This window comes from Dendrobates tinctorius, unplaced genomic scaffold, assembly GCF_039654945.1.
Source record: "Dendrobates tinctorius isolate UK_male_01 unplaced genomic scaffold, ASM3965494v1 ptg000016l, whole genome shotgun sequence".
Classification (NCBI taxonomy): Eukaryota; Metazoa; Chordata; class Amphibia; order Anura; family Dendrobatidae; genus Dendrobates; species Dendrobates tinctorius.
In genome coordinates this window covers 86,594,539-86,882,896 of record NW_027361684.1, presented here as the reverse complement: position 1 = coordinate 86,882,896, position 288,358 = coordinate 86,594,539, and the positions used below count along the sequence as shown (strand labels likewise).

The 288,358-nt window shown below is 44.1% G+C and overlaps 1 protein-coding gene and 1 long non-coding RNA gene across 2 annotated transcripts; one reads left to right on the top strand and one right to left on the bottom strand.

Annotated features, from left to right (window-relative positions):
• Positions 1-56,575: 56,575 nt before the first annotated feature.
• TSPAN7 (tetraspanin 7) lies at positions 56,576-205,702 on the top strand. The gene is made up of 8 exons (XM_073566019.1): positions 56,576-56,781; positions 148,483-148,671; positions 152,895-152,969; positions 165,998-166,093; positions 169,269-169,424; positions 171,323-171,406; positions 203,397-203,469; positions 204,694-205,702. Exons 1-7 carry the CDS (start codon positions 56,701-56,703, stop codon positions 203,463-203,465), a joined length of 750 nt encoding a protein of 249 aa, XP_073422120.1. The 5' UTR covers positions 56,576-56,700; the 3' UTR covers positions 203,466-203,469; positions 204,694-205,702.
• LOC141080646 (uncharacterized) lies at positions 195,563-226,112 on the bottom strand. Its single transcript, XR_012228980.1, has 3 exons — positions 225,685-226,112; positions 200,962-201,075; positions 195,563-195,769 (listed from the first exon to the last, which is right to left on the bottom strand). It is a non-coding gene; the product is annotated as an uncharacterized lncRNA (long non-coding RNA).
• Positions 226,113-288,358: the final 62,246 nt, after the last annotated feature.

The following is a 288,358-nucleotide window of genomic DNA, read 5'->3' as shown; positions in this document are numbered from 1 at the left end:
GGCAGAGCCGCAGGAGTGCGGAGCAGGCAGAGCGGCTAGAGAGCCGTGCAGACAGAGCGGCTAGGGTGCAGATGCACAGATAAAGCTGCGAGGTTGCAGATGCACAGATAAAGCTGTGAGGGTGCAGATGCACAGAAAAAGCTGTGAGGGTGCAGATGCACAGATAAAGCTGCGAAGGTGCAGATGCACAGATAAAGCTGAGAGGGTGCAGATGCACAGATAAAGCTGCGAGGGTGCAGATGCACAGATAAAGCTGCGAGGGTGCAGATACACAGATAAAGCTGAGAGGGTGCAGATGCACAGACAGGGAGGACACAAGGAAAGACACGGCAGAGAAGGAACCACAAACAAGGAGACTGACAGACAGAGGTAAGACTGAGTTCAGACAGAGACACCGGGACAAAGACACATGGACCAGGATATTCTGCCTCCTGGCAGGCGGACAGAGTACAGACAAGGTACTGGGAACAAGACTCAAGGGCCAGGATATTCTGCCTCCTGGCAGGCAGACAAGGTACAAAGCGAGACAAAGAGTATTCCTACAGAGAAGGAGATACACAGAACAGGGCCTGGCTTCCTCTGCAGCAAGATACTAACTGAGTATAGACATTGCACAGGCAATGTCTCAGTGGATGTGGCAGGGTTAAATAGTCCAGGGCTCTAGGTAATTGGTCAGGGACCCATTAGCCAGGTGCACCCTGACTGCATAAGAACCAGAGAGTTCAGGCGCCGCCCCCCTATACACACAGTCAGGAAACATGGTGAGCAAGCAGGAAAGCAAGAGGCATAGCACCTGGAGCTCAGGGCTGGCAACAGACAGAATTCACAGCATGGCTTGAAGCAGAAAGTAAGTTGGTGTGCGGGGGATGGGAAGCCATGCAGTGATGCCAGCAGGGTTGTTACACGACTCCTATAAAAGGGGGTATATAGAACAAAATACAGCCTCTAATGAGGTATGTCCTCCAGATAAAAATATAATGACAAGTGTCATAGGAGAAGTCCAGGATGAGTGTATAGGACAATCTTCCACATAATGTGAAGCCCATACACCAGTAATTGCACCAATGCCCGCTTAAGATACAGCACAGAAAGCAGTAAACATGATAATCTGTTAGCAAAGTGCTGTGTGCATACCTGGCGACAGAGAACAAAACCCCGACGCGTGTTTCACGTCAGCTTCCTCAATTCTGTATTTTGTTCTATATACCCCCTTTCATAGGAGTCATGTGGTTGCTATATGGCATATATGTTTCTTGTACTTCCGCTAGAGTATTTTTATTACATTATATTGGGCACATTGCACATATGTGACTTTATCTTTACAGCTCATATGGTGTGAACATGAGTGTGTTGCATTTGGCGATGTCACACCTGTTTGTTTCTTCTCTTTGTTAATATTTTATTATGGGCATTAATAAAAATTAATTGCATTTATGTCTATTGATGTGCGCCTCATTCTTCCGGTTTGGTTGGATTTATATGGTAATTAGGAAGGGCGATTTATTTAGACCTCTTTTAGGGTTTATCAACAATAAATAGTCTAAATTGGTGAAGTAAAGTAGGACAAATAGAGGCATATATTCAATTTATGGGATCAAATAAATAAAAATTGTCATGTGCATATGTATTCACCCATTTTACGATGAAGCCCCTAAAAAATGTTTTGTGTACCTTCATAAGTCACATGCTTAGTCATCATCACATCATCAGCTCTCAGTCGCCCCAGGAATGGCGCAATTCTGTTGCTTAGTCTCGCTCTTCCCACTTGCCCTGTGGCAGTGGCAAGTGGGGTAACATGGTTAAGGTTGATGTCAGCTTTGTAATGTCAGCTGACATCAAGCCCAGGTGTTAGTAATGGAGAGGCATCTATAATTTGCCCCCATTTCTAACCACATAGTAAGTTTTGAAATAAACACACAGCAAGAATAAAATCCTGTATTTGAAATTATTCCTCACCTGTCGGATGACAATCATTTTGTCCCACACCTTAATCCATGTCTGCTACATCTGGATGCCAGGCTGAGTGGTGGCATGATGGGCTTGATGTCAGCTGAAAATACAAAGCTGATTTCAGTCCCCACCCTATTATCACACTGCTGAAAATGCAGGCTGAAGCTAGCAACACTAGGGGGCGAAAGAGTGGAGAGAGGTTCAGCACACAGATGAACCAGACCTGCCGTGCAGCAGCAAAGCTACCACCAGGTGGCAGCAGAGAAGTCAAACAAGCCGGGTCAAATCCTAGACTGTAGCACAGTGCCAAAGGAATAAGCAAACTCAGGGTCAGAGACAAGCCAGAGGATCAGTAATGGTCAGGAGCGGATATGCCAGAGACAAGAGACAAAAGCAGGTCAGGGTCCAAGCCAAGTTCAAGTACCAAGAAGTCCAGACACAAAGGGGACACACGGAGTCAGTACAAGAAGCAGGGAATAACACAGACAAGGGTCGAGTCAGGAATAACAGCAGGACAAATCAGGGTGTAACAGAGTCAGCTACTCACGCTGTAGGCAGAACTATAACTGACATCGCCTGCAGGAAGCAGCGGCGATAAATAGCAAACCTGAACCCAGACAGAGGCTGAGAAAGATTAACCCCTGAAATGGATCCTGACAGTACCCTTCTCTCAAGGGGGCCACTGTACCCCCAGGTTTCCCAGGATAACACGTATGAAACGCCCGAACCAAACGATCAGCATGAACAGATAGCGTCGACACCCAAGGTGGACACCTTTCAATGGACCAAGAACTAAAGTGAACTGCGAACCATCCAAAAATTCACAATCCGTTCCACTTTGTACTCTGACTATCCACTGAGACAGGAGGCAGAGGATGATGCAAATGACTTAAGAAGGGACTTATGGAACACATTGGGGATCTGAAGCAATGGAGGTACATGTAAGCTAAAGGCAACTGGATTGACAAACTCAATTATCTCATAAGGACCAATAAACCTGGGACCTAGCTTAGCAGAAGGAAATTTTAGACGTGTGCTCTTGGTAGACAACCACACTTTAGCTCCTAACAAAAATATAGGCCCTACAGACCGTCGCTTATCAGCAAAATATTTATGTTTGCCCTGAGCCTCCCCAATGTTCTTCAGGACCTCCTTCCACACCTCCCCCAACCTTTGAACTGCCAAATTAGCCCATTGACATCCTGAATCCACCCTGGAAAATTCACCAAAATGGGGGTGGAAACCGTAGTTACAGAAGAATGGAGAGGTGCCAGCGGACTGATTGACCCAGTTATTAAATGCAAACTCAGCCACTGGCAATGAAGAACACCAATCATCCTGCTGAGACGTAGCAAGACACCACAAAATCTCCTCAAGTGACTGATTGGTCTTCACCGTCTGACCGTTGGTCTCGGTATGGTAGACCGAGGAAAAGGATAATCAAACACCCAATCTTTTATAAAATGCCCTCCAAAATTTGGACACAAATTGCACCCCTCTATCAGAAACCACACTCAAAAGCACGCCATGTCAACAAACAACTTAGATAGTGTTTCTGCATTAGGCAGTCCTGCCAAAGGTACAAAATGCGCCTGTCTACTGAATCAGTCAACTGCTACCCAGATCACAGTTTTGCCATTGGCAGGAGGGAGATCAGTGATAAAATCCGTGGACAAATGAGTCCAAGGTCTATCTGGAATTGGCAATGATACCAATTCCCCGGCTGGCCAGTTATGGGAGCTCTTAGCATGGGCACAGGTATCACAAGTAGACACAAACCTAGTGACATCAGAGGTCATGGAAGACCACCAAAACAGCCTAGCAATGACTTTCCGGGTGGCTGAGATCCCCGGGTGCCCACTGAGAGCAGAGTCGTGGAACTCCTGGAGAACCCTCCACCGTTACTGAACTGGGACAAAGAGCTTATTATCAGACAAAGATGGAGGAGCAAGAGACTGAGCCTCCCGAATTTCATGCTCCAATTCAGAGGATACCCCAGCAACAATCACCCCATGCTGAAGAATGGAGAAAAGCGGTTCGGGGGGTGATATTGGATCAAAACTGTGAGATAAGGCATCCACCTTGACATTCTTGGAACCAGGCCGAAAGGTGATAGAAAAATAAAAATGTGAAGAAAAAGCGGCCACCTCGCCTGTCTAGGAGTTAACTGCTTGGCAGACTCAATGTAGCACAGGTTCTTGCGGTCCATAATCACCGTGATCCGATGAACTGCCCCCTCCAAAAAGTGCCTCAAATGCTTCAAAAGCCAATTTTATAGCCAATAGCTCCCAGTTACCAACATCATAATTCCTCTCCACAGAGGAAAACTTCCTGGAGAAAAAGGCACATGGTCTTAAATTGTTCAAAGTAACAGGTCCCTGAGACAGCACTGCCCTCACCCCCACCTCCGATGCGTCCACTTCCAACAATTTTTTTTTAAATGATGAAAATGGTACCTGGGAGTCTGGGTGACTTCCTAGACAATCACCCAGACTCCTACTTGCCACAGTCAAATGTTCCTCATCCAATCGTCCAAAGTATTCCCCATCTTATGGAATTCTGTGGCCCAACACGTCTGAATTTCCCCTACATTCAGAACTTTCAAGCGGAACTTGAAAACCTCTCACCTCACCAATAATAGGGCTGCTGTAGCTCTCCAACCTATAGTGCCTCCTTACCATTATCCTGTAGAGTGTAAGGACGCAAGGGTAGGATCCTTTCCCCTCTGTACCTGCCTTTCATTGTTAGTTTGTTCATTGTAATTTCAATTTGTGCTTTGTATGTAACCCCTCCACATGTACAGCACCATGGAATCAATGGTGATCAAGAAAATAATAATAATTACAATAATCCTCTGCATGATCTGTAACCCAGTTCCTCACCACTGCTCTCCTTTCCGGACTACACACAGCGAAAGCTGCAGCAGTTGGCTCCTGTGTTTCATTATCATCATCATCATCAGAAATGTGCTGTGGTTGTCCGCTGACCGTTTGCACTACCCCTCCCACATACTCATCCTCAAGCAGAACAAGTAGCTGGGCATTAGTGCACACAATCTCTTCCATTTGTGGGGCAGGGTCAGGTGGATGGACCATGAAAAAACACAGCAGAGTCATCAAAAAGCAGAAGTGACTGCTGCATGACTTGGGGCTCAGACTGCTTGCCTGATATGCAAAGGGGTGACGTGGAATACAGCTGCACATAGGCCGCAGGTGCAAACTCTTTCAGCAGGGGGTCATGTGGAAGACAAAGAGAAGAAACTGAAGGCATTCTCAGCCAACTAATCTAAACCCATCTTTACCTGTTTTGGCGTCACCATTCGTCCAGCGATACTCGGGCCTACGATATTACAGAGACCATCCTGTCCCATGCATGCACCAGAGAAAGGTGTTTAATTTGGGTCAAGACTTGAACACCGGTATCCTGACTGTGACGTGTGATGCCAAAACCCTCAAATTGTCATAATGTGCGCTGTAATGTGATGTCATGACATTATAAGGGTCTTGGAGTTGCAAAATGCAACAAGAATGCCATAATTCGAATCCCAGTCAAGTATGATCACACTGCACTGGTTCAGTTGCCAAATATTAGTGAATGGATGCTGGTCCAAGGTAGAGCTTTTTCCTCATCTTTAAATGTAACAGTAATATTCCGTTTAACATGTGAAAATGGAACATTTATAATGAAAACCAGTTGTAATTCTGCATTGCTAATTGCATGCACAGAGTGAAATTTAGCCTCAAGCCTTCCCCTTAAGCCCCTCATACACTTTAGATAGCCAAAGGCCGAATGTTGACCCAGTTGATCATTTGGCTAGCAACTAGCCCATACTCAAGAGCGCTCATAGCCTCTCTGACTGAAGCTTATCTTTAGAGAACTAAAAGATCGGCTACCTGAAATTGTACATTGCAGATCCTTATCTCCCCCGACAGTCATCTGTTGGGGGCCCCACATACACATATCAATCCCTTTGATACCTCATCCAAACATATTCATGTGTCCCCTATAAGTACCTCCCTTAGATGTTTCCATGTAAAAAGATATTTATTGTCTAAATTTATATTTTTTACATAGCACATATGGGCATCCAGGGAAATCACAGGGTCACATACCAAAGCTTTGTATGGGTGTCATCCCCACTGAGAGCCCCGACAAATTTACTTACAATATTTGGTGTCATTTTATACTGGTAGCCGCTGTAAATTCTGATGCAAAGTGTGAATAGTGTGACTATTTCTGTCAGTTTTTTAAAAAAAATTTCCAGATTCAACAACAGGGTACATGACAAAAAATGTTAGGTCAGACCATTTCCAACACTTTTCTTATAGAAAAGTGAATGATATGTTAGCTTGAAGGAGGGCGCTTTTTATGTTATTCACTGATAACGCCAGTGGTGTTTACCCACGTCCAGGAGGACCAGGCTGCTTTCAAACATACTAGCACGTAACTGATGAAGGTCTATATTGACCGAAATGTTTTCTGATACTACAATAAACTGCCTCACCAAGCATTAAGTTGAGTGCCAGGTTTTCATTTTACCCACTTTACCTGACGTTACAAATATTTTGGAATATATTCACGCTAGACAACTGAAATAAATGCGTTGATAAGTCTCCTTACACTCATTATTTCACCTTTTCTCTACACTGTAGATGATAAAACTGTCTGCTTCAGAACTTAGGAATGTTTACAGCTACTATTAAACTTAATGGAAGTTATGTAAAATCTCAATCTCAAGCAGGGCCGTAACAATCATGATCACAGACTGGGCCCATGAGGGAGGGGGGCCAGCCGATGCCTACTTCAGCTGAATGTGTCATTTTACAAGGAAGTGCCCCAGGATAGGGGTCATTATATCAGAATGGATGTCATTATATCAAGGAGGTTGCCCAGAAGGGGGCATTATACCAGAATGTAGATCATTATACCAGGAAGGGGCCCAGGATGGGGGACATAATAACAAAATGGGGACATTGTTACAGGAAGGAACCAGGATGGGGGACATTGTTACAGGAAGGGGTCAGGATGGGGGTCATTATACGAGGAAGGGGATCAGGATGGGAGACATTAAAAAAGAAAAAGGCCCAAGTCAGGGGATATTATAATAGGAAATGGAGGCTATTATTACAGAAATGGGCCCAGGACTGGGGATATTATTACAGAAAGGGGACAGAACATAGACATTATTACAGAAGAGGCCAGAATGCAATACATTATTACAGGAAGGGAGCCATGATGGAGACAATATTATACATATAACTTTATAGGACTTAGATTGCTGCAAAGTCCTAACATCTAACCAACATGGAGAGACAGTCCAGATCCAAATTTAACATCGGGGGCCCATTGGACTCTAGTTACACCACTGATTTCAAGTATTCCCTTCTCTACTTTGGGCTCTACAGCAGTAATATCCTTTCCCTTTTTGGTGAATTTGCCACCGTATGATTGCCAACTCTCTTGGAATTCCTGAGTGACTCACAGGAAATCTACAGGAAAATTCCCTGGGCGACACTTTTTCTTAAAAATATACTTCTCTCCCCATTGATGATTTCATTTCCTCTCCCTGGCACCACTTCAGGCAATCAGGCAATCATACAGTCACCATTGTCAAGACATTGCGACAGCACATAGGTGTCAAGACGACTGCAGGAGCAAAGAGAGGTGAATATCTGCAGGTTTGGTTCTTGATCTCCACTGAAAAGGAATCTTATCTGGGATGATAATGGAGAGTTTGGTCTAAACTTTTTAAAGGCGTCTGGTTTGGGGTCTGTGTTTATTTAGAACATCTGGCCTGTATTACTTTAGAGGTTCTGGTCTGTGATCTGTATTTATAAGATTGGGGTTGGAATGTATAATTAAGGGGCTGTATTAGTTTATTCGGAATCTTTCACCTCCACATGCACTATTTAGTGAGTGGTGACTGACAGCTCCTTGCACCGCCTCAATGACTGGAAGCAAGCGGCTGCATTTTCTCCCTATAGCTGTACTTACATTAAACCAACAAGACATGATTTAAACGTTATTTACCTTCAGATTACCACTATATCTGCAGGTTAATAGAATTTTTTGAGGAGACAAGTTACCTTTAGGCTGGTTTTACACTTGCCGTGTTTTTTGCCGCCGTTTTTACGAGCCGTTTTTGCAGGCCGTATTGTCGTGATTTTTGCTGTCTCCAGCAAAAACGGGCTGCAAAAAACCTTCTCGGATCACCGTTTTTCCTGTTATAACAAATAGCAGGGAAAAAACGGCAAGCCGCAAATGCTAACGCTTTTGCGGTACCATTGGAATGCTTTGCGGCCGTGTCTGTAAGCCGTGAAAAATATCGAGCAAGCTTGATATTTTTTCACGGCCACAAATACGGCCCTCACGGCCATATGGAGCACGGCCCTCCTACTAATTTTTGCGGCCCCATAGCAAGTGTAAAACCAGCCTTAAAGGGTCTAATATGAGGTTGGTACTTATTTTGGGTTATGGTAGTGTTGAAGAGAGAACCAGGCTGCAAGTGCTGCTGAAGCGCCGGGTCCGAAACTGTAGGGGCCGAACCTCCTGTTGCAGGGTGGAAGGAAATTGAGGATGGAGGAGACACATGACCTGCAGAGAGGGGGTGTGGTGAGTCAGGGGAGTATAAGAACGTTTGCGTTGTAAAAGAGAGGAACTTCCGCCTGGGAGGGCGATGCCACAGCGGCTCAGCCATCTGGAGAATCCGAACTGGGGATGAACATGGAGGTGTATGGGATCGGCGGCAGTGAGGTGTGTCTGTTGCCCGTGTATCGTCGTCCTCTGCCCCCAGCGTCCCTGGCCCCCTGTAACACCAGCCCCGTTTCCTCCATGCTCTGCCCTTGCTCCCTGCTCTCCCGTGCCCCATGTCCACGTAGGTCGCCAGGTCATTTGCTCCTCCGGGCCCCCGTATGAGCCTTGTCCCTCCTCCCCTGGTCCCCCAATGCCCCCCATCTCCCATGCCCTGAGTCCTCCTGCACCCCCCATGCATTCCCTGCCCCTTGTCCCCGTGTGACCCGTCAGGCCTGCACTCAAGTCACCCCTTTATCACAGTGCCCTCAGAATTCCCTTGTGTCCTCTTGTGCCTGTCTCCCTTGTGCCCTAGTCCCCGTATGTCCCCTTGTGCCCTTCTCCCTTGCCCACTAGTCCCCGTGTGTCCCCTTGTACCTGTCTTCCTTGTCCCCTTGTGTCAGTCTCCCTTGCCCACTAGTCCCCGTGTGTCCCCTTGTCCCCTTCTCCCTGCTTCCTAGCCCCTATGTGTCCCCTTGTGTCAGTCTCTCTTGCCCACCAGTCCCTGTGTGTCCGCTTGTGCCTGTCTCCCTTGTCCCCTTGTGTCAGTCTCCCTTGCCCACTAGTCCCTGTGTGTCCCCTTATGCCCTTCTCCCTGCCTCCTAGCCCCCATGTGTCCCCTTGTGCCTGTCTCCCTTGCCCCCTAGGCCCCGTGTCACCCTTATGCCTGTCTCGCCTAGCCCCTTGTGTCATTCTCCTCAGCCCCCTAGTCACCGTTTGCCCGTGTCTTTCTCACTGCCTCTGTGTTGCCCTCCACCTTACAAGGGTCTTATGTTCGCACGATCTCCTGTGCTAATATAATGTCATTTGGTTGTGAATTTTTTTTTTTTCTTATCATTTGTTGAGGTTGTCCCACTAAAGGTATTCTTTAGGGAGATGGACTGTATTATATTCTTTGGGGGGCTACATTATATTCTATGGAGAGGAGGGCTGTATTATATTCTATGGGGGGCGCTACATTATATTCTATGGGGGCTGTATTACATTTATTATATTCTATGGGGGTGATTGCATCATACTCTATGAGGGGGCTACTTTATACTATATGATGGGGCTCCATTGTATTCTATGTAGTGCTGCATTATATTCTAAGGGGGGCTAGATTATACTGTATGGGGGGCTTCATTATACTCTATGAGGGGGCTACATTATATTCTATGGGGGGCTGCATCATACTATATGATTAGGGCTACATTGTATTCTATGGAGGGACTACATTATGCTATATGAGGGGGCTGAATTATATTCTATGGGGGGCTGCATTATACTCTGTGGGGGGCTACCATATATTCTATGGAGGGGCTGCATTGTATTCTATGGGGGTTACATTATATTGTATGAGGGGGCTACATTATACTCTGTGGGGTGGTTGGGTAAGGGAGGGCCAGGACCGTAGTGATGACCTGTACTCTGGTGGCAGCTGCTCCCAGCACTTCCCCTACATGAAATAATAATATGCTCCTCGGCATACCTGCATCTCCAGACACATCTTCACCCGGGCACTTCCCAGGCCATAACAGTCCCTCTTCTAGGCGACTCACATCAATGGAGACACAGTCCAAGACAACTTTAGCACTTTCTTTACTTAGGATTTCGCACGTTACATCCACAGTTGCTACATCATCACATTTACTTGCTTCCTGATCGTTCCCTTGCTTGCTGTCACTTCTGTGCAGTACACACCCGGACCGGACCGTACTAGATTGCTTCACTGTTTTTTCCAGGTCTGACCTCACTACAATGACATTTCCTTCTGCCTGTTTCGCTCCAGACATGAATTAATCAATCACTAAGTTTGGTGACCCCCTGTGAAGCCTCCGGCCCGTCTGTACCGATCTCGTCGAAGTGCCACCTCCTTTCATCTCTTTAGTCCAGCCAACTTCTGCCCTAAAAGCATTGGCCCAGGTGGTAAGACGTCACATCTTTCTTTTTCTGTTCTGACCCACTGCAAAGACCTGCAGTGGCCGTGGGTAACGTGGGCAATAACGACTTAACGTTATGTGACTGCCAAGCTGTCCAGGCCTATAGCTCATGTAGACTCTTGGGCACCCTGGCCCCATCTGACTAAACCACCCTTCCTCACTAACCTTACTCTCGGCAGCCCCTCCTAAAATTAACCCTCTAAGAATCTACTATCAGGCCCCACTAGTATACCCCCACCTAATGGCCCGCAACATAATTACAATTACCCAGCCTATGGGGAAACAATGTACTAAGAGTGCACTCCTCTAATGTCCCAATAAAGGATGCACTAGCTTTCCCTAACTATACATACACAAATGACATAATATACCGAACATGTAATATTATCATAGAAGAACATGAGGTAATATATACATTTATCTATACAATGGTAACACATTCAAGTGGCAATTCCATAAGTAATGAGTGGTAATACATAATTATACATGTAGCAGTACCACAGGCAATACTCATAGAAACATGTTTGTAAACGTTAAAGGGCTGGAAAACAATCAGAGGGAAGGGAGGCATAAAAGACGTCATATCCCACCCCCTTACATTCGTAAGGTGGCTGCATTATACTATATGTGGGCTGCATTATACTGTATCAAGGACTATGGGGAATACATTATACTATATGAAGAACTATGGGGTGCATTATACTATGGGAAGTGAATTATACTACATGGATGACCATGGCGGTACATTAAACTATATGGAGCACTATTAGGAGTGTATTATACTAAATGGAGGACTGAGCAATGTATTTTAATATATGGAGGATTATGAGGAGTGTATTATACTACATGAAGGACTGAGGAGTGTATTTTACTATATGGAGGACTGAGCAGTGTATTTTAATATATGGAGGACTATGAGGAGTGTATTATACTATATGGAGGACTGAGCAATGTATTTTAATATATGGAGGATTATGAGGAGTATATTATACTACATGGAGGACTGAGGAGTGTATTTTACTATATGGAGGACTGAGCAGTGTATTTTAATATATGGAGGACTATGAGGAGTGTATTATACTATATGGAGGACTGAGGAGTGTATTATACTGTATGAAGGACTGAGAAGTGTATTAGACTATATGGAGGACTATGAGGAGTGTATTATACTGCATGGTGGACTGAGCAGTGTATTTTAATATACGGAGGACTATAAGGAGTGTATTATACTATATGGAGGTCTATGGGAAGTGTATAATACTATATGGAGGACTGAGGAATAGAGTTGAGCGACTTTTGGTTTTTTAGGGTCGAGTTTCGTTTCATGAAACCCGACTTTTCCAAAAGTCGGGTCGAGCAAGATCGGCCGATTATAGGGAAAAGTCGGGGTCGTCCCGAAACACGAAACCCAATGTAAGTCAATGGGGAATAAAAGTCGGCAGTGAGAGGAGGACAGGAAACACACCTACAGTGCCCATTTGAATGCCAAAAGCATCAATTCTTCTTACTTAAGCTTGTCAACCTTAATTAACTTCATAATACAAGTTACGCACTGAAAAATGGGGGTTATTTGGCTAAAGTTGTAGGGGGGTAGGGCTGGCTCCAGGTTTTCATGTGCCCTGGGCGAAAGAGCGCCCCTTTAACACATACCACAACTCATCATGCTCCGATACGGCAGAGAAATAGCGGTATAGTACAATGAAAAATACTTCACTTTTTACATCTCATGACGAGGCCCATCTATTTCTCCATACAGAATCATTGGTCCCATATAATGTTTGAAACAGTATATGATGAGCTCCACATAATGCTACAGTATATGTTGGTCCCCATGGATGAAGCTCCACTGTCTTATGGGCCCAAATAATGCTCCAAACATAATGGGCCCCATTTCTAATGCTCTAGTGTATAATGGGCCCTGTAAATGCTGCTCCAGTGTCTGATGTCCACCTTTGGAATGTTCCAGTGTATGGTGGGCCCCATCTATCATTCTCCAGAGTATAGTGCTCCCCAAAAATTGCTGTCCCAACATTGAAAACAATCAAATAAGTCTCCTCGCTAGGGAATCCCTGTACTAGTCTGGACTCCTCGTCGTCCCCATCTTCCATCTCACTGCACAGTATTTCAACCTTGCAAGTGCTGTGATCCTGAGCAAGCGGGGGGGCCCACTCGTTGGCGACGGCACTGGCACAGGGCCCCTGATAGTACGGTGGTGTGTCTGATGGCGGGTGGGCCGAACCTGCACTTTCATCTGCAGCTTCCTCTTTGTCACCGTGTAAGATGGAACTGTATATGGGAAGGGTAACCTGAGTTTCATCAGGGTCAGATTCAGGCCGTGTAGCGTGAGAGGGGAATGTAGTGGTCTGGGTCAATGTACCAGCAGATTCATCGAGCAGTGGCTGGGCATCAGTGCACTTGTGTCGCCCCCAGGAGTACGGTTGCCACAGTGGCATTACCTTCCTCCTAGGGAGTGTGATGTCATGCTTGGGAGCAACGAAGGATCTCTCTAGCAGGTTAACTGATTGGGCGGCGTTATTCCCACGAGTCATGACCCTCCAAACAGCGTTCATGAAGGCAAAGTGTTTGTTTTACGTGGGCAGTATGGTTGCAAAGCTGAACCTTAACGGAATGTCCAGAAGGGCACCACCAGGAGTGGAGCCTACGGTTAAATTCGACTCCACCTGGGAAACCTCAACCATGCCAGCTACAGAACAGATGCACACATTGCAAGCTTAATTCCGTTAACGAACGAGACTCCGTCATGCCCCGCGGTCCGAGTCCGGCTTACTAGAGGGACACGTGAGGCTCTGGCACATGAGATTGGCCAATAACTGGTGTGTCATGCCCTTACATGTCCGTGGCTGCATGTGCGCTACACTGAAAAGGCCAGCGTTTGTCGCTTACAGGTGCAGATAACCCGCTGAACAACGTTAGTGATGGGGATCACTGATTACAATTATTACCCGTGAACGATGATTTCCCAGTAAGTGCAGGTCAACCGCAGTTCCGGAATTAGGCCTAACCGTCATTACTGAAAAAATGAAAAACTTACGTGTGCAAACCACAGGTGCTGTAGCTTGCTTAACAGCTCGCCAGCCGTTCTCACTCCCTGTATGGATTACACGTGATTGCATAAAGGTGAGAAAGGGTACTGTATCCCCGGATAACATGTATGGATAGCGTACACATTCAAAATATATCTCTATACATCAGGAGGCAGGCTCAGACGGTGTTAGGCCCAGTATGGATTGCACGTGATTGCACAAAGGTGAGAAAGGGTACCGTATCCCCGGATAACATGTATGGATAGCGTACACATTCAAAATATATGTCTATACATCAGGAGGCAGGCTCAGACGGTGTCAGGCACAGTATGGATTTGACGGCCCAGACTACACAGCGGAGGAGCAGGGAGAGGTAAAGATTGCAAATGCTGGGGCCCTGCCCAAGCAAGGGGGGCCCACTCGTGGGCGTCGGTACTGGCACTGGGCCCCTCATAGTACGGCAGTGTGTCTGACGGCGGGTGTGCACCACCACCGTCAGAGACACTTGATTGCACTATGAGGGACCCTGTGCCAGTGCCCGCGCCCAAGAGTCGGCCTACCCACCTGTCCAGGGCAACGGCACTCGCACGGTGTCGTGCACTAGGTGGTGACCCCGGCCATGGGGGGGGGAGGCAGCACAGTTAGGGAGTTTTAGAAAGTGGCATATGTTGATGTTGGACATTCAGCTGATGCAAAAGGCGAAATAGGTCAAGTCCCAGGAAGAGGTGGACCAAAGCAAGCCATTTTTCTGTCACCCTATGTGTCATCAGGGGAAGGTGGGACAAAATCCTTGGAAACCCATGCATGGTTCATTTTAATGAAGGTTAGATCATCCACATTTTGGGTTGACAGACGGGTCCTTTTTTCTGTCAGGATTGATCCAGCTGCACTGAAGACTCTTTCAGATAGCACACTTGCAGCTGGGCAAGCGAGCTCCTGTAAGGCATATTGTGCCAATTCAGGCCAGGTGTCCAGTTTAGCGGCCCAATAGTCAAAGGGGAATGACCTGTGTGGGAGAACATCGATATGGGAGGAAAAGTAGTTTGTAACCATAGTTGACAACTGCTGTCTCCTGTCACTTTCCATCGATGCAGAATTACCAGTTGTGTGAGCGGTACTTGAAAAATCAGTCCACAACATTGTCATGAAACCCCTGTCTCCAACGCCACTTCTGCTGTGTGCACCATGAACACCTCTGCCAAGCTGCCCCCGGCCCGTACGGCTCATGTGAGAACCATCACCGCTGCTGTGTGCTGGGAATGCCTCAAGCAACCGATTTACCAGAGTTGCTTGTTTATTAGCCTATATTAGGTCAAGGTTCTCCTGTGGCATGATGTTTTGTAATTTGCCTTTATAGCGTGGATCCAGGATGCTGGCCAATCAGTCGTCATCATCGTTCACCATTTTGGCAATGCGGGGGTCCCTTTTTAGGATCTGCAAGGCATAATCTGACATGTGGGCCAATGTTCCCGGTGTCAATGATGCACTGCGCGTGCTGGTTGGAGGAGCACTTTCTGGCAAATCCACATCCCTCCAGTCACGCACAAACCCTGTACCAGACCTTGCCACGCCAACATTTTCACTTGCCCCACGAGATGCATCCTCCTCCCCTAAGTAATCATCCCCATCATCATCCTCCTCCTCCTCTTCTTCCTCCACCTCGTCCAGGAGAGGTCCCTGAGCAGACAATGGCTGAATGTCATCAAGGATTCCCTCCTCGTCAACATTGGCTGCAGACGCCTGCTCCTTAAGGTGCGTCAAAGTTTGCATGAGCAGACGCATAAGTGGGATGCTCATGCTTAGGATGGCGTCGTCTGCGCTTACCAGCCGTGTGCATTCCTCAAAACACTGAAGGACTTTACAGAGGTCTTTCAGCTTCGACCACTGCACACCTGTCAACTCCATGTCTGCTCTCAAAGTGCCTGGCCGTGCATCCTCCCACAAATGCATTATGGCCTGCCTCTGCTTGCACAGCCGCTCCACCATGTGCAGGGTGGAGTTCCACCTTGTTGCAATGTCGATAATGAGGCGGTGGTTGGGAAGGTGGAGCAATCGCTGCAGCTTCTGCATACGAACGGAGTGTACAGGCGACCGGCGGATGTGCGCGCACAGTCTTCGCACCTTCTGGAGCAGGGCTGTTAACTCCGGATAATTTTTGAGGAAGCACTGCACCACCAGGTTCAAGGTGTGAGCCAAGCAAGGTATGTGGCTGAGTTTTGAAAGGGCTATGGCTGCCACAAAATTACGGCCGTTATCACTAACTACCTTGCCTGCCTCAAGATGTACACTGCCCAGCCATGACTCAGTTTGTCGCTTCAAGTACTCGGCCAGCACCTCGGCGGTGTGTCTGTCGCCCAAACACATCATCTGCAACACAGCCTGCTGACGCTTTCCACTAGCTGCTCGATAGGGGGACACCTCGTGTGCAACAGTGGCAGCTGCAGATGGAGTGCTCGTACGACTGCGCTCTGTGGACGAGCTTTCGCTTCTGGAGGAGGAGGAGTAGGAGGAGGGTCGAACGCCTACAGCCAACTGTTTCCTATACCGTGGGCTAGGCAGCACTGTCCCACCACCGCTGTCCCCTGTGGACCCTGCATCCACCACATTAACCCAGTGCGCAGTGATGGACACGTAACGGCCCTGGCCATGCCGACTGGACCATGCATCAGTTGTGAGGTGTACCTTTCCACTCACTGACTGCTTGAGTGCATGGACAATGCGGTCTTTTACATGATGGTGGAGGGCTGGGATGGCTTTGCGAGAGAAGAAGTGGCGACTGGGTAGGTCATAGCGTGGTACTGCATAGGCCATGAGTTCGCGGAAAGCTGCGCTTTCCACCAACCGATAGGGCATCATCTCAAACGAGATTAGTTTGGCAATGTGGGCGTTCAAACCCAGTGTACGCGGATGAGAGACTGAGTACTTTCTTGACCTACTCATAGTGTCTGGGAGGGTGAGCTGGACTTGAGAGCTGCATATGGTGGAAGTAGCGGTGGACAGGGCGGACTGAGAGAGGGTTGATGATGGTGATGGAGTTGGTGTTCTTTCTGATGGCCTAGAATCAGTCTTTCGTTGATATAACAGTGGGATTCCCTGACTGCTGTGGCCTTGCAACGACACCTCAACATTTGCTGCTGTGCTAACCGGTGGGCTTACAGTGGGGGAAACAATGACTACCTTCTTTGTGATCAGTTGCACATGTGGCACTTGAGGTTTGGTGTTGTGTCCACGCTTGCAAGTGCATGGTGGTTAAATGTCTAAGCATGCAACTGGTATTCAAATTTTTCAGATTTTTCCCTCGGCTAAAGGTCTTTGCGCACTTCTTACAGATAACCTTGGCCTGATCATGAGGATTTTGTTCAAAAAAGTGCCACACTGCACTCTTCCTACTTTGGCAGACATTTTGCGGCCTAGCACGCTGTGATCTTTTGACCCTCTGGACAAGCTGTCCAGCAACTCTTTTGATTTTTGGAACCTGTCTTTGGAGTGCTCCGGGCCTGCCAGATAACAGCTGTTGCGATGTCGATGTCTGCTGTGGATGCTCCTCATCTGAGCTATTGGAAGCAGCACCCTCTTCCCCCAATGGATGCCAATCTGGGTCAACAACTGGGTCATCCATCACCTCCTCTTCAATGTCATGTGCACCTTCCTCTGTGTCACCGTGTATGGTGGTATAGTGTGCGGGAAGGGGCACCTGAGTCTCATCAGGGTCAGAATCTGGCTCTGTACACTGCGAGGACAATGTAGTGCTCTGAGTGAATGTACCAGCAGAATCATCTATCAGCGGCTGTGCATCAGTGCACTCCATGTCAGATTCATCTTGGCCTGGGTAATTCACCATTTCACTTGATAATCCAGGCATGGTATGTGAAAACAGCTCCATGGAGTAATCAGTAGTATGGCCTGCGTCATCCTTCAATCTTGGTTGGGGTGAAGGACACAAGGAAAGGTGTGGTTCATGAACATGAGCCTCCAATGACGACTCAGTGCTTTTACTTTTTACAACTTCAGAAGAGGAGGCAATAGAGCTGGAGGCTGAGTCAGCAATGTAAGACAAAACTTTTTCCTGATGCTCTGGCTTTAAAAGCGGTTTGCCAACTCCTAGAAAACTAAGCCTTCGAAGCCATATGGAGCCAGACGATGACGCAGGCTCAACACCTCCTGCATTCGGTCCTATTTTGCTCTTGCCACTACCATCAGATCCACCACCAACACCATCATTACCAGCTGCCAACCCCCGCCCAATTCCACGGCCTCTTCCACCAGCCTTCCTCATTTTTTGTAGAAATGTAGACAAAATCCAACAAACTATATAGTAATGTAAAACAAGGTACAAGGTGTCTATAGGACAGGGGAGATTTTGAATTTCTGCACACACTTGTGGACACTGGACACTTATGGATTGTTTGAGGCCCACTGAATATCAGAGCGCTATGTCACAGGCTCGATGGCACAGGTGTGAAAAAAGTGACTACAGGATAAGGGAGATTTTGAATTTCTGCACACACTAGTGGACACTGGACACTTTTGGATTGTGTGAGGCCCACTGAATATCAGAGCGCTATGTCACAGGCTCGATGGCACAGGTGTGAAAAAAGTGACTACAGAATCACAGAGATTTTGAATTTCTGCACACACTTGTGGACACTGGACACTTATGGATTGTGTGAGGCCCACTGAATATCAGAGCGCTATGTCACAGGCTCGATGGCACAGGTGTGAAAAAAGTGACTACAAGATAAGGGAGATTTTGAATTTCTGCACACACTAGTGGACACTGGACACTTTTGGATTGTGTGAGGCCCACTGAATATCAGAGCGCTATGTCACAGGCTCGATGGCACAGGTGTGAAAAAAGTGACTACAGGATCACAGAGATTTTGAATTTCTGCACACACTTGTGGACACTGGACACTTATGGATTGTGTGAGGCCCACTGAATATCAGAGCGCTATGTCACAGGCTCGATGGCACAGGTGTGAAAAAAGTGACTACAGGATAAGGGAGATTTTGAATTTCTGCACACACTAGTGGACACTGGACACTTTTGGATTGTGTGAGGCCCACTGAATATCAGAGCGCTATGTCACAGGCTCGATGGCACAGGTGTGAAAAAAGTGACTACAGGATAAGGGAGATTTTGAATTTCTGCACACACTAGTGGACACTGGACACTTTTGGATTGTGTGAGGCCCACTGAATATCAGAGCGCTATGTCACAGGCTCGATGGCACAGGTGTGAAAAAAGTGACTACAGGATCACAGAGATTTTGAATTTCTGCACACACTTGTGGACACTGGACACTTATGGATTGTGTGAGGCCCACTGAATATCAGAGCGCTATGTCACAGGCTCGACGGCACAGGTGTGAAAAAAGTGACTACAGGATCACAGAGATTTTGAATTTATGCACACACTTGTGGACACTGGACACTTATGGATTGTGTGAGGCCCACTGAATATCAGAGCGCTATGTCACAGGCTCGATGGCACAGGTGTGAAAAAAATGACTACAGGATAAGGGAGATTTTGAATTTCTGCACACACTAGTGGACACTGGACACTTTTGGATTGTGTGAGGCCCACTGAATATCAGAGTGCTATGTCACAGGCTCGATGGCACAGGTGTGAAAAAAGTGACTACAGGATAAGGGAGATTTTGAATTTCTGCACACACTAGTGGACACTGGACACTTTTGGATTGTGTGAGGCCCACTGAATATCAGAGCACTATGTCACAGGCTCGATGGCACAGGTGTGAAAAAAGTGACTACAGGATCACAGAGATTTTGAATTTCTGCACACACTTGTGGACACTGGACACTTATGGATTGTGTGAGGCCCACTGAATATCAGAGCGCTATGTCACAGGCACGACGGCACAGGTGTGAAAAAAGTGACTACAGGATCACAGAGATTTTGAATTTCTGCACACACTTGTGGACACTGGACACTTTTGGATTGTGTGAGGCCCACTGAATATCAGAGCGCTATGTCACAGGCTCGATGGCACAGGTGTGAAAAAAGTGACTACAGGATAAGGGAGATTTTGAATTTCTGCACACACTAGTGGACACTGGACACTTTTGGATTGTGTGAGGCCCACTGAATATCAGAGCGCTATGTCACAGGCTCGATGGCACAGGTGTGAAAAAAGTGACTACAGGATAAGGGAGATTTTGAATTTCTGCACACACTAGTGGACACTGGACACTTTTGGATTGTGTGAGGCCCACTGAATATCAGAGCGCTATGTCACAGGCTCGATGGCACAGGTGTGAAAAAAGTGACAACAGGATAAGGGAGATTTTGAATTTCTGCACACACTAGTGGACACTGGACACTTTTGGATTGTGTGAGGCCCACTGAATATCAGAGCGCTATGTCACAGGCAGAAATTGGCTAGTGTATCACAAACTACAAGGTGTATGTAGAATTGGGCAGAATAGGAATCTCCCTAGAGTGTAGGTCTGTAAGAACGGAACAAGTCTTCCACTTATTCTTCCACAGTGTCACACAGATAGCTTCACTGTGGCCGTGATAGCAGCCGTTACACAGTACTGAGAGGAGCGTGCACGTACACGGCTGTCCGGTGTACGTAAAATTGTCAAGCTCCGTGTTTTTTAAGTATACGGACTGACACACGCTGTCTCTCTATAGTTTTGAATGTGATCAAACAGCAAATATATTTAACTGTTTGAAAGCTAGACAAAACTAGTAGGTGCAGGTCTGTAAGAACGGAACATGTCCTCGACTTATTCTCACAGAGTGACACACAGATAGCTTCACTGTGGCTTTGATAACAGCCGTTACACGGTACTGTGGAGGAGCGTACACCGCTGTATGGTGTGAAAAGATGCACGCTCAGTACCTCAGCAGGACAAAAAAAAATATTGGGATTGCTTTTAAAAAAGCAGTTTTCAGAGCAGTGGGTAAACAGCAATGCAGCTGTCAGGAAGCCTTAGAAGGCAGCCTAACAACCAACACCGCTAATCCACCACAATATAGCCTCCCCTTGCACTGCACACACAGTGACTGGTGTGTTGTACAGGCAAAATCGCTAGCAGCAGAAGCAGTTTTTTTTTCTTCTTCCCTGCCTAACGCTCTCCCTACAGAATCAGCAGCAGCAACCTCTCCCTATGCTAAGATCGGCAGACGTAAGATGGCGGTCGGCGTGCACGCCCTTTTATAACCCCTGTGACGCCCACCAAAGCAAGCCAATCACTTGCATGCCCTTCTGAAAGATGGTGGTGACCCCTGCCTATGTCATCACTAGAGTTGAGCGAAACGGGTCGAAAAAATTCAAAAGTCGCCGACTTTTGGCAAAGTCGGGTTTCATGAAACGAAACCCGACCCTAGGATGAGGTCAGCCACGAGGCCGGCGACTTACGCGCCAAAGTCGCGTTTCAAAAGTTTGTTTTGCGCTCTTTTTCAGCCAATCAGGATCCACGGACACTGTGGGCAACGTGATGACATAGGCACGGGTCACCACCATCTTTCAGAAGGGCATGCAAGTGATTGGCTTGCTTTGGTGGGCGTCACAGGGGGTATAAAAGGGCGTGCACGCCGACCGCCATCTTACTTCTGCCGATCTTAGTATAGGGAGAGGTTGCTGCTGATTCTGTAGGGAGAGCGTTAGGCAGGGAAGAAGACAAAAAAACTGCTTCTGCTGCTAGCGATTTGGCCTGCAAACACACAAGTCACTGTGTGTGCAGTGCAAGGGGAGGCTATATTGTGGTGTATCAGTGGTGTTGGTTGTTGGGCTGCCTTTTAAGGCTTCCTGACACGCTGGCATTGCTGTTTACCCACTGCTCCGCAAACTGCTTTTTTAAAAGCAATCCAATCTCCCTTATCCTCTCGTCACTTTGGTCACAGGCAGCTGTGCCATCGAGTGTGTCACATAGCGCTCAGATATCAGTGGGCCTCACACCATCCACAAGTGTCCAGTGTCCAAAAGTGTACGCAGAGATTCAAAATCTCCATTATCCTCTCGTCACTTTGGTCACAGGCAGCTGTGCCATCGAGCGTGTCACATAGCACTCAGATATCACTGGGCCTCACACCATCCACAAGTGTCCAGTGTCCAAAAGTGTACGCAGAGATTCAAAATCTCCATTATCCTCTCGTCACTTTGGTCACAGGCAGCTGTGCCATCGAGCGTGTCACATAGCGCTCAGATATCAGTGGGCCTCACACCATCCACAAGTGTCCAGTGTCCAAAAGTGTACGCAGAGATTCAAAATCTCCATTATCCTCTCGTCACTTTGGTCACAGGCAGCTGTGCCATCGAGCGTGTCACATAGCGCTCAGATATCAGTGGGCCTCACACAATCCACAAGTGTCCAGTGTCCAAAAGTGTACGCAGAGATTCAAAATCTCCATTATCCTCTCGTCACTTTGGTCACAGGCAGCTGTGCCATCGAGCGTGTCACATAGCGCTGAGATATCAGTGGGCCTCACACCATCCACAAGTGTCCAGTGTCCAAAAGTGTACGCAGAGATTCAAAATCTCCATTATCCTCTCGTCACTTTGGTCACAGGCAGCTGTGCCATCGAGCGTGTCACATAGCGCTCAGATATCAGTGGGCCTCACACCATCCACAAGTGTCCAGTGTCCAAAAGTGTACGCAGAGATTCAAAATCTCCATTATCCTCTCGTCACTTTGGTCACAGGCAGCTGTGCCATCGAGCGTGTCACATAGCGCTCAGATATCAGTGGGCCTCACACAATCCACAAGTGTCCAGTGTCCAAAAGTGTACGCAGAGATTCAAAATCTCCATTATCCTCTCGTCACTTTGGTCACAGGCAGCTGTGCCATCGAGCGTGTCACATAGCGCTCAGATATCAGTGGGCCTCACACAATCCACAAGTGTCCACTGTCCACAAGTGTGTGCAGAAATTCTAAAACTCCCCTGTCCTATAGACACCTTGTACCTTGTTTTACATTACTATATAGTTTGTTGGATTTTGTTTACATTTCTACCAAAAATGAGGAAGGCTGGTGGAAGAGGCCGTGGAATTGGGCGGGGGTTGGCAGCTGGTAATGATGGTGTTGGTGGTGGATCTGATGGTAGTGGCAAGAGCAAAATAGGACCGAATGCAGGAGGTGCTGACCCTGCGTCATCGTCTGGCTACATAAGGCCTCGAACGCTTAGTTTTCTAGGAGTTGGCAAACCGCTTTTAAAGGCAGAGCATCAGGAAAAAGTTTTGTCTTATATTGCTGACTCAGCCTCCAGCTCTATCGCCTCCTCTTCTTCAGTTGTAAAAAGTAAAAGCACTGAGTCGTCATTGGAGGCTCATGTTCATGAACCACACCTTTCCTTGTGTCCTTCACCCCAACCAAGATTGAAGTATGACGCAGGCCATACTACTGATTACTCCATGGAGCTGTTTTCACATACCATGCCTGGATTATCAAGTGAAATGGTGAATTACCCAGGCCAAGATGAATCTGACATGGAGTGCACTGATGCACAGCCGCTGATGGATGATTCTGCTGGTACATTCACTCAGAGCACTACATTGTCCTCGCAGTGTACAGAGCCAGATTCTGACCCTGATGAGACTCAGGTGCCCCTTCCCGCACACTATACCACCATACACGGTGACACAGAGGAAGGTGCACATGACATAGAAGAGGAGGTGATGGATGACCCAGTTGTTGACCCAGATTGGCATCCATTGGGGGAAGAGGGTGCTGCTTCCAATAGCTCAGATGAGGAGCATCCACAGCAGACATCGACATCGCAACAGCTGTTATCTGGCAGGCCCGGAGCACTCCAAAGACTGGTTCCAAACATCAAAAGAGTTGCTGGACAGCTTGTCCAGAGGGTCAAAAGATCACAGCGTGCTAGGCCGCAAAATGTCTGCCAAAGTAGGAAGAGTGCAGTGTGGCACTTTTTTGAACAAAATCCTCATGATCAGGCCAAGGTTATCTGTAAGAAGTGCGCAAAGACCTTTAGCCGAGGGAAAAATCTGAAAAATTTGAATACCAGTTGCATGCTTAGACATTTAACCAGCATGCACTTGCAAGCATGGACACAACACCAAACCTCAAGTGCCACATGTGCAACTGATCACAACGAAGGTAGTCAGCAACGCTACATTGTTTCCCCCACTGTAAGCCCACCGGTTAGCACAGCAGCAAATGTTGAGGTGTCGTTGCAAGGCCACAGCAGTCAGGGAATCCCACTGTTATATCAACGAAAGACTGATTCTAGGCCATCAGAAAGAACACCAACTCCATCACCATCATCAACCCTCTCTCAGTCCGCCCTGTCCACCGCTACTTCCACCATATGCAGCTCTCAAGTCCAGCTCACCCTCCCAGACACTATGAGTAGGTCAAGAAAGTACTCAGTCTCTCATCCGCGTACACTGGGTTTGAACGCCCACATTGCCAAACTAATCTCGTTTGAGATGATGCCCTTTCGGCTGGTGGAAAGCACAGCTTTCCGCGAACTCATGGCCTATGCAGTACCACGCTATGACCTACCCAGTCGCCACTTCTTCTCTCGCAAAGCCATCCCAGCCCTCCACCATCATGTGAAAGACCGCATTGTCCATGCACTCAAGCAGTCAGTGAGCGGAAAGGTGCACCTCACAACTGATGCATGGTCCAGTCGGCATGGCCAGGGCCGTTACGTGTCCATCACTGCGCACTGGGTTAATGTGGTGGATGCAGGGTCCACAGGGGACATCGGTGGTGGGACAGTGCTGCCTAGCCCATGGTATAGGAAACAGTTGGCTGTAGGCGTTCGACCCTCCTCCTCCTCCAGAAGCGAAAGCTCGTCCACAGAGCGCAGTCGTACGAGCACTCCATCTGCAGCTGCCACTGTTGCACACGAGGTGTCCCCCTATCGAGCAGCTAGTGGAAAGCGTCAGCAGGCTGTGTTGCAGATGATGTGTTTGGGCGACAGACACACCGCCGAGGTGCTGGCCGAGTACTTGAAGCGACAAACTGAGTCATGGCTGGGCAGTGTACATCTTGAGGCAGGCAAGGTAGTTAGTGATAACGGCCGTAATTTTGTGGCAGCCATAGCCCTTTCAAAACTCAGCCACATACCTTGCTTGGCTCACACCTTGAACCTGGTGGTGCAGTGCTTCCTCAAAAATTATCCGGAGTTAACAGCCCTGCTCCAGAAGGTGCGAAGACTGTGCGCGCACATCCGCCGGTCGCCTGTACACTCCGTTCGTATGCAGAAGCTGCAGCGATTGCTCCACCTTCCCAACCACCGCCTCATTATCGACATTGCAACAAGGTGGAACTCCACCCTGCACATGGTGGAGCGGCTGTGCGAGCAGAGGCAGGCCATAATGCATTTGTGGGAGGATACACGGCCAGGCACTTTGAGAGCAGACATGGAGTTGACAGACGTGCAGTGGTCGAAGCTGAAAGACCTTTGTAAAGTCCTTCAGTGTTTTGAGGAATGCACACGGCTGGTAAGCGCAGACGACGCCATCCTAAGCATGAGCATCCCACTTATGCGTCTGCTCATGCAAACTTTGACGCACCTTAAGGAGCAGGCGTCTGCAGCCAATGTTGATGAGGAGGAAGAGGAGGAGGGAATCCTTGATGACATTCAGCCATTGTCTGCTCAGGGACCTCTCCTGGACGAGGTGGAGGAAGAAGAGGAGGAGGAGGAGGAGGAGGATGGGGATGATTACTTAGGGGAGGAGGATGCATCTCGTGGGGCAAGTGAAAATGTTGGCGTGGCAAGGTCTGGTACAGGGTTTGTGCGTGACTGGAGGGATGTGGATTTGCCAGAAAGTGCTCCTCCACCCAGCACTCGCAGTGCATCATTGACACCGGGAACATTGGCCCACATGTCAGATTATGCCTTGCGGATCCTAAAAAGGGACCCCCGCATTGCCAAAATGATGAACGATGACGACTACTGGTTGGCCAGCATCCTGGATCCACGCTATAAAGGCAAATTACAAAACATCATGCCACAGGAGAACCTTGACCTAATATTGGCTAATAAACAAGCAACTCTGGTAAATCGGTTGCTTGAGGCATTCCCAGCACACAGCAGCAGTGATGGTTCTCACAAGAGCCGTACGGGCCGGGGGCAGCTTGGCAGAGGTGTTCGTGGTGCACACAGCAGAAGTGGCGTTGGAGACAGGGGTTTCATGACAATGTTGTGGACTGATTTTTCAAATACCGCTCACACAACTGGTAATACTGCATCGATGGAAAGTGACAGGAGACAGCAGTTGTCAACTATGGTTACAAACTACTTTTCCTCCCATATCGATGTTCTCCCACACAGGTCATTCCCCTTTGACTATTGGGCCGCTAAACTGGACACCTGGCCTGAATTGGCACAATATGCCTTACAGGAGCTCGCTTGCCCAGCTGCAAGTGTGCTATCGGAAAGAGTCTTCAGTGCAGCTGGATCAATCCTGACAGAAAAAAGGACCCGTCTGTCAACCCAAAATGTGGATGATCTAACCTTCATTAAAATGAACCACGCATGGGTTTCCAAGGATTTTGTCCCACCTTCCCCTGATGACACATAGGGTGACAGAAAAATGGCTTGCTTTGGTCCACCTCTTCCTGGTACTTCACCTATTTCGCCTTTTGCATCAGCTGAATGTCCAACATCAACATATGCCACTTTCTAAAACTCCATAACTGTGCTGCCTCCCCCCCCATGGCCGGGGTCACCACCTACCGCACGACACCGTGCGAGTGCCGTTGCCCTGGACAGGTGGGTAGGCCGACTCTTGGGCGCGGGCACTGGCACAGGGTCCCTCATAGTGCAATCAAGTGTCTCTGACGGTGGTGGTGCACACCCGCCGTCAGACACACCTCTGTACTATGAGGGGCCCAGTGCCAGTACCGACGCCCACGAGTGGGCCCCCCTTGCTTGGCCAGGGCCCCAGCATTTGCAATCTTTACCTCTCCCTGCTCCTCCGCTGTGTAATCTGGGCCGTCAAATCCATACTGTGCCTGACACCGTCTGAGCCTGCCTCCTGAGACATATATTTTGAATGTGTACGCTATCCATACATGTCATCCAGGGATACGGTACCCTTTCTAACCTTTGTGCAATGACGTGCAATCCATACTGGACCTAACACCGTCTGAGCCTGCCTCATGCTGTATAGACATATATTTTGAATGCGTACGCTATCCTTACATGTTATCCGGGGATACGGTACCCCTTCTAACCTTTGTGCAATGACGTGCAATCCATACTGGGCCTAACACCGTCTGAGCCTGCCTCATGCTGTATAGACATATATTTTGAATGTGTACGCTATCCATACATGTTATCCGGGGATACGGTACCTTTTCTAACCTTTGTGCAATGACGTGCAATCCATACTGGGCCTAACACCGTCTGAGCCTGCCTCATGATGTATAGACATATATTTTGAATGTGTACGCTATCCATACATGTTATCCGGGGATACGGTACCCTTTCTAACCTTTGTGCAATGACGTGCAATCCATACTGGGACTAACACCGTCTGAGCCTGCCTCATGCTGTATAGACATATATTTTGAATGTGTACGCTATCCATACATGTTATCCGGGGATACGGTACCCTTTCTAACCTTTGTGCAATGACGTGCAATCCATACTGGGCCTAACACCGTCTGAGCCTGCCTCATGCTGTATAGACATATATTTTGAATGTGTACGCTATCCATACATGTTATCCAGGGATACGGTACCCTTTCTAACCTTTGTGCAATCACGTGCAATCCATACTGGGCGTGAGAACGGCTGGCGAGCTATTAAGCAAGCTACAGCACCTGTCCAGACAAGTACAGGGATTCCCTAGCGAGGAGACTTATTTGATTGTTTTCAATGTTGGGACAGCAATTTTTGGGGAGCACTATACTCTGGAGAATGATAGATGGGGCCCACCATACACTGGAACATTCCAAAGGTGGACATCAGACACTGGAGCAGCATTTACAGGGCCCATTATACACTAGAGCATTAGAAATGGGGCCCATTATGTTTGGAGCATTATTTGGTCCCATAAGACAGTGGAGCTTCATCCATGGGGACCAAAGTATAGGAGTAACCCCGGCACACTAATAACATGAAAGTAAAGTCTTCTCAACGACAGTCTTTAATTGTTGTGATTTTATTGATTGTGAAAAAAAAGGGTGGTGTTACAATCCAAAAAAGGGTGGTGTTACAATCCAACGTTTCAGCTCTACATCTCGAGCTTTCATCAGGGATATGACTAGATCCTTGGTTTTGAGGTGTGTGTATAAGTGGTATAGGTTTGCCTTTGTAATCCAGCTGCTGGAACGGTACCTATAGTAACCACGATGTGTAGGGTCAGCACGTGACTCCCGTCCTTGTGTCCTAAATCTAGTCAGGTGTGGAGGAGGCCGGCCTCCTCCACACCTGACTAGATTTAGGACACAAGGACGGGAGTCACGTGCTGACCCTACACATCGTGGTTACTATAGGTACCGTTCCAGCAGCTGGATTACAAAGGCAAACCTATACCACTTATACACACACCTCAAAACCAAGGATCTAGTCATATCCCTGATGAAAGCTCGAGATGTAGAGCTGAAACGTTGGATTGTAACACCACCCTTTTTTGGATTGTAACACCACCCTTTTTTTTCACAATCAATAAAATCACAACAATTAAAGACTGTCGTTGAGAAGACTTTACTTTCATGTTATTAGTGTGCCGGGGTTACTCCTATACTTTAGTCTTGTTTTTTCCCAGAGCACCTAAGTTGGGGTTTGAGCCTGTCATATCTACTTTATATTTCATCCATGGGGACCAACATATACTGTAGCATTATGTGGAGCTCATCATATACTGTTTCAAACATTATATGGGACCAATGATTTTGTATGGAGAAATAGATGGGCCTCGTCATGAGATGTAAAAAGTGAGGTATTTTTCATTGTACTATACCGCTATTTCTCTGCCGTATCGGAGCATGATGAGTTGTGGTATGTGTTAAAGGGGCGCTCTTTCGCCCAGGGCACATGAAAACCTGCAGCCAGCCCTCCCCCCCCACAAATTTAGCCAAATAACCCCCATTTTTCAGTGCGTAACTTGTATTATGAAGTTAATTAAGGTTGACAAGCTTAAGTAAGAAGAATTGATGCTTTTGGCATTCAAATGGGCACTGTAGGTGTGTTTCCTGTCCTCCTCTCACTGCCGACTTTTATTCCCCATTGACTTACATTGGGTTTCGTGTTTCGGGACGACCCCGACTTTTCCCTATAATCGGACGATCTTGCTCGACCCGAAACGCGACCCTAAAAAACCAAAAGTCGCTCAACTCTAGTCATCACGTTGCCCACAGTGTCCGTGGATCCTGATTGGCTGAAAAAGAGCACAAAACAAACTTTTGAAACGCGACTTTGGCGCGTAAGTCGCCGACCTCGTGGCCGACGTCATCCTAGAGTCGGGCTTCGTTTCATGAAACCCGACTTTGCCAAAAGTCGGCGACTTTTGAAATTTTTCGACCCGTTTCGCTCAACTCTACTGAGGAGTATATTTCAATATATCGAGGACTATAGGGAGTGTATTATATTATATGGAGGACTATGGGGAGTGTATTATACAATATGGAGGACTATGGGACACATTATATTATATGGAGGACTATGGGGCGAGCATTTTACAATATGGAGGACTGCGTTGCACATTATACTATATGGAGGACTATGGGGTGTGTTATACTAAGCAAGCAAAATGCTGCATATTCATCGAGTGATTGAATTGTTTATGCCGAACAAAAATAATTGTTTTCAGCAGCACATCGCCCTGTGAAAACTGTAGATGTGCTGCTGATAACATGATACTGTATGGGGACAGATTGATCTAATAGTGATTGTTCGGTTCCCATCATTCTTTCTTAGTTGGTGTAAAGAGGCCGGGAAACAAGCGTCAAACGACTTCAGTATTGTCGATAACAATCGTTTAGCGGTCTGAATTCAGCGCATGTAAATACAACAGAAATGCTTCTGTGTGATGTCCAATATGTTAGCATTAGGGGCCCCATTTTAAACTTTTTCCCAGGGCCCCACTTTGCCTAAAACCTGCCCTGGTCAGTTGTCAGCAACTTTCTCCCCTCATGTGTAAAAGTACATGAACATTTAGCCAAGTTGAATGTTCATGTGTATTGAGGAGTCAGGACTGTTGCTTGAGCAATCGTTCAACCAAAGCTAACTAATGTGTATGAGGGCATAATATCTTTTACTGCATGTGGGTGTACTGACCTTCTGACACCTTAAAGCGTTCCAGATTTTATAAATAGATTCCAAAATCTGACATGAATTAGCGTACTATGAACAATGCTATTGTACTATTGATAAATTACAGATACTACTACATGGAGCTGTGCTGAAAAGCTTGGTATCAGAAGAAGTTTCTGGAGTGGTCGCCACAATTGACTGACTTCATCTGCTTAGAAAATCTTTGGTGGGCTTTGAAGAAGGCAGCATGCAAATCTAAGAATATTAGCGAACTGGAAACCACTGCCCAAGAGGAAAGGGCTAAAATTCTTCAAGAATGGTGCCAGAAGCTGGTGTCTGGATTACGTTAGCTGCAGGTCATACCAGCCAAAGGAGCTCTACAAAGTAATAAAAGACACTTGTTTAGCATTGAGTGGACTCGTGAATGTTTGGGTTCGTTGGGTTTGTCACATTTTTTCTTAACGTTCGGTTCCGGTACCAGAACTTGATCCCGAACCCCATTCAAATCAACAGAGGGCCCGAACATCCAGGAGTTCCCATGCTGTCCTCTGTGTGACAGTGTGGGAAACAGGGCATCTGACTGGCGGTAACTTTACTGGTCACCATCAGTGACAGCCACCGGGTATCGCGGTTCCCACTCTGTCATTCATATGACAGCCTGTAAGCCAGCAACTGTGACCGGTGGTAACCCCTGTTTACTTCTGTCATAAGCGTCATCTGCTCTTGACAAAGACAAAGATGATGATCGAGGGCTAGTGTGGGGGAGTCTTTATTCAAGTAAAGTTTTTTGTGTGTGTGTGTTTTTATTTGTTTTTACTACTTGATTAGTAATGGAAGAGCACAAAATAAAAAGGAAACTAATGTAGATAGGTTCTAAAATGGTAATTTTTAATTAATTCATCATTATAAACAATCAAAAGATTTTACAAAGGAAGAAAAATGACAAAGACACCATAGATACAGGTAACAGTAAAACATACATGGAAATGAACATGTGCCCTGGTAAAGCATGCAAAATTTAAAGAATATATACATAGATCATCATATCTGGATTGAGTATCAGTGTAGCCTGGTAGATAATCCAAATTCCCAAACACGGTATTCAAGAATCAAAACAACAAGATACACATGATAATAATTCACATAAACATATAAATAATATGCCAAGTAGCATTCAATATTCAGAAAAATAGGTAATACACTACCAGTGACACATGTAACACACTATAATATCCAATGAGGAGTACAACCATGTGAAGGCTACTAAAAACTAGCCAGAAGAAATCCTGATGGTTAATGAACAGGCTAGGTACAAATAGTAAATGAGTATACAAACTTCAAAAACACAACCACATCGGAAATATACTCATCTCTACAACCAGTGACACATGTAACACACTATAATATCCAATGAGGAGTACAACCATGTGAAGGCTACTAAAAACTAGCCAGAAGAAATCCTGATGGTTAATGAACAGGCTAGGTACAAATAGTAAATGAGTATACAAACTTCAAAAACACAACCACATCGGAAATATACTCATCTCTACAACCTGGATGTAGGATAGGTATCCCAACAAGTGTTACTCTGGTACCCTTAGTTCACAGCCTCCAGGTGTTCTAGCAGCTGGAAACTCCAGTAACCTTAAAGTCTCCCTTAAAGGCTACCTTAAGGTTTTCAGGCCAAACAGCTGCCTGGAGACCCAGTGGCTGTGAACTCTGGTAATCTAAAGGGCCTCAGTTCAGCTCACCACAGTTCACAATAGTCGGTTCTCAAGAAGGCAGCACGAGTGCCGGACTGATAAGTGCTGAATGTCGGACTTGCGGTCGCTCATTAGTATGGCACTCACGCTGCCCTTGTCAGAACCAGTCATTGTGAACTGAGGTGACGTCAGTAAGGTTTCCTCAGTTCACACTGGTGCTGGCCTAATGAGAACCGGCTACTGAGATAACCTTAACCCCTTCGTGACTTGCGTCGTACTAGTACTTCTCTGCGGGAGGTGCGTTTGTGCCTAGAGCAGTACTAGGACGGCGCTGTGTTCGCTCGGCCTCATGCTGAGCGCTGCAGTGATCGCGTGCGGGTGTTAGCTGTATGTGACAGCTGACACCCCACAGCAACCGATCATGGGCATTTAACCCCTCTGATGCCACTAGTGACAACTGCAGAGAGAAGCATCGCACAGGGAGGGGGCTCCTTGCGTGCTTCCATCAGCTCAACGAGATGAGAACACGTTGTTCTGATGGTCTTCATGGAGACCCCCGGCACCAAGAGGGCCACGTTGTCTTTCTGGGTCGTGCAGGGAAGGTGGCTTGTGAGCAGACGCCGGCACGCCTCCTTCCCTGCCTGTCAGATCCTGATCTGATACTCTGCAGTGCAGAGTGTCAGATGACTAATCTGATGTTATATAGTAATGTCCCATACTGGGATAATGTAATAAAGTTAGAAAAATATATATTATAAAAATTATAAATTTTAAAAATATTTTTTTTAAAAATCCCTAAAAAAATAAAAAAATAAATAAATATTTTTCCAATAAATACATTAATTTATGTACATAAAAAAATAAAAGTACACAGCTCTATAAAACTGTCCCACTAGTTAACCCCTTCAGTGAACACCGTAAAAAAATAATAAACGCAGCAAAAAACAAAGCTCTACTATCATACTGCCGAATAAAAGGTGCAATAAAACGGGATCAAAAAGACGGATGTAAATAAAAATGGTACCACTGAAAAATCTTGTCCCGCAAAAAAACAAGCCGCCATAGAGCTCCATCAGCAGAAAAATAAAAATTTATAGCTCTCAGACTAAAGCGATGCAAAGATAATTATTTTTTGTATAAAATAGTTTTCATTGTGTAAAAGCGCCAAAAAATAAGAAAACGATATAAATGAGGTATCGCTGTAATCATATTGACCCGAAGAATAAAGCTGCCTTATCAATTTTACCACACGCAAAACGGTATAAAAAAAGCAATTCCTGAATTTCTGTTTTTATTCTGTCTCCCAAAAATCAGAATAGAGAGCGATCAAAAAATGTCATCTGCCCAAAAATGGTACCAATAGAAACGTCAGCTCGTCCCGCAAAAACAAGCCCTCACATGACTTTGTCAGCCGAAATTTGAAAAACTTATGGCTCTCAAAATATAGTGATGCAAAAACTAGTTGTCGCAATAAAAAGCGTCATTTAGTGTGTGTCAGCAGCCAAACATAAAGACCTGATATAAATCTGGCATCGCTGTAATCGCAGAATAAAGTCACCTAATCATTTATACTGCATGAGGAATGGCATAAAAAATAAATAAAACCAATTCTTCACATGATGTTGATTTATTCATTCTGCCTCCCAAAGATCGCAGTAAGGTTCGACGCACATTTATCCTGCGCTCTACGCTGAGCGCTAACACCGGGGTTTCCGTGTAAATCTCTGAAATACGTGATTCAAAGGTAACCTCTGGTGGAAGATTCCCTATAATGAGGCAGATGAAGGCACTGTGGATGCCATGGGACCTGTGATCCGGCAGTGTCCGTCTTTTTAGGATTGCACAATTTTGTGCACTTCTGAAAAGGACAACGTTGAATGGAGGCAAGACAGTGTTCAGAGTAAATCTGCTGCCTCATTAAGGTGAATGGATCCCTTGGTGGTTTCATCTGAATCACGTCACTCGGAGATTTAGATGGAAACCCCAAAGTAAGTGCTCAGCGTAGAGCGCCGGATAACTGTGATCCCAAACATTATGTAAAATGTTCCCAATTAAATCTTCCACTCAATCCACAAAAAGCACGTCCCCACTCTGATCTGTCATCTGTTAATGGAAGTATAGGGGGCTTCCATGTTACTGATAGCACACAGGCTCTGGAAAAGCGAAATGGCTCCTCGCCCCCCCAAAAGAAATTCAGCAAATTCTCGGCTCTCAAATCCAAATGCCCCCCTCCCTTCTGAGCCCCAGTGTGCTTAAACCACATATAGCGCCCCACATGTGTGATATTTCTGTAGTGATGAGAGTCTGCCTAATTTACAGGTGCGTGTCTCCAGAAGCAAGGGCTGGGCCTAATGTACTGGTGACTGCAGCGTACTGGTCACTACAATGGCAGTTTGCAATTTTCACTCAGCAACATCCACTGCTGCCTGTTTCTGGAAAACATCCATGGAGTCAAAATTGACTACATCTGTAGATAAATTCCCAAAGGGTTATAATTTCCAAAATGGGGTCACTTGAGGAGGGATTCTGCTCTTCTAGCACCTCATGCTTCTTTATATGGAATCCACAAACTAGTCTAGGAAAACCTGCCCTCCAGGAGTCAAATAGCGATTTGTCCCTCCCGAGTCACTCCGTATGGCAAAGTAGTACTGTACAGCCACATATGGGGTATTTCTACATTCATCAGAAATTGTGGGAAAAATTCTGGTGCCATTTTTACCCATTTCCTAATGTGAAAATGTAAAACTTGGGGCTAACACACAATCTTGGTGGTAAAAAAAGTAAATTATTTTTTCTTCACTGCCCAATGGTATAAGAGTTTGTGATACACACGTGGTGTCAATATAATCACTGCACCACAAGATGAATTCATTGAGAAGTTTAACTGGTAAAATGGGGTTACTTATAGGGGGTTCTGAAGTTCTGGCACCTCAGGGGCTCTGTCAATGTAACATGGCAGCCACAAGTGCAAAATCTGTACTGTAATATGGCGCTACTTCCCTTCTGAGCTTTGCACTGTGCCTCAAAAGTAGTTTTTGACCACATATGGGGTATCAGTGAACTCAGAAGAAATTGCAAAGCAAACTTTGGGGTCCATTTTCTCCTTTTTCCCTTGTGAAAATACAAAATTTGTAGCTAAAAAAGATTTTTGTGGGAAAAATGTGATTTTTTTCTTTTTTTTTCATGGCATAACGTTATTAACGTCTGTAAAGCACCTGGAGGTTCAAGGTGCTCAATATGAAGCGCCCGGGAGTGTTTGGCGTGAGGGTGTGAGAGAGCGCGCGCGGTGCAGGGCCGTGGGGTACTCGGTACCGGGCCCGTCGACTTCAACGGGGGACGGTGTCACAGCGGTGGTGGCCCGTTTCGTGGCCCTGGGGCATCCTTTAAATAAAAATGATGAAAGGAAATGGAAAAGTTGCTGGTGATGTTGCTAGATGTGGTAGAAATGAAGATAAAGTTTATAGATGATTAAATACGTGACGCCACCTGTGGTATTCTGGTCAGAGGCGACCAGCGCTGCGGTGTTGTTCCCCTGAGACTGTTGATGTGGCGCAGCTGAGGTGAAAATAGCTCTCCACAGGTAGAGCAATAGTCCCAGAGCAAAGATGTTAGATTAATAGTCAAAATGGCTCTGAACGTTGGGGTACAGAGAAATGAGAGGAGGACACAGAGAGGTGCAGTTTCTTTACCTTTTATTGGCAATTGGTTGCAATCCAGAGTACCACATACAGGTGATGGAATGAGTCCAGCTCGCCTGGAGGCATTCAGGGGATCCACCTTACCAGGTGGGGGTTTAGGACCTTCCTTCTGCGCTTTGTGTGAGGGTCTCCGCTGTTTATAACTATGCTGCGACCCTCAATTGCGTGATGATTTCACTAACCTGTACGGCTGTCAGCATGAGCCTATTCCACGGGTACCGTCCTTTTCACCGTCAGCCCCGGGCTCCTTATCTGCTGCCATTCCCTCAGGTGTTCAATGTCGCACAGGAACGTACAATCCCCTGTACTTTCAGATTCGGACGTCCCTTTTCTCTCTATTAGCGCTTCGCTCTGGGGTCTGCTATATGCAGTTTTTTAGCTTCCCTATAGCCTCTCCATCTCTGCTCGTGTCCTTTCCCTCCTCACCGATCAGCTCCCTGCCTTGAACTGACTGGATCTTCCAGAAAGTTCTTTTTACCTCACGTTTAACTGTCCTGTCATTTTTCTCTCAGCTCACAGCTGCTCTCGTTTCCATGACAACTCCCTCAGCTCACTTCTAGCTGACTCACCAACCCCCTCTGCTGGCCAGAATTTATAAGGCAGCTCCCTTTTCTGACCTGCAGCAGGAATTGTGATTTAATCTATGTTACCTGGCATGGCGGTCCCCTTTCTGCCTCCAAGCATGACTTCACCTTTTAGAGGGAGGCAATGTCACTGTGACAACCGGACTCTGGGGTGTCATATTTCCACATCTAAATAAGGTCCCAAATGGGGTCTATTTCCAAAATGGTATCATTTGTGGGGTGTTTCCAATGTTTAGGCACATCAGGGGCTATGCAAATGCGACATGGCCTTCGCTAATTATTTCATCAAATTTTGCATTCAAAAAATCAAATGGCTCTCCTTCCTTTCCAAGCCCTGCCGTGCACCCAAACAGTAGTATTCCCCCACATATGGGGTATCGGTGTACTCAGGAGAAATAGCACAACAAATTGTGTCCCTTATGAAAAGGCAAAATATGGAGCTAAAAAAGATTTATTTAGGAAAAATGTGATTTTTTTTATTTCCACGGCTCTACGCTATAAACTTCTGTGAAGCACCTGTGGGATCAAGGTGCTCAATACACATCTTGGTGTGACGAGCGTCAGCTTACTGTCATATCACCAGGGTGTCCGGCAGACAGCGGTAATACCCTATTCCACTACAGTATGCTCAGGGACTTTGTTGGGTATTCTGTTCCAGTCGGGATAGGGTTAACCAGGTTGTCATGCTGGCTGAGGGCTTGGCCATGCCCTTGGTCTTTAAATAGTCCTTCCTGACTATGGGCGTCGCCGACTGTAGCTTTTGCCTAGTGCTAGCAATACCGGTCAGCAGTGGTGGTTTTGGAGCGTCTGATAACTGGTGCAGTATATTTCTCAGTTGTTCTTTCTCCTATCTGTTATATATATATATTTGGTTGCCCTTGCACATCATTGTATTCCCTGGTGTATTAACGGTGTGGTGTTTCTTTTACCCCTGTCCATACTTATTTGTGGGGCCTGGTGTCTGGTCCCCTCACTGGGTGGAGGGTGGTGGGTTCAGCTTAGGGCTGGACAGGAGACAGGGACAGGGTGGAGGCCCAGGCAGGCACACCTTCAGTGTAAACCCTGGGTTGAGGGACAGACAGGGTTTTCCCTAGTCTGAGGGACACCGCAGGGGCCCCGGGGTTTTAGCCTAAAGTAACCTAGGCATACCATGACACTTACGCTGAGTCTTTTTCTTCTTAGAGTGGACCCTCTGGGCCGTGGCACCCACCCACCTAGGGTGAGCTGACCTAGTGAGAACCCACCCCCTGTACAGGGAGTGTCAGGGACAAGACCAAGGGGGTGAGCCACCATGGCAGCTGGACCAGACGGCCGGCACAGGGAGACACTATTGAGTGCCTGGCAAGAGGACGAACAGGATATGAAACATATACGAGGTCACAGGGTTTCTTCAGCAAACGTGGTTACACATTTTAATCAGATACAAGGCAAAAACAGAGAATCAGGTGCAGGGCACAAACGGTGAAACTCGGCAAGGTGCGTGCAAGGGCACGCCAAATGTTCCAGACATAACACGTGCAGAAAACATACCAGGGTCCAGGGCAGGGTACGTGCTAGGGTTCACACCAGAGTTCCTAGGAAGGATGCGTGCTAGGGCACGCTAGAGTCCAAGACAAGGTGCGTGCTGGGAAACATGCCAGAGTCCAAGGCAGAGTGCGTGCAAGAAGACACGCCAGGGTCCAAGGCAGGGTGCGATGGCATCGGACTCCGGACTACTGGCAACGACCGACAGGATCCAGGCATCAGGCTGCGGAAATCAGCTCCGGACATCAGGCCGCAGTCATCTGGTTCTGGACCTCTGGCAGTGGTCGGCAGGTTTCGGGAATCTGGCAGGCAAGCCAGGGTTCAAGGCAGGGTGCGTGCTAGGAGTCACGCCAGGGTCAGGTTCAAGGACGGAAGCCTGCGCGTGCAGTAGGCATGCCAGGAATAGGTACAAGAACGGAGGCCTGCGCGTGTAGAGAGACACGCCAGGGATAGGTAGACGTACACGGATGGAGGCCTGCGCGTGCAGAGGGCACGCCAGGGACAGGTACAAGGACGGAGGCCTGCACGTGCAGAGGGCATGCCAGGGACAGGTACAACATACAAACAAGGTGCGTGTTTACAGACACGCCAAGGTCAGAGTTTAAGGCAGAGTCCTGCGCATGCTGAGGGGCATGCCAGGGTACATGGCGAAACCTGCGCGTACTTTTACAGAAGCACGGGGAGGTATGCCAAGGAGCAGGCGAGGACCTGTGCGTGCTTTAGAGAAGCACGGAAAGCACAGTGCAGAAACAGCGTGAGGTGCAAGGAAGCACAGAGAGCACGGCTGGGGCACTGGCTAGCCGGACGGGCTGCAGCACAAACAGCGGGTAAGACTCCAGCGAACCCGACTGGGGCATAGCAGGCGACACAGCTGTCACTGACCAACGAGCACGGCTGAGGCACAAGCAGGCGGGCATGGCTAGGGCGGGCATGGCTGAGGCACAGGAAGGCGGCTAGGAAGGCCAGGCGCATGCAAAGGGCACACGGAGAAACAAGGCAAGGCAAAGCAAGAAACAAGGCAAGGCTAGGCGAGAAACAAGGCAAGACAGGGTATGGAACACGGAGCGGAACATAGGCAGAAACACAGAGCCAGGTCAGAGAGAGAACAGAGCTAGCAGCGGAGCGTAGGCCGAAGCCCAGAGCCGGGTCAAGGGAGAACCTTGAGACTAGCGTAGAAATGTGCAAGAGAGCACAATAGGACAGAGTCTAGCAGCGGAGCGTAGGCCGAAGCCCAGAGCCGGGTCAAGGCAGAGCCTTGAGACTAGACATGGAAATGTGCAAGAGAGCACCATAGGGCAGAGTAAGGAAAACCAGGCAGAGATAAGAAACATGAGAAGCACTACAAGGCTCAGAATAGCAAAGACCAGACATGGCGAAACAGGCAAAGGCAGAGAACAGCGGAAGTACTACAAGGCAAAGCAAGGCAAGGACAAACATGGCACGAGAGACAACACAAGACATGGCACGAGACAAGAGGCAGAGTACAAGCACAGAGCGTGTGCAGAGACGAACGACAGGGCAGAGTGCAGGGGCACAGAATACAGGGAGCGACCAAGCAGCAATGCAGGGAAGCAACACAATACTCAGGCCCTGACCATAGGGAGGGGCGGTCTGATATAGCACCATAGCACCAGTACTTCCGGGTCAGGACCAGGGAGGAACTTTGGGTTCAAATCCTCCAGGATCATAGAGAGCAATGCTAGAACAGCCTGGGTAGAACCATAGAGAATGTCACGTGATCAGTGGTTCCAGGAATACAGCGGATTGCAGAACCAGAGCAGGGCTGGAACATAGGAAAGGTCACATGATCAGGGGTTTCCAGGAATACAGCGGATTACAGCGGATTGCAGAGTCAGACAGAGACGGATGGTTACCCAGCAACAGCGTGCAGCCATGGAGGTAAGGCACACGTGCACACTGCTCCAGGCAACTTGCGGCATAACAGACATGGCAGACATGACAGACATGGCGGACATGGCACTTGGTAAGTTCCCTAAGGGGTCTAGTTTCCAAAATGGTGTCACTTGTTGAGGGTTTCCACTGTTTAGGTATATCAGGGGTTCTCCAAACACGACATAGCAACCGCTAATTATTCCAGCATATTTTACATTCAAAAGTCAAATGGCGCTCATTCCCTTCCGAGCCCTGCCGTGTGCCCAAACAGTAGCTTTCTCTCACATATGGGGTATCAGCATGATCAGGAGAAATTGCACAACAAAATGTATTGTCCATTTTCTCTTGTTAGGGCTCATACTCACTTGCGAGAGACTCGCACAATTCTCGTGTGAGTCTCTCGCATGAAAACCAGGCACAGCCGCCGGCACTCGGACTGGAGCGTGTGGCTACATGTACAGTCATATGTAAAAGTTTGGGCACCCCTATTAATGTTAACCTTTTTTCTTTATAACAATTTTGGTTTTTGCAACAGCTATTTCAGTTTCACATATCTAATAACTGATGGATTCAGTTATATTTCTGGATTCAAATGAGGTTTATTGTACAAACAGAAAATGTGCAATCTGCATTTAAATAAAATTTGACCGGTGCAAAAGTATGGGCACCCTTATCATTTTCTTGATTTGAACACTCCTAACTACTTTTTACTGACTTCCTGAAGCACTAAATTGGTTTTGTAACCTCATTGAGCTTTGAACTTCATAGCCAGGTGTATCAAATCATGAGAAAAGGTATTTAAGGTGGCCACTTGCAAGTAGTTATCCTATTTGATTCTCCTATGAAGAGTGGCATCATGGGCTCCTCAAAACAACTCTCAAATGATCTGAAAACAAAGATTATTCAACATAGCTTTTCAGTGGAAGGATACAAAAAGTTGTCTCAGAGATTTAACCTGTCAGTTTCCACTGTGAGGAACATAGTAAGGAAATGGAAGAACACAGGTACAGTTCTTGTTAAGCCCAGAAGTGGCAGGCCAAGAAAAATATCAGAAAGGCAGAGAAGAATGGTGAGAACAGTCAAGGACAATCCACAGACCACCTCCAAAGACCTGCAGCATCATCCTGCTGCAGATGGTGTCACTGTGCATCGGTCAACAATGCAGCGCACTTTGCACAAGGAGAAGCTGTATGGGAGAGTGATGCGAAAGAAGCCGTTTCTGCAAGCACGCCACAAACAGAGTCGCCTGAGGTATGCAAAAGCACATTTGGACAAGCCAGTTACATTTTGGAAGAAGGTCCTGTGGACTGATGAAACAAAGATTGAGTTGTTTGGTCATACAAAAAGGCGTTATGCATGGAGGCTAAAAAACACAGCATTCCAAGATAAACACTTGCTATCCACAGTAAAATTTGGTGGAGGTTCCATCATGCTTTGCGGCTGTGTGGCCAATGCCGGCACCGGGAATCTTGTTAAAGTTGAGGGTCGCATGGATTCAACTCAGTATCAGCAGATTCTTGACAATAATGTGCAACAATCAGTGACGAAGTTGAAGTTATGCAGGGGATGGATAATTCAGCAAGACAATGATCCAAAACACCGCTCCAAATCTACTCAGGCATTCATGCAGAGGAACAATTACAATGTTCTGGAATGGCCATCCCAGTCCCCAGACCTGAATATCATTGAACATCTGTGGTATGATTTGAAGCGGGCTGTGCATGCTCGGCGACCATCAAACTTAACTGAACTGGAATTGTTTTGTAAACAGGAATGGTCACAAATACCTTCATCCAGGATCCAGGAACTCATTAATAGCTACAGGAAGCGACTAGAGGCTGTTATTTTTGCAAAAGGAGGATCTACGAAATATTAATGTCACTTTTATGTTGAGGTGCCCATACTTTTGCACCGGTCAAATTTTATTAAAATGCAGATTGCCCATTTTCTATTAGTACAATAAACCTCATTTGAATCCAGAAATATAACTGAGTCCATCAGTTATTAGATATATGAAACTGAAATAGCTGTTGCAAAAAACAAAATTGTTATAAAGAAAAAAGGTTAACATTAATAGGGGTGCCCAAACTTTTACATATGACTGTATTTCTATGCAGCCGCACGCTCTGGTCCCAGTGCCGGGTTTTCATGCGAGAGACTCACACGAGAATCGTGCGAGTCTCTCGCAAGTGAGTATGAGCCCTTACCCTTGCGAAAGTAAAAAAAAAAATTAGGTCTAAAGGAAAATTTTTGTGAAAGAAAAGTAAATTCTTTATTTTTTCCTTCCAAATTCCAAAAATTCATGGAAGCACTTGAAGGGTTAATAAACTTCTTGAATGTGGTTTTGAGCACCTTGAGGGGTGCAGTTTTTAGAATGGTTTCATTTTTGGGTACTTTCTGTCATTTAGGCCCCTCAAAGTCACTTCAAGTGTGAGGTGGTCCATAAAAAAATAGTTTTGCAAATTTTGTTGTAAAAATGAGAAGTCGCTGGTCAACTTTTAACCCTTATAACTTTCTAACATAAAGAATTATGTTTCCAAAATTGTGCTGATGTAAAGTAGACATGTGGAAAAAGTTATTGATTAACTATTTTGTGTGACACCACTCTCTGATTTAAGGGCATAAAAAATAAAAGTTTGAAAATTGCGAAATTTTCAAAATTTTTGCCAAATTTCTTTTTCACAAATAAGCGCAAGTCATATCAAAGAAATTTTACCACTGTCATAAAGTACAATACAGTATGTCATGAGAAAACAATCACAGAACCACCAGGATCCTTGAGGCGTTCCAGAGTTATTACCTCATAAATTGACAGTGGTCAGAATTGTAAAAATTGGCCTGGTCATTAAGGTGAAACCAGGCTTCATCTGAAAGGGGTTAATGACATCACCTCAGGTCACTGCAGCCAGGTATCGCGAAGCCCAGTGCAAGACTCGACAGTGGCTGCTGCTCCAGTGTACAGAGCTGCGTTCTCTGAACGGTGCTCCATAGATTGGATGAAGAAGACTGTCACTTTTTGCGGAATATAATGGATTACGGTGGACCCTGTGCATTATTATTATTGTTTTAATAAATGGGGGAAAGAGGGAAATTGTTGGGGAGGTTTTTTTTTTCAAATAAAGATTTTTTCTCATTGCTTTTTCTTCTACTTTTCCTTACTGGCTTAGTAATGGGGGTGTCTGATAGACAAGCTTTATTAGAAGTCCGTGTTTGGGGTTCGGTACCCGACACTAGGTGTCCAGTACGAACCCCAAACTTTACAGTTGGGGTTCGCTCATCCCTAGGCTTGTTATGTTTTGAGACTGCAGTAGTCCACAAAAGTGGCATATTGCATGCTATTATTTGGAGACAATACTTGTTATATTATTCGTGTTCAGTTATTTAAATTGTCCTTGTTTGATTGGTGTATTGTAAACACCAGAAAGATTGTAAGTTTTGCTACTAAATATAATTTACAATGTTGGAAAAATTATTTTGATTGCAGATGTACATCAGCCGTATATTTCTTGGCCGTATTTTACTGGCATGCTGCGATTGTCAGCGTATTCCGGCCAAAATACGCCAATGCAAGTCTATGGGGGTGCAAAAAATACGGATTACACATGGACCAGACGTGTGACTTGCGAGAAATACGCACCCGGTGTCCTTTAACAAAAGCCGGCAATTCAATGCGCGATAGAGTAAAATCACACTGACAGGTTTAATAAAGGAATGAAAGAATAGATATATACACATAGAATACATATATATATATATATAGTGTGTATATGTATATATATATATATATATATATATATATACGCAGGGCTTTTTTTGTAAAAAAAAAATTTGCCGGTACGCATTTCTGATTAATTAATTAGTGACTAGGGGCAGGGTCAGTAGCCATCCTATAATCATCAGAGGCAGGATTACTATGAAACATTTGTATTGTAAAGATGGAGGCAGATATAGAATGATAGCATTGATAACAAGTGATTAGGCCAGCTTACCGCTCCCTTTACAGAACATGATCACTCCAAGAAAATTTAGCAAACCCTCCAAGGAGCAAATGTTTTTAATTACCCTACTTTTTACACCATTTTGCACTTTTCTACGGTCCTGGATGAGGGCGTATGCAACACCCTGATGCTGACGCATATGTCAGGTCATTGTGTGCCACAGCAGCAATGCCTAGAGTGAAGAGGTGTTCAGGAACTATCTGAACATCTGGTCTGGTGCGATAGGGTGGCACGGTGGCTTAGTAAAGCTGGAGTCACACATAGCGACTTACCAGCGATCCCGACAACCATATTAATGTGTCAGGATCGCTGGTAAGTCGCTATGTGATCGCTGGTGATGTGTCACACAGACAGCTTCACCAGCGATAAGGACGCCGAGGTGAGGAGCGAGCCCGGGAGCAGCGGACAAGTGTGCCTGCTGTTCCAGTCCTCCACCAGCAGAGGTCGCGCTTGCATCCCCAGCCTCTCCTGGCAGCGTCCTGCTGCCTCCTGGTCCCCAGCGTGCGGCGGCGACAGGTACACACTCCGCGGGCTCCTGGTCCCCAGCGTGAGGCGGCGGCACCTGTAACTCGCTGGTAACTAACGTACACATCGGGTATCCAAGGGAGGCGCGTCCCTTGAATACCCGATGTGTACGTTAGTTACCAGCTGATCGCAGGTCTCCCGCCTGTCACACGCAGCGATGCGTGCTGGCCAGCGGGAGATCAGCGACGAAAAAAATGTCCAGAGGTTTCTTGCAGCGATCAGCGATATCGGCAGGGGGGCCGGTCGCTGATCGCTGTCACACACAGCGATCTCGCTGGTGAGATCGCTGTTGTGTCACAAAACTTGTGACTCAGCAGCGATCTTGCTAGCGAGATCGCTATGTGTGACGGGGCCCTTAGCCTGGGTTCAAATCCCACCAATGACAACATCTGCAAGGAGATTGTATGTTCTCTCCGTGTTTGCGTGGGTTTCCTCCCGGTTCTTCAGTTTCTTCCCACATTACAAAGGTATACTGATAGGGAATTTACATTGTGAACCCCATCGGGGACCGTGCCGATAATTATGTCTGTAAAGCTCTGTGGAATTAATGGAGCTATATAAATGAGTAAAATAAATAAATAGATGGAGTTGGCCTCAGTATACAGGGTCAACTGGTTTGGGGTTCTTATACAGGGGAGGCGGTGAAGTCTGGCCTGGGTCTACTTAAAAATGTCTCAAATATAAACCTAGCACTCAACTTAAAGGTATTTGTAAGGCGGTTTATTGTAGTACACGAAAAAAGACGTTTCGGTCAATGTGACCTTCTTCAGTTACGTGTGGTTTATAGATTGTGTAGAGCTTATAGGCATCTATCTGAAATAACGATGGTACTTTAAGCGTTGAGGGGAATAATCTCTCTAAGGTAATAAGCTTGTCATTATATAGGAGAGGGGCAAACGTTACATTTAGTGATGCACCAGCAATCCCGACAACGATACGACCTGGTCAGGATCGCTGGTGCATTGCTAAATGGTCGCTAGTGAGGTGCCAAACAGGCACGGGCTCTTCAGCTAGTCTTATATAAATTTTCAGGCTGAAGGGCACTCCTATGCCGCGATGGAAACAAATCAAACTTTAGTTTTTTTAAACAAAGCTTTGTGTCGGCGATCGTCTGATTCCCTGCCCTAACTTCTGCATTACCGACCCTCCACCATACAGTAAGTTTTGCATTCCCCAAATATTTTTCCCAGTTATTATAAATGACCCTGTAGAATATGATGTGAGCCATTATCCACATGGTGGATATATAACATGCTATATTTTCCTCACGTCTCGTATTTTCCTATATTATTAGGCGTGTGTAAAAATTCCAAAAATATAACAGTGCACACTGGTAACGCGTCTACACATGTTAAGTTTAAGGCTATGTTCACATGCAGCTTTTCTGTAGCTTTTTTTTTCACCGCAAATTAAAAGCTGCATTTTACAGTCCCAGGAAAAGCTATGAGAGTTCAGAAATCTCGCACACACACCTGATTTAATTTTCCTGACTGAATTTGAGAAGTGCGATGTTTGTAAAATCTGCAGCATGTCAACTTTTGCAGCGGTTTTAGAGAGTTTTTTTCATTTATAGAAAGCAATAAGAAAGTGAAAAAAATGCCACAGTGTTTTTTCACAGTGTTTTGGGTGACGAAAACTAAATTTATTAATCATGTACTGTAGAGAAAGCAAACGTGTAATCCACTCACAAAAAAACGCTGCAAAAAACATGAAATGGAAACCCTGCAAACAGGCATCTTGAAAGCAGCGTTACTGCAAAGATGGCAGGTTTTGGCTGCAGACAAAGAGCAGCAAATTTGCTGCATGTGAACTTAGCCTCATACTTCCCGTTACTTTTCAGCTTGTGGTCTATACACTAGACCCCCATGCTGCCGCACACCTTAAAATAATGAACCATTCATTCTTACCCTCCACCACCACTGCCAGTCCCTGCTTCTTCCTGCTTTCACCGGCGTCATGTGACAGGCGCAGCAGCGATAACGTCATTGCTGCAGCGCCGGTCATGGCCGGGTACAAGCAGGAAGAAGCAGGGACTGGAGGACGGCAGCGGTGACAGAGCGACGGAGGGTAAGAATGAATGCTTTATTATTTTAAGGTGTGCGGCAGCACCTTCAGCAAAAAAAAGCGCTGCATATACATGTCATTGAGACACACATATATATATATATTGACATTTCATAGAGTTCTACATAGCAGAATAGCCACAAAATCCATTGCCGGCTTCTGTAAAATCATCCTAAAACCCGACATAAAATGACACATGGCTTACGTACAGTAAACCATTTCATTTCATGTATTTTTTTATATGTCCTGACTAATAATTAAATTAGGGTTTGTGTATAAAATTTGGGGTGTCTAGGTGTTAAATTAAGGGGTTAATTCATTGGGAAAAAAATGTGTGGGTTCCCCCGGCAAAATCGCAACCAGAGAGGTAAAGCAGGTGAGTGAGGGCAGATTTTAATAGCCTTGAGAGAGACCATTGTTTTTGCCCCCCCACCTTCAAAAATCTGACCCCAGAAAAGGTGCATCTATAAGATGCGCCTTTTCTGGCACTTATCCTCTCTATTTCCATTGCCCTGTAGCGGCGGCTAATGGGTTAATATTAATGGGCTAATGTCATCAATGTGTTCATTGAACCATGCGGAATCACTGCATCCTATATATAGACTGCGTTATTTATCTTGCAGAGACTCCCCAAGACAAATAGACATGCTGCGCTCTATAAAGATGCACTGCATGTGCGTATACGCAGGTCTGCCATCTGCGTGGGATTTCATTAAATCCCCTCCACTATGCTGTAACATCTGGCCGCTGCGGATTGGATGCTGTGGCTGTACGCAGCGTCCAATCCGCAGCAAATACGGAACATGGAAACATACAGTACCCTTAGGGCACGTGCACACGATCAGGAATGGCTCAGTATTTGCTCATGATTTGACGCAGGTGGAATCTGCACCAAATCTGCAAACAAAGTCACTGGCAGGTCACCTGCATTTTTTCATTGCATGTGGTTTTTTGTCACTTGAAATAAAGCAAATTGAAAGATGGCTTCTGGGTAGCAAGAAAAAAGTGATTTCTTATTTGCAGATATATTGGGGTATGTTCCCACGTTCAGTAAACGCTGCAGGTTGGACACTACGCACGTCTGCAGCGTCCAGCTGTTACAGCACAGTGGATACCCACAGAGACGGACATGTGGCATGTCTTTCCAGACCGTAGCATGTCTATTTCTGTAGCGGAGACGCTCAGTGTCCGCTGCGTAAATTAGCCATAGACTTTCATTAGATGCGGTAAAACCGCATTATCTTCCTAGTCACATGTGTATTAAGCGCAGGAACGCAGCTTACTACACATGTGTACTAATTTACATAATGGTGAATCTTGTGGCACAGACGGAAGTACATGACACAGAAAGTGGAGGAAAGCACAGAAAGAAGTCCCCTCCTTTTTAATAAATGAATAATAATTTTAAAAAAATAGTGTGGAGTCCCCCTATTTTGGTTAACCAGCCAGTTAAAAGTAAAGCAGACTACTGGGACTGGTGTTTCAGGCTGGTAAGGATCCAATATCCATGTGTAAGGCAGTGGCAGGTCCCCTCAGTTGCGCCCTCTCCTTTTCTGTGTGGATCCCCCATGCACCTTATATAAATGTATTCTGCATGTGTTGTATATGTCATGCCATGCACCTCGACGGGAATCCAGGGAAGTGCGGAAGACCTTGGAGGCGGCCTTGCAGGGGAACATGACGGCCGCAATCACTGATACACTGGCAGCCCTGCAAGAGGACTACCGACGGCTGCGGCGGTAAGGAACCCTTGCCTGGCCACCCCGCTGCTTTGCCCTAGGCCTACTCACCACTCGTGGCTCTGCCATCATCCCCAGAGGCGTCCCGGCTGCTGACCTCGTCGTCATCTCTGGAGATGCCTCGGCGGCCGACTTTGTCATCTTCCCTGGCAGCGCTGACACCCGCTCTTCCCCAGGCTTCATTCGTGCCGGTTAACATCTTCGGCCTGTGGGTCGCCCTCCCAGGGCTGTGAGGTACTCGGTACTGGGCCGGTGTCAGGGGAATGTGTCACAGCAGCGGTGACCCGGTCCATGGCCCTTGGCACCCAAGTAATGGGGGAATGTAGTTAATGAAATGTAATACTTTAGTTTGTGATGCCACCTGTGGTGCTCGGCAAGGGAGGTGTTAAGCCGATGCTGCAGACAGATCCTCTGGGACAGATGGTATGATGCAGCAGTGATGGTATAGCCCTACACAGGCAGGGCTGATGTCCCAGGGCAGTGTAGTTGTAATGGTTGTGGAAAGGCGTAGGCAGTGTAAAGGATGGTACCCAGATGTAGCGGTGCTGAGCGGGTTGGCGCAAGAATGAATGGAGGACACCGAGGCTTGCAGTTCCAAAGCTTTACTCACAGTCTGCGGTACACAAGGGTGCCGGCCTCCGGGCTGTGTCCTCCGGGTCAGAGACTCAGCCAACCTCCAGGCCAGATGGAAAGCTCCTCTCCAACACTCCGCCAACATGTACCTTTCCTGAACGACTCCTCTATTGCGCCTTAAAGTGAGAAGATCTCCAGTACCGTGGTACCCTGGAGTTCCTCCTGTCAGATGTTCCCAAGAACTCTACTCGTATGGCAGACAGCTGCTTCGGGGACTTCCTTCTCCTGAGCCCCGGCTCTCTAATCAGTTGCTGTTGTGCCCCAAGTCTTAGATGGGAGTAGTGCATTTACAGCCTACTACTCCACCGGCGTCTGCTGCAGAACCATAAGTGTCCATACAAAATCGGGGACCGGGCACCGGCCTTGCGCTGAGAACCTATAGGCAGGGTTCCTCTTCCAACCCACGTCCTCTCTGTTCTCCTTACTCCTTCTTTCCGTTCTGATCTTTCTCTCTCTTATGGAAGCTTAGGTTGCAGTTCTACGTCTTTCTCCTTCTTTCCCTTTCCGGTGCCAGCTGGCTCAGATCACTGAGGCAGCTGCAGCACTCCTTCCTCCATCCCTTCTTCCAGGGATCCTCACTCCTGTCTGAGTGACTTCTTACCCGCCTGACCTTCTGCCAGACTGAACACTTTCCCACTCTTTTATATCTCTCAACTCCACCCACCTCCCAGCACATCCAGTGTTCCAAGCAGGGAACCACCAGAGGTGCTCTGCTACTCTCTAAGCACTGAGCCACAATGTGATTGTGCAGAACTACCCTGTTGTGTGGGGTGCGAGTGTTGGAGTGTGGAAAGGAGTTCCCACCTTACCTGGATGGTTGGGCACTACACCTTAGGAGAAGGTGCAGTACCTCTGTGGCGACTAAGCCTCAGGGGAGCCACACCTGCGCATAGGGGAGTCAGAAGCGCCCATGGTTAGGGAAGCCCAGTAGATGCACAAGGTGATCCGGGAGAAATGGCGGCAGGAGCGCCGCATACGGGAGGAACTACGGCGCCCAGGCGGAGGAACTGCAGCAGGCCGGATGACACGCGGATTGGTCCGGTATCTCGATAGGCGCCGGGGCTACAGATTTCTGCAGGAGCTGGAGACCAGAGCCAAGGTATACATCATTGCTGGGTCCCTGATGTGCCACGGTCCTCTCTGAGAGGAGGACTACATGGAATTTATAAAGGAGCAAGGGACTTGCTAATTTGCCTGGACTACCATGGCTGGAGAGAGAACAAGGTAAACTGTGGGAAAAGCTGTGTCGGTCTCGTCTATTTATGTACAAGGGAATGGGGTGCTCGCTGACCATTTGCTCAGTGGACTCTATCTATGTACTGTGCCTTTAAATAACCCGGCCACAACTACCCTCCAGTCGCCCTTGTTACACATGAACCTTACCAGCCTGATAACACCATGCCACAGCAGTCTGCTTACCTTGGATGGTTAACAAAAAGAATGGGATCCCCTCAATAAAAACAGCGTGGGGTCTCCCTATTTGTGTCATCCAGTCAAGGAAAAAGCAGACAGTTGCGGCCTGGCATTCTCAGGCTGGTGAGGCCCATGGATTTTGGCCCTCACCAGTCTAAAAATAGTGGCCCGTAGCTGCCCCACAATTCGCACATCCAAAGATGCGCCAATTGTGGCACTTTACCTGGCTATTCTTACTTGTCCTGTAGCGGTGGCAAGTGGGGTAACATTTGTGGGGTTGATGTCACCTTTGTATTGTCAGGTGACATCAAGCACACGGATTAGTAATGGAGAAGCATCTATAAGACACCTATCCCTTACTAATCCTTTAGTTGTATGGTAAATACACAGCCGAAATAAAGTATTTTATTTAAAATAATGACAGATTCCTTTAATAGATCTTAATTAAACCATACTTACTGCATCGCCTAATTCCACCGACACCCTCGTTCTCCTGTAAAAGAAATAAAACAAAAAGCAACAATATCCTTACCTATCCGCCGAGAATACATACTGTCCCACGAAGTGTCCAGCTCTGCTACATCTGGATGCCTTTGGCTGAACGGTGCCATTATGCCACCACTCAGCCTGAGATCCATACACAGCGGAGCTTGAATCTGATGACTGTCACGTGCACTGCAGTTCTCGCGTTCAGCTCAGCTCATCACGAGAACTGCAGTGTACGCGAACTTCCGGCTGAAACAAGGTACACCTTTATGTAAGTTAGTTCACATGCATAGTAAGGGTGGTTTTACATTAGCGTTTAAAGCCACAGCGTCGGCCTGCGCACGGCTGCCGCTAAGCCCCGCCTCCGCCGGTAGCTCCGCCTACAGGCACATGACGCTGCATGCGTCCTGCGTCCCCTATCTTTAGCACTGGGGACGCTGGCCATGCGCAGGTATGCTTTTGGCGGCGCATGCATCCTTTTGACGGGTGCGCCGACCAGCGCCAAACGCAACCTGTTGCAGTTTGGTGCACTCGGCGCAGTCAAAAGAACGCATGCGCCACCAAACGCATACCTGCGTGCGGCCTGCGTCCCCAGTGCTAAAGATAGGGGACGCAGGACGCATGCAGCGTCATGCGCCCGTAGGCGGAGCTACAGCAGGGGCGGGGCTTAGCGGCGGTCGTGCGCAGGCCGATGCTGCAGCCTTAAACGCTAATGCGAAACCACCCTTAGCTGCGTTCCCGTGCTTAATACACAAGTGACTAAGAAGATAATGCGGTTTTACTGCATCTAATGATAGTGAGAGCATGATCCCACGGTCAGTAAATGCTGAGGGTTGGACACACCGTACCTTTACAGTGTCAAACCAGCAGCAGCTAGATGTTACAGCAAAGTGGATGGGATTTAAAAATTACACTGCACCCTCTCATTACACTGCACCCCTTCATTAGGGCGAGTGCACACGCTGCGGATTCACCTGCGGATTTTTCCTCGAGGATTTGCTGGTAAAACTGCAGGTAAAGTGACCTGGGGATTTGCCAGTGGTTTTCCCCTGCGGATTGACACCTGGACAATGGAACAGAATCCGCAGAAAGAATTGACATGCTGCGGATTTAAAACCGCAGGAAATCCGCGCGGAGAAATCCACAGCATGTGCACTGCGGATTTGAAATACCATTGGCTTACATGGTACTGTACAACGCCTGTGGAACTGCTGCGGAGTCGCTGGGCCAAATCCGCTGCGGATCCGCAGAAGAATCCGCAGCATGTGCACATACCCTTACACTGCACCCCCTCATTACACCGCACCCCCTCATTACACCGCACCCTCTCATTACACCGTACCCCTTCATTACACTGCACCCTCATTACACTGCACCCCCTCATTACACTGCACCCCTTCATTATGTGGCGCCCCCAGGAGTATGGTCGCCACAGTGGCATTGCCTTCCTCCAGGGTGGGTGATGTCAGGCTTGGAAGCGATGAAGGGTCTCTCTAACAGTTAATCATTTTCATGCAACACAGTTCCCACTCCGGGCCAGCAGAGGGAGCTCTGAACCAGAATTGGGGGAGGAGTGCTCTCTGAGGGCCAGGAGGGGAAATAGTCAGTTAGTGTGAGGAGGGCAACATGTGTAGACGTGGAGAGAAGCTGGAGGTTGAGCTGAGGATAGAGAGCTCCCTCCCAGTGATAGCGCATGATCTGGAGCCTGGTCTCCATGGTTGTATGGATACTGAAGGTCCTGCAACAGAAACCAGAGGAATAGGAAGCTGTAAATGCTCTATTCCCACCTAAGACTCAGAGGCACAACAGCGACGGGTGAGCAAAGAGAGATAGAGGGCTACAGCTGTCTGCCATACAAGGTAGTTCTAAGAGAAGATAAGAAGGAGGAACTTCAGTGTAACACGTACTGCATGTACAGTACCTCAAGCCAGCGCTAGGAAGGAGACTACACAACCCATCTGATAGAGAGATCCCTGAGTTGCTTCCAGGCTAGCCTGCTCCTGTGCCATCTGTAATCAGGAGGACCCTGGGCTGTGTTTGCCAAGTAAAGGTAAAGAAACTGCACCCTGTTGTGTCCTTGCCTCCTTCCTGCAACATCCTCAGCACTGCTACATCTCTGTGCCAAACACTGCACCCTCTTCCTAAACATTCAGCTACACTGCCTGCCTGTGGAGGGCTACACCACCATTGCCGCTCCACACCATCTGTCCCAGAGGACCTGTCTGCAGAGTCGGCTTAACATCTTCATTGCCGAACACCACAGGTGGCGTCACGAATCACTTATAAACTTTGTTCCCAACTCAAACACCCCTTTTACATGGGCACCCAGGGCCACGGACTGGGTCACCGCTGCTGTGACATTCCCATCTGAGAGATCGGCCCGGTACCGAGTGCCCCACAGCCCTGGGAGGGCGACCCAATTACACCGCACCCCCTCATTACACCGCACCCTCTCATTACACCGCACCCCCTCATTACACCGCACCCCTTCATTACACCGCACCCCTTCATTACACCGCACCCCCTCATTACACCGCACCCTCTCATTACACCGCACCCCCTCATTACACCGCACCCTCTCATTACACCGCACCCTCTCATTACACCGCACTCCCTCATTACACCGCACCCCCTCATTACACCGCACCCCCTCATTACACCGCACCCCCTCATTACGTGGCGCCCCCTCATTACACCGCACCCCCTCATTACGTGGCGCCCCCTCATTACACTGCACCCCCTCATTACACCGCACCCCCTCATTACACCGCACCCCCTCATTACACTGCACTCCCTCATTACACCGCACCCTCTCATTACACCGCACCCTCTCATTACACCGCACTCCCTCATTACACCGCACCCCCTCATTACACCGCACCCCCTCATTACACCGCACCCCCTTACGTGGCGCCCCCTCATTACACCGCACCCCCTCATTACGTGGCGCCCCCTCATTACACCGCACCCCCTCATTACACCTCACCCCCTCATTACACCGCACCCCCTTATTACACCGCACCCCCTCATTACACTGCACCCCCTCATTACACCGCACCCCCTCATTATGTGGTGCCCCCTCATTACACCGCACCCCCTCATTACACCGCACTCCCTCATTACACCGCACCCCCTCATTACACCGCACCCCCTCATTACACCCCACCCCCTCATTACACCCCACCCCCTCATTACACCGCACCCCCTTATTACACCGCACCCCCTCATTACACTGCACCCCCTCATTACACCGCACCCCCTCATTATGTGGTGCCCCCTCATTACACCGCACCCCCTCATTACACAGCACCCCCTCATTACACCGCACCCCGTCATTACACTGCACCCCCTCATTACACCGCACCCCCTCATTATGTGGTGCCCCCTCATTACACCGCACCCCCTCATTACACCGCACCCCCTCATTACTCCCCACCCCCTCATTACACCGCACCCCCTCATTACACCGCACCCCCTCATTATGTGGCGCCCCCTCATTATGTGGCGCCCCCTCATTACACCGCACCCCCTCATTACACAGCACCCTCTCATTACACCGCACCCCCTCATTACACCGCACCCCTTCATTACACTGCACCCCCTCATTACACCGCACCCCCTCATTACACCGCACCCCCTTATTACACCGCACCCCCTCATTACACCGCACCCTCTCATTACACCGCACCCTCTCATTACACCGCACTCCCTCATTACACCGCACCCCCTCATTACACCGCACCCCCTCATTACACCGCACCCCCTTACGTGGCGCCCCCTCATTACACCGCACCCCCTCATTACGTGGCGCCCCCTCATTACACCGCACCCCCTCATTACACCTCACCCCCTCATTACACCGCACCCCCTTATTACACCGCACCCCCTCATTACACTGCACCCCCTCATTACACCGCACCCCCTCATTATGTGGTGCCCCCTCATTACACCGCACCCCCTCATTACACCTCACCCCCTCATTACACCGCACCCCCTTATTACACCGCACCCCCTCATTACACTGCACCCCCTCATTACACCGCACCCCCTCATTATGTGGTGCCCCCTCATTACACCGCACCCCCTCATTACACCGCACTCCCTCATTACACCGCACCCCCTCATTACACCGCACCCCCTCATTACACCCCACCCCCTCATTACACCCCACCCCCTCATTACACCGCACCCCCTTATTACACCGCACCCCGTCATTACACTGCACCCCCTCATTACACCGCACCCCCTCATTATGTGGTGCCCCCTCATTATGTGGTGCCCCCTCATTACACCGCACCCCCTCATTACACCGCACCCCCTCATTACACCGCACCCCCTCATTACACTGCACCCCCTCATTACACCGCACCCCCTCATTATGTGGTGCCCCCTCATTACACCGCACCCCCTCATTACACCGCACCCCCTCATTACACCCCACCCCCTCATTACACCGCACCCCCTCATTACACCGCACCCCCTCATTATGTGGCGCCCCCTCATTATGTGGCGCCCCCTCATTACACCGCACCCCCTCATTACACAGCACCCTCTCATTACACCGCACCCCCTCATTACACCGCACCCCTTCATTACACCGCACCCCCTCATTACACCGCACCCCCTTATTACACCGCACCCCCTCATTACACCGCACCCCCTCATTACACCGCACTCCCTCATTACACCCCACCCCCTCATTACACCGCACCCCCTCATTACACCGCACTCCCTCATTACACCGCACCCCCTCATTACACCGCACCCCCTCATTACACCGCACCCCCTCATTACACCGCACTCCCTCATTACACCCCACCCCCTCATTACACCGCACCCCCTCATTACACCGCACCCTCTCATTACACCGCACCCCCTCATTACACCGCACCCCCTCATTACACCGCACCCCCTCATTACACCGCACCCCCTCATTACACCGCACTCCCTCATTACACCCCACCCCCTCATTACACCGCACCCCCTCATTACACCGCACCCCCTCATTACACCCCACCCCCTCATTACACCGCACCCCCTCATTACACCGCACCCCCTCATTACACCGCACCCCCTTATTACACCGCACCCCCTCATTACACCGCACCCCCTCATTACACCGCACCCTCTCATTACACCGCACCCCCTCATTACACCGCACCCCCTCATTACACCGCACCCCCTTATTACACCGCACCCCCTCATTACACCGCACCCCCTCATTACACCGCACTCCCTCATTACACCCCACCCCCTCATTACACCGCACCCCCTCATTACACCGCACCCCCTCATTACACCGCACCCCCTCATTACACCGCGCCCCCTCATTACACCGCGCCCCCTCATTACACCGCACCCCCTCATTACACCGCACCCCCTCATTACACCCCACCCCCTCATTACACCGCACCCCCTCATTACGTGGCGCCTCCTCATTATGTGGCGCCCCCTCATTACACCGCGCCCCCTCATTACACCGCGCCCCCTCATTACGTGGCGCCTCCTCATTATGTGGCGCCCCCTCATTACACCGCGCCCCCTCATTACACCGCACCCCCTCATTACGTGGCGCCTCCTCATTATGTGGCGCCCCCTCATTACACCGCGCCCCCTCATTACACCGCACCCCCTCATTACACCGCACTCCCTCATTACACCCCACCCCCTCATTACACCGCACCCCCTCATTACACCGCACCCCCTCATTACACCGCACCCCCTCATTACACCGCGCCCCCTCATTACACCGCGCCCCCTCATTACACCGCACCCCCTCATTACACCGCACCCCCTCATTACACCCCACCCCCTCATTACACCGCACCCCCTCATTACGTGGCGCCTCCTCATTATGTGGCGCCCCCTCATTACACCGCGCCCCCTCATTACACCGCGCCCCCTCATTACGTGGCGCCTCCTCATTATGTGGCGCCCCCTCATTACACCGCGCCCCCTCATTACACCGCACCCCCTCATTACGTGGCGCCTCCTCATTATGTGGCGCCCCCTCATTACACCGCGCCCCCTCATTACACCGCGCCCCCTCATTACACCGCGCCCCCTCATTACACCGCACCCCCTCATTACGTGGCGCCCCCTCATTATGTGGCGCCCCCTCATTACACCGCGCCCCCTCATTACACCGCACCCCCTCATTACGTGGCGCCCCCTCATTATGTGGCGCCCCCTCATTACACCGCGCCCCCTCATTACACCGCGCCCCCTCATTACACCGCGCCCCCTCATTACACTGCACGCTCGGAATGAATCAGGTGGTCACCAGGATGACAGCGCAGTTTATGAATCGCAGGGTTTTCCTTCGGCTGATAGCAGCAGCTCGAGCGCCCGGAGAGGCAGTGCCAGACGCCCCAAATCTGCATATGAGGCCGGGCCGTGGCTGACTGGCGGCTCCGGTTCGGGGGGCGGCTCCGGCTCTTCTTTCCTCCTCTTGCGGATTGGGGATAAGCTGCGGCAGGAGGGGCCGAGAGCAGCAACAGTAACACCCGGCGGCCGGATCTCAGTAGCATGGCATCAAGGAGAATGGAGACCAAGCCAGTCATAACGTGTCTGAAGACCCTGCTCATCATCTACTCCTTCGTCTTCTGGGTGAGTCCCGCCGCCGCACCCCTGAGGCGGCACTGCCAGCGAGGTGCCCACCGTACCCAGCCCGGCTGTGGGAAATGTGCCATTACTAAGCTAGAGATATATTTTGTGGCTGTCCCTCCTCCTCTGTCTTCCCTCCGCTCCTTCTGCATTGCTCTGCTAGTGTTTACTGCACCAAATAGGAGCCAGGTCCTGGCAGCCGTGGGAATGGGGTGCCCTGTCTGTGGGAATGGGGTGCCCTGTCTGTGGGAATGGGGTGTCCTGTCTGTGGGAATGGGGTGTCCTGTCTGTGGGAATGGGGTGTCCTGTCTGTGGGAATGGGGTGTCCTGTCTGTGGGAATGGGGTGTCCTGTCTGTGGGAATGGGGTGCCCTGTCTGTGGGAATGGGGTGCCCTGTGGGAATGGGGTGCCCTGTCTGTGGGAATGGGGTGCCCTGTCTGTGGGAATGGGGTGCCCTGTGGGGGTGCTGGAGGCATGGGGTGCCCTGTGGGGAAATAGGGCTGCCCTGTGGGAATGGGGTGTCCTGTCTGTGGGAATGGGGTGTCCTGTCTGTGGGAATGGGGTGCCCTGTGGGGGTGCTGGGTCAGGGGCCATCCATAATGAGATTATTCCTAATTAGAGCGGGGTACATTGACCTGCTGCCATCCATGGCTGTGCTTGTTAACCCTTCTGCTGCCTGCAGCTGGCACACATTCCATAGGGTCTATGGTATTGATCCTCGCCCTTAGTGTCGGGTCCATACTGTTGTAGGTGTCACGAGATCCATTCTGTCAGTATCTGTGATCCTGTCGTCTATAGGGTCCTCGTACAGATGGGTAAGGGGACATTATACAGCCAGGCTTCGGGGGACGTGTGATCCATCCTTACATTGCTATCAGTTAAAGTGTAACATGTCTTGTCTGTCGCCTTGCTGTAATTATGGGGATCGGGCCCCTATCGGTGGCGTTGCTAGGGACACTGGATGTAATAAGGAGCCTATAATAACCGGCGGAGAACATCTACTACTGCAAAGGTTGGGCATTAAATGCAGTATTCCTACAAAATGCCATTATGTTATGGCTCTATATCACATCTGACAGGGAATGAATGAGCATGGCTATAGGTGTGTACAGCGTGCTAGAAGATCGCGGGTTGCAGCGTACGCAGTCGCTTCATTTTGCATCGTGAAAGCGTGTCATAAATTAAAAATAGAATTTGGCTTCAGGTGTTAATGGTTAATTACTGGGTATTGGTATCAGGGCTCCGGCTCGTTTCCGGCTGTCTGAGATTTCACTGTGGATTCGTAATGATATTCAGTAATCTAAAAATATGAAATATCTGAATGTATCACTATCACCATGTTATTTGTGTCATCTGATTAGCTGCGGCGCTCACTGGTAAGGACGTCTGCTGACACTATTGGGTCCGCCATGTGAAGCCCAGACGGTTCTTATTCTATAGACACATTGTCAGTTGTAAAGCTTGAAAATGGAAATGTCGCCCCTGGAAGCCGGACGAGAAGTGATGACGGCATGTTTTATTGTATTGGAAGCTCAGCCATTTGTAACCACTACAAATTGATAATCCCTACAGATTATAATGCATCTGCATCCGAATATCTGCTGGCAGTCTGTACCGGGGAGGATCATGGGGACAAAATGCCCAATTGTCAGCAGAAACTGCTGGAAAAGTCAGCTAGTGTCTCCAGATTGCTGCACAGCGTTTTGTTGCTTTTAATTTTTTTTTTTTTTTTTTTAATTTTTAAAAGGATGCCACTGCCATACATTAGTTGCATTGTGCAGTCAGTGCCATTTTTTTCATATGCAGTAGGTTCTAGGCATGGCAATTTTTCTGGCATTTTTTTCCCAAGGACTCTACAAGACTCCAAAAAGAAATTGCATGTTTGAAATATTGTAAAATAGGGGAAAAAAGCATGAAAATGATGAAGTAGCTCAAAGTAGATTAAAATGCTGAAAAAAACAATCTGCATAAAATTTTGCATCGATTCTGACATGTTTTAAGGGCCGAGTCAGACATTTATTGGTGGGGATCTCCCTGCGCTGCTGTTTATTTTGGGCTCCCCTTGGCCTGTCCCTGGTGGGCCATTAGATTGCACAATGATATCTACATTGTAGCCCTCCAGCCGTTTCAATACATTAGGGTTAATGTTCCCTTTAGGGCATGTAGGGAGTTGCCGTTTTCTCTACATTACCTTTTGTTTTTCATTAGAGATACCTAAAATGGCAATAGACCTACACTGATGTCTCCACTAATCAGAATGTCAGTTAAGGACACGTTTAAAGGAAATGTCACCATCTTAAAAAGTGGGCAGTTTTTTTAAACTTTTTTTTCCATCTACTCCCCTGAGGAATCTATTTTATTTATATTTTTCTAATCCAACATCAGGTTCCAGAAATACTATTTAATTTCTCTTGAGAGTATAAGGAGTTTCCTATGCAGAATTTCCCCATAGACTTGTACTAGATGCGGAAAATCTGCAGGTAAAAAGATGAGTTGTTTTTTTTTTATTGTGTTGTCATGGCTGAAAATAACAAAAAAAAAATGCATGTAATTCGCAATTAAGTACATCAATAAAAATATTGGCAAAAACAAAGCTGCTTTATTTAAAGCGTGACACACCAAAAAGAGTAAAAAATAATCAGCGTAAATATTGCAGTGAAAAACCGCATGTAACCTAATATAAATAGGTGCAGAAGTTCTGCCGGGTCACAAATTCACTTAACGAACATTGTGGCAGCATAGCCTAAAATTCAGCACTAAATAATAATAGGCCCATTTCTCTGGAACCATAATGCAGATGATAAAAAAAAAAAAGGGAAACTCGAGGGATCAGCGGATATGACAGCAAAAACTGTTGACCTGAGGACATAAAACCAGATTCTGCTCTGAATCCCCCAAAAGTCCACCATTAGGGTTTGTGCGTTTTCTGCCCAGAAGACTTTCTGTAATTTACAATACGAGACGCTGAGAAAGCTCAAAACACAACCAGAAGTATTTTGCCTTTTTTTTTTTTTTTTTTTTGCTTAAAGGGATCTACAGCATTCTGTAATGCTGTAGATAAGCCCCCGATGTAACCTGAAAGAGAAGAAAAACGAGTTAGATTATACTCACCGGGGGTCTGGTCTGATGGGTGTCGCAGTCTTGTCCGACACCTCCCATCTTCATATGATGCTGTCCTCCTCCTTACTTCTGCCGCGGCTCCGGCGCAGGAGTAGTATATCTGCCCCTGTTGAGGGCAGAGTAAAGTACTGCAGTGCGCAGGCGCCGGACCTCTCTGACCTTTCCCAGTGCCTGCGCACTGTAGTACTTTACTCTGCTCTCAACAGGGCAGATATACAGTCATGGCCAAAAGTTTTGAGAATGACACAAATATTAATTTTTACAAAGTCTACTGCTTCATTTTTTTTAATGGCAATTTGCATATACTCCAGAATGTTATAAAGAGTGATCAGCTTAACAGCAATTACTTGCAAAGTCAATATTTGCCTAGAAAATGAACTTTATCCCCCAAAACACATTTCAACATCATTGCAGCCCTGCCTTAAAAGCAGGGCTGTGGAGTCGGTAAGCCACAGTTGCGACTCCGACTCCTGGATTTTATCAGGCTCGGACTCCGGCTCCGGCTCCGGCTCCTTCATAAATGGCCAATTCATAACAACAAATTTACTGTTGTAAAATATTAAACATCGTGCTTATTCAGTTTCTCACCATCATATAAGTAATCAGACCACTTAGAGCAAAAACTACATTTATTAGAATACAATTAGAATATAGCAAATAACTTTTATAAACTTTTCTAAACTGTAAGTAAATATGCAATAAACACTTTTATGCAGTTAATAAGAAGAAATCTATAAATTTGTCCTTAGAAAAAGTATTGCCTCTGTCAGATCCTCCTTCATGGATGCCCTCAAATCTGATCTAATTATTTTGAGAGCAGAGCACAACCTCTCTACACTAACTTGTGTTGGTGGCAAAGCAGTAACCACTCGGGCAACATCTCTGACAATGTCAGGATACAGAGGAATCGCTTGTTGCACCGTTATTTTTGATGAACGGTCAAATTTCTCAATTTCTTTTAATGCACATGAAAAATTCTGCTGAAATGTACTGGCTGTGTTCCTTGATGGGGATGACTCTTCTTCTATGCGGGAACGCTTTGCACGGTCCTTGTGATCCAAATATTTTTCGAAATTAAATTCTTCATCAGTTGATGATGAGGGTGAAGATGTGGCAGGACGACCAAATTCTTCTTGTTCCTCCTGACTGTTCTGCAACCCTTTCATCCTTACTGCTATTTCAAACAGAGCTTCTTTTCCTTTACTTAGCTGTTGATCATCTAGAAGAATCCGATGCATTGGGTCTACATAAACAGCTGCCAAAAGAATGTTATTTTGTAATAGTAGCTCCTCTCTCCGTTTCATTGATGTAGCAATGCCACTTGCAATTAACCCTCCTCTTTGGGACAGGCGAAACATCAGGTTCTTCCACTCCTTTAAGAAAATACCTGGAGTTAAGTCCTCTGCTTGTAATTTTTTTAGTCACTGTAAATGGGTGCTCTAGCAATTTTTCCAGCTCAGTCACCTGATTCCACTGACTTTCATTTAGCATCAGTTGAGGGTTAGCCATGTCTACAAGAAAGGTTTTCAGTTCAACCAAGCGCTGAATCATTAAGTAAGTACTGCCCCATCGTGTGGCTTGATCAATAATTGCCCCTTTTCCAGCACGTCTCTTCAAAATTGAGTCAACTTTAGGGGTTCTGGCAACAGTAGCCAATTTTCTCACCTTGCCAATCAGTGCAGCAGCATGTCCTTCTTGCAGACTGTCTCTTATAGCCAGCTGTAGCGTATGCACAACACAGCGCATGTGATGAATGAAAGAACATATTGACACAGTTTCAACAAGATCATCTAAACTATCATGTTGCTGTTCATCTGAAGCAACTTCAGTTTGCTCCTCAGTTACAATACTGTGTTCCTCTATTTCAAACATTTCTGTGTCTGTGGACCCAGAATGTTGTTCTAGCTGCTGGTCACCATTACTCTCATTCATTAGCTTAATAGTACTTATCATATTTGAAGCATTGTCAGTTACGACAGAAAGAACTTGCTCTTTAAGTTCATAGTCTTGCAGAACCTTTTCCACCAAGACCTGGAGAAACTCACTGGTGTGATGAGCTTTGGTGTCTTTTACTGCCAATGTCTTGGTAACGATTTCATTTTTGTCACAAACAAATCGGACATTGATGGCAAAATAGTTCACTCTGTGACGTGTGCAGGCATCCATTTTAAGAAACAGAAAGCGTCCCTTGAGAGTTTTTTTAAGTTCTTCCTTTTGTTTAAAAGCTTCTTCGATTACTAATTTTCTAATACTCTCTCTCTCCAGAGAAACACCAAGCTTGCGGGCCATTTCCCCATTCAGACACATAAAAGCTGGTCGTGAAAATAATGAAATAGGCACACTATCCTTTACAACAAGCTCTATGATCTGTTTTTTAAATGTATCTACTGTCATTGTCACAGTAACTTTGTCACTGACAAAATATCTTGCAACTGATGGCTGCAAAGTTCTCTGCTCCTTTGTTTGGCGGGAAGAGCTGGGCACTGGTTCATTGGTTTGGATGCAGTCTTTCTCATCCACTGCTTTCAGTACTTCTGGATGAAAGTGCTGTAAATGTCTCTTTAGATTAGAAGCTCTGGTAGGAGCATTTTTATCTTTGCCTGAATATGCACTCATCTTGGCTTCACAGCATTTGTTTTCGTCTGGATCATTTGTCATACACTGACAGACATAATGTTTTCTATCTTGAGTGATGGTGAAATGTTCAAATACAGCTGATTTAATGTGATGCTTCTTTGACATTCTCAGGTTTTTAATTCTGCATTCACAATCCAAATGACAATTGTTTTTCCTAAAAACAATTGTACAAAATTATTGCCAGGTCGTACAACTGATATAGTGGTCAGTAATACTGTTATTATTCCTCATGTACTCACAGTTAACTGATGCAAAGTTTGTTGAAAGGATAATACTTCTTACAGTCTTCCTCTTCTGAGTAGCAGGCAGCTGTGAGATGCTTGGAAGACGCACACCTAGTATGATCTAGTCTAGAGGAGGAGCTTTACTACTAAGAATTTGCAACACATTTTCACTTTCAGTTTCATACATTGTAAGTAGGGGGGTTGGGGCAGCATGAGGTTAACCAAGTATAAGATTAGATAAGGGCAGTGGAGAACAGTGACACACAAGAAGTAAGAAATGTCTCTATCTCCAGCAGAACTGCTTATCACTGTTGTTCATAGTTTGATAGAACATATATATTTGATTAACATTTATAAAATTCATATGAAAGTTCAATTATGAAATATTAATACATTTTTTTTTAAAGCTGGAGTCGGTACATTTCTACCGACTCCGACTCCAACCAAAACTAACTCCAACTCCGACTCCGACTCCACAGCCCTGCTTAAAAGGACCAGCTAACATCGTTTCATTGATTGCTCCATTAACACAGGTGTGGGTGTTGATGAGGACAGGGCTGGAGATCAATCTGTCATGATTAAGTAAGAATGACACCACTGGACACTTTAAAAGGAGGCTGGTGCTTGGCATCATTGTTTCTCTTCTGTTAACCATGGTTATCTCTAAAGAAACACGTGCAGTCATCATTGCACTGCACAAAAATGGCCTAACAAGGAAGAGTATCGCAGCTAGAAAGATTGCACCTCAGTCAACAATCTATCGCATCATCAAGAACTTCAAGGAGAGAGGTTCCCTTGTTGCCAAAAAGGCTCCAGGGCGCCCAAGAAAGACCAGCAAGCGCCAGGACCGTCTCTTAAAAGTGTTTCAGCTGCAGGATCGGGCTACCAGCAGCGCAGAGCTTGCTCAGGAATGGCAGCAGGCAGGTGTGAGTGCATCTGCACGCACTGTGAGGCGGAGACTCTTGGAGCAAGGCCTGGTCTCAAGGAGGGCAGCAAAGAAGCCACTTCTCTCCAGGAAAAACATCATGGACAGACTGATATTCTGCAGGAGGTACAGGGAGTGGACTGCTGAGGACTGGGGTAAAGTTATTTTCTCTGATGAATCCCCTTTTCGATTGTTTGGGACATCTGGAAAACGGCTTATTCGGAGAAGACCAGGCGAGCGCTACCACCAGTCTTGTCTCATGCCAACTGTCAAGCATCCTGAAACCATTCATGTGTGGGGTTGCTTCTCAGCCAAGGGAATGGGCTCTCTCTCAGTCTTGCCTAAAAACACAGCCATGAATAAAGAATGGTACCAGAATGTCCTCCAAGAGCAACTTCTCCCAACCGTCCAAGAGCAGTTTGGCGATCAACAATGCCTTTTTCAACATGATGGAGCACCTTGCCATAAAGCAAAGGTGATAACGAAATGGCTCAGGGAACAAAACATAGAGATTTTGGGACCATGGCCTGGAAACTCCCCAGATCTTAATCCCATTGAGAACTTGTGGTCAATCATCAAGAGACGGGTGGACAAACAAAAACCTTCAAATTCAGACAAAATAAAAGCATTGATTTTGCAAGAATGGACTGCTATCAGTCAGGATTTGATCCAGAAGTTGATTGAGAGCATGCCAGGGAGAATTGCTGAGGTCCTGAAGAAGGGTCAACACTGCAAATATTGGCTTGCTGCATTAACTCATTCTAACTGTCAATATAACCTTTTGTTACTCATAATATGATTGCAATTATATTTCTGTATGTGATAAAAACATCTGACAAACACACACAAAAACCAGAGGCCAGCAGATCATGTGAAAATATAATATTTGTGTCATTCTCAAAACTTTTGGCCATGACTGTACTACTCCTGCGCAGATGCCGCGGCAGAAGTAAGAAGGAGGACGTCATCTCTAGAAGATGGGAGGCACCGGACCAGACCGCGACCCTCATCGGACCGGACGCCTGGGTGAGTTTAATCTCTTTTTTTTTTTTTTTTTTCTTATCTTTCAGGTTATATCGGGGGCTTATCTACAGAATGCTGTAGGCAAGCCCCTGATGACGGTGGCCGCATCTCATAGGGCAAAAATAAGGTGACAGATTCCCTTTAAAAAAACAAAAAACAAAAAAAAAACTTGCACAGTTTAATGGAGTGAAGGGGAAAAAAACAAAACAGAAATTGCTAGTAAAAAGATGTCAGCATGGGGAAAAAACTCCAACTGCCCAAATACCATAGTTGGAAAAACACTCCGGAAATGATGGAACAAAAACGCAAAAGGACACTTCAGAAATAAAAGCGCCAGAGTTTCCTGTAGCTTCTTCTGCTTGAAAAAACTTGGTGCGTTCACCACAAAGGGTTAAAATCCATGGTGAAAATCCACACCCAGGTGCATCTGAGGTTATGGGCCACAGCTTTGCCTATCCGAGTCATGCTCGGAACTCCGCTTTTGATTTTCTCTTATGACCTTTTTTTTTTTTTTTTTTTTTTAAATCCCCAATTCAGATACATTGTACTGAAAATGGCCTGAGGTTTTGGGGCTGAATCTGCTAAAAATCCATGAGAAATCATCTTGTGTTCAGGAATTTTGTTCCATTCTTAGGAACAGATAATTGAACTTCATGGGCAAAATCCATCCATTGTATAACTGATGCAAACGGGTTACTATGGGGTATAAATAAATAAAAATAATACCGTAATTTCTTTTGACTTCTCGTGATCTTGGCTCCATGTGGTTCTTTATATCTCCTTTTTAATCTGTTTTCCATAATCTGCTAGTCTGGTTGAGGAGACTATCATTTTATTCCAGGTTATGTATCTAACCTTTATGGGTCCAGGTTACGGCCTCATTTACAATACCCTGGTGTATGGTAGATGTACTGTGGCTTATTTATTGCATTGCGCAGCGTTCTGCACTCGCGCTTCATTGTATGCCATCAGCGGTTGCTGGGCACAGGTATAAGCCTTGAGGTCAGTCTGCTGTGAGGAGTGTTAATTGCAGGTTGGCGCAGTGCTGATACCGTCATTACATGGTCTCCGTGGAATAGACATGAACATCACATTTATGATCTGTGTCAAATGCCAGGAGCTGGGAAGTAAGGAAGCCCTGCAGCAAACAGGAACTGGAAAGTGTGTCACGTAATAATCCTTTCATTTGTCTTTGACCCATTGTTTGCAGTCATTTGTGTGCCAAATGTTCATTTATGGATTTATTGTTGACTATGAACCAAGATTAAGTTGATCGCAGGTTGCACTAGTTTCTTACATAAATTGGATGAGACGCTGATCCAAGTCTGGTTGCAAAAAAAAAATCTGTCGTATGGAGTCGCAGTATAGCGTTTTATTTTTACTTATACATTGCAGTTCTATAACAGGGGACTGTAAATGATTAATAGCTGCTGCTGTAAAAGAAATGGATTGCACACAGATGACAAGTGAGAAAAAAAAACCCTCCAGCTTCTCTGGATTATTAATAAATATATATATTTATTTACAGTTGTGTGAAAAAGTGTTTGCCCCCTTCCTGATTTCCTATTCCTTTGGATGTTTGTCACACTTATGTTTCATATCATCAAACAAATTTAAATATTAGACATAGATAACTCAAGCACAAATGCAATTTATAAATGAAGTGAAAAAGAGATCCAAACGTACAGGGCCCGGTGTGAAAAAGTGATTGCCCTTTCAAGCTAATAGCAGGTTGGGCCACCGTTATATGCAACTACTGCAATCAAATGTTTGCGATAACTGACAAAGAGTCTTTAACAACACTCTAGAAGAATTTTGGCCCACTGTTCCTTGAAGAATTGTTGTAATTCAGCCACATTGTAGGGTGTCTGAGCATCAACTGCCTTTTTAAGGTCATGCCACAGCATCTAAATCTGATTAAGGTCAGGACTTTGACTAGGCTACTCCAAAGTCTTAACTTTTGGATGACCTTTTGGATGAGTTTTGCTGCGCACTTGCGGTAATTTGGTCGTCCGGACGCTCCTGGGAAAGTTCACTTCTGTTCCATGTTTTTGCCATTTGTGGATAATAGCTCTCAATGTGGTTCACTGGAGTTCTGTATCCTTTAGAAATGGCTTCATGAACTTTTCCAGACTGATAGATTGCAATTACCGTATATACTCGTGTATAAGCCAACCCCCCCCCCCCCCCCTAATTTTGCCACCAAAAACTGGGACAACTTATTGACTCGCGTGTATAATACACCCCATATAATGCTGCACAAAGGTTAATAATGCCCCATAAGATGCTCCATAAAGGTTATGGCTCCATAGATTATGCCCCCATAAGATGATCCATAGAGTCCCCCATTAGATGCTCCATAGATTATGCCCCCAATAAGATGCTCCATAGATTATGCCCCCAATAAGATGCTCCATAGATTATGCCCCCAATAAGATGCTCCATAGATTATGCCCCCAATAAGATGCTCCATAGATTATGCCCCCAATAAGATGCTCCATAGATTATGCCCCCAATAAGATGCTCCATAGATTACGCCCCCATAAGATGCTCCATAGACTATGCCCCAATAAGATGCTCCATAGACTATGCCCCAATAAGATGCTCCATAGACTATGCCCCAATAAGATGCTCCATAGACTATGCCCCAATAAGATGCTCCATAGACTATGCCCTCATAAGATGCTCCATAGACTATGCCCTCATAAGATGTTCCATAGATTATGCCCTCATATGCTGCCCTATAGAATATGCCCCCCATATGCTGCCCTATAGAATATGCCCCCCATATACTGCTCCATAGAATATGCCTCCATATGCTGCTCCCTTGTTATGCTGCCCCATAGAATATGCCCCCATATGCTGCCCCTTATGCTGCTCCATATATTATGCCCCCTTATTCTGCCCCATAGAATATGCCCCCATATGCTGCTGCTGCTGCAAAAAAAATGCCATACTCCCCTCTCCTGCTCTGAACCCAGTACTTGAGATATTCACCTGTCCCCCGGTCCATCGCTGCTCACCACTGTCTGCCACGTCGTCTGTCAGTGACGTTCAGGCAGCAGAGGACGCAGCGCACACTAAGCACGTCACTGCACCCCCTGCTGCCTAAGCTCCACAGACAGAGGATGCAGCAGAGAGCAGTGAGCAGCGATGGACCCGAGGACAGGTGAATATCGCCCTACTTACCCCCTTCTGGCATGCTCTCTGCAGCCCTGTTTCTCCACGGTCTCCCTTCCTGCCTTCAGCGGTCACGTGATACCGTGCATTACACTCATGAATATGCGCATATTCATGAGTTTAATGAGCGGTACCACGTGACCGCTGAAAGCAGGAAGGGAGACCGTGGAGAAGCGGGGGGCTGAAGAAACCACGCCGGGGGGTTAAGTGTGATCTGTGACACCCCGCTCCCCCTCCCCCGCCGACCCCCAGGTATATGACTCGTGTATAAGCCGAGAGGGGGACTTTCAGCCCAAAAAATGGGCTGAAAATCTCAGCTTATGCACGAGTATATACGGTACTTTGTTTCTTATTTCTTCCAGAAATTCTTTGCATCGCGGCACAATGTCTAGCTTTTGAGGATCTTTTGGTCTACTTCAGTTTATCAGGCAGGTCCTAGTTAAGTGATTTCTTGATTGAGAACAGGTATGGCAGTAACCAGGCCTTTGTGTTTGGACTCCGCTTACCAAAGATGTGATGAACCACAGTTAATTTATGTTTTAAGGGGGGGCCCACACAGGCCCTTGTAGGTTTGGGTTTCTTTTCACTTAATAGTAAAGACCTTTCTTTTATAAACTGTATTATGTAATAACACAAGTAATCTTTGTCTAATAATAAAATTTGTTTGATCTGAAGCATTTAAGTGTGACAAACATGCAAAACAATAGGAAATCAGGAAAGGGGCAGTTTTTCACACAACTGTATATACCATTGCTTTGATGAAAGCTTTACACCCCCTTAACATTCTCTCCAACAGCTTCATCGGGTCGTCATTTTTTATTTTTTTTTGCTTTGTTCTGCGGTCCAACTAGTCTCAAATCTTCTAAATAGGGTTGAGATTGGGTGATTGTGGAGTCCATGTCATCTGACACAGCACTCAATTCTTCTCCTATACCTGATTTATCAATCAGATGAGCTGCTTCTTCTGACATGAATTCAGAGATTTACATAATGGCCCATTTGGCCCTTCTTAGAGATTTCTGGTTTTGGAAACAGGGCTGTGGAGTCGGTAAGCCAAACCTGCGACTCCCGACTCCTCAATTTCCCTTACACCGACTCCAACTCCACGACTCCGACTCCCACATATATTGCTTATGTTTAAGTGAAAAATGTATTGTAGTAAAATGTGAATATCAGACATTAAATCATTTTTATGATGCAATAATCAAGATATTTAGATAGAACATAATATTTATTGGAATACAACTTTAGAACACAAAAAACTGTAATAAATTGTAAATATGTAATACACTATGTAATATCGATTTTTTTTATATACATACACAACACTATGTAATGAACTATGTAAGTGGCAAAAAACGGTTTTCAACAAAAACATACTAAATAACATTTGTGCAGTCTATGAATTTGTTCTAAGAAATAAAATTGCCTCCATCAGATCCTCCCTCATAGATGACCTCAAATCTGACCTAATAATTTTAAGGCTAGAGAACAACCTCTCTACAGTAACTTGGGTTGGAGGCAAAGCCGTAACCACATGGGAACATCTCTAACAATTTCTGGGTATAAAGGAATTGCCTCATGCACTGTCAGTTTTGATGAATGGTTGAATTTTTCTATTTCTTTGAGAGCAAGTGAAACATTTTGCTGAAATATGGTCAATCTGCTGCTATAGGATACTGAGTGAAATCTTTTTCCTTGCAGCAACGCTTTGCCTGCTCCATGTCATCCAAATACTTGTTAAAGTCAAGCTCCTCATCTGATGAGGATGAAGATATGGCAGCAGTAGCATTGTCAGGACCTGAGTCCTCTTGCACCTGGCAGTCCTCCTGTAGGCCACTCATCCTAACTGCTACCTCAGTCAGAGCTTCTTTTCCTTTAGTAAGCTGTTGATCATCAAGCAATATACGATGACTTGGGTCCACATAAACAGCTGCCAGAAAAATTTTATTTTCCGATAGCTGTGTCTCTCTCCATTTCATTGAAGCAGAAATGCCATCTGCGATTAAACAGCAAAATAGCAAGTTCTTCCGCTCCCTCATGAAAATGCCAGGAGTTAAATCCTCAGCTTGTAATTTTGTAGTCACAGTAAATGGGTGATTAAGCAATTCCTTCAATTCAGCCACCTATGTCCATTGACCTTCATTTAGGGTTCGCCATATCTATAAGAAACGGTATTAGTTGATCAACAATTGCCCCTTTCCCAGCACATCTCTTCAAGATGGAATCAATTTTAGGGGTTCTGGCGGCACTAACCAATTTCCTCACTTTTCCAATCAGATTTCCAGCATGTCCCTCTTGCAGACTATCTCTTATTGCCAGCTGCAGCGTGTGCACAACACAGCACATGTGATGAATAGGAAAGTGTTTTGAAGCAGCTTCAACAAGATCATCTATTTCTACAGTATAATTTTGCTGTTCTGTAGTAATATCTGTTTGTTCCTCAGTTACATGAACAGCACTGTGGCCTTCCATCTCAAACATACTGAATCCTAAATGTTCCTCTAGCTGTTGTTCATTACTCTCATTCATCAGTGTAATTGTACTTATGTTTGAAGCATTGTCTGTTACAATAGCAAGAACTTGTTCTTTTTTGAGTTTGTAATCTTGCAGAACTTTTTCCACTAAGGCCTGGAGAAACTGGCTGCTGTGATGAGCTTTAGTATCTTTTACTGCCAGCGTGTTGGTAACAACTTTTGTTGTCACAAACATATGGAACATTGATGGCAAAATAGTTCACTCTGTGACGTGTGCAGGCATCCATTTTAAGAAACATGAAGCATCTTTTGAGAGTCTTTTTAAGATCTTCCTTTTGTTTAAGGGCTTCTTCAATCACTAATTTTCTAATACTTTCTCTTTCCAGAGAAACACCAAGTTTGGGGGCCATTTCTCCATTAAGAGCTGTAAAAGCTGGTTGTGCAAATAATGTTAATGGTACACCGTCCTTCACAACAAGCTGTATGAGCTGTCTTTTAGACATATCTGCTGTAATTGTTACAGTAACTTTGTCACTTACAAAATATCTTGTTAATGATGTTTGAGATGCTCTTTCCTCCTCCTTTGCCTGGCAGGAAGTGTCAGTCTGTGTGCTACCCAGCTTTCATTCTTTTTGGTACAGATAAGATATGGAGAGAGATATGGATAAATGGCTAGATAGAGCAGATTTCTAATCTGCTTTTGATATTGAAAACATTATCTATGAGCTCAAAAACCTTTCAGGTGATGCGGTTTTTTAAAAATCTGAGCAGCTTTTGCAGCTGAAAAATGTATCCTCAAAAAACGCAGCAAAAATGCTGTGTGTGAATGTAGCCTTAGATCAGGAATAGAACAGCCATTTATAGGGCATTTAATAACTTTCCCAAATTCCTATGAAAAAATATTCAGCACATTCTGCATTGAACTACTGTACCCAATTTATTATATATTTTAGGAGTCGGAGTCGGTCCATTTTATACCAACTCCGACTCCACTAAAATGAGCACCGACTCCGACTCCAGGACTCCAACTCCACAGCCCTGTTTGGAAATGTGGCACAGCATTCTAAAAAAAAAAAAAGGATTAAAATGCTGGGTCGAAATGGTTGTGGTCTCCTGTGTGTGTCTGGCTACCTTACTTCAAAGGGAGAATATATTTGCATGTATAAATTATGATTATGTCATATCATTTTCATTTAGATTTTTACCATTAAAAAATCTTCCTTTTATATTGAGAGGCGCATTGAGGGAAGTCTTGTGCTTCTCTATGGTACCTCTATCATACCTTGTGCATGAGCCCCTTATTATATGTACTGGCGCTTGAACATTGAAATATAAGAGCGGGTGATGGGTGGGAGTAGTGGGGTCAGGTCGCTGGCCTAGTGTGTCGATTTATTCAGTCTGGGTGGATAAGACAAGGAAGGAAAATAATCACCTCCTACTTGTGATGGATAAAGCAACACTGGGACTAAACTTGTTTCATCATCAGAAATTCTTCTAATACAATAAATGTGAGCATCATAAGTCATAAAAGGTTTGTTTTCATACAACCATTACAGGCTTTTAATATCTCATTGGACGGTAGCATCAGCTTGAGATGCTCCTCTATTGATTGAGGATCTATAGAGAAGCTGACATTTTCACTCATTTACAAGACAAGCCTATTGATTTCAGTGTGAATGATGTAGAAGATTATTATCCTATAGTGACACTGCGGGAACTTAAAGGGAACCTGTTCCCATGAAAACGCAGTCCAATCTGCAGGCACCATGTTATCGATCGGGGGAGTTGAGCAGATTGGTGTATAGTTTTGAGAAAATAGATTCAAAATAATCCATGTTTAATGATTAATCCTCTGCTTTTCTTTCTGGGGCCTTTGGTCCACTGGGTGGTCCTACCAGTGACTGATAGCAAGCTCTGTAATCACACTTGTACAAAGAAAGCTGTCAGTCAGTGATGGGTCCACCCACTGGACCAAAAATTCCGGAAAGCACAGAGGATTAAAACACTGTCTATAGGGAATCTTCTGTGACGAAGTTTATGTATACGGTAAATCTGCTCAGCTCCTCCTGCTCCAAGACTGGAATGTGATTTCATGGTGACAGGTTCCCTACTTCCTCCATAGATTTCAACTGGTCCCTGGGAATACCCACCGATCAGTTTGTCATCAGGAGATACTTCTACCCCGTTTAAAGAGGATCTGTTGACTTTACTTTCCTAACATGTCTGATATCGGAGATGATAGTATTCCCAATCAAATAACCATTTTCTCAGAAATTTGCTTTGTCTGTTACCATCCCCTAGAAGTTGACAAAGTTGTTGCCATTTCTTACACCATATCATTCGTTTTTTAAAGCTTTTGCTAATGGCAGCCTTAGAGTATAGCAGGCACTTGGTGCAAATCCCATACTAGGACTTTGATGTCCAAGGACCCAGAGCTGAGCTGTGCTCATGGAGGATACTTGCCTCATCTCTCGTAAGGCTCATGTCTTTCTCCCTGACAGTGAGACTCTACAAGGTTCTTAGAAGCTTTGAGTTCTCAGCCTTTTAAACCAATGCTATTGACTATCTGTCCAAAGGTTGATTCGTTGACCTATATAAATGTCATTTATATATGTGCCAATAAATCCTTCTTATTTTGAACAGCATAAGAAGCTTTAGCAGCCATTTACCGCTAGTAATGAGGGAAAGTGACGGGTTTTCCTACAGCAGCCAGTAATCTTGTGTGCAGACTACCGTACGGCCATGGCTACAGGGTGGATTAGGTCCCACGCTCAAGGATGACACTGTCACATCTCAATATAAAGCAAGTAATTGGGGTTGTAATGCGACCCTCAAAGTACTGCAACCTTCTCTACCTGCGTTATGCTGCCTTTTAGCCACGTCAGATCAATATGTGACCGTTTAATGTGTCGCCCAAGCCAACTTGTTGCACCAGCCTTATTTAAAAGCAAAAAAATAAAACCATGGATTTTGGTGACAGTGATCTTCTTCTACCAATCCGATCTCTAATCTCTACTAGTCTGTATAGATCTCCACTCATGACTTCTTAGCAACTTTTCCTAACTTTTTGACATCCTTCACTGCAAAATAAATTTCCTGGTAATCTGTGTTACATTTTTCAGTGTTCTCCACACTCGAGAGGATTGTTTTATCCATTAGCACTTTTTCAGATAGTGGCACAGCGACGACCATGAACATCCTAATAATAACATTTTGTAGATAATTAGTGAGCCTGGGAAAATGTTTTTGCCTTTAGCTAGAGCTTGAATAATGTAATTTTTTTCTTTGGCAAAAAAAAGTGTTTTAACAAAAGGTACAGGTTGACTTGTTTTTCATTTCCTGAAAAGGATACCTAACAGGATTTTAATTAACAAAACCTCATTAAGCACTAAAATTCAATATATACAAAGCCAGCTTAGAAAAGAAAGCGTCTAATATATAGCAGAAGAAAACATGGTAGGTTGTTGATGCAATAGGGTTTGTTCACATTTGCTTTGAAGGCCCAATTCAGTGGATTAACCATGGAGAAGACCTAAAATCTGGGGACAAATAGGACAATGTAGAAGATGGAAACCAAAGAGACCAAAATAATTAATGGAGTCTGTCTTCCATTATTTAAAGGGGTTGTCCAAACTGATGCTACATGTAGTAGTGTGCGCTCGCTATGAGGATTCACAAGACTGCAGTAATAGTGACTGTGGACTTGTTCCCCAAGCTCAAACAATGCTTGTAAGTACGATATATTGAGAAATTGATGAATATGAGGCTTCTCAATCAACATGGTAAGCATAAATTCAACTCTAGCTCAATATATGGGACCTGGCCCGTTAAGACTATTAACGTATACATTTGCACTTTTCGGAACTCCTCTGTATCGAGAATGGTAATACATCCAAAAAGAGGTTTCAAGAGAGAACTTTTGAAAAGGATAGCATTTGGGGTTTATTACTGTTTCGGTATGTGAACATGGCTGTTGTTTTCTTGAGGTGTCATCGGTGATGGTTTTGCCGTCGTTCTTGCGGTGATTTTTCTGCCGGTAGCGTTCATTCTATACCAGTAAATGTAAAGAGCAGAAGCCATCCAAAATGTGACCATATCACCTCTGAACCTTGAAGTGGTTAAAAGAAGTGACACATAAGACTAATCGTGTGCACAGTAATGTCGTTTTGACATCACTGTGCATTATGTTCGTTTGATGGGGCGCTCCATAAAACCTTGGGTGTTTTAAAACAAAATCTATTTCAGGCAGACGAACTCGACGAGTTTTTCATGGGGAAGAAACTGGTAGTGGTTTTTCAAGTAAAGAGATGCCTGAGCGTCTTTTTAGCCATTCCATTGCCTTTTGTTATAAAGTATTGAGCGTCTTTCGAGCGGGAAAGACCTGAAGAATTTTCCACTCGCTTCTTTTAATCACTTGGTGCGTGTTGAATCCTGAAGCCGTTCAATGAAGCTCCAAAAATATATGCACAGTAAGTCATTTTTACATACATGTGCTTATGCTTATTCTTCTGAGCGTTTAGGTAGGGCTTTTTTTTTTTAGGCGATTCCTGAGTGGAATACCCCTGAAAAAGACTTTGTGGGCACATATCCTTACTGTTCTTGATGAAAAAGGCCTAGCAGAGGAGTTGGTTGGCTATGGAGTTGGTGCTGGTAGTGGTGGGTAATCCTGACCAGACATTGAACTCTTGTAGTAATTTGGAAATTGGCAGATCTGGCCCATTTCAAGCATCCAAGGATTAGATTTGCAAAGCACTGAGGATAACCACTTTCAGTAAAACACTTAATCTAATGGTCGGCTTAAATCCTCTACATTTCAAACATCACTGAGAAGTGTCTGTCGTTTCTGGTCTATAAAATATTTTGTATTGTCATATCAAAGGGATTGTTCTGTTTAAAGAACTACAACTAACAAAGCTGCAGATATTGGTGTCCGTCCCGGCAGCCAGAGCTGTGGAGTTGGTAAGCCAAACCTCCGACTCCAACTTCTTAGGCTATGTGCACACGCTGCGGTTCCGCTGCGGTTTTGGCCCTGCGGAACCGCAGCAGTTCCGCAGACATGGTACTTTACCATGTTAGCCTATGGGTTTTCAAAACCACAGTAATCACGCTGCGGTTTTTTCCGCGTGGTTTTGCTGCGTTTTTTTTTTCCGCAGCATGTCAATTATTTCTGCAGATTCTGCTGCGGTTTCACACCTTTAACATAGTAGAGGTGTAAAACCGCAGCAAAACCGCAGTGTGTGCACATAGCCTTAATTTCCATGACACCGACTCCACAACTCAGACTCCTTCATACCAGGGCTGTGGAGTCGGTAAGCCAAACCTCCAACTTCTTAATTTCCATGACACCAACTCCACCAAAATGGGCTCCGACTCCACAGCCCTGCCGGCAGCATCACTTCCAGCTTGTGCTCGACACAAGTGTCCAGTGTCGGCTTTTGCCCAGTGCTGTGTGTATGAGGGGCTTGTTTAATAGCTAAGCCATTCCTCTTCATGCACAGTACAGATGACCAGCCAGACAAAGCAAACTCTTAGTACTGAAGCCAGACGTGGAGTTGCTAAAAAGTCCTATACATGTACATACATTATACACAATACAAACACATACCGTATGTAAAAATTACATATCATACTTACATCATGCACAATACACACATACAATGCACACACATTAGCCAAACATACGGTTATACACATATATTTACATTTGCAGATCTCGTCACAAATGGTTCAGTTTATAATAAGGCAGTGCCTAAACGCTGAAAATTTATACATGTATAATATTGTACTTTTGCTTGCATCTTTGTTAACCCTGTATTTACAGCTAAAGGCTTTAATCCTGGATTTCCTCTTTTCTTTTTCTAATTGAGAAATTAATTTGCAAAGAACAGGTTTGAGAACAGGACTTGGTTGCATTAGTAAGACAGATTAGTTATGATATAGTGTTGCGATGATTTTGCAATCCGTTTTCCTTAAAGCAGTATTTCTTCCAATGCACACCTATCCCAACAGTTATTAGTAGTTAACAGGGGAACATAAATCCAGTGACCCACAAATATTTTTTTTTCCTTTAGTCTGTGATATGAGTTGGATCCTATAGTTATCTATATTGTTCTATTGGTTGTTCTTCCATATGTATGGCTATTAGGTGGCATCATTTGTGTAATTCGTGAGCTAATCCTGGAGAACTGGCGGATGAGATTATCAAAAGGATTTGAGTAGCTCGGGCTAGGAACAACTAGACAATGTACCGTAATTATCGTTATACAATAATATTATATACCATGACCATGTGATATACTGCCACTCTAATGTCAAAGCCTTAATGGGTCTGGGCAAGAGACACGTCTTATAAAATGACTAGTGTATAAAGAAGTAAGCATTAAAAAAACTTTTGGCTTTTAAGAGATTGTGCTTTTCTGAATATAGAAACAAGTCAGCTGCATATTGCCATTGGCAGACACAACAGAAGGCTTTGTACTTTGTGACTATCACTATATTGTTCATTCATGATCTAACTGCTGGCCCGTGTCTGCGGGATGTGACTAAGAAAGTGTATGGAGTAAAGTTTCTCCTGAAGGAGACCGCCAAGAAGGCGTAGGGAGGCTTTTATTGGCCATGAGACACTCCATTGGATATAAAATATCTAAATAACCTCTTGCTTCTCCATATGATAGGGGCTATCTTCCTGATTGCTGGGGGTCTAGTGCTGGAACCCACACCGATCCTGAGAACCAGAGTTCAGTTAATGGAGCGTTAGTCTCTCATGAGCACTGCTGCTGTATTCAGTCTGTAAGGGGTTGTCCGATGTAAAACGACAAGTCTGCAGTCACTCTATACAACTGCAGACTTGTGAATCCTTACATTGCGTGCAGTGCGCGCTGTGTAGTTTCTTTGGCATCAGCAGTGACAAAGGCGGTGATGTAACCACACGTATGTGATATGTATACTCCCGGCCAAAATCCGACTACACTTTCGGTGCACTCAACCCAAGTGTATTGCAAGAGGTCGGTAACAGTCTAGAAGTGTATTGGGGTGTAAGTGTAATGCAAGGGTATTGTGCAAGGCTGGAAGCTATCTGGCCTGGAGTAGACACACATAGACTGACTGCAGATTTGTAGCTTAAGATCGGACAACCCCTTTAATCTGGCTGATGGCAATAGCCAAGCAATGTACTCAGCTGACCTTCTACACACCCATAAGTATGGATGGAGCAGCAGTTGTATGATCAACCTCAGCTCTATTCACATGTGGTTCTTTCAGAATGGCGGTTCTTGATACCGGTGGGGTCCTAGCATTTAGACCCCCAGCGATCAGGAGGTTATAACTTCCAATCTTGAGAATCCCCTTTAAAGGTTGGCAATGCATAAATATCCACTTTCTTCTCTTGCTTTATATAGGCAAGACTAAATGTCCACAGAATTTTCGAGACCGGGCAGTGGACTTAAGCTCTTGTTGTTCATCATTCAATAAGAATGTACCGATCTCAGTGTCTTGCCTTAGGGGCCTTCTCTCTGCATGGTGGCTATTCTGCGTTTGGCGTAGCCCTAGAAGTGCAAGAATACGTTACTGACTGCGGAGATTTCCAGTAGACTTCTTTTTTTGTGTGTCTGTGAATCTTTAGCCTTCTTTCTTTACAAGGGAATGGCACTTTGGAAGATCTGATTTCTTGCACAGAGCTAAATCTAGCACATGGATACATAACAGGATGCCATTAGGTTGGATACCTAGTGACCAGTAACCTAGGGAATTGCAATGCATCACATCTTCCATCTTACGGTGCCCTATGGCTTAGGTTAGGACAATCTTCAGCAGTCTCTGTTATTTTCCTTCAGAAGGTAATGAGATCTTTTCGGTGCAGAGATCAGTCAGGGGGCAATCACAAATGATCAGTTTGTTACAATGTGACATATTTGTGATGACATTATATAGGGGATCAATGGGATGTATGGTTTTATCGATTGCTCCTGGTATACAGATGACATTAATGTTGGGAAGCAATATACAGATATAATTTACAGCTTTATTATGTTGTTGAGTGCACATCATGGACAGGGAAGTCTGCTGTGATCTGGAGCTAATAATGGCCTGCTTGCCTTGATTGACACACATGGCTCTTTTTACATTCAATCAAAGCAAGCCAGGTAGGATTCCCGGACACTTTTCAATATTCTCAATAATGTGAAAATGGTTTCAGGACAGGTTAACACTTTATTATTATTATTATTTTTTTTAAGATACGGTAACTTTTCCATTTATTGGCATATAAACTTCATTTAGCAATCTCACCATTGTCTATATCATGGTTGGAGAACTTTAGGGGGTATGTAAGCGATGAAAGGTTACCCTTAGAACAAAATTCTGTAAAATCTGTGCCGATTCGTGCCTCTTCTGTTTCCGCTTTGGCTTGGGGGTGGCAGTGGCCCTTTGTTGCTTGTGATATGTGACAACACCCGTCCTGGTTTTTTCCCCTGGGACTCCTTTTGCTGCTTTTTAGGGAGCTATGAGGTTAATTTTGTTCTAGGTTTTTGAACACTCCTTCGAGAGCGCTCTTGGTTAGGCAGTCAGCTGTTTAAACCCCTGAAGCTCTGACTCCACTGCCACTCAATAGCTTTGCTGGTTCAAGTGATGACCTATAATAAGGTGTCTCATTAGCAAGGTGCCACACAAGAAACATCTCATGAGTAGTGATGAGCGAACGTGCTCCGCTAATGTGTTATCAGAGTATGCGTGGGTGTTATTGCCTAACAAACAGGCAATTCCCACATGTGTTGCGGCTGTCTAACAGCCGTGAATCATGCAGCTTCAGAGACTTGAAGATATTTTTTTGAGCACGCCTAAGATACTCAGATAACAACCGAGCATGCTCAGCTAACACTTTATCCTAGCACGTTCGCTCATCCCTACTAATAATGAATAAAGACAGTGAGCTGTCACAAAGTTGTTTATTGTTGTAAAAAATACTGATGGCATTGGTTACAGAGCTAATTTTAAGTGACTGAAGGTTCCAGTGAACTCTGTTGGGGCGATAATTCTGAAGTGGAAATAACAACATCAGTTCACCATAAACTGACCATGACCTGGTGCTCCTGGCAAGATTTCAGACAGAGAAGTGAAAAGAGTTATCAGTAGAGTTGTTCAAGAGACAAGGACCATGTGGAGAGCTGCAGAAAGACCTGGAAACGGATACCATTGTTCCAAAGAAAACAAGTGCACTCAGCTTCCATGGCCTGTATGCACGCTCAACCATGGAAGACTCCATTGCTGAAAAAAAATAGGTTTTTCAACTGCATTTTACAGTTCGCTCAACAACTGTGAGACCAAAATTAAACTCTTTGGATACTATAAGACATACCATGTTTGGGGGTCAAAAAGCACTGCATATCACACCCAAAATGACATACCAACCGTGAAGTTTGGAGCTGGAAACATCATGGTGGGTGGCTGTTTTTCAGCGTATGGCACTGGCAAAAATCGGATAATTGAAGGAAGGATAAATGTGCTGAGACATTCTTTAAAAAAAAATATAAAATATGACCTCTGCCAGGATGATGGTGATGACAAAACGGGGGGGGGGGGTAAGACATTTCAACAAGTCATTGATCCCAAACACACAGCCAAGGGAACCCTCAGTTGGTTTCAGAGAATTTAAAGCTACTAGAAAGACTTGACCTGAATCCAGAAGAAAATGTTTGGAAGATACTAAAGCTCAGAGTTCATAGAAGGAGCCCACGGGACCTTCAGGCTTTGAATATTGTTTGTGTTGAAGATGGACCAAAATTGCACCTGAGCAATGCATGGGACTAGTTTCTCCATACAGGAGGCGTCTTGAAGTTGTCATCACCAATAAAGGCTTTTGTACAAAGTATTAATTGTATTTTCGTAAGGTGTTCAATACTTTTCCCTGTGTAAATTCTCATTATTTACACATAACTTTAATTTATGGACATCTGTGGATTGAATTCTTTGCCTGTGTGGATTGGATGGGATGTTGCTGACATCTGGTGACATTTTCATGGAAATGGCAGCTTAAGAAATATATTTACTTAAATTGGTGACGTCATCAATACTTTTTCACCCGTTGTATATGATCTATGAATGTGCAGAGAATTTCAGTGTAACGGATTTATAAATGCATGATGGACAAAGAATTTTGTTTCTACCTTATGCTTTTAAAGGGAACCTGTCATTAGGGTGTCATACACCCTAAAGTGTTTGAACCGTAATATAGGCAATGGTGAGATTGTTAAACATGGAAATATTAATTAATCTGCCCTGAAATAGTTTGTAGTTTGAGAAATTGTCCTGTAATCCTACCAGGATTACTTTGATTGACGTAGCTTCCGGACAATGTAAAAAGTGCGTAGTGTGTCAATCAAGGCAACCTGGGCATTATTAGCTCCGGATCACCGGAGACTTCCCTGTTCATGATGTGCACCCAGCAACATAAAGCTGTAACTACTATCGGTACATTGCCTCCCAATATTAAAAGGACCTGTTATCCGTTCAAAAGCGCTTAGTTTTTGCCTTGGTTTTAATCTGTCTGTTCCCCTGAGTATTATGTATTTATTTATCATGTCTGTCAAATGAAAAAAAATGTGTGTGTATATGTATATAATATACACACGCTATAGTCGTTTCGAAAGGGTAATTATCTATTTACACCCTCCCAGAGGGTCAGGTGTGCAATATCACCTTGATATAGACGGTACGAATTGCAATAAATAAAGAGGCCCATATCCCTGAGACCATATAGTGGCTACAAACGAAACAAAAATCTAACACTCAAGGGAGCTGAAGGAATAAAATGATACCACAAAATGGCCACTTTTGACTTGATCCACTTTAAATGTCATATGTATACCAAGCACAAGTGGGGCTTCTCTACCATTTTTAAATATATTAATCTGATCCACCCTGGCTGCTTCTCTCAAACCCCTGCCTGGGTCAAGCTGCTGCTTCCGGCTAGGAAGGACGTGTGACCATCGCGTCATGTCCATGTGATGACCACAGGAGGTTGTACAGGGCCGCTTCCATTTGTAAATGTGTAAGTTGGTTTAGATTTGTCTCTTCAATGTAACATTCCCATAAAAATATCCCATGATGAAAGACATGTCCTACACTTGATGATATCACTGCTGCTGACATTAGTTACCAGAATAAAAAACAAAACACATTAAAGCCCTTTTTCTGCAGGATCTGTGCGCCATCGTGGACTGTAATGGCGATCGTCCCTACCTGTATGGCCGGTAAAGATGCACCTGTAGTACCTGCCCCCTCCCTGTGTTACCAAGCGCCTGAGGGAAGTGTTAATGTGTGTCCTGTACTAAAGACCAGATTAGCCTTGGCTGGTGAGGCACAGAGCTCAGATTTCCTCCTTTGTCTGCTTTCCTGGTGTTTATAGGCGTGGGTGCCGCCTCATCTAATCATAGTCACACTTGAAATGCTCCTTGTTTGCATGAAAGTTTATGGCGTAACCCCACCCAGGGCCTGGATATCGAAATTACCGTGCAGCAATGTCTTCCCCAGGAGGTTCCTGTATACACCTCTACATTTCTGTGTCACCTTCCTATGTACATATCTACATTGAGGAATCTTGTATGATCTTTTTGAGGGATAATTCCGTAAGAATTCAAGTTTAGATGTTTGTTGTTAATGAATCCTGTTCACTTCAGGGGTACAAGGCCAAATTAAGGGGCTTGTGTCCTCCCCCATATATATAATTATATAATTGTCACCTCACATGGGTGGGCAGGATTGGTAGTATATAACAGACAGTGACGTCTGGCACCACTTGTTCGGGATATTTCCAGGCAGCAGTATTGTAGATGAAGAATGTGCCATTCTGTGGCGAGTGAATGGCACATATTATTATGCATTGCTTATATAGCGTTATTATATTCCACAGCGCTTTACAGACACTATTGGCACTGTCCCTGATACAGAATTTAGATTGTGAGCCCCATCAGTATGTCTTTGGAGTGTGGCAGGAAACCGGAGTGCACGGAGGAAACCACGAAAACATGGGTAGAACATACAAATTCCTTGCAGATGTTTTCCTTGGTGGGATTTGTTATCAAGACCCCAGCACTGCAAGGCTGCAGTGCTAACCACTGAGCCACTGTGCTGCCACATATGTATTAAAGGGAATCTGTCACCCCTTTTTTGAGATATCATATAATGATATCATTCAATTGTGTGTCACAGAAGGATTCTCTTAGTACTTTTGCTTCCCCCTGACCCCGCACCTTTCATGCATAAATACCTTTTTTATATCGGTTCAGATGTATGTAAACTGCCACGGTCCGGTCCAATGGGCGGGGCTTATTCACCTGCTCCCCCCCTCCCTGTCTTGCTCTACACAAGAAGAAATGCGTAGAGAAAGATAGGGAGGGGGGAGCAGGTGAATAAGCCCCGCCCAGCAGACCGGACAGCGGCAGTTTACATACATCTGAACCGATATAAAAAAGGTATTTATGCATGAAAGGTGCAGGGTCAGGGGGAAGCAAAAGTACTAAGAGAATCCTTATATGACACACAATTGAATGATATCATTTTATGATATCTCAGAAAAGGGGTGACAGATTCCCTTTAAAGGGTTAGTCCAGGCATACTCTTCTGCCCGGTCTCACATCTAGTGTGGGGCAAAGGAGTCGGACATCTTGCAAAATAACTGCCAAGGCAACCATCCAATGGCCAGCAAGCAATGTGTACTGGTCCGAATAATTAGAATTGGATCCTTACATTGCGCAGTATCCTCTTCAAGTTTCCTATCTAAAATTCAGTTGGGTCTTTCCATGTTCAATGTCAGAGTTTATCCCTGGACAACCACTTTAAAGAATTGCTCCTCCCATCAAATCTTAATACATAGCAGTCATAGCACTGTGTACTTACAATTGCTTTTCCATTAGGTCTATCACATCACGTGATTAAAATTGCCTAGCTGAATCCTTCTAAGTTCTATGTAGAAAAAGGAGGTACATTTTCCCTGTATGAGCCATCAGTCGCTGTAAATGTCCCTGGCAGAGGGAGGAGGAGAGAGCAGCTGGGTCAGGAGATTTGAGAGGGGAAGCTAAATGCTGGGGCAACAATAAACTTTCAGTTTCTACATAGCAGAGAAAAGAGCAGGAACTAGCTGGGTAGAAAGGCAAAATGAGCAATTGTAAGTACACAGTGCAATATAATATGGTGATGGCCATATATTAAAAACTTGATGGGAGTTGTTCTTTAATTTGTAATTGTTCATTTAATTCCATTACAAGGAGCATGATGTGGAATAAACTCGTTTGTGTAATTTACTTTTGTGTTGCAAAATATGTCTTCACACAAGTACAAAATCTGTTAATCACATGGAGCAGATAGAGGGGAGAATCCCACACAGGGGGGCTCCTATGTTTTTAAGCCCTAATCGTGAAAACAAAAGACATTTAGCTTTATATGTAAATTATATAAGGAATATGGAGCTATGTATAAGTGATAGGAATCTGATCGCTAGGGATCCCAACTAAAGAATCCCCACGGATCATGAGAATGGGGGTACTGCGTCCCCCTTTTGAACGGCGTGGCCATTGCATATGGGTGCAGCAGTTCCATTCATTGTCTACGGGAGTGGCTATTTTCAGCAGTTGCCATACATAGACTTTTGAGCAGCCACGGCCGGACCACTGTTTTTGTGATTGGACCCACACTGGTGGGTCACCTAAACAACATACCTCTGAATCCTATAAAGATATTTTTTTTTCTGTGTTTATTAATATAATGTATGAGACTCTTCTGTTTTCACAGTCATTGCGTATTGGGGGCTTTAAACCGACAAACATATTGAATGGATTTTATTTGTCAAAGTCTTTTGTGGGAAAAACCTTGTACAGTAAATAAAAAGTGTAGGATGTGTTCAAGGTTCACCTTTATACCGCGTGTTCTGAAACTAACAATGCTGATGTTTGTGTCTATAAAATGCACAGAAATATAGCTTCTTGCTCTCATATTACCTCTCCCTCCTTTATCGCTGCGACTCTTTCCCACGGGTGTTTTTTGTACATCTGACATATGAGAATTTTTTTCTGGATATATTATTAATTACATGATATGCATTATAACGTTTTGCATGCCGAGACTGATTTTATTAAATTCCATATAGTTTGTCCCAAATACATAGTAACATAGTTATTAAGGTTGAAGGAAGACTTTAAGTCCATCTAGTTCAACCCATATCCTATCCTAACTTGCCCTAACATGTTGATCCAGAGGAAGGCAGAAAAAACCCATGTGGCAAACATTAAGCTTCACATTGGGGAAAAAATTCCTTCCTGACTCCACATACGGCAATCAGACTAGCTCCCTGGATCAACGCAATATCAAGGAGACTAGTGTATATACCCTGTAATATTATATTTTTCAAGAAAGGCATCCAGTCCCTTCTTAAATTTTATTAGGGAATCGCTCATTACAACATCATATGGCAGAGAGTTCCATAGTCTCACTGCTCTTACAGTAAAGAATCCGCGTCTGTGAGTATGCTTAAACCTTCTTTCCTCCAGACGTAGAGGATGCCCCCTTGTCCATGTCTCAGATCTATGAGTAAAAAGGTCATTAGAAATGAGGCTCACTGTCTAATTTTTCCTTATTTTGGACACACATACGCAGAAAAGGTGCAGTATCATGTGACAATTTAACCTATCTGCATAATTTTGGGAAGAAACTGGGAAAACTGGAGGAATCCCAGGAAAACAAAAATTGAAAAATTCTGTTCATCACCAAGTAGAAATTACAGATCTGAAGATCTCATGGCCATCTTGGGACCTTTGTGTGAACATACCCTGATTTATCAAAACCGCCAATTTTTCTCACCAGTCATAATGAGGGGGAGTGTGGTGGCATGAGACACTACTGATTCATGAAGAGGTGCACTCCTTTACATGAATCGCCAGCATCTGATGAGTGGTGTGCGCCACCATGTCTAGCATTTTGCTGAAATCCCTCTTTTAGAAAACAAACTTTAATGCATGTCACATGAATCCCTTACTGCTATCGGATAGGACATGTCGCTACAAGGGGGCCGACATAAGCCGCCTGCTCATTACTGTTTGTCACATCTGTACTGGACGAGGCTGTTCACACAAGTTTACAGTTATAATGGGATATTTGCGCTCACACATTTGAAGATGACTGTAATTCACCAAATTAATCACTGTGCAGACATTGGGCAGAAATGAATACTGGAAGATTTGGCTCTGAAGCCTGCAGAGTTGTGGAGGTAGCTCTGGATTATATTACCGGATGTAACTCTGGATTAGTGCAGTACAGTATAGGTGTTGCTCCATATTTACAAAGGTGCTTAATTTTCTGTGTAAGATAATTTGATATACAAACTGTAACATTACGTTAATTTGTGGACATGCTTATTCTTCTGGCTAGTTACTCAGGATATAGGGTTAAATTCATCTTTCCTTAGAAGTGTTGATTCTTAAAAGGCTCACAATGTCCCCTTATGTGTGCTGCTAAGTATCTAGGTCAGCCCTTGCTTGCCAGCTGTCTGACTCCCAGAATCATGCTTGCAAAGCTGAGGATTGTCTGTCTTCAATAATGAATCACGTAGAATTTCTCAAGCAAAATGCGATTGCATTGATTCTTTGCGTATTGATCCAGTGCTCTTAGATGGTGAGTGTGTAATGAGTATTACTTTTATTAACAACGAGCCGACACAGAAAAGCTAAGTAAAATGTTGGCGTTAATTTGTTTTAGTTTTGATGCTGGTGGCCTCCAGCCATAGCGGAGTCTGAGTATCGCTTCCGTGCTTTGACTATTTGATCTGCAATTATTAAAATTTATTTAGGAAAAGCTTTCTATTCATGCAAATAAAAAGGAAATTTCCTACAATAATGCTCATTACATATCTGTAGTACGGTATGCCATAATTGTCTTATTATTGGGGGATCAACCAACCTATCCTGAGACTATAACGAGAAATATATACACACGGCACCAACATTCAACCAGCCGCTAGACTGCTGTAGCCAATCACAGGCCAGAGTAATGTGGCGGCTGGTTGAACGGTGACGTCTCTTCCTGTGCCTTCGTAGCTCGTGCTGGATCCAGGTGGGCGCCAGTATGTTAGGAATGGCGGAATGCACTAAATAAAAATAATAAAGTGCGTTTGCCGCTCGGGGTCCACCGTGCAGTAGATGATATGGCTGCTGCTAAGTGTTGGCAGGCAAGCAATATGGCGGAAATGCGTCCGTCTAGACCTACCGTGCATGCGACGTCGCAACTGCGGACACCAAGGAGGGTGCAACTGCAACGCGGCGTAGGACACTGCCGCTAGACGACAAAGCTGGTACGCAAGCGCAATGTCGGACGCTAGCAACTGTGGATGATGTAGTAGTGGCGCGCTGACTCTAAGCTTAGTCCCTGTCCCCATACGTAATATCAGAGGGAAGGGGTTTCAAATGAGTCATTCACCAGAATCATACATCCATCATCATTCACACAGTAGCAACTAGAGACTATACTAGCGCATGGCGGAACGGCCATGCACACTTTTTATAGCAGCCGGGACCTTCCGGAAGCTTCCAGATCTCCGAGATGGACCAATGAGATCTGGAGCAGGATCTGAGCACATGACTCCCGATCTCCAATGGGAAATCGTCTCATGAGCATGCTTAGTAGGAGGGCAGAGGGTCTTAGCCCCTGGAGCGGTCTGCTGCAAAGTAATCTTCTCTGCAGTAGATAGACAGCAGGAGACCGCAGAATGTGAGGCTCTGGATTCCTGCAGAGCAGACGCAAAACCCAGACGCCTAACACAGTAGTTGAGTATCGGCTAACTTATTTTTTTTTTACACATCCAGTCCCCTGGTCAATGTTTTCTTTTGCCCAGATGATACCTTTTCATATGTTTCCTATACAAAAACATATCCATGTGTTTTTGGATTGTGGGAAGAAATGAGTAAACGGCCTATTGAGCTCTCCTAGACTTTCAGGCCTGGCACCAGGGCTGTGGAGTCGGTAAGCCAAACCTCCAACTCCTCAATTTCCATGACTTCATCTCCACCAAAATGGGCTCTGGCACCCCCATAGTTATGCCCCTGCTGCTAGGATTGCTAATTCCAATAAGTGGCACTATATACACTGTCCTCGTCCTATTTAGAAGAGGCTGTTTGCAGACTTGTTTCCCAGGTAGCATTGTCTGAACCTTAACTATCCCCATGTGAGCGTGACATGCTCATCAAGGAGAAAAATTACCCATATGACAGGTTTTTTTCAAGAATTAGTGCATATGGAGGAGAGATCTTGTTGTATGGGATCGGGCATTTAAGATTACAACATGCCAACTCCTTTGCGCCATAACTTTAAAGCTACTGTCAAGGATGGTGTCTCCTAAAACCAGCATCTCTATGGTAGAGGCAAAGAAGCATTTAGCAGACAGGATTCCTATGTGTATGGCCCGCTTTATTACCCATTTGCATACATAGTATGTTGATATACCGTAACTCTGTCTTTAAGGAAAAGGGGTTCAGTGAAAGCTAAACGTAGCCATCTTGTTGTCAAGCTGTGTGGACCTGTCAAATTCTAATTTCCACGGTCCTAAAACCAACATGTAAAGGAGAAATAGTCAAAGGCTCCTGCCATATTCTTCTCTCGCAAAAGCAAAAATTGGATTTAAAGGTCCACAAACCTCTTTAAATGATCGCATGTGATGCCATGAACCAGCACCAGCAGATGTCTTGTTTTGTCCGTATTCACCACTACTGATGGACGGAGATGTCCCACAGCCCCACATCCTATGATTTTTTTTTTCCTTACTTTACATTTTGGCTTTTGCCGATTTCTTACTAAACCTGTGACATGACTTAGGCTGTAAATTGCTTTAAAGTCCACTAGTGCACGCAGCCCTTTTAATAAGAGCCATTTATGACATGGCTTTAGCCTTCCTTTAAGCAGATACTTGCTGTTTAAGACCATCTTTTGAAGTTCACAGCATGTGGTAGAGCCATAAAGCGTGCTCCATGCTGGGTATAAACATTATGTACTGTATACTTACAGCATAAAAAAAGTTTAAAGTGGATTTTTATATTTAGTATTCTTTAAGTGATGCTATACTTTGCTGCCTTACACCGTGTTTGGTCACTACAGTTTCTGCCTTGGTCTAGGTCCTAGGACATTTGCCTGGTAATATCTTGCCTTTCCATATACCTTAAGGTTCTTACTGCAAGTAAATGCATTGTACAACAAGAAGATTCATGTCTGGAAATAAACAAAATTCCAGAGATTGCATGTTTTTTTTTATGGTTGAGCTACAGTGCAAATCATTTAAATTAGTCTTTCAGCTACTATGAAATTGACAATCTATCCCTGAAGTAGGCCACCGATATCAGCTCAGTTGGGATCTAACGCCTGGTACCCTTACCGATCAGGCGTTACTAGCTCCAGCAGCGGCTGGATGAAACTGTTTACCTGTAGAACAGCATAACTTCATCGTACTAATTAGTGGCGGCTGCTAGGTAGTTTTTAACCCTTCCAAACCAAGAGAAATCACAATTCGAACTTGCCTGGAAGTGCATTGGGGCGTGACTGTGCACTTTGTTTGTCTGCCTCACTCTGTTTCCGACCTTTCAACGCCCTCCCCTAGCTGATTGACAGGTCACTGGCCATGTACCAGAGAAAACAACCTGTCAATCAACTAGAGGAGAGTGTCTCTAAGTAGGAAATACAGCATGAGGTTGAGCAGTTAGCAGCGCATCGCCACACCCCAATTTACTTCCAGAGACTACTTCAAACGTAAATTTATTGATGCAGTGCTTTTGAGGGTCATAAAGGAATTGGCTGGCTTATCCTTTGAAATGATCCTTAATGTTAATAGTTTGGTATGGGGGGTGGGGGAAGTTCAACAGGTTCCCTGTAAATGAAGTGGAAGAGGCCTAAAAAGGCTTGAAACCACCGTTCGTTGGTGCTGTGCATAGGTTCTTCTGAATGGGTGGTGCATTGGCATGGGGAACTGTACCCCAGTGGTGCTGAATACTTGGTTTGGATGCATTGTCCATATAAGTAAATGGAGACCTAAGAAATTTTCATCTGTGTGCCGATCTAGATAAATCACTCCTGAGCGTCCAAGTTCTTCTTTGGTTGGTAACGCAAAATGCTTCAAAGGAGAATTGTAGATTCCCACATGGTGCAGTTAGTGCAGCTCTGCTGGTGCTGTGCTTTGTTTCCATGGGTCGTAAAGCAACTAGTTCTCCTATCTGCAGTTTGTGTGAATCATTAGTAATAATTGGGGCAAATCTGCCGAGGGACACGTATGTCAAGTCCAAGGGGAAAACCAGGTCTGCAGTCCAATCTGGCTTTTTATCATCAGTATGGCTACTACGGGCTGCCTCTCCCTTTTTTCCTTTCAAAGATTTTTGTACGTCTTCTCTAACAGGTTCTCCAGATTCTTGCCTGAAATAAAATATAAATGTAAATGTAATGTTTTCTTTTTGATGTACAACTGCGCTCTCCTCCAGGGAATTACTGTAAAAAAGCAATTGATTCTCCTCTGGCTTGCGGTGTGTTAATGTGCCTCTCGCTGTAATGTTTTATTAATGTTCTCTCTTCTTCTCATCTCCGTCTTGGTCACTGATGTCGTCAGGCGTTCCGCAACGTCTTCTGCATATAAATTACTGGCTATATGGGCGCTTGGAATATTTTCTGGGTTCATTTTGATGCCGGCGATGCTGGTTACCGCATTATGTGTAGTGTCATGTCTCCACAAAGCATCTCGAATGCTGATTCGGCTTTTTCTTTAGCAAATTTTTACAACTGTTCCAGTAAATTATCTTCCCCCTAAAATCACAGTTCTGAAGCTTGTTACAAACGGTGTTGTGTTATTCCTCCTCAAAATGTATGACTGCATTCACTGGGGTGTTACCATTGTCCTTTGCACATTTTATCAGTTTACATATAGAACTCAATACATTTCTGTACTGATGTTTCATTAGTCTTAAATTACTGATATGGTCCACGGCTACGTACATAGTTCGACTGGTTACTACTGGAAATTGTTATCTCCAGACACCGCTCTAAAAGTCCCCATATACATTTAGATTGAAGTCACCCGATTCTGGCAGCATTTACTGTACAACTGAAGTCTATTGGACCCTCCTGACTCTTCCCTGACGCGCGATGTCACAGGAGGGAAGAAGCGTGTGATTTCAATTCAAACGCTTTATCTAATGGCCCTTAATGTGTATGGGATCTTTTCAGTTCTCCCCGATACATGATGGAGAATAGGATTCTTCTTTTTTTCTCTGGGCAGGAGATGAGTTGCTGCAAGAGGAGTCTCTGTGATATAACGAGCCCAAGGGGGCTAAACCGAATGTCCCTGTTTATGAGGGAGATGGGAAATGCCATTTTGTGTATGTGTTAACAGCTTTTATAGGGCAGCAGGACTGTGAAGACCGCCATACATATTAGATGACTGTCGTTCGGCCGATCATTTGACTATTGTTCAGCCTGTAGACCTCTCTCCCTTACACAGGAGTACTCGTGCGGCCGAGTGCTCCTGTTCTCTCAACGAGAGAAGCGTCGCCATACACATCCAAACCGGACATGCTGCATCGATATTTCCACCAACAAATTGTCAGGGGCTCCCTTAGACTTTAGACCAGTGTTCCCCAACTTCAGTCCTCAAGAGTCACCAACAGATCATGTTTTCCTTAGTATTACCCAGGTGATAATTGTATCACCGGTACAGGCAAGAATTTCATCACCTATGCAATACTAAAGAAATCCTGGAAACATGACTTGTTGGTGGCTGTCGAGGACCGGAGTTGGGGAACACTGCTTTAGACTATCGACCGAACCCATTGATATCGGTGCATTCGTCCGACGGAAGAAATGGGCTGGCATATCTGTTAGTATAAGTGCCATGTGTAGGTGCACATTCACACTGTGGCCATGAACAGACAAAACCTAGGATAAAAAAAATGAGCAAATACCCTGCAGTAAGGAAGTAAATAATATGTGTAATTTACATGGGGTACTTGGTTGACACTATGCTGTTTAAAAAAAAAAAATCCATCCCACCGCAACATGGTATCTCCAATTAGGATGGTCCTATCTCTAGTAGAGCATCTGTTTGTGCCATCGGGCCTCAATATATGGGACAGAGCAGGACCCAGGCCTGCCTGTTTTGCACCTGCTCGTGGTAAGCTATATAGACCAGGTGCACAGCCCCAAAATGGCAGGCCACGCATCTATATATACAAAGTACAAGGAACTAAAGCAAAACCAAAGAAATGGACTGGTGGGATGGCATTTATCCTTTTTTGGTCAAACTAGTGTCAACCAAGAACCCTATGTTATCTACTATTACTATTTACTTTCTGCAGGGTATTTGCTCATTGTTTTTAGCCTAGGTTTTGTCAATGTAAGTTTTTGCAGGCAATTTTTCAACAAGGAATGCTTTCAGATTTCAGCTGTGACGCCTACAGGCTTGTCAACAAGATTGGCAACCTAATGTGTTTTCAAAGTTACACAACTTGTTTTGTAGATTGTAGGTAAGTGTTGGAATCCAAAGCCAAGGACAGCATCTATATGAAGTCTGTGTTTTACCAGTAGGATCTGAGCTCTTGTACTAGCAATACATTACCTGCATTTTAATCTTCAACCCTCTTGTGCGTTATAGGACACCATCATATACTTGACTGATAGATACCGTAGTGACGTGCTGACGGAACCTTGTCATATATCATATTCCTGCATGGCCGATTCAGATCCCATTGCGTGGCAAGTAAATGAAAGCTATGACATTAGGACGGATCTGTTTTCAGACAGTTCCAAACTTACACTGACAAACAACATTGAATTTATTGGCATCTGTCAGGGTAATGTCTGGGTCCTAGTGATTTTGCTGGCATCTATAGTATTGCAGACTGTGCTATTTTTTGTAAAAATATACTATAAAAGCTTATAACCTGACGTTAAATTCATCAATTGGTTGTATAAATTATTCTTTTGAAAGCTGAAACCCTCTGAAATGTGGTTTAGGTTAAGAAAATAAATTGGCATCAATACAGAAATATTGATCATTTAATGGACACAGAATGGTCAGATTTTGGCAAGACAAAAGTTTTGTTGGCCACAGAAAGTAATGTGATATTCAAACAAATAATTAACTTAAAATACAAATATATGTTGCATAACATTTGGGGAATGAAGTTGTGGTGTTGTCATATTTAATATTTTGTGACTTCCATGAGCTTGAAGGACTGCATCCATGCGGTTCAACAATGATTCATACTATTTATTAATGAAGTCATCAGGAATAGCAAAGAATGCAGTCTTACATGCCTCCCAGAGTTCATCTAGATTCTTAGGTTTTGTCTTCCAAGCTTCCTCTTTCATCCTACCCCAAACATGCTCAATAATGTTCATGTCTGGTGACTGGGCTGACCAGTCCTTGAGCACCTTGATCTTTTTTGCCTGGAGGAACCTTGTTGTAGAGATGGATGTATGAGATGGAGCTCCATCCTGCTGCAGAATTTGACCCCTTTTATGATTTGGAATATAAGAGGTAGCTAATACTTCTTGATATTTTAGGCTATTGATATTGTCTTCCAACTTGCAAATGTTTTGCACACCCCCATACTGAATGGAACCCCAGACCATGATCTTTCCACCACCAAATTTAACTGTTTTCTGAGTGTATTTTGGATCCATACGGGCTCCAGTAGGTCTCCTGCAGTATTTGCGGCGGCTGTGGTGTAATTCTGCTGAAAATTCATCAGAGAAATCCACCTTCTGTCACTTTTCCAGCGTCCATCTGTTTAGCAGGCTGTGGGACTTTGCAAATGCCACACGGTTTTTTATTTGCCTTTTGTTTAGTGGTGGCTTCTGGGCACTGATTCGACCATGGAGGCCATTTCGAGACAGAATCCTACAAACTGTTCTAGTTGACACAAGGACTTGAGGTGACCAGGCCTGTTTGAGCTCTGCTGCAGTGGAAGAGGGGCTTGCTGTGGATTTTCTAACCAACAAACGTTCCTACTGAGCAGTTGTCCTGCGGGGTCTGCCGGACCTGGGCTTGTCAAACACATCTCCAGTCTCTTCGAATCTTTTTTTTAATTCTTTGTACTTGACGCTGAGACACATTAAAGGTGCCAGCCACCTCTGCAGTGGATCTGGTCTTCAGCCTCTTGATAATCCAGGCTTTGGTCACAGGGTGGATTTTTGGCATGTTGTGAGAGATTAAGTTGCAGCTCAAGTGAAGGTCTGGGGTGCTTGGTTTCTTTTTATACACTCCCACTAATTAACCGATCATTTACTGAGCCACAGGTGAGGATGTAAACTAGGATTGGATGCATTATATGACCAGGCAACAAAATTTTTGTCTTGCCAAAATCTGACCATTCTGTGTCCATTAAATGATCAATATTTCTGCATTGATGCCAATTTATTTTCTTAACCTAAACCACATTTTTGAGGGTTTCAGCTTTGAAAAGAATAACTTATACAACCAATGGATGAATTTAACGTCAGGTTATAAGCTTTTATTTACATAACATGGATAAGCAACATAACTTCTGTCAGGGAGTGTAATTATGAGGACTAGTGGAGCGAACCTGTCCCTTTAACCCTTTCCTGACATCAGACGTACTATCCCGTCCATGGGGCCCGGGCCCCTATGCCCATGGACGGGATAGTACGTCTAGCGCGATCAGCGGCGCCCACGTGGTGAGCGCCGCTGATCGCGGCCGGGTGTCAGCTGATTATCACAGCTGACACCCGGCACTATGTGTCAGGGGCGGTCACGGACCGCCCCCGACACGTTAACCCCTTGCACACCGCGATCAAACATGATCGCGGTGTACCGGGAGTTAAAGGGAAGCATCGGCAGGGAGGGGGCTCCCTCCGTGCTTCCCTGAGCCCCCCACGGCAGCGCAATGTGCAGCGCTGCTGCAGGGGACTCCTTTCCTCCAGGTCCCCGGATCTAAGATGGCGACGGGGGGCCTTCTGGGGCCTGGAGGAAGCTGGTTTCCTCAGTGCCTGCAAAGCGCAGGCATGAGGAAGCCTTCTGCAGTGCCTGTGACAGATTGCTGATCTGTCACAGTGATCTGTGATGTGACAAATCAGCGATCAGTCACAGGACAGTGATGTCCCACCTGGGACTATGTAATAAAGTAAAAAAAAAAATTAAAAAAAAGTGTAAAAATAATTTAAAAAAAATCGCCAAATAAATTAGTAAAAAAAAAAAAAAATATTCCCCAATAAATTCATTTTTTGAAAATAAAAAAAAACCAAAACAACAAAAGTACACATATTAGGTATCGCCGCGTCCGTAACGACCCGCCCTATAAAACTGTCCCATTAGTTAACCCCTTTAGCGAACCCCTTAAAAAATAAAAATAAAAAACGAAGCAAAAAATAATGATTTATTATCATACCGCCAAACAAAAAGTGTAATAACGCGCGATCAAAAAGACGCATATAAATATCCATGGTACCGCTGAAAACGTCATCTTGTCCCGCAAAAAACGAGCCGCCACACAGCATCATCAGCGAAAAAATAAAAAAGTTAGCTCGCAGAATAAAGCGATGCAAAAATAATTATTTTTTATATAAAATAGTTTTCATTGCATAAAACCGACAAAACATAAAAAAACGACCTAAATGAGGTATCGCTGTAACCGTACCGACCCGAAGAATAAAACCGCTTTATCAATTTTACCGCACGCGGAACGGTGTAAACGCACTCCCCCAAAAGAAATTCATGAAACGCTGGTTTTTGTTCATTCTGCGTCCCAAAAATCGGAATAAAAAGCGATCAAAAAATGTCACATGCCCGAAAATGGTACCAATAAAAACGTCAATTCGTCCCGCAAAAAATAAGACCTCACATGACTCGGTGGGTCAAAATACGGAAAAATTATAGCTCTCAATATGTGGTGATGCAAAAACTATTTTTACAATAAAAAGCGTCTTTTAGCGTGCGACAGCTGCCAAAAATAAAAACCGCCATAAATAGTAAATCAAACCCCCCGTTATCACCCCCTTAGTTAGGGAAAAATAATAAAATTAAAAAAATGTATTTATTTCCATTTTTCCATTAGGGCTAGGGTTAGGGCTGAGATTAGGGTTAGGGGTGTGTTGGGGTTCGGGTTGGAGTTAGAATTGGGGGTTTCCACTGTTTGGGCACATCAGGGGCTCTCCAAATGCAACATTGCGTCTGATCTCAATTCCAGCCAATTCTGAGTTGAAAAAGTCATATGGTGCTCCTTCCCTTCCAAGCTCTGCCATGCGCCCAAACAGTGTTTTACCCCCACATGTAGGGTATCAGCCTACTCAGGACAAATTGCAAAACAATTTTTGGGGTCCAATTTCTCCTGTTACCCTTAGGAAATAAAAAATTGGGGGCAAAAATATCATTTTTGTGGAAAAAAATGATTTTTTTATTTTCACGTCCGAGCGTTATAAACTTCTGTGAAGCACTTGGGGGTTCAAAGTGCTCACCACACATCTAGATAAGTTCCGTGGGGGGGTCTAGTGTCCAAAATGGGGTCACTTGTTGGGAGTTTCAATAGTTTAGGTACATCAGGGGCTCTCCAAACGCACATGACACCCGCAGACCATTCCATCAAAGTCTGCATTCCAAAATGGCACTGCTTCCCTTCCGAGCCCCGACGTGTGTCCATACAGTAGTTTTCTCCCACATATGGGGTGTCAGCGTACTCAGGACAAATTGGACAACAACTTTTGCGGTCCAATTTCTCCTGTTACCCTTGGGAAAATGAAAAAATTGGGGACTAATTGATCATGTTTGTGGAAAAAATACGATTTTTTTTATTTTCATGCCCGGGCATTATAAACTTCTGTGAAGCCCTTGGGGGTTCAAAGTGCTCACCACACATCTAGATAAGTTCCTTAGGGGGTCTAGTTTTCAAAATGGGGTCATTTGTGGGGGGTTTCCACTGTTTAGGTACATTAGGGGCTCTCCAAAGGCAACATGACACCCGCAGACCATTCCATCAATGTCTGCATTCCAAAACGTCACTACTTCCCTTCCGATCCCCGACGTGTTCCCATACAGTAGTTTTCTCCCACATATGGGGTATCAGCATACTCAGGACAAATTGGACAACAACTTTTGGGGTCCAATTTCTCCTGTTACCCTTGGGAAAATAAAAAAAATGGTGACTAAAAGATCATGTTTGTGGAAAAAATACAAATTTTTTATTTTCACGCCCGGGCGTTATAAACTTCTGTGAAGCACTGGGGGGTTCAAAGTGCTCACCACACATCTAGATAAGTTCCTTGGGGGGTCTAGTTTCCAAAATGGTGTCATTTGTGGGGGGTTTCCACTGTTTAGGTACATCAGGGGTTTTCCAATCGCGACATGGTGTCCGATCTCAATTCCAGCCAAAAACGTCAAATGGCGCTGCTTCCCTTCCGAGCTCTGCCATGCGCCCAAATAGTGGTTTACCCCCACATGTGGGGTATCAGCGTACTCAGGACAAATTGCACAATAACTTTTAGGGTGCTGTTACCCTTGGAAAAATAAGAATTGAGGGTGAAAAGATCATTTTTGTGGAAAAAATATGATTTTTTAATTGTACGGCTTTATGTTATAAACTTCTGTGAAGCCCTTGGGGGTTCAAAGTTCTCACCACACATCTAGATAAGTTCCTTAGGGGGTCTACTTTCCAAAATGGTGTCATTTGTGGGGGTTTCCACTGTTTTGGTACATCAGGGGTTTTCCAATCGCGACATGGTGTCCGATCTCAATTCCAGCCAAAAACGTCAAATGGCGCTGCTTCCCTTCCGAGCTCTGCCATGCGCCCAAATAGTGGTTTACCCCCACATGTGGGGTATCAGCGTACTCAGGACAAATTGCACAATAACTTTTAGGGTGCTGTTACCCTTGGAAAAATAAGAATTGAGGGTGAAAAGATCATTTTTGTGGAAAAAATATGATTTTTTAATTGTACGGCTTTATGTTATAAACTTCTGTGAAGCCCTTGGGGGTTCAAAGTTCTCACCACACATCTAGATAAGTTCCTTAGGGGGTCTACTTTCCAAAATGGTGTCATTTGTGGGGGTTTCCACTGTTTTGGTACATCAGGGGTTTTCCAATCGCGACATGATGTCCGATCTCAATTCCAGCCAAAAACGTCAAATGGCGCTGCTTCCCTTCCGAGCTCTGCCATGCGCCCAAATAGTGGTTTACCCCCACATGTGGGGTATCAGCATACTCAGGACAAATTGCACAATAACTTTTAGGGTCCTGTTACCCTTGGGAAAATAAAAATTGGGGTGAAAAGATCATTTTTGTGGAAAAAAATATGATTTTTTAATTGTACCGCTGTACGTTATAAACTTCTGTAAAGCCCTTGTGGGTTCAAAGTTCTCACCACATATCTAGATAAGTTCCTTGGGGGGTCTAGTTTCCAAAATGGGGTCACTTGTAGGGGGTTTCCACTGTTTAGGTACATCAGGGACTCTCCAAACGTGACATGGCGTCCGATCTGAATTCCAGCCAATTTTGCGTTGAAAAAGTCAAACGGCGCTCCTTCCATTCTGAGCTCTGCCATGCGCCGAAACAGTCGTTCCCCCCCCACAAATCAGGTATCAGCGTACTCAGGACAAATTGCACAATAACTTTTGCAGTCCAATTTCTCCTGTTACCCTTGGTAAAATAAAAAAAATTGAACCTGAAGTATTTTTTTTGTGAAAAAAAGTTAGATGTTCATTTTTTTTTAAATATTCAAAAAAATTCCTGTGACGCACCTAAAGGGTTAATAAACTTCTTGAATGTGGTTTTGAGAACCTTAAGGGGTGCAGTTTTTAGAATGGTGTCACTTTTGGGTATTTTCTATCATATAGACCCCTCAAAGTGGCTTCAAATGTGATGTGGTCCTAAAAATAAAATGGTGTTGTAAAAATGAGAAATCGCTGGTCAACTTTTAACCCTTATAACTTCCTAACAAAAAAAATTTTGGTTCCAAAATTGTGCTGATGTAAAGTAAACATGTGGGAAATGTTAGTTATCAAGTTTTTTGTGTGCCGTATCTCTGTGATTTAAGGGCATAAAAATTCAAAGTTGGAAAATTGCGAAATTTTCAAAATTTTTGCCAAATTTCTGTTTTTTTCACAAATAAACGCAAGTTATTTGAATGAAATTTTACCACTAACATGAAGTACAATATGTCACGAGAAAACAGTGTCAGAATCACCGGGATCCATAGAAGCGTTCCAGAGTTATGACCTCATAAAGGTACAGTGGTCAGAATTGTAAAAATTGTCCCGGTCATGAACGTGCAAACCACCCTTGGGGGTGAAGGGGTTAATATAGTATAAGGAAGCATGTTCAGCATTAATGGGATATTCCCAGACACATTTCTCATTGTAGTTTGGAGTATGGAAACAGTAGGCTGCACTTGGCTGAATTCATAACCCTTCTAAGGGCCTCATTCACATGTCCATGTTTCCAGTACCTGTCATCCGTATTTTATTTGTTCGCAGATCACACATGTACCCATTATAACTTATGGGGCTGCTCACGTGTCTGTGTTTTTAAACGGATTATGTGTCTGTGCAAACCACACGGAGACATGTCCGTTTTCTTTTGCAGCAGCATGGATAAGTGCCAGTACAAGTCTATTGGTCCGTGACAAACATGTACAGATCACGGATGGTACTGTATCTGCATCCCATCTGTGTTTAATATTGCTGAGTTAAGCCCCCGTCACACACAGTGATCTCGCTAGCGAGATTGCTGCTGAGTAACAAGTTTTGTGATGCAACAGCGATCTCACCAGCGAGATTCCTGTGTGTGACACTTACCAGCGACCGGCCCCCCTGCCTGTTATCACTGATCGGCCAGGACATTTTTTTTGATCGCTGGTCTCCCACTGGCCAGCACGCATTGCTGCGTGTGACAGGCGGGAGATCAGCGAGCTGGCGCTGGTAACTAAGCTAAACACAGGGTTTCTAAGCGGCACGCAGCGCATAGAAACCCGATGTGTACCTTAGTTACCAGCGCGCTGGTGCAGGGAGCTGGTAACCAAGGTACACATCGGGTTTCTATGTGCCGCGCGCCGCTTAGAAACCCAATGTGTAACCTTGGTTACCAGCTCCCTGCACCAGCGCGCTGGTAACTAAGGTACACAGTGGGTAACTAAGCGATGTGCGTTGCTTGTTACCCCGTGTCGCTGGTGCTGATCGCTGATGAAGCTGCCTGTTTGGCAGCTCACCAGCGATCATGTAGCGACACATCAGCGATCCTGATTAGGTCATATTGTTGTCGGGATCGCTGGTGCGTCGCTATGTGTGACGGGGCCCTTACTTAAACAGCGGTGATTATACCCGAAATACAATTCACATTAATCTAGTGGTCTATATCTGCTGGAAAAGATGAATGGCAGACCATTCGGTAAAGACAAAAAAGTAGTTCTGGATCAGTAATCAAAAAAAAAAAAATACAAAAGGTAATCTCAATATATATAATGATAAAATACCTTTATTTATACAAGGGTAAAATACAAGTGATAAAATGACACTGCTAACAAGAAGTGGCCATGCCAAACTACATAGAAAAAATACACATATAATAAAATATACCCAAAAATGGTAACAAGAGTTTGAAATAAATTATCAAGAGTTTCCCTGTCAATACAAATCCACAATAGCCAGCAGAAAAATAAAGTCCGAATAACCAGGTGTTAGGGACACGAAAAAATAAACAGTGTAAATCAATAAGATAAAAATAGTGTATAAAAATACATACAACAGGTATATAAAATGAGTATGTTCTGCCCATTTATGTGCAGCAAGTATTTTCATAAGTGCTATGCCAGTTATGACCATTAGATGTCATTAGTTGTCCCCTTTTTCTGTTCTTGGATTTAGGGGCCTCTCTCACTTTAAGAGCTTCTGTATAGAACCGCCCCTTCAGTTTTTTCAGGGGCTAGAGAAGTTGTAGCCGGTTTCCCCGGATCTGAGTTACACACACGTGTTCCTGGCACCATACAAATCACTGCTTCTGTCAAGCAGATTCCAGTGAGGGTTTAATACAGTTATGTGTTTGTGCAATGTATCTGCGTTAGCTAGCCATTATGCAGCCACCGTGCAGTGTCTTATGAGAGAGGTATATGTGCAATGTATTTTCCAGCTAGTTGTAATGCTCTTTGCACTGCATGTAGATAGATGCATTCTTGTTTAGGGTAGTGCAATACTGGCAGCCTAAGTTTGCTGTAGATATCCCTCTTAACTGCATTATGTGTTGTATTTCTCAACCTATGTAATAGCACCCTGTATTATTGCTGTGTTATCTGCCAGTACTGATATACTGTACTGTCTATTTCTTTGTAGTTTTTACCTGATATCACCCACCATTGTGTTCACCGCTATCATATACCATTGTTGTTCACATCATCCCAAAAAATATAGACTTAAGCACCCATACAGTCTTTTACTGGGAGTAGATGGAGGGTTTAGCCGTATGCTGGAATCCATACAGCGTCATACGTGGAGGAAGGCAGAACAGAGTATGTATACAAAAAATGACTGATAAAGTGAATAGTGCAATTCAGTATAAAGTGCTAAGTGCAAGGAACCTCACTATTGATCCGGTATCAGATACCATGTATCCAAACAATATTGAAATAAATGGTGAGAAACCAGTGACAAATAAGGTGCTGCAAAAACTAATAAAAACTAGGGTATTCTATGTCCCATACCACAATAACAATGCTAACAAAAGGGATGTTAAAAGACAAGGGCACCGCTTACAGAATGTATATCAACGCTACCAGATTAAGGCAATGGCATGGCACGTCCCCAACTCGCGTTTTGGAACTGTTCCTACGTCAGGGGGTGTCACTCAAGAGTAAACCGGAATTATTTATATCAGTGGGGCAGACCGCGATTGGTGAGGCCGAAGCGCAAGTGGCGCGTGCGCAGCAGAGATCCCCGGAAATCCTCGGCCCCGATGTCATGTGACCAATGATGTCAGGTCACGTGACCGCGAACCGGCTCCCTAGAAACATTAAAGATGCCGGGAGCAAAAACAAAACCAGGGCAATGAAATGTTCATGCGCACTACCTCGGTCACCACAAATCATGGATGGTATGTACATAGGGACATGTAATAAATACATAAGTCACAAAATGAAAAATTATTTTAAAGAATACATGTATGTCGTTTCTTTAAACCATAAGTCACGAATATCACATACAGTAATATACATACAAATCAATTAGGAATGTTATAAGTATCAATTGAAAAATTTACAATACAAGGGACAAGAAAAAAGAATTTTTTTATAAATGAATCACATCAATTAAAAATAATCATAGAATCACCCAAAAAATATGAGTATGAATAAATAGACTGGGAAAAGGAGATCTGAAAACTCGATAAGTTGATGTGTCTGGATGAATAGGAATATGCTGTAATTTTAGCCTATAAATGTGGTATTTAATTGTACACTAGAGAATTAAAGGAATATGTTTATGACTATTTATCTCGAAAGTCCTTAGGTAAGTTTGGCTTTATTGATCCCTGGTTCAGAAACCTACACTCGGCAGGAAACAAGTGTGACAGCACAATGTATAGTCTACAGGTGCATCTCACAAAATTAGAATATCACCAAAAAGTTACGGTAATTTATTTCAATTCTTCAATACAAAAAGTGAAACTCCTAAATTATATAGAGTCATTACAGACAGAGTGATCTATTTCAAGTGTTTATTTCTGTTAATGTTGATGATTATGGCTTACAACCAATGAAAACCCACAAGCCATTATCTCAGTAAATTAGAATATTTTATAACACCAGCTTTAAAAAATGATTTTAAAAAATTTATTTTAAAATCCAAAATGGTAGCCTACTGAAATGTATGTTCAGTAAATGCACTCAATACTTGGTCGGGGCTCCTTTCGCATCAGTTACTGCATCAATGTGGCGTGGCATGGAGGAGATCAGCCTGTAGCACTGCTGAGGTGTTATGGAAGCCCAGGTTGCTTTGATAGCAGCTTTCAGCTAGTCTGAATTGTTGGATCTGGTGTCTCTCATCTTCCTCTTGACAATACCTTATAGATTCTCTATGGGGTTAAGGTCAGGCAAATTTGCTGGCCAATCAAGCACAGTGATATTGTTGTCTGTAAACCAGGTATTGGTACTTTTGGCAGTGTGGAGAGGAGCCAAGTGCTGCTGGAGAATGACATTTTCATCTCCTAAAAGCTTGTTGGCAGAGAGAAGCATGAAGTGCTCTACAATTTCCTGATAGACGGCTGTGCTGACTCTGGTCTTGATAAAACACTGTGGACCTACACCAGCAGATGACATGGCTCCCCAAACCATCGCTGATTGTGGAAACTTCACGCTGTTTTTTTTCTACCTGGGCAAAATTGTTGCCTACAAGATAATGACATATTACGGTGTCATGATTTGTGTCTATCCTCCATAATGTGCAATTTCATGTTCCCAATGCAGTTTTGCTATGTGATTTCTTTGTATTAAAGCGCATCTGGAAAATCCAAAGATCAAGGTGATCAATGTCAAATTATCTCTATTCCAAGTGATCCTGCACCCTGCACTTTGCTGTACCTCCTCCAAGCACTGCTATACAGGCTTTGTGTGTACAAATACAGTGGCATGCAAAGTGTTCATCCCTCTTGGCTTTTTACCTATTTTGTTACATTACAACCTATATTTAAATATTTTTGTAATTTTGATTTTTGTGTGATGCATCTGCAATAAGTAGTCTAAATTGGTGAATTGAGAAAAATATAGACAGATCACATACCGTATTTTTCAGACTATAAGTCGCACCAGACCACAAGACACACCCCAAATTTTCAGGAGGATAATAGTAAAAAAAATGTAATGCGTCAAATTGGGTCTGTCTTAAGCCCCCGTCACACACAGCGATCTCGCTAGCGAGATCGCTGCTGAGTCACAAGTTACCAGTGACCGGTCCCCCTGCCGGGTATCGCTGATCATCCTGGAATGGCCAGGACATTTTTTTGATCGCTGGTCTCCCGCTGGCCAGCATGCATCGCTGCGTGTGGCAGGCGGGGAAACCAGCGATCAGCGAGCTGGCGCTGATAACTAAGGTACACATCGGGTTTCTAAGCGGCGCGCAGCGTTTAGAAACCCGATGTGTACCTTAGTTACCAGCGCGCTGGTGCACGGAGCTGGTAACCAAGGTACACATCGGGTTTCTATGTGCCGCGCACCACTTAGAAACCCTATGTGTACCTTGGTTACCAGCTCCCTGCACCAGCGTGCTGGTAACTAAGGTACACAGTGGGTAACTAAGCGACGTGCGTCGCTTGTTACCCCGTGTCGCTGGTGCTGATCGCTGGTGAAGCTGCCTGTTTGGCAGCTCACCAGTGATCATGTAGCGGCACACCAGCGATCCTGACAAGGTCATATCGTTGTCGGGATCGCTGGTGCGTCGCTGTCTGTGAGAGGGCCCCTTACAGTCTGAATTCATCTTATTGGTGGGGGGGTTGGCGGTGGTGGTGGTGTGCCGTCACAGGAAATGTTCGGAGGTGCGACCCTGCAGGGTGATTCTACAAGTCCCAGGCTGGAAGTAGGGATGTTCGGCAGTGCAGGGGCTCAGCTGACATTTTGTGAAAATGTGGAGCCCCCACACTTTCATGGTTTCAATGGACTCCGGGAAAATGGCTCCCTTCAGCGGCACAGGTGCAGATTGAGATTTCAATCTGCGCATTGGCCGCCTCCGGCAGCTACATTCCTGGAGTCCACCACATTGAAACCATATAAGTGTGGGGGCTCTGCGTTTTCACAAAATATCAGCGGAGCCCACATTCCGTCGAACACTCTCTCCTACCAGCCTGGGACTCACAGCTTCGCATCGCCAAATACCCTCTCCTCCCAGCCCAAGGACCACAGTATCGCCCGTCGTATCTCCCAACTTCTGCCACCACTGCCCCCAGTAAGCTACTCGGTTTATACAACTCATACCCATTCCCCCCAAAAAGGGCATGTGCATATGTACTCACCCTTTTTTTTTTTTTTTTTTTTTTTTTTTTTGATGAAGCCCCTAAAAATTTCTGGTGCAAGCAATTACCTTCATAAGTCACATGTTTAGTGAAAGTAAGTGTGCAATCTAAATGTCACATGGTCTGTCCGTATATATACACACCTTTTCTGAAAGGTCAGAGGCTGCAACACCATTAAGCAGAAGGCACCACTAACTAAACAACACAAAGAAGACCAAGGAGCTCTCCAAACAAGTCAGGGACAAAGTACATGTCAAGGTTGGGTTATTAAAAAATATATATGTATCCCAGTCTCTGGTGATTCCCCTGGAGCACCATCAATCCATTCTCATCAGATGAGAAGAACATGGTACCCAGGGCTGTGGAGTCTGCAATAGGCTGATCACTTATAATGTTCACGGCAATACCAATGTATTGCAGTAAATAAAATCGCTATTTTTTTTATGAATGAGTACAGCACCAGAGCCACCATCTATACAGGAATACATTGCCTGAGCTGCCATCCGTGCAGGAATGCACTGCCTGAGCTGCCATCCGTGCAGGAATGCACTGCCTGAGCCGCCATCCGTGCAGGAATGCACTGCCTGAGCCGCCATCCGTGCAGGAATGCACTGCCTGAGCCGCCATCCGTGCAGGAATGCACTGCCTGAGCCGCCATCCGTGCAGGAATGCACTGCCTGAGCCGCCATCCGTGCAGGAATGCACTGCCTGAGCCGCCATCCGTGCAGGAATGCACTGCCTGAGCCGCCATCCGTGCAGGAATGCACTGCCTGAGCCGCCATCCGTGCAGGAATGCACTGCCTGAGCCGCCATCCGTGCAGGAATGCACTGCCTGAGCCGCCATCCGTGCAGGAATGCACTGCCTGAGCCGCCATCCGTGCAGGAATGCACTGCCTGAGCCGCCATCCGTGCAGGAATGCACTGCCTGAGCCGCCATCCGTGCAGGAATGCATGGCCTCTTATGTTACATTGCATTTACACCATCTGCCCTTAGGAACTCTATAACACACCATAACCCTTTCTGATCTATACCTGCCACATTGCCATCCCTTATGAACGGTAACTGCCACACTTTCCTTATGACCTACACTCTCAACATCACCCCATTATGAACTATAACCTCCACACCATCCCCGTTATGAATGATAATTTCCACCCTTATGACCTCTTAACACTGCCCCAAACTCTTACTCCTCCCGTCCTATCTACACAGTGTCCCCGCCATGCTGCCCCTTGTTTATACAGTGCCCTCACACAGACTACACTGCCGCTCTTTACACTGTCGCTCTTTACACTGTGTCCTCCCCACACTGCTTGTCTACAGTAAATGGCCTTTGAAGCTTCAGCTAGACTGCAGAGTTGCTCCCGTCGAAGGAGCCTGTCTCCGAAACGCGCGTCAGGGTGACGCACTGACCTGGACTGCCACGCATACTGCCGTCGTCTCTGAGGTGACATGGATTTTTGAGGATGTCCATTATATTGGGACCTAGCGGTCAGTTGACAAGTCATTTTATATATGGTTCAGGGGTATACCTTTATCTAGTGGACATGTGGTGATATGAGACCAAGTTAAATGCAAATTTGATCTATGCTTAGATGCTGGGTTTTGTTTGACCTAATTATAGGCAACAATTTTGGCTGCACACTGTTCATTGGTATTGCTGCCTACATAGTTCTTTCTACCTCATATACTGAATAGAATCATTATGGTGGATACTAGACTATACATCTAAGTAAGATTTATACATACATTGTGGTTGTCTATTGGTCAGCGTGTCCTCTTTGCACTGTTGCACTTTTTTGCTTGCTTTTGCACATGTTCTTCACGAACCCTGTCTCTTGTCCTAATTATTTAATAAAGAATTTTTGCTTTATATTATGGATCTTTAGTCGTATATGTGGTTTCCTCACCCCCGTTGTAATAGTTTATGGTTTGCATACGGACAGCACAGACATAAAATATGACTGTTGTTTGAGGGACTAGTCATTTTTGGTTGTCCAGAGAGGTTTCATTTTGCACAATTTTGCCAGAAAATTAAAATCTCTTTAGTTGATTTTTTTTTTTTTTTGTGATCTGTAACCTAGTGTGGGTTTCCAATGACTGTAGATCTGTTTGGCATTTATGACTTTTGGTAAATTCTAGTACCATATTACTTCTGTATAGGTTAGTTTTCATCATGTGTAGCTGTATTAGCTACACATTAGACTATATGGACTGAATTATTTTCCATCCATATAATGGTAATTGATTCTCTAACTAGCGAATTTCACATATTTTCCGCTCTCTGTGCCGGTCGTTACCTTCTGATTACTGAGCCGGTAGAGAACTGGTACATGGCCCTTTTTTAAAGGTGAAGCTACTGATGTCGAAACAACTCGCGTATTGCTCTGTACTCAACAAAATTCATCCTTGTTTTACTAAAAAGGTGGAAAAAAACATATTGCAATAAAATATTCTAAGCAAATCTTCATTTATCTTCAAGGGCTTTGTGTTATCTTCCTAGAGCATATTTGAATTGTGCCACATGAAAGGAACTTTCTAACTCTCATCTGCCTCAGCTTTAGTAATGGGATGATTAACAGCCGAGCTCGGTGTGATTGAATGCTCGTCTTTGCCTTCATAAACAGAAGTCTTTGTCTCCACGTCAGATGACATTATTCATATTCACATCCCTCTGCAGACTCAGCCATTCTTAGAGAACCATACATTTATCTTTAATGTGGCACAGACTCTGATTCACTCTCCCTGGTAGTCTTAGATTTACAAGTAACTGAGATGAGTATCAAATGATTTAGGACCGGCCAGAATCAATTTTAAGAGTTTTCTCATTAATCATATTTAATTTACACTGTTAGATCACTCAAGCAAATGCTAATCTGACTCCTGTACTTGAAAATGCTTCTAGAACAGAGTTTGTGCAAAAAAAAAAAAATCAAAGGACCCAAATTCTGATGCTGCGTTGCACCAGAATTGTGCGAACATTACTGTATACTACTTGTTTGCATCCCTCGCATCTCTTCTAAAGAATTGGCTTGGCGCAATGTGATTGTTGCTGTATGATACATTCATCACACCGGACTTACTAATCCAAAGAGGCGGCATGGATGCTGGCTGGTAGGATGAGGTTCGCAGGGCTCTAGACCGGCAGCCACAGAGTACGAAGTTGGATGCTAAGCCTGGGGACTGTGAATCTTTTTGGTCAACTCTATTGCATACTTATTATGGCGCCTCGTTATGTTCCTTTTAGGCTATGTTCACACTTAGCGGAACTCTCGCAGAAGTTAACGCGAGAATTCCGGAATTCCATTCCGCGGGAAAATCGTATTTTAAATTCCCGTGGAAAAACTAGCGATTTGCAAGCGTAATTAGCTCCTCCGGACCGTGGGTACCATCTGCAAATGTTCTGCTTACTTTTCGCATGGTAGGCAGAGCCACATGCGGAAAATAATCAGAACAATGCATTCCTATGTGGGCGGAATCGCCACGATTCCACTAAATTAATGGTCATGCTGCATATTTTACCACGAAGCGATTCCGCCACGGAAAAACCCACAGCATTGCGGAATCCTATAGGATTGCATGGGATGCTTATTTTTCAATGCAAAATTGCGCGTTTAAAACCGCCGCGAAAAAACCGCGACATGTGAACGCAGCCTAGTTCTTTCTCAAAACTTTCAGCATGTATCCAGCTTGGATAAGTAAACGTTTGAATCTTTTTTTCCTGCACTTTAGCAGGAATAGATCCACCTGCAGTGGACAAGAGGATCCAGGCCATCTTGATGAAATACTGAGCAAGTGACCACCAGGAATAGACACAGTGTGCAATCTAAATGTCACATGGTCTGTCCGTATATATACACACCTTTTCTGAAAGGTCAGAGGCTGCAACACCATTAAGCAGAAGGCACCACTAACTAAACAACACAAAGAAGACCAAGGAGCTCTCCAAACAAGTCAGGGACAAAGTACATGTCAAGGTTGGGTTATTAAAAAATATATATGTATCCCAGTCTCTGGTGATTCCCCTGGAGCACCATCAATCCATTCTCATCAGATGAGAAGAACATGGTACACTTTTTATATAATTGACCTACTCTAGTCTCTGGGGAGGATGTTGCCTGGAAGATAACTCTGCCTGTAGAGCTTATTTTACATGAAGGGGGAGTTACCAGTGACAACGATACGACCCGGTCAGGATCGCTGGTGCATCGCTAAATGGTCGCTAGTGAGCTGTTACACAGGCAGGTCTCACAGCGATGCAGCAGCGATCTAGCGGTCGATACTTACCTTTCAGACGCGGCGATCCTGACGTCCTCCCGCCCGCGTCCACGCGTCGCTCGTAGCAGCAGGAAGCCCAGCTCGCAGCAGGAAGCCCAGCAGGAAGCGCCCGACGAGAAATGGAGCTGCGCGATCTCGCACGATCAGCGATGGACAGCGGGAGAGCCGGTCGGAGGTAAGTATCACACATAGCGATATCGCTGCTGCGTCACCAAATCGGTGATGCTTTAGCGATATTGTTAGCGATATCGCTATGTGTAAAACCCCCTTTAGTCAAGGCACCTCATCCCCATCCTGGTATGCATGGCCTCCTCATCCCCATCCTTGTAAGCACGGCCTCCTCATTCCCATTCTGATATGCATGGCCTCTTCATTCCCATCCTGGCATGCATGGCCTCTTCATTCCCATCCTGGCATGCATGGCCTCTTCATTCCCATCCTGGCATGCATGGCCTCTTCATTCCCATCCTGGCATGCATGGCCTCTTCATTCCCATCCTGGCATGCATGGCCTCTTCATTCCCATCCTGGCATGCATGGCCTCTTCATTCCCATCCTGGCATGCATGGCCTCCTCATTCCCATGCATGGCCTCCTCATCCCCAGCCTGGTATGCATAACCCCCATCAGAAAAAAAGATTAAAAAAAAAATAAAATAAACTATCCTACTTTCCGTCCCTGTGTTCCCTTTCATCGTCTTGTTCCAGTGCCAACAGATGCAGCGGCCGGGTGATCACGTGTGCCCGCTACTTAAGGGAATGAATATATTCACTGCCCTCCGTGCCCATGGAAGTGGAGAAAAGTGAATATTCATTTTTCTCAAGTAGCGGTCACACGTGATCGCCCGTTTCTTCACAGAATGATTGACCTCACTAATTGAACTCCACACTGCTATTTTGAACACCCCCCCACCCCCCCCTTTCAATTAATTGTTCTAATACACAGACTCAAAAACGTGCAGGTCATGAACGTGGAGTCTGGTGGCTTTCTTAGAATGTTCTGCACCAACTGGTAAATTGTTTGACATATAAGGTATTTTATACCAAAAACAGTGATTAATCTGCTTAGTCATATTGGACTGCTTTTATTTTGAACCCTACTGTATATTCCAGGCACCAACCTCCCCATAGCCTGCAAGAGGTCACTTGTAATGAAAGATGATTCCTCACCAACAACACATCTGATATGAGACACACAAGTAGGACTGTTATCAGCTGTCTATACCCTGTATGTCCATGTTAGTTTAGACAGGTCAAATGTAAGGTAAGTAAAAAGGCATAAGCTGTATATGTATATAAAACTGCTGTACTGCACTTGTCCGTGTTTTGACGATTAATTCATTGCTGCTTTTGTGCTGATATTCACCTGATTTAGGAAAGCAATCCTGTTAGCAGGTAACGCTGCTTAGGATAAGACAATGTTGATTTATTAGTATTGTGTTTGGCAATCTGAATAATGGCCTTATTCCTAAAAAAACAGAATAGGGAGAGGTGAATGCAATTTATTCTTTTGAATTGGCTTTTCTTCGGGGAGCATTAATGTGCAATTCGGATGCCTGTGCCGGTAGAAGACAACAGGTTGTGTAATGCAGGTCTATTTCTTTCTAGAACAGATTGTATTCTCTGGAAATAGCTTTTTCCGTCTGTAAAAAGGACTTTGATCAAAGATGTATTTTAGATTAAATCTTTGAGTGTGTGTGTGTGTGTGTGTGTGTGTGTGTGTATACCTTTTATATGGGAAGATATATATTTGTAGTGTGTGTGTATATAAATATAATGCTCAGCATAAATGAGTACACCCCAACAGATTTGTCAGGAAACCTTTTAGTTTCCTTTGAGAATTAACATTTTCTAGAGAATACATATGTGGGCCGTTGACTGAAAACAAAATGTATTGTTTTGCACACATGGTCTGAAAAGAATGTTAACAAAACTATCAAAGCGACTACAGCATTCTAATTAACAAGAACCATAGATAAGTCTAACTAATTAAACAGGTGTGTAGTGGACAGTTGACTGCAAGGGTGTTACTTAACAAAGGAGAGAAGTACTACCCATTTCATGCTGTCAGCAATGGCACCACATGGAAGAGAAATGTCATCTGACAAAGCAAATCTTTACACAAGAAAGATGAAAGCTATAAGATCAAAAGCGCTTTGCCTGTCAGTCAGAATGCTGTAGCAAAAGTTATAAAAAATTTAACAAAGATGGAACTTGTATCATCTCGGTCATCCAGGCCGACTATGAAAGTTATCACTTTACCGGGAGTGTCTTCTGGCAAGAAAGGTTGGAGAAAATTGACATGCACGTTCACTACAGTTAGCTAAAGAAATAGAAAGTCAAATCTGGGTGAGTGTACACTACAGAGGAATGAAATACATGGGTGTCATCCACGAAGGAAGCTTTTTTTGAAGTCCATGCACAAAAAAGCTAGACTACATTTTGCCAGGGCCTATCCTGAAAAATATGACGATTACTGGGACTCTAATCATCTGGAGTGGTGAGACAAACTTTTTTTGGAACTAATAGTTTTGAAACTACATTATCGCGAAGGTGGTGTTTGAAGAAAAATGTATGGTGCCTACAGTGAAATATAGTGGTGGCGGTTTCCTTATGTGGGGCTACATGAATGCTGCTGGTGTCAGGGAACGACATTTCATTGATGGCATCATGAATTCACAGATGTACTGCTCTGTATTGAAATCGAAGATGCTACCATCCTACCCTTGGTAGACGTGCACATTTCCAACATGACAGTAATCCAAAATACACATCTAAGGCTTCTTTTTCACTTAACGGGTTTTTTGCATCCCTTTATTGCTGGCCTTTTTTGCAGGCTGTATCGCCGCAATTTTTCCGGTCTACCGCAATAACGGACCGCAAAAAAACTTGTGGATCGACGTTTTTCGGGTGTCCAATACTATGGAAAAAGTATTGGAAAAAAACGGCGTTCCGCAAAATCGGAAGTCACTGTGCACCGCAAAAACAAACTTCCGTTGTTTTTGCGGCCCAATTGATTTTCAATGGGGGCTGTGTCCGTAAGGCTGGTTTCACACTAGCGTTTGGAGGCGTGGCGGACGCTCGGCGTAAAGCTCCACTCCCTGCCGCACCTTCTCTGGTCAGCTCTGCCTATGAGTGCATGCCGCTGCATGCGGCCTGTGTACCCTATCTTTAGCATTGGGTATACAGGCCGTGCGCAGGTATGCTTTTGCCGCCACATGCGTCCTTTTGAAAAGCATACCTGCGCACGGCCTGCGTACCCAATGAAATCTATTGGGGATGCAAAAACGGGGTGCAAATACTTGGTAAGTGTAAAAGAAGGTCTCTTCCAGGCGTCCAAAAACCAGTAGTTTGGGTGGTCGGACACTCGTACTTCCTGTGGGCTAAGAAAAGGGCCAAACATCGGCCGGGCGGCGTGAATTTAGGCTTCCGGACCGTAGAGATCAACTTGGAGAGGGATAAGAGGGCTGCAATGGCAAAAGATCTTCCCAGAAGTAGTCGGCATCGCTAAGAGGGCTAAAGCGCCAGTGATACTAGTCCTGCACGCCGGCGGAAACAACCTGGGTAAACGGAGATGTCGAGCTCAGTTCAACGATGACGGCTGACATTGAGCGTTTTTTTTCTATCTGCTACCAGATATGATATTGGTATGGTCGGAGTGCCACGAGCTGTCTGGCACGGAGCCAAGGGCCCAAAAGCCATAGAACGTTCAAGAAGAGAGGTCATCCTGAGAGTGGCAAGATTCGTAAAGGGAAAATATGGCATCGTAGTTCGCCACCACCAACTGGAAGGCGACAACTCAGGGTTACTAAGGTCCGATGGCATTCACCTCACGGACATCGGGCTCGACATATTTTTGTCAGGTCTGCAGGACGGAATCGAACAGGCCCTGATGCTGATGGGTGGGGGTCGGAGTCACGTGTAGGTAGTACACCTAATCCTCCATGGCGGAATTTGAGGGAGGGGCAAAGGTTCGTGATACAGATACAGTGCTGTGCAAATTAATTGGGACAAAGCATTTTTTTAAGTACAATCGTAAGTTGGTTACCAGTCAGTGATTCAAACCAGTTTCAACTGCTTTGAACAGGCACTCACACTGGTTTGAATCACTGACTGGTAACCAACTTATGATTTTACTTAAAAAATGCTTTGTCCCAATTAGGGTGTGTGCACACACTGCAGATTCTGCTGCGGATCTGCAGCGGATTTGGTCCTGCTGTGTACAGTACCATTATATTCAATGGAAAATGAAATCCGCAGTGCACACGGTGCAGAACTTTCCGCGGTTTCAAATCCGCAGCATGTCAATTCTTTGTGCGGATTCCGCTGCAGTTTGGCACTTGTTTCATGGCAGGTGTCAAACCGCAGGGGAAACCCGCAGGCTAAACCGCAGAAAATCTGCAGATAAACCCGCAGAATCCGCAGCGTGTGCACACACCCTTAATTTGCACAGCAGTGTAATGTTCTATGAAACCCAGGCTTGTCTTGTGTTCAGTGAGATGATTAAAATGTTACTTTTCAAAGAAAGTGTACTCATTTATGCTGAGCACTGTGACTAATATTGTATACACACAATGTGTGTGTCTATATGAACACATATACACTTATCTCTATACACATGACTACATATTTTGGTATATGACTAAGGCTGTGTGCCCACGTTGCGCTTTTTAAGCGTTTCCGCAGCGCTTTTAGACGCGCGTTTCTGTTGCGGAAACGCTTAAGAAAAGCATTCAATGTAATCATTATGGAATCCGCACATGTCCTAATGGTGCGTTTTTTTCCGCTGCGAAAACGCAGCATGTTCATTAATTTTGCGGAAAAGCATACATTCAGGCTATGTGCCCACGTTGCTTTTTTGAAGCAGAATATTCCTGAGCGGAAACGCACACCCTCTTCCCGGGAAAACGCATGCGTTTTACGAAGCGCTTTTGTAAGTGTTTTTGACGCTTTTGTTAAGCGTTTTAGCATGCATCTTCCTAAGCGTTTTTGCAATACAATTGTATGTATGCGGAAACGCACGCGTTTCCGCAAAATTAATGAACATGCTGCGTTTTTTTCTGTTAAGCGTTTCCGCAGCGGAACAAAACACACCATTAGCACAACATGTGCGGATTCCATTATGATTACATGGGATGCTTTTCTTAAGCGTTTCCGCAGCAGAAACGTGCATCTAAAAGCGCTGCGGAAACGCTTTAAAAAAGCTACATGGGCCCACAGCCTTAATTGTATTGCAAAAACGCATAGGAAAACGCTTAACAAAAGCGTCAAAATCGCTTACAAAAGCGCTTCATAAAACGCACGTGTTTTCCCGGGAAGAGGGTGTGCATTTCCGCTCAGGAATATTCTGCATGAAAAACGCTACGTGGGCACATAGCCTAAATGTTCTTTACTTGTAACCACACTATGGAGCGCTTAAACGTTATGCATGTGACAGAAAATCTTTATCTAAAGACAATAAATGGTAACATTTTTCCCAACGTGACATTTGTGATCCTCTGCAGCAAGATAAGCTATAGATAACTTGGATGTGCTTCAACAGGAAAAATGGCCTGTCCTATCTATTTATATAATTGCTTTGTAATGTTTTCATTTCCTGTTCTGTCCAGATGTCACCGTATCCCAGAATTCCAAGCAGAGGAAGTTCACCGACCGCCATATTGGGACACCCAAGTGATGGGTGTCTCACTATGGAAACTGCTGCTGGTACCAACCTATTACGCGGTACCACCAGTGGAACACCGTCGCACCACACACACACACACACACAGACTCGCACTCTCTCCCTCGCGCACTCTCTCCCTCGCGCACTCTCTCCCTCGCGCGCACCCAGGCAGCCTCTTGCACGGTACCACCAGCGCAACACCGTTGCACTGCGCCTGCGCAAATTCCGCGCAGACGCAGTGAATCATTTGGCTGATCCGGCGGCTGATGCGCGATATGTCTACAGGCAGAGGAAGCCGGTCACATTAAAGGGGTTGTCCCACGAACTAAAGTTAATTTTAAAAATTGGCTGTGTCTGTCCGTGTACGGAGCATACCACATCTCCTGGGCAGGGGAAGAAGCAAAAGACAATACTGACATTACAGCAGGGGATCACAGAGAATTCATTTTGTGAGGTAAAATATTTCACTGACTCTTTTTTTAAACAATATTTTACCTCACAAAATGTATCCTCTGCGATCTCCTGCTGTAATGACAGTATTGTCGTTTGCTTCCTCCCCTGCCCAGGAGCTGTGGTATGTTCTGTACACGGTCAGACATAGGGGTGAGAGAGACAGCTCAAATAGGACAGCACATGAGGGGAGAACACCACACAGGTTAGAAAGGTCAAAGAAGAGAGCACAGATGGGAGAAGTCAGCATATGGGGAAAGAGAGAGTGGATAGGTGGGTGAGCACATGGGGGGAGAGATTCTCAACGCTGCAAAGCCTGCCCCTATCGTGACATTACCGCCCTCCCGATGCGATAACATTGGGCCTCCATCTAGTTCTTTATAAAGTGTCTGAATACTTGTACCACAATGACGGATCATATAGTTCTAAGCAGAATGAAGCGTTTGTGTGCATTTTTCTACTTTACATAATAAAAAAAAACTACTTGTGCAAACTGACAATAGAGGCTAATATAATGTTATCACAACCAATAAGTGTCCTCATGTAATATTGTTTGTTGGCGATAGGATCCAAAGGTTATAATCCTCCATACTAGTCCACAAGATGTATGTGCCCTGGCCGGAAGCACATGCCACAACTTGTGTACTTATGAAAAAAATGGAGCAGTAGGTTCCTGTATGACATTACTATGGTGTGCAGTATGCACCAAAATGGAGCTTGGCTATGCACCAAAAATCGAATTCTTTTCTACGGGGAAAATCATCTCGTAAAATTCGGTGTAGTCGCAGGAGAAATTTTGGCATGTTGTAGATCTCAAAAACACAGCACAGGTCAGTTTACGCAGTGTAAAGGGGGAAAAAAAGTCATTGGACATAAGTTACCTATCAATTCCATTCACTTATGTGACACTGCATTTTTCGTTCAGCAAAAATACGCAGCGTCAGAAACTCTTCATAAGAGCCTAACCGTAGTCGGGCTCTCAGTATTACGTAGGGTGGCTGCGGACATGACACAGAAATTGGTTGAAAATTAAACAGCTATTCGACGAATGTTCTTTGGGTGAGCGATTGTTACACCTTTTCAGTCCTACACATTTTAGATGATATTGGCCATTGTTCTCCAAAGTGTCTATTAATGTTCAGTTACAGCTCATGAATGACTAACAATGTGTTTCTGGAAGTGGAAATTTGGCTTCTTTTTTTTTTTATTACAGCTCGTGCAAGAGGTAACCCAAAACGGGCATATTGTGCTGAGGAGTTCAGTGGGCGGCCCTAATCATTGTCACTGACCACTGGACTGGACTGGACTGGAAGCAGGGGTCCACAGCCTGCAGCTTGAGAGCCACATGTGGCTTGTGGGCCCTTGATGTGTGGCTGTCTGCCATCTTGGTGCTGTAGCACCAGGTGTAGCAAACAGCTACTAAGAGTAGATCTCTGGAGGGTGACTTTTGTAAGTAGCCCTACACAGAAGAGCAGATCTGAATGGTGTAAGATGGGAAACCCTAGTGCTTGGCATACTGCCTCAGTGCGATTTCTGTGAAAAAGCTTTGGCTGTTGTTATGCCGGTAATAGGGGGCTCTGGGTGTCTCCACTGTGATTGGGGCATGGGCTGGATGTGGCTCTCGAGGGCAGAAAGGTTGAGGGGGGGGGGGTACCTCTGCTCCAGAACATGATGCCTGTACGCTGAATAGTTTTTTTCTTGGCGACAGGTTTCATATAAGATTTTCTACTATAGCGAGCCTGTCACCAGGTTTGATCGATATGAGATATGGCCACCAGCTTTCAGGCCTAATATGCAGCCTTCTATAATTCTGTATATTTGCCCCAAATCTGACTTGAATGACAAGAAAAGGACCTTTTATTATACTTACCTGCGGAGTGGTCCAGTCTGAGGTATGTTGCTGGTCTTGGTTTGTCGCCTCCCTTCTTCTTGTGATGCCGTCCTCCTGTTTGCTTCATGTAGATGACACGTCCCTACATCATCCACACAGTCTCCCCATCATCGTGCTTCTACGCAGGCGCACTTCTCTTCTCAGAGCTGAGAAGTACATATGTGCAGGAACGCAATGCCGGACCAAGACCAGTGACACCCCTCGGAGCGGTCCGCCCCGCAGATAAGTATAATAAAAGTTATTTTTCTTCTCTTACAAGTCGGGTTGGGGGCAGATATACAGCATTATGGAATGCTGTATATCAGGCCTGAATGTTGGTGGCCGTATCTCATATCATGCAAACCTGTTGGCAGGTTCCCTTTAAACGCTGGTATTGGCTGGCACTTTCATGTAATTGAATATGCTTGAGTGGGCAGCTAGCTGTACTTGTGTATAGAATCACATCGTAGATAAAGTATCTACACAAGTGCTGCAGATGTAGTTTGTAGAAATGATGTCCTATGTAAATATATCCCCCTTCTGCTTTACTTTTACTTTGTTTTTGTAGCTACACGAGTCTAAGATTATCATGGCGAGTTTCGTTAAGGCTCAGTGCAGATTCCCAAACCACACAGTTACAGTCGCACCTTTTTAAAATGGTTGTGGTCGTGGAGTCTGCAGAATCTGTTTCCGATCAGGCGCCTGCATTATGTGCAATGAATCCTGTATGGCAAGGAAAGCAATGTCATTTATTGCTTATGGAAAACATCACACTTTAATTATTAGCCAGTGTTTCCTGGCTCTTCATTATTAGGTCTGGAAACTTTTTTAGCAGTGAGTAGTCGTTGTTCTGCATGTACAAAGAGGTCTGTTTGTCAACTACCGTACGTATATAATCTCCTAACACATCTCCAGGGGAATTGTCTTTGTGTAGCCCTCAACACGTCTTCTCATCGTATGGCAACTTCTGGAATTTTAGTGTATCCTAAAAATCTTCCAGCTACCGGGAAAGCAGAAAATTGGCTCCATGTTGATGAACTCTAAAAATAATCAGATCACGTTTCAGGACAGATATAATGGGACCTGGAAGTCTGCTGGGAACGGACCTGCAGAAAGAATCATTGTTCCACATTAGTTTTAAAACTTTGTTCTTCTTAATTTATGAGGCTCCTTAGTCCGCACTCCCGGTAATGCTGGAGACCAAGTTGTGTATTTATCTAAAGCCACAATTGTTTTCAATGCCAAGACTGTAAATGCTTTTTTGAAAAGTTGAGTAATTGGCAGTAAATGAATTTTGGGTAGGAACTTTGATTTTAAGATACTTGATGACATCAGAAATTGATTGGGAATACCCGTATGTCCACTCAGATTTGGGTGGCTCAACTAAACATGATTGTTTTAAGCACCCAACGCACATTGAAATAGATGCTGTAGACTTTGGAAGACACTTGGATCTTTTTAGGATAGAAGATTTTGGGGACCTTATTATTGTAGTCAATAAACGTTTCATTAGGCTGGCCCCAAAAACATATATTTATCTTTTTGGGGCTAGCCTAGTGAATCTTTTATTGAACACAGTAGTAGGGTCCCCAAAATGTAGAAACCAACCTCAAATTTTCTGGCGATTTGGTTTCTCAACTGTAAGGATTTGTCCAGTTTTGTCGCAACTACTTTTCTTTTATTTTTGACCATTAATTGAATGTTTGGGGAATAAATTTTTTTCTTTCGGAACATATTTTGTAGCTTTATTACATTTCTATTGTCCTTATGGTAACCCTACAAGTATCTTATCTTATTAAACAGGAAAAAACAGGGAGTACAAGTCCAATTACATAAAAATAATGAGAAAAGTTTATTAAACATATAATACTGACAGTTACATAAATGACAAAATATACATAAAGGATCAGATAAGTATCTGCTGCTTGTTAGTCCTAAGAAATTAACAAAATAAAGTGCTTAGTGCCTGTAACAAATATGGGCCATATTTGAGGGATATAAAGGTAAAAGAGATCCTAACAGGTGCGCATCCTGAAAAAATCACTATCCCAAGCCATAGTGCTTACCCATACTAAACTTAGCCAAGGACCACAAGCACCGACGCGCGTTTCGCCTCTTTTTCAAGGTGCCGTACTGTGTTGTGTGAGGGGCCGAGTTGTATATCCTGTTACCAGGTGCTCCAATCAAGCGACGCGTGTGTCCGGTGTCCTGCCCCGGAAGCTGCATCACCACCGGCGACAGCGCGGCGCCGCGTCTCAGACGACGTCGCTATGACGTCACTGACCCGCAGACGCCACTGATGCGCCTCAGCAATGCTCCATGGGCACACACCGCAGACATGCGCACTGGAGCCAACTCTCTAGGTGATACATCCAAGAAAGGGAAATGGGTTCTAGATATAACAGATTACACAAAGTGGATATATATATAAATGAATCCAAAAGATTAATGAGCACTAGCTCATAACAACTATATCGTTAATAATAGTGAAAAATAAAAATATATCTAAAATATATAATCCCATTACAATGGACATTAATGTGATTATACCATCAACTATGTATTCCTTTTATATATAAAGGAGAGATGGTACATGTGAAATACTTCAAAAAAGGTGCACATATAAATGTGATTATACTATCAGCTATGTATTCCTTTTATATACACAGGAAAAATGGTGCATATGAAATGCTTCAAAAAGAGTGCACACATAATACATGTGACATATATAAAATGATACACCAACGTGAATAAAAATATTTATCTTTTTTTCTTTCTTTTTATTATTCATCATTTTTCTTCTTTTTCTTGTTAAATAAAATAGTCCCATAAGCCAAACTTGATATGATGTTCTTGAGCCAGGATATAACACCAAGGGTCCCTCCAGATCTTCCCCACTAAACGTCCTAGAAATTACGGTGTTCCATTAGAGATGACTAAAGGGAAACAAACCAATACAGTGAACATACAAACATATATAATAAAAACAAAACCATGTCACAACACAAAAATTACAGATATGAGCTAAAACTCAACTGCTCATTGAGTCCAGCCGGTGTGATGGTATCAAGAACTGTGATCCACCGGCATTCCCTTTGAGCTAACACACGTTTGGTGTCACCCCCCCTTATTCCCGCACGGATCCTGTCAATACCCCAAGCTTGGAGACCTGTTAGGATCTCTTTTACCTTTATATCCCTCAAATATGGCCCATATTTGTTACAGGCACTAAGCACTTTATTTTGTTAATTTCTTAGGACTAACAAGCAGCAGATACTTTTCTGATCCTTTATGTATATTTTGTCATTTATGTAACTGTCAGTATTATATGTTTAATAAACTTTGCTCATTATTTTTATGTGATTGGACTTGTACTCCCTGTTTTTTCCTGTTTAATATGTTATGCGGGAGTGTCTATTTCCCATTGAGACGACACTATATAGTGGGCGACTCTACTGGGATTTACATTTGGTTCCGTATGGTTTTGTTTTATAAGTATCTTATCTTATTGCATATGCTTTAACGTCACTAATATTGAAGCTTTCAATTTATCATTCTCATTTTAGGCAGGGTGAATTAAATCCAGTTTAGCCAGGATTCACACACCCTTGTGACACATCCTAGTGCTGTTTGCTTTTTTTCGGGCCGCATATGAAACCATGGAGTTTCATTGATCCATGCATGCACCATTTTTAAAAATGTGTACAAGTCTCTGGTCCGTGTGATTAAGAACATGTCCCATTCTTATCAGTTTTATGGGTCAGACTCTGCCATTAAAGTCTAGGGGATCCCTATAAAAAGGATGACTTATTGAAGACCTATTGGTACTCCAGAGTTTGATCCATTGTTAAATCAAAGGCTAAAAAAACATACAGCTTCAATGGAAAATATTAGGATAAGAAAACATCAGATACAACTCAGATGGTAGCGCTCAGATGTGTGAATACAGCCATACCGTGCATGATGTGGTTAAAGCAAAGTAGTGGACTTACTAGCTTAGTAATGGGAAAGTCCGTTTTCACCCAATACAGATTTTACCCCAGAAATGAGAATTTGGATAGTGACTGATCAATTCTGGCAGAGAAAGAAGCAATTTCTCTGATGCATACTATTGATTTAGGAAATAAAAATTAAAAGAAGATGCCCAAAGAAAAGTGTTGAGGACCATGATCACTTGGTAAAAAAAAAAAAATGACATTTGTAATAAGGGTAATAGTAGGGAGCTATATCTGCAAAACACAGAAGCACAGTAGCAAAAAAAAACAAAAAAAAACGCCAGATTCAGAAAAATGGTGGCATTTACATCAGGTAAATAAAAAATGTTATTTTTGGCAAGTAACTGTTCCTCCTTAAGTACTCCTATGAAATTCAACTTTTTGTAAGCATAAAAATCAGATGTATAAGTAAATATTTTCCCAAGAAACACAATTCTGGAGCAAGTTTTCATAACTCTACATTGTGCGCCTGCTTGAATTTTAGGAATAAACTAGGTTTTACCATCCACGTGAATTGGTTTGTGTCCCTGCAGCGTCACCACTGGTTGGCCAGTGTGAGAGTATGGAGGTACACACCCGAAGTGTTGACACCCAGTTGTCAATGTAGTAGTACATTTTTAATAGGACTAACCGGAAGAGCACAGTCTAGTTATGAGAAAAGCTGCTCCAGAAATTTTGTGAGCAATACATTTTTACAAAACAGATCTGACAAGAGAAATGACATCCACTTTAAGGAAATTGTTGACTCGTATTACCCAATTGGATGTCTATTTTCTCTGCAGGAATTTCCTGGTGGGATTGAGGAACGGCTAAGATTATGAAGGAGAGACTCACTTGGAGAGTTGCTAACCTGCAATTACTTTGCAGTTTCTGGAGAGGATTGATTTTCCTGGAAGCTTCTAGTGTACAGCTGGTTGATCGCATTGGGCTTTCTTCATATTTCAGATGTGAAAAATATGACAATTTTCAGTGACCATGCGTAAACCTTCCTTTTGAGAAGTATTGTTTTGAGATTTCTGATAAAATTCTAGTAGACAACTACAAAAGTAGAATAGATAAAGTCCACCAAAGCTCTGGTAGTCACTATGGGGCAGCATGCTACAGCTGTACTGGTATTTTTTTCTTGTTTTTGCGATTTCGGTAAGGTTGATCAGGGTGCACTCTCTCAGAAACAAAATACTTTTAACGCTCCCATGCACAGTAGTTCAATGGATGTGAGCTTGCGGTGCTGAATAAAATCCTTCACGAAGACGCTTGTACAAGGTCAATTTGTGGGATTTTTAAATCCAGAAATACAGTCTTTGGTCATTTAAGGGAACAATTAAGAAAGGACAAGGTGAACCAGGAGGATTTGACAAAGTGAATGTAATGGAACTTTTATCTCCTAGCCATATCTCATTTCACTATGGTTCTATTAAGGTTTAATTTCTCTTTTTAATTGGGGCATAGATCGATAATTAAGTTTAATCGCTGCATAAAATAACTTTTACTGATTTCAATCTTTGTTCAAGGGGATTGTCTTATCTTGACAAGTCATTTTCACATGCCGTTAAGACGTCCCGAACGCTGGGAAGTTTCAGTGTGATTGGGACGTCCATGTAGTGATCGCGGCAGGGAATATTCATTATTTTGTCTCGGGAGCCATATGTGCAGAACCCTCAATTAAAAGCAAAAACTATAGACACCATTAACAATTTTTAAGCTGGCTCACTACCGATATTGGTTTAGCAATTCTTTATATACATTATATTCACCATTTTATAACATGCAGCATATTAGTTCCAGAAATTGTACATGTATACATTGCAACATCTCCAAAATCCGCTTCACGTCTTTGGACATATTGGCTTTCATTGAGAAGGCTGCTTCCTAGAAGACCAGTTTTCGCTGCCATATGGGTGATGGTCTCAGAGATCTTTCTCTACATCAGTATTTATAATATGAGCCTTTAATGAGTACCTATCGGCAATCCATGGCTGCCCTTTTTATTAAAGAAAATATTGCGGAGCCGCAAATTGGTGATAGGCACTCTTTAAGAATTGAGTATTTCCACTCGTGAAGAGTTAGTTCTAACCATAACTGAACATGAGTGGGGTCAAGTATTTAACCGCCATTTTGTATCACTGCTTGCTTTAATTGTTGAGTCTGGCCTTTTAAATTAAACTCCAACTTTTGTGTGTCATAAGCCAGGGTTTCTGGAACAAAGTTACAAAGCACTCCAATCTTTGCATGCATCCTTATATCTCCTGTTTCCATACACCAAAGGTATCAAAAGGCAAACCACAGTGTGGAGCCCTTGCCTTAAAGAGAACCTTTCACTGGATATTTATAATCTAGTCAGAGTACCTTCTCCAAATGCCGTTGCTCCATGGATTTTCATATCAGTTTTTCTTTTGTGCCCCTCTGTTATAAAGTTAGACCCCTTGGAAGTAATGATGAAAATTGTATATTTAGCCAATTGGGCGTATACCAGAGAACGTCTCCGTGGGCATTTTGCTTTTTTTTCTGTGACATTAGCCAATCAAAACATGGCTGCGCCAACAGTGTGGTTGCACCTTTATTACTGGGAGCATAATTTTGGAATGGAGGGGAACAGAACAAAAAGAATAATGGCTCCAAAACCACTAGTGCATCACTAATTGGAGGATGTACTCAAGGTTGAAATTAATTTATGCAGTGAAAGGTCCTCTTTAAAGATTTGAAATAACCAAAACATTTATTTTTTTACAGAAAGTCAAATTACTGTTAATAGCTGTTGTAGGTACGGTAATTAGCAGATTTTCTACCATATAAAAATACTGTTTTCAGCAGACGGTCAGACTTTGTATAGTATCTGTCTTCTTCCCCTTCTGGCAGCCTACAACATAGTCCTTGCTTACTTTCTCTGCAGATAGGCAATATAGGATCCAGGGTGGTCAGGATTTATAATGTGTGACATTCAATATAAATACATTACATGTGCTGTAACAAATCCTCACTGGAGACCAATGTGACTGGATTACTACAGCAATGTGTCTGATCGGAGTGTGACTGTTTACAGATAATAAAAGCCCAAGGTTAGTGGGAAGGGTCTATGGGAAATGTGCCACATTCTTCTGCACTGCAGTCACAAAGCTGACATACATACGGTGTCTGTGCCCAGATCTGGCAGGGGGCTGAGGTTTGTAGCACGCAAGTACTTTTCCTACAGCAAAGCCACTCCAGCCAAAGTGTTCGCTGTTGTGCTGGACTTGTAGTGTACAGTGAACCCATTAAAATGCCCTCTCTGCATTCCTCACACGCTGCTTCTAGTCGCTGGTAATTGTTTCGGATTGTGAAGTTTTCCTGTGCACTTACCACTGCATCCGCTAATAAAAATTAAGAAATGGCACCTCTACGAGCCAAACATACAAACCCTAACTTTAAATCCAACGACATTTATATGGTATTTTTTAATTAATTTTCAGAAAATTTTATGGAGTGAAAGTAACTGAAAATGAAGTTGTCACATTGATCATTATGCAAAAAAACAAAAACAAATACTTGACCGACCTTATTCATAATGTAACCTGTTCCATGAAGATCCTGAAGCTTCAGCTGTGCAGAACATGTTTAAAGAGGTTATCCACTACTAGGACAACCCTTTCTTAAACTAAATATTCAGCCCCGATGAAATAATAAAGTCTATACTCCCGTGCAGGCGCCATTCCCGCAGGGTCGGCACTCGCTCTCCCCGTGGCTGTGACGCGGTGTTGTGACACATGGCGCCCAATCAGCGCTGTCGTCACAGTCTCCGCCTTCGTACCATCTGAAAATGAAGAGGAAGTCCAGGCTGCAGCTCATTCCAAACTTCCTCTTCAACTTGTTTGTCCGAAGATGGAGACAGTGACACCAGCACTGAACAGGCGACGGCCATAACATGTCATTCCAGTGCATCACAGACCCGGGACCGTGAGTGCTGACACTGCGGGAACCGAGCCGGGACACGAGGAGAGTATAGGCTTTATTATTTTATCAGGGCCGAACATTTAGTTTAAGAAGGGGTTGTCCTAGCAGTGGACAACCCCTTTAAATGACTGAAAGGGTAGATGCAGACGAGCATTTCCTCTATTTCTGATTAAACTGATCACATTCGGAGTAAATCAGATTATCTCGGATGTGGAGAATTTAAAAATAAAAAAAATTGGACCCATAGACATAAATGGGCAAGTGCCATCCGCTCGGAGGCAAATCGTGCATGCTGCACAGCTTCATATAGAATAACATGGAGTCAAGTGCTACCTGTCAAAACGAAAGCGTTTTAGTGTATTTTTATGGATTGAAAAGGCAATTTAACAAAAAAAGTGCAGCCCCATCTTTTTGAGGTTTTTTTCTTCATTTTCAGCTGTGACTGTAGTAACGTCACATATTGAAGGTTATTGATGTTTCTCTGGATGTTCTCAATTGTTTTCATCCCATTCTGCTTCTGGCATGAAAGGCTGTACGTGCTACATCAGGCCTTACTTTCCACTTAACCATGATATTGACATTTTTACACTTCATTAACGCCATGACCTCATTTAACCCCTTGTCCTTGTCTGTGCCTTTAGAAAATCGTGAAGTCTAACACTTTTTAATCTTTTGCCATTGATTGTGAGCCATAATATTGTTAAAGCCTCGCGTCTCACATTCAGGGAGCGGACAGTCATGCATGTGCATATCTTCTTTTCTGCAGAGATCTCTCTGTGTTCAGGGCGAGTGGTTTGTTCTAATCTTCGCATTCATGTTGTAGATTAGGCGTCAGACATAAATTATGCAGAACAGGAATGTCATGAATACAAAGTAATCATTTATTTCACTTATTAATTTTTTTTTTTTTTGTAGGTTTGAGAATAATACATTTGCTATGTGATGATTACTAATGTGTTGTTGGCTTTTACATGAGTTAATAAGAGTTTCCGGCATACTTGGAGGTTTCCATATTTCCCAAAGAGTGACAAGAAACTGGCGTGTCTTTGCTGGAGACAGACTGTCTAATTTTGGGGAATCTCATGATTGAAACCCTTCTAGTAGATTTGCTTTATAAGTTGAAGCCACAGTAGGAGGAAATCTCCTTACATTAGAACCCCGATTCATCCACCCTAGTGTTTTGCTCCCAATTTAGGGTGGAGGATCCTCTGGAGTCAGGCGCTACAAAATCATTAAGGGGCATTAGCCTTTTTTGTAGCATCTTTTAGCTGCGATGTACCAGTGTAAGAAAAGTTTTCTAGTCTCAGTGTTTTTTGAGTTACAAAGAAATTTTTCAACATTTTCAAAAACTTTCAGGCCAAATTCCTGGCAAAAACTGTTGGCGAATCGGAGGTAATTTGAAGTAGGATTGTCCATTTCCAATGTCCTGGGGAACAAACATTATTTCTCTTTTATCTAAATTGACTAGTCATTACAGTAGAATTAGCAATGACGAAGGGATCTGAAGAGCTTTTGTTCTTGCTCCAAGGAGTTCAAGATGTACCTGCGTACGAGTGTTCATCGAACAGCTTTTGTAAGGATATCGGCAAGGTTTTCTGCGGTGAGAGCAACTTTGATATAGGATCTCGATTGGGGTCTTCAAATGTCGTGGTAATGAAGTGTTTGTTGAACACTGGAATAATTGGTATGCCTTTGCTAAATAATGGATTACTGAAGAATCTACTAGTTTTTTTCTTCTACTTTGATTATCTATGGTTATGTACACATTGCATTTGGGTGAATGTTTGGTGTACAGAAAATAAAGCCATAGACCCTCCCCACCCCCTCATTCCTTTAGAGTATTCCAAATAGTATCTGTTTTTCTCTATTAGGATGGCGGGTGACATTGTAGTGCCTATACAATGGGCCACCACAAAAAAAAATATATAAAAATAGGTGCCATGTGGATTGTGGAATGCTGTATGGCTACATATGTTTTTTTTTTTTTCTTTGTAAATGAGGTGTAAAATATTTTGGTGCCCTATAGGTATTGGTTAATTTACTGTAATTCATTAGCAGTGGTGGCATGTCATAATATTCACGTAAAATTAATGCTAGAAGAAGCAGAGTTTCGCATATATTCTAGAATCGGTCTTGTTACAAGTTATTTTCAATATTATTTGAGAACTCTATAATATCCCGTCTTTAGATGTCTCGTAAATGGTGACCTCTTCCTTGCCGATGTGCAAGTATGATTGAAATGCATTGGTTAGTGCGTGGAGAACACGTGGCAAATGAGATGGATGAGTTGAAGAGACGCAACATTGAAAAGAGGTGCTTATTTTAATGAATAGCTATTTTTAGGACTTTTCACTTTCGATGTGCTCATACTCTTCGCTTCTAATGGCTTCCAAATTGGAATTTCTGCTGATCTCGCTTGGTATAATGTTCCCCATCAAGTATTTGCAAGGACGACGTTTCCAGTACATTTGTATAATTCTAGTGTCCTCTACCCATGCCCCCTCACTTCTCTCATTGTGCACAAAAAATATAATTAGGCTATGGAGAGGACACTGCCTGGAAGATAATCTAAGTTTGAGGAGGGCAACAACCAGTGATCAACCTAATGCACATAATATTGTATACCACAAAAGATATGCAAAAACAGGGAGCCCACTAAAATGACAAACGATTTTATTTATACAAAACAAGCCATGAAATGCATAAAAACACTACAAAAAGCTTTAAGCCTTACAATAATGACCAAGAAATCATAATAGAATTATGGGCAACCATAGGACCCATACATTTAATCTTTAAAAGATAACGCCATAATGACAAGGTACAGTCTAATAAGAAAAGCCCTTCACATTGGCCGTACGCATATTGCCAGCATGCATCTGTAACGGCAGAAAAAAACAGAAATGTATGTATAAGCCTATTATCAAAATCCGGTTGTATATCCATAAATATAAACAGGGCTTTGGAGTTGGAACCCATTTTGGTGGAGTCAGTGTCATGAAAATTGAAGCGTCGGAGGTTTGGCTTACCGACTCCGCAGGGCTGTGGAGTCGGAGTGAAGCCCATTTTGGTGGAGTCGGTGTCATGGAAATTGAGGAGTGGGAGGTTTGGCTTACTGACTTCACAGCCCTAAATATAAAGAAAACCCAACAGATATATCAATTAGGAATTTGCCTAAAGATCAATGCAGCAAAAAAATGAACTGCCAGCATAAAGAAAATGGACATCAGGATAAGAAACCCTACACAATTAAGAAAAGGCTTAATAGTCCATTAGTACACAAAGATTGTAAAAATATTGTGTCTCTCATAAGTTTGGGATAGGGACCAGATCCATTAGATAACTCTACCTCCTTGCTTCATTATCCTATCTTTCTCCTCGTCGCTGTGTCCCTATGATGTCCGGTGCGTGTCTGGAAATCCCGCGCCTGTACACTTCGCCTGCCGTTGCTCCTTTTTTCTGTTCCGCCATTCTATAGGCTTTGCCCTCCCTTTTGTTCTGCTCAGGCACCGGAGAGTCACTGTAACTTCCGCTCCCAGCGTTTTCAGATTCACAGAAAAGGTGTACTCCCGACTTCCTTCCTCCCACTCTACATAGTAAGTATGTCATTTGCAACTTTTCTGCAAGCCAGAGGACGCTGGGAGTGGAAGTTACAGTGACTCTCCAGTGCCAGCGCAGAAAAAAAGTGAACGCAATTCCCATTGAAGGACGAAACCGTAAAGAGGAGAGACGACAGTCCGAGAGCGCAGGCACGGGATTTCCAGATGCACACCTGAAGTGATAGGGACACCCTGACAATCTGGGAAAAGAGAGATAGGATAATGAAGCGAGGAGGCAGCGTTACCTTCCCGGCAGCGTACTCTCCATAGCATGGCAGAGGTCATTTATATAAAGTCATAAAAGATGATTCATCAACAACTAGTCATTTGATATGAGTCATACAGGTAGGACTCCACAGCAGGCTTTAACTGTAATGTAATTCCATGGGCGTGGAATGCAGTGAATATTCATTTCTCTTTAGCAGTGGGCACAGGAAGCGACCACCGGCTCCATCCTCCTGTGACCCGCTGCTCCGCCACTGCTGCTCCCCCAACCTCCCCGCCAGAGCCGGTACATCCAGGCTATAAGAATCACCCCCTATTTTCCTCCACATTTTTGGAGGAAAAAAGTGTCTTATAGTCTGAAAAATACTGTGATTACATTTGCATTTTATTGTATGAAATAAGTATTTGATACAGCAGAAGAACAGAACTTAATATTTGGCAGAGAAACCTTTGTTTGCAACTGCAGTGTGATTTTCTGTTTTTTTTTTTTGTTTTTTGTTTTTTTTAAGATTGTCTCTCACAGTTGAAGTGTATCTACGATATTAATTACAGACTTATCCATTATTTGTAGGTGGGAAAAGCTGCAAAATCGGCAGTGTATCAAATACTTATTTTTCCCACTGTAGGCTCCCTGTGAGGAGTAAGGCACCCCATCACTTTTGACAGCATATATAATGCTTGATATGTTCAGAAGCCTCGATGGAACACAAGACAGACCCCATTGTAACTCAATATGACCTATCAATTACTATTTGGGGTCATTGTATGACAGATCCCCAGCACTGAATGTGAACATTCTCTATGTAAGTCGTGACACTAGTGTGAATTTAGTCTAAAGCTCAGTTCACATTTGTGGTGTTTACTTTGCAGAGTTTGGGGTATTTTTATGCAGCCTTTGAGAGAACCAGCAGCAACTTCTGACAAGTCTGTTAGTGTTCCACTTGAAATAACAATTCTGGAGAGACTTTCTTAAAGGGACTCTGCCAACAGAATGACTGTCCAAAGCAAGTATAAACACCCGATGCATCATGGTGTGACCCAATATAATGCACCGGGTAACACCTGTTTGTTTTCCATCTATTCCTACCTCCTGTCATCTTTGACAGCTCTGACAGTCAGAGAAGGGCGGAGATGGATGGAAATCAGGCAGGTGAGTAGGTGCACTGAACTGTTTGGCCTCATCAAGGTGCGTCAAGTGCCTGTGCTTGGTTTGAACAGTCATTAACAGAGTCCCTTTACATGCCACATTGTGCTGTTTCTATGTTATTTACTTCTAAAATATAATGAATAAATTAAGTGTTACTAGTTCCTTTGCCAAAGAGGTTTGTCCTCCAATTGGACCATGTCAATCATTGTAGGGGCATGCCCCAAATTATTGCAATATATTCATACATTTCTGGGAGGAATAACTGAGGAAAGGCACAGGTTTACTCAAATGGACGTGTCAAGTAAACTGATCATGAACTTTAAAAATACATGAACCCCAATGAAAATCAGTCAGACTTCACTGTAGGTTCGAAAAATTGATCTGGAATTGCAACCAGAGCTACATGATGCTAATGTGAACAGATCCCAGACCTTTTTAGTGTTTCCCCCCATGGTAAACATAAGATTATTAGTATTGTAAAGTATTGGTTGGAAAGGGCTGTCGCTGATTCACATTGGTGTAACGAGAGATGAATCCTATTAAACGGTGATCTATCTTTGACTCTCTCGTTACATGGACCAATTTGTTAATACTGTACAATTCACTGAGATGAGAAAGGAAAACTGGAGACCCACGCAGCACAAAATACACTTCTTTTTAATTGTTCTGGTGAAAACAAGAACAATAGGAAATGTTTTAGAACCCGGAGTTCCTGTGATGGCAGTATACTTTGTATTCTGAGCATTTTTCTCTGAGGAAACTTCCCGATAGCGTGCAACAGTTTATCTGGACAAAGCTCGCTGTACGAGTGACTTGTGATAAGCCGCTAAGAATACTTCCTGAATAAACATATACATCAGCTGTGGATGTGGACACCGGCCAGCGTGACATATCTGATGGTGTGCAGCTCCTTTGGGTACTGAGTGGCCTAAAAGTATAGGCTCTCCATGAACCTTCCAGCCATAGCATTTTGTACATACAAGCTACATGGTGATGTCTCTGCGGCTCTGAAACAAACATTGATTTTCATATCTGTGAAGCTCTGAGAGCACAATCTTTGAGAAGTTGCTCTCGATAAAGCAATCCTTCGTACCCAACCTTCAATTCATTAAGGCACAAAATAAAGTGTTATACAATTAAGCTGTTTAGCATTACCCTGGGGTATGTGCTCTTTTATTATTAATCTTTCTTAGCTCAGACATTAAGAATGTGGAAAGTATATTTATCTATGAAGTTTTCAGGCCTTTGTGTTGCCTAAGGAGGACCTATCAGTTCTTCTTACTTTTTAGTGTAGAACTTGACTTTGTGACATTCCTTTTTTTCTTCCAGAGTCGATAGTGCTATAGGTGACACTAGAGTTCTAGTCCTCTTCCTCTCTGAAGAAACAATTTGTATATTTTCCAGAGGAGCATTGCAAGGCTTGAAAGTCTCCTCAATCTGGCATGTCAGGCTTAGCATGTCACTCTCCACAAGGAGAAACGTTACCCCTTGGATCCCGGTCAGACGTCTCTCACCCAGCCAAGCCAGATCTCACACTTTGCACTGACAAGGGGCAGTACCTCGAAACAGGGTCTGCAGATTTAGATTTTGGTTTTGGCTTTGGCTTTTATCCTAAGTCATGTAGCAAGGCTTTTTAGAGACTCGATATTGACTTTTAGGATTGCTATTTCCAACAAGTGGCACTAGAGTTCTAGTCCTCTTCCTTGCTGGAGAGACAGTGTATAAGGAATTGGTATAACCATTCCTCTTGTGAACCTATACAGACTAAGGTTGTGTTCACCTGTTGCCGTGGTCTTTTTTTTCTCTTTTTTAAATATCCAGTTTTAAAGTGATTGTGATAATAAAACTCCTCACAACCACAATGTTCTGCTTTCATACACGTTGACCCGGTGTGCAATCTAGCATACAGCATAAACCAGTTTCTGTCTTCCAAAATAAGCAGACCATTCTCTGTAGTCTAACTTGTTTATTGGTGAAGAGTATAGAACATACGGTAAAACTATAAAGAATTCAAATGACATGGGTAAGTATTGGGCAGATGATCACACAGCTAACACAATTACAGGAAGTATACAGTGTGATGCAAACTTTACATGGAATACACAGGTTTCTAATTACATCTACTGTGCACTAGCTGCTATGCAGTTAATAACATCTCTGTACAACACTGCATTGCAAGAAATGATATTAATCTTACCAGATATGCTTTACCAGGATAATGAACTCAAGTAGGGGAGTTACAGGAGTACAAATAAACACGTGTGTCCTATGAAATATACAGAAGAAAATGGCATTTTTCCTCATCCCAGAATACATTGCTTCAATCCCACAATGCAACACTCAGTCTGCTATTAAAGGCACAGGCTATAAATGCTGTTAAAGACACAGCTATAAATTCAGCCACCATTAGATGGTGCTATACCTAAACCAGCACATAATGCAAACATATTTGCCCTATATTCAGAGGGCAGAACACACAATATTGGCCATACCTGCTAATATTGACAGATTAGGCTGACAGTCGAATGTGAATGGGCCCCACCACCCACAGATTATGTCGTAGGAGATGCGCATCTCCAATTTCAGACTGATTCTCCATTTATTCTCTAAGGACACGGTTCAGTATTTGTTCAGTATTTTGCATCAGTATGTGTATACCTAAACCAGCAGTGCAATAATTGGAGGAAAAGTATAATAGAAACACGTCACCACTTCTGGATTTATCAACCGCTCCTGGCTTTGGCTTACAAATACTGAGGTAAAAAACTGACCAAGTACTGAACATGTGATTGTGACCTAAGAGATGAGCCTCTGCCAGGGGAATCTTGGCAGATGGAGTGCTCCTGTTGGAATAGTGGGGCAAGAAGGTGGAAAGCCAAACCATTTGTGCGACTGGTAGCTATCTAAAGTGTCTGCTAGGCTTAAACTAAAAGCACTGATTGGGCAGTGTCAGGTGTAAATTGGTAACATTGAGCTGTCCATGTATAAATACATGTCTAAGAGGAATAACACCGCAATGTCACAGCTCGGAAGTCCTAAGAAAAGACACCCCAGAATTGGTAAAGTATGAGGTATACAATGACTTACGAAAATGGGCAAGTCTGTAAGTCTGTTGGGTTCCTTTTGGGGTTGCTTGTTTTTGCATAAAAATAGAATGACAGGGGCAAGGGAAATGGTGTTAGTGCTGTAGGAAATACAATATGTTGTTCTTCAGGAACACTACCTGCCCAGCGACCAGACTACCAGGAAAAGAAAGGAAACGCTCCAGGGAAACTGATGGCCTGTATATAAAGGGAGGCAATGCATGACACGGCTATAAGGAACCGTAGAGTAGCCGTATGGAGTGCACGGTCCACACTGCGCCCTCGGCGTGTCTTGCTAAGCGATTTTCAGTGCCATCTAGTTGACTCATTCTGTTCTAATATTGCCTATGTAGGTAGGCAAACCGCTCACTGTCAGCCATTGTTATTAGGCTGTGTGCACACGCAGCAGTTTCTGCTGCGGTGTACAGTACCATGATTCCCTATGGGAATCAAAAACCGCAATGCAGATGGTGCGGAATTTTCCGCGCGGATTATCTGCGGTTTTCAATCCGCAGAAAGAATTGACATGTCAATTCTTTCTGCGGATTCTCCTGCGGTTTGCCATCTCCTCCATTGAGGAGGAGATAAACCGCAGGACAAAACCGCAGAGCAATCCGCAGGTATTTTGACCTGCGGTTTCATCTGCGGATTTTACAAAATCCGCGCGGATGAATCCGCAGCGTGTGCATACAGCCTTAAGTGTCCCACTCTCTCACCTACCTTGAAAAAGTATTCATCACATAATGTTGGCAAGAGTTGTTACCAAAATGGTATTTCTATTCTCTGAAAACATAGGGTAAGTTCATGCATTTTATAGCATTTTGCTGCCTATTTAATGTGTAAAATATGCTGCGTTTTACAATACCAGAATAATCATTGAGCTCTCCTAGGTCTCTTGCACATGGTGTTATTTTTCCCTGTGTGTTTTGTCATGCTGCATTTTTGTCACTGCATGTCAATTCTTTTGGTGTTTTGCAGCACTTTTACACCAATGACTGGAATTTGCACTTAAAAAATGCAGCAAAAGGGCATGTATTGTGCCAGGTGTGAACATACCCTTATTCTTTTCTAATCTAAAGATGTCTGTTGTATAATATTTTCCATAGAAAGTCCCGATCTATCCAGCCTACTCGGACGCTCAGATTTGGCTGCATTGCAAAGAAATGGGTTCATCTACGAATTGGATTGTGTTGTGGTTCTTCGAAGATTATCATTATGATTATCGCTCTTAAGAAACAACTGTGCATTTTGTGCATATAGTTTGTATCTTGGCCCCTACGATGGATTTCCAACACAAAAAGCCAAACCACATTACCACTGTGGCTCTAACGAGCCACACGTCTACATATCTGTCTGTGTTATGCGATCTTGTGCTTATTTTTCCTCCTGTGTGTTTGGAAGTGTCCCCATGACCACAAGACCATTCTTGATCTGTGTCCTAGGCCATCCTGGTATAGGTGTTCATGCATGGCGACATTTCTTACTAGGTTAGATTGTAATGAAAAATAGTTAAAAACATTCATATTAGTCAGAAGTGGCCAGGAACCAGTTAGAATAACAGTAATAGTTCCCCCACCAAATAGTGAGGACTGACCATAAATCGTGGAGTACTCACAATCACATGCAAATAGAAGAAGAAAATTGAGTAACCATAAACCACAGTAAAAAAGTATGAAAAAAAGTAAGAACAATCTTTATTTATTCACATTAAAAGAGAATATCAAACATTCATAAATACATTTGAGGTGAAAATAAGAAAAGGACAATCCTGATGACAGAGAAGGTAATCACCCCTACCTATGATCAGAGTGACAATGGGCCATAAGACCACATACATGAATGAAGTCATTACGCATAAAAAAGGGGAGGTGTCTGTCTGGCGTCATCTATTATATACGCGGCGTCCCCGGTGTGGATAATTAAGGCGGCGCATGCCCAGCTGAACCGAGCGGTTATCATGCGATGCCTCACCGCCAGACAGACACCTCCCCTTGAGAAAGCCGTGGTGAAACGCGCGTCGGGGTTGAGTGAGCTGTCTCCCCTCCTTCACAGCGATATTATGGGTGAGTGACTATGGCAGCTGGGTACTGGGCATGATTTTGGTACTAACAGATTAACTTTTTATGGATGTACATGTTGCTGTCATCTATGGTAATTGTTACCGTATGTAACATTTTTTGGGGCCAGTTACTGATTGTTGAGTTTAATATCTAAGCATTTTTTTATGCGTAATGACTTCATTCATGTATGTGGTCTTATGGCCCATTGTCACTCTGATCATAGGTAGGGGTTATTACCTTCTCTGTCATCAGGATTGTCCTTTTTCTTATTTTCACCTCAAATGTATTTATGAATGTTTGATATTCTCTTTTAATGTGAATAAATAAAGATTGTTCTTACTTTTTTCATACTTTTTTACTGTGGTTTATGGTTACTCAATTTTCTTCTATTTGCATAGGTTAGATTGTAAGTAGTAATTTGTAGATTGGTGATTACCTCTTACATTTTTTTTTTCAGGAATAGATTTTTTTTTTTTTTTTTTAAAGTTGTTATAAATCTTAAATACGGTAATACTAATTAGCTGAGAGCACTTGTTCTTCTTACTGAGGCAACTACAGAACTTTATAACGGCCACTGTCTTGTTACACTGCCAGAATCCTTTATTATAATGGTAAAAAGATAGGTGCCATTGAGACGTAATGCCCCTTCAGGTGTAGGAAGATGTTCTAGTGAATGCTCTGATGTAATACTGGAGATACCATAAGATAAAAAGAAGCTGCTACCACTGCTGTCCACACTTTGACTGCTGAGCAGCTGCTGTGACCTGGAGATGGCTGAGTAGGTTGTATTAGGTTATGTTATCTTCAGGTTACAGCAGTGGAGATTTTTACTGCACATACAGTACACACAAACCTGTCCAGTTAACACTGCTGGACAATTTTTTGTCCGTGTAAAAGATTGCAGTGTAAAAGATTTTTTTTCCGATCACCATCCTGGTTGCTCTTTTCTGAACTTTCTCCAGTTTTTCAATGTCTTTTTTAAAATGTGGTGCCCAGAACTGGGACAGTATTCCAGATGCGGCCTGACCAAGGAGGAGTAGTTTGGGATAATTGCTTAACATGATCTAGACTCTATGCTTCTCTTATTACTTCCTAGAGCTGCTGCATCACACTGTTTGACTCATGTGCATCTCTGATCTATTAGTATACCCAAGTCTTTTTCTCACATGCTGTTTAGTTCTATTCCTCTCATTCTGTAGATGTAATTTTCGTTTTTTCTTGCCTAGATTAAGAATCTTGCATTTCTCCCTGTCAAATAATAATCGTTTAGTTGCTGCCCATTGTTCAAGCTTATCTAGATCCTTCAAATCCTTTCTCTGTCTTGTCTAGTGTTAAGGGGGTTTTACACATAGCGATATCGCTAGCAATATCGCTATAACGTCACCGATTTTGTGACGTTATAGCGATATTGCTATGTGTGATACCTCCGACCGGCCTCCCCCCGCTGTCTGTCGCTCATCGCGCGAGATCGGGCGGCTCCATTTCTCGTCGTCTGCTTCATGCTGGGCTTCCTGCTGTGTGAGACGAGCGACGCTGGACGCGGGCGGGAGGACGTCAGGATCGCTCTGTGTGAAAGGTAAGTATCGTCCGCTGCGTCGCTGCTGCATCGCTGTGAGATCTTCCTTGTGTGGAAGCTTGTGAAGATCTAGAGTTGTGGGTGTTAGTAATCACCTAGGCAGGTTAACAATGCAACAAGTTTTATTTATATCCATACAAGCATTTCAGTAAGTCCAGGTAGATGACCCCAATGTAATGCCCCCAGTCCACGGGATCAGCAACAAGTCAGTAAAAATAGTCCATGGGATAATTCCTAGGGGAATATAGATCTCACGACCGAAGCCCGAGAAAACTTAGTTCCAAGTTCGATAGTCCATTCATGGGTTCCAGGAGCGGCCTTAACTCTGCTCCTTTCGCTTCAGATCCCCAGATACAACTGCACTCCCCCATCAAGTCTCTCAACTCTACTCCCAACCCCCTAACCAATGTAAATTGAATTCACAGCCAGTGAAGTCTCCGGCCAGTCTGGAGTGGTGTGAACCCAAGTGGCCCCCCTGCCGAGAGAAAGAGGCACATATTCCCCCACCAGATAAGGTCATTGCATGTAAATACAACATAAATTGAGCTAACTAGTCATCTGTGCTGGGAAAGTATTTCAGTTCCTCACAAAGCTCACTAGCGATCATTTAGCGGTGCACCAGCAATCCTGACCGCGTCATCGCTGGTCGGATCGCTGGTGCATCGCTAAATGTAAAAGGGCCTTTAGCTATCCCTCCTAGTTTGCATCGTCTGCAAAGTTTATTAGTTTACTTTCAGTGCCCTTGTCTAGATCATTTATAATAAAGGTTAAACAACAGTGGGGCCAGGACAGAGCCTTGGGGTACCCATCTTGAAACACCCTTCAAGCTTGAGCATGTTATGAATCCCACGTAACCATGGACTTGTCAATCCCATACTTGGTAATTTTTTCTAAAAGGATAGTATGAGATATTTTATCAAATGCTTTGCTAAAGTTGAGATACACTATAACTAACGCATTTTCCTGATCCACCCAGTCAGTGATTCCATCATAGAAGGAAATTGGATTAGGCTGGCATGACTTGTTTGCTAAAAACCCATGCTGGCTCTGGTTAATTACTGTATTCTTATCCAAGCACTTCCGTACATTCTGTTTAATAATTTGATCAAAGTTATTTCCTGGTATAGAAGTAAGGCTCATTGGCCTGTAATTTCTTGGCTCCATCTTTCCTTTTTTGAAAATGTACCCTTCTCCAATCTTCTGGAACTTCTCCTGTTCTCCAGGATTTTTCAAAGATCATGGTTAGTGGTTCTGCATTTCCTCTAACTCGTTCAGTGCCATAAAATGTAATTTATCTGGACCTGGAGATTTACCGTAATTTTTGGATTATAAGACGCACTTCTCTCCCCCCCCAAATTTTGGGGAAAATGGGGGTGTATCTTATCGGCACGCCGCTGCGCTGAGTCTCAGTGGCGGTGCTGCTCTAAGATCTCATCTCCTGAGTTCTTGGTGCCGAGACCTCCATCTGCTCATGCGCCGCCTTCCGGCGGCCATTTTCCCGGAGTCCACCACATAAGAAACCATGGAACTGCCGGGGGCTCTGGCCTTTCACTAAATGTCGGCAGAGCCCCCCGCAGTACCGCCACTGGGACACTGCACAGCAGCGGCACCGGACACCCACAGCGGAGTGCCACACATCGGAACACCCCCCTCATCCCAGCCTGCGGCCTGCAGCAACGCTCCTCTCTTGCCTCTTCCAGCAGCAACCCTGGGACCCCACTTCACCGCAGCCATCCACCCCCTGTAAGCAATAAGACGCATGGATTATAAGAAGCACCACCATTTTATTAAAAATGTTTTTTACTATTTTCTCCTCAAAATTTGGGGTGTGTCTTGTAATCCGGAGCGTTTTATAATCCGAAAAATACGGTAAATTTTAAATTAGCTAAGTGTTCCCTCACCATCTCTCTGTTTCTAGATAGAGTGGATTCTTTTATTCATACAATGGCAACCTGAAGATCAGTTGATGATACAATTACTTTCTTAGAGAACACAGATGCAAAATAGGATTTTAAAAGTTCCCCATCCTTCTTGGACATTTCTGTCCTTTAGATTAGAACATCCAGCCATTGACACTTTTTCTGAGTCCATTAAATCTGCCTTTCTGAAGACCCACCTTTTGGGGTCCATCATACTCTGTGTGGAGGGCTGTGGGGGCCTCATAGTTCTTGCTGGCCATTAGCTAGCTATACAGTCTAGTCAATGTCTGGTTGTGTATGAGCAAAGCTGTATTTGCAGTCCCAAAGTGACCTCACTCTGACCAATGTTTTTCCGCTAGGGCTGTTTAGATGACTGTTTTTATTTATTTATTTATTTTTTTTTGTATGCAAACCAAATGTCCATGTGTTAATTTCAGTATGCATTAGTCTGTTTTGTATTTTGGATGATACTCCCCTAGTTGTCTATGGGTGCTCAAAAAAAATCAGATCCAATATGGATCACTCTTGTAGCTTCCGGAGTTTTACAGATATATTGCCATTATTAAAATAGGAAACTGTTTTTCATGTTTGGAAATGTGTTCACTGCTGATTTCTCGTCTGTATTGTGATCCTTATGCCATGTACAGCCAAAAAAAGTTCATATGCTCATGTGAACTTGAAGCTGGACAACCCACAATTGTATTAACAATACTAACGTGCAATTTAGGGAAAAAATGCGCTGTCCAGACTGATGTACCTAGTCTTATTTTGAATTACAATGGGCTCCATGTTTTAGGTGTAAGTGTAAATTCTTTACAACCTGTTGTAGGTGTGAAGCAGAGAGGGGCAGTGGACCACCAGAGAGTGGCAGATGGGAAGTTGGTATGGGGAGGGGGGATAAATAACCTGGAGGTGTACAGGAAAGTAGGACTGCAGTGTGATCCAATTAGCAGGTGTGGAGTGGGTAACATGTTGTGAAGGATTTATGTTTCATTGCTTCCTTCCTAAAGTTGGGACTATTTGTGCTTTAAGCAGATGTCAGCTGCAGTGGAGAGACGTATTTCGATACTTGTGAAATTGCCTTTCACAGGATGCTTTATTGAAGATCAGTCGTCGTAAAGTGTGAATATAAAGATTGTGCTGAAATTTATAGTGAAAAGGGAGTACAAATCTGGTCCTTAGACTTATCTCCTCGTACTCACCTTGTGATATACTGAGCCTATAAAAAGATATTTTTTTGAACAAAAATTCTTTACTTGGATTTTGATTATGCCACTTGAAAATATTTCAAATTTGTATTGTGAGAAATTGTATTCCTTTTTAAAGGGTGTTGCTCTTTTCAGGAAAATGACATGTAAAATGTCAAACGGAGCAGGTACTCGTCCTCACCATGTCCAGCGACATCTCTCAGCTGCTGCTTTGGGTCTAGGTGATTTTTTTTTTTTTTTTTTTTTTTGCAGTGGTGATGAAACTTTGACAGTTCACATCCACCGCTGCAACCAATCACTGACCTCGGAGGCTTATGTCTACATTGGCAGAGATGTTGCATTGCGCTCAACGATTGACTGCAGCTGTGACGTGAACTGATGACGTGATGTCGCCGCTGCGGACAAATCACTGAAACTGTAAGCGAGTCATAGAGCGCTGAATCTAATGAGGATGTGGACCTGCCCCATTTGTCATCTTACATATATCAAATCATCCACTCTGGAAACCCCCTTTTAACAAAATTCATGTAAAGTTTAAAAATAAACTCATTTGTAACACTCTATAGGGGTCCCCATAACTCTCTGGCTATATTTTAGCTAAGAGTACTGTTGGCCTCCATGCCTTTCATGCGGGAATTGCTTGTAACATAATCCTATTATTATAATTAGCATTCTTTTGATTAAGTGTAGTCCGCATAGGAAGGTTAGTTGGTAAAAACCACTGCTTTTATATTTGCCATTCCTCTAGTCTGCATTATATTATCCCTGGCGGGTTTATTGGCTTTATTCTGGTGCAGTTTTCCAAAGTCAGCACTCTGTCTCACACTGCGATCCATTTATCAGACTACTTAACCACAGTGAACAATGTACGGTCTGGATAGAAGTGTTGTGGAGAAATACTATGCCAGTAGTCTGAAAAAGCCTGCTAGACTATGTAGACTAGTATGGGGACGGGTTTTCTACGGCCATGTGACAAATTGTGCTGTTTTGTCAATAGCAACAATCATGAAGTAGTCTGCCGTGTGCATGAGCGCTGACTCCCACCTCCCGCTGCTTGGAACCATCACCAGTGAGTCATAGTTACTTATTTATATTGTGAATTCTCTGTTCATCTTCCTCCCAACCTTACCATATGGCGTAGTGAGGCGTTCCTCCTTGCTGGGCATTAGGTACAGTTCCCTCCAGAAGAATATTGTGCACAATCCAGATGATTGGTATTGTACCTGTGTGGGATACTCTGAGCACGGCACACTGGCAATGATCTGTCCCAGCGTGACGGGGTGTCAAGATGGTCAGGTGGGAGTTGAGGTGAAAAATGCAGGTGTATGCTTTAAAGGGCTTTTCCATGATGTGCTGAGTTGCTCCGGTCTTTATCATTTACTCAGCACAGTGCTGTACATTTTGTAGTGGCTGTGCCTGTTAATACAGTTCAGTCCTATTCACTTAAAGGGTAATACCAAGAACAAAAAATAAAATTCATTTTTTGGAGCAATACACATCATTACTTTAACAATATCAATGCAAAATATGTCATTTTCCTGTGAGATTTTCACCACTTTCAGCCATTTTACTCAATTCTCTGCAACTTTGGTCTCTCTTCTACTCATGAGGTGGCAACAGTATGTCCCTTGTGATCAGGAAGCAGCATAATTTCCCAGAAGTGCATCACTCTCCCCTCCGCCGCCCCACTTTCCCCTCCACCGCCCCTGTCTCTGCTTTTTGTCTCTTCCCCACCTAGTATTGACCTTTTCGCTGTCAGATCAATTCACAGCAAAAGTAGGGAAGCTGCTGTTCATGAGTGTCCATCATTGAGTTGACCTCCACTCAAGCCACAGGAAAATCCATATAGGATGCTATTAAAAATGATAAAAATGTAATTTATTACAAGACCCGTCAAGATTTATAATTTATGTATGTTGAAACTACTCCTCTTCTCACGTTATGTTGTTTTGAAAAACGCTATTTGTTAGACAACCCCTTTTAAATGGGACTGACCTGGAGAGAGGTGACCTACCAGGCATATTCACTACAAAATGTACAGAGCTATACCTGGTAATCGATGAAGAGGCTGGAGCGCCACAACCCCTTCAGTCTGCTGATCGATGCGGGTACCACCGATGGGATATCGGTGACCTTATCCTAGACCTAGTCAGCAATATCACTAGTGGGAAAACTTGGTAATAGACTTTTTTTTCCTTTTAAAACATCACTTCTGGCTTTTTTATTTTTATTTCAGCGCCGGAATGGTGTCACTGATATCTGACTATCAGACATGACACCCCATTAACCCACTCGGTGGGATTGGAGAGGCAACATCTATTCTGCCCAACACATTGGACAGAAGTCGTGTGCGGCAGACACTGTGCGGAGTTGGTAATTTTTTGAATTCCCAATGTTAAATTCTGCTTGTACTATACGAGGCACAGTTCTCAGGGGTCAGCTTGTTCTCCGCTACAGGCAGTATCTAATATACAAGTATACATCTTCTAGAAGAAGCTACGTACAGGTCACATAGGTGGAAATTCTATTTAAACCCTGCGGGCTTTGACAAGCTATAGCATAAATCAGGTAAAATAAGGATAAAGCCACCAACAGGCTGTGTAGCGGCTTGCGCAGAACTGCTTACCTTGCACATACCATTGTGTAAATGTGATGTAATCACTTCCAATTGTGGGCTCTGCATCGCAGCCTGCCCTGATTAAAGGGATGTCCTGACTGTAGCCTGCCCTCTGTACATAGTACGGTGTAAGCAATAGCTCGGTGTGACCTGTTTACACCTACACACGATGGTATGTTCACGTGCATGTGTTCCTCAGGAAATGTTTGTAGTGGAAACACAGCAGAAGGGAAAGGTACTGCGGTATAATGCCTCTCCCTCCATCCTGCCGGAAGCCTGCACGTGATGCCTTGTGACTGCTAACATAAACCTAAACCACAGCAAACACCGCTTCTACATTAGTCCGGGCTGGTAATTATTGTGTAATGGCCATGCTGTTTGTGTGTGCTCCATTAGGTCCGAGGCAGCGAAATGAGACTTTTCCCGGTAATAGTTCATGAAAAATGATCAGGTTGTGGGGCTATCCTAGAATACACGAAGGGGGAGCAATGCAAAGAAATGCTTAAAAAGCGAAAACTTGGCATTAGTGTATGCCTACGAATTACTGTAGAGCCTATGAACTGCCAGAAAAGCCCCAACGTGTGCCTTCAATGAAGACTGTGCCGAACGCCCAGATTAGTTGGTCATTAGTTTTCCATGACGTTACAGTGGTTGTCCAGGCTAGTCAGGTCAATGATATCTCCTTCCAAGCATTGAGCTGCAGTACCATTTATTGAGTTTACCGATCGGGTTATTTGTCTTACGATTTTGATAAGACTTTTCTGAATACAGCAATACCAAATATGTGTGTTTTTTTTTTTTTTTTTTTAATATTTTTGCTTTCAGTGTGGGAAAAGGGGGTGATTTGTACTTTTTTTATTTTACTTTTTACTGTTCTTGTTAGCTTGAAGATGCTCGGCATCGTTGCATATACCAGAAATCACAGTCTCCTTTGAAGCCCGGCAACAGGCAGAATTTCAAAGGAGTTCCGTAATGACGGACAAGGGTATCACCAGCTGACCCATCGCCTGTCATGACAACCCATCGGTGAAGTCACAGCGCGCCGATGGGAGGAGGTAATGATGCGTGGGCACTTCCACGAGTGTTGCATGTAACAGGTTAATAGTCGTGGGCGGAGCTCTGCTTCATCCATGATTGTTAGCGGCAGGTCCTGGCTGTAATATTCAGCCATCGCCTGCCTGGTATGGAGCGGGCTTGGTGCGTGAGCCCGCTCCATACACCTGCTTCCGACTCGTGCCATATTTATAGGCGCATGTCATGAAGGGGTTAAATAGACGCCTTTTAAAGGGACTCTTTCAGCACATAATGACCAAACCAAGTACAGGTGCATCGTGGTGGCGCCAGTCATTTATATACACCTTTCCACCTGCTTGCACGGTGGCTCGTGGGTTAGCACTGCAGTCCCAGGTTCAAATCCTACCAAGGACAACATCTTCAAGGAGTTTGTATGTTCTCCCCGTGTTTGCGTGGGTTTCCTCCCACATTCCAAAGACATAGTTCTAGGGAATCTAGTTTGCGAGTCTCATCAGGGACAGTGATGATACAGTATATAAAGTGCTGTGGAATTAATAGCAATATATAAGCAAAGCATACTGATAAACAATATCTCCCACTTCTCTAACTCTATGAAGCCAGAGCTGTCCATCAATGAAGTGGGGTGGAGACAGATGGAAAAGAAGTAGGTACTGACTGATCAGACAGAGGCCAAACAGATGCTCTTTGGCCCCTCGCTGACCAGTGAAGGGACATCCAGACGTTTGTAGCATGTACATCAGAGGGTTTTTTGCTGTTTGGCTTAAAATTATATAAAAAGCCATAACTGAAAAGAGACTACTAGGATCACTAATTTTGCATCTCTTTCATGGTAGTGAGCACACACTTGGGCTATTTTGGTGAGGATAGAGTCACACTTGGCTATTAAATTAAGGGCACCTTTTTCTCTTGCAACAGAGATTAAAAGTGTAATTTTTTTTTTTTTTTAATCCGTGGTTTAGTCCCATTGTTAAATGAAAAAAATGTTCCACTGGGAAATGTTTTGGAATAATGCTGCATTTATTATTATGGTAGAAAATATTCTTACAGGAAGATTTTAAACTGCTGGCGCCATGAGCATTCTGACATGTTTCATGCCCTTTGAAAAAAAATAGGATTTGAGCGCTCAGTGTCGTAACTAGAGGTTCAGTGGGTACCGATGCAAAATTTGGACCTTTTTGCATAGCGGAGAGAGGGGCAGCGAAGGGGAGAAAGAGAAAATGCATGTTGGTCAGATTTATGGGCTCTTGTAGTGTTCTAGATCCTATAAAGTCATATGTGTTTTCTTCCCACAAAATAATGTCCCCCATTCTGACCCCTTCCAGTAATAATGTTTCCCCCCATCCTGGTCCCTTCTCTAAGGTATTACACTTTCCCCCATTTTGGCCCCTTCCTGGTATAATGTCCCCATTTTGGTATAATGCCCGTATGCTGACCACCTTCCTGGTATAATGCCCCCATCCTTGGCCCATTCCAGGAAGCACATTCAGGTGAAATTGGTGTTGGCGGGCCCTCCTCCTGCAGCGGCCTAGTTGCGGTCGCACCTCTGCAATCGTTACGCCCCTGTCTGTCCTGTATACATTTCATTTGTTTTTTTTCACACACCCTATGTGTACATAGATTCCCAACCCGGGTTATATATAATTTCTCGCATTTTATGCTTCCGAAGTCCCGTAACACCTCTAGGGCTTCCTGTGATAAGGGAGTTAAAGTACATCCACAAGGGACAGATATACACAGAGGAAACCCACAGTGGATTATAGTACAAGCCATGTGATGCATATTAAGTAAAGCTCATCCACCTGCTGTGGAATTTTTTAGACCACTGAAATTGATCGGAAGATTTTGAAGTCAGCGATACGTCAATTTCTGTTGCGGTTTTGACTCCCTTTCCACATAGTGGTGAATTCTAAGGCATATCCACAGCAGTAACCATATTACACATGTGGATTTTGCTGTGGATTTGCAGCAAAATGCACAAATGGCTTTTCCCTCTGTATGAGCATCTAGCCGTAGGCCAGTTTCACACGTCCGTTTATTTTATTTTTTTAGTGCAAACAAACACTGTTGAAATCTGATTAAAAAAAAACATGAAAAAATTAACCAAAGTTTCAGTTTTTATCATCCGTATTTCATCACTTTTTTGCTTATATAAAATTAAAACAATGGTGGGTTCTCAACTTTTCATCAGTCAGTGGAGAAATGGCAGCACTAGGATCCATCAGGGCGCGGTCTTCGGTTTTCATTTTGTACTCTGCGTCTCTGAACATTCAGCTTTTCTCAAGGACATGACAATAATCCTGCAGGGATGAGAGGTGAGCGCCTATAAATACATTGTAAGCACTAGGCGAGGTGAGAGAACGCCAACACCCAGGAGCACAAAGTTCTGTCCAATCAAAGATGGTTTTACTGACAAACAAATACATAAATGACCTGAAACTCTGGGCTGTAATTGGCTGAAGCTAAACATCTTTTTAGATCTGTCAAAGCCATGGATTTCTATGGCTGGAAATATCTCCCATGCCTTAATCATAGATTCTATTTCAAATGTAATATTCTCCTTTGTATTTGGCCCAAAGGTAATTGTGCGAATATGTCCACCGCTCTTGGAAGTCAGCCTGTGAGAACTAGGTCAAGGCTGTTGGCAGCATAAATGAGGTTGAAATGTTGTCTGTTTCAGAAATTGATCGTTTAAAAGAGCTTCTGTCGGCAACATAGTCCTCCTTGTTAGGGTGAAGTCCTTGGGCGCGTCTTGCACCCACCAAGTAGCCCTCCAGCTGGGAGGATGATTCGATCTCTCAAATCGTATTCAGATTAACGTCTGACACCTCTTGACCGGTCATTTTTTCCTGATTGCTCAGAAGGTAAGAGTTTTGACCTCCTTTTTTTTTTTAAAATTTTAAATTGAAACAAGTGGTACAATCACAAGGCTCTAACCGAGCCAAAATAAGACCATCACCAAGAGAGTAATAATCAAAGAACAGTGTTATCCGTTCCAAGAATCCTGCACGCGGTCTAGGACCTTAACATAGAAGGTATATTGAAGGCCGCTGGTGGGGGAGACCGTCGGCCGCTGCGGGCTTTTCTGCAAAGTCTGTAGTGAGCCAGAGTCCTTCATGGATGAGATGTGGGGAAGTGCCCAAAGATGAGGATGATGAAGTGGCGCTGTGAGAATATCATGCGAGCAGCATCATGAGATCGTTTTGCATCTCCCCATGTGCTGATTGGCAGATTGGGCATTGGTGCCATTTTAGCCAAAGTAGGACTATTTTCTTCCAAAGAAACCAGGATAAGGCACCGATCTCGCCGTGTAGGTCTGCAAAGCAACATAAGTGAGGAGTTACTGAATGTTTTATATCGTAGTCCATCCCCGAACATGTGTATAGATGGGAGGGCTCTGTGTCTGGGCCGGCTTCTTAGCGGGCTGTCGTAAAGGCTATCAGAATTATTGAGCCTTATTTGTAGTCGTAGAGACTGGATAGAACTACACCTTTTAAATAGTTGCTAAAGACAAAAACTACGGACCTTTGTGTTAGTGGTCTGCTGTTGGATGTGGCACTTGTTACAGCTCAAAACAACAAGTAGGGGGAAAAACTGTGACTTACACAATTATTTCAATTACGGTACCCGTATTTATGAAAAACCTTATGCACTTCTGTAAACCGCCACCAGATGTCAGTAAAGAATTCTGGATTCAGTGGCTGTTTATATGAATTGTGGAGTAATAAAGTGGAAGAATTTTCTCTTTTTCCACCCTTATGATGTTTTTTGGGGGTTACTGGGGTTGCGGTCTACATGAGTTGTGCTTTAAAAATAGAATAGAGAAGTAGGTGTCTTCTCGTGGGGCTGCCACAACGGCCTCTGGACTTGCCCCACTAAGTTTTCAGCAAGATAGCTTCCTTTAATGCGTTGTCTAAGAGTGCGCATATCTTGGCGCTCTAGGCTGTACTAGATCCTAACCTTCCAGCGTGCGCCTTTGGGGTATTCACCCAGTAAGGGTGTCAATGAGCCTCCTACCTCCTGAAAGCCCCACCGTCGCTCCGACTCTTGTTAATGAGGGCTGCAGGCCACTTCTGGGTCGGCGAGAGATGATGGCCCACACAATAGGCCTCGGCTTCGGGCCTACGAGTAGACCTCAGGTGATCGCATTGCTGCAGCGACACAATAGCGGGCTCAGCGGGTTTCTCCCATTGCAGTAAAGAGTGAAGTAAGATGTTTTCAGCTGAGGATGGCAGGGTAAACCGGCTGGATTAGAAAGATTTATTCTGTTGGGTTCAGAGCGCTCTCATGCATGTCTAGCTCTCCCGACTTTCAGGCCCGCTCCTTCCCCATTTACCTCCTTTTAATATGAATCTCATTCTGTGAAAACTTGAGGGACTTTGAAATACTGCGCCGCTCCCAGTCAGCGGACGCGGTGTTCTTTTATTTTGTGGGTAAAATGTCAACCCATTTCTGGATTGTACCAACCAATTAACTAGGAATTTTTAGCAGGATCCTAAAACTGGATCGTACTGACCCCTACGTTAGGACTATTTGTTAGGGCTGATAAGTAGTTTTGAAGAAGGAATTGATACGATCCAGAAACGCATTGACGTTTTATCATCAAAATAAAAAATACTTCTGAAAAGAACACCACACTTGACATTTAATGGCTATGAAAAAAGCAGAATTTCAAAACCCTTCAAGTTTTTACCAATTGATCCCTCCCCCCTCCCATTACAAGTCCAGATAGAATCCGGGAAAAGTGTTGGCTGTCGCAGTTTCCATTACTACCCAAAGGCCTCTGTAGGTGTTGTGTCCTAAACACGACAGAAAAAGGTGAGAGACGTCACATAGGAGCACAAGGAGATCAATAACCCGTGTACCCGGATTCTTGCTCTATGAAGTGCTTTCCCATTTCCTCAAATATAGTTTGTAATCTCCTCCTTTACTAGTCCTTTAAATGGTGGTGAATCTTTAGAACCAGAATTCTTGTACAGTGAAGAGAAAACAGCTGCACTCTGGGAAATTTTGATTTTCAATGTAAAAATTTTTTTATTGAAGACACCACAGGGGAATAGTGCGTTGAGGTAACGTTTCGACCCTATGTCGGGTCTTTTTCAAACCTCACTTAAAGCACAGGAGAAAAAGAAGCAATCACTGCAGTATGAATGTGCAGGAGGGGCTAAAGTGCCATATGTAGAAGTCGGGTCTGGCAGGGACCAGGCAGAGGTCCTGTGATGAGCTGGAAGCGTGGGGCACCAAGCGCCGTCTGTGGTGTAGTCTCAGAATTCTTGTACGGCAGCCATGGATCACGTGACAAATCTTACAAAATAATTATGGTTATGTAAATGGTTGTAATCTCTTGTAATGGATGTAATAATTAAATGGTTGTAATGTCCTAACACAAAGTGATTCTGCCTCTAATGCAGGAGATGCACTTATATTTAGTTAATTGTTTTATGCTTCCATGTTTTTGCATTGCAGATTACCGGTGTCATCCTACTAGCAGTGGGAGTGTGGGGAAAACTTACATTAGGAACATATATCTCTCTCATCGCTGAAAACTCCACCAATGCTCCCTATGTCCTCATTGGAACTGGAACTACAATCATTGTCTTCGGACTCTTTGGATGCTTTGCCACTTGCCGTGGTAGCCCATGGATGCTGAAACTGGTGAGGAGCTTTTGTAATAGTTTATATGCCTTTTTGCATTATATAATTGAGGCCTTTTTACAGTGTTTTGATGTTTCTAGTTTTGTGTTATGCCCTGTGGAATCTCCATTCTGCCTTGAATCTTCCTCTGTTTTTGTTTAGTGCCTCTGTAGTGGAGATGTGCTCTATTTTATGTTTTGGCAACTAGCATACTTGTGGTCTAAGAGAGCATTTCAGAAGCGCTCTGCGTTTTTGGGGGGGGAGTTTAGTCCTCCGCCTCTGACACTGGTTGAACAGCTCAGTCTAGGGAATCAAATCACCCTATTCTTGGAATACCACGCTGTAAGAAGACTTGCTTGAGTGCGCGTCACTGGCAAGCCACTTTGAGAGCAGAGTGGTCTCGCGATAGACTCCTCTCCGTTACTAACCCCAGGGCTTGATGTCACCTGACAATACAAAGGTGACATTAGCTCCAACCCTATTACCCCACTTACCACCACAGGACAAGTGGGAAGAGCAAGGCTAAGTGCCAGATTTGGCATATCTTATTGATGTGTCATTTCTGGGGCAGCTGAGAGCTGATGTTTTTAGGGGGCAAATATCCATAGCCCCTTCCTAGCATATTAATTTCAGCCCGCATCTGTCTACCTAGCCTTTGCTGGCTAGTAATTATAGGGGGGATCTCACATAATTTTACATTTTGGGGGTCCCTCATTTTAATAACCAGCAAAGGATTAGTATGTAGCTGTGAGCTGAGATTTATTACCTAGGTATTACCCCCTAGCCAGGCTATAAACATCTGTTTTCCCTCTGCTGGTTAATAATATTTTGGGGGATTTTTTTTTCCTTTATTCTAAAACGTTTTTCCAATCGTGAACATTTATGGTATATGCCATGAGATAGCTGATAGATGCGACTCCCATCTTGGTAGCCCTTATCTATCAAATAGTCTCCAGATCATACATTGCTTGGCAAGTGATATTCCAAATGATGACTGGTGGTCCCACATCCATTTGTGTCTGCTTTAGTTACAGTACTAACCAAGAGACCTTTATGCTATAAATGTGTGAGGAGGGAGCCCCTTAAAGTAGATCTGTTACCAGATTTCACATTACAAATTGCATTCAGTGCTAAATAGATGTCTCAGATCTAATGAGGCTGGTGTGTTTATTTTGAAAATTTTGTATCAAAATTTTCTCTATAATCCTTTGTGAAAGTTTAACAAAATCTCTTCCCACATATACATGTACTGTACATATTGTCTTGTGGTGTCTGAAGCAGAACGTTGTGCATCTTTCAAGTCTACGTAAACAGCTTTTTGGTTTTCCCGTCAGGACATCCGTCCAATTGGGGCATGATTTCCTGTACGGAGATGCAGCTGCCAGTTTATCTTGATTTTTCCCTTGCGTTATTTCTCATTGTATTCTGTTACAGCAAGAGGATTTCTTCTTCTGCTTACGGATATTGCTTCTTCTTGCCTTCCATAGAAAAGATTTTCTCCTTGCTAAGGGAATTGTAAAGCCATCATATTCTGAGGGGGTTTTATTATGTCGCGGAGCTCCCAGGAGAAATATCTTTTTATAGTATGGAAGAACAGCAGGAGCACTGGGTTTTTTGTGTTTTTTTTTTTTTTTCAAGCAGTGATGGACCAATTAATTTGTGCAGTTTTTGTCAGTACATTGTGTGGGAGCTGCAGCAGAGAGCCAGCTGTGATATTTTCTTGCATCATTGAGTATGAAGTAGACTTACAAGTTCTGCAATAACAAATTGTTTTTGAGGCCGCCCATAGACGCAAATTAGCCAATTTCCGATGAAAGCAATCTCTACTGACTCTACATAAACATGCATGCTTAGAACAGCTGAGCATGCATGTCTATTTCAATAACGATATTTATTAAAGTGTTGGCACCCCTGGAATTATTCCAGAAAATGAAGTATTTCTCCCAGAAAATGATTTCAGTTACATAAGTTTTGTTATACACCTGATTTATTTCCTTTGTGTGTATGGGAACAACATACAGAAAAAGACAACTTGGACTTGATGTCACACAAAACCACAAAAATGGGCCAAACAAAATGTGTTGGCACCCTCAACTTAATATTTGTTTGCACACCCTTTGGAATAAATAATTGCAATCAATCATTTCATATAACTATCAACAATCTTCTTACACCTCTCAACTGGAATTTTGGATCACTCTTCTTTTGCAAACTGCTCCAGTTCTCTCATATTTGAAGGGTGCCTTCTCCCAACAGCAATTTTAAGATCTCTCCACAGGTGTTCAATGGAATTTAGATAATTGACTGATTGCTGGCCACTTCAGAACTATCCAGCACTTTGTTTCTATCCATTTCTGGTTGCTTCTTGAAGTATGCTTGGGGTCATTGTCCTACTGGAAGACCTATGACCTAAGATTCAAACCCAGCTTTTTTGACACTGGCCACTATGTTGCAACCCAAAATCCTTTGGTAATCCATGATGCCTTGTACACAGTCAAGGCACCCAGTGCCAGAGGCAGCAAAACAGCCACAACACATCTTTTCTTTGTAGGCCTCATTCCATTTTCCTTAAATAGTAGAATGATGTGCTATACCAAAAAGCTCTATCTTGGTCTCATCTGTCTACAAGAGGCTTTCCCAGAAGGATTTTGGCTTACTGCAGTCTAGCTTTTCTATGTCTCTGTGTTAGCAGTGGGGTCCTCATGGGTGTTTCATTTAATTTAAAGGGAATCTGCCCCCCATTTTTTGTGATCTGGTGTAAAGATATCATTCAATTTAGTGTCACATAAGCATTAAAGCAGTACTTTTGATACCCCCCCCCCCGACTCCCCACCTTTGCTGCATAAATACCGTTTTTAGCACTCCTGCGGTGTATGTAAATCTCCGCAGTCCGGTCAGATGGGCAGGGCTTATTCTCCTTCTCTCCCCCCTCCTCGGCTTGCTGTACATATTGTGATCTGTGAATCTCAGATTCTGTAGGGTTGCCGCACGTGCGCAGCGCATTCATATGTCCTCCCGCGAGAAGGAGAATAAGCCTCGCCCATCGGACCGCCCATCTAGAGATGGACTTGTAACCTGGAGATTGTTCATATTTTTCACCAATTTTTGATCTCAAGTCCTCAGACAGTTCTCTTCTCCTCTATCTGTTCTCCATGCTTAGTGTGGCACACACAATATAAAAATTAAGTAAATGTTTCCCTTTTTATGGTTTCAGGTGTGATTTTTATGTTGCCCATACTTGTCAGAGGTGAGTTTGAACGAGCATCACATGCTTGAAACAGATTCGTTTACCCGCAAATTTTGGAAAGGTGTCAACAATTTTGTCCTGCCATTAGTGTGAAATTTTGTCCAATTTGCATTTTTTCTGTTTGTTGTTGTTGTGGTGTTCCAATACACACAAAGGAAATAAAAAATGTGTATAACAAAAACGTGTTATGGCAGTAATTTTCTGGAAGAAATCCGGAACAATTTCAAGGGTGCCAACACTTTCGGCCATGACTGTATATAACGGATCCTGCAGAATATTGAGAATTCCATTGAGGCTGTGATCACTTGTAGCATAAATGCTGCCTGCTTTCTGCTGCTTATTATCACATTTTCTGCAGGTGTCAACACTAAAATATGCAAACACAATCTTCTCTATTTATTGACGAGTTTTTTCTATGCATTTTCCCCTTTTATTTTATGCATTTCTGATGCGGATTTGACGCAGTATTTTTCGTTTGTTTCATTTAGTACACAAAATCTTGATTCTACATCTAAAACCGCAACTGCACTTTTCTACTATTTTTTCGAACCTCCGCATAGAAACCTATAAAAAAGCAATGCATCCTGAATGAGGGTCTTTAAAAGCAAAGAGGGCATGAGTGTCATGAAATCTTGACCAGTTTCAATGCAGCATCTTTTCTGTGCAAAAAGTCAGAGAAAAAAAACTCAACTGCATTCAAGCTACATGAGCAGAAGAGCTATTACTCAATTTTACGGCATTAGGCTGTTGATGACCTGCCAAAATGTGATATTATGACATTGATCTTCTGTTTATGGCCATTTTTGGGCTTTTTTTCCTGACTTTCTCTGACGTAGAGCCTTTTTTCTTAGCCACTTCTAGAAGAATCTGAGACAGGTACATATGACACTTCCAGGATTCTCTGGTGGCTTTCATCATTGGACACATCTGTACATTTCTAATGGATGTTTCATCCGTAATGTATGATAATCATTGTAACTTTGTCTTTCTCTTGCAGTATGCGATGTTTTTATCCTTGGTATTCCTGGCTGAACTGATTGCCGGAATCTCAGGCTTTGTGTTTCGACATGAGGTAAGTGAAAATTATTTTAATCGGCAAGTATGTTTACGCCCAATCTACACCCCTTTAAAGCAAGTACTCCACCTACAATTAAAAATGTAACGTCTCCTTATCGGCCCATGGGATAGAAACCGTATTAAATGCCCTTTTTATGGGGGTAGGACACCAAAGTCTTCTCACTAAAAACTAAGGAATAATTAGAAAAGGATAGGTGATATGTGTTAGATCATTGTGAGTCCAATTGCTGGAACCCCCAACTATTGTCCGATTGCCAGATTTGTGCCTCCCGTTCTCTCCGACACATGCCCCACTGCTCCATACAAATTTGACGGCACATGTACAGCTTTCTTCATATGTCTAATGCAAAAAAATCTCCCTGGGTCAGCAGTAGGGTGGCGATGGTTGTAAATGAATTTCTTCACTGCTACGCTGATGTAAATCCATGTTCATTGCCTGTATAACCCCCCTTATTTTGCTTTGAAGTCATGTTGGTAAGTGCGGATGCAGCCGATTATCTCACTGTGGAAATGAATTGTGGATAATTTTTGTTTGAGACCGTGTGAAAATCTGTAATCTAGTAAAAATCAATGTACAGACTGTTGGAAATACTTTAAAATATGATATGGCAGCGTATGTTATTTATGGTAGCTCAGCAGTGTCATCTATGGGAATATATAATGGTGATATATATTTTGCCGCACTTTACAGAAAATATATTAGGCCCCTTTTACATATCAGTTTTTTGCCATCAGTTACAATCCGTCGTTTTTTGAAAAAAAAAAAAAAAAAACGGATCCGGCGACTGATGCCGCTGGATCTGTTTTTTTCTCATAGACTTGTATTAACGACGGATGGCCGCACATTTCATCCGTCGTTCGCCGCATCCGTCGGAAATTCTTTGTCCGGCGGCCGGACATGACGCACAGAGCAATGTTTTTTGTGTTTGTCGAAAAATCGGACAGCGTCGGATCTGTCGCTGTCCGATTTTTGCTAGAATGGAAGCCTATGGGCGCTGGATCCGTCGCTGTCCGACAAATAAAAGATTCCGTTTTTTAACCCCTTTCTGCCATGTGATGTACTATCCCGTCCTTGTGCCCTGGGACTTAATTCCCAGGGATGGGATAGTACGTCACAGCGATCAGCGGCTCCCACATGGTGAGCGCCGCTGATCACGGCCGGGTGTCAGCTGATTATCACAGCTGACACCCGGCGGCACAATGCCCCCGACATGTTAACCCCTTGCACACCGCGATCAAACACGATCGCGGTGTACCGGGGGTTAAAGGGAAGCATCGGCAGGGAAGGGGCTCCCTCCATGCTTCCCTGAGCCCCCCACAGCAGCGCAATGTGCAGCGCTGCTGCAGGGGGCTCCATCCCTGCAGGTCCCCGAATCCAAGATGGCGACGAGGACCTTCGGGGGCCTGCAGGGAACAGGCTTCCTCAGTGCCTGCAAAGCGCAAGCACGAGGAAGCCAAGTGCAGTGCCTGTGACAGATCACTGATCTGTCACAGTGATCTGTGATGTGACAGATCAGCGATCTGTCACATGACAGGTATGTCCCCCCTGGGACAATGTAATAAAGTAAAAAAAAAAGTGTAAAAATAATTTTAAAAAAATCGCTAAATAAATTTAAAAAAAAAAAATATTCCCTAATAAATTCATTTTTTGGAAATAAAAACAAAATTACACGTTTTTGGTATTGCCGCGTCCGTAACGACCCGCCCTATAAAACTGCCCCATTCGTTAACGCCTTTAGCGAACCCCTTAAAAAATAAAAATAAAAAAAACGAAGCAAAAAATTTATTATCATACCACCGAACAAAAAGTGCAATAACGCGCGATCAAAAAGACGCATATAAATATCCATGGTACCGCTGAAAACGTCATCTTGTCCCGCAAAAAACTAGCCGCCTTACAGCGTCATCAGCGAAAAAATAAAAAAGTTATAGTTATTCGGTCGTCCATGACAGCACCACCTGAGAGAGGGGATCCGCCCTTCTTAGGAACAGGAAAACCTACAGATACAAAAGGGCGGCACCTCTCCCACGCATCAGTTGGTTTCCTGTTCCTAACAAGGACAGAACTCCCTACAGATCGTCCGTCATGGATAACCGAATCCCAGGCCAGCGGACCGACTCAGGTAGCGGGGGGTTCTCCTACCTCGGTCTCGCTGGGGGCCCTGGATGCGCCACGGTGGGTCCGGGTAGGATTTCCACGGCAGTGGTAAGAGCAGGTGGAGACAGGGTCCGGCGGTCGCCTTCTCCACGGGACCGGTGAGGTAAGCGGGTCCCCCTGTGTCTCCTTTCCCCGGGGGTGCGGTCCGTTCGGGCGGACGCAGTTCTAGCCCTTTGCCGCGCGTCCCTGCGGCCTCTGTCGCGCGGGGAAGTGACGCGGCGAAGGGGGCGGGGCCTAGCACCGAAACCGGAAGTCGGATGCCGGTGACTTCCGGTTGTGGTGAACGCGCGCCGATGCGCGCCCGCCGCCTGAGGGGGCCGGGCACCTGAAGGGGAGGGGGAGGATCGCGGGGAGCGGTCCAATGGGGGGCCCGAACACCGGACAGAGTCCTGCTAATCCGGAGGGGGAGCCTTCTTAAGACAGAAGGCATCGCTGCTGAGGTGCTTCTGGAGGCCCAGCGATGGACACAACAGAAGCCCCCATGGACCCACAAGAGGTGCAGCCCGTGGCAAAGCGCCCCAGTGACCAACCTAAGAGGAAGGAGGGACGTTCAAGTGGACGGAGCCACAGCAGTTCCTCTAGGTCAAAGGATCCTCCCGCAGCCCCCCATGATCCGGTACCTGTCCACATCTGCAAGGGTAAGAGATCTGCGAGAATGTACCCTGATGCAGTGTCCCCTTATGTGTTTGATTCTCAGGGGAAGAAGGCCACAGGGAAGCAGAAGCACAAGGAATGTGCCCTCTGTAGTTGCCCCTTACCAGATGGCCACCCCAAGAGATTGTGTCAGTCTTGCGTGAGACAGACGGTAGGGACGGAGATGAGGGGTAGAACGTGAGTGGAGTATCAGACTCTTACACTCTTTCCTATTTATACAGGTAGCGGAAGAAGCTCCAAGCTTCGCTACAGACCTGAGGCAATTAATCAGGACTGAAATAAAAGCCCTATCAAAAGAAGGTTCTTCTAAAAGAAGACGAGCTAGTGTTTCAGGCTCAGAGTCTTCAGTCGGCCCTAGGAAGGAAGATATCTCCTCAGAGTCCTCGGCCTCCTCTTCTTCTTCCGAAGAGGATTCCAGCCGGTTCTGCTTTCCCTTGGACCAAATGGATAAATTAATTAAAACCATAAGGTCAACCATGGGGGTAGAAGAAAAAAAGACAGAACTGTCTGCTCAGGACATTATGTTCGGGGGTCTAGACCCCAGAAAACAAAAGACTTTTCCACTAAACGAAAAAGTCCAGAGCCTGATTGACAGGGAGTGGAAAAAAACGGAAAAAAGGGGTTCTATGCCGCCCGCTTTCAAACGTAGATACCCCTTTGAGGACCCAATAGTAAGTCGATGGGATAAGGCCCCCAAGCTGTCTGCAGCGGTAGCTAAAGCCTCAAAAAAGTCATCTATACCCTTCGACGATATGGCCTCCCTTAAAGACCCCCTAGATAAAAAGGCAGATTCCTTTTTAAAGGGCACATGGGAGATGTCAGCAGGCGCCCTAAGGCCAGCAATAGCAGCCACGTGCGCAGCCAGATCCATGATGGTCTGGCTGGATCAATTGGACTCTCAGCTAAAGGATGGAACCTCGCGAGCCTCCATCCGTAAGTCTCTACCAATTATCCAGAATGCTGCTGCCTTTCTGGCAGATGCCTCGGCGGACTCAGTAAGAATGGCGGCTAGGTCTGCAAGTTTGTCTAATTCGGCCCGAAGAGCCCTCTGGTTAAAATGCTGGCCGGGAGATATCCAAGCCAGGTCCCGTCTCTGTTCTATCCCCTGTGAGGGGGAATACTTGTTCGGCCCCGTCCTAGACGAACTGTTAGAGAAGGCCGGGGATGAGAAAAAGAAATTTCCGAGTCTGCCGAATACATCCTGGAGACGTCCCTTTTCTAGGAAAGGGTATTCCCGAAGGAGACAGGCCAGAGATCAGAACAGATGGGACAACAAAAAAAACAGAGGTACGGGCTTCATGTATGGAGGAGGGGGGCACCAAGAATGTCCATCACGGGATAATAAGAAGCCGCCCCAATGACTAGTGGCTCCGGTAGGAGGAAGATTATCTGCCTTCTACCCGGCCTGGGCCAGAATCTCGAATAGCAGCTGGATACTGGGGGTGATAGCTACAGGACTGCACCTAGAGTTCGCCTGCGTTCCCCAAGATCGGTTCAAGGTAACTCCACTCAAATCTTCCCCGCTAGAACAAGCTGCCCTGGAGACCGAGGTCCTCGAGCTACTGGACAAAAAAGTCCTGACGAGAGTTCCAGAGGAAGAGAGGGGGAAAGGCTTCTATTCCCCCCTGTTCTTGGTCCGTAAACCGGACGACTCATTTAGGGCTATATTTAACCTCAAAGCCCTCAATAAATTCCTGGTTGTACGTCCATTTAAAATGGAAACAATCAACACCGCAATAAAGATACTGTTTCAAAACTGCTTCATGGTGGTCCTAGATCTGAAAGACGCTTACTATCATATACCCATAGGTCTAGCACACCAATCTTTCCTTAGACTGGCGGTTCAGTTGGATGGGTCAATCCAGCACTTCCAGTACGCGGCCCTACCCTTCGGGGTGGCGGTTGCGCCTCGAGTATTCAACAAAGTGATGGCAGAAGTGATGGCCCATCTACGTGAGCTAAACATTCTAGTCGTCCCCTATTTAGATGACCTCCTTATAATAGGCAGTTCAGCCGAGCAGTGTTTAGAACAATTACAGAAAACAACGGCGGCTCTAGAGCGGTTGGGATGGATACTTAATATCAAAAAATCCCGTTTGCAGCCATTAAAAATTCAACAATTTCTAGGCCTAACCCTAGATTCAAAAAAGCAGGAATGCCGTCTGCCCCCAGAGAAGCTGCTGCACCTGCATGGCCGGGTCCTGAACGCCTCCAACAACCCCTCCATGTCCCTCAGGAAAGCCATGTCCCTGTTGGGTTTCCTCTCATCCTGCATTCCCGCAGTCCGGTGGGCCCAAGTTCATGCGAGAACTCTACAGGGCGAAGTTTTATGGTATCAGAGAATCCTGGGGGGTAACTTAGAAGGTCGACTGACCTTATCTAGAAACACAATAAAGTCCCTGGAATGGTGGCTAGAAAGAAATAACTTGTCTAGAGGGGTCCCTTGGGAGTATAACATTACCCGCGTGGTCACCACGGATGCAAGTCCTTCTGGTTGGGGGGCACATATGGAAGAAATTCTGGTCCAGGGCCTATGGGAACGAGATCAGATACAAATGTCTTCTAATTTGAAAGAATTAACAGCGGTAGTACTCGCAGCTAAAGAGCTCCTTATGTATCTACAGGGCCATCACGTACGAGTTCTATCGGACAATCGAGTGGCCGTGGCCTATATCAACCACCAAGGCGGAACTTGATCCAGAACTCTGATGAATGTGGCAGGACAATTGTTCCAGCTAGCAGAGCGTCATTTTTTATCTCTCACGGCTATTCACATAAGAGGGCAAGAGAACATCGCGGCAGATTTCCTAAGCCGCAATCTGTTAAAACAAGGAGAGTGGGCCTTAAACACCTCCATTTTCGTTCAGATTGTGCAGAGATGGGGTCAGCCAGAGGTGGATCTATTCGCCACCAAGGAGAACTCGAAAACGACACAGTTTTGCTCCCTAAATCCCAGGGAGACTCCTCTGGTAGTAGATGCGCTTCTGATAAAATGGGACTTCAGGCTAGCCTATGCCTTTCCTCCCCTATCTCTGCTTCCTCTAGTGTTGAGGAAGATCAGGAAAGACAGGGCAAGGGTCATAGTCATCGCCCCGTTCTGGCCCAGAAGAGCATGGTTTTCGAACCTCAGGATCATGTCGGTAGACGATCCTTGGGTTCTCCCGGACATCCCGGACCTTCTGTCCCAGGGCCCGGTCTTCCACCCTCAGGTGGCTGGCCTACATCTCACGGCGTGGAATTTGAGCGGTCACTGCTAGAAAGTAAAGGCTTCTCTCCAGACCTAATTGACACTCTACTAAAAAGTAGGAAAGTAGTGACAACTAAGATTTACGTCAGAATTTGGAAAAGGTTCCTCGAAAGCTCAAATGTAAATACTGGTGATTCCGTCCCCATAGGCCAGATCTTGGAATTTTTACAAAAAGGGCTGGACTTGGGTCTCTCCACCAGTACCCTTAAAGTACAGGTATCCGCCTTAGGGGCCCTCTTTAGCTGCAACATCGCGGCTAATTATTGGGTCAAAAGATTTATCAAAGCAACGAGTAGATCCAGACCAATAGTAAAGAATAGACTCACGCCATGGGATTTGAACCTAGTCCTCACAGCTATGACAGAAGCGCCATTTGAACCCATCTCGTTGGCCTCTATTAGGAGCCTGTCCCTCAAAATAGCTTTCCTAATAGCCATAACGTCAGCCCGTAGGGTAAGCGACATTCAGGCATTGTCTAGGCGCCCACCTTTTCTTCAGGTAAAGGAGGATAGGGTAATACTTAGACCCGACCCAGCATATTTACCAAAAGTAGCCTCCAGCTTTCATAGGTCGCAGGAAATAGTCCTTCCATCCTTCCTCCCTAAACCAACTAATGAGAAAGAGGAGAAGCTACACACTTTAGATGTTAGGAGATGCCTCTTGGAGTATCTAGCAGCTACCGATCCCTGGAAGAAAGACAATGCTCTCTTTGTCTCCTACCAAGGCCCTAGGAAAGGTCTTAGGGTGTCCAAAAGTACACTAGCCAGGTGGATTAGAGAAGCAATCTCGTTAGCTTATGCCTCAAAAGGTAGAGTAGCTCCGGAGAAATTGAAGGCGCATTCCACCAGAGCCGTGGCAACCTCGTGGGCCGAGAGGTTGGAAGTCTCCATCGACCAGATTTGTAAGGCGGCCACTTGGTCCTCTCCGAGCACTTTTTATAGTCATTATAGACTAGACTTGGGTGCCTCTGCAGACCTCTCCTTCGGTATCAGGGTTCTGCAGGCTGTAGTCCCCCCCTAAAGTAGTGATTACTCTCTGTAATTCTCTCAGGTGGTGCTGTCATGGACGACCGAATAAAGTCTTAGTTACTCACCGGTTAACGGTATTTTTCGGAGTCCATGACAGCACCCATAGATTCCCTTCCCTTAGTTAATTTGGGTGTGCACGTCTTCCCTTTGTACATATCCACGGGTGATAAAGATTTAAGTGTTGATATTGTTGTACATATAATTATGCATTAACCTTGGAGGTCCTCTTTTTTTATACTCTGTAATCCAACTGATGCGTGGGAGAGGTGCCGCCCTTTTGTATCTGTAGGTTTTCCTGTTCCTAAGAAGGGCGGATCCCCTCTCTCAGGTGGTGCTGTCATGGACTCCGAAAAATACCGTTAACCGGTGAGTAACTAAGACTCTCGCAGAATGAAGCGATGCAAAAATAATTATTTTTTTTATATAAAATTGTTTTCATTGCTTACAAGCGCCAAAACATAAAAAAAAGACCTATCGCAGTAACCGTACTAACCCGAAGAATAAAACCGTCTTATCAATTTCACCGCACGCGGAACGGTGTAAACGCATCCCCCAAAAGAAATTCATGAAACGCTGGTTTTTGTTCATTCTGCGTCCCAAAAATCGGAATAAAAAGCGATCAAAAGATGTCATGTGCCTGAAAATGATACCAATAAAAACGTCAACTTGTCCTGCAGAAAATAAGACCTCACATGACTCGGTGGGTCAAAATATGGAAAAATTATAGCTCTCATTATGTGGTGATGCAAAAACTATTTTTACAATAAAAAGCGTCTTTTAGCGTGCGACAGCCGCCAAACATAAAAACCGCCATAAATAGTAAATCAAACCCCCCGTTATCACCCCCTTAGTTAGGGAAAAATAATAAAATTAAAAGAAAATGTATTTATTTCCTTTTTCCCCATTAGGGCTAGGGCTAGAGTTAGGGTTGAGATTAGGGTTAGGGGTGTGTTGGGGTTAGGGTTGGAGTTATAATTGGGGGGTTTCCACTGTTTGGGCACATCAGGGGCTCTCCAAATGCAACATGGCGTCTGATCTCAATTCCAGCCAATTCTGCGTTGAAAAAGTCAAATGGTGCTCCTTCCCTTCCAAGCTCTGCCATGCGCCCAAACAGTGTTTTACCACCACTTATGGGGTATCAGCCTACTCAGGATAAATTGCAAAACAACTTTTGGGGTCCAATTTCTCCTGTTACCCGTAGGAAAATAAAAAATTGGGGGCAAAAATATCATTTTTGTGGAAAAAAATGATTTTTTTATTTTCATGCCCGGGCGTTATAAACTTCTGTGAAGCACATCTAGATAAGTTCCTTAGGGGGTCTAGTATCCAAAGTGGGGTCACTTGTGGGGGGGTTTCCACTATTTAGGTACATCAGGGGCTCTCCAAAAGCAACATGACACCCTCAGACCATTCCATCAAAGTCTGGATTCCAAAACATCACTACTTCCCTTCCGAGCCCTGATGTGTGCCCATACAGTAGTTTTCTCCCACATATCAGCGTACTCAGGACAAATTGGACAACAACTTTTGGGGTCCAATTTCTCCTGGTACCCTTGGGAAAATAAAGAAAATTGGTGACTAAAAGATCATGTTTGTTGAAAAAATACGATTTTTTTTATTTTCACGCCCGGGCGTTATAAACTCCTGTGAAGCACTGGGGGGGTTCAAAGTGCTCACCACACATCCAGATAAGTTCCTTAGGGGGTCTAGTTTCCAAAATGGTGTCAATTGTGGGGAGTTTTCACTGTTTTGGTACATCAGGGGCTTTCCAAACGCAACATGGTGTCCGATCTCAATTCCAGCCAAAAAAGTCAAATGGCGCTGCTAACCTTCTAAGCTCTGCCATGCGCCCAAATAGTCGTTTACACCCACATATGGGGTATCAGCGCACTCAGGACAAATTACACAATAACTTTTCGGGTCCTGTTACCCTTGGGAAAGTAAACATTGGGGGTGAAAAGATAATTTTTGTGGAAAAAATGATTTTAATTGTACCGCTGTACGTTATAAACTTATGTGAAGCCCTTGTGGGTTCAAAGTTCTCACCACATATCTAGATAAGTTCCTTAGGGGGTCTAGTTTCCAAAATGGGGTCAATTGTGGGGGGTTTCCACTGTTTAGGTACATCAGGGGCTCTCCAAACGTGACATGGCGTCCGGTCTGAATTCCAGCCAATTTTGCACTGAAAGTCAAATGACGCTCCTTCCCTTCTGAGCATTGCCATGCGCCGAAACAGTGGTTCCCCCCCACATATCAGGTATCGGCGTACTCAGGACAAACTGCACAATAACTTTTGCAGTCCAATTTCTCCTGTTACCCTTGGTAAAATAAAAAAAAAATTGAACCTGAAGTATTTTTTTGTGAAAAAAATTTAATGTTCATTTTTTTTTTTTTAAATATTCAAAAATTCCTGTGACGCACCTAAAGGGTTAATAAACTTCTTGAATGTGGGTTTTGAGCACCTTAAGGGGTGCAGTTTTTAGAATGGTGTCACTTTTGGGTATTTTCTATCATATAGACCCCTCAAAGTGGCTTCAAATGTGATGTGGTCCGTAAAAATAAAATGGTGTTGCAAAAATGAGAAATCGCTGGTCAACTTTTAACCTTTATAACTTCCTAACAAAAAAAAAAATTTTGGTTCCAAAATTGTGTTGATGTAAAGTAAACATGTGGGAAATGTTACTTATTAAGTTTTTTGTGTGCCGTATCTCTGTGATTGAAGGGCATAAAAATTCAAAGTTGGAAAATTGCGACATTTTCAAAATTTTTGCCAAATTTCCGTTTTTTTTACAAATAAACGCAAGTTATTTGAATGAAATTTTACCACTAACATGAAGTACAATATGTCACGAGAAACCAAAGTCAGAATCACTAGGATCCATGGAAGCGTTTCAGAGTTATTACCTCATAAAGGGACAGTGGTCAGAATTGTAAAAATTGGCCCGGTCATAAACATGCAAACCACCCTTGTGGGTTAAGGGGTTAAACTGCGCATGCTCCGACGCTGTGTGTGAACTGTGTGTGTGCGTGTGTGTGGGGGGGTCTGCGAGGGTATGCGGGGCTGTGCAGGAGTCTGTGCGGAGTCCCCGGCTGACCTGAGGTGATCTGACAGCGTGGCAAAAAGTTCAGAAACTTTCCCACGCTATCAAGTTCACTTCAGGTCAGCCAGGGACTCCGCACAGCCTCATTGACGTCAGCGGTAGTCAGTGAGGCTGCGCGGAGTCCTCGGTTAACCTGAGGTGTACTGACAGCGTGGGAAGAAGTTCAGAACCTTTCCCACGCTAATTCATCTCCGGTCAGCTGGGGCGCCTGCGCAGAGATGAATTCGTTCATTCTGCAGTGGTTTAAAGCGGGGCCGGTAGCATTAGCACCAGTCCCCATTGTAAACTAGTTAACCCCTTGTGATGGATTGCAGCTGGGGACCTGATTGAACGGCGGAGAGGTATGTATATTGTTGGCTTTTTCTTTTCTTTTCTTTTACAGAACAAGGGCTTTTTTTGGATTAGCAGAATAATAAGTTTGGTCAAAAGCTTTGTGTATTTATTTCATTAAAATAATTTTTAATGTCGTTTTTTTTAACCCTTTTCTATTCTAGGGTTAATAATGGAGAGGTGTCTTATTGACGCCTCTCCATTATTAACCGGGCTTAATGTCACCTTCCAATAGCAAGATGATATTAACCCCTTCATTACCCCATATGCCACCGCTACACGGCCGTGGGAAGAGAGGAGCTAAGTGCCAGAATTGGCGCATCTTATCGATGCACCATTTCTGGGGCGGCTGCAGGCTGGTATTTGTAGCCGGGGGGGGGGCCAATGTCCATGGCCCCTTCCTAGGCAATGAATATTAGCCCGCAGCTGTCTGCCCAGCCTTTCTGGCTATAAAATATAGGAGGACCCCCACGTCATTTTTTTGAGGGGGTCCCCCTATTTTAATAGCCAGTAAAGGCTGCCCCCCCCCCGGCTACAAATATTGGCCCCTAACATCCAAAATGACAAATGGGAAAAAAAAATAGGCAGCACTCAAATTAAATGTGAAAAAAGTGGATACTTTACTGATCCTCCATCTGAGGATCAGTAAAGTATGCACTTTTTTCACATTTAATTTGAGTGCTGCCTATTTTTTTCCTTTTGTCTATGGCTATATAGCTATGGATAAATCTATAAACATAGCCATACATATATCTATGGATATATTCATAGATATATAGCCATAGATATGGATATATCTATGGCTATATATCTATGGCTATATCTATAGATCTGTCTATCTGTCTGTGGTTGTTTTTAAAAAAGGATCCGTCAAAAAACGGACTAAACGGATGAAAAAATGGATGCGACTGATCCGTCAATCGTATCCGGTGAAAAAATGGATCCGTTGCGTCAGTTTTTCACAATCTGCGACCGATCCATCGAGCCGACGGATTGTGACTGACGACAAAAAACTGATGTGAAAGCAGCCTTAGCAACAATCGTGAAGGGAATCTTCATAAAATGTTAGTAACAGTAGGAAACATGCTCCTCATTATTTCCCCAGAACTAGATATTATCTGCAAATTCCTTGTGATTGAGATGACCTGTAATTAGTGGCACAAATTGGTGGCGCAGTCTTAAGGTACTGTCACACTTAGCGATACACCAGCAATCCCGACCAGCGATATGACGCGGTCAGGATCGCTGGTACATCGCTAAGTGGTCGCTAGTGAGCTGCCACACAGGCAGATCTCACCAGTGACATCGCTGGGGACAGGGGTCGCTACTTACATGTCACACTAGGCGATCTTGCCCGGCTCCACGCTCGTCTCCCCACAGGAAGCTGACGACGAGAAACGGTCCAGCCTGATCTCGCGCTATCAGCGATAACCAGCGGGGGAGCGGGTCGTAGGTAAGTATCACACACTGCGATATCGCTAGCAATATCGCTATAACGTTACAAGTTATAGCGATATTGCTAGAGATATCGCTTAGTGTGACAGGCCCTTTAGGGGGACGTGGATACCTGTCAGCCTCACAAGTGGACCTCTGTTCCTGTTCCTCTATCGGCTATGCACATGCGCACTTGGCTGAGCGTGCATGTGTTCTAATTAAAATGATGGGCGTAAGCCGCTCTGCCTGACAGCTCATCGCTTCTCGTTATGGGACCAAAAATCTAAAATGCATAAATCTTCTTTCCCCTGACATCTGCTATCCGGGAGAGTCTGAACATTAGAGTCACATTATGAGGTTGGCCAGTCACATTGAATTTAGGGCCGGCTCGGCCGACATTGATTTAACATGTTTGGTCACCATTAGGCTATGTTCACTAGTTAGAACGGATCCAGCAGCAATCTGTTGACCAAAAAAATGATGCAGACACAACTTTTTTGTCCGCCTGAAAAAACTGATTTCAACTAGATCCGTTTTTTTAACCTTGAAATTCTGATCCGTTAAATAGCCATCAGTTTTTTATCTGTTTCTTGATTACTGGATCATTTCCAAATAGATGATTACGTGACCGTTCACATGTACAGTAGTATATAGTAAATATCTATTTTTCCACCTCCAGTTAGCAAATGGCTTAGCCTTACTCTTGAATTAGGCAATACTGCTCTGTGTTAGATATAGTGAGATAGCCAAGAGTGAAAAATCATTAGACCGAATCATCTCATTGTGGCTACGTGCCGGTGTACAGCACTGTCGGAAAACACTGTAGTAGAACCCAAATGACCCCATTATGAGTCAGTGCTGGACAATGGTAGCAACTGATAGATCTCAATCAATCGTGGTTCTGCCAGAAACCACAATGCGGATGTGCGCAGAGCCCATAGTGAATTGATTAGTAGATTTTCCTTTCTATGCTGTAGATGGCCTTTAGTGAAAGAGTATGAACACTATTAATGTTTATAACACGGTTCTCTAGATTAATGTTTACTCTTATATCTCTTCTCTTTTATAAAGATCAAGGACACTTTCCTTAGAACTTACACCGAAGCGATCCAGAACTACAACGGCAACGATGAAAGAAGTCGCGCAGTTGATGATGTTCAAAAAAGCGTAAGTTACATGTATAAATGTTGGATCCAGAGAGACTGGATACGCAAATATCAATGACAAATAAGTATATAACATGTATTACATATTTTGAATTGGGATGGTGTGGATTAGTTATGAAGGTCATAAAAAAAGCATTTGTGGAATGAGCTGCCATAGCTTTCTAATTCAGCGTGTACTCTGCCCCACTTTCTCTACAGGGAGTTGTTTGTGGCTGTCCTGTGTGATCTGCTTATCATTCTATTATCAACTCTTTTTTTGTTCATTGTATGATCATTAGTATCTTACTTTGTCACTAGTCATTTTTTCATTGGCGCTTCCATGTTTGTTCACCCACCAACATGTGCTTTTTTTGTATAATAATATTATTATTTATTAACCATTATTATTACCACCATTTTGTTCTTATACTGTATATAGTCTTGTTTGTGTTAGTACTCTGCCATGGGTTATGGTTTTTGTTTTGTTTTTGTTTTTTTTAGTTAATTATATCATTATAAAATGATACATTAGAAAAGTACAGTAAACACAATTGCCACTTGCTTTTTTTTTACTACAAAAATATTTACTACTATAAATAAAATTCTTTTGGGTCAATGGAACATTGCATCCCTCTACTGTATTAAATGTATGCACTTTAGTAATGTTGCTTTGAAAATTAATCTTTTATGACCAATGTACCATTCTGCAGACATGTCTTAGGCCGGGATCACACTACCATGTATGATGCAAGAAACTCGCACGAGTCTCTCGCATCAACACCCGGCACTGCCATCGGCACTCAGGCCCGGAGCTGCGGCTGCATAGAAATATTTTTGCATAGAGTTTCTTGCATCACACAAGATAGTGTGATCCCGACCTTACAAGCAGACTCAACATTCTCTATTTGGGGTTGTCAGAGATAGTTACCAAGTAAAGTGTGTGTGTCCCTTGCTTTCTAATAGTCTCTTTAGCTCCTCTCTAAAGCACAGCAGTAAGCTGTATTTGCGGTAGTAGTGAGCCCTATTCATCACCAGTGGCGTAACTAGAATACGATGGGCCCCGATGCAAATTTTGGACCTGGCCCTCTACCACCCAGCATGTTGGTCAGATGTATGCACCCTTGCAGCATTCTAAATCCTACAAGGACATACAGGTTGCTCCCCTCCCACCATTATGTAGTAATGTCTCCCATGTTGATTTTCTTCCTGGTATATACAGTGCCTACAAGTAGTATTCAACCCCCTGCAGATTTAGCAGGTTTGATAAGATGCAAATAAGTTAGAGCCTTCAAACTTCACACAAGAGCAGGATTTATTAACAGATGCATAAATCTTACAAACCAAAAAGTTATGTTGCTCAGTTAAATTTTAATAAATTTTAAACATACAAGTGTGGGTCAATTATTATTCAACCCCTAGGTTTAATATTTTGTGGAATAACCCATGTTTGCAATTACAGCTAATAATCGTCTTTTATAAGACCTGATCAGGCCGGCACAGGTCTCTGGAGTTATCTTGGCCCACTCCTCCATGCAGATCTTCTCCAAGTTATCTAGGTTCTTTGGGTGTCTCATGTGGACTTTAATCTTGAGCTCCTTCCACAAGTTTTCAATTGGGTTAAGGTCAGGAGACTGACTAGGCCACTCCAACACCTTGATTTTTTGCCTCTTGAACCAGGCCTTGGTTTTCTTGGCTGTGTGCTTTGGGTCGTTGTCTTGTTGGAAGATGAAACGACGACCTATCTTAAGATCCTTGATGGAGGAGCGGAGGTTCTTGGCCAAAATCTCCAGGTAGGCCGTGCTATCCATCTTCCCATGGATGCGGACCAGATGGCCAGGCCCCTTGGCTGAGAAACAGCCCCACAGCATGATGCTGCCACCACCATGCTTGACTGTAGGAATGGTATTCTTGGGGTCGTATGCAGTGCCATCCAGTCTCCAAACGTCACGTGTGTGGTTGGCACCAAAGATCTCGATCTTGGTCTCATCCTACCAGAGAACCTTGAACCAGTCTGTCTCAGAGTCCTCCAAGTGATCATGAGCAAACTGTAGACGAGCCTTGACATGACGCTTTGAAAGTAAAGGTACCTTACGGGCTCGTCTGGAACGGAGACCATTGCGGTGGAGTACGTTACTTATGGTATTGACTGAAACCAATGTCCCCACTGCCATGAGATCTTCCCGGAGCTCCTTCCTTGTTGTCCTTGGGTTAGCCTTGACTCTTCGGACAAGCCTGGCCTCGGCACGGGAGGAAACTTTCAAAGGCTGTCCAGGCCGTGGAAGGCCAACAGTAGTTCCATAAGCCTTCCACTTCCGGATGATGCTCCCAACAGTGGAGACAGGTAGGCCCAACTCCTTGGAAAGGGTTTTGTACCCCTTGCCAGCCTTGTGACCCTCCACAATCTTGTCTCTGATGGCCTTGGAATGCTCCTTTGTCTTTCCCATGTTGACCATGTATGAGTGCTGTTCACAAGTTTGGGGAGGGTCTTAAATAGTCAGAAAAGGCTGGAAAAATAGATAATTAATCCAAACATGTGAAGCTCATTGTTCTTTGTGCCTGAAATACTTCTTAATACTTTAGGGGAACCAAACAGAATTCTGGTGGTTTGAGGGGTTGAATAATAAATGACCCTCTGAATAAACTTTTCACAATTTAAAAAAAAATTAAACAAAGAAATAACATTCTTTTTTGCTGCAGTGCATTTCACACTTCCAGGTTGATCTACAGTCCAAATGTCACAATGCCAAGTTAATTCCGAATGTGTAAACCTGCTAAATCTGCAGGGGGTTGAATACTACTTGTAGGCACTGTATGTCCCCTATCCTGATTTATTTGTCCCTCCTTTTGGCCCCATCCTGGTATATGTGTACCCCATTTTGCCGCTAGTTTTTAATGCATAGAAAAAAAACATTCTACTCACCTCTCCACTCCAACGCCTCGCGGAGTCCTCTTCTGACGACAGCAGCTGACTTCAGTGTTAGGATTGCATGAGGTCACTGCCATGTGCCCCCTGTCACGTGCACGGCAATGTCAGCTGCTGGCCAAGGACGCACATCTAGTCAAAGTTTGCGCTGACATCGGCAGTCCCCCCACCTGCATGGGCCTAGTCGGGACTTCTGCGACCGTGATCGTTACACCCCAGTTAATGACTACGGTGACCTAGTGTCTATGTTCTTCACATGTCTCTTTCTTTGCAGTTGAGTTGCTGTGGAATTCAGAGCTACACCAACTGGACTATCAGTATTTATTTTCATGAAAATGGTATCCCACCTAGCTGCTGCTCCAACATGAGCGATTGCAATCCTTCAGATATGCGCAACATGACGATTGCTCCTACAAAAGTCTACCAGAGGGTGAGTGCTCCACTTATAATATGTGGTTCCCTACATGATCAGTAGGTTGGGAAAAGAAAGATCCGAGAACATGGCTCAGTGCCGCATGTGCTCTTTCTCTTACACGTTGTGGATTCTGCTGCGTTGTACAGTACCCTTTTTGGCTATGTAAATTGAAAACCGCAGTGCGGAGTTTTCCACGGATTTAAATCCGCAGTATGTCAATTCTTTGTGCAGATTCCGCAGCGGTTTGGCACCTGCTCCATGACAGGTGTCAAACCGCAGGCTAATCCGCAGTAATTTAGACAAATCCGCGGATTTAGACACATCCGCGCGGACAATTCCGCAGCAGAATCCGCAACGTGTGCACACATCCTTAATTTATTAGTACTTCAAGGGAACTTGAACAGTTTCGGCATCTTGATGTACTAATAGGTGAAGGTGATTGCCCAATCGAAAAAGGGATGATGGCTGTAATATACAGATGCCCAATTCCAGAAAACGTAACCTGCTTTGGAGGTACAAATGCATTAAAGTTGTGTATGTAAGCTGCAGTTTGTTCTCATATTGCTGCATTAAAGGTAAAATATAAACTTATTAAGTTACAGAATGCAGATATTAAAAACAGCTTAGTCCTAAAGATCTTATAGGGTGCCAAGTTCATCTATAATATTATAAGGTTTGGGACCCTACTTGTGCACCTTACTTAGGAGTGCCGCTATCTTTCTCACTACATGTAGTCCTAAGATGTTAATGCCGTAGGGGCACTGTAAATTGTGACACTGAAAGTAATTGTCTAGAATATGACATTTTTGATTGGTTTTATTTTATAGTGTTAATCTGTCTCCGCTGTCTTCTGCATCTGGAGGTAAGCAGGACCGGTGTCATCACGTCAACAGATTTCTTCTGGCTTCTATGTGCAAGGATTAGATATTGCATTAGTCTTACTATTTTTTTGTTTAGAATCGGACCAGTGCGTGATACCTGCTTCTGATGCAAGCGAGCTGGGCGATGTCTGTAGACATGATGTCACAAGTCCTGCTCACCTCCCAATGCTGAAGTGAGCGGTGTTGTATTACCTCTTTAATAACAAAGACTTATCAGAATGTAAGGTGGTGTAACCTGATTCGTAGCATTATTGGGAGTTTTCTAGAGGACTGACAGTGAGAAAATGGTGGATCACATGTGAGTCCGCATTATTTCATGGCTCCTTTTAACCAAAAAGTAGTATAAGCCCACATTTATAATATGCCACCCTTACATGGGGCGGCATGTTCAGCTGATTGTTCCATCTTAAAGGGAACCCATCATGTTAAAAACATGTTAAAAACACTATTAACCTGCATATATGGAGTTAATCTGCAGGTTATAGCGTTCTGAACCTGCCCAGTGTCGGCACTTAGACCCACGCTGCCTGGAGAATTTAAACTTTATTCCTCCTGGTAGAGTTCCGGTTTCAGTCATAGGAGTGGCACCGGCACGGGTTCAGTCACTGATCTGTGTATTGAGAGTGGCGGCTGTAGCCGCTCCCCCCACACTGACTGACAGCTGGCTCTAATGCTGAGTTGCTGTCAGTCAGTGCAGGCGGGAGCGGTGAGTCACTGTTCTCTATGCACAGTACAGTGACTGAATATGTGCCGGCGCCTCCTGCGTGACTGAAACCGGATCTCTGCCTGGAGGAATAAAGTTCATTTCCTCCTGGTAGCAGGGGTGTAAGTGCCAGTGTGTGGGGCAGGTTCAGAACGCTATAACCTGCAGATTAATCCCATATCTTCAGGTTATTAGCATTTTTTTTTTCACGTGGCAGGTTCCCGTTAACTTTTAAAGCCCTCTTTGCTTCTCTCATTTTACAAGGTGTTTTTGTACATAAATATATAAAGATTTCTGATTATTTCTCAATAAATCTCTTGTGCTTTTAGGGCTGCTATGAACTGGTCACTGACTTCATGGAGACTAATATGGGGATTATAGCTGGAGTGGCTTTTGGAATTGCATTTTCACAGGTAGGAATGATTGATCTCACAACAAGCTAGCATGAGCAATTTCAATTTCACCTCTTCCTCCCACCCCAAACTCTTAAAAAAAAACTTCACATACTCCTTGTGACATTCATATAACCACACATAGTAATGGTAGCAGGGTTGCCAATGTTAGTTGTTTTGTTTTTTCTTTCTAAGCAACATTATAAAAATCAGCCTGCCACATTTTTTTTTTTTTTAAAACCAAAATAAATGATCTGTTAAGAATATGGATATGAACACAATGTCAGCACAGTGACAGCATATTGCAGTAAGTTTGGTGGGGCTGAGGTGTATTCAACTCAACTCACTGCACGTGGCAAAGGTGTTCTGAGCCCAGACCCTAAAAGAGCATGCGAGAGATTTCAGACTTGTCGACTCTTACCTTACCTCGTAACACTCAAAAAAGCGAGAGAAAATGGACGTGTTTCTAAGGATGGCTTAGTGACTCTACCAGAATGCTGCGCCGCCGCAATGATTTCGAGTAACTGTTCTTCAGATAAGTAGGCACGTTTTTATTTAAAGGGAATCTGTCCCCCCCCCAGGGACCTATTAATATGGGCATACAGGTGATAGAAATGTTAAACTAGTCCTACCTGTATGCCCATATTAGTGGTTTTGTTGTTGACAAATCATATATTCTTTTCTTAATGTAATGATTTTTTTCAGGCTCCAGGGTGTGCAGTGCCTGGAAGAAATTCCTGCCTCCTGTCTTCATTATAACACCACCCCACTCCCATGCACGTCCATTCTATGGGCACTACATTCAGGGATCTTCTGTGCAGGCACCAGCGACATCCGCTCTAGTGACCTCCGGCATGTGCAATGATAAGGTACCCTACCCACTTCCTCCCTACATAGTCATTTCTATGTACACATGGTTCCTAGCGATGACTGTACAGTGAGGAAGTGGGGAGAGATCTTATCACACACGCCAGAGATTACAGTGACTCGCCGGCGCAGAAGATCCCTGAATGCAGTGCCCAAAGAAAGGAGGGAGTTCAGGGCGCAAGCGCGGAATTCCGGTACCACAACTGATGTGCATGGGAGGGGTTAGTATTATAATGAAAACAAGAGGCAGGGATTTCTTCCAGGCACCACACGCCCCATAGCCTGGAAGAAGTCATTAGCATAAGCAAAACATATAAGATTTCTCAACAACAAGACTACTAATATGAGGCATACAGGTAGGACTATTGCAACATTTCTATTACCTGTATGCCCATATTAATAAGCCATGTGCGTCCCAGCGGGTGACAGATTCTGTTTAAACTATGCCACAACTAATTGTACAGCTTAGCTAGAAATATTATTATTAATTATTATTATTCAGTTGTCTGCATGAGCATGGGGGTCAAATAAATGTGCAATTTGCAAATGTCCGGTTCCCTTTAAACACATTTTTTTTTTAGATTTTCTTTATCATTATCTATATACAAATATTTAAAACTCCTGAATTTAGCACTTTTATATGGTGATCAATTCTGTTCTGTAAAGATCATTTCTCTGCAGTCATCTCATTATAGTCACAGGCAAGTTTAAAATGACAGGTAGCGCACACAATTGCACTGCGTTTAGAAAATATTTTACAACTTCGTTCCTATCATTTAGCAACAGGTGGGTATAGGGCTGCTGGCAACTCACAGGAGACTTGGGCCCCTAATTTGGGACACCCACAGCAGTATTGCCTGTACAGCCCTGTCGTTATGTGTAATCATTCACTTAGATAAAAATTGTCTCTAGTAAAAAGTATGATATATTTCTCTATAATAGAAATGTTGTGGCTTTTAATGAAGGGGCAATGACATGTCATTAGCAGGCAGGTTTGTCTTTAATTTGATTCCACTTGTTAGCATTAATTGGAGTGCTTGTTAATTAAATATAAAGCCTTTGAATTTATTGGCTAAATGCAATTAAATACTTTTTATGTACAGCGAGATCCGTAGACATCTGTACAGGATGTTCCTAAAGATGACACGTCGTGTCTGGTTTAGCGAATATTTTTGGAATATACACTGCTCTAAAAATAAAGGGAACACTTAAACAACAGAATATAACTCCAAGTAAATCAAACTTCTGTGAAATCAAACTGTCCACTTAGGAAGCATCACTGATTGACAATCAATTTCACATGCTGTTGTGCAAATGGAATAGACAACAGATGGAAATTATTGGCAATTATCAAGACACCCTCATTAAAGGAGTGGTTCTACAGGTGGGGACCACATCTCAGTACCAATGCTTTCTGGCTGATGTTTTGATCACTTTTGAAAGTTGGTTGTGCTTTCACACTCATGGTAGCATGAGGCGGACTCTACAACCCACACAAGTGGCTCAGGTAGTGCAGCTCATCCAGGATGGCACATCAATGCGAGCTGTGGCAAGAAGGTTTGCGGTGTCTGTCGGCGTAGTGTCCAGAGGCTGGAGGCACTACCACGAGACAGGCCAGTACACCAGGAGACGTGGAGGGGGCCGTAGGAGGGCAACAACCCAGCAGCAGGACCGCTACCTCAGCCTTTGTGCAAGGAGGAACATGAGGAGCATTGCCAGAGCCCTGCAAAATGACCTCCAGCAGGCCACAAATGTGCATGTGTCTGCACAAACGGTTAGAAACCGACTCCATGAGGATGGTCTGAGTGCCCGACATCCACAGATGGGGATTGTGCTCACAGCCCCACACCGTGCAGGACGCTTGGCATTTGCCACAGAACACCAGGATTGGCAAATTCGCCACTGGCGCCCTGTGCTCTCCACAGATGAAAGCAGGTTCACACTGAGCACATGTGACAGACGTGACAGAGTCTGGAGACACTGTGGTGAGCAATCTGCTGCCTGCAACATCCTTCAGCATGACCGGTTTGGCAGTGGGTCAGTAATGGTGTGGGGTGGCATTTCTTTGGAGGGCCGCACAGCCCTCCATGTGCTCGCCAGAGGTAGCCTGACTGCCATTAGGTACCGAGATGAGATCCTCAGACTCCTTGTGAGACCATTTGCTGGTGCGGTTGGCCCTGGGTTCCTCCTAATGCAGGACAATGCCAGACCTCATGTGGCTGGAGTGTGTCAGCAGTTCCTGCAAGATGAAGGCATTGAAGCTATGGACTGGCCCGCCCGTTCCCCAGACCTGAATCCGATTGAGCACATCTGGGACATCATGTCTCGCACCATCCACCAATGTCACGTTGCACCACAGACTGACCAGGAGTTGGCGGATGCTTTAGTACAGGTCTAGAATGAGATCCCTCAGGAGACCATCCACCACCTCATCAGGAGCATGCCCAAGCGTTGTAGGGAGGTCATACAGGCACGTGTAGGCCACACACAATACTGAGCATCATTTTGACTTGTTTTAAAAACATTATATTCCACTTTAATTTTGTGTGTGACACCAAATCCAGGCCTCCATTGGTTAATAAATTTGATTTCCATTGATGATTTTTGTATGATTTTGTTGTCAGCACATTCAACTTTGTACAGAACAATGAGAACATTTCATTCATTCTGATCTAGGATGTGTTATTTGAGTGTTCCCTTTATTTTTTGAGCAGTGTATATACACACAGTGTGCAGAATTATTAGGCAAGTTGTATTTGAGAGGATACTTTTTATTATTGAATAACAACTATGTTCTCAATCACCCAAAAGACTCATAGATATCAAAGCTTAATATTTTTGGAAGTTGGAGTGTTTTTTTTTTAGATTTGGCTATCTTAGGGGGCTATCCGTTTGTGCAGGTAACTATTACAGTGCAGAATTATTAGGCAGCTTAATAAAAACTAAATATATACCCATCTCACTTGTTTATTTTCACCAGGTAAACCAATAGAGCAACACAAAATTTAGAAATAAACATTTCTGACATTCAAAAACAAAAAAAAATCAGTGACAAATATAGCCACCTTTCTTTACGATGACACTCAAAAGCCTTCCATCCATAGATTCTGTCAGTTGCTTGATCTGTTTATGATCAACATTGCGTGTAGCAGCCACCACAGCCTCCCAGACACTGTTCCGAGAGGTGTACTGTTTTCACTCCCTGTAGATCTCATTTTATGAGGGACCACAGGTTCTCTATGGGGTTCAGATCAGGTGAACAAGGGGGCCATGTCATTATTTTTTTCTTCTTTTAGACCTTTACTGGCCAGCCACGCTGTGGAGTATTTGGATGCATGTGATGGAGCATTGTCCTGCATGAAAATCATGTTTTTCTTGAACGATACCAATTTCTTCCTGTACCACTGCTTGAAGAAGGTGTCTTCCAGAAACTGGCAGTAGGTCTGGGAGTTGAGCTTCACTCCATCCTCAACCCAAAAAGGTCCCACAAGTTCATCTTTGATGATACCAGCCCATACCAGTACCCCACCTCCACCTTGCTGGCGACTGAGTCGGAGTGGAGCTCTCTGGCCTTTACTGATCCAGCCTCGGGCCCATCCATCTGGCCAAACAAGAGTCACTCTCATTTCATCAGTCCATAAAACCTTAGAAAAATCAGTCTTAAGATATTTCTTGGCCCAGTCTTGACGATTTATCTTATGTTTCTTGTTGAAAGGTGGTCGTTTTCCAGCCTTCATTACTTTGGCCATGTCCCTGAGTATGGCACACCTTGTGCTTTTTGATACTCCACTAACGTTGCAGCTCTGAAATATGGCAAAACTGGTGGCAAATGGCATCTTGGCAGCTTCACGCTTGATTTTCCTCAATTCATGGGCAGTTATTTTGCGCCTTTTTTCATCAACACGCTTCTTGCGACCCTGTTGGCTATTTTCCATGAAATGCTTGATTGTTCGGTGATCACGCTTCAAAAGTTTGGCAATTTCAAGACTACTGCATCCCTCTGCAAGACCTCTCACAATTTTTGACTTTTCAGAGTCTGTCTAATCTTTCTTCGGAGCCATTTTGCCAAAGGAAAGGAAGTTGCCTAATAATTAAGCACAACTTATATAAGGTGTTGATGTCATTAGACCACACCCCTCCTCAGTACAGAGATGCAAATCACCTGATTTACATAATTGGCAGTTGGCCTTCAAGCCTATACAGCTTGGAGTAGGACAACATGTATAAAAAGGATGATGTGATCAAAATACTCATTTGCCTAATAATAATGCACCCAGTGTAGATAGATATATTATAATATATTAACTCTTTATTCTGCCCCTGTTACCTTGAAATGTATTTATAAAATTGACATTTTGGTGTTACCATTCGCAATGTTAAAGGGTTGTTTCTTTAGCACTGATTAGACAGCGTCAGTAATCCGCCTAATCACAGGGCGCAGGATTCCAGCTCCACAACTGATGCTGATGGGAGGGGATGGTATTACCATGAAGACAGGAGGCAGGGATTCTTACAGCACCGCACGCCCCGGAGCCTGAAAGAAATCATTAACATAAAGAAAGAATATAACATTTCTCAGCAACAAGTCCTACCTGTATGCCTCTTATTAGTGGTTTGGTGTAACATTTCTATCACCTGTATGCCCATATTAATAGGTCCTGTACATCCCAGGGGGTGACAGATTCCCTTTAATAAAAAAAGAAATCACACTGATATCATAGAAAATTAATTTTATACTAAAATTAAGAAAAAAAACTTTAACTTTATATGCATTATATATGTATTACAACATTTTTTTGACGATTTATCTAGAACTACAATTACGGTATAACAAAAAAAAAATCCCAACACTTTTAGGAAATATTTTCAGTTGCTCACTTTGTTAAAGTACTGGTCACTTGGAACAACCAAAGAAATGGAATAGCGCTCATAAAGCAGTAAGTTTTTAAATGCCCAACTGTTTAAACATTTACAAATGGAGCAAAAGAAAAAATAATTGTGGGAGTGCTTAACACCCCTGTGCAATTTTGACCTAAGAGACCAATACTGTTGAATTAGTGCAGATGGGAACGAGGTCGGGGGAATGTTGTTGGACACGCCGGCCCAGCATTTTACTCTGGATCTGGGTGAGAGTTTAAAGGGAAATTATCAGGTCCCATAACGCTATTAAACCTGTCCCATTACGTTTTGGAGCCTGTTTCTGATATTCCAATAAATTATTAATTGTTTACAGATATGTGCATATGTAGATAAAGGTGACGTTTTATAAACTGCTCAGTGTGAACAAATAAAGACAGACTAGTCCTACAAGGTGTTTGGCCGCTTCAGCCACACCCCAATAAGTATGATTGACAGTCCCTACACGGCCATGTTTTAAGCAGACTGCATCTGATCCTTACCAATGCCCAGGCCGTTTTCACTCCTCCCGGTATCTCTGTTCTTTTGGAGGGAGTGCAAGCTGCCGGGGTAATGGTAAGGATCAGAGTTAGGGGGGATGTGCAAAACTTCATTTTGAACGAAGGTGTTTTATCCTTGGTCATATTGCAAGGCTTGTTAAAGGGTTGATTTTTACTTTTAAGATTGCTACTTCCAATAGTTGGCATTATAGTTCACTTCATGTCTGAAGAGGCAATTTTCATATTTAATTTCCTAGCGGAGCATGCATGGCCTTTAAGTCTCCTCAATTTGACATGTTCGGCCTGACTTCTCACTCTCCACAAAGAGAAACGTTACTCCTTTATTTAACAATAAACATATTACTGTGGTGTCGGAATAGGTTCACCTTAAAGTTATATCTGTAACGTCACAGAACGCTTAGAAAAACAAAAATATTCAGCTGTCTAAATTCACCTGCCATGTCACTAAGGCTAGTTTCACACTAGTGTTTTTTTGCGCTGCGTTAGGAGCGCACATGAAACGCATGTGAAAAGCGCATACAAACGCTTGTAAATGCTGCGCTTTTTTATAGCATTATTGTGTGCATAACGACCAAAAATAGCAGCGTTTGTAAGCGTTTTTTATGCGCAATAAACTCCTTGGAAAATTCTTGCAACACACTCAAGCAATGGGAAAGCAGTGGGTGTGTCTTATGGAAATTCTTTATATAGCCCCTTTTTACAGCTGAATTCTTCACTTTTGCTTGCATTTGACTTGAGAAACATGGATCTGCGCTGGAAGAGCTTTGACTTGGATCTGGACATGAGGATGGCTCAGGCTTATGCCGTTGCTTGCCATGAACAGAGGGAGAGAGAGAGGCAGCGAAGACGGCAGCAGTGGCGTATGTGGATACATCCCATTATTGAACTCCGGGAGAGCCGTGGAGCGTACCACACCCTCTACAGCGAGCTCCAGGCAAACCCAGAGAAATTACGGATTATACCCGGATGACCCAAGAAACCTTTAACTATTTGCTTGGTCGGGTAAAAGAAGTCATCTGGAGACAGGACAAGCAGCTCCGGCGTGCGATTACTCCTGAGGAACGGCTCCTGGTCACATTAAGGTACGTAATTTTCATAAACCAAAGGCTGCAGAATTTTTTTAGTTTTTTTTTTTTAATTAAACGTGTGTAAAAAAATTACGTATACACAAATATTAATTGTTTTCTTTGTGTTACAGATTCCTGGCTACTGGAGAGACCCTCTCGTCACTGCACTTCCAGTACCGGATTGGAATCTCCACGTTGTCTGGAATTGTAGCGGACACCTGCCGGGCTCTCTGGAACGTTCTTTGTCACAAATTCATGCCCATGCCCACTGCAGCAAAGTGGTTGGAAATCGCCGAAAGATTCTGGACTGTATGCAATTTCCCAAACTGTTTAGGCGCGGTGGATGGGAAACGCATCCGGATTATCAAGCCCAAAAGAACTGGCTCTGATTTCTATAACTACAAAAAGTACTTTTCTACTGTACTGATGGCCATTGCGGATGCAGACTGTATGTTTATTGCAGTGGACATTGGGGCATTTGGCCGTGGGAATGACTCCCAGGCTTTTACGACATCGGACATGGGCAGGAGGTTGTATGGCAACAACTTCGATGTCCTCTTCCCAACACCGAAGGTCCGCCACAGCCATCTGTAATGGTTGGTGATGAAGTGTTCCAGATGTGCCAAAACCTCCTCAAACCCTACTCCAGCCGGGACTTGGACCTACAAAAAAAGAATTTTTAATTACAGGCTGACCAGGGCTAGGAGAACAGAGTGTGCTTTTGGTATACTTGTATCGAGATGGCGCATTCTTGGCACAGCTAATAAACTTAAACTGGAAACAGTGGATGAGGTGGTCAAGGCCTGTGGTGTTCTACATAATTTTGTAATTTCTCGAGAGCACCTGATCTTTGATCTTGATGATGTTGCTCCTAATCCTTTGCCAGAATTTACACAGCACCCTCTCAGGTCATCCGTTGGAGTTGGCCAAATGAGGGACCAATTTGCGGCCTACTTCAACTCAAATGTAGGACGGGTGGAATGGCAAGAGCAAATGTTGTTGATATGTTAATAAAAAAACTGTTTTGATACCTGTACTGAGTGCATGCTCTGTTTTTACACTCCCAATACCATTAGCAAGTAGCCAGGTGTATCAGTGAATTTATGATGTTGTGTTTTGTGCATCATGAATTCACTAATACTCCTGAGTAGGTAAATCTCTACATTCGTGTAATATTGCACAGACTGGATACAGCAAGGTTCCCCAACTTCAGTCCTCAAGGTCCACCAACAGATCATGTTGTAATGAAATAAAAAGAGGATTCCATACAACATGATCTGTTGGTGGCCCATGAGGACTGGAGTTGGGGAACCGTGCAATATTACAAGAATGTAGAGATTGCTGTGGAAAAGACAAGTCATGTAGATGACAACACATATCTCCAAGACTGACACAAGAAACATGTCTCAGTAATGGAGATATCTCGTGGCAAAAACGCTAAGTGTACGGCGCAGTGTGTGTAGTTGGCGATAGACACAGTAACCAATCCAGATTTTGTGAAAGCACAAGTGCACATTTATTTTGTAACAAAAAATATATATATATATATTAGGAATGACGTTTGGGGGAAATTTGCGATACTTTGGGAGTGTGGAGAGACGAGGAACGACTAGAGTTTGAGGAAGGGGTTCTAGGAAAAGGGGCGACGAAAGTACTGGGGGAAGGGAGCTCTGGAATGGACAAGGAGGCATGTTGAGAGACATTAGGAGGAGAGGGTGGATGGACGAACAAAGTTTTTTTTTTTTTTGTTTTTTGTTTATTCTTTGGCGCAGGAATATCCTGCCCGGACCGACTGGCAGCCTGTGAACGCCTTACTTTTGTTGACCGCCTGGTGACGGTGGACTGTGGCGTTGCCCTGTAGAAAAGGGAATGCGGATCCCCACTTTGCTGCTCTGCGGTGGCGGTGTTGCTGGAAGTGGTAGTGGCAGTGCTCCTAGAAGGGGAGAAAGTTGGGTCGGTGCTCCGAGCAGGAGGCTACCTGTCTGGGATCTCAGCCAAAGTTCTTTGGGGATGCCGAGGAGGAGAATTGGTGGCGGTTACCTTTCGATGAGGAGTGGTGGTGGTGCTCCTTTGATGCGGAGTGCTGCCGGTGCTCCTTAGATGAGGAGTGCTGGCGGTGCTCTGTTGCTGAGGAGTGCTGGCAGCGCTCTGTTGCTGAGGAGTGTTGGCGGTGCTCCTTTGGTGTTGACTGGTGGTGTCAGTGGCCCAAGCAGGTTCTGTGGTAGTTTGGCTCCAAGCTGGTGGTGCTTTGGCGGTGGTGGTGCTCCATACAGTAGCAGCGCTTGACATAGTGGTGGTGGCGGAGGAGTGTCCAGCAGCACTCTGACTTGGGGTGGTGTAGTGGTGTCCGGGTTCGCTGGGAATGCAGGTGGCCGTGCAGTGGTATGCAGCAGAAGTCGGTAGTGTGGTAAAGCGAGTCAGCGGTGGAACTGTTGGAAATGACACCACCTGACTGCTGAACGATTCTGCTAAAACAAACGAAAAAACCGAGGAAAATGTCCAATAATTAAAATTTCTTTATTTTATTATTTGACAAACAAATGTATACATTATATATATATAATTAAAATAAATTGATAAGGGGAGGTCAATGACAAAATGAAGGCACAGCCAGGGGACAGCTGTAAATACTTAGTAAAAATGCACCCACAATAATGTCATACAAAATCTAGTGAAAACAAAAATGTATAATTAATGTATAATATATAAATATATAAACATATATATCAAGTGCAAAACTACAGATGATAAGTGCAAGCAAGAAAGAACTGTGTAAAAAAATATATATATATTAAAAAATGTAATATAAAAATAAAACAAAATAAATATACAATAAAAAAGATTAATTAATAATAAATAATAAATATATTACCACAAATAAAGTGCAATGTGTTGAAAAAAAGTGAATAAAAAAGTGTACAAAAAAATCCCTGTATAAATATATATATATACACATATATTTAAGACCAAGTGCTGAAATAATTAATAATAAATAAAAAATGAATAATAAAATAATTTTTTACTATAAGCGCTTATTTACCGCATCACCTCATCACCGCAGCACATCGCACTTTATGTGCGGCAGCTTATTAGTTTATTTATTCATTTTTTATTTATTATTAATTATTTCAGCACTTGGTCTTAAATATATGTGTATATATATATATTTATACAGGGATTTTTTTGTACACTTTTTTATTCACTTTTTTTCAACACATTGCACTTTATTTGTGGTAATATATTTATTATTTATTATTAATTAATCTTTTTTATTGTATATTTATTTTGTTTTATTTTTATATTACATTTTTTAATATATATATATTTTTTTACACAGTTCTTTCTTGCTTGCACTTATCATCTGTAGTTTTGCACTTGATATATATGTTTATATATTTATATATTATACATTAATTATACATTTTTGTTTTCACTAGATTTTGTATGACATTATTGTGGGTGCATTTTTACTAAGTATTTACAGCTGTCCCCTGGCTGTGCCTTCATTTTGGCATTGACCTCCCCTTATCAATTTATTTTAATTATATATATAATGTATACATTTGTTTGTCAAATAATAAAATAAAGAAATTTTAATTATTGGACATTTTCCTCGGTTTTTTCGTTTGTTTTATCTTATTTATCCGAGTTGTCTTTTTAATATTTTCCATGGGTGCATAACTATGATATTTAGGTGAATTTTATACTGCACTTTCCTTGAGTTATTTTATTTTATTTGAACGATTCTGCTGCATAGCCTGCAAGTAACAAGTGTTGCAGGCCTGTAACACACTCAGCTGTTGCTCAGGACTAAGGTGTTCCGCCATGCCCTGTTCAATTTTACTGAAAAAATGGTGCGCCAGTCTGTTGAGGTTGGCCTCCAGACGGTCAAGGCGCTGGTCGACAGAGTGGAAGCGGTGTTCCATGTGGTTAAAACCGCTTTCCGTTCTGGCGGACAGTGCCTTGAGGCTGGCCTGAAAGGCTTCGCTCAAGGACATGAACTCTGGCATGACAGGCTTGTCCGAGGTCCTCTGCCACTTGCGGGTAGTGCCCGCATAACCAGTGACAGAGACCTGGGACAGGGGAACACCTGATAGACCAGCTTCCTGGTCATCAGCTGTCTGTGTTGCTGACCTGCAAGATGCTTCCTGGCTGTCGGATGGCTGGGACGGGTCCGAGGTCGATCGATGAAGAACCGCTCCCGGGACAGGTTGCATGGTGGTGCTCCAAGTGCTGTGGAAAGAAAGGGAAAACATTAGTATCATGTATTTACAAGAAGCATCACCTGTGGAATTGAAAAGCACATAGTCATAACAAAACCAAAAAAAATACTTGCGCTCTGCTGGCAAGGACCTGTCTCGGGAAAGCCAACTCTCGATAGTAGCGGTACTTTCTTCTGCGCCTTGCCGCTGAACCACTCCGAACTTGTCCCTCAGCACGAACATCAGTGTTGAAGCGGTCCTTCATCGAGCGCCAACGTGTGCGTGTTTTGTTCACTGTTGGGGAAAAAAAAAAATTAAATTATAAAATGCACTTAAGGCAACTTAATTATCAGCACGCACAACAGATTGAACTTTTCACTACAATATCTTGTCAAAAAAGCCCCAGCACCATGAGGACCATAAATCAATGCAGCAGTTGAAGACCAAAATCAATCACAATGTGCCACATGGCATTGGTGTTTTTAATGCAACAATATATCTTGCCAAAAAAACACCAGCACCATCAGGACAAAAAATCAATGCAGTATCACAGAGCATCTTTATACTTACTGAACGCCCTTTTGGAAGCTGCAGAGGCACTGTCCCAGCCATCCATCATCGCTGCGGCCACCTCATTCCAGAGCTGCCGGGTCCCCACTGTGTCTTTGTACTGCTGGTCACGGCTGTCCCACAACGGGATACGCTACTCAGCGAGGCGGATCAGGTGCTCGTTGTCGATGTAGACTTCTTCATCATCCCATTGTGGAACCTAGAAAAAAAGAAATATATTAGAATGTTTGTAATTTTTTGGAGAATGAAAAAGATAGAAAAAAAACAGAGAAGAAGCAAGATAAAAGATGAAAATAAAAACAGAAAAAAAAAGGCACATTATATACTCACATTGCGTCTCCTCGCCACAACTTGACTACGCTGCTCCCGCTCTGAATCCTCCCGCTCAGACCGCTCCCGCACTCCATCTTCACTGCCCGTGTCCGATGTCTGTAAAGAAATCAAAATTTAAAACACATTTCTAGAGGCAGCTATACTTACCCAAAGGCAGCAAGATTCTCACCTCACGATCAGCTTGGGCCAGTTCTTGCCGTGTTGGCGAATACAGTGATCCAGAAGAAGACATGCTGAAATGAAAACAAAAAATACATTAGTACATAATAAAATTGTACAGGACACACAGACATTATGTTGAAGAATACTCACATTTTCCCTTCACCCATGACAGCACACCTGAGAGAGGGATCCGCCCCGCCAGGAACCTACTGAGACATAAGGGGCGGCACCTCTCACCCGCTTCAGTTGGGTTCCTGTCCTGGAAGGAATCCCACTGTGTCGGTGCCTGTCATGAGCGAAGAAAGGGAAAAAAAAAAGAAGAAAAAAAGAAAGGGACCCAGGCCCGTCCCGGCGCGGGAAGAACAGGTAACTTACCTGTAGCGCCGGCCGTCGGGTCCTGGAAGCACAGTCCACGGTGTTCCTCTGGGCTCCGGGTTCGTGTCGGCGCGGATGGGATCCCGGTGGCTCTGGGGAGCCCCCACCGCGCCGCCCTCCCCTCGCGCACGCCGCATCTCGATCCCCGTGGCAAGGGAGAGACACTGGCTCCTTCCAGCCGCTGACGTCAGCGGCGATATGGATTGTGGGTGCGCCGGCTGACGTCCGCACAGGGCGACGGTGTCATGGCGCCGGGTGCGACGCAGGCCAGCTTTTCTGAAGCGGTCGGCCGGCGGTCGCAGGGGGAGGGGAGGAGACACCACCGACAGAGGCTGCATATAATTAAGGACCAGTGGCGTGGGAGACGGTGAAAAATGGAGTCGGAGCAGGAGAGATCGCTATCTCTGCCTCCCTCACAACCCTCAGACAAACATGGAAGCCGCTCAAGTAGCAGCCGCCCCAGCCGCAGATCAGGCGCATCCTCAAGGTCAAGAGAGCACAGGTCACATGCTCCGACGCAGCCTCCGAGTCCGATACCCTTGATTACGGGTGGTGAGTGATCTTCGAGAATGCTAGCGTTTACAGGGATTCTCTGTTGTATGCTTTACCCTGTAGGAAAGGCCCAAAAAAGCAGGAAGCAAGAAGAACAATAGGGACTGTGCTATATGTAAAACTCCCCCAGCAAGAGACTAGCAGAAAAATCTCTGTGCGTTCAGCAGACCATGGCGGAGGAAGCGCCTAGTTTCGCAGCCAATTTGATATCCGCCCTCAGGTCAGAAATGGAGGGTTCAATTAAGACCCTATTGAAAAAAGGAAAGAAAAGTAGGAAGAATCCCCCTAGTTCTCCCTCAGATTCCTCATCAGCCTCGTCTCAGGCGGAACAGGCATCCTCCTCAGACAGTGTGACACAGGGGGTAAGCCATGTTTCCCTGTAGAAGACACAGATGCTCTCCTAAAGGCCATTAGAACCACAATGGGCCTACAGGAAGAAAGGGCGGCTAAAACCCTAGAGGATGTCCTGTTTGTGGTGCTTCAAGAGAGGAAAAAATGGACCTTTCCAGTGAACGAGAAGATCCAGGCGCTTATTGAGAGAGACTGGAGGAAACCCGAAAAATCTGGGGCCCTTCCGCCTACCTCTAAGAGACGATACCCCTTTGAGCACAAGGATGCGGAGATATGAGACAAAGTCCCAAAAATAGATGCAGCAGTATCCAGGTCTTCCAAAAAGTCGGCCCTGCCCTTGGAAGACTCAGGGGTTCTTAGAGACCCGCTGGCCAAAAAGCGGACTCAAATTTGGAGGACTAAAGCCGGCGATAGCAGGCACCTGCACGGCACGCTCCCTCATGATCTGGCTGCAGCAGTTAGAAGAGAAGCTGGCATCAAAAGGTCCCAAGAGAGAAAATTTTAGCAGATATGTATCTCTTGCACAGGGCAACAGCTTTTTTGGCAGATACCTCGGCGGACTCTGAGGTTGACAGCTAGGGCAGCGGGACTATCAAATGCTGCCAGACGCGTGTTATGGCTTAAGGGCTGCCCGGGTGACCTACAGTCTAAAGCTAAATTGTGCTCTCTCCCCTGTGATGGTCGGTTCTTATTCGGCAAGAACTTGGACGATATCCTGGAGAAAGCAAGGGGTAGGAAAAAAGGCTTCCCCAGGTTCCCGACGGAACAGAGGAGACAGCCCTTTTGGAGGGGAAGATTCAATAGGGGGTGTCCTCCCGCTGACAGGAGAAGATAGAAGGATAAAAGGAAAAAAAGAGTCGTGATTTATGTTTGGTGGAAGCACCTCCACCTCAAAGAAATCGCCACAATGACGCCAGTATTCTAGTGGGGGGGGGGGGGGGGAGATTGACACTCTTTTTCCAGGCCTGGGAAAAGATCTCAAATACCTGGATCCTGGGCATCTTAAGAGAAGGCCTGAGAATCCCCTTTATTCGCCAGCCAAAACCTGTGGTTGTCATTACACCCATCAGGAAGGTGACCAAAGAACAGTTGGCCTTAGAAGCGGAGATCCTGAGCCTGATAGACAAGCGGTTACTTTACGAGGTCCCACACACACAGGAAGGAAGGGGGTTCTATTCACCCCTTTTTCTGATGAAAAAAATCGGATCAATCATTCAGGACGATTATAAATCTCAGACAGCTCAATCGATGGATAAGAAACCAGACCTTCAAGATGGAGTCAGTGGCTACGGCCATGAAGCTACTACATCAAGATTGTTTTATGGCCGTAATCAACTTAAAGGATGCATATTATCACATCCCTATCCATCCAGATTACCAAAAATACTTGAGGGTAGCGCTTTATATCCAAGGCGTACTGAGGCATTTCCATTTCAGAGCTCTTCCATTTGGCCTATCCATAGCCCCAAGAGTTTTCACCAAGGTCATAGCGGAGGTAACAGCCTTTCTCCGGATTCACGATACGGTCATAATACCATACTTGGACGATTTCCTTATAGTGGGCAGCTCAGAGGACCACTGCACGGCACAGTTGAGCCGGGTGACCGACACCTTGCAAGAATTAGGGTGGATAATCCATTTCAAAAAATCGAAATTACAACCCCTAAAAAAACAGACCTTCCTGGGATTTATACTGGATTCAGAAAGGCAGGCGTGTCTGCTCCCAGAGTCCAAAATAGAGAAGGTACAGAATCTGGCCTTGGCGGCCCGAAACCAACCATGTACGACATTGAGAAGGGCAATGTCCCTACTAGGTACCCTAACGTCCTGTATTCCGGCGGTCAGGTGGGCTCAGTTTCACACCCAACAACTCCAGGGGGAGATATTATCAGCACAAAGATCGCTAAGAGTGCATTTAGAAGCTTTCCGTAAAAACCAGAGACTCTCTCAACTGGTGGCTGGACGGTACAAATCTGACCTCAGGAATACCGTGGGACAGACAGAAGACAGATGTGATTTTAACAGATGCAAGCTCCTCGGGGTGGGGGGCACACCTAAGGGGCCTCATAGGCCAGGGCTCCTGGACACCTCAAGAAATGGAGGCATCTTCCAACCTAAGAGAACTGTGGGCAGTGAACAAGGCCCTAAGTCACTTCATTCCACTACTCCAGGGTCGCAATGTACGCATCATGTAAGACAACAGGGGCATACATAAACCACCAAGGAGGGACAAGATCACACTCCCTAATGAAAGCGGCGAGCGACATTCTGAGCAGAGGAACACCTACACTCCTTGACAGCCTTACACATAAAAGGGGCAGAAAACATAGAGGCAGATTTTCTGAGTCAAAATACCCTGAGGCAAGGAGAATGGGCGCTAAATCGGTCCATTTTTCAAAAAATAACGCAGCTTTGGGGGAAACCAGTAATAGACCTCTTTGTCAACAAGCACAACAGGCTAGCTTATGAGTTCCCCCCAGTGGCTCTGATCCCAACAGTTGTCAGGAAGATCAGAAACGATCAAGCCAGGGTGATTCTAATAGCCCCGTTTTGGCCGAAAAGGCCCTGGTTTTCTCTACTACAAAGAATGTCCCTCTCCTATCCATGGGTTCTGACAGAAATCCCGGACCTACTAGCTCAAGGCCCAATATTCCACGCTCAGATCAAAGGATTCCATCTGACGGCGTGGAATTTGAAAGGTCTCTTTTAATGGATAGAGGGTTCTCCCCCCGGGTTGGTGGCCACCCTGCTAAAGAGTAGGAAACCAGTGAGGACTAACATCTACGGCAGAACATGGAATAAGTTTCTACAGTTCCTAGGTAAGCTGTTAGGATAAGAACCCCCGATTAGTGCCATCCTGGAGTTCTTACAATCGGGGTTGCAGATGGGGTTAGCGGTGAACACGCTTAAAGTTCAGGTGTCTGCACTAGGGGAGCGCTACAACTGCAAATTGGCATCAAATAGATGGGTAGCCAGATTCATTAAATCCTGCCATAGAGCTAGGCCTATCCCAATACTCAGAATAGCCCCCTGGGATTTAAACCTAGTGCTAGAAGCCCTTACAAAGGCACCGTATGAGCCATTACACCAGCTACCCCTAAAGTTTCTGACCCTAAAGACGATCATTTTAGTGGCCCTTACGTCAGCCCGCAGAATAAGCGACTTACAGGCTCTCTCGGTAAATCCACCTTATACAAAAGTTTTTCAGGATAGGGTGGTGTTAAGAACAGACCCCGCTTATCTGCCTAAGGTAGCATCAGATTTCCATCGAGGTCAGGAGATTGTCCTCCCATCCTTCTGCGAGAATCCAAAAAATTTGGGGGAGGAAAAATTCCATAGTTTGGATGTTAAGAGAGCTCTATTAGAATACATATCTGTCACTAGCCAGTGGAGGAGGTCCCAGTCCCTATTCGTAGCTTTTCAGGGTGCCAGGAAAGGCTATGGGGTTTCAAAAGGGACTATTGCTAGATGGATTAGGGAGACCATTAGTGTAGCCTACTCAGCTAGTGGCATCCCGATTCCTGACGGCATCAAGGCTCATTCCACCAGAGCCGTGGCGACCTCCTGGGCTGAATAGGCAGAGAGATCAATTGAACAGATTTGTAAGGCCGCTACCTGGGCCTCACCTTCCACCACCTTTAAGCACTATAGATTAAATCTATCCTCCTCTGCTGACCTAACCTTTGGTAGAAGGGTGCTGCAAGCGGTGGTCCCTCCCTAAGGTGTTTTGAAGTTTCAAAAAATCTCTCAGGTGTGCTGTCATGGGTGAAGGGAAAACCACCATGGTTACTTACCGGTAGCCGGTTTTTCCGGAACCCATGACAGCACCCGTATATTCCCCCCCCTTTTTCACCGTATGGGTGTGCACAGTTAGTAGGGTGCTTTTGAGTGATGTGGTGTTGGATTAAACCTGTAACTAACCGGGAAGTCCTCTCAATGCTCTGTAACCCAACTGAAGCGGGGGAGAGATGCCGCCCCTTATGTCTCAGTAGGTTCCTGTCCTGGCGGGGCGGATCCCTCTCTCAGGTGTGCTGTCATGGGTTCCGGAAAAACCGGCTACCGGTAAGTAGCCATGGTGGTTTTGGCTCCTGAAGCTTGAATCCACACTTGGAAGGCTCTTCTGGGCTTTTGTCTGCTCTCTGCAAGGCTGTCTGCAGAGTAATTGTCTGACCCTGAAGACACCTTCTTTTATCTACACTCCTCCCAAACAATGTTGCTTGTTTAGGGGGAGTTTTTGACAAGTGTCTAGACATTGTTTACTCAAAGCACGTGCGCGCACAAGGCACTGACGTGCGCGGTGCCAAGCGCTCGTCAGCGATCACATAGACTGTAATGCTATTTTTGGGCGCACACCGAGCGCACACGTACGCGCGCGATTTTTTTTAAGTATGTAGGCGGAACAAAAAATGCAACATGTAGCGTTCGGCGTGTCTGGGCGCACACCTGTAAATTGCGTAGCGCACGCTAAATGCTGATGAGCGCGTACATTCGCAAGACCCTGCGATCACCATGTTAAAGATGGGGGAACATTGAGTGTGCGCCCGATAGCACACGATGCGCTGCGCGATCAAACGCTAGTGTGAAACCAGCCTAAGCCATACTGTTGGGATAGCATGAACGGTCTCCTTTGGACTCCTTTTTTGTATTTCTCTTGAGACATGATATAAAAAAAAACCCTAGATAATAAAGGGTTAATAATATACCTGGCTACACCGGCCACAGTGCAGGGGCGACAGTTTGTTTTGTGCTGAGCCTCTCTACAGAACCAAAATAATCCAATAAAAAATATAGAAGAAAAGAAGACAATGTACTTCATCTGTGCAGGCAGCATTGATTCCTGGGCAGGCAGAGGACAGAATGAGTGACCTGTGGTGTCCACATTATCTGTAACCAGAGTGGAAATGACCTTTGTTCCTCTCCATAATTGTAAAAAAGACTTTCGATAGAGCACTGTGGCAGTTACTTATGAGTGAAATCCGACATTCACTTCCATGGTCGATCAGGTCTTCGCGGCCGGTAGATTTCACAGAGCTGGATCTCAACTAGCAATTAACCCTCAGGTTGCAAGTCAACTCTACGGCCAATTTCTGTCCTTAATCTAGTCTTTCAATGCAGTTACAAGGGGTTGAGGTTTATATATTGAATCCTTGTAATGGTGATCAGATAACATTATGATATGCAATTACCATGAATAATAACGGCTGATTAAACCCGTATTTATGGATATAGAAATTATCAATATTCCAACAAAAATCCACATTACAAGACTGCAGATGCCAGAGGAGATCCATGTTCCACATTCAAGCTGGGGCTACATGATGACATCTGTCACGCTACCTAGAAATCACGGTGTCAAATTACTAAATTGCATGTAATTATTTCCTATGGTGACTATAGCGACCTGCCGCCACACGGTTGCAAATATTTCCGAATGTGCTTCAGTTTTCTGTCACTGATCACAAATCATATGTGACTCTTTTGCCATAAAGTCAATATAAGGTGCATGTGGCAAGTTGCGCAAATGTTTTTGATCACATGACTTGTGTGAGAATTACTGTCGCGCAGCACATGTCGCCATTTGGCCTCGCTCTTCACCACATTACGATGAAGGCAGTGAAATCTAGTAAGAAATATTATGAATTCTTACAGAATGGTTTGGTTCCCTTTTGTGGCTATAATGTAGATATTTATCTTATAGTGGATTTTGGGTATCATGATGGTAAGCCACAATTACTTGCCACTTCTGCATTTGATCGCAGTATGTTAAGAGAATGCAGTGCTAATAATTTGGCACCAACAACATATAGGTGGTAATGTCAGCAGTTCAGCACACGGTACTCAGATATGTGTAAAATCATGGTGTCAACACTGTTAAGGTCTAGATCACCACTTGCTTAAATTCACGGGTCACTTACCAAAGCTCATTGTTGGAATTGAGCAGCTGTCATCTGAATAATCGACTCCCCGTTATCAGGCACAATATAGACATCTGGAAACAGCAACTTCAACCTGTTATATCCTTGATTTACCTTATTTTTCTGACTATAAGACGCACCAGACCATAAGATGCACCTAGGTTTTGGAGGAGGAAATTAGAAAAAATATTGAAGCAAAAAATGTGGTCAATTCTGTACTAATATCCCCTATCCTGGTATACATGGCCCCCTCACCCCCATCCTGGTAGGCATGTCCTCCTCATCCCTATCTTGGTTGGAATGGCCCCCTTATCTTTACCCTGGTATGCCTGGCCCCCTCATCCCCATCCTGGTATGCATGACCCCATCATTATCCTGGTATGATTGGCCCCCATCCCCATCCTTTATTCATGGCCCCCATCAAAAAAACATTTAAAAAAATCATAAACCATTATACTTGCCTTCCTGCTCTCCCTCACAGCTTCCTGTTCTGATGCCAGCAGCTGATTTCACCTTATAAGCAGCGCATGGCAGTGAAGTCATGCGCTGCTTACAAGCAGAGGATAGTTGCCAGAATACTCGCTGCTCTCCACGCCGGTTCTATGTGCATGGAGAGCAGTGAATATTCATCTTTAATAGCTGGCACAGTGTTGGCCACAGCCTCCAGCTTCCTGGAGCTGCCAACCGTTCATGTATACCCGTTACTAAAGGGAATGAATATTCACTGCTTTCCACGCCTATGGGAGTAGAGAGCAGTGAGTATTCATTCCATTAAGTAGCGGGCATACGCGAAAGAACAGGAAGCCGGCTGCTGAGGCTAACAGCGTGCCTGCTATTAAAGAAAAAATGAATATTCAATTTTTTTCCATGCCCATGGATGTGGAGTGCCGTGAGTATTCATTTCTCTTTAGCAGCGGACACAGGAGTTAGCCGCAGCTGCCGGCTACTGCCTCTTGTAACCCGCTACTCAGCCGCTGTAGCTCCGCCACACCACAGCCAGAGCTGTTACATCAGGACTAAAAGACATACCCCCTTTTTCCTCCACATTTTTAGAGGAAAAAAGTACCTTATAATCCAAAAAATACAATAATATACGGTCTGTTAACATGTTCCTCGGATGTTGAATTAAGGATGCACTTTGCAGAAAAGTTCTTTTTTTTTATCATAATTTGGAAAATAGTGTGTCCAGTTTACTAATCGAAGAGGTCTTTTAATCCTAGAGATTACAGTTAGCCAGGATAGACATTGACTTTCTGGACATCCAACTGTGAGGAACCCTATAAATCTTCTTAATAAAGGGACCACAGCCCTAGCTAGAACACTGCAACACCCGTACAGTTATACTTGCACAGTGACATCCCTGATGCTAGCGTGATCTTAAATTCAGTGATGTTACAATAAAGCAGGAATAACTTGTCAGAAGGACATGGCACTAAATTGGCACTGCAGCTCATATATTCTCTGGTTAGTTGAGGCTACCCAGTAGTAGTTTAGTAGTCGGAGCCAAGTAAACCGCTGCCTGAGGACTCTACTTACATTTATCTTTGTGGGAGACTTGCAAAGAAAGAACTTAATCTTGATGAATCTCTTTTACCTCCTTAATTCACCTTGCTCACAGTCCTTGCACTTTTAGTATAGGCAATTAAAATCTCATACATGCATGCAAGCCTGGATTAGTGACTGTGAGGCAAGTATACAGAGAAAGAATGCTTCTATTGTTTCAGAGGTTGTTAAAATCTGCGCCATTATATTTACAATCAGTTGACTGACCTCCAAAGTCATTTTATGCCAATTTCATTGGAGTAGGGTGGATTTACAGTGACAAGGCAAGTATCTGGAGTCGAGTAACCCGTGGACCGTTGGACATAAAATTACAATAAAAAAAGTTTATTTTTTTTAAATTACATTTTGTCTTTTTCTTATGTAATTATTTTATTACCGTATCCCTCATCCTAACTTAACCTAATCCTAACTTAACCTAATCCTATTCCTAATCCTAACTAAAGCCCCCGTTACACACTGCGATATCGTTAGCAATATCGCTGTAAAGTCACAGATTTTGTGACGTTGCAGCGATATTGCTAGCGATATCGCTGCATTTGATACCTCCGACCGGCTCCCCCGCTGGTTATCGCTGATCGCGCGAGAAGCTCCTGGACCGTTCCTCATCGGTCACTTCCTGCGGCGCTTCCTGTGGCGCCGACGAGCGACGCGTGGAGCCGGGCGGGAGGACGCAGGATCGCCGTGTCTGACAGCTAAGTAGCGACCCCCGACCCCAGCGATGTCACTGGTGAGATCTGCCTGTGTGGCAGCTCACTAGCGACCACCTAGCGATGCACCAGCGATCCTGACCACGTCATATCGCTGGTCGGGATCGCTGGTGCATCGCTAGGTGTAACGGTACCCTAAGAGTTTTTTATTTTAAGTCGCTGCCTGTGCCTATACGGCACCCAAAAAACATACCGTGGGGTAGTAGACCATTCTAGCATAGTGGCTATGGCAGCTAAACAAGGGTCCTCTGAACTTAATTTGCATGCATTTGATTGCCAGCATTAAGGGTGCCTCTGGTCCCTGCGACATCATGGCATATGTGCAGCCTAGTCATTAATCCTCAACGACGATGACATAAAGGTCTTGTAAGCGTCAGAGGCACTCAAAATGCAGTATTCGAGTGTCGTTTCAAGACGTTTGCAGGTCCGGTGTCTGGCAGCCATGTAGTACTGTGGATTGCCGGACCAGGATCCTGCTAATCTTTATCTCATTTCTAGTTGTTATGAGACACTACTGCACTTTTTGCATTATTTTTTATGACCATACTATTATGACACTCGTCCTATTCAGAGATGAGTTAAAGTACATACCGTAAGATATTCCTGCAATATTACATTTACCAAAGGAAATATAGTTCTCAGAACTTTTTCTTTATTTTGTGTGTCCTTATAACTAAAGCTGTGATCCTTGAGCACATACCTATAACCAGCAACAGAAAAGTAAAAGATAAAAATAATGTTTGAGAAACACCATTCCCACTGTCAAGCATGGAGGTGCAAACTTTGTTTTGAGGGTGTTTCTCTGCTTAGAGCACAGGACTACTTCACTGCATCAATGGGAGAATGGATGGAGCTATGTACCATAAAATGCTGAGTGACAACCTCTTCCCTCCGCCAGGACATTAAAAATGGGTCGTGGCTGGGTCTTCCAGCAAGACAATGACCCAAAACATACAGCCAAGGCAATAAAGGAGTGGTTCAAAAAGAAGCACATTAAGGTCATGGGGTGGCCTAGCCAGTCTCCAGGCCTTAATCCCATAGAAAAGTTATGGAGGGAGTTGAAGCTCCGAGTTGCCAAGTGACAACATCTTAATGATTTAGAGATCAGCAAAGAGGAGTGGACCAAAATTAATTATGACGTGGGCAAACTTCATCATCAACTACAAAATCGTCTGACTGCTGTGCTTGCCAACAAAAATTTTGCCACCAAGGATTAAGTCTTGTTTGCAAGAGGGATCAAATACTTATTTCTCACTGCAAAATGCAAATAATTTTATATAAATTATACAATGTGATTTTCTTGATTTTTATTTTTGATATTCTCTCTCTCAATGTTAAAATTAACCTCCCCTTAAAATTATAGACTGTTCATGTCTTTGTCATTGAGCCAACTTACAAAATCAGCAAATCAGTTTGTCAAGGAGCGCTTCCGGATGATTCTTTAATTACACAAGTTTTTATGTCTGATAATAAACTGGATATTCCTTGAAATATTCGGAGTAATTAATGAATCATCCAGAAGCGCTCCTTGACAAACTGGAAATCCTTTGCTGCATTCTCTGACGAATCTCCTACAAGGTAGTTCGTTCCACCTGTTTTGAGCTGCAGGCCAGCAGATCCAGACAATTACTCCAGTACCCAAACACAGGGTTATACACTGAGCAACAAGACACCAAAAAGGTGAGAAGAATTTTTTTATTTCTATTTGACATAATTAAAACTCTATACTTAGATCTGCCCCCTCCTTCTTTTTCTGGATATTCCTTGAAATATTCGGAGTAATTAATGAATCAGCCGGAAGCGCTCCTTGACAAACTGGAAATCCTTTTCTGCATTCTCCCACTGTATGTCTTTTATGAATAACAATAAATGGGTATCTTCAGGTCAAAGTGGAGCTTCCGACAGCAGTCACAGTCAACTGTGCTATTAATATTGTACGACAAGTTTCTGTCAGCGTAAAGAAAGTAATTTTAATTCTACGATTACCTTCATAGATAAAACAATTGTGATTAAAAGCATTTAGGAATTTATCTATACTGATATTTCCTTTTGCTTCTTTTTTTTCTATTCTCGGAGCTGAAAAAAAGCCGCTCGTTATTTGGTCTGGACGTGATCTGTGAAAATTGAATTTCTTTGAAATGATTTACATCTTGAAATCTTATCCATACATAAAGGTTCAGAATATGTAATGATGTCCAATTGTAGTAATGCCAGATGTTTCACGAACCCCCTCCTAGAGGCTACCCGCAGATGTTTTTATGGCTTCTCTGTTGGGGTTTCTCAAGTTTCCCTCATGTATTAATCTGTAGAATAAAAGGGTCCACACGATTATAAGCATAGTATGTCCTAAGAAGAGTTCCGATCAGTTTTCAACATTGATAAAGTAGGATGCAATTACAAAATGTCAGGAAAATTCTTCAAAACCTCCTGATCTCTCTTTAAGTGGCCATGCACAATACTTGTTTGATGCAACCTGAAAAGTCAATCCTTAAGGATTAATGTTCTGTGCATGTAATAAAAATCGATTAGTTCCGACCAGGGGAAATTAGTTCCATCTGGTGTAACAGATTAAAGATTTGCTTTGAATTTCTTTTCTCGGTCATACTGATTATATACCGCAGTCGGAGAACTAAATCTCCTTCTATGCACAAAATACATGTGAGCAGTATACATAAAAGATCGTGAAAAAAATATGACGATCTGAGCTTTTTAAGGGTTAGAGCCTGCACTGATCACACTACCATGAAATTTGTTTGTGGGGAAAAAAACATTACTGCTGATTTGTCAAGACTGTCATATTGTTATTATTACACATTATTCTAGAGGCACCTTTTTTGAAAATTCATTAAGCTTTCAGCTGGTGTACGCCAGCATCAGAATTGTACTCCAGTCTTTGACTGGAATATATTTCTATTGTCATTTAGGTCACTTTTGTGATGTAAATTATGATTCAATTAAATTGACATATTCAAGTTGTGCTAAGTCATGTCCCTCCCGCCCAAGTTGGCAAAAAAAACAACCCAAAGTCGAGTTACACAAGAATTGTACGTAATTTCCAGTAGTTTTCGATCAAGAAACTAATGAATTGGCACCTTTAATCTTTCAGAGTGTATTCATGCTAATATGAGGTATCAAGTAAAGATATAATGCGGTTTTTATATCCCTTTTTGTAGTGGTACTTTGAAGTATTTTGGTTTTTTTTTTCTTGTAAATTACATTGGTTGAAGAAATAGTTACATTTATTGTATTATTTCCATCTCAAGATCTGCAGCTTGAACCCGATAAAATAAAAATGGTTATACTCGCCACCCATGCCAGCGCTGTTCCAGCGGTGTCGGCACTTGCGTTTCCGGGATTATTTTGACACATGAGCCTGGCGCCCAATAAGCGCTGGTGTCACTGTCCTCACCTTCGGACAAATCTAACATCAAGAGGAAGTCATGGCTGTTGCTGCTTCTCTCTGACTTCCACTTGATGTTCTATTTCTCCAAAATCGGAGACAGGGACTCCAGCACTGGTTGGGCGCTAGACTCGCATTTCATAACCAACAAATAAAGTGGCACTTTATAACGCTGCAGCATGTATACAAATAAATATATATATATATACAGTGCCTACAAGTAGTATTCAACCCCCTGCAGATTTAGCAGGTTTGATAAGATGCAAATAAGTTAGAGCCTTCAAACTTCACACAAGAGCAGGATTTATTAACAGATGCATAAATCTTACAAACCAAAAAGTTATGTTGCTCAGTTAAATTTTAATAAATTTTAAACATACAAGTGTGGGTCAATTATTATTCAACCCCTAGGTTTAATATTTTGTGGAATAACCCTTGTTTGCAATTACAGCTAATAATCGTCTTTTATAAGACCTGATCAGGCCGGCACAGGTCTCTGGAGTTATCTTGGCCCACTCCTCCATGCAGATCTTCTCCAAGTTATCTAGGTTCTTTGGGTGTCTCATGTGGACTTTAATCTTGAGCTCCTTCCACAAGTTTTCAATTGGGTTAAGGTCAGGAGACTGACTAGGCCACTGCAACACCTTGATTTTTTCCCTCTTGAACCAGGCCTTGGTTTTCTTGGCTGTGTGCTTTGGGTCGTTGTCTTGTTGGAAGATGAAATGACGACCCATCTTAAGATCCTTGATGGAGGAGCGGAGGTTCTTGGCCAAAATCTCCAGGTAGGCCGTGCTATCCATCTTCCCATGGATGCGGACCAGATGGCCAGGCCCCTTGGCTGAGAAACAGCCCCACAGCATTATGCTGCCACCACCATGCTTGACTGTAGGGAAGGTATTCTTGGGGTCGTATGCAGTGCCATCCAGTCTCCAAACGTCACGTGTGTGGTTGGCACAAAAGATCTCGATCTTGGTCTCATCAGACCAGAGAACCTTGAACCAGTCTGTCTCAGAGTCCTCCAAGTGATCATGAGCAAACTGTAGATGAGCCTTGACATGACGCTTTGAAAGTAAAGGTACATTACGGGCTCGTCTGGAACGGAGACCATTGTGGTGGAGTACGTTACTTATGGTATTGACTGAAACCAATGTCCCCACTGCCATGAGATCTTCCTGGAGCTCCTTCCTTGTTGTCCTTGGGTTAGCCTTGACTCTTCGGACAAGCCTGGCCTCGGCACGGGAGGAAACTTTCAAAGGCTGTCCAGGCCGTGGAAGGCTAACAGTAGTTCCATAAGCCTTTCACTTCCGGATGATGCTCCCAACAGTGGAGACAGGTAGGCCCAACTCCTTGGAAAGGGTTTTGTACCCCTTGCCAGCCTTGTGACCCTCCACGATCTTGTCTCTGATGGCCTTGGAATGCTCCTTTGTCTTTCCCATGTTGACCATGTATGAGTGCTGTTCACAAGTTTGGGGAGGGTCTTAAATAGTCAGAAAAGGCTGGAAAAAGAGATAATTAATCCAAACATGTGAAGCTCATTGTTCTTTGTGCCTGAAATACTTCTTAATACTTTAGGGGAACCAAACAGAATTCTGGTGGTTTGAGGGGTTGAATAATAAATGACTCTCTGAATAAACTTTTCACAATTTAAAAAAAAATTAAACAAAGAAATAACATTCTTTTTTGCTGCAGTGCATTTCACACTTCCAGGCTGATCTACAGTCCAAATGTCACAATTCCAAGTTAATTCCGAATGTGTAAACCTGCTAAATCTGCAGGGGGTTGAATACTACTTGTAGGCACTGTATATATATATATATATATATATATATATATATATATATATATATATATATCTCTATACATACAGTCAGTGCCTTGCAAAAGTATTCGGGCCCCCTGGAACTTTTCAACCTTTTCCCACATATCATGCTTCCAACATAAAGATACCAAATGTAAATTTTTGGTGAACAATCAATAACAAGTGGGACACAATTGTGAAGTTGAACGATATTTATTGGTTATTTAAAATTTTTGTGGAAATTCAAAAACTGAAAAGTGCGGCGTGCAATATTATTCGGCCCCTTTAACTTACTATTTTGTTGCGCCACCTTTTGCTGCGCTTACAGCTGCAAGTCGCTTGGGGTATGTCGCTATCAGTTTTGATGTCGCTATCTGTTTGTGAACAGCTGTTTTCAGCTCTTTCCACAGATTCTCGATTGGATTCAGGTCTGGACTTTGACTTGGCCATTCTAACACCTGGATACGTTTATTTGTGAACCATTCCATTGTAGATTTAGCTTTATGTTTGGGATCATTGTCTTGTTAGAAGACAAATCTCCGTCCCAGTCTCAGGTCTTTTGCAGACTCCAACAGGTTTTCTTCAACAGGTTTTCTTCAAGAAGACCAAAGAGCTGTCTAAGGACACTAGGGACAAAATTGTAGCTCTGCACAAGGCTGGGATGGACTACAGGACAATAGGCAAGCAGCTTGGTGTTATTAGAAAATGGATTAAACACAATGACGGTCAATCTTCCTCGGTCTGAGGCTCCATGCAAGATCTCGCCTTGTGGGGTAAGGATGATTCTGAGAAAGGTCAGAAATCTGCTCAGAACTACACGGGAGGACCTGGTCAACGACCTAAAAAGAGCTGGGACCCCAGTCTTAAACATTACCGTTAGTAACACACTATGTTGTCATGGATTAAAATCATGCAGGGCATTCAAGTTCCTCCTGTTCATGCCAGCACATGTCCAAGCCCATTTGAAGTTCGCCAATGACCATCTGGATGATCCAGAGGAGGCATGGGAGAAGTCATGTATTGTGAGATTTGGGCCAATAACTTCCATCCCTCAGTAAGAGCATTGAAGATGGGCTGTGGTGGGTCTTCCAGCATAAGTGAGCTGAAGCACACAGCCAGGGCAACTAACGAGTTGCTTGTAAAGGCCCCGTCTCACTAAGCAATCTCGGTAGCGAGATCGCTGCTGAGTCACAACTTCTGTGACATAACAGCGATCTCACCAGCGAGATTGCTGTGTGTGACAGCGATCAGCGAGCGGCCCCCCTGCCGGTATCGCTGATCGCTGCAAGAAATCTCTGGATATTTCTTTGGTCGCTGGTCTCCCGCTGGCCAGCACGCATCGCTGTGTGTGACAGCGGGAGACCAGCGATCAGGTGTAAAAAATAATAAAAAAAATAAAAAATATAGTTATTCTCACCTTCCGACGTCCTGTTCAGCCGTCCTGCCTCTCTCCACGCTCCGGTCCCAGTGATCCTTTGCATGAATGACCGCGAGACTTTGTTATCCCGCGAGACCGTGACATCTTGCGGTCATTCGTGCAAAGGATCACTGGGACCGGAGCGTGGAGAGAGGCCGGAAGACTGCGCGGGACATCGGATGGTGAGAATAACAATATTTTTTATTTTGATTCTATTTTTTACAGGATGGCAAGCGATGCCGCGCGCTCTGCATCGCTGTGCTGATCGCTGGTGAAGCTGTCTGTGTGACAGCTCACCAGCGATCACATAGCGACTTACTAGCGATCCTGACACCTTGATATCGGTGTCGGGATCGCTGGTAAGCCGCTTAGTGAGACGGGGCCTTAAGAAGCATTTCAAAGTTCTGGAGTGGCCTGGCCAGTCTCCAGACCTGAACCCAATAGAAAATCTTTGGAGGGAGCTGAAACATCTATGTTGCCCACTGTCTGATCTGTATGGAGGAGTGGGCCAAACTCTGCTGCAGTGTGTGTGCAAACTTGGTCAAGAACTACAGGAAATGTCTGACCTCTGTAATTGCAAACAAAGGTTTCTGTAGTTTCTTTCTCTCACAGTTGAAGTGTACTTTCGCTAAAAATTACAGATCTCTCCATTCTTTGTGGGTGGGAAAATCAGCAGTGTATCAAATACTCATTTTCCTCACTGTAGATAATTATTTAGAAGTCCCAAGGATATGTGACTAGCGGCACCAGTGTACTTTTTGTTCAGCTCCTTTGCTTAGAGGTGGTGAGCCAGATAGTAGAGCTTATTCAGCTTAAGTGCTTGGTTTAACAGTGCTCTGCATTTACATTCACATAATATGAGAAAGTATGCGGCACTCACCCTGGCGTGTTTGCAGAAAGTGCTGGACCCGTTGACATGTGGAAACATGAAACCGCCGTCGTCCTTTTCACTCTCTCCGCATACCTTTGCACCTGGCCATCTAAGATGAAAGTCCTGTAACAACAACACAAAATAAAGGACTTTGTGCAGACACGCCATGGTGAGTGCTGCATACTTTTTCTCATATTTTGTAGGTATTTTTTTTTTTTTAAATTATTTTCTGACTAAAATACAAATGAAATGTGTCATCTTTAACTTTCGGCCCTTTAGGCTAAGTGTACACGGTGATTTTCCTCCTGCGGATTTTTCCGCTCAGATTTGAAGAAATCCGCAGGTCAAATGACCTGCATTTTTCCTGCGGATTTCTTCCTTTTTATTGTGGTTTTCCTGCGGTTTTTGTGCGGTTTTCCACTGCGGTTTTCCCCCTGCGGATTTGGAGAATGGAGCAGGTGGAAAACCGCACAAAAGTGACATGCTGCATTTTTTGTACTGCACAAAAACCGCGCGTAAAAAAACCACAGCGTTTTTTTTTTTTTTTTGATTTACATGCTACTGTAAATCCCTTTGCGGATCTGCAGCGTTTCTGCGCGGTAAAATCCGCTGCGTATCCGCAGGAGAAATGCATCGTGTGCACATGGCCTTAGAGATCATTTCAACTTTAACTGTTCACAATAACAGTAATTTTGACCAGGGGTGCACAAACTTTTACATATCACTGTATGAATCCCCCCAGCACACTCACTGTGCTTTGCGAGATTTCGCCGGTTAATGAACCAGGAACGGCGGTGATGAATGCATATTCCCAGGCAAAACCCGTCTAGTGGGCGCAGCCTTCCATCATACAGCAAAGTCCTGCCCCGTCTAGTGTCACAGCCATCTAGTGGGCACGGCATCGCTCAACCCAAATGTATGGAGCGAGGCCGAACCCACTAGTTGTGCTCTAGCCGAGAGTACGTATAAGGTCGGGATCACACGTGCGAGAAACATGGCCGAGTCCGCATGTTAATACCCGGCTCTGCCGGCACTTGGGAGTGGAGTGTGCAGCTGCTGCATGTATTGCTATGTGGCCCCATTCTCCGCTCCAGAGTGCCGGCGGCAGTGCATGGTATTAACATGCGAGACTTGGCTGTGTTTCTCGCACGTTTGATCCCGGCCTTGCGCATACATTGCCGCTGTTTCCAGCTCAGAAACAAGCAAATCCTCATAGCACAAAGTGCGTGCCCCAGGTGGGATTCATAAGTCTGTCACACAGAGGGACTGCAGACTTTTCATTTTAGACCAGACAACCCCTTTTAAAGGTTTACTAAGTCTGAGGGCAGGTTCAGCATATTTTACGTACATGTTCTGTCCATGTTAAAATCAGATATGTGGACAGCACGTGGACTAATGCTATTAAATAGGGTTGTCGAGGTGACTGTTTTCAAACAGACTAAAGGGGTTTTTACACATAGCGATATCGCTAGCAATATCGCTAAAGCGTCACTGATTTTGTGACGCACCAGCGATATCGCTGTGATGCTTACCTCCGACCGGCTCCCCCCCGCTGTCTGTGGCTGATCGCGCGAGATCGGCCGGGTCCATTTCTCGTCGGGCGCTTCCTGCTGGCGACGACGAGCGACGCGTGGACGCGGGCGGGAGGACGTCAGGATCGCCGCGTCTGAAAGGTAAGTAATGACTGCTGCTGCATCGCTGTGAGATCTTCCTGTTTGGCAGCTCACTAGCGACCATTTAGCGATGCACCAGCGATCCTGACCGGGTCATATCGTGGTCGGATCGCTGGTGCATCGCTAAATGTAAAGGGGCCTTTACTGTCTGTCAAAAGATAACAAAAAGAAATCGTCGGAGCCCATATGGATCATCCATTTATAGCTTTTTTTTTTTTTTTTTTTTTACTGATTTATTACAATTAACGTAAGAGATTGTAAGTGGTGGTGTAATTTTTATGTTTTGATGTATAAAAACATGTCATGTGAATGTAAAATACCATCACACAGATGGCATGTGGAGGAAAATCGTCCATTTTTCTAAATAAAAACAAATTTTCATACACCCTTCAGAACCTGGCCTAAAACGATCATCATTTATCATCCATGTTAAATTAGTGGAGAGCTGGTCACTGTGCTCAGTAGCTTCCAGCAGTCCCACAAACTATGAATGGAGTGGCAGCACACATGCTCAACCGATGCGTCATTCAAATTCCTTAGAATACGGCTTTAACTATGTCCATCTGACAAGCTGGAAAATGTAGCAATGACATTGTATGCCACTGATGCTAGATGAAATACATGTTATGGTGTTTTCCACTAATAAGCAGTTTTACATGTATTACTGTTGTAAAGCAATAATTTGTGCACTGAAAGCTAGATGTTATTTATTAAGGTAAAATGGTTCATGATTGCCGCCTAATGTACGGATTCTGCTTCTTTGTCGTGCAGCTGATCGGAATGCTGTTGGCGTGCTGTCTTTCCCGGTTCATCACTGCAAATCAATACGAGATGGTGTAACATGGTAAATTTGCACCTTTTTCTTTCTGTCTAGCATGAGGCTCCAGCACCCTACATCACTTACAAGCGCTGAATTGTATTTGATTTTAAATTGCTGTGATTTAAAACTAATCTGCTCCGTCGGCGATGGTGTGTCTGCCTTATTGGTGCATGCGAGGCCCTTGCATGTATTGCTCATGCATGTTTATGCTTTTTTGTTTAATCTGTAAATTAGAAAATTGGGTTAATATAATTTTCTACATTAATGCTTTATCACCAAAAATGGGGAAAACATACGGTACACGTTTGTAATTTACTTTTAATTTATCCAGTTGTGCACTCTTTTTGTCAGGCTAAAAGGGGTATTTCCCCCATAACAAGTGAGGTCCTTTTATACTTGTCCCCTGCACAGTGTCACTCTTAGAATGCGGAGTATGCATGTTTCAAAATTGGTAAATCTTATTGAATAGCAAAGATTTTTTTTTTTTTTTTTTAAACATTGAAAAAGATACAAAAGACAAACAAGTGACACCCTCAAGCTCAAATATAACCATAAAAATGTAAATAGTGGGCAAAAAAAGATAGCTCCCCTAGTATATGTCTTAAGAGGTGTCTAAAATAACTGGGTATCATCTACTCAATAAGAATGTAATGGTAAACTCAGTATCTCATATATAATAGACACATCCCAATCAATAGCCAGAGGAGTAAGTCAAACTCTTCCAATATATAGTTTAAATCCATTCAGACTTGATGAACATGTTAATGATAGAAGCTTTCTTACGCACACAAGGAGAAAAGAGGCTTGGGTGCTCACTAAAACAAGGAGAGCAACCACCCTGACGTGCGTTTCACATATTCAATACATACAGCTTTCTCAAGGGGAGATTTTATGGTATTATTTGCCAGAATTTTTTTGTAATTTGAGTAATGGGTTACGTGGGAAGCCACGTAACCGACAACCAGCCAATGTGACTAATTTATACTGGGGCCTCTACTGTACCTAAGGCAATGGTGTTCTGAGGGTTTTTTCAGGCAGAGTTTGTACTAATTCAACAGAAACAAAATACTGCATTCTTCATTGGATGCTTGCTTGGCATACCCCCAGTGCTGCTATGTAAATGAGTCCAAAGTGTGGTTCTCATTTTGGCTTTGTTGTTTTTTCTTTTTATTTAAAAAGAAAAAAAGAAAAGCAACTTATTAAATATATTTAGTGGCAAGTATGTGATATATTGTTTTCTCTTCCCAGGATCCACCCATTATTACATGAGGAGCTGAAGGAATCAAGAAGGAATTTACAGAATGTTAGAGCACACGACACATTTACCAAGCACTCCGTGTTACCATTTTGTAGTGTAACCATCCGTTCCAGTAAAGTTGTGCCATGAAGAGTAGCCTATATAGTGTCTAACTGCACACTTCCTCCCGGGAAGGCTTTTCGTATGATGGCACTTTGTGTGTTCTTTAGTCATACTGTAGTTGTATTGTTACTATGATAATCCATTAACTGCCTCGACCTGGCTGTGCATGCAGTGGCTGATACAAGTGAAGGGACGGAGACGTCCTTACCAACGATTTATTAAATGTTCTATACGTTTATATAAATCAGTACATGAAAAAACAAATATAGCCTATCTAATCTTTTTTATATATATATATATCTCTATATATTTATTTACAAGGCATACTTCTTTTTTTATTTTGCCATATACCACATTACTTAAAATAAATCTGTGATATTACAATACTTGAAAGAGTCATGTTGAGCTATGTCGTGCTTTGAATGGCATCCAGTAGGCCTAAAGCTAGGCTGCACCCTGGATTCTTACTCTGTGCTGTATGCCTAATGCTAATGATCTTTGTCTAGTGAATTTTTTGCTTCAGATTCCAAATTTTTGTGTTTCACTGTTACTAAACTGTTGTTGCTTACTGTGAAGGCAATTTATTGATGTTTTTTTTATCCTTTAGTGTACAGCTAACCTCAATTGTGCCGTCATGCCGATTCCTTTCGTTCGTTCTTAGCTAATGTTCCTCCAGTTTTGTTGCTTTGGAAGTATAGCAACCAAATTGATATTTTCAGAAAAGTGTGTAAACTTGGGTAAGGACACATGTTGGAAATGTTCAGACCTTTTTAAAGATAAAATTAGAAAATATGATAATTTTTTTCTTATAATGTCTCCATCTAGCATGCAGAGGACTATGCTTTGATATTGTGAGCATTTGTGATAAATATATATAAATAAACTGAACTACAAAGAGCTATTTTATTGTGTTCCTTTATTTATAACCCACCATCAAAATCATTTGATTTCATACCGTCCCAGTCATTTTATACATTCTAAGTGGCCTCATGTCACTGACAAATTTTTGTTAATTAGATCTGCAATTTTTGGTATCACTAAGCAATAGTGTGTTGAGAATTGCACCTGTTAATGGTAACCCATCATTCAATTCATGGTATCATGGGTTTACCGCGACAGAGGAGCGAGAAGACCGCAGCGCCGGATTTCTCCTACTCCTGCACTGATTACAAGCACCTTCATATTAAACAGTGTAAATTTCAGCTAATTTGCTGAGTTGAGAGCTCCTGGATCATTTAAGCTCTGAGCAGTGCACTGTTAGCTACTCCCACCTCCTGTATTATCTGAGCCCTAGCTAGCTTGTCAGAGCTAGCTTATGCTGCATGGCGGCAGGTTGGGGGTTGTTTGAGAAGTAGTTTGGTGGATTTATAGGAGACTGTTGCTAGGTTTTGCGTGTGTGATAATTACCTTGTTAATCCTACTTTGGTTTCACCCCATCCTACACTCTTCTGTGCATTCCTCTGTTGTTTGTGTATATATTTGTATGTCTGGTATTTTCCTTTATCCTTTTTCGTATTACCTTGTTATAGTTGGTGTATTGCTGTACACCACTACTCCCCTCTTTGGGTGGGGGAAGGGTACAGACTCAGGGAGGATTCAGGAGCTAAGGCAAATACATGGCGCCAGAGTCTTCACCATCAGAAGTAATCCGGGGAGCAGGGCTAGCTAGTGCCCTAGCGTTAGGGACAACAGAGTCGTGGCACATGGTGCCCAAACCATGGACAGCATAAATCCAAGGATGTCACTACATACAGTAAATGTCAAGTCATTCGGGCATTAGACTTTTTCTAGTTCTATTTCAGGAAGTTTTTCTGTTACATATACTATAGAGCTACTTTCGGACACCAGTCACTGTGTCCATAAGTCAGTTAACTCATATATGCTTATACTTGACACAACCCATGGTATTTTTTTATTTTTTTCATTCCCTGTTTTGGCTTATTACTGATGCAAAACACTGATCATAATACTAAGTGTTATTGTGCCATAAAGAGTAACTACATTGATTAATTTTTCTTTATTATAAATCAACAGTATGATCGAAGATAAGATGGTTTGCAATATATATTTTTTACAGAAAAATGCTTCCTCCCCTCTAACTTTCTCCTGCTTCGATCATTCACTCTGAAAAACTGTCTGTCTAGAAATCTGTCTTCGCTGAGGGGTCAAGTTATACTTGTTGGTTATAGATGTCTGGAGAGGAGGGAAGAAACTAAAGAAAGAAGCAAAGCACATGAAGAAAACCTGAGTGTCAGGTTTGTGGTATGTCTTTATACCTGTCTGGTTCAGCCATGCACTTAGAATCTAATGTCAATGAGCAATTCAAGTCTCGAACTAGACTACTGGAACTGGAAAGTTTCAAGTAATAAGGATCATAACTACAATATAATCATGTATTACAAGTTGGGTAAACAGCCAGTACATATGTATAACAAACGCTACTTGACTCAGGGCTGAAATTATAGTTACAGCCCAACAAGCTTATGTAGTCGTAAGTATGGAAAAAACACAATAGATCCATGTTTCCTGTAATTAAGGAGTAGAATCAGACTCACCAGCCAACAACTCCTTACTAACTCCGTGTAGTATCCAATGGTTTTGATATACAGCAGTAACAAACGAAGATCCCCAACTGATTCGGATTAAAACTTTTCACCATCTTTATTTAAACAACTTTAGAACCAAGTACACTTCAAAGAATTTCATAGCATTATCCTACGAGTTTCAGACATAAACTATATTCCTAGTCATGATAAATGCCTAATGACCGGATTAGTATTTTGTCTGAAACGCGTTAAATTACATAACATTCTCTGAATTGTGACTGGCTATTGACATAAAGGTGGTATAATCTGAATATACTAGGTGCTACCCGAAGTCCTATTTAACACCACAGATAATGTATAGTGATACAGATGGCTTTACTAACAGAGCAATACAATGAGTGTCATGTTGCTTCCATCCTTAAAATTTCTAAGATGGCAATCCATTACAACAAGGTCAAGCAGCAGAAATTGGGGACAACAAAGTTACAGACCGGCAGAGGGCAAAAACGAATCTCCACTGACCGGGATGACAGTCATCTTATTCGAATGTCACTCAGCAACCGCAGAATGACATCAAGTGACCTCAAAAGGAATGGCAAATGGCAGCTGGGGTGAAGTGCACGGCAAGAACAGTTCGTATCAAGCTGCTAGAGGCAGGGCTCAAGTCATGTAAAACTAGAAAAAAAGCCTTTCATCAATGAGAAGCAAAGGAGAGCCAGGCTGAAGTTTGCCAAAGACTATAAGAATTGGACCATAGAGGACTGGAGTAAAGTAATCTTCTCTGATGAGTCTAATTTTCAGCTTTGCCCAACACCTGGTCATCTAATGGTTAGACTGAGACTTGGAGAGGCGTACCAGCCACAGTGTCTTGCACCTACTGTGAAATTTGGTGGAGGATCGGTGATGATTTGGGGATGCTTCAGCAAGGCTGGAATTGGGTAGGTTAATCTTTGCAAAGGATGTATGAATCAAGCTGCCTACAAGGTTATCCTGGAAAAACAGTTGATTCCTTCTGCTCAGGCAATGTTCCCCAACTCTGAGGACTGTTTTTTTCCAGCAGGACAATGCGCCATGCCACACAGTCCTTCATCCACACATTGATCTATCACATCAAATCCCTGTCATGGCCAGCCCAATCTCCAGACCTGAACCCCATTGAAAACCTCTGGAATGTAATCAAGAGGAAGATGGATAGTCACAAGCCATCAAACAAAGAACTGCTTAAACTTTTGTACCAGGAGTGGCATAAGGTCACCCAAAAGCAGTGTGAAAGACTGGTGGCAAGCATGCCAAGACGCTTGAAAGCTGTGATTTTAAAAATCATGGTTATTCCACAAAATATTGATTTCTGAACTCTTCCTGCGTTTAAAACACTAGTATTGTGGTTTCTAAATGATTATAAACTTGTTTTCTTAACATTATTTGAGGTCTGCAAGCACTGCATTTTTTTGTTCTTTTGACCATTTCTTATTTCTGAAAATAAATACAAAATTTATTGCTTGGAAAATCGAAGACATGTCAGTAACTTATAGAATAAAAGAGCAATTTACATTTTACTCAAAAAATATAATTATAAAGAGAAAAATCAGAGAAACAGAAAATTTTGCAGTGGTCTCATAATTTTTGCCAGAGCTGTATATAATTATATATTACGGTATATAGAAATAGAATATAATTATAGTATATTATTATATCTTAAAAGTCTCATTGTTACACAAATATGACTTGTGCAAAAAAATAATTACTCTTTTGATCCAGTACTGTCATACAAGAAATGTTCAATTCCATGTTCATTGTAGACTAGAGGCCATAATCTTATGAGTCATCATACAGAGATGGTCAGTAAATCAGTTATTTTACCTCTGCTTATTAAAACTGTTTTATATGTTTTTTAGAAGCATTCTGCTGTGGCATCATCCTTAGGTCAATCCGCTCATTGTGAAGACCACATACCCATTCACACAACAACCTCTTCTCCATAATGTTCTTAACTCACAAGTAGACATGAACTGAAATCTGGATCCTTACTTGTTCACATGTATGATACTTTTTATGCCCCCACACAATAATGGTGTCTTCTCACAGTAATGTCCCCAATTGATGCCGATGTAATAATAATTGTATCCCCACTGTAATCCCCCATACAACATTCCTCCTATGCAATTTGTACCAATAAAAAAAATAAACTTGCCTCACCCCGGTGTCCCGATGAGTTGAGGTCCTTACTCCCCCATGCAATCTGAGGCACACAATGCAGGGAGATTGCTTGATGCCCTTTGAGCGCTATAGACCTCAGGTAGACCATAGCATGCAGTCTCTGACTAGCAAGAATAAATGACTCTGCCATCAAGCTGTTTGTCAGGAAGTTTGCCAACTTTTCCAATAAGTCTCCCCTATACCCGAGAGCTTCTCTGACATTCCTAAAGAGTTGTCAAGTATGGTAGAGCCACTGCAGGTGTCATTCTCGCTATGCCAGGCAGACATTTGCTGAAGTAACCTTCAGATTCCCATCAAGATTGGTGCATGTGTACTATTGCTACTTGGTGACATCTGTCTTGAATATCACATATATATTGTAGAGATTTATGATCTCAGGTAGGCATTGGGTAACGTTCACACAGTCAATGCGGTTTGGTCCAAACGTGCAGTTTTATTGCTTTCATAAATCTCCAAGGGATTCAAAACCAAATCTCTTCTGAGCACAAAGGTATAACAGCAAATAGTTCATTCAACAAGCACATATGTTAGCGTGGGCTCAAAAGAACAGATTGCAGTCCTTTATTCTGGAGCAAACTTTATATGCCGAAGAGGTACGGTCCTACAAGTCTTGGTATCACCTTCAGTCTGAGTTCCAGCGCCAAACAGAAGTGTCAACTCCGGGCACAGTTCACACTGAAGAATCTGCAGCTTCGACCTGACTTTCTGCAGCACCAGTGCACAGACTGCTCAGCTTTTATAGCTGACTTATGCAGTCTCCATTCAAAGAGAGATCCTGACTTGTGTCTCTCCCGGCTACAGCTCACAATTGGGTGCTCACTCGCTAGTTTCAACAAACAGCCCTCTGCTTAACATCCAGCAGACTGACCCAAGGTGAACCCATTTCCTGGTTCTTAATTAGTTGCATCTGGATAGCAATGACTAATACCTGCAGTGGTGGAATTTAACTATCCTACCTGGCTTTGCTACACCCCACCCCCCTCCTTTGCCCAAAGATTGGGGGGGGGTTGCTGTACACCATCTGCCAACACACAGAGCTTACAGGACTTTAAGTTGACCCAATCGGTAGGCTCATGTCTGGCCAATTGTGGAAAACAATTATTGGCTCCTGGGGAACACCATTTACACATTTCACACAGGGCTCTGCTACTTACAAATTAGGCCTCTTTCACACTTCAGTCTTTTAATGTCAGTCAAAATCCCTCAAAGTGTGAAAAAACGGATCCGTTGAAGATTGCAGAAAAACTGATGCACCGGATCCATTTTTTTGACGGATCCATCAAAGCTGCAGCTTTTGGAATTTAAAGGAACAGGATTCGAGAGAGCGAGAGAATTTTTCTGTGCCAGAACGGCTTTTGGGGTTAAATTAAATGAATGGAAATACTTCCAGGCATGCTCAGTTTAGACAACGGAATCTGTCACTGAATTCCGTCATGTGACGGACGGCGACGGATCCACCGCCAATAGGCCATCCGTCTTTTCAGCGCCGACAAAAAAACATTACTATGTCCGTTGTATCCAGATGAAATTCCGATGGATCCATCAAACGACAGATGCAACGGATGGCCATCCATTACAATCCGTCACTAATGCAAGCCTGAGAAAAAAACGGATTCCGCTAAAAAAAGGATACTTTTTAAAAAAAGGGCGGATTTCGACTGACGTCAAAAGACTGAAGTGTGAAAGAGGCCTTACACGCATAGCTCTAATGTATACATATTACAAAGGCACTGCTTACAACATGCTGTCTAGTACCATACGCAAATAAACACTGTAAGTAAACAGAGCTCACCAGACCATAGGATGCTGCCTTTTATAAAAAGATATATAAAACCAGGTAATCTGCTCACCTGAGTGATTTGGGTAGGCACAATGCCTGTGAAAGCTCAATAATCGTTGCTTCTGTCCCATGGCTGGGGGAATTTCACCAGGATGACTGAAGGAAAAGACAATTCCTGGTTTTGGGCTGTGCTAATTGAAAATGATGATCTTTGATCCAATATATAAAGAAGCTATTTTTACTCCACAATGCGTTTCCACTAGCGTTTTTCTCAAGTGTAAAAATCAAGGTACAGGTTGGTACCAAGGTAGTATTGGTTTTTACACTTGAAAAAATGCCAGTACAGGGTAGAAATGCGTTGTGGAATAAAAACCACTTCTTTATATATTGGAGCAAGGACCATCATTTCGGTTAGCACAGCCCAAAGATGTGAATTTTTTCTGTAAGCAAACATACAACACACAAAACTTGTACAAGTACCATATGTAATGGCTTGGTTTGAGGATTGGTGTGCGTGACTGCTTGTGTGCGTGTGACTGCATATTGTGAGCTTGCTCTTCTCTTAGCCAGCTGTCAAGCTGACTGCGTGTGTGTGAGTCTGCGTATTGTATGTGCACATATCTGCATTTTTCCACCTCCTGTAGTGTACACACCGGCTCCCAGCAATCAGTTGTACTTGCATGTTAAAGGCCCTGAATGTCGGCACTTCTGGGTCAAGGTGATATCAACAGCATGATCAGGTCATATGATCACACTGCTAATATCACTCTCCAGAAGTACAAAGAACCTTGGTATGGTATGCGCTCCAGTAGAGCTGAAGAAACCAAAGATTTATTGAAATTAGCGGGATGGAATTTTTTTATGTAAACAGTAATGGGAGAATCTGAGTAAATAGTATGGGGAACATGGGGCGAATGGATGCAGAAATAGTATTGGGGTGGGGGAGAATGGGTGTCGAAACAGTATGGGAGTGGGGGATTTTTAAGGAAATGGGGAGCAGGGAATGGAGAGCTAGGGGGGATTATGTGAGGAGACAGTATGGTCGGGAGGAATGTGTGAGGAGGCAGTTTGAAGAAAAGAGGGTGGATCAGTGAAGAGACAGTATGGTGAGTGTGGAATGTGTGAGGAAATGGTATGGGGAGAAGAGGGATGTGTGGAGACAGTATCGAGAGTGAGTGGGTAAATATGAAAGGAAGCCACATGGTGAGTAGGTGTGAATGTGTGAGGAAACAGTATGGGAAGAAAAGTGTGAGGGGGCACAGAATAGTGACTAGGTAGTATGTCGAATGGGGTGAGTAAGATGAGGGGACACTATAAAGGTTGTGCTGTATAAGGGGGACGCGGTGTGAGAAGACAGCGTGGAGGGTATGTATCATAAGAGGAACAATGTGAGGGTTATATTTCGTGCAGGGAACACTGAGGGGCAATTATTCAGGGGAACAAAGTAGGGCAGATATTTTTATTCGTAAGCATTATAATCACACTGCTATTTTTATGGGCACAGTGTCCTGATGTGCTGCAGAAAACCAAGGAAGTTGGAAGTCTGCGGATGTGAAAAGTTAACATGGTGTCTGGACAAGATGAAGAAGAAAAGAAAAAGAATAACTCCAATCCGAGAAGATGTCCTCTATAAGGTACCTGGATGCAAATGTTTTTGTGATACTGGCAACATCTCAACAGTACTGTGGTTCCTGTATAGTCCACAGTCTGATGATGGATGTTAACAAAAACTCCCACTGTCTTCATGCCATTATTAAGGACATACTGGGAGTTGTAGATTCAAGTACAAATTTATATCCAGCTGTCCTGACATTACAATTGATGTACCCTGAACTGATCGTGGTTTTGGTCATTTATTCATGTTCTACTGGTGGTCCTGGTAATGTATTCATCTACGGCTAATTGTTCTGGTGCTGTATTTCTGTACTGGTGGTGGATGTGGTTCTGTATTTCTGTACTGATGAGGGTTGTGATGTGTTTCTTTAGTGCTTTTGGTTCTGGTGATATATTTCTGCATTGATGAAGATTGTGATTCTGTGTTTCTGTGCTGATGGGGGTTCTAGTGATGTTGCCTCATTGCTAAGATCTCAATCTCCATATGCGCCGCCTCATTCGGCCATTTTCTCAGAGGCCACAGCTTCGAGGCAATGGAAGTACGCGAGCTCCGGGTTTACACAAAATGTCGCTGGAGCCCCCGCACTACCGAGTGCCGCCGAGCCTGCAGGACCAGCCTTGTGATAGGATTTCCTAGAGAGTACCGTTTCGCAGCAATGGATGTGCAGGGGCTTCGGGCTTTCACAAAATGTCGACAGAGCCCCCACACCACAGAGCACTGCCGAACCTGCCGCACCAGTCCGGGTCATATTATAGCCGGACCACCAAACACCCCCTGTGACCACGCTCCACCAGCGCTGCTGATCCCTCCAGGGTAAGCTGAATTCAGGACTGTAAGATGGACCCCCATTTGATGCATTAATTTTTTTCCCCATTTTCCTTCTGAAAATTTGGGGAGCGGCTTATGGTCCGGTACGTCTTATAGTCCGAAAAATATGGTACATTTAGTCCTTGCAGTGTTTTCTTTCTGCAACTTGAAAATCCAGTACGTCAGGATCTCATACTCCAATATAATTAACTTTCATTTTTGTTTCGGTAATACTCCATTTTTAATATATTGTTTATTTGTTATGTATGTTAGTTTTCCTTTATGTATATGGAATCAGAGATTGGTTTTGTTTGTTTTTTTTTGTGCGTTTTTTCTCTTGCCAATCAGCAAGTATTGATACACCTGTTTTATCATAGCAATGCATTTAAACCCCATGGCTCCTTCCTAACACAAACCATTAGTGATGAGCGAGTATGCTCATTACTTGAGATTTCCAAGCACGCTCGGGTGTTCTCTGAGTATTTGGGTGTGCTCGGAGATTTAGTTTGTGTCGCCGCAACTGCATGACTTGCGGCTGCTAGACAGCCTGAATACATATGGTGATTTCTCAACAAACAACCAATGTTGTCCTAAATGACTAATGATGATAAAGATAATCCACCTGTGTGTAATCAAGTCTCCGTATAAATGCACCTGCTCCGTGATAGTCTCAGGGTTCTGTTTGAAGCACAGAGAGCATCATGAAGACCAAGGAACACAACAGGCAGGTCCGTGATACGTTTGTGGAGAAGTTTAAAGCCGGATTTGGATACAAAATGATTTCCAAAACTTTAAACATCCCAAGGAGCACTGTGCAAGGAGATCATATTGAAATGGAAGGAGTATCATACCACTGCTAATCTACCAAAACCCGGCCGTCCCTCTAAACTTTCATCTCAAACAAGGAGAAGACTGATCAGAGATGCAGCCAAGAGGCCCATGATCACTCTGGATGAAATGCAGAGATCTACAGCTGATGAGGGACAGTCTGTCCATAGGACAACAATCAGTCAGTCGTACACTGCACAAATCTGGCCTTTATGGAAGAGTGGTAAGAAGAAAGCCATTTCTCAAAGATATCCATAAAAAGTGTTGTTTAAAGTTCGCAATAAGCCTCCTGAGAGACGCACCAAACATGTGGAAGAAGGTGCTCTGGTCAGATAAAACCAAACGATATGTTTGGCGTAAAGGCAACACAGCTCATCACGCTGAATACACCATCCCCACTGTCAAACATGGTGGTGGCAGCATCATGGTTTGGGCCTGTTTTTCTTCAGCAGGGACAGGGAAGATGGTTAAAATTGATGGGAAGATGGATGGAGCCAAATACAGGACCATTCTTGAAGAAAACCTGTTGGAGTCTGCAGAAGACCTGAGACTGGGACAGAGATTTGTCTTCCAACAAGACAATGATCCCAAACATAAAGCAAAATCTACAATCGAATGGGTCACAAATAAACGTATCCAGGTGTTAGAATTGCCAAGTCAAAGTCCAGACCTGAATCCAATCGAGAATCTGTGGAAATAGCTGAAAACTGCTGTTCACAAACGATCTCCATCAAACCTCTCTGAGCTCAAGATTTTTGCCAAGGAAGAATGGGCAAGAATTTCAGTATCTCGATGTACAAAACTGATAGAGACATACCCCAAGCTACTTGCAGCTGTAATTGCAGCAAAAGGTGGCGCAACAAAGTATTAAGTTAAAGGGGCCGAATAATATTGCACACCCCACTTTTCAGTTTTTGAATTTCCACAAACATTTAAAATAACCAGCAAATTTCATTCAACTTCAGGATTTTGTCCCACTTGTTGATTCTTCACCAAAAATTTATATTTTGTATCTTTATGTTTGAAGCATGATATGTGGGAAAAGGTTGAAAAGTTCCAGGGGGCCGAATACTTTCGCAAGGCACTGTACATCACTGGGGAGGACTAGGGGGCGTATATACAACACAGACATTGGCCATCGTGAGGATGGAATTCTTCAATGAATGCACATGCAGTGTACAGTAATGAATAGGGATGGGTGGACCGGTTGAAGTTCGGGTTCTGGTACCTGACGTTGAACTGTTTACAAAGTTCAGTTCAGGTACCAGAACAGTACCCAAACGCCACTGAAAATAATGGATACCCGATCTTCTTTCTCTCCCTTTTTCTCTCTCCCTCTTCAGCAGAAAGTCGTTGTCCGGTACAAGCCGAACACTTCTGTTTTTGCCCATCTCTACAGTAGTAGTGAAAGCTTCATGTCCATGCTTGCAGTGCCAGTGGGGGTTTAAAGGAATGGCAGCCGGAAAAAAAGCGTCTGCCAGCCTGAGCCCTTCAGTCCCCGGGAATTGCACAGAGCCATAGAAAAGGGCCAGAGGTTGCCCACCCCTGCTCTACAAACTTAAAACAATTGAACAATTGCAGCCAGCGACAAATATAATGGTATTTAATGGAGAAATACAAGCTTCTACATTTGGGAAAGGAAAATGAAAATGACATCTACAGAGTGGGAGGAATAGAACTAAGCAACAGCACATATGAAAAAGACTTGGGTATAATAATAGATCACAGATTGCACATGACTAAACTCTGTCATACAGCAGCAAAAAAAAGGCAAACAGTTCTGGGATGTATTAAGAGAAGCATAGAGTCTAGATCACGTGAAGTAATTATCCCACTCTACTCCTTGGTCTGTTCTCATCTGGGATACTGTGTCTAGTTCTGTCACATTTTAAAAAAGACATTGAAAAACTGGAGCAAGTTCAGAGAAGAGCTACCAGGATGATGAGCGGACTGCAGAGTATGTCCTACGAGGAACAAGTAAAGAATCTGGGAATGTTTAGCTTGCAAAAAAGAAGGCTAAGAGGAGACTTAACAGCTGTCTACAGCTATCTCAATGGCTGTCACATTGTAGAAGGATCATCATTATTCTCATTTGCACATGTAAACATGAGAAGCAATGTAATGAAACTGAAAGGGAGAAGATTAAGTTTAGATATTAGAAAATACTTTTTGACAGTGAGGGTGATCAATGAGTGGAGCATGTGAAAAATGAGGATGAATGAACTCATGGAGATCAACATTCAACACTGTGGAGACACCATCACATATTTCTCAACGCAGTGATTCTAGAGCAATGCCCCCATCCCTTATGGAAAATATGTAAAAACATGCAAAACACAAGCCGCGGAGACACCATCACATGTTTCTCAACGCAAGCAATGACTAGCCAGGTCTTTCCCCGGGAAGGAACAACCACGGGAAGGGCAGTCTCCAATGAAGGAAACCACCTATGCCAAAACATGGTATCCATCCACAGACAGCTGTTTCGGGGTATTGCCCCTCATCAGTGTGGAGTAGGAAACTGACCAGTAGGAGCAATGTCTAGTAGAAGACTGTGAAAAATGAGGATGAATGAACTCATGGAGATCAACATCCAACACTGCTGAGACACCATCACGTTTCTCAACGCAGTGATTCTAGAGCAATGCCCCCATCCCTTATGGGAGATATGTAAAAACAAGCAAAGCACAAGCCAATGAAGGAAACCACCTATGTTTCCTACTCCACACTGATGAGGGGCAATACCCTGAAACATCTGTCTGTGGATGGATACCATGTTTTGGCATAGGTGGTTTCCTTCATTGGAGACTGCCCTTCTCGTGGCTGTTCCTTTCCGGGGAAAGACCTGGCTAGTCATTGCTTGCGTTGAGAAACATGTGATGGTGTCTCCGCGGCTTGTGTTTTGCAATGAGTGGAACAGGCTGCCACAAGAGGTGGTGATTTCTCCTTCAGTGGAAGTCTTCAAACAGAGGCTGGACAGACATCTGTCTGGGATGGATTAATGAATCCTGCTTTGAGCAGGGGGTTGGACACTATCACCCTGGAGGTCCCTTCCAACTCTAACATTCTATAATTCTATGACACATAAGTATGATGGACTCCACATTTTCCACCCCCAACACACACACACACACACTGATGGACTCCGCAACCCTCCCCCACACACAGTATGATGGACTCCACAACCCGCACATACACCGTATAATTGAGTCCACAGCTCCATACCCTCCACATACACAGCATGATAGACTCCACAGCCCCCCACACAGTATGATGGCCACCACAACCCCCCACACCCACACACAGAATGATTGACTCCACAATCCCTCCCATGCTCATAGTATGATGGATTCCACAGTTTCCCCCTCCCAACTGTCCCCCAGACAGTCCCCCATAATTTTTAAAGTAGTGACTAACAATTGAGGGAAAAAAAGTTCCTCGATGCTTTGGTTTCCACTAGAGTTGGTGAGATCTCCTTCAATGGATGTCTTTGAACAGAGGCTGGACAGACATCTGTCTGGGATGGTTTAGTGAATCCTGCACTGAGCAGAGGGTTGGACACTGACCCTGGAGGTCCCTTCCAATTCTTGCAGTCTATGGTTCTATGTAGTTAACCTAATGTTGGTTTTATCTTCTGTGTGGGAAACATAACATTGTTGGTCTTGGACAGCTACTTGTAAAGTTTCTCTAATAAAACCCTTTTTGAAACTGAATAATAGTTATCAGATTATTGCTTGTGGACATTCACAGGCAAATTGTTAACCCCTTAAGGACGGGGGTTATTTTCGCTTTTGTTTTTCGCTCCCTTTCTTCCCAGAGCCATAACTTTTTTATTTTTCCATCAATATGGCCATGTGAGGGCTTATTTTTTGCAGGACGAGTTGTACTTTTGAAAAACACCATTGATTTTACCATGTCATGTACTACAAAACAGGAAAAAAATTCCAAGTGCGGTGAAATTGCAAAAAAAGTGCAATCCCACACTTGTTGTTTGCTTGTTTTTTTTGCTAGGTTCACTAAATGCTAAAACTGACCCACCATTATAATTCGCCAGGTCATTGCGAGTTCACAGACACCAAACATGTCTAGGTTCTTTTTTATCTAAGTGGTGAAAAAAAAATCCAAAGTTTGCTAAAAAAAAACCAAAAAAACACCATTTTCCAAGACCCATAGCGTCTCCATTTTTCGTGATCTGGGGTCGGGTGAGGGCTTATTTTTTGCGTGCCGAGCTGACATTTTTAATACCACTTTTATGCAGACACGTTCTTTTGATCGCCCGTTATTGCATTTTAATGCATTGTCACAGAGATTAAAAAAAAACGTAATTCTGGGGTTTTGATTTTTTTTCTCGCTACATCGTTTAGCGATCGGGTTAATGCTTTTTTTTATTGATAGATCGGGCGATTCTGAATGCGGCAATACCAAATATGTGTGTGTGATTTTTTCTTTTATTGTTTTATTTTGAATAGGGCGAAAGGGGGGTGATTTGAACTTTTATATATTTTTTATTTTTTTAATATTTTTTAAAATACTTTTTTTTAAATTTTGTCATGCTTCAATAGCCTCCATGGGAGGCTAGAAGTATGCCATACTTGATCGGTTCTGCCATACTTGATCGATGAGCAGATCGCCCATATGTAGCAGAATTACTGCATAGCTATGAGCGCCGACCACCGGGTGGCGTTCATAGCAAAGCGGCATCAACAATCATAGAGGTCTCCAAGAGACCTCTGGTTGTTATGCCAATGCATCACTGACCCCGGATCACGTGACGGGGGTCAGTGATGACCTCATTTCCGACCCGGCGGCCGGAAGCGCCGGTTAAACGCTGTTGTCAGCATTTGACAGCGGCGTTTAACGGGTTAATAGGTGCAGGTGGATCGCGATTCCACCTGCGCCTATTGCGGGCACATGTCAGCTGTTCAAAACAGCTGACATGTCCCGGCTTTGATACGGGCTCAGTGCTGGAGCCCTCATCAAAGCAGGGGAGAAGTCCAATGACGGACTGTGTCCGTCATTGGACATTAAGGGGTTAAGGCTCCTGGTAGTGGTGAAATTTACCATAAAAAGCAGTAAAATACACATAACTGTTCCCTCACTGAACTTGTACTAAAGCAGCTACACTTGTCTTGACCTCTGTGGCCATCGACCACTCCAGCATCTGCACAGCTTTTTCACTATGAACTTTTTTCAGCTCTTATGTCAGATGTTCCCTGCAGCTGAGAACAGAAATGCTTCTATCTGTGCTGCTTTATAATATTTAATGAGTCATAAATTATCATTTACATCATAAATGTAATTACATATCACATAGGTAACTGAAGGTGAACTGCTACTGTTGTGATTTTTGTTGTTCTTACAACAGTCCCGACTAGCCCCTCCAAAATGGCAGAGTTTGGGCAGGACAGGTTGTGGCAAGACCAACTTGGTAAATTCATCAAACCTGATGCGTAACTAACAATAGAAATGTACTCCAGTCCTTGGCTGGAGTAACATTTTTGTTGGAGGCGGACAGCAGATGTAAAATACAACTAATTTGGTTGCATGCGCTTCTTAATTAGACGCATCTTACTTTAGCAGTCCCATTCATTAAGACTGGCATGCAAAACGTATGTAGTGTGCGGCCACACAGAGTCTTGAAACTGCCCAGGAACTTGTGGGGCGGAAAGTCTGAAAGTGAAGAGGACACAAGAACGATGGTAATTAAGTTAAGGTCTGAAATTATTTGAGGTCTGATGTGATCAAAAAAGACCACTCCTATTCTCTCAGCAACCCGCCGTTTACATATCAGCCCATGAAGCACTCGGTCGACTTCTCTGCATAAATAGACGCCAAGCACACAGCGCTATGCAAACAAAAAGAATCATTCATATTTAGCCAAAATACATCATGTATCCGCATTCATGTCTCTGTGTGTTTGTAACTAGAGATGAGCAAATTGTTCAGATTCGGTTCCGAATATGATCGGAATCGAATATTGTTTTTGCGATACTCATCAAAAACAGCTGAACATCATTAGAGTCAATGGGAGTAGAAATTACCGAATATGTTCGGAACTGATCATCAAACATACATTTGGCACGAATATTGTTCGGATATGGCTCTATTATGTCAAAATCAGGTTCGGGGACAAAATCCAAACAAATTCACACATCTCTACTTGTAACTACGGCAGAGTGGGCAGCACACGATAAGTCAAAGATTCACCGTAAAAAAAAGTTTGCATTACCAATTGTCACCATATGATGTCACTGTTGTGCAACAAACCAGAGGCCACGTTCCCAACACTTCGATTCTACATTTGTGGTATGTTTAATGCGCAAGCTGAAAATGTAGTAGAAATCTGCAATTCTGCGCTACTGTCTGCTTACTGCCATACATTTCTATACTAAATACAGAATGTCTACATATCACTTAGATTTGAGCAGAAAATTAAATAGTTGAGTTTATAACATAAAGTAACACTTTGCATCCATGTTGCAACCATTGTGTGCTTTTCTAAAACTGCTGTAAAACTGCAGCATTTTTGCCACAATTTCAGAAGCCATCAGCAAAAAGCATAGCTGCAATGTGTGGCCTCCACACTATTCGATAAATGAATCAATACATCCTGGCGGTTCCCTTATTGTTGATCGATCTGGCGTGGGAGTGTGTGGTCATCAGGGTCCATTACCCACTGCAAAGCTCTGGCTCTCCTTCACCGGGAGGAGAAGCACTCCAGGCAGAGTTCCTAGGTCCACTGGAGTGGATGCTGTGGGCATGACTGGCTCTCCATGAGCTTCAGTAAGGGGAGGGCACCGATCCTTTACTCTACTTTTGGCCTTTTGGGCAGGATGGTTGGGGAAAAGTTTCTTGGGGTCCCTTCTCATTGACAATGGGCTGCAGTAGGCCGTATACTTGGGCTCTTTTTTGTGGCCCTGTTCAATTTTTTTTAAGGGCAATTGGGTGAAGAGCACAAACTTGGGTTCTTAAAAACGCAAAACCCACAGCTACTCCTCTAAGTTTAGCAAATGATGGGCGGCTTGGCATTCAGACAGTTGTAAACTTTATTTTTCTGTCCTTAGTTTTGAACTAGATAGATATAAACAAGGGGAGCTCCCTGTGTAACAACAGATAAGGGTGACTTGGAAGGTTGGTCACTCACCTTTCAGGTTGCGTGAAGTGTAGTGTAATCCAATCGTGGTGGCTGCTCTGGTCGCTGTACTCACACCACATGAAGAGAGGACATAACAAGTAAAGGAGAGAGGAGTGTGGTGGGTCCCCGGTGCCGCTGTGACAGAGGTCAATGCCAATTTATTGCAACGTGTTTCAGAGTAGAGCCTTCTCCTCTCTCCTTTACTAATTCTGAACTAGAGAACAAAGTGTACAGAATCCATCTGTGTTCCAGGAACCACAGCGCTGTCATAGATATTTAACCCTCTGCTTTTGTGGTACTATGTGGCCTTTATTCTTTCCATGGGACATTTATTCGTTTTGTACATCTCTTATATAAAATTCTGCATTCTGTTTGTGCTGCTCTTATTCTGTGACGGTCTTATTTAACCATTGATTCTTAGTACCGTCTGTAAGTCTCTGGCGTCTTGTGCTGTCATTGACGGCCCTGCTGCAGATGTACGACAACACACAGCAGTACGCTGCCACCATTCCCATGCACTATAAAATTACAGAGCTTAGGTTTAAAGCTCATGTCAGCCTGCTGTAAAAGTGTAGTAGGCCGTCGTAAATGGAATAATGAAAACATCATAACATCTTGCAGATCGCTGGAATGATCACAGCAGCGTGAGGTAATTTTGCTGATGTTGTAGGTGTAAAACAGTGACCAGACGGTTTATGAGGACATGACTGGATGTGACCAGGATAAGAAGAAAGATGGGGTGCACCACAAGTTACAGAGAATTGACAGCAGCTCAAGTTTCTACATCTAACTTTCCTTTCACCATCTCTTACACACCATCTTCTATCCATGTGGCTGAAATTCTATTTAGTTATTGGATAAGATGTAACATTGGCTCTGAAAGGTGTGAGAGGCAATTGTGGGATGCAGCTGCTCTAAGAGACCAAAAATACCCATTATGACAGGCCGCTGACGGCAATTGGTGAGGGAGCATTGGGAGCACCGCTGAATTGCCAGGCAGCAGCTGAAGTGGATGAAATGTTGACCTCTCTTGCTGCCAGCATGTCACTAGCTCAGGAGAAGGATGGAAGCCACATGTAAACTCCAGATGCAGCGACATGTCAATGTGGGCAAGGAGCCCATCAGTACTTGTGGGCCTGTTTCATTTCTGAGGCCTGAGTAAGCAGAGCAGTGACTCTGTATACAGCTGAGCTATGGCCTAATAAGGGAAGTGATGCGATACCTTGCCTAAAAGGAGTGTACACCCTTTCTTGTATGTCCTCCTCTACTGGGCTATGCTGGACGGTCTAGTGCGGGGACAGTGGTGACGTGTGTTGCGGTGGCTCTAGTTAAATATCTGGGATGTATACAGGAGACGAAGGGTTGAACCCTGGCAATGAGTGCAGGCCATAAAGGGAATCTGTCTTGAGGGTTTTGCTGTTCTGAGAGCAGCATAATGTAGAGACAGAGACCCTGTGACAGTGATGTATCACTTACTGGGCTACTTTCTGCTTTTTTGATAACATGACTGTTTTATCAGTGTCACGTGGACCCGTCCTGTGTGACGCGACCTATAGGCCGGTAACTCAGACAACAAGACACGGCATGTGTAACTGAAACAGCCAGACACGGGGAAAGGGGCAACAGTTACAACGGTGGGCCCTGCGATAGGGAACTGGGACGTGGAGACCTTATGCACTCCCCTGAGTCAGTGTCCCTGCACTCCTAACGATCCCTAGGCCGGTTCTGCACCAGGCGCCGATCAGGATGCCTATCACCCTAGCACTCCCTACACCTATCCCTTCCTAGGGAGCTGGGTGGTGCAGGCACTGGCCCCACCGCTGTACTAATACACACCAGGGAAAAATACAAACAGGGGAAACACAAAAAGATTTATCTTGCTCTGCTGCAGCACCAGGCAGCACAGTGCATCACCGGATTAACTTTTCGCAGTGGCTCGACACCTCAGAGCCAGTTTCCACCTTCACCATCTCACTCTGCTGCGGACACCGGGCAGCCAGAGTTCAACACCGGTTTCAGCAGTGGCTCCAACCTTCAAGCCAGCTGCTAACTTCACCAGGTTTCTGCAGTGGCTTCTCACTTCGGCCAGCTGCTCCCTTCACCGTGGTTGGAATCCCAAAAAGACAATATCACCAACCCCTGCTCATAGACCATGTGACCCTATATAGAAAAGGGAATGGTCAAATGATCAGGGGCTAAAGGCTGCTATAAACCCAGTGACCACCGGGGGCAAAAGGCAAAGCAAAGAAAACATCAAGTGCAATGACCCTAATGGCCACCGGGGGCAAAACTAGAACTGAAACCACCACAGTGCAAGAAAAAAAAGGTTACTAGTGCATTTTATCTGTCATGATCCAGCATGGATCATGACAATCAGCAGGAGATTATCATTAGAGAGGTTGGTAAACCTCATGCCAGGTAGTTCTACATATTCATCAGCTCTATGTAACCGTGCCTCATCACCAATTGTCATCTTTCTGCTTATGCGCAGTGTATACAGAAAGCTGCCAATCAGTGATGTGGGCGGGTTATACAGAGCTCCGCATTCACAGAACTGGAAGATATAAACTGCAGCAAGCAGCCCAGTAAGTGAAAAAAACAGAAGAAACGGCACCAAACTGTTGACTGCAATCTGAATCAGTCCTTAATATGAAGCATGCCACAAAATGTTGAGCTAGGTGGTGCATGAAAATGTGTTGAAGATCAAGTGTGTTCAATATTGAAAAAAGAAACAGCACTCACCATTGCTTCTTAAAAAAAGGTTAATATCCTATATTACATCTGGACAATCCTTTAACATGCAGGGGGAGCGGGGAAGTAAAGGAGGACAACAGCAGTTTTGCGTCTAGCACTGCGCTTCTGCGGGGCCAAGCCCAGTAAGTGATGCATAGCTCTGCCCCTACATTATGCTGTGCCACAGCAGCACTTCTAGTTCTTCAAAGCCCAATTTTTGACAATAGCAGGAAAATAAACTTACACTTACTACACCCCAATATTAACTGTTGCTGGAAACTTCACAAACAGTTGAGCAACCTCTGCTATGCTTTTATATAAATCTATAGACGTTCTAGAACTAGTGTTGCTGACAATGGCTTGCTGGCATGCCCTACATAAAAAAAATAGCCTTTTATAGATATGTACAAGGAAAGTTGGTTGCTCTGACAAATTTTCTGTCTTGAAACCAAAGAATCCCAATCTGACAGAATGAATTGCACATTATAATATGCAGTTAGGAGTCAAAGTATGGGTTCACATAGTGTTTGCCCCTACGTTCAGTAGCTCTGTCGGGGCTTACATCCAAAACCCTGCAATACCGAATATGCGTTGATGAAGTCATTGAGTATAATGATGCAGACGGAGTCACCGTGTGCTCTGTCATGCAACATTTTCAGCTGTGTACGCCTAACTGAGGCAGGCAGCAAGACAGGTCACACATGATTTACATTGAGGTATATTGGGGAAACATCAAGTGTGATCTGAGGCCAAAGACTCAACAAAACTAGTTGCCACATTGCAGCTCTACTTGTGAGTAATTGTAATGCAGGTGTCTGGATGCAACGCACAGATAATGCAAGGCAAGAATGGTCAGTGAATGATATATGGTAAATACAATAGTAATTTACAGTAATTCTATATAGTTGATGATAAGGCAAATCAAACAATAAACCAATTAACGATACGAGTGAAATAGTAACGAAAGTTCACTATATAATAATAATGTCCTTTTTCCGAAGGCGGTATGCCCATTCACAGGAGTTACCACGTAGATTCTCTCTTTCTCTCCAGCCCTAGTGGGGTCACCTGGTTTTCCCGCTGGGCTGCAAGTCTATCTGATGGAGTCTATTAAAGCGCGTTGAGCCTCCCATGCAGCAAAAAAAAAAAAACCCTCCTAACCTGCTGTCCTTACCCCGGTAACCGCATGTTAAAACTGGACATGACAGCCCTACTCACTTGCGCTGTCTCTCTGAAATCGCAGATGTGCCTTTCTAGTCGTCATCTCCTAGCAGATATTTGCTGCTTAACCTTTGGCGAATGTCTCCTGGGCCTGGAGCGGAAAGAAATGGAGCTCAGGGCTTGACAGGCGGCTTCTGGATTCTGTGTCTTGACCAGCATATGGCACAGATCCTGGTCTTGACCGTTGTAGTCGGAGCTCTAGATCTTCCTAGACGTAGTCTGACCCTTGTTAGGTAGTGACTGGCACCCAGGTGGCACAGACTTTCCGCTGAGGCCTGTCAGGCTGGCTTCAGTCCCATCCCTGGTCCGCATCTGCTCCTCTTTAGGCGTCAAATCTGCCTGCGGTTTCGCAAGCAGGGCTTTTATATCTTAGAACTCTGTCCTGTGAGTTACCTGACCAGGTCCAGCACACCAAGCTGCTCCCAACAAATTGGTCTTTTCTCACTTTGATCACATCCCGGAAGGCATCTTCAGGGGTATCATAGCTTCCTCTTACATTATAACAAATCACAGACAAGTCACACACCTATTTTCGGTCGCATACCTTGACTAAGATCTCCTGTCACATAATTAGTATCGCCACATTGGCCTAACCCTGTTGTTGGGACCACACAATCTTGAGAACAATAGGGAAGTGAATACAAACTATGCAAATTATGCAATTATAAAACCATTGTAAAATTAGGTGAGCTGTACTAACAATGATTTACCTATCTGCATAAATCCTATGTATTTTTTTTTTTTTTTTACAAATTATCATTACTAATCATTTAACTAGTATGCATGGTACATTCAGTTTGTTTTAAAGAACACAGTTTCACAAGGATGGCTGCAGAGAAAAATAAATTCCTTTTATTTGAATTCTGAAATTGAACATTTCTAGTAGTGTATTTCTTTTCATGCCTGCAGCTTTGATGGATAAGCAGAAAAACAAATATATTTTATTTTAATTAAGATCGTGGCTCTGAATTGGTTTACATTTAATTCAATGCAAATTTATAATCAATTAAGTTAAAGCAATCTAGTGCCTACTTTTATTTGAAAGCCAATCACAAATGTGAAGAAGAAAATCATGATTTTTCTGTAAAACAATATTGCACATTAAAGCTGTTATGAAAACACTGGTAAAGATTTGCTATTTACATTGATTTACTAAGTTCTATTCAAATGGAGTATCAGATCAAATAAATAGCTTTTCTTCTCCGTATATTCAAGGGGTTTTACAACAGATTTAAACAATGAAAACATTAACCACAGCAGTAAAGTGGTGACCACACAGATATCACCACAGTGGTCACTGTTAAGACCCTTCCACGTGGGCCAATATAATCAGCTGAATGAATGTTCATAAGATTTCTCCCTCTTGATCTTTGGTTAGAGTAAACATGACACCAATAAGCTGACGAATGAGCAAAACGCCCGTCCAAAGGCTGAGTGACCTATAAATCTTTGCAAATCAATATGCTAACTGGATACGGACACAACGTTTTTATGAATGGTTGTTCTGCTCCTATACTGATTTTATCAGCCCATTTTAAGGAGAATTTTTTTATTACGGTAAGTCAAAAGTGCCCCGTTTTGCTCCTCTTTCCTGCTGTTTCCCGGAGTACTCTGTTTTTGTTTGTTTTTTCTAAATCTGCTATAAATTTCCAGATATATGGACCTTTTTATTTAGTTATCGTTTTTGTGGTATATACAGAGCAGCCTAAGGACACCACGTCTCCCCCAGAGAATCCGGTGTGACACAGAAAAAAATAATGTGTATGCAAAAAAATAATGGAGGTTTCTCAAGTGTCTCCTAGCAAGCAGTCAGTGAATAACAGAACTTGGATGCAACTAGGATGCCATCAGTGTACTGTCCGGGGAATTCAAGGACTCGTAGACCTGAATGGGTAAGTTTGAGCCATAACGGAAATTAAAAAAACAGACATTTCTTTACTTTTCTGTGGACACCTGATCTACAAAAAACAGGGACATGTGAACACCCCCATATGTCATAACGGGTAAGAGTTCTTTCGATAAAACACATAGAACACCTACATGAATATCCAAACACAAAAGGAGATAAGGTGGAAACAAAAAAAAACTTAAAAACTGTGGGAAGCAGTAATATGTCTCAATCACAAGACAGACAGAACACTGGAAATATATTTTCTATGCACCTCCACTTGGTGCAGAGTTGCCCCACAACCTAAGACACCATGTCCAGGGTAAAGCCAAATGTTATTCTTTTCTCTCATGTCTGAATGAGACATTAGGCTACAGTGGCCACATATAATGGCCACATGGGATAATGTTTGGACACTTTACGAGACTTCATAAACCCGTAATTTGTTTTCTGATGAATTTCCACAAGAGATTTAAAAAATGTTTGTGACAAATGTCGGAATGGCATTATACTTAAAGATTTCCCCTGACTCACATCCTGTGGACTGAGGGCTATGAAACTTGGCACAGTTATTAGTCCTTCTCTACAGAGGTGCCACCTAGGGGGACACATTTCTCCCATCTCTTAAAACAACTGTAAACCTCTCTTGTAGAAGTCGACAGGTTGTTCCAAAAGTCATGTCGTGCCTTCGGAAATCAGAGTATCATCATCTGAAAAATGCTTGCCCTTCAAAAATATCTTCATTGTTGGAAAGAGGTGGAAGTCCAATGGTGTGAGTGTGAGCAGGCTGCGGTATGCAGTGAGGCAGCAGAGGCAGAGCAAGGGTTAAAGGATTTAATTAACAGGGACTACTCCACGCAGGGAGATAAAGCAATTTAAATGAGGGAGCAGGTGATTAAACGCAGGGCATATGATGGGGGTAAATAGCAGTAAATATAACAACAGAAGTTCTTTTGGTTGACTTATCTTGTAGGTCAGTTCTTGGGTCGTGGATGTTGCTGAACTGAAGATGGCGCCCACAACGGCGGGCTCAATGCTGATCCAATGAAGTCCTATGGATAATGACGATCCATCTTCTGGCGGCAGCGGTTGGCTTCCAGTACCTTCTGCTGAGCCTTTAGTCCATCTACTGATACAGCCAAGAGGGTCTAGGTCTCAACACTCTCCAGGTTTAACGTAGACCGATGAACTTATACAGGGGAATTAGGGCACAGCTTATGGTCCCACACTGAGTCTCTCTGAGGTGATGCGTGCGTGGTACTCACGAGTCCTGAGCGTTTGGCACCTTGCTTCAGTGTGACCAATGGGCATCCTGCACGTCACTCCTGGCGGACGCTGCTAGTCAGGTGAGGATCTGCAGGCTTGAGGGCCAGAGCACTCACTTCTCCCTGCCTCGCATGGTCTGTTCGCGCCGAAACTAAACTAAGGACTTCCATGCGCACTGTGGCTGCAGCCGCTTAGCCACACCCGCTACTCCCGGATGTGTCAGTTTGTCCGGTCTCATTAGCTCAACAGAGGAGACAGCCCTGACAGTTCTGGACCCGGCACAGAACAGGTACCCATGGCCCAGTCTTTCTTACATGAGGTGAATAAAGGGCATGCGGTAGAATTTCAAAGCCACAGGAGCATGCTTCCATTTGGGCAACATGTGAGTTGTGAACTGGTACATTGTCTTGCAGAAGGCAGACACCTTTGGTGAGCATTCCACGGTTCTTGGCTTTGATGGCCTCCTGCAATTTCCAAAGCAGTGAAGCATAGTATGCCCCAGTGATCATGGTACCCTTTGCTAGGAAATCCATGAATACTACTACGTTCTGGTCCTAAAATACTGTTAGCATGATCTTGCCTGCCGAGGGTTGGGCACATATGCCTTCTTTGGAGGCAGAGAGTCATAATGCTTCCATTGCATCGACTGGACTTTAGTCTCAGAATCTTAGTGATGGACCAGCTCTCGTCCTATGTGATCAGTCTGTTCAAAAAGTGCTCCTGGGTTCCATGGCACATTGTCAGTAGAGCCTGAGAGCATTCGACTCGTTCTTGCTTCCTGAAAGGTGTGAGCAGCCGGGGAACCCAGCGAGTGGATACCTTATTAATGTGAAGATGGTCTTGGATGATTTTTTCCATGGACCCCACACTAATCTTGACATTTTGGGCTAAGTGGTGAATGGTTTGATTTTCCAAAATGGTGACCTCCACTTGCTGGATGGTGTGTTCATCAATAACCGAGTGGGGTCACCCTGGAATTAGAGCTGTCTGCACCAAAGTCCGACCACATTTGAATTGACGATGCCAGTTCTTGACTATATCATATGATGGGGAATCATTACCATAAATCTCTTTCATCTCATCGAACGTCTCCTTTGGTGTGCGGCTTTTCAAGTAAAGGAACTTGATGACTGCTCTGTATTCCACTCAAACCTCACACCACTTCAGCACCTGTAAAATCAAGACCGTAACAGTTCTGAGTTGCAAATTGCCACGTAACCTACAGAGACTTATATCATTACACGTGCAGTTTCAGCGTCCTGAGACAAATAGAAGCGGGTCAGGAGAAATCTTTAATGAACGCCCCTCGTATGTTTCTCCATAACGACAAGTAGCCTCCAGTCATTGTATTGTAAAACCTGCAATTCTAATTTTTTTCCAGCATCTCGAGTAATTTTGAAACTGACTGGTGAGCTGCACTGGAATTTTTAAACTGTTCTTCTTTATTATTATTTTGCTATTGTGCATGAAAGTAAAGTAATGCATTACACCATGTTCACCTGGCCCAATACTGAACGCGAAAGCTTCTTTTAAAAATCAAAAGAATGGCACCACAACTAAGTAAAGTCTCTGAAGACATTATGAAACATCAAATCAGGCACAGCAGTGTTCCAAAGCCCATCCAGGCAGTATTAACAGTAACCAGCTTAGATCCGCCTGCCCAGCAGCGAAGTGTCTATGGACATTATTTTAAAATGTCTGCAAATATTAAGCAAGGCAAATGTAAAAGAGCGGCGGCACGCCATAGGACTAGAAATTGCTTTGTGCTGCGTGTGACTTGGATCTTAACGTCTGCTGCAGGTTTTAATATCATTTCCTGTTGTGCAGGGTTTCATCTAACACATCCTCGCAGTAGAATCTATGCAGGCCAGTCACATAGCGATGAGAAGACATGAAAGCGATTAAGGCCTCATACACAACGGCATTTACATAAATGCCTGTGGTCTTGGGCTTTCTGCTGCTGTGTTCGCCAAATTATAAAAGTCGCACAAGTTGAAATAGAAAAGAAAGTAGTGGGAAACCATCAATATCATCTAATTGAGCTGCGGATGATATGGGATCATTGTGATACGCTGAGCGTACTGCCATCTATAGGCGTTAGATACTAGGTGGCAGATCCTGCTTTTCTTTATTTTAGCTGAGCCTCTTGGTGTTGGACATCTGTTTCCCATCAGGATAGAATGGGAAGGACATTCATAATCATTGCCATGTGATTGCACTTGGTATCGACACCTTAGTGGTAGTGTATATCATATACGCAGCATATATAAACAAACTTCTGGTAATTGTCACTCAGTCACTTATCCAATTATATCACGCCTAAATAGTGGGAGTCATGGCAACTGATATTGTTCACTTCGGCTGAAACGTTCCTTATATAAGATCTGGTGGTGGGTTCTCCTTTAAGAAAATATTTGCAGACTGTAAGAGTGAAAAATATGATTTGACTTTTTTTTTGAGCGCAGCACAGCCGTCTACCAGGACATTTTAGAGCACTTTATGCTTCCTTCTGTCGACAAGCTTTTTGGAGATGGAAATTTCATTCCCCAGCAGCACTTGGCTCCTGTCCACACTGCCAAAAGTACCAATACCTGGCTTACAGACAACAATATCACTGTGCTTGATTGGCCAGCAAACTCTCCTGACCTTAACCACATAGAGATTCTATGGGGTATTGTAAAGAGGAAGATGAGAGACACCAGACCCAACAATGCAGACAAGCTGAAGGCTGCTATCAAAGCAACCTGGGCTTCCATAACACCTCAGCAGTGCCACAGGCTGATCGCCTCCATGCCACGCCACATTGATGCAGTAATTGATGCTAAAGGAGCCTGGACCAAGTATTGAGTGCATTTACTGAACATACATTTCAGAAGGTCAACATTTCGGATTTTAAAATCAATTTTCAAGCTGGTGTTATAAAGTATTCTAATTTACTGAGATAAAGACTTTTGGGTCTTCATTGGCTGTAATCATCAACATTAACAGAAATAAGCACTTGAAATAGATCACTGTCTGTAATACCTCTAATATATGAGTTTCACTTTTGTGTTGAAGAACTAAAATAAATTAACGTTTTGATGATATTCTAATTTTGTGAGATAGTGCTATGTAATATGATGAGTGCAATATATGAACAGGATACAAACTTTGATGGGAGGAGTGCTTCTTTGATACAAAAAGCATGATGTTTACTGACCAGTTTATCCCTATAACAGTTCGTTATCTCTGCACTTTAAGTAATAGCATACTCCCTTAATTAGCTGGCATAGTGTGTCAGATTGATAATATGAATGATAAGTAAAATATAACATTCATACTGACGAAGACTACCGTAACATGAACCTTTATCCCAAAGTTTGGTTTTGCACATCTAACCACTTTTGCTATAGTCCGTGTCATATGGGGCAGTCAGCGCCTAACAACTCCGTATATCATTCTAAAGGGCTGCAACAAACTCTGGGGGCACAAGAAGACTCTCACAGTGAGAGAAATATCATTTTAACTGCTGGGCTGGCTATTCGAGGTTTAGCTTTAATTATTAAATTGCTTGAGTGCTCTGGGCAGGAGCGACGCAGACCCTTACTCCCTGTTAATTTCACAGACAGTATTATGATCTGCTTCTGGCACAAAGCTGAATGACAATTTATATATGCACCTGCAAGCAAAGGCATTAAACAAAGATACTAAAGTCATTTAATAATTTAATTAATGAGGAGAAATTAGCTGTAGGGAAAGGAAAAAAAAAACATGCGGCCCCTAAGGTGATTGGTCTCCCAGCTGGGAATTGGAGGCGGAAAAAGGAGCAGCTGTTAGCTCAGTCCAGCTGAGATGCTTTTAATCATTACCCATAATTCCTAGCAGTGCCCTTGCCGTCTATGTCGGAGCTTGTCTAATTTCCCTCTGCAGATCGCACATGCTGACATAACAAGTGAAAAGCCTCTTCCGCCGCTTCGTTGCCGCACGGTTGAGTGTACGGGAACAAATTTACAATGGTCTATTTCTTCCTCTCTCAACTGCATTGCAATATTGTTGTGGTTATGCACTTGCATGCAAAAATAGAAATAAAATATCCTGCTGACTGCGGAGCTGATGGGAACGGAATATGAAAGGAGATGTAGTTAAGAGATACGTTCTCAAAAGAAATTTTACATGAAATTGAATAGGAATGAGGAGATATTTATCTTCTCCCACACTTTAATGATACATTTCTTGTATCTGGACCAGCGGCTTAGCTGTGTGTTGGGGTTTCTGGTGGAATGCAGCATGTGTTCATTGGAATATTCAAGTGCAGAAGGATTATTTAGCCTGGTATTACATATCTTGACTCTTCACATGAGCAATGATGTACAGTAGGGGTCTCCAACATGTGGCATGGGAGCCTGGTATTAAATATCTCAGCTCATCACATGAGCAATGATGTACAGCAGGGGTCTTCAACATGTGGCTTGGGAGCCTGGTATTACATATCTCGGTTCTTCACATGAACAATGATGTAGAGCAGGGATCTCCAACATATGGCTTGGAAACCTGATATTACATATGTCGGCTCTTTACATAAGCAATGATGTTGAGCAGGGGTCTCCAAAATGTGGCTTGGGAGCCTGATATTACACATCTCAGCTCTTCACAAGAGCAATCATGTAGAGCAGAGGGTCTCCAACCTGTGGCTCAGGAGCCACATGTGGCTGGTGGGACCAAGATGTGTGGCCAGCTTGGTGCATTAGCACCTGGTCTAGCAACCAATTATGAAGAAAAGGTGTCCAGATTGTGACATATGCTTGTGGGGGTTACGTATTTATATTAATATTAATCTGGAGATAGGATGATACAGTTAGAGGGGAGCTTGAAGTTGGATGTAATAATGTGGAGAGTGCCTTTGATATGAAAATAACAGACCCTTGGGGAACCCTTGGATGTAAGCATAAAATAACAAGCCCTTGGGTGACCATTGGATGTAAGCATACTGCCTATATGAGAGGGATGCACATGGTTTTGGTATGATTTTTGTGGGGAAGTTTTGACTGCCTTCATACGAGTAATGGTGTGTCAGTAGTGCTTTATGGTAGTAGGCTAGTATTGAATGGAGGGGGCCTGGTTTAGGCTTGTGACCATGTCGAATGCTGCTTTCAATGTAAGAAAGATGGGAACCGCTGATGTAGAGAGTTGTGCCATGAACTGACATACTATTCCATTAGGAACATAATGGGAACAAACAACAGGCAGCAAAAAGGCCAATTTAAAGGAAAAATGTATTTGGCCTGAGGCATTTTGCTTGTGTTGAGGGTTTTGCCGTTGTTCCCTTGGACCTTTATTGTTTGCTTATGTTAAACACTGATTTCCTCTCTATACGTTTTTAACATAAGCTGGTAGAGACATTAGAAGGTTTATGCATCTTTGGGAATATTTTAACATAAATGCATGTATTTGGGGTAAAAATCAACTTTGCTTTTTATTTTGCATTGTTCATTAAAAAGGTGGCTTGTTTCACAACATATTCAGCATTGATGTGGTCCGATGCTATAAAGCCTCATTCAGATGTCAGTTTTTTCATATACGAGAAAAACGAATCAAGTTTGATCAGTGATTTTAATCAGAGCCTCATCAGAGTTAGGTCAGAGATCCATTGGTTTTTCATAGAGAAAAAAAATGTCTCCATTTTTCCCTATCTATCATTCAGTGACAGACGGACAGCACACAGATGGCATCCAACTGCTTTCCGATTTTTTCACGGACCCATAGCCTTCCATTGCTGAGTTTGACACGACATTCAGATCAATATTAATAACAGACATTTCTCCACAATTTTGCACAGACCACTGGGTCTGCAAAAAGTTACTGACATCTTAACAGCCCATAGATTATCATAGGTACGTGTGATACTCGTGAAAAACACGGAAAGCCCTAATACATGAAAACTGACATCAGAATGAGCCTTAAATCAGCTGAGAAGAGCTCAGAAAAAAGTTACAAATTCTCCAGCTATTCAACCTGAACTAGGGCACTGACGGACTCTCATTCTACCGTCAGCAATAGACTGCAACACAGAGGATATAGAAAATACAGTTGTGGCCAAAAGTATTGACACCTCTGCAATTCTGTCAGATAATACTCAGTTTCTTCCTGAAAATGATTGCAAACACAAATTCTTTGGTATTATTATCTTCATTTAATTTGTCTTAAATGAAAAAACACAAAAGAGAATGAAACAAAAAGCAAAACATTGATCATTTCACACAAAACTCCAAAAATGGGCCAGACAAAAGTATTGGCACCCTCAGCCTAATACTTGGTTGTACAACCTTTAGCCAAAATAACTGCAACCAACCGCTTCCGGTAACAATCAATGAGTTTCTTACAATGCTCTGATGGAATTTTAGACCATTCTTCTTTGGCAAACTGCTCCAGGTCCCTGATATTTGAAGGGTGCCATCTCCAAACTGCCATTTTTAGATCTCTCCACAGGTGTTCTATGGGATTCAGGTCTGGACTCATTGCTGGCCACCTTAGAAGTCTCCACTGCTTTCTCTCAATCCATTTTCTAGTGCTTTTTGAAGTGTGTTTCGGGTCATTGTCCGGCTGGAAGACCCATGACCTCTGAGGGAGACCCAGCTTTCTCACACTGGGCCCTACATTATGCTGCAAAATTTGTTGGTAGTCTTCTGACTTCATAATGCCATGCACACGGTCAAGCAGTCCAGTGCCAGAGGCAGCAAAGCATCAACATCAGGGAACCTCCGCCATGTTTGACTGTAGGGACCGTGTTCTTTTCTTTGAATGCCTCTTTTTTTCTCCTGTAAACTCTACGTTGATGCCTTTGCCCAAAAAGCTCTACTTTTGTCTCATCTGACCAGAGAACATTCTTCCAAAACGTTTTAGACTTTTTCAGGTAAGTTTTGGCAAACTCCAGCCTGGCTTTTTTATGTCTTGGGGTAAGAAGTGGAGTCTTCCTGGGTCTCCTACCATACAGTTCCTTTTCATTCAGATGCCGACGGATAGTACGGGTTGACACTGTTGTACCCTCGGACTGCAGGGCAGCTTGAACTTGTTTGGATGTTAGTCAAGGTTCTTTATCCAACATCCGCACAATCTTGCGTTGAAATCTCTTGTCAATTTTTCTTTTCCGTCCACAGCTAGGGAGGTTAGCCACAGTGCCATGGGCTTTAAACTTCTTGATGACACTGCGCACGGTAGACACAGGAACATTCAGGTCTTTGGAGATGGACTTGTAGCCGTGATATTGCTCATGCTGCCTCACAATTTGGTTTCTCAAGTCCTCAGACAGTTCTTTGGTCTTCTTTCTTTTCTCCATGCTCAATGTGGTACACACAAGGACACAGGACAGAGGTTGAGTCAACTTTAATCCATGTCAACTGACTGCAAGTGTGATTTAGTTATTGCCAACACCTGTTAGGTGCCACAGGTAAGTTACAGGTGCTGTTAATTACACAAATTAGAGAAGCATCAGATGATTTTTCGAACAGTGCCAATACTTTTGTCCACCCTCTTTTTTATGTTTGGTGTGGAATTATATCCAATTTGGCTTTAGGACAATTCTTTTTGTGTTTTTTCATTTAAGACAAATTAAATGAAGAAAATAATACCAAAGAATTTGTGTTTGCAATCATTTTCAGGAAGAAACTGAGTATTGACAGAATTGCAGGGGTGTCAATACTTTTGGCCACAACTGTATATGGTGCTACATTTTTAATAAAACCCAAATGCAAAAATGATTTTTAGCCCAAAATACGTGCATTTGAGTAAAACAAATATCCCCAAAGGTGGACAATCCCTTTAAAATGGTTGTATAAAGATATAAAATTATCACCTTTCCTACCTAGGATAAGTGAAACCTTTCTGATCACTGAGGGACCTACCACTGGGTCCCCCGCTACTCGAGAGAAAGGGACTTTGGCTATCTCTTGCACTCACATAGACACTAAATGGAGTGCTGGTGTGTATGGTTATTATAAAGAAGACAGGTGAGGTATATTTCATATTACGGTTTACAGACATCATAGACATCATACAAGTGGAATGGATACTGTAAAATCAGGAATAAATGAATGGCACTACTGTGTACCTGATGTACTTGCAATTGAAGCAAAGAATACAAATAAAATAATGGATTGTTCTTTTAGCTTTTCATGAATTACATGGATGACTATTCATCAATGACTGGTTGGCCACAGCTTTCCTGTCTGCAATAGGAATTAGCTTGTCTCTGATGGAACAACCCCAATAAAGAAACACAAAACCTTGAAATGAATGATAAAAAAGAAGAGATGATGTCTATGAAGCAGAGGGGGGAGGCTCCTGCTGCAGCCAGTTATGTTAGAGCCAGTCAAAAAGGAGGAATAAATTGATTATCTGCAAGGATAGATGGGGATATTACTTTATATAATACTTTGGGTTTTATTTTTGTATATTTTCTAAGTGTAAAATTCATTTAATACAAGACCTTCACATATGTCACACAGTAGGTACCAATACCATAGCATGAGAAAATTGTTCAAGGTCACAACTGAAGTAAAGGTGCAATGAGTAAGGAAGGCCAGTTCTGGAATATGTCTGTTTCTCTTCCCCTTACTCCCAACCTGATTTTTAAAATAACAGATTCTGTTCTCAGTCTTACTTGCTACTCCTCTGACTTCAATTATATCTGCATTCTCAGGTCGCAGCGCAAACAAAGTTGAGTATTTTAATAGGCACTGATGGCTGCATGTGGACCCGAAGTTCAGTGCCGTCTACCAAGAGGTAAATGAAGCAATTACACCACTGCATTACCTGCATTGTTCTACAGGAGGCATAGTTGGACCATTTTCAATATTCTTTTCAGCAAGCAAATAGCATTTGATTTTACAAGGTGATGGTGCTGTGTACACTGCAAAGGGTTATGTTTCCTGTACATGCTGAACCTATTAAACTAGCCATAAAGGTGTACGGCCCAAGGGGTACATGGGGCATCATCGCTGCAGCCAGGTAAACAGGAGATGGTGTGGAGGACAGAAGACATGGCACTGGAACCCATTAAATGGGTGAGTATGGCATGTTTAGCAGAATTAGTGGCTTTGGATAAATCAGAAAATTCCTTTAAAGGGAATCTGTTACCGGAAGTTGGCGACCTATGTAAATAGCCTGTATCCGGTCCGATGGGTGGTGTTTCTTCTTTTTTTCTCCACCCCTTCCGTGGTCCCCGTCTGTGATCTTTTCCGGAATTCTAGTAGTTCTACTCCATAGTTCGCGTGTGCGCAAGGCAATCTTGCCACTTAAGAACCCATAAACTTAGGTAGCTTGGCACAAAATAGGATATGAAGACCCCCTGCCCTGGCCATAAACACTGACGTCTGTAATGGCAAAGTGACAAACAAGAAGCACAATAAACCTTAGTTAATGATACACTGGTTCAATAAAGCAACGGCCAAAGCAAACACTGATACGGTCAGGATCGCTGACGGCACGCAACAGACTATGTAATCTACAGCAGAGAAATATTAATCAGTGGCTGAGCTGCTATAGGTTTATGGCTCCGAATCTCCTCCATTATTACCTAAGGTAGTAATGTCTTATGCCATTTCCGTACACTATTGATTCTCTGCTATACTTTGCACTTCTTGCATGTACTTGTAAACTGATAATGGGGGAGGAAACTGAACTAGACTGAGATAGAAATTGGCGCTATACTCTAGGTGCTATAGTATAATGTATAATTACAAAAATAAAATGCTCCATCGATGGAGCTGTCAGTGCATGTCTGTGCGTGTGTGTCTGTGTGTTTGGGTAGGAGGGTAGCTAAGGCTATTTTCACATTAGCATTTATGGCCGCAGCGTTGGGCTGCGCACGGCCGCCACCAAGTCCCGCCCCCTGCTGCTCCTCTGCCGGTAGCTCCACCTACGGACGCATGACGCTGCATGCGTCCTGTGTCCCCTATCTTTAGCACTGGGGACGCAGGCCGTGCGCAGTATGCGTTTGGCAGCGTATGCGTCCTTTTGACGCTGCGCCGACCAGCGCCAAACGCAACAGGTTGCAATTTGGTGCGCTTGGCGCAGCGTCAAAAGGACGTATGCGCCGCCACACGCATACTGCACAAGGCCTGTGTCCCCAGTGCTAAAGATAGGGGACGCAGGACGCGTGCAGCGTCATGCGTCCATAGGCGGAGCTACCGGCGGAGGCATGGCAGGGGGCGGGGCTTAGCGGCAGCCGTGCGCTGCCCGACGCTGCGGCTGTAAACGCTAATGTGAAACTAGCCTTACTATGTCAGAACCGATTATGAAAGGGAATCTGTCAGTAGGTTCTTGCTGTTTAGGGTTCGCTCAGACTAGTGTATTTATCAGAACACGAAAAAAAATGTATTGCACTCAGTCCAATGTTATTAAATGGGGCAGTGCAGATCTGCCATTTTTCTCAGCTGTATTTGGCATGAGAAAAAATATTGCACCATACTGCGATTTCACTCCGAAATCTGATGGGTGTGAGAAAAAATCAGCTCACATGCGGAGCCACAATATAGGATCTGATTTGTACAGATACATTACAATTCTGCAATATAGGAAACTGTAAATGGTCCTGTAAATGATTAATAGCTGCTGACTAAAAAAAACGGATTGTATACGGACAGCACATGGATGACAAATGAGAAAAAAATGGTACCACTTTTCTGGATGAGAATCGGGCCGATTTTTTTTTTTTTTTAGACACTAGTGTGAGTTTACCCTTAATCTGAGATCAACATAATATAGGGCAAAAGAGCCTGATTCCAGGGATGTGTCACTTATTAGGCTGTGTGTTATAGTTTCAATACAATGAGCAGGCGATTATCACTGCAGTACTAGGTCTCACGTGCACACCAGTCAGGCTAATCTGTGTAACCCTGGCCCTCACCACTGGTTGGCAGCTGTTGTACATTGTACACAAGGAGCTGCCAATCAGGGGTGTGGGCTGGGTTATAGAGGGCTAAGCATTCTGACCACTGCAACATCGACGCAAGAGAAAACAGGGATTATATCAAAACTTTACAAAGCAGTCCAGTAAGTGATAAATAGCTGGAATCAGGCTCGCTGCCCCTACATCATGCAGCTCTCAGATTACATAGCAAAAACCTGCTGATGGATTCCCTTTAAGAAAGTTAAAGTAAGGAAACAGAGTTAGTTGTTTCTCAGAAATAGAGCCATTCTTCCTTATCGTCTGTGTATGGTATTGCAAGGTTCAGGTATTAAAAAAAACAATCCCTGGACATCAGTGGAACTGTTTGTGGCAAAATATTTTGCAATCCCAGACAACCACTTTAACTACAAAAAATATGTAAACTTATAGATACATCAAATCTGATCAAGAGTTGTTTTGTTTTGTAGCAGCTTCTTTCTGAAAAGATAGGGTAGACATCCTAAAAGTACCTCTAATGTACCTCCTTATCCTAAAATGGCATGTGCCACAAGCTGATACTCAGTGGTATCCCCTTAAAGTGCTTGTCCACCAATGGACCACCTATTATTAATGTCTCCCAGGGTGCTGCATAAATAAAAAAAATAGCTATACTTTCCTCAAGGACCGGCACCACTCCTCCACCATCTGAACGGAAAATCATTGCTTCTACTACTAGGTTGGAAATGTGAAGGCTGCTACTGATCAGCAGATGCTGTTTAACTGCAGCGGTCAATTGAGACTAGGTAGGACAAACAGCCGAGAGTGGAATCGCAGAGCCAGTCCAGGAAGTAGGTACAGATTTTGTAATATTTTTTGGGAGCACCCTGGAGCCATTAGTATGAAATTGTCCAGGAGTGGACAACCCTATTAAGAATTTGTCAAGATTTATTTTTTCCCTATCTCATTATAAAGTATTGGCATCACTTTATAATAGGAATTTGGCCTTTGGGACCCCAAATGATCTTGAGCATGTAGGAGAACAGCACTGATTTACACTGTTGGCTTCTAAGGTTTCCCTGTAAAGTGGTGGTCATGATGGCAGGAAACTGCAGCGCAACCCATACAAGTGAATTGGGCTTTGGTGCCTTTCTATGATAAGTGAGTAGCTTGTGCGCCAGTGTGAAAGGAAAAATAAGCAAGGTCACAGAACTGTGGCCCCTAAGTCTAAAGATTGGTTGCATTCTCCGAGGTTGAATGTAAAGCCTAGTAATATGCCATCACCTTATAAAATAACATAAATTCGGAGCTCAATTTATCCTTTGCATTTTTAAGTCACTTTTCATATTTTGTCTGGTGGTATTTGTTACCTTTGTTGTGGCCCAATTCTTCAAAATGGTGCACATGGTTCAGGAATTCTGCACAAAATAAAAATACTGTTTTTAGTCTTTTATGGTTGGTGTGACTTTTTTTTAACATAAAAAGTTGCATAATCCTCAACTGCGCCAAGTAAAAATCTACCATAAACTTTACTGCAGCCTGGGAATGTAAACATTTTAAAAAGTCTCATTTAATGAATCTGTCTAAAAACATTTGCATGAATACAGTAATCAAGGATAAAATAAAAAAGACAACTTAAAAAATGGCGCAAAGTCACTGATGCAGAACAAATTACTCCAGGAAAGTGAGAAACTACAGCAATAATAATTTTACTTATATAGCACTAACATATTCCGCAACACTTTGCAACAATGATGAAGCTGGACCTCTGTGTATACAGAAACCAATTAAATAAAGCTTGGAATTTCAATTTAAAGGGTACTTGTCACTTGCTAGAAAAAAATTTTTGTTACATGCCTTTTAAAAATCCTTGAGCTACCCTGATTTTGTCACTCTTCATTTTCACGCTGTGTCGCTCCATTAAAGAGATATTCATCTTTGTTTATTCTGGAACGCACTATATGCTTGCAGTCCAACTGGGCGTTCTTTATAGAGTCTTCTCTGAGAGCGTGCGCTTTTACCCTTCCTTCCAAGAGGATGCCAATAACAGCTGTGTCTGAGACTGCTAGATCAGCTGCTGAGCTTTGATTGGCAGAATCTGGGACAGATGGGTAAAGGACCAATTTCCCAAAGAAGACTATGAAGTAACGCTCAGTTGGACTGCAATCAGAGACGTCTCATACTGCACTACAGAATAAAAAAATGTGACTATCTCTGCAATGGAGTGACACAGCACAAAATTTAAAAAAAAGATTAAAAATCAAGGGATATCACAGACTTTTGCAAGGTATTAAACTCAATTTTTTTTGGCAAGGGACAGGTCCTCTTTTAGACAATAATGCAATGCATGAAATTCTCTTTTTGGGAGGCTATACTGTTTTGAATAGTGCCATGAAGATTTCAGCAGAACTCAGATTTTCTATTGAATCAAACATTAGAGTGGGAGAAGATGGTTCCTATTATGTGCTTCCGTCTAAAATTAGATGTTAGCGAACGATGCTGCTAATCGTACGGCTGTAATAGAATTTGTATTGCTATTTTTTCAAAATGCCAGTAGATGGCAAAAGCGAGCCGTTTCTGTGCATTTGTTGTGTATTTTTTATTAGGAAGTCTGAAATCCAAATTAGATTGTGCTATTTATAGAGGCTCATGAAACTCTATGAGCAGTGACATTCAAGAGAATCGGCTTGAGGTTCATGGACATTTGAAGCCAAACAAAACCATTCATACATTATATTGTAAGTATTACTTCTCTCGCCACCCCAAGAAACATTTCATGATAATGAGAAATTTCACTTTAGATAAAGGATTGCGCACATTTGTGTTCTTCTAAAGCCCTGGTGTATACTGAACCCTTCTACATTTTGGAAGCCTTATACCGTATTTTCCATACATTCCAAAGAAACCAAGATAATAATGAAATAGAATGAAGAATTCTGGAAAAAAAATAATCTAGGTTACTTTATACTAAGGGATGATATACGATTTGTCAAAAGTTGTTTAATCAAACTAATCTTTGGCTTTCCCAATGATGTTAGACTACAAGAATCTCAGCATACCCTACCACCGAACAAGTTGAAATTGTGAAATTAACAAATTTGTGATGAAATCATGATAAAATCAACTATTTGTAAAGATAAATCAAGAGTTAATAACAATGCTGCCTCTAAGATGGGGAATCAGGATAAGAAGGAGTTAATGGGAAATTCTGCGTTGAAGCGCTACTGCGAAAATCTGTTGTATTTTCCGTTTTTAACACTATACGTTCCAGATTGCACGGCTTAGCGGGTGCAGTGGGTAATTTATAGGATAAGGATGAAGGATTCGCAGACAAAGATTTGCGCGACAATCAAGAACAAGAAAAGATGTCGAAATTGAGGAACACTTTAATTTGCATGTGAATGATGGTGAATGCTGGTGATGAGACGGGCCATTGAAGAGATCGTGATGAATTGACTGTGCAACCCAAGCTAGTAAGGACATATTGAGAGATTACAGATGGCACACGAGGCGGGGCTCTCAACCCCAACAGACGTGAAGGAGAGAGGAAATGAACAGACTGCAGACTGATGCCACATACTGATGGACAGGAAAGGTTGAATGTCCTGAGACGGAGGCTCAAGGATAAATCGCTATGGGACTGTAGGTCCTAACACAAGTCGGGAAGAGGAAGTGACCAGACACAAAAATAACGAAGTCTGTCAGCCACTACAAAGTGACCCGGGCTGCGCTGTTTGTCTCTATTAAATGCTTACATACAAACACCAATGGATTTGTGGGGTGACTGGTGTCAAATCTGATATTGGTTAGAGGTCTTTAACATCTTAAGCTTACAAAACTTGTTAAACTACTCAATCTTTCTTCATATTTTATTATAGAGATATATACGGCACTCCTGGATTTTGGGTGCTTAGATAGAATCCCACTCCATAAGTACAATAATAACAGAAGAACCCGGGACTCCAATTAGTGGCAAAGATAGTGATGTTCGTTTTCTTAATCAAGCAATCAAAAGCGCAACATGTGACGCTTCGGTCTACAGACCTTCTTCAGACACATACAGTAGATTGCTGACAGTCAAGAGAGAGTAGTGGATGTGATAACACTGCAGAAAGAGCAACAACTTGTGAACACTTATTGCTTAGTCACGCCACTCCAGGGTAAGCAAAGCCCATGGCGCAGTGGGTCCACACCCACCAGCATTACACAGTGTTACACCCACGCAAACATGGGGAGAAAATATAAACTTCTTGCAGATGTTGTACTTGGTGGGATTGGAACCCAGAGCTACAAAGCAAATTTGTATTTACTTTAAAGTGAGCAAAGAGGCCATTTCATGCCATTGGAATAAAAAAAAGTAACATTTGGGAAACCAAGATTAGCAGCAATATGCTTCTTTGAAATGTTCTATTACTATGACTTAAAATGGGATGGATCTCTTTAAATTCAGGATGTTGAAAACCTATAAATAAGTTTAGGAAAAAGAGATAAGTCAACAACAGTTTACTTCTATTTATCCCCTTCCTAATCGTTTAATTTTTTGTTTTTGAGCTTTCGTTTTTTCCTCTCCTGCTTCCAAAAGCTATAACTTCCATGGTAAAGTATTTACCTTGCTAAATCATAACATTAGCTATGTATTTTGCGATTTTAGATGCTGTACGTCTGACAAGGCATTTCTGATACAGATCTTAGGTATATTATCTGGTCAAAGAAAATTACTTTCTAAAGGTCAGTTTGCCAATGTATGCAAATTAGTAATTATCTATTATATAATCGTCTAATTCTGTCTGTAATGGAAATCCCGCATCGCTGATTGGCCGCGCCCGGTTGCAACCAATCAGCGACAGGCGCAGTCCGGCCGTGAATTGGCGCAGAATTCAAACGACGCACGCCACCGCTACCGTCGGGAGATCTGCGGCGCTAGCCGCTGATCTCCCGACGGTTGCCGCGGTTCATGTCCTGCAGCACGGAGGTCAGCGGCGACGCAGCTGGGAGATGACAGGCGCAGCGCTCAATGTGCGGATGGTACCCAGGGTCCGGAGGAGAGGAGACTGGGTACCATAAACCTGTAAAAAATAGAATTAAAATAAAAAATAGTGATATACTATATACTCGCAAGAGTGACGTCATCTCAGCTTGCCCCTATACTGACAAATATATACAATGTGTCACTGAAAGAGTGCGTTGTACCTCAGTGTTGGAAAAATTCCACAATTATCCCTGTCCCCAAGAAAGTGGGTTCCTCTGAGTTGAACGACTATAGACCAGTAGCACTCACATCTGTAGCTATGAAAGTCTTCGAAAGAATTATGATGTCCCACCTGATAAAATTCACGCAGAAGCTATGGGACCCGCTTCAGTTTGCCTATAAGGAGAATCGTTCAGCAAACGACACTGTCAATCTGGCACTGAAGTACATTTTGGATCATACAGATGAACTGCACTCATATGTCCGGATTCTTTTCATGGACTTTAGCTCAGCGTTCAATACCATTGATCCGAATTTACTTCATAAGAAAATGGTAGCTCTTGGAGTCCCTCTTAACTTATGCTTGTGGATTTATAACTTCCTGACAGCCAGGATACAGAGTGTAAAAGTTGGACCATTCACTTCGGACACCTTGGTCACAAACATCGGGGCACCTCAGGGGTGTGTTTTGTCCCCGTTACTGTTTTCTCTCTATACGAATGATTGCATCTCTTCAGCAGACTCAGTAAAAATCTTGAAATTTGCCGATGATATGACACTGATTGGTCTCATCAGGGGAAATGCTGAAGACTTGTATCGGAGTGAGGTGGAAAGAATATGTGACTGGTGTAAAGCCAATAATCTTGTACTCAACACTAAAAAAACTGCTGAGATGGTTGTGGATTTTAGGAAAGATCAACATGAGATACTTCCAATCTACATCCATGACGAAGTGGTTCTTAGGGTCACAGAGACCAAATTCCTTGGTGTTATCATCTCTCATGATCTTAAATGGGGGAAAACGTGGATGCTGTTATAAGAAAAGCACAACAGAGGATGTTCTTCCTGCGTCAGCTGAAAAGATATGGTTTGTCTAAGAATCTGCTGATCTTATTCTTTAATGCTGTCATCAGATCTGTGATTTGTTCCTCTCTGATAGTCTGGTATGGGGGAGCCACTGCGCATGACAAACTCCGCTTACAAAGGACTTTCAGAACAGCAGAGAGAATTATAGGTTCCCCCCTGCCTAAAATCCAGGATCTTTATGATAAGAGTATTCGATCCCACGCATTGAAAGTTTCATCCGATCCCTCTCACCCGGGACACTCCTCATTCCAACTACTCCCTTCAGGACGTCGCTTCAGAGTCCCCAAATGCAGCACCAACCGCCATATGAACAGCTTCTATCCACTCTCTGTTCAACAATTAAATCGTCATGTGTAGACTATATACTGTATCTGTCTTGTTAGATGTTACTTGTTGTATCTGTTGTTATATATTATGTTGCCTCTTTGCCACAAAGAATTCCTTGTATATATGTAATATGTACTTGGCGATAATAAATTTGATTTGATTTGATTGATCTCCGGTCCTTCCCGCTAAGCATTACTAGGACTGGAAGATGCCAGGAGCGTGGAGAGGAGATCGGGGGCCATCGGAAGGTGAGAGAGAGAGAGATTCTAGAATACCCGATACGTTAGAATCGGGCCACCATCTAGTTTACCATATTAGTGTCGCTAATGACCTGTCAGATGCACACAACCTATAAAGAAGCTATAACAGCCATATTTATAGAAAGCATTAGCAACAATGTCCAAAAAAAGTCATTTACAAACTGTGACTTTGTGTGTTCATTTAATGCCACCCATCCTGTAGCTAGATTCTTATCCAGCGTTAGACATTCTGCATCTCCCTGGACAGTCTTGCAGAGGCAGACTCGTAGCTATAATCCTCCCGCACAGTGCACAGTATTAAATAAGCTGTACGGCGCAGTGTTGCATAGTGGTCATTCATCATAGTATTGGAAACAGTTGTGGTTACAAAGGGATTACAATTTATCTTAATACTTGGAGAATGACATGTCTTTACAAGGTATATCCAAAGGCCATGGAGAAGACATTTACCTTTGGACAACCCCAGGTCAAACAGTGGGTTCTCCAGAAACAAATTTATTGCTCTTTTGCAGGGGAAATGAAAAATTGTACTCAATTGTCTATTGAGGGCTCTGAAGTGTTTCTGAGCTGAGACAGACACTGGATGTGGCTCTTAGCTATGGTTCAGAGAGAGGAACGTCAAGGATAGGCACCAGCACTCAGCCAAGCTGTACCACAATTGTATTGTATGGTCAAAAATAGATCTGCGAGTTCAACCTAGTTAAAGAGCACTTTTCACTTATCTGGGGCTATCCTTCTTATTTAAGAAACAGTGGGCAGTGGGCAACCACAGACATGTGATTTTACTGGAAATAATGCCCAGAAGTGCCTCTAATGCAACTGGGTCGCCCTCCCAGGGCTGTGGGGTACTCGGTACCGGGCCCGATGAGCTTCAATGGGAGATGTCACGGCAGCTGGGACCCAGCCCGTGGCCCTGGGCACCCATTGAAAAAGGAGTTGTTGCAGTGTTCTTATGGTGATGAAAGTTTATAAGTGATTCGTGACGCCACCTGTGGTGTTTGGCAATAGAGATGTAAGCCGACGCTGCCGACAGATCCTCTGGGACAGATGGTGTGGTGCAGCAATGATGTTATAGCCCTCCACAGGCAGGGCTGTAGTCCCAGGGCAGAGTAGGTGAAGTGACACATAGATGGTGTAGTGTCGGGCGCAAGGGATGTAGCAGTGCTGGGCAGGTTGGCGCAGGAATAAGTGGAGGACACCAGGGCATGTAGTTCCAAAGCTTTACTCACAGTCTGTTGCAGGTAAAGGTGCCCACATCCGTGCCGTGTCCTCCGGGTCAGGAGCTCAGCCAACTTCCAGGCAAGATGAAGTACTCCTTTACAACACTCCGCCAATATATGTGCCTTTTCTGAACGTCTCCTCTTATAGCGCCTTTGACTGAAGTACTCCTAGTACTAAGTTACACTGGAGTTCCTCCTGTCAGATGTTCCTATGAACTCTACTTGTACGGCAGACAGCTGTAGCCTGCTTCGGGAACTCCTTGCTACCGAGTCCCGGCTCACTATTATGTTGCTGTTGTGCCCCCAAGTCTTAGGTGGGAATAAAGTGGTCACTACTTCTATTCCTCCGGTGTCTGCTGCAGGATCATTAGTATCCGTACAACCTCGGGGACCGGACCCCGGCCTTGCGCTGTGAACTTGGAAAGGGTTCTCTCTTCCAACCCTGTTCCTTAGTTCTCCTATTCTCCTTACGTTCCGTGCTAATCCTTCTTCCCAATGGAGAATCAAGCTTCCTTTCTCTGTCTCTTTCCTGTGCCAGCAGACCCAGATCACTGTGGCCTGCTGCAGCACCTCCTTCTTCCATCCCTCTCCTGGGGATCTTCTCTGTCTCACTCTCTGTCCTTCTACATCCTCACTCACTGACTGAATGAATGACTGAACGACTGACTCAACTCTTCCCATTCTTTTGTGTAAACTAAACTCCACCCACCTCCCAGCATGTTTCGTGTTCCAAGCAGGGAGCCACCAAGGGGTGCTATGCTACACTCCAAGCAGGGAGCCGCCAAAGGTGCTTTGCTACACTATTTTGTGGTGTGGGGTGCAGGTGTTGGAGTGTGGTCAGGCGTCTCCACCTTACCTGGATAGTGGGGTACCACACCTCAGGAGGAGGTGCAGTACTTCTGCGGCGACTGAACCCTCAGGGGCGCCACACAACCCTAAAGAATCTGACTTTATAGGAAAAGGATCCTACAACCATACACCCTCTTTGGCAAAGCACAAGATCTCACGTTTTATTGTGGGACCTCACACTTTTAGATAAAACTGTTGCCGCATTATTTACACATCACTTACCATTCTGTAACATCAGTGTAGCTGACACCGAACAGTAATGTACCCACGTTGCAGAGAGGCTGCGGTAATTCCCGCAGCATTTCCGCAACTCCCGCCGTGGGAAAAACGCATGCGAATTTGCATGCGTTTTCCTGTGAAAGCAAGCATTTTTCACGAGATTTTTGTGTCATCTACACCCCTGGAAGAAGGCTAAAGCACCGAAACGCACGTAGGGACCAGGCAGCACGGTTTTATATCCAGGTAAACATGCCCCTATATTAGTGATTTTATTGCCACTTCTACTCACTCTGTATTGAGCACTATTGTGCCTTTGAAATATTGTAGTAAGCATCGTTGTGTTTTTGAACATTGCACCACAGCACTTTCTTTTCACTGCTGCACTTTCCATATGAATATACTTCCCTGTGCTCTGATTATTGCACTGCAGCACTTTCAACAGTGCAGTGAATCTTATTAGTTATTTTTTGTGCTTCATTTTTTATTGCACTATTGCACAGTTTTTAGGTTTATAAATATATTGTTACACTAAACACATTTTTTATTTATACATCTTATTGCATTTTTGCACATATATATATATATATATTATATTTTTTTTTTATTGGGTTGATTAACTGCACTTTTAGCACTTTATATTATGTTTACATGAAATTAACCCCTAAATTGCGGTGTGTTTTTTTTAGACTACACTATTATGTACTATTAATTGTGCAGGAAAATTTTGGTTTTATATACCCAAATATATTTTTTTAGTGTGCTTAATTATTTTTGTATTTGAGTGCTATTACTATTTGTTTATATTGTTTTGGGCTATATACTTGGATATTTAAATTAATTTATTTTATGTAATATTATTGGTAATTAACGTGCTTCGCCTTATTCAGCTACTTTTTATTCAATATATATATTTTTTATATACTTGTTATCATTAATAAAATTAAAATATTTGTATACTATTTCTTCTATTGTCTTTATTGCACATATTGTTATAGGATCTCATTAGGGTGCATAAGTCCAGCAAACATAAGGGTGAAATGCACATGGTATTCAAATGCAGAAGTCCAGCGTAACACAGGAGAGGCAAAACAGGAGAAGGTCGCTTTGTGTACCTATAGTACTGAAAGTCCTGCACAAGTCCATCAACGTAGCCCCAACAGACATAGACCCAAAGGAGATGGCAAAAGTCAGGATTCCTTACTGGCCACAGCAGCTCTAAGGGTGATCAGCTCCACACCAGAAGTCCCGACAGTAGTTGAGCACAGCAGGGCAGTAGGCAGCAGAATGTAGAGAGGAAGAGCACTGATTGATGAGCAGCAGCCTCAGCAGCAGGGAGTCCACTAGCAGATGGGCAGGAGCAAGACAGCAACAAAATACTCAGGCACAGGAGAACACAAGACCCGGACTTAAATAATCAGGACAGACAAGAAGTTCCCTGACAGGGCGAGATCCAAGCCTCCATCTTGGATCAGGGCGAACAGGCACAGGGAAAATCCTGAATCCTTACAATATCAATACACATGTGCAGTTTCAGCGTCCTGAAACCCATTGTAACGCCGGTGTGTTTGTATTTTGCTTCCCCGGCCTTACTCTGCATGTCTCTGCATTAACCCTTTGCTACTTTCCCCCTAATTAGCAGGGATACTGTTGTCTGTTACCTTTATGGATGCTGCTTAGTTCCCTGTTCCACTGCGTAGCCATACATGCATGTGTGGCTCCGCTGCACTGCATGACCACCAGCGTGTGCGGTCCTTGCTGTGGAAAGCTATCCGTGGATTTCTAGGTCCTCTGCACTGTGTATGGCTTGGCACGTGTGTTCAGGCTTGCAGCTCTCGCCAGGTGTCCTTTGCAATGCTGATTTGTGTCTGGCTGTGCTTAGGGTTCGTGCGGCCACACCTCCCCTGCCTTTATGAGGAATGGGTGTGTGCTACAATTGATGCTCCAGCCTATCGCTGTGAGGCAGCTCCTATATAAAAGTTCCCTGCCCTGTGGGGTGTCGCCAGAGCTTCACATTGAGTTCCTGAACCTAGCCATGTGAGTTTGTGTATTCAGCGCCTGCTCTGATTCTGATCAGTTCTGGGGGAGCTGATGCTCTTTGTCCCTGTGTGAACTGTGTCTTATATCTCTGCCTGCTCTGGGGGCAGAATACTCAGATCATCTTTCCTGGAGGCTGCATATCCAGGCCCTTCCATATTGTGTCTTGTTTCCTGAATCCTGGATCCTGGATCTGCTCCTTTACCTGACCATGTCTGAACTGTGTCCTCTGTGTGATGTTCCTGAGATCCTTCCGTGTCTTGAACCCTGTGCCCTGTGACTGTGACTCTTTGCTACCTGACTTGCTGTGATTTAACCTGGGTTCATCTTGGAAGTAGGAGTCCGGGGTATCCGCTGAGTTTCTGCTACTCTATGCTCAGCTGGTTATTCGGTTCAATTCCCTGCCAGCTCCAGTCCGACCCGGCGGGGTTTGCACCAGACCGCTTGGGTTCCTTTCTAGGTCGCTGCCAGATGTCCGTGGCTTGATGTCCGGTGTCTGACGACCTCTTCCAGATGTGCTGTGCCTGATGTCCTCTGCCAGATGTCCAGATCCTATGCTTCCCTGCCCAATGTCCGGAGCCTGCCAATCGCTGCCAGTGGTCCGGAGCCTGATGACTGCGGTTTGATTTCCGGAGCTGATGTCCGCAGCCTAATGTCCGGAGCCTGTCGATCGTGGTCAGATGTCCGGAGTCCAATGCCAGTGTGCTGATGCTCTATCTGATGCTCTATCTGAGATCCGAGTCCTGATGTCGTGCCTGGTGTCCTGATGTCGTGCCTGGTGTCCTGATGTCGTGCCTGGTGTCCTGATGTCGTGCCTGGTGTCCTGATGTCGTGCCTGGTGTCCTGATGTCGTGCCTGGTGTCCTGATGTCGTGCCTGGTGTCCTGATGTCGTGCCTGGTGTCCTGATGTCGTGCCTGGTGTCCTGATGTCGTGCCTGGTGTCCTGATGTCGTGCCTGGTGTCCTGATGTCGTGCCTGGTGTCCTGATGTCGTGCCTGGTGTCCTGATGTCCAGTCCGTGTTCCGGATGTCCAGACCGTGTTCCGGATGCCCTGCCTGTGTCTCGATGTCCAGTCTGTGGTTCTGGTCGTCCAGCCTGTGTCCAGATGCCTTGTCTGTGGTCCTGGTGGTCCAGCCTGCCTGGATCTAATCAGTCGATGACCTGTATTGCCAAACCGGAGTTCCTGTTCCTGTCCTGCCTGTGTCCCGATGTTCCGCCAATTCCTGAGGTCCACCCAGTGATGACGTCCTTCTGGGATTGGTTTAATCCGAAAAAGAACACATATGAACCCAAGAAATTCATAAAAATATAAACCTTTATTAAATTACCAAAAGACATACATGACATACAAAATTAAAAAGTGGGAAACCCAAATAAGACACCATTACCCACATTTATAATAGAAAGAGGTTGCACATGTCTAGAAAACCCCAACAAACCCTCACAAGATATTACATAGCCATGAGAGAGTGCGACCAAGGCACAATAATTACCATTTAAATGGCCGATAGTCCTATACCAATAATAAAAATAGTGCAGAGCTTAGTATTTACCTCCTGTGGGTGATGGTGTCTTATTTGGGTTTCCCACTTTTTAATTCTATATGTCATGTATGTCTTTTGGTAATTTAATAAAGGTTTATATTTTTATGAATTTCTTGGGTTCATATGTGTTCTTTTTCAGATTAATTTAATTCTATTTGAACCCAATGTTGCATCCAGCATTTAGTAAGGGGCTACACAATATTCTTTAATAGAATAAGTGTTAGAAATGCCTGACACTTCGACTTCAACATTTCTGTTAATTACTATTTTCTGGGATTGGTGTCTGATGTTCTCCTGCTGAGCCTGTGCTACGCCTGAGGCCTGAGAGAAAGGCTGTCTTAGTATGCCCGTGCCAGATGATCCTGGACTGCATCAACCCGTGATGACTCCTGCCATCGTCTGACATCTGTCCTGGGTGTGTGTCTGATGTTCTCCTGCTGAGCCAGTGCTATGCTGAGGCCTGAGAGATAGGCATTCCTGATATGCCCGTGCCAGATGATCCTGGACTGCATCAACCCATGATGACCCCTGCCATCGTCTGAAGTCTGTCTGAGGTCAGTGTCTGATGTTCTCCTGCTGAGCCTGTGCTACGCCTGAGGGAGAGGCTGCCCTAGTATACCCATGCCAAACAACCCTGGACTGCATCAACCAGTGATGTCCTCCTGCCTTCGTCTGTTATCCTGAGACGTGTACCCTTCCCTGATGTGCGGAATCGGGAGCCTGGCATAATTATGTTTCATGCTTGTACTTTGCTTTGTCTTCAAGTAAACTTTATGTCTATACCTGAAGTTGTGCGGTGTCATGTCATAATGCTGCATCATTGTCCACATGGTCAGCTGCCACAGACCCCGGGCGCTACTCTTCCCTAGTCCGGGAAGGCTCGTGTTCCCCCTGTGGTCAAGTGGGTCCACATTCCATCCCCACCTGGGATGCTCGCCCCACTTCGGCGTGGTTGGTCGACGTAGAGGCGCCGGCTGGACCGAGCACGCGGTAGCAGTCGTGACACCCATTTTGACTAAAGAAGAAACCAATGTAGAAATTTTTGCAAATTTATTAAAAAAGAAAAACTGAAATATCACATAGTCATAAGTAGTCAGACCCTTTGCTCACACACTCAGATTTAAGTCACATGCTGTCCATTTCCTTGTGATCCTCCTTGAGATGGGTCTACTCCTTCATTGGAGTCCAGCTGTGTTAATTAAACTGATAGGACTTGATCTATAAAGGTATGGAAAATGTTATTGGTCTATCTTTTGTCTCTTTCTCGTATTTTACTGGTACTGCTACACGTTCATGTGTATTACCATTATGTGTGTGTCACATAGGTACTGCTACACTATTCTGTGTATGTTAATGCTATGTATAACTACTGTTATAGTTGTAGGGAAAGCGTAGTACCCCAGTTAGGCCACTAGATTGGTGTTGAGGGCATACTCAACCTGTAAATAGTTCAAGTAGGAGGAGCTAACAGCCGTTAAGCTGAGGAACAGCTGAGATTTGAATCAGTTGGGCAGGAACGCCCTAACAGGGCAGTCAGCTCCATAACGGTAAAGACACGGGCCCAGCCGTCCAGGGCCTGAGGGCCACAGATGACAACACTGCAGCGCAGATCACAGCCGCACAGTTGACAGCAGCGCAGAACATAGCAGTGCAGATGACTACACTACAGAAGGTAGTGAGACAGTTGGCAGTGGTTTGGCAGCACAGATCGCTCATTATGAGGCAGCTTGCTACGTGGGCAGACACCCTATTGTCTGGAGTCAAACAGACAGGGGAACTCCCAAAGGTGGTGAAGCTGGACAGAGAGGATGCTGAACGGGATGGGACGTCCCAGAGATATGCTGAATGAAGACAGTGAGAGCATAGGGAAAGTGACAGAATTGTGCACTGTGGAATCTGTAAAGAAAATGGATGTGTTGCGCACATGGGTCGCCCTCCCAGGGCTGTGGGGTACTCAGTACCAGGTCGGTCTCTCAAAGGGGAATGTCACAGCAGCGGTGACCCAGTCCGTGGCCCTGGGCGCCCATGTAAAAGGGGTTAAGTGATGGAATAAAGTTTATGACTGAATGATTCGTGACGCCACCTGTGGTGCTAGGCAATGAAGATCTTAAGCTGACGCTGCAGACAGATCCTCTGGGACAGATGGTGTAGTGCAGCAATGATGTTGTGGCCCTCCACAGGTAGGGCAGTAGTCCCAGGGCAGTGTAGATGAAGAGATAGGGGAGAGACGTAGATGGTGCAGTGTCAGGCACAGAGATGTAGCAGTGCTGAGGGTGTTGCAGGAAGAAGGCAAGGACACAACAGGGTGCAGTTTCTTTACCATTACTTTGCTTGGCAAATGCAGTCCAGGGTCCAGGTTACAGATGGCACAGGAGCTGGCTAGCCTGGAAGCAACTTAGGAATCTCTCTATGCTTCCTAGCGCTTATGGTGAAGTACTCACAGTACTGAGTTACACTGGAGTTCCTCCTGCTTATTCTCTTTAGAACTCCCTTGTATGGCAGACAGCTGTAGCCTTCCTCTTCTGTCTCACACGTCGCTGTTGTGCCTCCGAGTCTTATGTGGGAATAGAGCATTTACAGCTTCCTATTCCTCCGGTTTCTGTTGCAGGACCATCAGTGTCCGTACAGCCTTGGAGACCGGGCTCCAGATCATGCGCTATAGCTGGGAATGAGCCTGAACTCTCTGCTCAATCCCCCAGGTCTTCTCCTCCACGTCCACACACATTGCCCTCCTCACACAAACTCTCTCTAATTTTCCCTCCTGGCCCCCAGAGAGTAGCTCCTCCCCCAGTTTTGGTTCAGAGCTCCCTCTGCTGACCTGGAATGGAAACTGTGTTGTGTGTTGTGGTGAACTGCTAGAGAGATCCTTTTTTGCTTCCAAGCATGACATCACACTCCCTAGGAGGAAGGCAATGTCACTGTGGCGACCATACTCCTGGGGGTGCCACATTCCCCCCTAGGGTAATTCAGTACTCCCGGACTGAAGAAAAAACATGTAAACATATAAACAATTATAAATATAACAAGATTTCCAAAAGTGAAAAATGCAAAAACACAAAAAAGAAAAAACCCAAAGCTCAAAAATAGTCCTGATGACGATTAGTCCAAGCGTCAATGTCCATGGTCCAATTGTCCATTGAAACAAAATAAAATATCCAAAAAGTCTTACAGAGTCTCTGTAGGCACAAAACTTGAAATGTTGCATATTTACAAATTAACATTTACAAAACATATCTATATGCGGAACCATAGGGGTGGTATACCTTGGGTACTACGGACAGACCTACGTAGCACTGGTATGGGTAAACTGGGTAGTAGCCGTCTGCGAACTCTTAGGCTAAGTGCACACGTACCGGAACTCTCGCGGAAATTACAGCGAGAATTCCAGAATTCCATTCCGCGGGAAAATCGCATTTTAAATTCCCTCGATTTTCCCGCGGAAAAACTAGCATTTTGCAAGCGTAATTAGCTTGCAAAATGCTAGCGTTTTCCAAGCGATCTGTAGTATCGGTTGGAGAACTGATTGACAGGTTGGTCACACTCGTCAAACATAAATGGAGCGAACAGGTGAGTAAGGTAAAAAAATAGTCATCTTTATTAAATAAATACAGACAAGTATAGAGACAAGTAATAATGAATAAAGTAATGAACATGACAATGCCGCAGGATAAAAGAACAGAAGCACCCGGACACAAGGACAACCATAATACAAGTCGTGGAATACAGATATAAGTAACTAGATAGTAAATATCGCCACACAGAATCCACCTGGACAAGACAACACCGCAGAGTGTAAGTATGGAGATATCCAAAAGGCGCTAAATGCGCCAAATGTAAAGAGCGGTATCTTACCACAGGTGGAGGCAAAGGCTGTGGAGGTCCGGGGCCAGGTTAGGGGCAAGCCCGACGCGCGTTTCGCGTGTTTGCACACATTACTTTCTCCTTGCATGAACATTTTGCTATTGGAGTGGGTGCTTTGTGGCCTCTTGCCTTGGGGGGGCTGTCTTGATACAGCCTCACCTTTTTGTTGACATTTGGATAATGTCACTGAGGTTTGTGTATTTACTCGTCAAACATAGTGTTTGACGAGTGTGACCAACTTTTTACTACTGAGGCCGCCTATGCAACATCAGTAGTAAAAGATAGAATGTAAAAAAACCGAAAATAGTGTTATTCTCACCTTCCGACGTCCCACGCATCCGTTCCCAGTAATCCTTTGCGAAAATGCCCGCGATGACGTCCATTCTCGCGGGATCGCGATGTCTCGCGGTTATTCGCGATGACGTCGCGCGAATGACCGCGAGACTTCGCTTATCCCGCGAGAACGGACACCATCGCGGGCATTTTCGCAAAGGCTTACTGGGACCGGGAGCGTGGAGAGAGGCGGGAATGCTGCGCGGGACGCCGGAAGGTAAGAATAACAATATTTTTTATTTTAAATTCTATTTTTTACAGGGATATGGTACCCAAAGCCCGGAGGACAGTCTCCTCTCCTCCGGACCGTGGGTACCATCCACAATTGTTCTGCTTACTTTCCGTATGGTGTGCACAGCCACATGCGGGAAGTAAGCGGAACAATGCATTCCTATGGGTGCGGGATCGCCGCGATTCCGCAAATTAATGAGCATGCTGCGTTTTTTACCGCGAAGCGATTCCGCCGCGGTAAAAACCGCAGCATTAGCACAGCATTGCGGAATCCCATAGGAATGCATGGAATGCTTATTTTTCACGGCAAAATCGCGCGGTTAAAACCGCCGCGGAAACGCGAAAAAAACGCCACGTGTGAACTCAGCCTTAGACTCACTGTGGGCATGACAGATTCACCACTGGCAGTGGGAAGATTCTCTGACTCCACTGCTGGTGTAGCATCCGCTGCCTGAACTTCCTGATTTTCAGAGTTCTCTTGAGTCTCTGCTACTTCAGTGGCAGTAGGCTGGGGAAAGATTAGGACAGGAACTACAATGGCTTGATCCATTCTTGGCAGGAAATTCTCTGAGTACAGTGCTGACCTTTTCTTCTTCTTCCTCTATGGGCTGAAGGTTGTTTTGTTCTTCCATCCTTTCCTTTAGCTGGTCAGGGCACAATTTCAGATGATCCCTCGATACTGCTGATGAGGTTTCTCCCCCATCCTTACTGATAAGGCACATTTTGGTGTTGTCGAAGTTTGATGGTAGGATGGTGTAGGGTTCAGCTTCCCATTGGTCATCAAATTTATGCATCCTTCTTTTCCTCTTTAGGACTTGTTCTCCTGGTGACAAGGGAACTGCAGGTGCATGTTGATTGTAGTTCTTCTCCAGCTTTTGTCTCGCCTGAGCTAGACCCTTTTCTACACACTCTTGTACTCTACGGTACTGCTACTGCCGCTGTGTATGCCAGTCAGCATCTGGTGATGTTACCTCAGGTGTAAGGACTCCCATATCCAAATCAATAGGTAACTTGCCAGGCCTCGCTCTCATTAGGTAGGCAGGAGCGCAGTTGGTGGAATTCACAGATATGTGATTGTAGAGGTCTACCAGATCTGGCAACTTTTCTGGCCACAGATTTCTCTCTTCCAAAGGCAAGGTCTTCAGTAGGTCGATCACCACCTGATTCATCTTTTCACACATGCCATTGGTCTGTGGATCGTACGGTGTTGTCCTGATCTTCTTGCAACTGTACAAGTTACAGAATACCTGGAACACTTCCGCCTCAAAGGCTGAACCTTGATCTGTAAGCAGGGGAGAACCTAGCCTCTCTGCCGCCTGAGGCGAACTGCACAACGGCGCCCCCCCCTAGTAAATTTTTAAAATCGGTAGTAATTAATCTGGTTCATACAGATTCATGTCTATCCTGTAAAAATTTGTACAATAGTGGACATTTTAATTTAGAGAAATAGAGAAAAGATGTCTGAACACAAGGATATCAGCGCCATCACCGCATATACAAGAACCACACAGAAGAATCCAGAAGAGGGGTCTATATACCACACACGATGTGTATGACTTGTATACACCATACGATACACTCTATATACCGCACATGATGTGTATGACCTGTATACACCATACACTACAGTTATATACCACACATGATGTGTATGACCTGTATACACTATACACTCCACTCTATATACCGCACACGATGTGTATGACCTGTATACACTATACACTCCACTCTATATACCGCACATGATGTGTATGACCTGTATACACCATACACTACAGTATATATACCACACATGATGTGTATGACCTGTATACACTATACACTCCACTCTATATACCGCACACGATGTGTATGACCTGTATACACCATACACTACAGTTATATACCACACATGATGTGTATGACCTGTATACACTATACACTCCACTCTATATACCGCACACGATGTGTATGACCTGTATACACCATACACTACAGTCTATATACCACACACGATGTGTATGACCTGTATACACCATACACTACAGTATATATACCGGACACGATGTGTATGACCTATATACACCATACACTACAGTCTATATACCACACACGATGTGTATGACCTGTATACACCATACACTACAGTATATATACCGGACACGATGTGTATGACCTATATACACCATACACTCCACTCTATATACCGCACACGATGTGTATGACCTGTATACACCATACACTACAGTATATATACCGGACACGATGTGTATGACCTATATACACCATACACTCCACTCTATATACCGCACACGATGTGTATGACCTGTATACACCATACACTATAGTATATATACCGGACACGATGTGTATGACCTATATACACCATACACTCCACTCTATATACCGCACACGATTTGTATGACCTGTATACACCATACACTACAGTCTATATACCGGACACGATGTGTATGACCTATATACACCATACACTCCACTCTATATACCGCACATGATGTGTATGACCTGTATACACCATACACTACAGTCTATATACCGGACACGATGTGTATGACCTATATACACCATACACTCCACTCTATATACCGCACACGATGTGTATGACCTGTATACACCATACACTACAGTCTATATACCGCACATGATGTGTATGACCTGTATACACCATACACTACAGTCTATATACCGGACACGATGTGTATGACCTATATACACCATACACTCCACTCTATATACCGCACACGATGTGTATGACCTGTATACACCATACACTACAGTCTATATACCGCACATGATGTGTATGACCTGTATACACCATACACTACAGTCTATATACCACACACGATATGTATGACCTGTATACATCATACACTACAGTCTATATACCGCACATGATGTGTATGACCTGTATACACCATACACTCCACTCTATATACCGCACACGATGTGTATGACCTGTATACACCATACACTACAGTATATATACCGCACACGGTGTATGACCTGTATACACCATACACTCCACTCTATATACCGCACACGATGTGTATGACCTTTATACATCATACACTACAGTCTATATACCGCACATGATGTGAAAATAGTCATTTTTCATTAAGCTGTGGCTATATGTCGACTTTGGCCATGAAACAGCGGCTTCTATAATGCAGGTGAATGGAATCGCATTGTGACCCGCTAGGTACCGCCACAAAGAATCAGAACCAGTTGGATTTTTTTTTAAACTTGATTGTCACAGTTGCAATACCTTGTGGGTCATAATGCGACCCCGTCAATGGAGCAGCAGCAGCCTAGAGCAATTTTTGGCCGTTTGTGTCACAGTCAATGTCACCTTCTTTGATGTAATGGACGTGAAAGGTATATAAATGCTATTCAAAACAATGTACATATTTTATATGACATTTTCTTAGTAAATATTAATATAAAACTGATTAGCTGTGGTGCGGGGGGGGACCAACTTTAGGACCCCCTTAAATCCCCAAATAGTCACTCTACATTAAGGCTATGTGCCCACGTAGCGTTTTCCATGCAGAATATTCCTGAGCGGAAACGCACACCCTCCTCCCAGGAAAACGCATGCATTTTAAGAAGCGCTTTTGTAAGCGCTTTTGTTAAGCGTTTTCCTATGCGTTTTTGCTATACAATTGAGCAAAATTATTGAACATGCTGCGTTTTTTTCCGCTTAGCGTTTCCGCAGCGGAAAAAACGCACCATTAGCACAACATGTGTGTTTTCCATTATATTACATTGGATGCTTTTCTTAAGCGTTTCCGCAGCAGAAACGCGCGTCTAAAAGCGCTGCGGAAACGCTTAAAAAACATAACGTGGGCACACAGCCTAAAAGAGAGATATATGACTGAACTGCAATACCAGACATAGCCCATAGACAAGAGGGCGCTAACAAAGCAGAACTTTTCACAATCCCATTAATGTGGTGACCTCATATGTGAAGCCCCTGGGAATTGGGAACCTGGTATCCCATGGATGATGGGGTCCTTAATCCTCCTGCATGACCTAATATTAGCTCAATTATTGATCAAATCTAGCATCACAAATTAGGATTTAGTTCAGAAATAGCCACAAGATGTTCTGCAGCAGCTTGCACCTGCAAACCAAACCATATCACTAAGCAGAGGACATGGAGCATAGTCCTAATAGTCCAAAACTTTACCTACAACCTCTTCAACTTATGGGAATATTTGCTGAATATGTCAATATTGGCCAAGATGTTCTGCAGCAGCTTCCACCTTTACAAAACACACACTGCATCATCAGGTTGAGTTGAGGCCAGGCCTAAGGGTATGTGCACACGTAGTGAAATCTGCTGCATTTCCGCAGCGGTTTTGGCTCTGCGAAACGCAGCAGATTCTGCTGCGTTGTACAGTACCTTTATTTTCAATGGGAAAAAAAAACGCAGTGCACATGCTGTAGATTTTTCCGCGCGGTTTTGCTGCGGTTTACAATCCACAGCATGTCAATTGTTTGGTGCAGAAACGCTTCAGTTTTACACCTCATCCATTATGAGGTGTAAAACCGCAAGGCAAAACCGCAGATAAACTGCAGGACTTTTGTCCTACGGATTTACCTGCGGTTTTCTCTCCAAAATCCGCAGGCCCAAAAAACTACGTGTGCACATACCCTTATTTATAGTCCTACTTGGTAAATTACTGCATCATTTCTATCTACAAACTGTAATTGTTCAACTTCTATGGGACTACAAGTCCCAGTACATCAAACACTACATGTGGCCAAGATGTTCTGCAGCAGCCACTCATCTACATTTACCAGCATGTCATAAAAACTTGTCAACTAGACACATGTTGCAAACCTCATAAAGTGCACCCTTGCCAAGATGTTCAGCAGCAGCAACGCAAGGTAACAATTTTTAGCAGTCCACAAGTTACTGTTGTGGGACTATAATCCCCAGCAGGTTTTAGGTAAAGAGTAATAAGCTGTAGCTGCTGGAGAACTAGAAGTCCCAGCATATAAAGCTGGATTAATAGGGAAGAGTAGAAGTGCCTGTGGACTACAAATCCCAGGATATCATAGATTCACTAGATGCATAGTTTGGAACTAACCATAGTGACCCTTGGAAGATGTTCTGCAGCAGCAGCAGCAGCAAGGTAGTAGTACTCACACAGCTCTGCCAGAATGTCTCCTCCAGGAGCTCCTGCTGGAACATGGTCCTCAGGGAAGGTGTGGGGGTCTCTCTCTAGGTGCCCGGAGGTCCCCTGTCCTGCTCTCAGCTCTCTCGCTTCACACAGTCACCTGGAGGCTTCAGACAGCGTTCAGAGGCGTGTTTACATAGCACGCTGTACATGACAGCCTCTGAACCCTGTCTGAACTCCAGCACGCTGCTGGGTGCCATAGCAACGCCAGGGGTCTCAGCCTGCTCTGCAGTATCCCGCCCGCCCCCTGTCAGCGCTGCCGCCGCCTCCTGAGTGCCGCCTGAGCTCACTTCTCAACTTGGTTCATGGATGATGTGGCCCTGTCTGTAAACACTCGCTCGGGATATCCGTGTGGTCGACAAAAGTGCTGTTGGAATGCTCTGGCTGCTGTCCTGGCTGTTTGATCCTTGACAGGCACGACTACCATGAATCTGGAGTAGTGGTCAACGATGGTAAGAGCATAAATGCAGCCTGAACGGCTTGGAACCAGCTTCACATGGTCCAGGGCTACCAAATCGAGTGGTTGTTTGGTTATTATTGGCTGCAAAGGAGCTCGCTGGCTGTTACGGTCCTTTCTGCGCAGGTTACATTGTCCACACTCCCGGCACCAATTTTCAATGGCCTTCCTCATACCAGCCCAGTAGAATCTTTCCCGAAGCAAGGCCTCCAACTTCTTCCATCCGAAGTGTCCAGCTCCATTGTGATAGGCTTCTAAGACCATTGATGCCTCCCTCTTTGGGACTACCACTTGCCAGGCCAACTCATGAGTTCGGGCATTGATACTCCTCCGACACAGCTTTCCCTCATAGATGAACAGCTGGCCTCTTTCATTCTACACCTGCTGGGTTTCTTCAGGAGCATCTGGATCCGGGCGTGAGTCAGCTTGTGACAGTAGCTCCTTTACCAGGCGGACTGCGGGGTCGCTATCCTGCGTTTCTGCCCAGTCATGATGAGGCAATGGATTTAGGGTGGCCTCTTTCACGATTGACCGTCTGTTTCTCACTGCTTGGGCACGTTGGGCCGCAATTGGCCGGTGGAAGGCAAGGTAACTCTATTTCTTCAAGTGCCTCAGGGTCTTCTCCTGCATCTGGCAGATTAGGCATTCTGGACAGCGCATCAGCATTGGCATTCTTGTGCCCTGCTCGGTACTTGATGGTGAATTCGTAGTTAGACAGCCGGGCCATCCATCACTGCTCCAGTGCACCTAGTTTGGCAGTTTCCAAGTGAGTCAATGGGTTGTTGTCCGTGAAGATGGTAAACTTGGCTGAAGCTAGGTAATGCTTGAATCGTTCAGTCACAGCCCAGACTATGGCGAGGAACTCCAGTTTGAAGGAACTGTAGTTGTCAGGGTTCCTTTCAGTGGGACGAAGCTTCCTGCTGGTGCAGGAGATCACTCTTTCTTTGCCATTCTGTACCTGTGACAGTACTGCTCCCAGTCCCACGTTGCTGGCATCAGTATACAACACAAATGGTTGGTCATAATCTGGGTAAGCCAGAACTTCATCTTCTGTGAGAGCCATCTTCAGTCGATTGAAGGACCTCTCCAGTTCCTCATTCCATTCAAATGTAGTACTCTTCTTCCTGGCTTTCTTGGGCTGGCCCACCAGAAGATTTTTCATAGGGGTGGCTATCTCAGTGAAGCCTTTGATGAACCTTCGGTAGTAGCCTACCAACCCGAGGAATTGACGTACCTCATGGAGGTTGCTGGGCTTCTGCCAGTCCCGGAAGACAGTGACTTGGTCAGGATCCGGTGCCACACCTTCTGCACTCACTACATGACCGAGGTGCTGTACCTTGGGCTTCAGGAGGTGGCATTTGGATGGCTTCACTTTCAGGCCAAAGTTGGACAATGCTTCAAACACCTCAGCCAGGTGCTTCAGATGGTCTTCATAAGTCTTGGAGAAAGCAATGACATTGTCAAGGTATAACAGGACTGTCTCGAAGTTCTTGTGTCTAAGACAGCACTCCATTTACCGTTGAAATGTCCCAGGGGCGGTGCAGAGCCCGAATGGCATGTAGTTGAACTCGCAGAGACCCATTGGTGTAGTAAATGCTGTTTTCTCCTTGTCTGCCTCTGCCACGGGAACCTGCCAATACCCACTAGTGAGATCTAAGGTGGAAAAATAGTTAGCAGTTTTAAGTACGGCTCATGACTCCTCAATTCTCGGTAATGGGTAGGCATCCTTATGTGTAATGCTGTTAATTTTTCTATAATCAACACACATTCTCATGGTACCATCTTTCTTTTTCACAAAGACTATTGGGGCTGCCCAGGGGCTACAACTGTCTCTGATCACCCCAGCCTCCCTCATTTCCCGCAACATACTTTTGGCACATTGGTATTGTGTTGGGGGTATAGGCCGGTACTTTTCTTTAATGGGGTGATGATCTCCAGTGGGGATATGGTGTTGAACCCCTTTTGCCTTCCCAAAGTCTAGAGGGTGTTTACTGAATACCCGCTCATACTCCTGAGTCACTCGGTAAACCCCACTCTTTTGGTATGAAGGGGTGGAGTCAGTTCCCACATGCAGCTGACACCACTCCCCCAGCTGCTTTACAGAGCCATTGTCCTCCACCTGGTCGGATGAGACCAAGGGCTCTGCTGCCCGTATTGCATTGTTACTGACAGTAAGCAGCTTAGCAACTGTGGCATACCGAGGTATTGTGGCATACCGAGGTATTGTGGCCTCCTCCTCCCCACAATTCAAGAGACATACAGGTACTCTCCCTTTGCGGACATCGACTACCCCTCTGGCTGTCAGGACAGTGGGCCGGCTATCAGAGTACACTGGCTCTACAAATGCTTGGTAATCTTTTCCTCTGAGGCCTATGGCTGCCCGACACCAAATTAACATTTCACATCTGGGGGGTATCGCAATGGGGAAAGAATCACTTACTCTGACGCTGCCAATTTCTCCACCAGACAGTTCTACCTGCTGTCTTTGCATCAGGGCCTTGATCTCCTTCTGCAGGACTCGCTGTTCACTGGAACCAGCAGTCTCAGCTACCTGTTGCAACAAAGCAATAACCTCGGCAAGACAATTTTCAATCACATTAGTACCTAGGGTCATCATTGGGTTACATTCTCGTCTATCAATGTCTACAACTTTCAGACCTTGAGATTTTAACTCTACTCGCCCCACTTTAATAGTAATCTCTTTACATCCTACTTCGGCAAAGACTGACCATTGCTGGCAACTACTGTCAGTTCATCACTTGGGTCACGAGTAAGTTCAGAGTCAGCCCAATACCGCTTGTAAAGGATATATGGCATAGTTGTCACGTGAGAGCCAGTGTCCAGCAAAGCTTTTATGGGGATGCCGTCAATCACCACTGGAAGGATTGGTCGTCCTCCAACATACTTGGCTCCCCAGTTCTTTGGGCCTTGTGGTCCTACTCCTGGGGGTTGGCCCTCTGCCCCAGGGGTTGCTCGTTTAAATAACAGAACCTGGCAACGTGGCCTGCCTTGTGGCAGTGACGACAGATGGGATGTCCGTTCGGGTCATATCGATCGTTGTCTCTCCCTTGGCGTGGTGGGATCCTCTTCTTCCGTAGCCATGGGACATCCTCTGGACTGGAGGCCAGCTGGATCTTCTCCTTTGAGGACACCTGCATGGACTGCACAGTTTTGGCAAGTGCAGCCATATTTTTAGTCGGCTCCTGGACCTGAAGACGCAGTTCGGCAGATGGGTCTTTGTCCAGAGTCTGTGCATCAGCCTCCACACGGCTAAGAGGGAAAGGTGCTGCTTCTTGATGGTATGTGATCGCTGGGTGCATAAGGGGCGCTGGACAGCTGACATTTGGTTCATGCAGCACCCGAATAGCCCTGTCTTTGAAGTCTGCAAAGTCTAGGTCAGGGTTTTGTAGGGCTATGATGCGCAGCTGTGCTCTGTGGGTCCAGGATAGGAGTCCCTCAATAAATTGCTCCTTTAACAGTCTGTCTCCATCTTTCACACTGTCTGGGTCCAGCGGCTTTATGGCTCACAGCGCCTCCTGCAGGTTAAGTGCATAGTCCCGTATACTGTCCTGCACTGTCTGCTTACACCCAAAGAATCTCATCTTTATTTCAGCTGCAGTGCGAGTGTCAAAGGTGCTTTTTAGCTTGGCCAGAATCTTTTTAACAGTCTCTTTATCACTGTCCTGCCAGGCTTTTACTTCCCTCTGTGCTGCACCAGTTAGCTGCCCAATAAGGATGTTCACTTTTTGGTTTTCAGACAGAGGATACACCTCAAACAAACTGCACAGTCTCTCTTTGAATTCACTCAGGGCATGTGACTCACCTGAGTACTGCGGTAGCCAGGCCGCTCCCGGTATGTAGGGCATGGACAGCGGCATTATGGGGACTGCTGCGGTGGGCGCTGATTCTTGTGGCGCTGTGGAGGCAGCGCTGGCTGCTGGATGCAGCGGCGCTATGGGAGCTGCAGCTGCACTGGGCCCTGCAGCTTGTGGCGCTGTGGGGTTTGCAGTGGCGTCCGCCGCTGCGTCTGCTCTTGCTTCAGACATTCTATTCCCCCCTAGTTAATGTTGGCCAGGCCCTGGGTTGCGCTGGCTTACCAGTTACCGCTCCACCGGCTGGACGATCGGGGGGACGCCGGGGCTGCAGGCCTCAGCTTCTCACGTGCTGGCCTCTTCCCGCTCATGGCGGCCCGTCCCTTTGGTTTCCCACGCGCGCCAAGCAGCGGGGTAATGGCGGCAATGGCGCCGACAATCTGTGGCACACAACACAGTCTCTGGCACACAGGACCCGGAGACACCGGGCTCCGTTTATACTGTTCGTGACGCCAAGATGGGTCGCCCTCCCAGGGCTGTGGGGTACTCGGTATCGGGCCGGTCTCTCAAAGGGGAATGTCACAGCAGCGGTGACCCGGTCCGTGGCCCTGGGCGCCCATGTAAAACGGGTTAAGTGATGGAATAAAGTTTATGACTGAATGATACGTGACACCACCTGTGGTGCTCGGCAATGAAGATGTTAAGCCCACGCTGCAGACAGATCCTCTGGGACAGATGGTGTGGTGCCGCAATGATGTTGTGGCCCTCCACAGGTAGGGCAGTAGTCTCAGGGCAGTGTAGATGAAGAGATAGGGGAGAGACGTAGATGGTGCAGTGTCAGGCACAGAGATGTAGCAGTGCTGAGGGTGTTGCAGGAAGAAGGCAAGGACACAACAGGGTGCAGTTTCTTTAACTTTACTTTGCTTGGCAAATGCAGTCCAGGGTCCAGATTACAGATGGCACAGGGGATGGCTAGCCTGGAAGCAACTTAGGAATCTCTCTATGCAGATGGGTTGTGTAGTCTCCTTCCTAGCGCTTATGGTGAAGTACTCACAGTACTGAGTTACACTGGAGTTCCTCCTGCTTATTCTCTTTAGAACTCCCTCGTATGGCAGACAGCTGTAGCCTTCCTCTTCTGTCTCACACGTCGCTGTTGTGCCTCCGAGTCTTATGTGGGAATAGAGCATTTACAGCTTCCTATTCCTCCGGTTTCTGTTGCAGGACCATCAGTGTCCGTACAGCCTTGGAGACCGGGCTCCAGATCATGCGCTATAGCTGGGAATGAGCCTGAACTCTCTGCTCAATCCCCCAGCTCTTCTCCTCCACGTCCACATACATTGCCCTTCTCACACGAACTCTCTCTAATTTTCCCTCCTGGCCCCCAGAGAGTAGCTCCTCCCCCAGTTTTGGTTCAGAGCTCCCTCTGCTGACCTGGAATGGAAACTGTGTTGTGTGTTGCGGTTAACTGCTAGAGAGATCCTTTATTGCTTCCAAGCATAACATCGCACTCCCTAGGAGGAAGGCAATACCACTGTGGCGACCATACTCCTGGGGGCGCCACATTCAAATATGAGTAAAGCTGTTATTGTTAAAGTTGAATGGGGCTGTGACTCTGTTTGTTCCACATTGCCTGAGGAGAACGTGCAGCGCACTACAGAAGGCCCTGAAAAGAATGGAGCTGTAGGTATGCTGACATCAAGCTGTCATGTCTATGTGAGGGGAGGCCAGGACACCATTGCCCCGGAGTCCTTGGTCACGACTATGATCCTGGCTGAACCTTACAAAGGCACTCACCTATCTATATAAGACCTCACAGCTCACAGTGCAAGTCAGACCAAATGAGAATCATGAGGTCAAAGGAACTGGCCAAGGAGCTCAGAGACAGAATTGTGGCAAGGCCCACATCTGGCCAAGGTTACAAAATAATTTATGCAGTACTCAAGTTTCCTAAGAGCACAGTGGAGACCATAATCCTTAAATGGAAGAAGTTTGGGACCACAAGAAGTCTTCCTAGACCTGGCCATCCAGCCAAACTGAGCAATCGTGGGAGAAGAGCCTTGGTGAGAGAGGTAAAGAAGAACCCCATGATTACTGTGGCTGAGCTCCACAGATGCAGTAGGCAGATGGGAGAAAGTTCCACAAAGTCAACAAATCACTGCGGCCCTCCACCAGTTGGGCCTTTATGGCACAGTGGCCCAACGGAAGCCTCTCCTCTGTGGCAGACATATGAAAGCCCGCATACAGTTTGCTAAAAAACACATGAAGGACTCCCAGACTATGAAAAATAAGATTCTCTGGTCTGATGAGACGAAACTAGAACTTTTTGGTGACAATTCTAAGCGGTATGTGTGGAGAAAACCAGGCACTGCTCATCACCTGCCCAATACAATCCCAACTGTGAAACATGGTGGTGGCAGCATCATGCTATGGGAATGTTTTTCAGCTGCAGGGACAACTGGTTGCAATTGAAGGAAACATGAATGCAGACAAGTACACAGATATCCTGGAAGAAAACCTCTTCCAGAGTGCACTGGACCTCAGACTTGGCCAAAGGTTCACCTACCAACAAGACAAGGGACCCTAAGCTCACAGCTAAAATAACAAAAAAATAAAAAAAGGAATGGCTTCAGAACAACTCTGTGACCATTCTTGACTGGCCCAGCCAGAGCCCTGATCTAAACCCAATTGAGCATCTCTTGATGCATCTCTTGAGAGACCTGAAAATAGCTGTCCACCAACGTTCATCATCCAACCTGAAGGGACTGGAGAGGATCTACAAGGATCTGACTCCAAGATTGTAGACACCTGTGATGCTAATTAGTGGACCCACCTTGATTTAACTTGTCCCTTTTGTCACATTATTTTCAAGGGTACGATCATTTCTGTTCAGGTCTATTTCATGAATTTTATTTTTTTTTTAAATTCTTTGGAAGCATGGTCGAAAAGCGATGTCTGACTTTCATTTGTTCATTTTCATAGATTTTTGATTTATTATTACTTTTGTCAGATTCAAGTTATTTCTGTGGGTTTGTCTGTCATTAAACGAGGGGTACCAACAATTTTGACAATGTGTGTGTGTATATATATATATATATATATATATATATATATATATATACTAGCTGAAGAGCCCGGCGCTGCCCGGGCATAGTAACTAACTGTGGTTAGTTGCAGAAAATTATAATTATCCTCCATCCCATAGTCCCGTGCCCATATACCCATCACGCATCCTCCATCCCATAGTCCCATGCCCATATACCTATCACACATCCTCCATCCCATAGTCCCATGCCCATACACCGATCATACATATTTGCCATCCCATAGTCGAGTGCCCATATACCCATCATATATATCCGCCATCCCATAGGCCCGTGCCCATATACCCATCATACATATCCTCCATCCCATAGTCCAGTGCCCATATACCCATCACACATCCTCCATCCCATAGTCCCATGCCCATATACCCATCATACATATTCTCCATCCCATAGTCCCATGCCCATATACCCATCATACATATTCTCCATCCCATAGTCCCATGCCCATATACCCATCATACATTTTCGCCATCCCATAGTCGCGACGGTGCGGATGCCTATCCCGGACATACACACATATACACACACACACATACACGCATACATACACACATACATACACACTTTGAGCTTTATATATTAGATATATATATCTAATATATAAAGCTCAAAGTGTGTATGTATGTGTGTATGTGTGTATGTCCGAGATAGGCATCCGCACCGTCGCAGCTACAGCCACAAAATTTGGCACAGTAGCACGACTGGACCCCAAGAGCGTCCTAAGCTATGTTGTGAGGTGAAATTTTAACCCCGCGCGTTCCAATTCACCAAACAATTTTGCCCCTATCTATATACTGGGGAAAAAGTGTGTGCGTGACAAGCCCCACCCCTCATTATGATGTCCCAATGGTTGCCATGGCGACACTGATGTCATTATAGGTTGCAAGCCCCGCCGCCGCTCATTATGATGTTATAATGGTTGACTATGGGATGGAGGATATGTATGATGGGTATATGGGCACGGGACTATGGGATGGAGGATATGTATGATGGGTATATGGGCATGGGACTATGAGATGAAGGATGTGTGATGGGTATATGGGCACGCGACTATGGGATGGCGGATATGTATGATGGGTATACGGGCATGGGACTATGGGATGGAGGATATGTATGATGGGTATATGGGCATGGGACTATGGGATGGAGGATATGTATGATGGGTATATGGGCACGGGCCTATGGGATGGAGGATGTGTGATGGGTATATGGGCACGGGACTATGGGATGGCAGATATGTATATGGGCACAGGACTATGGGATGGAGGATGTGTGATGGGTATATGGGCACTCGACTATGGGATGGCAAATATGTATGATGGGTATATGGGCACTGGACTATGGGATGGAGGATATGTACGACGGGTATATGGGCACGGGACTATGGGATGGAGGATATGTATGATGGGTATATGGGCACGGGCCTATAGGATGGAGGATGTGTGATGGGTATATGGGCACTGGGCTATGGGATGGAGGATATGTATGATGTGTGTATGGGCACGGGACTATGGGATGGAGGATATGTATGATGGGTATATGGGCATGGGACTATGAGATGAAGGACGTGTGATGGGTATATGGGCACTCGACTATGGGATGGCGGATATGTATGATGGGTATATGGGCACGGGACTATGGGATGGATGATATGTATGATGGGTATATGGGCATGGGACTATGGGATGGAGGATATGTATGATGGGTATATGGGCACGGGCCTATGGGATGGAGGATATGTATGATGGGTATATGGGCACGGGACTATGGGATGGAGGATATGTATGATGGGTATATGGGCATGGGACTATGAGATGAAGGATGTGTGATGGGTATATGGGCACGCGACTATGGGATGGCGGATATGTATGATGGGTATATGGGCACGGGACTATGGGATGGAGGATATGTATGATGGGTATATGGGCATGGGACTATGGGATGGAGGATATGTATGATGGGTATATGGGCACGGGCCTATGGGATGGAGGATGTGTGATGGGTATATGGGCACGGGACTATGGGATGGCGGATATGTATATGGGCATATGGGCACTGGACTATGGGATGGAGGATATGTATGACGGGTATATGGGCACGGGACTATGGGATGGCGGATTTGTATGATGGATATATGGGCACGGGACTATGGGATGGAGGATATGTATGATGGGTATATGGGCATGGGACTATGGGATGGAGAATATGTATGATGGGTATATGGGCATGGGACTATGGGATGGAGAATATGTATGATGGATATATGGGCACGCGACTATGGGATGGCGGATATGTATGATGGGTATATGGGCATGGGACTATGGGATGGAGGATATGTATGATGGGTATATGGGCATGGGACTATGGGATGGAGGATATGTATGATGGGTATATGGGCACGGGCCTATGGGATGGAGGATGTGTGATGGGTATATGGGCACGGGACTATGGGATGGCAGATATGTATATGGGCACAGGACTATGGGATGGAGGATGTGTGATGGGTATATGGGCACTCGACTATGGGATGGCAAATATGTATGATGGGTATATGGGCACTGGACTATGGGATGGAGGATATGTATGACGGGTATATGGGCACGGGACTATGGGATGGAGGATATGTATGATGGGTATATGGGCGCGGGCCTATAGGATGGAGGATGTGTGATGGGTATATGGGCACTGGACTATGGGATGGAGGATATGTATGATGTGTGTATGGGCACGGGACTATGGGATGGAGGATATGTATGATGGGTATATGGGCATGGGACTATGAGATGAAGGACGTGTGATGGGTATATGGGCACTCGACTATGGGATGGCGGATATGTATGATGGGTATATGGGCACGGGACTATGGGATGGATGATATGTATGATGGGTATATGGGCATGGGACTATGGGATGGAGGATATGTATGATGGGTATATGGGCACGGGCCTATGGGATGGAGGATATGTATGATGGGTATATGGGCACGGGACTATGGGATGAAGGATATGTATGATGGGTATATGGGCATGGGACTATGAGATGAAGGATGTGTGATGGGTATATGGGCACGCGACTATGGGATGGCGGATATGTATGATGGGTATATGGGCACGGGACTATGGGATGGAGGATATGTATGATGGGTATATGGGCATGGGACTATGGGATGGAGGATATGTATGATGGGTATATGGGCACGGGCCTATGGGATGGAGGATGTGTGATGGGTATATGGGCACGGGACTATGGGATGGCGGATATGTATATGGGCACGGGACTATGGGATGGAGGATGTGTGATGGGTATATGGGCACTGGACTATGGGATGGAGGATATGTATGACGGGTATATGGGCACGGGACTATGGGATGGCGGATTTGTATGATGGATATATGGGCACGGGACTATGGGATGGAGGATATGTATGATGGGTATATGGGCATGGGACTATGGGATGGAGAATATGTAGGATGGGTATATGGGCATGGGACTATGGGATGGAGAATATGTATGATGGGTATATGGGCACGGGGCTATGGGATGGAGGATATGTATGATAGGTATATGGGCATTGGACTATGGGATGGAGAATATGTATGATGGGTATATGGGCATGGGACTATGGGATGGAGAATATGTATGATGGGTATATGGGCACGGGACTATGGGATGGAAGATAATTATAATTTGCTATAACTATCCACAGTTAGTAACTATGCAGAATTTTTGCTTTCTTGGCCTTTTTTTAGAGAATATGAATGATAACACCAAAACTTTTTCTCCACTCATGGTTAGTGGTTGGGTGAAGTCATTTATTGTCAAACTACTGTGTTTTCCCTTTTTAAATCATAATGACAACACAAAATAAATAATAATTTATTTATTAGTACTTATAAGAATATTTATGTATCTCATAGCCACTTTTGAGCTTTTTATTTTTTTTTTAATTTGTTTTTGGCTTATATTGTCATTGTTAATTGTGTGAGGTAGCGCTGTCATTCAGGGTTGGGGGACACTCGCTTGCAGCGATAAAACACATCCGGCACAGGATTTTCCAACAAATCATAGTCCATGAGGTTTATTCATCCTTCATAAACCTCCGGCAGTAACATGCCACAGTCTTATAGCAGACAGCAGGGTATCTTCACACTGGAGCTCTGCACCCCTATAGCCTCCTAGTCACACAGGCTGTGCTTCATCCAGCCAGCAGGCTATACAGCCTCTCAGTAGCAGTCCCGTCTCTGGGTTACCTTGCATGCTGCTTTACACTGCAAATGTTCATTCCCTCTCCCTGGGAACGGTCAGGCACACATCGCCATTAGTCACAGCGTCCACACGTGCTGTTAGTGAGGAGATCCTTCTCCACACGGGACCTTCCAAACTGGACCAATCAGGTCCCAGCATTCACCCACATGTGACCAGACCTCAGGTACCTTATGTGGTCTATAACCACACCCACAGGTGATCACATGGCTATGACCTCACCCAAGGTCCTATTGCAGACAACCACACACAGGCTTCCCTGACACATTGTAACAGAACATACTAGTCAGCAGTACCTCTGCTGATCATTATGATCTTTTAGTATCCTACACCTATCAGGGCAATGGAAATGTTTATACGGCTGTCCTGGGACACCCACACAGCGCCCCCTAGCGGACACAGCGGTCACTGCACCACAATTGTAATAAACTATTTTTGAAGGTGATCGCCATTATACATATCTCTTTTTTCTTGCTTTGTTGTGTATCTTTGATATGTAGAAGTTGATCCCTTCTGTATATGGGTGGTGCCCTTCAAAGTCTCTAAAAATTGCTGTGTATATAATGCAGCAGAACTGTTTTAGTTGAAAGTACAAGATTTCATGATAACATGCAAGATCTCTCGCTTTTGACAGTTAAAAGGTCTGCGGAGTGTTGGATATCCTGCTCTGCATGCTGGGATCTCACAAACTAGAAGTTCAGACCTGACAAAAGCCAAAAAATCCGATATGTTAGGGACATTTTAGGGGCACTTCTGGGCATTATTTTTAATGAATGTTATTTTGCAAAATCAAGTCAGTGACGGCCGCTATTTTATTAAATAAATAGTGCAGCCCCAGACAAGTGATAGGTACTCTACTTCCCTAAAGGTTAATAGGATAAATGGCATTTATAATGACAATTAAAAAAAATATTCTGTAACAGAGAATATAAATATAAAACTTATAGATCTGTGTTAACTTGAGTTTTCCTATCTATACTTGTGCCTTTACGGTAAAGTAGCCTGTTCCAGCAGCATTATGGTGACATCAACAATACTAACTGACATGACAGTCACACTTTCAGCATTCAACGAACAATTGGTTGTCAATGCATGTGAATGGGGAATGTTATGCTCACAGCTAATTTACAGCTCAGAAAAGCAGTAAATTAGTTCTGTTGAATTAAAATAGGGCTAATCCCTGTGCAAAATTTTCTGGATGATCTGCAACATAAATCTGACTATTAGCTGAAAATTTATACCATGGTTCTCCTAAAAGAGACACTGAGGCCAATCCATGTCATATGAACCTCTCCCAGGGGTCCCAATCTGAATGTGGCTCACTGTAGGGGTGAAAATAGACAGCATCTTAAGCCCCCGTCACACTAAGCGACACACCAGTGATCCCAACAACGATATGACCTGGTCAGGATCACTGGTGTGTCACTACATGATCGCTGGTGAGCTGTCAAAAAGGCAGATCTCACCAGTGTTCAGGACCAGCGACGACGCGGTAACAAGCGCGTGCATTGCTTAGTTACTCGCTGTGTACCCTGGATACCAGTAAATAGCGGGTAACTAAGCATGCACAGCGCTTAGTTACCCGCTGTTTACCTTGGATACCAGGTCCCAGCGTCTGCTTAAAAAATGGCCCAGGACATTAGAGCACGATCAGCGATACCCAGTGGGGGGCCAGTCGCTGATATGTGTCACACACAGCGAGATCCCTGGTGAGATCGCTGTTGCATCACAAAACTTGTGACTCAGCAGCGATCTCGCTTAGTGTGACGGGGGCTTTAGTGATAAGCACTGTAACTCAGCAGGGTGGGGTCCTGGGCTCAAATCCCACCAAGGACAACATCTGCAAGGAGTTTGTACAGTCATGGCCAAAAGTTTAGAGAATGACACAAATAATATATTTTCACATGATCTGCTGCCCTCTGGTTTTTATGTGTGTTTGTCAGATGTTTTTATCACATACAGAAATATAATTGCAATCATATTATGAGTAACAAAAGGTTATATTGACAGTTAGAATGAGTTAATGCAGCAAGTCAATATTTGCAGTGTTGACCCTTCTTCTTCAGGACCTCAGCAATTCTCCCTGGCATGCTCTCAATCAACTTTTGGATCAAATCCTGACTGACAGCTGTCCATTCTTGCAAAATCAATGCTTTTATTTTGTCTGAATTTGTTCTCAATGGGATTAAGATCTGGGGAGTTTCCAGGCCATGGTCCCAAAATCTCTATATTTTGTTCCCTGAGCCATTTAGTTATCACCTTTGCTTTATGGCAAGGTGCTCCATCATGTTGAAAAAGGCATTGTTGATCGCCAAACTGCTCTTGGACGGTTGGGAGAAGTTGCTCTTGGAGGACATTCTGGTACCATTCTTTATTCATGGCTGTTTTTAGGCAAGACTGAGAGAGAGCCCATTCCCTTGGCTAAGAAGCAACCCCACACATGAATGGTTTCAGGATGCTTGACAGTTGGCATGAGACAAGATTGGTGGTAGCGCTCACCTGGTCTTCTCCGAATAAGCCGTTTTCCAGATGTCCCAAACAATCGAAAAGGGGATTCATCAGAGAAAATGACTTTACCCCAGTCCTCAGCAGTCCACTCCCTGTACCTCTTGCAGAATATCAGTCTGTCCATGATGTTTTTTCTGGAGAGAAGTGGCTTCTTTGCTGCCCTCCTTGAGACCAGGCCTTTCTCCAAGAGTCTCCGCCTCACAGTGCGTGCAGATGCACTCACACCTGCCTGCTGCCATTCCTGAGCAAGCTCTGCGCTGCTGGTAGCCCGATCCTGCAGCTGAAACACTTTTAAGAGACGGTCCTGGCGCTTGCTGGTCTTTCTTGGGCGCCCTGGAGCCTTTTTGGCAACAAGGGAACCTCTCTCCTTGAAGTTCTTGATGATGCGATAGATTGTTGACTGAGGTGCAATCTTTCTAGCTGCGATACTCTTCCCTGTTAGGCCATTTTTGTGCATTGCAATGATGACTGCACGTGTTTCTTTAGAGATAACCATGGTTAACAGAAGAGAAACAATGATGCCAAGCACCAGCCTCCTTTTAAAGTGTCCAGTGGTGTCATTCTTACTTAATCATGACAGATTGATCTCCAGCCCTGTCCTCATCAGTACCCACACCTGTGTTAATGGAGCAATCACTGAAACGATGTTAGCTGGTCCTTTTAAGGCAGGGCTGCAATGATGTTGAAATGTGTTTTGGGGGATAAAGTTAATTTTCTAGGCAAATATTGACTTTGCAAGTAATTGCTGTTAAGCTGATCACTCTTTATAACATTCTGGAGTATATGCAAATTGCCATTAGAAAAAATGAAGCAGTAGACTTTGTAAAAATTAATATTTGTGTCATTCTCAAAACTTTTGGCCATGACTGTATGTTCTCCCTGTGTTTGTGTGTTTTCCTACTGGAACTCTGGTTTCCTCCCACACGCCAAAGACATACTGAATTTAGCTTGCGAGCCTCAATAGGGACATTGACTTTAAAGTGCAACGGACTAGAATAGTAATATAGAAGTAAAATAATTGCCATGGCCAGGGGTAAACTGTGGCTAACATCATAAAGGGCATGTGTAAAGATAAAAATGGTCAGTGGGGGTAAGTTAAGCTCTGTTTATATTGTAGATCAATATTTTTTTTAGCCTGTCTTTAATGGTTTTGGTATTGAGACCTTCATGCAATTCTGGCTTTATAGAAAAATTTAGTGGTACAAGATAATGGTTTTTATTACAATCTACAAGCCTTCACTTAAGGCCCCTTCTCACATAGCGAGATCGCTAATGCGTCATCGATTTTGTGGCGCAACATCAATCTCGCCTGCGATCTTGCTACATGTGAAACATAGCGGTGACTGCCCCCCCCCCCCTGGATATCGCTGATCGTGCTCGAATGTCCTGGGCCATTTTTTCATCATCGGTGTCCCACTGGCCAGCATGCATCGCTGTTTGACGCCGACGAGCGACCTCGTTGGCGACGGAGAGCTCAGGGAAGCAGGCTGGAATCGTTCAGAATAGCTGCTGTGTGACAAGATACCAATGACTGCCGAGGTCGTTATATGGATCACCAGATCGTTGCTGCGTCGTTGAAGAGATCTGCCTGTTTGACATCTTACAAGCGATCATTTAGTGATGCACCAGAGATCCTTACCAGGTCGTATCGTTGTCGGGATCACTGGTGTGTCGCCATGTGAAACGGGACCCTTAAAATATCAAAATTTGCATATTTTCTCTGAATATAAGGGCATGAATGTGGGTACTGAGTGATGAGTTCGTGCTGGAGATGGGAAAAAGACTGAAACCTGACTGTGCTCAGAGACAGCCAGGGTAATGCAATCAGCGACTATGCTCATGGCTAATATATGGATAATTATAATAAGCATTATATAGCCAGGAATCCCTGAATACCGCACCGTGCTGCTGTAGATAATCTACATAAATAGAACCCAGAAATTGCAGCTTATCACAGAAAACAGCTTCTGTATAGTATTCCTGAAGCCCGGCCACTGGACCTGACAAATGCCAGCTGTACAGGAGTTATGGGCCAAGCACGATGAACTTTCATAATTCACAGCTGACAATTTTTATACATTGCCAAAAAATTAGTACGTTTCCCAGTGATCAGAAATGATGTATATTTTCGGAGCATGAGGCCGCTCTTTGTTTCCTCTTGCAAACTTCATGTGCAGTAACAAGATGATGATATAAGGAAAACATATAAACTTACATAAAAGTGAATGCCACCAAAGAATACAATAAGAGCATGAATTAATTCAATACAGTATTATCTGTTATCTGTAGTCAGTTTACTGCTTTTCAGTGGAACACAATAGAGAAACTGGTGTAAAATCAAATAAGGACCATGTGGAGACACGAGGGTCAGTGATTGGCCTCGTCTGATGGCCTGTTTGTCTTTAGAAAGACCGCATGGACCAGGGCTCAGGCTCTTCCCACTGAAGCTCATACTCCTTTCCCATGTGCAGAATACTACTCAGACAACACAGGGTAAGGGTAACACAGTGAGCAATACTTTATTGAACCACCAATAGACAATAACATACAGTATAGACTAAGCAAGTACATAAGATGGTTCAAATGACAGTCTCATCCTTACTCTGGCTCGCCAGGAATTCGAACTTCTGTGACTTCGGGGCTCTCAGGGCCTACTACCCCAACCAGTGGCACCCCACTTTTCACAGGCATCCACAGAATGGTGGTAGCGGCAAGCTTGGGAAGCTGACAGAGACCATTGAGATAAGTGACCAAGTGACCTAATTGTCCTAACTTGGATTCTCTAATTGTTTCCGAGGGTTCAGTGATGGTCAATGCAGCAGATCAGTATTCCTCCAGCTGGGACTGTGGTCCCTTAAGCTGATGTCCTGTAGGGTGTCAAATCTGTATTCCTTCAGCTGGAGCTAAGGTACCGTGGCTACTGTCATGTAGCATACTGGAAAACAGATGTAGATCCTCCTTTTATAGTTAACAGCTCTTATTCAGGCATTTTCCCACAGGATTCGGGAAGCTGTGGGAGACCATCTCTCATTGTTCGAGTGTTTAAATGACCTGCATAGTTTGTCCTTCAATATTTGCAAAACAATAAGCTACACGGACTGATACATTGGGTAATCAACATATTAGCAAACATCAAAAGAAAAAGAGGAAGCTATGTCTAAAATGGAATCAACTTTTATTGAACTAATTTAAAAGGCTTTAAATAGAATAAATGACATTTATAATTGTGGACACAATTACAAAATAGAACAAGCCGCCCCCAGACAGTAATATGCATGAGATGATAATATGAAAATGCAAATATGGTAAGCAGCCCATGAAAAAATACAAAAAAGTAAATGGTCAAAATGCAAAAAGGTTAATGAGTGCCACCTATCAGATACTCAAAAATGCAAAGGGATAAAATGAACCAAACATTATAGTGAAATTCCAGTGCATTACCATTTGAATTAAATAACAAACGAGTGTGTAAACAATGCGCTATTCATGAAGTACTGAAATAGTGCAAATAGGATAAGCATTCATGGGGTGCAGACACAAGATAGAAAATGAACAGGCAAATAGCTCCGAATAGAGAAGTAGGCAAATTAGTGACTGCACATTACCTTGGGTAGGATGGCTGGAAACCACGACACGCGTTTTGCGTTGGCTTTTTCAAGGGGCAGGTCTATTTGCCTGTTCATTTTATATCTTGTGTCAGAGTTTATATTAGCAAACATCAATTGTTCATTTACTGTGTGTCCCTGTCCACCAATGATAAAAACACAATAAGCTGCAACAAACATCAATTCAAGGTTCAGGCTCATATGAACATTGGCCTATGTTTCTTGATCCACCAAAGTAAAGCACATCTGGCCTAACCAAGAACAAGTGCTATGTCGTCACAGACCATAAGGAAGATCCTTTATTACGGGCGCACAGTCTGAGCAGTGCAGCAGTCTGTTCTGCAGTGCTGCATGTGCTATAGAAACAAGGAGCAGGCCATTTATCCTGCATAGAATGCTACTGTAATTTGGACACAGAATGACAATAGTATAAACGTGCTATAAAAACAGCATTATTCAGCTTCTGACTGCCAAGACAAAGCGAACAGCAGTTCTCTCTGTATGCATACTCATACATGAACAGCTGTCAATCACTCTGTGTGGGTGGAGAAAGCATGACTCACGCTTGCTATTATGTGTCCTGTCAGTGGTTAAAGAAGACCTGTCACCATTTCAAAAGTTGACAGTTTTTGCTTTTATTTTATTCCCACTGCTCCCAAGTATTTTTTTTAATCTTCCATACAGTTCCAAAAAAATGGGCCTTTTTATTTGGTGCTAATTTTTATGGTCAGAGCAGTTTAAAGACACGTCTTCAGAAAATACTGTAACACCTCCTTGGTAAAGACAATAAAAATTATCACTAAATAAGAAGGATCATATCTCTATCCGTGCTGCAATCACTAGAGGTATCTTACTGTACACTACATTGCAAAATAAAACCGGAAAAAGCAGCATTCACCAATCCGTAAAAACAGTCCCTTATTCTTATTTAGAGGAGTGCAGGTGGTAGCGGGGGCCGTGAAGCAGGACGGCCATTTTGTGTTCTTCCAAAGCTTCTACGGGTCCTAACTAGTGGTGATGTAAAACTACTTCCTATTTGAGCAGTATTGTGTAGCCGTCATCAGCTCAAAGTTACAATACAAACAATCATGTTATTCAGACCTAATGAACCTTGGGCATTAATAATCCATCTGGCTTCTTTTTTCAGCTTTAATTTATGGTTATCTCCACCTTGCGGTGGGTAATTCACTATTTCTAAACCTGCAAATCGCAAAAAAGCTATTAATTTCACTTGCAGGTTCGAGGCAGTGAGGGGAATCATATACAAATGTTTTTATGTGCATAGAAACATACTGAACCCACTGGAGAATGTCGTAATTACAGCCACAGCTGTGGTTACAATGCAAAATAAAAGAAAATGTGGACTTGGTCAAGCTGTTTGACCAAGTCAGATATAGGAAAACCTGACATGGACTTTTATTTTTGGAGAAATCTGTAGGAAGGTAGTGGGACGGATCTCTCCCTCCATTCCGGGTCTTGGTGGCCCATGTCCCCGATTCACACTTAAACTTTAAGGTAAGGGTTGGGTGTGTCAGTGCTGGTTTGCAAGCATCAGAGCAGAAGGCTCTGTGTATGCCTGTCTGTGTGAGACTAAGCACAGACCAGAGACTAAAGCAAAGCCATTGCCACACCTATGAGTTATACGATGGTGCAGTCGCCCATGGCAATGGACTGATACGGACAATCCGGCTGCGAGCAGGATGATAAAGTTTGAATTTTTTTGGAAGTTGGCAAATAAAGACATTTATGTTGAACTTTCTTGGGTCACTGCCTCATTACCGCACGGACGTGAAAGTCGCTGTCTTACAAAGGTTACAGGAAATAGTCAGGAATATATTAACTTTGTATGTAAAGCTTTGGAATTTATATTATCCCACAATGTGTTGAAATTTCTAGATAAACGGTACTGACAACAAACAGGAATTGCAATGGATACACCAGTAACATGCGTTTTTGCAAATCTCTTTTTGATATGCTCAAATAGGAAGTCATTTTATGTCACCACTTGTTAGGACCCATAGAAGTGTTGGAAGAATGCAAAATACCCATCGTCCTTTACGCCCTTGCCACCTCCTGCAAGCCACATTTATGTCTTCTAAATAAGAATAAAGGACTATTTTTCCAATTGTTGAGTGCCACTTTTTCATGTTCTATTTTACAATTGCCATTTGACACTCATGGAGCATAGCACCATTAAATTCTGTTAACACACACAGTGATCTTTTTAGAATTTTTTTTTGTAAACCAATAATGTCTGGTGCCGAATCGCTTTTGTTGGAATAAATTACTGCATATTACAGTCACTTCTCACAGCACTCATTGAGCTTCTAAGGCTGGTTACACATTTGCGTTTTTTAGCGCTGGAAAAAAACGCATATGTGCGCATGCGTTTTTTCCCCTATATTTAACATGGGTGCGCATACCTGCGCGCTTGTAAGCGCATGTATGCGATTTTCATGCGCTGCGTTTTTTTGGGGTGTGCGTTTGTATTTTCCAGACGCAGCATGTTGCATTTTTTGGCCCTGCAAAAAAGCGCATGCGCACATATGCGCACGTTTTGCGCTAAAAAAGGCCATTATAGCCTATGGATGCGCATATGTGCGCACTGGTATGCTCATGTATGCGTTTTTTTGCATATGCGTTTTTTTTTTTTAACCATGGAATTTAGGGGTTTGGGTTAGAGTTAGGGTTAGTTAAGGGGGTTTAGGGTTAGGGTTAGGGTCAGGGTCAGGGTTAGGGTTGGGGTTTGGGTCAGGGTTAGGGTTAAGTATGGTTTGGTTAAGGGTTAGGGTCAGGGTTAGGGTCAGGATTAGGGTTAAGTATGGTTTTGTTAAGGGTTAGGGTCAGGGTTAGGGTTAGGGTTAGGGTCAGGGTTAGGGTCAGGGTTAGGGTTAGGGTTAGTTAGGGTTTAGGGTTTGGGTTAGGGTTAAGTATGATTTGGTTAAGGGTCAGGGTTAGGGTTAGGGTTAGGGTTAGGGTTAGGGTCAGGGTTAGGGTTAGTAAAGTCATGGTTTGGGTAGTGTGAGGGGCGACCTAAAAATGTTGGAAAAAAACGCAAACGCGGTAAAAACGCACTAAAAACGCATACAAACGCATAAAAACGCTGCGTTTTTTTCATGCATGCTCATAAAAATGCTTGAAAAAAACGCAGCAGTTGTATGCTTTTGTATGCGTTTTTTCAATGCGTTTTTTTGCGGGAAAAACACGCTGCAAAAAAAAGCAAGTGTGAAACTAGCCTAAGCTCTCCATAATGTTGGCTGTGAACAACTAATCTTTATTCAAACCTATGTCTTTGGAGTGGTTATGGGAACATTGAGCTGGAACTGGTCCAATGAACAAAAAATGTAACTATTTCAATTTTTATTTTGCAAAGACAACTTGTAGAGAATACTTATTTGTTTTTCCCATCCAGTGTTCTAAGGACAGGAAAAAACCCCAAATGGAATATGCTAGTTCAAAGGGCTCATACTCATTTGCGAGAAATACTGACGAGTGCAATACGATAAAAAAATCGGATTGCACTCGGACCAATGTTATTCAATGGGTTACATCTCATCTGCAATTTTTTTCTCAGCTGAAATCGGACTGAGAAAAAAATCGCAGCATGCTGTGATTTGCTATGTATCTCGGATGAGACTCGCCAATGCAAGTCAATGGGTGCGAGAAAAAAATTGCACAACACTTGCACCATGCGAGTGCTGTCCGAGTTTTACGCACCGGTGTCCATTGAAAAGCCAGCAATTCATCATGTGCAGTGTACAGTAAAATCACACTGACAAGCAGTGACAAATACAATTAGTATAGTGTGTGTGCAAAGTCACTGAGGCTGTGCTGGCAGCATCTCCTCATTCACCAGTGGTTTTTCAGCTGGGACGGTCGCATCTTAGCACCGTCCAGGTTGAAAAATGTATATCTCCCAGATATGGATTACGGTGTGGGACACAATGATGGACAGGTATGGTATATTGTTGCTTTTTATTTTATTTTTATTACAGGAGAACGAGGGCTTCGCATGGATTAGGTGTGGTTGTAAGTATGGTTTAATTAAGAATAATAAAGGAGTCCGTGTCTTTCTTTCAATTAAAGGATTTTTTAATGGGTGTCTGTGTTTCCTTTACAATTTGACTATGGAGTTAGTAATAGGGGTGTCTTATTAATTCCTCTCCATTACTAACCTTGATGTCTACCCCCCCAACTATTACCCCATATGCCACCACTACAGAGCAGTGGGAAGAGCAAGGCTATGTGCCAGAATTGGCACATCTTAGAGATGAGCCTTTTCTGGTGCGGCTGAGAGCTGATGTTTTCAGCTGGGGGGGGCTAGGATCCATGGCACCTTCCTAGGCTATTAACATCAGCCCTCAGCTGTCTGCATAGCCATTGCTGGCTATTAATTTTAGGGGGACCCCACGCCATTTTTTTCCGTAAAATAATCTTTTATTAATAAAATGCATGTCCAGTATTTTGCACACACACTATACTAATTGTATTTGTCACTGAAATCTATATATCTCCCTATTCTATATGGATTTACCGTATGTAATTCATCTCTCCTATCCTGTCGGCTCCTGCAGCGATTTTACAGATGTCGGCAAATGAATTACCGGCTATTCTTCTATATATCTCTTTCTGCAATATAAATATATATATATATATATATATGTCACAGACATATATATATATATTCTATATATTTATATGTATAAAATGATGTGTAAATAACAGAACTACTGTATGTTACAGCTCATGTTTAAATCGCATTGCATACGGATTGCATATGCATGTCATACGGATGATCCGTTTAAAAACTCGTCTGTTTTTTCAGTCTGGAAATGGATGTTTTTTTTCTCACGTATGGGTATGCACCCTAATGCCATGTGCACACATTGAGTATTTGGTGAGTTTTTTACCCCAATATTTGTAAGCCAAAACCAGTAGTGGAATGGTCAGAGGAAGAACATAATAAAAATATTTGCACCACTTCTGCATTTTTCACCCACTCCTGGTTTTGGCTTACAATTACTGGGGTTAAAAAACTCACCAAATACTTGATATAATAATAATAAATTCTATTTCTATAGCGCCGACATTTTCTGCAGCACTTTACATTTCAGATATGTGCATGTGGCCTAATGCTGAAGATTAGTAAATTTTGGACTATAGATTTAAGGGGCCTTTACACATAGCGATATCGCTAGCGCGTCACCGATTTTGTGACGCAGCAGCGATATCGCTAGCGATATCGCTATGTGTGATACTTACCTCCGACCACCTCCCCCGCTCTCTGTCACTGATCGCGCAGCTCCATTTCTCGTCGGGCACTTTCTGCTGGGCTTCCTGCAGGCGCCGACGAGCGACGCGTGGACGCGGGCGGGAGGACGTCAGGATCGCCGCATCTGAAAGGTAAGTAACGACCGCTGCTGTGTCGCTAGATCGCTGTGAGATCTGCCTGTGTGGCAGCTCACTAGCGACCATTTAGCGATGCACTAGCAATCCTGACCGGGTCGTATCGTTGTTGGGATCGCTAAATGTAAAGGGGCCTTTAGTCTTCAAGTAGACTGTAAAAAAAAAAAAAAAGAAACATGAGTAAAAGATATATTACATAAAAATACTGTGTTCAAAAAATCAAGGTCATCCTCTTGTTGATAGCAAAATAAGGACAATTACCGTATTTTGAAAAATTCTTAAGATATTTTATTAATAGGGCCAATTATCTAGCATTGAATCTTTCTGTAACGCAGACCCGAATGCTCACACAGCACACAACTACTTTTCCTCATTTCTCAAGACTTCTGTTCGATAAAAATGCCAACAAAGTGTTGAACAGATAGAGATGAAGGAGAAGTGAATAACTCAGATTTAGTCATATAGTGGAGTGATTTGTAGTTTTCAGTAGCAAAAACATTAGCAGAAACCGTGTGCTGGCCCCAGCTGCCAAATTATCCCAAACCAGCTCCCACAATCCCTCTCTCCTGACCCTGTAGTGTGGCCTATATATGTAGTAGTTCCTAAGGGGAAGCAAGCAGTGTGGGGTGCAGCACGCAAGCATCCCATAAGCAAAGCATCACAGAAGCTAAGCATCAAGAAATAGGCAGTTATCCATGGCAGTTAATCAGGGCAGGAATTAGGTAACCCACACTTTGCTCTTCCCTTTAACCATGTGCTTTTCTATCCTCCTGTGCTCCATTGCCATCCACATTCACCACCCCATCCCCCTCTATCATGACTCTCTATACTTCCCTCTCCCATGTACAGCTCCCATGCACTCCTCACCTTCCTGAGAAACCTCAGCCCTTCTTGCCCAAACATTGCAGAAAAAAAACTACTTACAATACATCAACTACTTGCTTTTTATCTTCCTACTCCTACTGATTTCAGGGGACATCTCCCCCAAACTGGTCCACTATCCCACAACCTCAACCTCTACCCTACCTCATATCGAAACCATAATAATCTTATTAATATTACTTGTACTCCCTCATCTCCGTCTTTTAATTGTGCCCTCTGGAATCCATGGTCTTTTTTTTTTAACAAGCTTCCTTTCCTGCACAACTACTTTCTGAACAACTCTCTTAATCTGTTGGCCCTCACTGAAACCTGGATTCAGGATTCTGACACTGTCTCTCCTGCTGCCATTTCCTATGGTGGCTTACAATTATCTCATTCCCCGAGACCCACAAACAGACATGGTGGTGTAGTCGGCATACTCCTGTCCCCACAATGCACTTTCCAGGTCATTCCCCCAGTTCCATCACTCATATTCCCTTCTTTTGAGGTCCACACCATCAGGCTCTTCTGTCCCCTCTCCCTCAGAGTAGCGGTCATATACCGGCCCCCAGACTCACCCACCCACTTCCTTGACCACTTTTCATCCTGGCTGCCGCACTTCATGTCCTCAGAACTACCAACTCTTATCCTGGGAGACTTCAACATCCCCATTAACAGCCCTACTTCCACATCTGCATCCCAGCTTCTATCACTAACCACCTCTCTAGGCCTCTCGCAGCTTTCAACCTCTGAGACACACAAGGACGGTAACACCCTTGATCTAGTCTTTGTCCAGCTCTGTTCAATCTTCCACCTAAATAACTCACTGTTTCCACTCTCTAACCACAACATTCTCTCCTTCACGCTCACAAATCCTCGCCCACCCCAGCTCACTCCTACCTACCACACAGTCAGAAATCTACAAGCCTTTGACCCTCAGACACTCTCAGACTCCCTACACTCATCACTGTCCCCAATCTCCTCTTTTTCCTCTCCTGATCTGGCTGTTCATCATTACAACGACAATCTTAGAAGCACCCTTGACCAAGTAGCTCCCCTCACCCTCAAAACCTACAAGCATAGAGTAAAACAGCCCTGGCTCACATCGCAAACTCAACTTCTCCAGCAATGCTTCTAGGAGTGCTGAATGCCTATGGAGAAATCCCGCACACCAGAAGAATTCATCCACTTCAAATTTATGTTAATAACCTATAACGCTGCCCTTCACCTCGCCAAACAGACCTACTTCACCACCCTGATATCCTCACTAGCCAACAACCCCAAGAAACTTTTTGACACCTTTCACACCATCCTCAGGCCGACAGCACAAGCCCCTATCACAGACATTTATGCTGATAACCTGGCCTCCCACTTTACAGAAAAAATAGGTAATATCCGTCTGGAAATCTGCTCCCAACCACCAAGTGCTGTAAATCCCATCCCTTCCTGCATCTCCCCTGGCTCACTTTCCACATTTGATCCCATCACAGAAGAAGTCTCCAGACTCCTCTCTTCCGACCACTTGCACTACCAACCCCATTCCCTCACATCTCCTCCAGTCTCTCTCTCCAGTCGTCACAACTCACCTAACTGCAATCTTTAATCTCTCCCTCTCCTCGGGCATTTTCCCATCCTCCTTCAAACACGCCTTCGTTACTCCATTACTAAAGAAACCCGCTCTCGACCCATCCTGCACAAACAACTACAGACCAGTCTCCAATCTCCCCTTCATCTCTAAACTTTTGGAGCGCCTAGTTTATTCCCGCCTTACCCGTTACCTCTCCACTCACTCCCTTCTAGACCCTTCACAGTCCGGCTTCCGCCCCCTACGTTCGACTGAAACTGCAGTCATCAAAGTGACCAATGACCAGAAGACAGCAAAACAATACTGTGACCACTCTCTGCTCATTCTTCTCGACCTATCTGCAGCTTTCGACACTGTTGACCACCATCTCCTACTCTCTAGGCTCCAGTCACTAGGCATTAAGGACACTGCTCTCTCCTGGTTCTCATCCTATCTTTCTGACCACTCCTTCAGTGTTTTGTTCTCTGGCTCCACGTCGTCTCCTCTTCCTCTTGCTGTCGGGGTACCTCAGAGCTCAGTCCTTGGCCCCCTTCTCTTCTCTTCTCTCTCTACACAGCCCCAATTGAACAGACCATCAGCAGATTTGCCTTTCAGTATCATCTTTATGCTGATGACACACAACTATATACGTCATTCCCCGACCTTACCCCCGCTGTACTACAGAACACTAGTGACTGTCTGTCCGCAGTCTCCAACATCATGTCCGCTCTCTATCTGAAACTCAACCTCTCCAAAACTGAACATCTTCTGCTCCCGCCGTCTACTAACCTCCCTAAATCTGACATTTCCCTCTCCGTGGGTGGCACCACAATAACACCCCGGCAGCAGGTGTGCTGTCTAGGTGTTATGTTTGCAACCAACAGTGGAATTTTATTTTTGACAAACAGATAAGTGCCAAGTTACAAAAATTGGTCCAAAACCCAGTAAAATAGAAAC

Excerpts from the sequence above, each read along its gene's own strand:
- TSPAN7 (XM_073566019.1), top strand. The coding sequence starts at position 56,701 with ATGGCATCAAGGAGAATGGAGACCAAGCCAGTCATAACGTGTCTGAAG. Across the intron at positions 169,425-171,322 it reads CTACAAAAGTCTACCAGAGG|GGCTGCTATGAACTGGTCAC; the intron begins GTGAGTGCTCCA and ends TTGTGCTTTTAG. Across the intron at positions 171,407-203,396 it reads TTGGAATTGCATTTTCACAG|CTGATCGGAATGCTGTTGGC; the intron begins GTAGGAATGATT and ends TTTGTCGTGCAG.